Source organism: Podarcis tiliguerta (assembly GCF_965153285.1).
Source record: "Podarcis tiliguerta genome assembly, chromosome: 6".
In the NCBI taxonomy this organism is placed as follows: domain Eukaryota; kingdom Metazoa; phylum Chordata; class Lepidosauria; order Squamata; family Lacertidae; genus Podarcis; species Podarcis tiliguerta.
Genome location: NC_139539.1, coordinates 28,961,293 through 29,238,006, shown reverse-complemented (window position 1 = coordinate 29,238,006; position 276,714 = coordinate 28,961,293). Strand labels below are relative to the sequence as shown.

General features: G+C 44.1%; 4 protein-coding genes and 1 long non-coding RNA gene across 13 annotated transcripts; 4 read left to right on the top strand and 1 right to left on the bottom strand.

Moving 5' to 3' along the window:
* The first annotated feature begins 61,373 nt into the window (after window positions 1-61,373).
* On the top strand, window positions 61,374-129,717 carry CBFA2T2 (CBFA2/RUNX1 partner transcriptional co-repressor 2). 5 transcript variants are annotated; one of them, XM_083444008.1, is made up of 11 exons: window positions 61,374-61,576; window positions 112,419-112,562; window positions 113,836-114,077; window positions 115,453-115,542; window positions 116,910-117,091; window positions 117,734-117,984; window positions 118,499-118,584; window positions 119,437-119,632; window positions 123,210-123,281; window positions 125,125-125,315; window positions 126,691-129,717. In XM_083444008.1, exons 1-11 carry the CDS (start codon window positions 61,549-61,551, stop codon window positions 126,985-126,987), a joined length of 1,779 nt encoding a protein of 592 aa, XP_083300134.1. In that variant the 5' UTR covers window positions 61,374-61,548; the 3' UTR covers window positions 126,988-129,717. The 5 variants fall into 5 exon arrangements, with proteins under 5 accessions (XP_083300134.1, XP_083300136.1, XP_083300135.1 ...); XM_083444010.1 differs by having other exon boundaries at window positions 61,397-61,551; XM_083444009.1 differs by having other exon boundaries at window positions 61,400-61,576; window positions 125,128-125,315.
* Window positions 129,718-137,919: 8,202 nt separating this feature from the next.
* LOC310679197 (BPI fold-containing family B member 4-like) lies at window positions 137,920-158,651 on the top strand. The gene is made up of 16 exons (XM_083444055.1): window positions 137,920-137,929; window positions 142,932-143,197; window positions 144,854-145,040; window positions 145,715-145,819; window positions 147,352-147,498; window positions 148,149-148,209; window positions 149,570-149,633; window positions 150,116-150,207; window positions 151,104-151,271; window positions 154,206-154,247; window positions 154,841-154,996; window positions 156,228-156,295; window positions 156,942-156,984; window positions 157,520-157,583; window positions 157,714-157,790; window positions 158,423-158,651. Exons 2-16 carry the CDS (start codon window positions 142,957-142,959, stop codon window positions 158,444-158,446), a joined length of 1,539 nt encoding a protein of 512 aa, XP_083300181.1. The 5' UTR covers window positions 137,920-137,929; window positions 142,932-142,956; the 3' UTR covers window positions 158,447-158,651.
* Window positions 158,652-165,950: 7,299 nt separating this feature from the next.
* On the bottom strand, window positions 165,951-257,813 carry NECAB3 (N-terminal EF-hand calcium binding protein 3). Its single transcript, XM_083444081.1, has 13 exons — window positions 257,503-257,813; window positions 222,325-222,349; window positions 219,392-219,500; window positions 207,826-207,851; window positions 206,735-206,832; window positions 181,851-181,987; window positions 180,503-180,624; window positions 178,505-178,584; window positions 175,673-175,729; window positions 173,724-173,836; window positions 172,020-172,097; window positions 171,179-171,270; window positions 165,951-170,535 (listed from the first exon to the last, which is right to left on the bottom strand). Exons 1-13 carry the CDS (start codon window positions 257,617-257,619, stop codon window positions 170,507-170,509), a joined length of 1,083 nt encoding a protein of 360 aa, XP_083300207.1. The 5' UTR covers window positions 257,620-257,813; the 3' UTR covers window positions 165,951-170,506.
* On the top strand, window positions 189,050-192,902 carry LOC310679224. The gene is made up of 2 exons (XR_014512151.1): window positions 189,050-189,293; window positions 192,469-192,902. It is a non-coding gene; the product is annotated as an uncharacterized lncRNA (long non-coding RNA).
* On the top strand, window positions 196,355-219,516 carry ACTL10 (actin like 10). Of its 5 annotated transcripts, XR_014512148.1 has the most exons (3): window positions 196,355-196,520; window positions 203,906-204,715; window positions 205,484-205,743. XR_014512148.1 is itself a non-coding variant. In XM_083444079.1 (2 exons), exon 2 carries the CDS (start codon window positions 198,516-198,518, stop codon window positions 199,632-199,634), a length of 1,119 nt encoding a protein of 372 aa, XP_083300205.1. In that variant the 5' UTR covers window positions 196,364-196,520; window positions 198,426-198,515; the 3' UTR covers window positions 199,635-199,885. The 5 variants fall into 5 exon arrangements, 2 of the variants coding, with proteins under 2 accessions (XP_083300205.1, XP_083300206.1); XR_014512147.1 differs by lacking the exons at window positions 203,906-204,715; window positions 205,484-205,743 and adding an exon at window positions 219,380-219,516; XR_014512149.1 differs by lacking the exons at window positions 203,906-204,715; window positions 205,484-205,743 and adding an exon at window positions 202,829-202,924.
* Window positions 257,814-276,714: the final 18,901 nt, after the last annotated feature.

Below are 276,714 nucleotides of genomic sequence, written 5' to 3'. Positions count from 1 at the left end.
CTGCCTGGTGGAATGAAATTCAGCAGGTAACATCTCCCACAGCTTTGCATTTCCATGTGGGAAAAGGCTTTACCTGTTGATTTTTACTTATTTAGTTTTAAAGGCATGCTGGTGAGGGTTCCTTCAGATAACCAATTTATTCTGTAAGTATCCTGATTTGTTTGCACAAAGCATATGTGGAGGTTAGATTATATCCATCTTTTTTTTTAAGCGTTCAATCTGATTTGTTTTGGGGACATTTATACGACTTCCATGCACTTTCCTGACCAAGGTCTGGGCTTTTTTCTTCCTAAAGCAGATTTATTGTACCACAGTGGCAGCTTTAAATCCACTTTAATTGTGCAAAGCAACATTTCCCGGTGTGAATTTGAATCCCTCTCATGCTAGCCTTTCAGAGACGCCCTGTTACTCTGGCAGAACAGAGCACCTCCTAAGCAGAGGGAGATCACCCTTGGATCTTTTTTGTTGCCTTCCTTGGCTACATTGCTGCAGGCAGATGCCTGTCTCTTTCAACATTTGTCAGATGAAAATAGGCACACTTGTTTTACATTACTAACCACAAGAGCAGCTTTCCACTGTGCCAAAGCCAAGTGTCAAGTGCAAGTGATTTCAGTCAGGTCCCATGGCTGACACACCCTACTGAAGAATTTTTCAGTTTCAGAATATAATTTCTCCTACCATCTAAAAAATAACAGTGATGGGGGCAAAGTACATCAGAAACATCTGAGAACCACTGTTGTGGCCACACTCCTTCTCCATAGACCATACCTTACTGGTCCTGTTTTCACACTGAGTGTTTTTGCCTGCCTGACATATGTCCTTCAACTCTTGGGATGCTTTGTGCTTGCCTGGATGGAGAATAGAGAGAGGTGAAGTTAACATTCATTGATCTGCCCAGTCTTGCCTCTGGCCCAGCCCCCACTGGCTGCCCTTGAAAGGTTGCCCAGAAAGGATTGTGGCCCTCAGGCTGGTAATGATTCCCTGGTCCTGTCATTAGTTCACAATATTATGATAACAAAGGGGAAAACGCTGCTTTGAGCTCCTTCGAAGTGGGTGAAAAATATGTAATCTTGTAAGACATTGGTTTTGTTTCTAACTTATCAAAAACTGATAATGTTTTTTTAGCATTCTGTACACATTGAGTTTGAAGGCTCGGTATGTGCTAGTAATGTTTAGTAAGAAAGATGGCATCATATGGAAAAATGTGGTGCACTGTGTTAGGTACACATTCAGGATACATCGGCAACTGGTGCTCTTCAGGGTTTGTGAGAGGCTGTATGCAATGTCAGGAGAAAGCTTCCCTACAGCAGAAAAAAAGAGGCAAGGCTCAGAGGTGCCAGAATATATGAGGAAGTTCAGTAATTCCTGACCTGTTTCCATGGAAACTTGCCTTAGGGGCAGAAAAGCACTGCTTTCATTGGAATATTCTAGCAGGACAACTTATAGTGTAAGATCACTTTCTCCCATATACGCCTGCATGGCCCTAGAGGTAGGCAAACTAAGGCCCAATCACCTTCTCAATCTGGCCCGCAGACGGTCCGGGAATCAGCTTGTTTTTACATGAGTAGAATGTCTCCTTTTATTTAAAATGCATCTCTGGGTTATTTGTGGGGCCTGCCTGCTGTTTTACATGAGTAGAATGTGCTTTTATTTAAAATGCACCTCTGGGTTATTTGCGGGGCATAGGAATTTGTTCATTCCCCCCAAAAAAAATATAGTCTGGCCCCCCACAAGGTCTGAGGGACAGTGGACTGGCCCCCTGCTGACAAAGTTTGCTAACCCCTTCCCTAGAGAGCCTCACTGGAGGGCTTTCTCCAAAGTCACCCTACCTAATGAAGGGTGACAAGTACGGTAGTTACCAGGGAGAGGGTCTTTTTGGTGATGCCATCCCAGTTATTGAATGTCCTCTCCAGAGAAGTTCACCTGGTGCCCACTCTATGGACTTTCAGATGCCCTGTGAAGACATTCATGTCCCAGGCCTTTTAATTACAGTGGATATATTTAACTGGTGCTTTTAGATTCTTGCACCAATTTAGTCCTTTTTCTGGCTTTATGCCTAGCTGTTTTAGCTGCTATGTTATTGTTAGTTTTTTTATCTTATTTTTTGCTGTTATTTATAATTGGTTTTATTGTTATTATTTGTCTAAACCTTGGGCCACGTTTCACATTTTTAATGGGATTGTAAGCCACTCAGAGAGCTAAGCTATAATAATAAATAAATATATTTACTACCCACAGTTCACTAGCAGGTCCCAGGGCAAGTAACAACAATTTAAAATATGGGCAGTTTAGAAATGCAATGGATAAAGAAATAAAAATCTCACATTGCCATTCCTACTTCAAGAGGCAAAGCGATGCACTCAGGAAAGAGCTTCTGTGGTCCCAGGAGACCATAAGCCCAGGTGCATCATAGGAACTGTGGTGTCTGCAATTTCATCAGCAGAGAGGACCAGTTAGAACATCTGTGCCCTGGGGTAAGGTCCATTAATATTGCACTCCATGTGGGTTTTTCCTGACACCACTTTTCAGGTCACTCCTTCCCAATGCTGTGGGGTTGTTGGGGGTTTTTTTTGCACTTGCCTGTTTTCTGAAGACTTGTGGAGTTTTCGTATCTGAGAGCAAGCTCTGTGCCACTTTCCTCATGGCTGCTGCCTGCCCACTAATATGCTGCTTTTGTCTTTTCAGCACTTCACATTGCATGACAAAGTGGCGATAGATTTATTGTCATGGCAGAACATGAGCCATGAACCGATTTGCTATTATTGTGCAGTAAGGTAACTTTAGACTCTGGGACTAAATAGGCTGGGGAGAGGTTCTTACCTTAGGTGCCCTCCGGTCAGCTGCCTCCATAATTACGCAGCCTTTCCTACCTTTAAATGCAGCCTTAGACAGGAATTGCCATCACAACATAGCCTTGCCTTCACAGGCGATTGTAGTTTACCCCTCACAGAGTTACAGCTCCCATCGCCCTTAACAAATTACCGTTCCCAGGATTCTTTGGGGGAAGTAATGTGCTTTAAATATATGGTGTGGATGTGGCCTAGCATTTTAAATCAAAGCTGGAGCTCTTCCCCTGACTGCCCCACTTCTCTAAGGATAAAAATATAAATAAAAAATGCCACATAAGCTTCCAGTGAGCTCCTTCAAAACAAAACAAAATCTGGTAAGCCTTGCACCCCGGAACTTCTCTACTCAGAGATGTGGTGTAAACATCTCTGTTTCTACAACCCCAAAATTTAATGGAGGTTCCTAGAGCTAGGATGGAGAACCTGTGGCCCTCCAGATGTTGTTGGACTGTAGCTCACCTCATCCCTGACCAGGCTTGCTGGGTTTGATGGGATTTGGAGTTCAACAACCTCTGGAGAACCACAGGTTTTCCGTCCCTGTCCTAGAGCAATAGTGGTCCTCCATTCGTTGTAGGAAGTGGTTCAGGAGATGAACGCAGGTATACAGAATTGTAGGTGTGTGGGATGGGATAGGGAAACATTGGACCCTAAGCTTACCCCTCTGTCTTGTAGTTGACATTCCTCTATTCCAATTATTCCCAGCCTTTTCGGTATGACAACCCACAAGTCCAAATTTACTTGATATGCTTACCCATTGATTTATTGTCACGTGAATTCTGGGTCTTGCTGGGGCTTCATGCATTTTAACTGTGAGTTTCCCTATTTTATAACCAAGCACAAGTTTACTTAAGCACAAATTTACTTAACACCCCTATTAATGTGGAATTTGTTGAAATATTTATAGTACCTACAAAGTTATTCACAGTTTTGTTTATGGGAATGGAAGAATACCAACCATCTAATTGCAGGATATTGCTTCATAAGCTATAAATATTTATTCCAAAAACATACTGTTACACAAGCAGTGCTAGATATAACAAACTATGGATATTTTTAATGGTTTTATTCATGAGGAAGTCCATTTTGGCAAGTATCAGTGGGATGGTGGAATTTGCATTTTGCCAACGAGTGGGTTAAGTGTGGGATTTGATGGTTGTCAGACAAAGTCTCAAGTTTTTATTGATACATAGCCTGCTATTGCATTTTGTCCTCATAGCAGTCATTGCTGAAAAACCTGTCTTGCAAAGATATGTCAGCAGCACAGGTACTTCTTCATCAGTAAGCTCAGGCTATTCTGCAGTCACTGAGTATTTTGGGAAATGAAGCACAAAATTTGATAACTTCACTTCCAAAAATTTCTCTTTGAGAGGCATAACACATTTACTACATACACACACACACACACTTTATACACAGCTTAATAATAATAATAATAATAATAATAATAATAATAATACCACCTCAAAGCAGCTTACGTCAGTTCAAGGACTCTGAATTCCATTACTCAAACATCTCTGTTCTGTAAGCTGAAATGCAGTGGATAAATTTTGACCATGCAGGCTTCAAATCTCCTGTGGGTTAACTGTTAACCCTGGCAGCAGATCTGGTGGCAATGTGCCTCAAGGTGCTTGTGCAGGGAGTTGTTTTGGGTGATTATTCCAGCTTGCCTCTGATGCAGAGGCTCCTCAAAACAACTCCCTGTATGCACAGCTTGTGGCAAACTGTCACCAGAGAGCAGTTCCCAATATGTAAGACTCAAGCCTTTCTGACATTCAGTTACAAGTGTCGACACAGCATTATGATATGCCAGCAAAGCAAATAGTTTTAAGAAGCATTCATTGTGCCAGTTAAGAGCAATTAAGACCAAAATAATAATTTTGGATTTACTTATAAAAATCCCACAACCCACTTTCACAGGATTTGAGACCCACATGTTAAGAAGCACTGCCCTGTTCCACACTGTAACACACAGCTATATTATAAAACGGTACATTCCAAACTATAGCCAAAAAGTTTTGTTTTGCAAGTAAACAAGGTTCTGCTTTTTATTCATTCTCCTCTTTTGATCCAGAGGTAGAGAAATCACCAGCTTGCTTTTAAGATTTGTGATTTTTCTTTCCTTTTCTAGAAAACTAGGGATGCCAAAATAACTGGTTCAGTGTGAAACAGTGCAACATGCACAAAGCTCTTTTGAAATTCTGCCTTCAGTTGAGATGATCACTTGAAAGCCTGAACTGTGATCTCTTTTGAAAATCTAGTCCCATCTCCCTCTCTCTTCCTCACTCAGGTGACAGCAAGAGACCTTTCAAAGGGACTTAGATGACTGCAAAGTGTTGATACCATGGGGATTTTAGACTTACTGTCAATGCATTAAAGGAAGAATGTTTCTATGAATACTGTCATTCATATGGTGAAAGCAGAGGGCTGTCAGCTAACATATAGCAAAGCATTTAGGATAATGCCTTCTTAATGTTCAAGAAATGGAATAAATAATTTTGATCATGAAGGTAACAGCTAGGGGATTCCTATTGCATTGGAAATTGTTGGTCCTGGTGGCGCTTTTTCTTCTGGATTATTATCTACAGTGCAAGCCTGTGCAGGTCTACTCAGAAGTAATGTCCATAATTTTCAGTGATACTTCTTGTTGTTTAGTCGTTTAGTTGTGTCTGACTCTTCATGACCCCATGGACCAGAGCATGCCAGGCACTCCTGTCTTCCACTGCCTCCCGCAGTTTTGTCAAACTCATGCTGGTAGCTTCGAGAACCCTGTCCAACCATCTTGTCCTCTGTCGTCCCCTTCTCCTTGTGCCCTCCATCTTTCCCAACATCAGGGTCTTTTCCAGGGAGTCTTCTCATGCGGTGGCCAAAGTATTGGAGCCTCAGCTTCAGGATCTGTCCTTCCAGTGAGCACTCAGGGCTGATTTCCTTCAGAATGGATAGGTTTGATCTTCTTGCAGTCCATGGGACTCTCAAGAGTCTCCTCCAGCACCATAATTCAAAAGCATCAATTCTTCGGCGATCAGCCTTCTTTATGGTCCAGCTCTCACTTCCATACATCACTACTGGGAAAACCATGGCTTTAACTATACGGACCTTTGTTGGCAAGGTGATGTCTCTGCTTTTTAAGATGCTGTCTAGGTTTGTCATCGCCTTTCTCCCAAGGAGCAGGCGTCTTTTAATTTCGTGACTGCTGTCAACACAGGTTCCTTAGCCTCGTTCTATTGTGAAGAGCAACCATTCTTCAGGGTGTCAGGCAAATTTGTACCTTAGATTATTTAAGTGTACATACCTAAAGATGTTTCATGGGGATACAATTAGTGGCACTCAACTAAATTTTACTAAAAGGAATCAATCAACACAACTTAGTCATGTTCATTGATTTCTGTGGGTCTCCTTTGGAGTAAAACTTATTGGACTGCCACCCAATCTATTTATTCATTCTCTCTTTGGAATCCGCTGTGATATATTTTTTATGATGCAGCAGTGGATAAATATTTTTATAAATAAATAAATATCTAGTCCAGCAGGCTGTTCTCACAGTGGCCAACCAGATGCCTGCAGGAAGCCCCAAAGCAGGGCATGAATGCAGCAATTCTTTCCTGCTCATGATTTGAAGCAACAGGTACTCAGAAGCACAACACTTCTGCTGCTGGTAGTAATATGGAGATAGCATGGCCTTTGTGACTAATAATCACTGGAGGCCTTCTCCTCACTTATGGCCATTTCAGACATCATGCACACCTGAGGTGGCTTTAGATGAACTGTGAAAGCAGGTGGCCTGTATTTGGAGAGTTGTGTTTCATCTACATTGGCTGCAGCTCCTCTACCAAATCTACATTCAGTGGCGAAGTCAGTGTTGAATAAGGTGTGAGTGAATGGCCCTTGCTCTGCCCAGACAGAAAGGACCTGTGCTCCTGTCACCTTGGAGGAAGAAGATGCAAGAGATGGCTGTCATGTTGCTCAGCACATTATTAGAAGGTACTGTTTGTCACCATAATGACAGGCGGGATGGGAAAGATGCATAATTACTAAATCCTCTTTCAGCTGCACATAGAAGCAGCTTTTATTTTTCTTTCTCTGTTAGTTAAAAAGCTGGGGGAGAGAGAGGGGGAACTGGCTATGCTCATGAAGCACATCTTGCTAACAGAAAGGCTCCCTTCTGCATCCTCGCTTCTGCTGTGTATCTTGTATATCAAGCTAAAAGATCGTTCAGGCACTTCAGCAGTGACATTTCATTAAGCTCCATTTCTCCATATTAACTCAGAGCTCTTTTGCCCTCTGATGCGATTGCAGTGACTCTGCTGAAGTGTTTGTCATAAGTTATTCGTATTATCCGCCCAACTCTCCTATCATGAAATTGCTCTGCCACGCTAATCCAGTGAAATGGATGCATATCTTTTTTTTAGGATGGGAGAGCATTTAAATGCCAAAGCTGGTTGACAGATTAGCGGAAAGCAAACATGGCAAAGAGTCTTGAGAATCTTACAGAGTAACAAATGAATGTTAGAATGACATCAGATTTAATGTAAAAGGTTATTAGTAAAAAGTTTAAAAATTAAAAGACTTAATATTTTAAAATATAAGAAGATTAAGCTATATTAAGATATTAAAATTATGACAAAAATTAATCAAGATAAAGGGAAGGGATTTGCTGATTAAATATATGATTTGGAATACAGTGAAGGGAGGTTTGGGGAAGTCGGTGAAATAAGTTAATGCAAGAAATTTTGTGAAGATGAAATTGTTTTTATTGTTGTTTTTTCTTCTTGACGTTTTGTGCTTTTGTAACTTTGTATTCTTTTTGTTGCTTTTTTAGTGTCTGTTCTTTTTTGTTGTTGTTCTGTTTTTGTGTTAAAACTTAATAAAAATATTTTTTTAAAAAGAGAATCTTACAGAGTAACAATATCTACTGAGGCATAAGACTTCATGGGCTAAAGACCACAGCATATCCCTCTTCCCTCCCATTCCCTCTTTCCTCATGAGTCATGTCTTTTCAGACAGTGAGCCTGAGGGTAGGGACCATCTCAGAAATGGTAAGCAGTTCTGTGAGTCTTTTTGACCGCAGAGTGGAATATAAATGCTGCAGATAGATAGATAGATTCTGTGCAATGCATAGAACAAGTTACTTTTGCGGTTAAGCACAACTTAAAGAAGGAAAGAAGCTAGATCTATATTTGACATCTACAAGACCGTCACTGTCAAGTTCAAGATTATTCCATGGGCTCTTCCCCACCTGCCAATGTTTTTTGCTTGGAGCAAAACATCTGCTTTCAGGCTAGACTAGAGGTGACTAATCAACAGCTCACAGGTCAGATCTGATCCTCAAACCACCTTTGGTTTTGGGTTTTATGTATATTCTGAGAAGCCAAAGGGTCACTACACATTGCCTCTTCTTGATGTCCCCCTGCCTGGATGTACAATAATTCCTAGCCCCCACAAATTAATAACCTCTCAACACCTGAATATCTGCACTCCCTGCCTGAGGTTACTTTGCTTCTAGCTGACTGCCAACTTTATTACACAAACCTTGGTGCTCTGTGAGAGGGTTGGATTGTTCAGCCCCATAAACCAGTGGTGCCGTCAGAACAGGGCTTTAGGACAAAGGCCCAGGGCCCCGCTCAGCAGGGTGAGGTGGAGGAGTCCCCCAGTGCAACAGGGCTGGCTTCCCACATTTTGAAGCAAAACCATTACAATAAAAAGAGGGGAGCCTTTGTTAGACCATTATGCTCAGAGTATAATGTTACCCAAGGGACGTGGGTGGCGCTGTGGTCTAAACCACAGAGCCTAGGGCTTGCCGATCAGAAGGTCGGCGGTTTGAATCCCTGTGATGGGGTGAGCTCCCGTTGCTCGGTACCTGCTCCTGCCAACCCAGCAGTTCAAAAGCACGTCAAAGTGCAAGTAGATAAATAGGTAGCGCTCCGACGGGAAGGTAAACGGCGTTTCTGTCTGCTGCTCTGGTTCGCCAGAAGCGGCTTAGTCATGCTGGCCACATGACCTGGAAGCTGTCTACGGACAAATGCCAGCTCCCTCGGCCTATAGAGTGAGATGAGCGCGCAACCCTAGAGTCGTCCGCGACTGGACCTAACAGTCAGGGATACCTTTATCTTTACCTTAGAATGTTACCCAACTGCAGAGTTGCCCCAAACGGGTGTCTGGAGCACTGTGTGGAACTACTGGAAAGCAGGCCACTAGGAAGATAGAAGTGAGTCACTTTTGGCCTAGACTAATTAGAATCATAGAACTGTAGAATTGGAAGGGACCCCAAGAGTCCAACCCTCTGCAATGCAGGAATCTCAGCTAAAGCAACCATGACAGATGGCCATCCAACTTCGGCTTAAAAACCTCCAAGGAAGGAGAGTCCACAGCCTCCTGAGGGAGACTGTTCCACTTGAACAGCTCTTATTGTCATAAAGTGTTTCCTGATGTTTAGTTGGAATCTCCATTCTTGTAACTTGAAGCCATTTGTTCGAGTTGCACCCTCCAGAGCAAGAGAAAGCAAGCTTGCCCCATCTTCCATGTTATAGCCCTTGATATGTTTGAAGATGGCAATAATTGGGACTAATCTTTTGCTAGCTTAGGGATGGGGACCCTGGAGGGCTCCAGGTGTTGCTGGACTACAGTTCCCATCATTCCTGACCACTGGCCCGATGGGAGTCCAACAACAGCTGAAAGGCCATAAGCTCCCCAACATTGCACTAAGACCTCTTCCATCTAATACTCTCAGATTATACTCTACCCATGCAGGGGTGGAGGAAGGGAGGGTGTGGTGGGTGCTGTCCACCCCAGGTGTCACCACTGAGGGGGTTGACAAAATGCTGGGCAGCACTCACCGTGGGGCCTGCAGTGCACCCAAGCCATGTATCTCTCCTGGGAGAGATGCAGTGGCTTGGATGCAAACAGGCTCTTCGCTGCCCAAATGGTCTGCCCGCTGCCTCCCCCCAGCTGTAGGGTGGCTGAGTGGGAGGAGGCAGGCAGATTCCGGACGCCCCGCGGTGTGCCCTACCCCTATGGGCGGCTCACCCTGCCCCCGGCGCCCGAGCAGCTTCCTCTGCCACTGGCTACATGTTGCTGCTCTGCTAGCAACTCTGCATTTATAATGCCTGTATCGTTTGTGCATGGTGTTCTCCCCAGTCATAAGTGGTTTCTGGCCATAATCTACTGTCCCCAGTACTGAGAATATTTTTGATGAGGAAAAAGAACTGGCCTCCAGTTTCCTTTTGTTCTGTCTCCCAGCAGAACACTGTAATAATTCAGGAATTTCTTCTTGAAGCAAAACATTCTGAAGGCACCTGATTTCCCTTATCCTATGTTGGGCTGTATTCAGATGTGGCACTTTATTCTGCCTTTCTGATGTTTCTTTGCCTGTTAATTTCCACGTTTTATGTGATCTTTCACATGATATCAAAGCAACTTCTGGAATCTAGCAGAAGTTTAGTGCTAATTTCCATGTTAATTGTTTACGGGGGAATCCATTTTCAGCCCCATTAAGATAGATAAACAGCAGCTTTGCCTTGTAATGTGACGTGACAAAATTTGAGGCAGTATCTAGCATGTAGTTCTTTCCTGTTGTTCATCATTTAGTCCGAAATCGTGGTACGTATATTGATCACAAAGCCACAGTTCCAGTAGTAAACAGATACTGTGATGTAAATGGAACATAAGATATGGAGACAGGAATACTAGCATTGCATCCAGTAAAGCTAACACAATACATTCTACTTCTGAACGCAGCCTGCGTTTGGCTATGGTCAGTTGCTGTGCTTGGATGGCACTGGGCTGCCTTAGAACCCTTCAAATGCTGCCTGGAGCTCCCTCCCTAAAGCAAGCATAATTCATAAAATGGTAATATTTAACTGCAGCCGTTAAGGCTGTGATACAGCTTTACAGAGCATTAGGCGATTTCCAACTGAGTTAGGCCCACTGGAAATAATGGACCTAAGTTACTCATATCTGCTAATGTTGGAAGGTCTACTCTGAAGATGACTAATGCTGTATACAACCCACGTCTTTCCTGGTTTATTTCTGCTCCAAACATGTGCCTCTTAACAGCATCCACACAGGCCAATAAGAAATAAGGTCATATCAAAGACAGGCTTCACCTTCTGGCTAATTGTAGTACTTGTTACAAAGGCTGCAAGATTTCAGGGGGTTCCAGGCACACACCTGTCAGGGATTGGATTCAAGAGAGCGAGAGAGAGGAGGAGGAATGGTGGAGATGACCCCCCCTTTTTTCCTGACGCCGCAGGAGAAGGCAAATGCAGCATTGATTTACAGCAGGGGTTTGAGGGAAGTCACAGCTCAGAGATAGGCGAGGAGAAGAGTTGGGAAGTGTTAGAAGAAAGGGAGTGGAAACTCTGGCAGAGCAGCCAGCTGATACGTTGCCACTGGAAAGTATTTCTCATCCCCCTTCTCCCAGAACTCGGCGTTCGTTAAGAGTGCAGGAACAAAGGAATCAGAGACATCTGGCCACGAGTGGCCACCATAAAGGGAGATACTGTTGCTAGGAAGGAGGGAGGAGGAGCTCAGTTTGGAGCAACACCATGATTAGGGTAGACGGAGTTCTTTTGTCTCTTGCTGTTATGAATGAATAAACTCATTAAAAGGGCCTTTATCTTGTTTCTCTGCTTCTTTCTGCCACTCGGAGTGGAATTCCTGAAGCCCTGACAACACCCAGGGTTGTGTTTCCGTTGGGAAGTCAAGGCACAGTGGAGACCAGGGGCTTTAAGAAATATGATTTATTGCACACGTGTTTACACCTGGGTCTTCTTTGGAGAGAGTTCAGAGCATCACATCTCAAGAGGGTTTTGCTCCCCACAGCAGGGCAGCATTGGAGTTCAAGGCATCCTGCACGCCATCTCTGTGCCTCTGTCCCACCCAGCCAGGATCATGGTTCTGTCTCACGTGGCCTCTGTCTGCAGTCCTGGCTCTACCGCCTTCTTCCCAGAAACACTTGCTAGAAAAAACCCAAGCCTCGTGTAATGCAACCCTTTCCCACCCCTGTGGGCTCAGCCTGCCCCCTCCCCTGTTTTCCTAGACTTTGGAGCTGAAATCCTAAACCTTTCTCCTTCCACAGTAACCATGGGAACTCGCCCCTCTGTCCACAGGCAGAGAATTTCTTGCCCTCATCATGGTTTTCATTGATGTGTTAATGACTTAATTCCAGCACCTTTTGTCACTGTTAATGACTTCTATCGCAGGTAAGGCTCTGGCCAGACATTTTTCCTTCAAAACTCCAAATCTTATCTAAATTCTACCCTGCATTAATTTCTAACATTCACTAATGCTAGCAGTTATGAATGCCCTTGCACCCCTAAACTCTGCTACTCCCAGATCTGTTATAGCACCTTGCTTCTTTGCAAGACTCCAGGCACAGAGAAGGAGCTGTGTTCAAAACCTCATGTGTATTTATAGAAAAAGGGCTAGACATTTCCCCCTAGTAACATTAATTAAATTAACTGCTACTGACATGAAATGAAGAGCTTGTGATCAGAGAGTGGAAAAATGTTCCCACTGAGAAGAAATTCTCAAAAGTCACAAAATTTTCAAGGGAGTTTTGTGCATTCAGAGACCAAATATTCTTCCAGAGGTCAGGGGATGGGGATTGCATTACTGTATTCTTATGCCTGGTGGGGTTATCAGTTCACATGATTATTTGTGTATTGCAACATCAGTTGCCATTATTTCTTGTGAATGCTCCAATGTGTGTCAAGATCATTAGCATAAGAAAGTAAGAACAGGCTGCTGAATCAGGCTGTCGGGCAATGTAGTCCAGCATCCTGTTCTCAAAATGGCCAACGAGTTACTTATGGGAAGCCTGCGAGCAGTATCTGTGTGCAACAGCATACTACCTCCGACAGGTGAGAGCAAACATGTGCCACCTCATCTCAAAGTCTGGATGTTTTCGCATTACTAGTGAGCGGTGATCCCAGTGTATTTCCAGATGTACTGCATGTTGAAGTATTCACTGGGTCAGTATCTGAACCAAAACATGGCCACTTGTGCTGGTTTCAGATTCACAGTATCACCATTGTGAATATCCAAATTAGCTGTTAGCCAACATGCTTTTTTGATATCCGTGAGCTGAACATGATAGTAAAGCAAACTGATATTAATCAATGGACAGACGAGTGGGACGGACACACAATTTGAGCAACAAAAACATTGTGTAAATTTCCTACTGGCACCCAGCTACGCAATTCTCATGATATTTTGTGTGATGAACCACTGATGATGATTTTATTATTTATACCCTGCCTATCTGGCTGGTTCTATCTGGCTGGGTTACCCTGATGGCACCTGTAATCAGCGTGGGAGCATATTTAAAGGGTATTGACATAATCTATAGAAAGACCACTGTTATCTAGATGCTTTATAAAGAGTGTCTTTGTATCAGGTGGGATGTCTCCATGCTCTGTTCTGGACAAAATATGTTCAGGATGATGTTCAGGTGTGGAAGTATTCAGTAACCCATAAAGTTTCGCTGTAGCCTTTAGGCTCCCCCTGCTGGTCAAAAGCACAGTGTTTAACAGAGAAGGATAGGCTTGAGAAGAATGATTGATTACCTAATATTATTAGGATGTGATTATTTCCCTATGTTTTTCATCATAGTTGATACGGGTGGAAATCTGGGCAATTATAAAATATATACATCACATGCCTAATAGTTTAATAATCCATTGGGGTTTGTGCAGAACACCATGTTGTTTTCTTTGTAGGGACAGGAAAACCCATTCCAAGTGTGTATTTAGTATTTTAAATAAAAGCCAGTGTGATTCAGTGGACAGAGTGCTGGGCTTGAAACAAGGAGAACTAAGTTCAAATCTCACTCCATTACAAAGCTTATTGGGTTATTGTTCTGTTAGTATGTCCTGCCTAGCCTACCTCACAGGGTTGCAGTGCAAATAAAATGGGATTGTTTCATGTAAACCTCCTTACTTCTTGGAGGAAGGGTATGATATTAAAAAATAACAGGTGGCATTTGTTACAAATAAAGAACCCAGACTAAAATTGAATTGTCCAAGAAACTTTGTGGCAGATGTGAAGTTTGCTTGGTTTCCCCTCATTGGCATTGTTTGTGCTGTGCTGCTGAGGAAGGAATAGCCACTCATCCAATAGGACGTAGGAAAGCAGTAGAACCAAAATAAATATTTGAAATACCCTCTTATAGACAACCATTATAGCACCGCGTCTCAAAATGCATGCCAGAGCACAGAGGGGGCTGAGATATGAAAAGTTTGTCCAGGATGCTCCATACTTTTGGCATGGGGAAGTCTTCTGCTCCATCACCTGCCCAAAATACCAGGTATGAGCAGAGACATCTTCCCAAGAAACCAACTAAGGACACACCTTGATTCCATGGTGCAGCCTTAGTGTGGCTCCAAACCAGAATTCCCATGACTGGCCTTGTTCGCTTTTTGCTTCTCTCGTGATTAACAACCATGTGTGAGAAAGGGTGGGCTGTACTATCACTGTTGCCCCATCTTCTTCCACCCCCAGTGCTGCTAGGTGAACCACACCACACACTAGGTGAACTTCTGAAGAGGGGACTATGACTGTGTAGGGCAGGCTGTGTCAGTCTGGGGAAGGACAGATTAGATATTTTCTCAAAACTGCAAACAGAATCACATTTCTCCCTTTGTGTTTAGTTTGGTCCTGATAAATCTCTCTCTCTCTCTCTGTAGGGTGAAGTATGTTTCTAATTTTAATCTTGGGGGGGGGACCTTTTGGAATCATTTAGGGAATACTGTACAACACACACACACACACACTTTGAGTTAACACACACAAAGAATAAGAAAAACTTCACAGTTGTTAGATTTCATAGGATAAAGAAGCAGGGCCTGTTGTTGACTTAACTCTGCATTGGATTTTGGCCTTTGCAAATGTTTCAGACATTTACACCAGAGTCTAATGGCCCAGTGACTTGGTAAATTTCTTTTTAGATTTATTTACACAGCTCATCATGCGTGTGTAACTGGCACTTCCTCTCTTCTTGTCTAGAGATGGCTTTTGGGCATAATTACCCTTTCCGAGCTACCAGTCAGAATGCGAGGGATGTCATAACCTCTTGTGGGATAGGATTAATTTGACATTATCTAGATTATTAAATTAGAAGGCCTTCATCCCATTACTGGCATGAATATGGAGTGGGATCCATTTGCTGGTGTTCAGAATCAGAACCAGCTAATCCCTTCAGGGATCTCTAATGCTTCCCATGTTGAGGAAATAATCTTTTAACCACGTTTACCGTAAGAAAAAAAAAATGGGAGTGATTTCCATGTGTGTGTATGAGAATAAAAGCAGAGGGAGACATTTAAAATTACGATTTTATGCCCTGACTTTTTCCATCATGGAAGTTAAGACAGCACACCTGGTGTTTGGAGATTGAATCCGATCCAGATACTCACTAAAGCTGGACCTGCTTAGCTTCAAGAATATGCTTTCAGGCTATGGTCTGTGAATATGTAGAGTTATATACAATTGATGCTTCTATTACCTGTCATTTTTTTTTGCATTCAAATTTTAATGAAATCAGTGGATAATTTCATTCTGCCTTTTTTCCTGCATGTTGTATTACATTTTGATTTTTATTCCATTGTAATCAGGGCTTTTTTTCAGGGGGAGCTCACAGTTTCAGCACCTCTCAAATGGGCACTATTGCTATTCTAAGAGAACGAGGGAGGTGTTCATGACAAGTTCCAGCACCTCTTTTTCTAGAAAATATCAGTGATTGTATTGTTTTATATTTTATTGATATAAAGCAGGCATCCTGAAACTCGGCCCTCCGGATGTTTTGGGACTACAACTCCCACCATCCCTGACCACTGGTCCAGTTAGCTAGGGATGATGGGAGTTGTAGTCCCAAAACATCTGGAGGGCCGAGTTTGGGGGTGCCTGATATAAAGCATGCGGGGACGGTATATGAAAAGGACATCAGGGGTCTAAGGTTGAATGAAAGTTGTAAAGATTTCTCAACAACTGGTCATGCCCCTCCTGCCAGCTTTTAAAGACAAGATAGGCACACTATGACCTGTGCTTTTGGTGGCATGCACTTCTGTGGAGTCCAATGCCAAGAGCAGAGGCAAACCCAGTTATTGGTGATGAAACAGGAGTCAGCTCCTCAGGGTCCTTCTCCTCCAGCTGCCCAGCCTCACCCCCCCCCCCCAGCTGGTTGATGCCCCATCGCTAGGAAATTTGTCTACTCTGTGGCTCTCTAAAGGTAAGGGGGGGAGGTGCTGTCCCCTCTCTTGGGCTGCTCCCCACCTATGTACTTCACATTTTCCTCCTCTTCTTTCTCATAAGAGAGCAATTGCCACCCCTGCCGTGAGTCAGTCAGAATCCCAGGGCTCGCAGCAGCAAGCTAGAGAATTAAAGGGTGCTCTCAGTAGAGGACAAAGTAAAGTTCTTCTTTAAATACGAAGAAGGTTGATGGACTATATGGAATTGGCGGAAAGGACTGGCAGAATCCGAGACCAGGGAGAAGAGTCGGTGGAAGAAGATTGGAAAAAGTTTAAAGACTATTTATAGAAATATTGTAAAATTATGAATGTTAGAAAAATGTTGGAATGAAGTTATATGGCTTTAGTAGAAATGTTATAAGGAATTAAGTGTAAATAGATTAATAGAGTATTAAAGGGGAAAATAAGGTTAGAATGTGTTAAGATGATTATAGGATAGAAAACAGAGGAAGATGGAAAGGAATTGCTGAAACAATTAATAGAAGTGGAATACAAAAAGGGAGGTGTGAGGAGTTCGTGGAAATAAGTGAATGAAAGATAAGACATTGAAACTGTTGGATGTGTTTGATGTATTTTAAATTGTTTTAGTTTTGTTTTGTTAGTTTAATGTGTTAGTGGTATGTAGTGTTTTTGTATTGTATTGTATTGTTTTTTTCTTCTTCTTTCTTTTTTTTCTTTTATCTCTTCTTTGTAATTGTTGGAAAAGTAATAAATATTTTTATTTTTTTTAAAAAAAGAGAGAATTAAAGGGTGCTCTCACCAACCCTACATTAATGCTGTAGAATTTATTGGCAAGACTTATACATACTGTAATATGTGTTTGTGTGTGTGTGTGTGTACCTGTATGTGTTGCCTTGAAAGCAGAACTTTGAAGCAAAGTGGGATCACTCTTAGAATTCAAACAACCAATGAATGTCAGAATGATGCTGGATTGAAGTTAAGTGGGGTTTTTTAGCAGCAATGTTAAGGAACATGTAAAAATGGATTGTTAACGGGTGATAATCTAAAGCTATAATATATTAAGATAAAAGATTAAGATAAAATTAAAGAGGGAAAGGATTTGCTGAATTAACCAACTGAACTGGAATACAAGAAAGGGAGGTGTGAGGAGGTCAGGGAAACAAGTAAATGAAAGATAAGATATGGAAAGACTGATTTGTTTTTAACTGTTTTTATTTTGTATTTTCTTTTTCTTTTTATTCTTTTTTATTCTTTCTAATTTTTGTAATATGTTGAAATCTCAATAAATATCTTCAAAAAATAAAAATAGAATTCAAACAACCGAATTACAATGCTGGGGTGTTGCCAGATTTCGAATTTGTGTGAAATTTAATTTCGTCTCCAGTAATAACTGAGATTGTAGGACTCTTGGTATCTTGGGCTGTAAGTGATCCCTAGAGTGGTGGCTGTGGTACTACCAGGTACTTGGAGAACATGAAGCGGTGTAAGAGGTTGTCTGCAGCCTGCCCCTTTGCTGTGTTAAGATCCCAGAGAAAGAACCCAGATAGGGCCAGGAAATCCTGTGGGCCTGGCTAGTGATGGCAGAGTAAGAGAGCTGAATTCTGCTGCATTTTCCCTTCCCTGGTTTGTTTATTAATTTTCTATACCAACCTTCATTTGAGGATCATGGGGCTGTTTGCAAAATTAAAAGCAGGAAAACGTGCCACATAGGGACAAATGAAAACAATACCGCCCCCTGTGTCCCAGTTTAAAGGTAAAGGGGCCCCTGACCATTAGGTCCAGTCGTGACCGACTCTGGGGTTGCGGTGCTCATCTCGCTTTATTGGACGAGGGAGCCGGCGTACAGCTTCCCAGTCATGTGGCCAGCATGACTTGGCCACTTCTGGCAAACCAGAGCAGCACACGGAAACGCCATTTACCTTCCCGCTGGAGCGGTACCTATTTATCTGCTTGCACTTTGACGTGCTTTCGAATGGGAGCTCACCCCGTCGCGGGGATTCAAACTGCCGACCTTCTGATCGGCAAGTCCTAGGCTCTGTGGTTTAACCCACAGCACCACCCGCATCCCTTTAAAAGGCCATAGATCGTTCAATTAGCCAAAGGCCTGGGAGAAGAGGAATGTTTTTGCCTGGCACCTAAAAACATGGAATGAAGGTACCAGCCGAGCATCCCTGGGGAGAGCATCCCACCAGCAGGGAGCCACCGCAGAAAAGGCCCATCCTCTGTTGTCACACCCCAGAAGAAGACACACAAAGAAGGGCCTCAGATGATGATTAAGGAATCATAGGATTGTAGAGCTGGAAGGGATCCTGAGGGTCATCTAATCCAATGCCCTGCAATGCAGGATCACAGGGTCCTGGTTGAAATACATGGGGAGGTTAAGGAGACTAGAGGGACAATGATCTAAAACCTATGGGTGGTGCATAGGTATGGTTGGGTGCAGTAGAGGGGGATCGTACCTTGGAACTGACCTACCGGTATGTAACACGCCAAAATGCATTGGTGCAGCGAGAGGGAGGGAGGCAGGAAGAAAGAGATTGAGCGCACCATTTAAGGCTGCCAGCAGAGGTCGGCCAAGAGCTATTCTGTGAGTCAAGAGGGAAAAGCCTGTGTGTTAAATTGGAGCCTATTCCTCTGGGAACAGTGATGTTTGTCATTGCTGGGCACTCTACTACAGAACAATGTGGGAAGAGTTCTCTGAGTGCACAACTCCTGAAGAGAGAGTACAGATTTAGAACAGACCTCCAAATAATGCAGAGGCTTTTTTTTCTTTTTAGCAAGGATGGGGAACATTAGCCTTCCAGATGTTGTGTTGGACTACACCGCCTCCCACATCAGCCTTGACTATTGGCCATGCGGGTGGGAGATGCAGTTCAACATCTGGAGGACCAAAGACCCCCACCCTCATTTAACCACTTTGAGAACAATAGCTGTCTTGTGCAATGATCAGCAGCCCTGCAGCTTCTCAGGAAAGACCTGACTCCACCCAGAATGGCCATTGGCTCCTCCTGGGCTGGAAGGAATATAAGAGGTTTCTTGGCTCAGGTGCTTTGCTTGAGCAACAAGCTCTACCTGCACTCTAGGTGTCTCTAGCCTTGCTCTGATCCTGATTGCTCTTCGGTTCTTATGCTTGGCTTGTTCTGCTGGTTCGCCCTCTTTGGTTCCAGCTCTTGATCCACTCCAGCCTGCTGTCATGGGACCAGGCCCTGACAGACAAATGCTACATTTATTGCTGGGGGAGAGAAGTTATATCAAAATGATTGAGAAAAGACTCAGCAGACTTCAGATGCTGAAACACCTGAGACTGAATGTTAATTACTGAACGTAAATTGATTACAACTTCTCAGGGTTCTTGAAAAGTGCTATTACCAAATGTGAAGGCACCTAGTAGCTGAAAACCCAAGTTTTTAAAATATCTATGTATCTATCTTATTGATTTTGTTATATAGTTATATAAATGGAGAACAATAACTGAGAGAGAATAGTTCACCAAGCAGGCATAGGCAACCTCGGCCCTCCAGATGTTTTGGGACTACAGATCCCATCATGCCTGACCACTGGTCCTGTTAGCTAGGGATGATGGGTGTTGTAGTCCCAAAACATCTGGAGGGCTGAGGTTGCCTATGTCTGCATTGCCGCTTAGTACATAATCAGGTTCACAGATGCTGAAAACCCAAGTTACTCTTCTGAGGTTCTGCCTGAGTCTCACAGCTCGTAAGACTGGCAGCAAAGTTAAACCACTCAGATTGGCGTTTGTTCCAATCAAGTTATTTGGAAGCCCTTCAGATTTAGAGATGAGTGACTGATTACCTGAGCTACAGATGTTTCAACAGTGCTGATTTATTTAACTGTTTTAAGCAAAAGGGAGTTGGGTGGGTGTTGTCATTATATAGCTTAGTTATTAGGCTGCACTAGACTTAATTATATTGGAGTCAGATGTTTACTCTCGTCGTTCAGTTCTCGTTAGAAGGAGATAATAATTAGGCCACTTGCGCACTTTACACTTAAAGCATTATACCACTTTAACAGCCATGGGCCCCCCAAAGAATCCTAGGAATGGCAATTCCTAAAATTGCATGGAAACATCACCGGTCCTCCCCGCCTCCCCCATAAATTTCATTGAGGTTTGAAAGAAATTATACAAAGCTTAATCTAAATAAAAACACAAACTGAAAGGAGGAAAAGAAAAATGAATAAGAAAGAAGAAAGACAGAAGGGGATTAAAAAAGAAAAAAAGAATTTCTGATTCTTCACCTGTCAACTATATACACGCAGTGAGCATTTTGGCGCATCCAAATGACGCATGATTGCTGATGTGCAGGTCCTTTTAGACCTGGAAGAAGGCCGAAGGGGGGCAGAACAGGGGGCGTAATGGGGTGGGGTGTAATGGGGTGAGGCCTGCTTATACCTGGCCTACCGACACACCTGGGGGCCGGGGACGGAACCCTCATGCAAAATAGTCACCGCCTGTGTAGAACATGATTCGAAACGTCCACTTCCAAGATAACACCCAATAATTCCAGTTTCTATAGACCAAGGAAACACCAACAATCTTGAGGATCTCATTTACATGGCAGCATTTTAGTACATAAGAGGGTTGGTTGTTAAACTACTCCCACACTGTACCTCTGTGAGGGGAACAGAGGTTCCTAACAACCCTTAACAAACTATAGATCTGAGGATTCTAGGGAGGAATCTAGGACTGTAAGAGAGGCATCACAGTGCTTTAAATGGTTCTCCTCTAGCTTCCTAACTGGTGTGTCCTCCAAGCCCTGTCTGATGCATCCCTGCATTGTCCTTGACATGTCCTGTTCCTGTAGAGGAACCTATGCAACAAGGCAGTGCAGTTGTCACAGCTCCAAGGAGATCGCCTAATGAGCAACTTACTGCCCGAACATCTGGGATCTGGCTGGAGTCTTTTATGCCTTGACATCCAAATGCCCCTCTCAGTCTTCTCCATCCCTTGAAAAGTGGAAGGCATGAAAGGTCTAGGCCTCTGGCCTAGCACTCTGTCTGTCATTACTCTGTCACTATCTCCTACCCTAGCTCCCTTCATATATATATATTTTGGGACTACAACTCCCATCATGCCTCACCATTGGGCTATCATGGCAGGAGCTGATGGGATGGGAGTTGTAGGCTGAAACACCTGAAGAGACCAAGGTTGGGAACAGTTACCTTATAAGGTTATGCCGCATGCACTGCCTGCATTGGATCCTGCACCTGTGCTCCCAAACGCCCTCTCAAAGGTGTCTCTGACACCTCGGTTCAGGGTGGTGTCTGTCTTTTGGGGCTTGGGGTGTGCCCAGTTCACTGGTGGCCCTTGGGCCTGGTGACTTCTGCATTAACACCACTCAGCCTCGGTGTCCAGGTCACTGCTGAACTCTGAGGTAATGACGGTCAGTTCCAGTCAGGTACGGGAGTACAAAAGGTTCAGCACCATTCCCCCTTCTTCAGCATGTGCCACTCTCCACAGAGATAATATCAGAGAGGCTGAATGTGTTATTCCTTTTAAAAAGGAAGAGTGGAATTTGGGTGGGGTGGGGGAGCGAAAAGTCCCTCTTAAAATATTCTTTTGTTCCTTTGAAAACAGATGTTTTCATTTGCTGCTCACTAGATTTCATCCAGAGCAATTCCCTAGTAATTTCTTCAAATCACAGTAATTACCTCATTACTTCGATATTAATAGAATTCATATGGCACAGAGCAGCTAATTGAAATTAGCCCACTGCTGTCTTTGCTAAGGAGAGATTTGCAGGCGCTGAAAATCAAGGCTTAGTCCAGATAATGAGGTGCTGTCTGCAAGCCTGCAGTCGACTCCTATTCACACAGCAAGGGCTTGGAAAGGTTATGCCTGGGACTTGGAAGGTGATGTGTCTCCTGCTTCATGAGGGGGAATTATTTTTAAAATGCTTTCTTCTTCAGGGAAAGCAAAGGGGTGGATATGTGGGATTAGCACAGTTTGAGCCACCATTCTCAAAATAACGAGGCTGGCTTAAATAATGATATATATGAAAATAAAATATGTTTACTTTTGTTTAAGGGTGCCTTTTGAGTTTTCACCAATAACAGTTTTCCAGGCTTGGTTTAGTAGCAGGTGGTATAAAAGAATAAAAGCTGCAGTATGCACAATCAGCTAACATTTGAGAGTTTTTAAACTTTAATGTCTGTGTATTAAACAAGCAGAACAGAAACAGAACAGTGCTCTAATCCCCATTGCTGTTACCCACCCCATCCCATTTTTTAACAAGTGATTTACCATCTAAACATATTTTGGCCCTCCAGATGTTGCTGAACTATATTTCCCATCAGCCCCAACCAGCATGGCCAATAGTCAAGGCTGGTGGGAGTTCTAGTCCAACAACATATGGAGGGCAAAAGTTTCCCCATCCTAGGCATAGGTCTGTTTACACAAACATGGGGTGGGAGGTTTAAGGTAAATGAATAGCATGAAGATGAGGAACTTCTAGCCTAGCCCTAGAGTCCAAATGTGACCCTCGCCCAAGATTCTCTTTCTGGGTCCCCTCCCCAGGCCACACTTGGCAATTGTCACTTTGTTTTCTCCTTGAGTGTTTTTGCCTGGTTGTGTGGTGTCCTTGGACTTTGATTAAGCCTGTTGCTTGCTTCTATTGAGAATAGAGAGGGTTGTGTGAACCTGTGTAGCCAACTTTACAAAGGTAAGATGTACATTTGTTGCTGCTCCCAGTTTGCCTCTGGTCCCACCCTCTATTAGATTGTGCATGTGGTCCCTGGAAGGTTGTGCAGAAGGGAATGCACTCCTTGAGCTGAAAAGACCTTCCCATTCCAAAGTTACTATAATACTGAAGCAACAGAGTATTGCTCTAGGCTGGAATTTAAGAAGTATAAGAGAACTCAAAGGGTATAAATCAGCCTTTCTCAACCAGATGTTGTTGAACTACAACTCTCATCAGCAAGGCTCATGGATGATGGGAGTTGTAGTCTAACAACATCTGGGGACTCACAGGTTGAGAACCACTGTTATAAATGAAGGCTTGTGAGAAATTGTCCAGGCAGGGACAAAGAGAGAGGAAGAGAATCCCTGATATTTCTCTTTTTTTCTTCACTCAGTCCACAGCCAGCTTAATCTTGGAGATGCTTCCAGAGAAGGCACAAACAGAAGGAACCCAAGGATGCTCAATTTTGGATATCTCCAGACTAGGTGCAGGGCAGGGTGGGGATCAAAGGTGGTGTAGGGCTTGATTGCCTATTGCTTCAAGTTACCATAAGATGGACCAACCACCCCAGAAGGAGCACGGCGTGTTCCCCACCAGAGGTACCACCCCTCCCCTAACACACCATAGATGACAACTCCATTATTGACCCTTGGCCATGCTGGCTAGGACTGATGGAATCCAACAACGTTTAGAAGCCTACGGGTTCTCCATCCATGACTTAGGGCAATAGCTGTATTTTGCACACCTTGAAGCCTTCTCGGTTCAAGAACTGCCTGGGTTTGAGTGCCCACAGTAGGCCAATGGATGGCAGCAAGAAGGTGCCTACTTCCTCCCAGTCTTACACAACTGATCCTCTCCTTCCCTAGCCATGGCATTTACTTGTACAAGTGACACTTGCATGTTAAGAGTGTCAAGGAGCATGCTTCATTTCCTGGATTCAGGATCTTTTTGTCATTTTAGGAAGAGAGGTGCAAGATTCAGTTGCCCAAACATTCTCAAGCCTATAGGGCAAGGGCAGGGAATTTTTAAACCTCTAGACTTTTTGGTATGCAGCTCCCACCAGCCTCAGCCAGCATAACTATTGTTCACAGGCTATGGAAAGTCACAGGTTCCACACCCTTGTTATAAGTTCTCAACACCCAAGGCCAGCCCCCCACTACATCCTGCAAATAGCCTCTTTGGTCACTTGCATCTGGGTGATGTGATTGCCATTAACATAAAGCTTCTCACACTGGGTTAACCGCAGAATAAAATAGCTATAGGGTAGAGCCCCAGTTAATCGGAGAGATTTCTTCTGCGGCTCAGACTATGGGCACCCAAGACAGATGTTTTAGACTTTCTGAATTTAATGCTACACGGATAATTAATAGTTATTTTTCAAGATGAAAGGGAAATAGAATTACAGTGCGGTGAGTGAGTGTAGACAGATATACATAGGTACTATTATCATGCATCGTGTTATTTTTGTGGCTTTAAAACATCCATAGTAAAATGCTGACATGTTAATGAGATCCTAAACACTGGCAATGTTTCCACGTGCTTCCTTGCAAAGTTATAAACTAGCTCTCACTGTAACATCTCTAGAGGAAAGTCTTGTTTCCTTAAAAAAAAACAACCCCAAAACCACCACCCTTTTTATTTGAGCCGTTGCAGCCAAAGATCTGCTTTATCTGGCATTGGCTGACATCTTTTATTTATTATCAGCTTGAAGAAGAGCACTGGCGCCTAATCGGAATAAAGAGTGTCCTCCTTCTCCTCTCTCCTTACGGGCAGCCAAGTGAGAGCTCCATTCTTCACAGGAAAAGATTCATCTGGTGGTTATTGATTGCAATTGTGTGCGCTGCTTTTCCGCTCTCTGCCAGGGGCCCTGGGTTGATAAGAGCGCTCATGGCATTGCGAGCTGGATCAGGAAGAGGACACTGAGTGTGCATAATTGGGAGGATCCGGCTCCTTAACTCAAATTTATTCATTATCAGCCTGGGCAACAAAGGCAGCACATTCGCCGAACATGATTGTCCAGACGTCCCCACCTCCCCGGAGACTGTCTGCTCCCCACCCCTTTACTTCCAGAGCCCTTGATTGAATCCTGCATTTCCCAAATCCCTGCCAAGCTCCAGCAGCTTCTAGGTATCTTCTGGAGTTAAAGAGGATCATGCTTGGAATAGGTTTCTCCCCACCTGCTCCTCTAGTCAGATGGCTAATGACCCTGGAGACAAAGGGTCTGGTCACTCTGCCACCCTGCTTCCTCGGTGCTTTGCCCCAACACATGTCTCTTTAACCTCTTTCTCGGGGCCAGCTGCTAGGACGGCACCCGCCTTTGTTGTGATTAATAGGGGCCTGAATCACATGATTAAACAGACACATCTCCCCATCTGGTCAATGGCCCCTTGTTTGTTTGAGACCCTGTGCCCTCTATGAAAATGATATTAACCCCCAGCAGTATAATGCAACCTCCCACCCCTCCTTCAATCTGCCTTGCTATTGAAGACTGCTTTCGGGAGCAGGAGACCCAAACAGCCGCCATTCAGATACTGACTCTGCCAAAGTTCATGGCTAACTTCACCCTGTCTAGCACTAGGCAGAGAGAGAGATTTATCATTGCCACTTGACACGGTCTCATTAGGTCGTCTTGAAAGCCTTGCATTCCCTTAGCTTGACTATCTGCGTGGTTACCCTCTGCGTTATTCACATTGCCTTGCAACTGGTTTCATCGGTTTTGTTCTGTGTGTCTGGAGTACCTGACAGGGGAGACCCAAGTTTGAATCCCTACTCAGCCATGAAGTTCGCTTGGTGGCTTTGGACCAGCCACTGTCTCTCAGGTCAACTTCGCAGGATTGTTGGGAGAATAAAATGGGTGTTGTTGTTATTGAGGGCGGGTACTGCTGCTGCTTGGAAGAAAGCCGGGATATTGATGTAATAATGTAATTTGTTTTAACAAGTATCTGTACACATTTAAAACTGATACTTTCCTCCTAAATAGTTGTGATACTGTGTTAGTGAACTACTAAAGCCAGCTGTTCCCAACCTGGTGCCCACTAGATGCTTTTGGTGACAATTCCCAATGTGCCTGACCATTGGCCCTGCACCTGGCCCTGTTGGGAGTTGTTGGGGAAAGCTGAGAAAGACATTAACAAGAGATGTCACTGACCTATACATATTATCTTCAGGTGTTTGGAAATATGACACCAAATCAACAAATAAACGGGCATGTGAAAGGGTAGTAGCTTGTTTCAGTTAAGACAAACCTTCAGCTTTTAGAAGTCCACGAAAAAATATGACGACAAATATGAAGAAATAAACCGATAGTGATCATTTAGAAAAGGAGACTACCGTATTTTTTGCTCTATACGACTCACTTTTTCCCTCCTAAAAAGTAAGGGGAAATGTGTGTGCGTCTTATGGGGCGAAGGCAGGCTGCGCAGCTATCCCAGAACCCAGAACAGCAAGAGGGATTGTTGCTTTCACTGCACATCTTGTAGTCTGGTGTGTCTTATAGAGCGCTAAATATGGTAATTAAATTTTGTGTAGTGTTCCTTGAGTTTTGTTCCCCCTCGCCTCTTTTTCTCAGCCCTTTTTATTTTTTATTGTTACAAATTCAATTTGTAATTATTCTAGGAATAAACTGTACTTTTAATATACCAGACATGACATTTCTATGGTATACTAAGTTATACTTAATACATCTTATGTTTGTAAAATAGTTGAGTGACTGTCAATATGCACAAATACCAAAAAAATAGAGTATTGCACCCACCCACCCAATATTTCCAACCCTCCACAAAAGCCCCATAGCTTCAAAATGTCCAGACATTTCCTGAAGGAACAAAGGGGCTTTGGATGCCATGGATATAAGACCACCTCTGGGCCATCCCTGGAATGTTCTGTTTCATGGTGAAATACTGGCAAAGACTCCACTGGCAGTAGTTCTATTTCTGAGGAGGTTTTCATGGCCACATCAGGGTGCTCTCCATCTTCCACTTAATCCTCAGATTGGGATTGCATTCTTAGCCTATAAGTATGAATAACTAAAGTTGTATTGTATTCTTCCATTGTTTACCCTATCTCCATATCTCTTCCTAACCTTAGTCTACTGTAGACTGTAAGCTTCTCTCTCTCTCTTTTTGTAAAATGCTATAGTTATTGTTATGAATTTTATTATTATTATTATTATTATTATTATTATTATTACTACTACTACTACTACTTCTGCTACTAGTACACTGTGGTGATCTGGGACATTTGTTATTCATGAAAGCAAAGCCAAAGCGATCCCCCACAGTCTTCCGGAATCATCCGTCTCCAAGCTGCCAAGTCAGTCACATGGGAGAAGTGTGAGTGTCCCATTGTCAGTCTGCAGAAGGGAGCCTGTCACTGAGGCCTGCTTTGTTTGGGCCTCGTGCAATGGCTCAGGAAGCAGAAGGACGGGAAGCTGCAGTGGGGTGAGCTCACAGTGAGAGCTTGAAGTGAAGCGGCGATGGATGGAGGTGGCAGCAGCTGCCATACCAGCAGATCTGCTCTTCCTAGCCAGGCACTTAAAAGGGAGCCTGCAGAGAATGGAAACATTTCCAGCAGGGGCAGCACCTGTAAAGACGACATCCTGAATACTGAGGGGAAGGGGCTCACACAATGAAGTCTGTCCCATGGACCTCATTGGGGTTAACTCCCTCATAAGAGTGTTTAGGACTGTAATCCAAGTTCATGAGGAAAGTTTCTAAAAGCTGGAGAACCTAACTGATTTAAGCTGATCAAGTCTGAAAGACAAGGAGAGTATCTTGACATCTAAACTGCATACACGCCTTTCAAGCACATATTTCCCCCCTCAAATAATTCCAGGCACTGCAGTTTGCTCCTCACAGAGTTATAATTCCCAGCACTCTTAAAGGAGAGTGCCTGGAATTCTTTGAGGGGGGAAATGTGCTTTGAATGTGCTTTAAATCTCTCTTGTTTTACAACCATTCTTAAACAGCCATCACGGAAGAGAGCTGCTCACAACAGCTAATCCTTCCTTGGTAATGGGATCCCTAAACTGGTATTTGTTCTTTGTGACCAGGAAACTTAAGAAAGAGAAGTGTTTTCTCCCTATGATCCTAAGTGGGGACATGCATTTTAACTCCCTGCCCTCCGCTCTACCCAACGCGTAGGGTTACTTTGCAAGCTTCATCCCTTCCACTATTCCATATTGCTGTATGCTATAGTAGCCATGTGTCAACTTGACTTGATTTAAAAGTCAAGAAGTGTTTTTGCTGATGGCACCCTAAGACCCAGAATTGTCCTGCAATAAGTTGTCAGCTCCTGCAAGTATGTGAAGTGGTTGTCTGTGTGCTGCATGGTGCTGTAGTGTTCATGTGCATCTATTTCCTTACATGTGCACTAGAGGAAGATACATCTATCCATCTACTCCAGAGTTGGGCAATCTGTCGGCATACCAGATATTACTTGACTAAAGGTAAGTGAAATGACCCTATAACTGTTAAGTCCAGTCAAAGGTGACTATGGGGTGCGACGCTCATCTCACTTTCAGGCCGAGGGAGCTGGTGTTTGTCCACAGACAGCTTTCTGGGTCATGTGGCCAGCATGACTAAACCGCTTCTGGTGCAACAGAACACCATGACAAGTGCCAGAGCGCATGGAAACACCATTTGGTCATGTAGTTCGGATGCCTGATTATCGTCTTCCAAAACAACTATTCTGTTCCTAACTTAAAAATAGAAAGCATGATACTGGTGGTCAACAAAAGTGGTTGAAAGACTCTCTCAAGGCAAATCTTTAAAAATGTAGTATAAACACTGACAATTGGGAACCACTGGCCTGCGAGTGCTCCAGTTGGAGAAGAGCCTTTATCAAAGGTGTCACGGACTTTGAAGATGCTCAAACTCAGGACTAAAGGGAGAAACACGCTAAGAGGAAGGCACGCTTGGCAAACCCTCACCATGATCAACTCCCATTAGGAAACCTATATCCCCACTGTGGAAAGACGTGTGGATCCAGAATTGGCCTCCACAGTCACTTACGGACTCACTGTTAAGACCATGTTCATGAAAGACAATCTTACTCTATTATGAGTGATCGCCAGAGAAGAGATGATAACAACTTGACTACAACCTCCATCATCTTTGGCTGAATCCAACAACATTAGGAGGGTCAGAAATTGAACTTCTAGACATGAACGCTGAATAATGACAATTCTAGTAAATTCACATTAACAAAACAAGGCACCCACAAATGCAGCAATAGGGGCAAAATAGGGTCACTGATCATTTACCAAAGACATGGACCAGGGAATAGGGATCATCCCTGGAAATCAACTGCACCATGTGGAAATCCCTTGCAGATGTGGAAATCTGCCTGGAGACAGGCAGTCAGGTCATTTATCCGCAGCAGTGACCAGCGGAGGAATGACCACGGGAAGGAGCACAGAGAGAATAAATGGCATAGTACATCTGCAGCAGCACAACCAGACCCCTTCATCTGCCCAAGCTGCAACAAAACATGTCTCCTGTATCAGCCTCTACATCCACAGCAGGTGCTGTAACTCTCTGGCAGTTTGATATCTCCCCGAAAGGCACATTCCTCCATTGTCTCCTGAGACAGATGGATGACAACAACTGGAGTCTATGCCTCTGTGAATTCTATTTCAAGAGATAATACCTGTAGCCTAATTGAATTGTATACATTGCGATCATGTAAAGGTTGATGTGTTACTGATGAAAATGGAGGCTGGTATATTTGGGTCAGTGGGGCATTGCCCAACCAATGTCCTTCTGCTCTTAACCGGGCCCCAACTGCCTGTCTCACACAAGGAGCCCAAGGGGTGGCTCTGCCTGACAGCTTCCTCCTCCTTAGTCCCTGTGTTGCCCCTTGTAGCAGAACTTAAGCAGGGAGAAGGGTGAGGGTGAGACTAGAATTAGCTGACTCCATCTTTCATTGACTGTAGCTCCACCTACTGTCAGTGAATTCTGCCCTACCAGTCCTAAGGGGACCACCCACCACTGACTGATTATTTGTTTTCATAGATTTGTTATCCCTACTGCCCTAATAGTTCACTGTTTGCCTATGAGTTCTGAATACTTTGGACATTATTTCATAGCAATTCAGTTCCACAGCTGATAGTGGAAAGATGTTATTTTTTTTCTTTTCACCTGCTCTGCCACCCACCAGGGCCAACGCCTTTTCAACTCTGGCTCTGGCCTGGTGGAACGCTCTGCCTCATGAGACCAGGGCCCTGCAGGATCTGATTTCTTTCCGCAGGGCCTGTAAGACAGAGTTGTTCCGCCTGGCCTTTGGCTTGGACCCAATTTGATTCCCTCCCTCTCTTTCTTTTTTCTTTTCCTTCTCCTCCTGCAATGAGGCTACATTTTAATATTTTAATGTTTCAATATTTTAATGTTGTATTTTAATTTTGTTTTTAAGTTGTAATCATTCAACTTGTTTTTATTATTGCTTGTAAGCCGCTCTGAGCCCGGCCTTGGCTGGGGAGAGCGGGGTATAAATAAAAATTATTATTATTATTAATGAACACCACCGAACTTCATTTGGACGCAGACTCCCTAGATCGAAAGTTGCCTTCATTTTTTAAAAAAATTCCCTTCATTTTTGACATTTTAATCATGCAACCCTGGTTTGGGAATAACAGCAGAAGACAACGTTGTGCACATCTCTCCGGAAGAATTTCTTTCCTTTGTGGATTTCACCCTGCACACGTGCTTTTTAAGGAGAAAACAATCTGGGCTAGTGGCAGATTTAAGTGACAGCAGGGTCAGCTGAACCAATCTGTTCCCAACCTCCATCTTCCATCTGTCACAGGGCTCCAAACGCTCTCCAAATGCAGAGCAATCCTATAGGTACTCCCGTTACGCTGTAGAGGGCTTTGCTGGAAGAGTGGCTGCTGTAGCCAATGTGTGTACTGCTCAGGAGGGGAGAGCACAACACAGAAAATGCAGAAATGGCATAAAAATGATACCCAGGGCTGCAATGCCCATAAAGATTCTGCAGCGCACCAATCATGGCGTGTGCTGGTAACAACACACACATGTGACCACACATGAGCAAGCACAGCTGCACTTGCTGCAGTGCCATTTTCTGTGCAGCTCTGGTGCATACAAGAAGAGCCCTGCCCTCCTTTTGCTTCTGTCCACTTTAGCGTCTTGCAAAATAAGTCTCTGCAAGATGCATTATAGCCAGATGAGGCTCCCACCTTGCCGTGAAGACATCATAATTGCTTGCCTGGGGAAGTAATAGATTTAACTCTCCATTCATGCAAAGGCTTGTCCACTTTAAAGTAGGCAAGGAGTGGAGTCTGTGTGTTACTAGAATGACCTTCCTGGAGAGATCTGTCAGGCTCACTCTTTTTGGAATCTCTAAGTTGCTGTAATGAGAGGAATGACTTCTAATCCTACAATAGAAATTCCTCTACCTGTGTCAACCCCCTTCCCCTCGATAATTGCTCTGAAGGGTCAGGAAAACCCCAGAGCAGATTTGGGAGGAGGGGGGGAGGGAGGGGACTTAGTTGGATACAACCCCTCCCACTACACCTTTATAATTTTATAAATCTGTCATGGTCCTCCTTAGCCATACTTTCCCCCTATTTTTATTTTTTTTTAATTGCAACTTTTAAAGTTTTTTTATTCATAAGAAAGGTGCTCCATCCCTCAGATAATTTGAGTTGCTCTTTTCTACACTTCCTCCAGTGAATCCTTCCAAGAATACAGTTGTGTCTTAACTGTTTGATAGCTGGCCTACAAAAAAAACATTCCTGACACAGGTTCTGAGGATCGTTGCAGCCCAAATGCGTCTGAAATCTACACAGTACTTGTGAATTACTCACATTTGCAGCCAGATTGATAGCAAAGGCATTTCTGCTATACTATGGCAGGAAATTGTGTGTGTGTGTCTTGAACTTCTGTTGCTTAGACAGAAGAGTCAACAGGGAAGTGTACAGAGGCCTATGGAATGTATAAACTGAACATTTTAGGCTTGTTTCAAAACTGTGGTTTGCCCACATTTGGAAGGAGACATTTTGAAAGCAGGCAAGTTTCTAGGGGGTTGATTTGTTTCTCTAATTTTTATTCTTGCCAGTGTCCTTTGTATGACATACATCATTGACCCAGTTTCTGAAGGCTTTATCTGATCTCACTTTCATCCAGGTTGGATAGCTAATCCATTGTGTGTGCCAACTTAATCATGCCTATAGCAGAAAACTGATGTCGCAGGTAAGGGACTGTGGTTTCAGAAAAAGAAGTGTGATAGATGCCCGGGAAACCAAGAGACTGCTGCTGTTTTGTTTTGAATTATTTTTAATAAAGATTTTATTGGTTTACAAAAGTACATGCATTGTCTCTTTTCTCAGGTTGTAAAGTTTTTTTCTATATGTCAGTTACATATGATGAGAGATATTAGTGTTGTATGCAGAATAAGGTTGGAGAAAGAGAAAAAGGAGGTGGGAGAAGTGTGTATGTGGGGGTTGTATGTCAGCGTCATTTGGGTAGGTTCTCTTTCTGTTTATTATATTTCCTTGGTAGTGAGAGAGGTTGAGTTTGGGGGTCCAGGGTGTGGTTGATTGTGTTTAGTTGACTGCAGTGAGATTTGTGTGTGTGTGTGAGGAGGGGAGAAATTGTTTGGTCAAGTTAGCCAGATTGATTCGTATGCTGTCGGTGGGTTCTTGTTCTTTTCTTGTTGGGCTGTATATGTGATAAAGGGGAGCCATACTGGGGTGAAGGCATCCTCTTCTATTTGTTCCCATGTCAGTTTCAGTCTGTTGGTTAGCTTTTCTAGGAACCTAACCAACGATTTTGCCATACGATTTGGTACCAGTTCTCCATGTTCACTCCTGTCAGATCTCTCCAGTGTCTGGCTATGAGACTTCTGGCTGCTGAGAGTAGGTGAGTTATAAGCTCTTTATAATGTGAGTGGTCATTATGATCTTGGAAAATGTTCAGTAGGGCCAGTTCTGGGGTGAGTTCTACTACCTGTTTAGTTATTTTGCATTTTTCTTGTAGGACTGCTGTCCAGAAGGGTTGGATTTGGGGGCATTCCCACCACATGTGGAGGTATGTGCCTGTGGAGCTGCAGCCTCTCCAACATTTTGGTGAGGTTCCTGGGCATATCATCGCCAGTTTCCATGGAGTTAAGTACCATCTGTAGGTGAGTTTCAGAGTGAGTTCCCTTCTTTTGGCTGAGATGGATTTAAATAGAGGTTTAGACCACATTCTGGTCCATTGGGAAGGGTTTATTTCATAGCCTATGCTGTCTTCCCATTGCTTTTTGACTGTCAAGAGGGTTTGTGAGATTCTGGAGCAGTATTTTGTATATTGTGGATACCACCCCTTTGCTGTGTCCCTCTGCTGTCAGGAGAAGATTTTTGAAGGTGGTCAAGGGCCTAGTGGCTGTTGATTTTACTGCTGGTTTGTTTAAGGTGGCGTATAGTTGGTGGTGTGCTATCCAGGGTATTTGGGTGTCCCCTAGTTTGTCTTGTATTTCTTGTGTTGGTATGGGTTTGTTGTTTTTGTAGAAATCTTTTAGATGGTGGAGATCTTTGGCTTGCCAGGTTTTTATTTGGAGGTTTTGTGCTGCATGTTGGAATAGTGGGTGATAACAGGATGTCCCCTGTTATTTTTCCTTCCATGCTTTAAGCATGGACCGTGTGAACCTGTTTAGTATTGTGGGGATTTTCTTTAGTTTGTTTTGGAGAAATGGATATGCTGTTGTAGGGGCGAGACTGCTGCTGTTACAAATGTTCTTGTATATGATGAATGCAGAAACCAAGAATGTAGAACAAGCCCGATAAGGAAACAACCTGAGTTTGATATACAGTGCTTTCCAAACTTACTTTGTGGCTGCACTTTGTCATGTACCACACAATTAGGAGAAGTGAATGTTTGAAAGCCTTGTTCATAGTAATCGTAATCTTGCTTTTCGACTAACAAAATAAGCATGACCCATGTGCCCCTACAAGCATATGTAAAACCTGATGAATGAACACGCAGAAACCATGAGATAATTTAAACCCAGTTTACAAAAATCAATAGCTGCACAGACACTACTCTTCTTCTCATGTACGGCCAGATATGGTAATGAACTGTGTAAAGCAATCTTTTTTTAAAAAAATGTTTGTACATGGTAACAGCCAGTTGTGCATGAAAATACCCAGACTTCTTAAACCATACGCTCCAAAGCCATATTAATATCATCTGTAAGGGTGCACACACCCAGCAGAACGCAGCTCTAGGAAAAACCGTTTTGTGAACCATTTGCTCATATATCTTTTATAGAACCCAACTTTGCAAATAGAGTGATCCCAAGTGAGTGATCATATACAGTGGTACCTCGGGTTACATACGCTTCAGGTTACATACGCTTCAGGTTACACACTCCACTAACCCAGAAATAGTGCTTCACGGTAAGAACTTTGCTTCAGGATAAGAACATAAATCGGGCTCCAGTGGCGCGGCGGCAGCAGGAGGCCCCATTAGCTAAAGTGGTGCTTCAGGTTAACAACAGTTTCAGGTTAAGTACGGGCCTCCGGAATGAATTAAATACTTAACCCGAGGTACCACTGTATCCACATATTAAGCTGAGCTTTTCACAAGCCTTTTGATCCTGACTGGGTCCCTTCTAATTAACCATGGTTTCCCATTCTATCTCATCCTGGAAGCCATGGTTACCAGCTCTGGAACAAGCCACAATATCTACCCAACTTCACACCATGGTTTACCCATGTCTGAAGCAGGTAACCATAATTTCCCAGCTGAGGTGCAACAGGAAACTAATTACAGACTTCCTGGTTTAATTGCAACTCATAGCAAAGGCAAAAGGCTTGTTCTTGTCATAGCTTGACAAATCAGTATATAATTGTCTGAAAATGGCCACTGCAGTAGTGGGGGGGATCTCTTTCAACTTGTCTGATAGAACAATCTCCCTTCTCCTCCTCCTGCATGTTTTTTTTTGGGGGGGGGTTATCCCACCCACCTTCCTGAGGCAATTTGTGGGTGCATGGGGAGAAAAGAGGAGAGGAGCCTTATTGTGCTAGTGGAAGTCATAGCACAGGACTGGCCAAAGCTCTAGATACCTCAGTCATTTCAAATAGTATTTATCCAAAATCTTCACAGGAATCTTAACAATCTTTGGAGAAAATAATAAAGCCTGTACCTGTACAAATGGCCATTGCGGCCATAGTTTTCCAGAGTGGTAAGGAACAACTTCGTACCAGAAGAACACTGCAAATAAATAAATTCAGCTTGAAGGCATCTTCCAAAGCCTGCTGTGCCTGCAGCTGGTATTTCTTCCAACATCTCATTCTGAAACCTGTGCAACTGGCTCACCTTTTGATCTTTAGCAGGCCTGGGCTCATTAGCACCTGTTCAATTGTGAGTGCTTTCATTATCCAGCTGGCTTCCCCGCTTACACTCATAATTCTCACAAGGTTAGGCATGAAGACTCAGTTCCAAGCACAGTTCCAGAATTGTGGCTGCTGATAGCCTGGACTCTGGGATTTCTTAGGCTCTGGACAAGAATCTTGCCTCCTTAGCCATCCTCCCTCAAGCTTCAAACATTTTGCCTCCTACGCACACCTGACCCAGCCCCACTTTTATCCATCCAGCTCAGCCCCAGCCCATTGGTTGTGCTGATTCTGGTTCTCACAGCAGTTTTGCAACCAGGACAAATGGGCACTTTAAAGAGATTGGTTCAGGTGTCATAAGCAAGATTGTGCAAACAGGGGACAGAGGTTCTGCTTTGCTGCAGAAGGTCCCAGGGTAAGCTGCTGGCATCCCCAGACAAAGTAGGGATCCAGTAGCCAATGATGGGAAAGGTTGTTGCCCAAGTCTCTGGGGAGCTGCTCCCCACCTGCGTGGACCATGCTAGGTTAGATGAACAAATAGGTTGACCTTGCAGGCAGCTTCCCATGATCCTATGCATGTTTCACATCTTAAGTAATGAAAGGTGTACTAGTTAAAGCAATGATTCAGGATGTCCCCTGTTCAAATCTCACCTATGCCACCAGGTAGCCTTGGCAGGGGCAGATTTAAAGCTGTGTGAGAAGTGCTCATGCACTGGGCACTGATTTGAGGGAGGCACCTTCTCAGAGCCTGGTAAATGAAGTGCTGGGTTTTGGGAAGAAGGTGTGGGGCTCTGACAGGGTCTTAGAGTCCTCCTACATTCTTCCCAAAGCCTAGTTAGCACTTCATAGGGAATCCGATGTAGGCATCAGGCGTACCAAGTTGAATAAAATATTGGGGGACCCAAGATAAGCCCTGCCCTGCATAATTGATCACAAGATGCGGCACAAGCATACCATTTGAATGGCAATGCCCATCAACTTGGGGGGTGACCCCTTTGAATATTTTATTGGGGAAGCTGAAGGGACCTTGGCCCCTAGGAGCTGGCTGCTGTTGCAGGCATCCAGGCCTCTCTATGCAGCCATCCAGACACTCTCTAAGTCACACAACCTCCCAGGCAACACCCCTCATCAGCTGTGACCAGGTCCTCCTGCAGCACTTTTGTCTGGCGGGGGTGTCCTTGAACTGCGACAATGCCTCTTTCATTCTTGAAATGAGGAAGGAAATGTGTGTTCACATACACACACATGTGAGAAGCCTCTAACCACTGGCATGCAGCCTCCCCCCCCCCCAATGTTTCCGCGTAAGGGAATTCCACCTTTTGGAAGCCCGTTTTCTCTCTTTCTTTCTCTCTCTCAGTCCCCCATGTGCAATATGAGGGATAATAATAATGGCTTACCTTACAGCATTGTTTTACAACTAGGTGACGCATTGATGCTGCTCATCAGACAATAGACTGAGCTGCTGGTCACCTAATCCCAGTTTTTCTCCCTAGGGTAAGGTGCACTGTTTTTCTATTTAAATTCTAGCGATTATTTCTAAATTGGCATCTTTACATATAAATTCCCATCCTCACATTTTATGTGAATCGGTATTCTCATTCATCCTCTTCTTTATTTATTTATTAAAGAGATACATTTCCTCATTATTTTGGCGATCTGTAAGTGGTCAACTTAGCCCTAGTAGAAGAGTTCGGATTTGATACCCCACTTTAGCACTACCCGAAGGAGATTCAAAGCGGCTAACAATCTCCTTTCCCTTCCTCCCCCACAACAAACACTCTGTGAGGTGAGTGGGGCTGAGAGACTTCAGAGAAGTGTGACTAGCCCAAGGTCACCCAGCAGCTGCATGTGGAGGAGCGGAGACGCGAACCCGATTCCCCAGATTATGAGTCTATAGCTCTTAACCACTACACCACACTGGCTGTGTTTTGTAGTTGCTGCAATTCCCAGGAAGGGAGCTTAGAAGATGGAGACCTGTTGCTGTTGTGCTACTTAGGTGAGAGCTGTGATTGATGATTTAACTGCCTTCGGTCATCAAGATGGGCATTGGGTCCAGATGGCAGGACAGACGACCAGACTTTTTCTAAAGCCCTTCCAGCTTCATATATGCTGCATTCCACCACAGGGAGACCAGCTGTGCATCTCAAGGAAAAGAGAGAGAAAAAGATGTGCTGCTCAGACATCTGGCAGCTGCATCCCACATGAAGCAAAGCTAAGAACTGGGGTAAACAGGATGCGTTGAGCTCCCTCCCCCACAGGAAAGTGACATGAGCTGAAGTGACATTGCCCCATATGTGGGCACATCGGCAAGCGCCCTCTGCATCTGATTTCCTGAGACCAGAACACAAGAGAGCTTCTTGGAGCAACATGGATAATCTGCATCATCAAAAAACACAGGACCTGGAGCTGATATGTTTTCAACATCGTAATGTTCTCCACGGCAATCCTATCCCTGCAGAAGTGTCTTGCCCGGTGGGGCAGAGCCACCAAGCTCACTTCCCTGGAGGGGTGTCACTGCTGCTTACTGGAAGGGAGAAGGCGAAGCGTTAAGGTGGTTGCAGTAGTGCTCCTGCCAATGTACCTATTAACTTATTTTAAAATAATGTTATTGTAGTTTTAGTGTTCCTTTTAGCTTCCTTGGTGCTAAGACACCAAATGGAAATAAATAAAGTGTTCATTATTTTATCTAGAGTAAAATAATAATTGATTATTTTTTTTAGAAAAGCAGGTTATACATCTAATTTAAAAAGAAGGGGGAGGAAGCAGGTGTCCTCCATTTTTATCACTGCTATATGGTCCATATAAACCAGCAGAACTGGGAAGGAACATCTGTTGCACTTAAATGGCACCAGTAGCTCACCTTTCCTCTACCCCAGAACTTCTATCAGAACTTCTAGATAATTTCTGGGGGTTGGGGGGCCTTTCTTCCTAGCCCTGACTTTGGGAAGCACCCTAATAACAGATCTTTCAGCAGCCTAGGAAGAACTTCTTTTAGCATCCATTTTAGAACTGGACATACATAAACTCTCCAAGTCAAGAAGCCTCTTCAGCTGTAACTGCAGCCTCGCAATAAGCTAGAAACTTCCCTCTGCCATTTTTAGACAGTTGGTCTAGAGCTGTAGATTAACCATAGGGTTGTGTGTGTGAGGGGGGGGGGAGGGAGAGAGAGAGAGAACTCAAACCAAATTTTCAGCTTGCATGAAAATAGGGTTTCCAAATTATATATTACAAAATTCCCAGAAGGAAATTGATTCAGAAATGTATAAAGCTGAGTGACAACCCAGCTCAGGAAACTCTCGTACCATATGGCAGCCCTGAATGGTTATTGCAGTGTTGTGATGGAGCTGACCAGCTGGGGAGTTAGTGGTTGTTTGCAATGGTAATAATGGATATCAGATGGTTGGTGTGGAGGAGTTTGTATATGAGAATAGACAATAAGCCACACTGTTTGTCAGGAAATCATTTTTGACTTGGTTGTTGCTGAATAAAAATATTTTTTTTTTTAAAAAAAACCCTGCTCTCTTCATCTTTATTCACCCTCAATCTGTTGCTGTATTTCATACAGTAGGAAGCATGTTGCAATTAACAGAGCTAAATGTTTTCAGTAAATCTGGTAAAATTGAACAGTGGAACAACTGTTAAGGATCATTTTTGTATAAAAGAATATCAAGAGACTCTCAAAGCAGACTTGAGCCAAATTACCAGATTGGTATATGCATGAGCTTTATAGGATTAGGAATTAAACCAATTTGGGGCAGGGAATTTGTGGGTGGGGAGGGGAGAAAGGCTGGGTTGTTATTGTATCCCAGAGACTCTCTAGCTTCGTGTTAAAGGAAGGATGTTTAACCATTTCTCAGAATAGCAAGTAAATGTCAGATGCTTCTCTAAACCGTTAGCTTCTGCTGAGAATCTGGAGGCTCTCAAAATGCCAACTCTTAAAAAGTGAGGGATTTTTAGTAGTAGTAGTAGCAGCAGTGCTGGTATTTGTAATCCACTGTGCAGCCGGAAGATCCCAGGGCAGTAAACAAGCAATTAGTGAAAATACAACACAGCAGTATTGCGTAAAACCCATAAAACCAACATCATAAAACAGCACTCCAAGCATGGCACATGGCAAATGCTTCAGACCGAATAAAGATGTGAATCATACAAGACTACTATCTGAATGGATACTGCTGCACCTTTTACACCTAAAGCCATCTTTAGCCCATGGTCTCAAGTAGTACTACTCTGTGCCTTCCGCATAAAGCTACCAAATGCCTCTTATTTTAAGGGAACCTTTTATTGATGCTATTATTATTTCTCATTTCCATGATACAGTGGTACCTCGGGTTACAGACGCTTCAGGTTAGAGATGCTTCAGGTTACAGACTCCTCTAACCCAGAAATAGTACCTTGGGTTCAGAACTTTGTTTCAGGATTAGAACAGAAATCGTGTGGCGGTGGCACAGCGGCAGCAGGAGGCCCCATTAGCTAAAGTGGTACCTCAGGTTAAGAACAGTTTCAGGTTAAGAACAGACCTCCAGAACAAATTAAGTTCTTAACCCAAGGTACCACTGTACCTCTCTGTGTGTAAATTCAGCAGCATAGCTAGCTGCTCTGGCACCTGGAGCAGCAGGGGCGGGGTGATCCACCCACAGGGGTGGCGCAGCAATCCGTGTATGGGGGCGGCGATCCGCCCAGGAGGGTGGCGCTTCAAGCAGACGCAAGCCCCACCCTGCAGTTTTGGGCAGCGCAGGGCCTGAGCCACCGCTTCACTCCCAGGAGAGATGTATGGTTCGGGCGCAGTGCAGACCAGGCCCCCCTGTGGTGTGCCATTTTGTCAAACCCCCCGCCCCCCAAGGATGACACCCATGGCGCACCACACCGCCTGCACCCCCTTTCCTACGCCCCTGTGTAAACTTTCACGGTAATAATCTCGGTCATATTTAGAGGAAATAGCCCTTATTTCAGGTCATATTTCCATGGGTCCTAAAGGATGTTCCTTATTTCGAAACTATTCATCTCAGGTTCCCACTAATAACAGACTCCAAGCAGCCTGCCAGGGCCTATGTGACAATTTGCAAAGTTAATACCAGTGTTGTCCTTTAGGCCAGCCCTACTATTTGGCACACAGAGATGGTTGCTTCAGGCAACTGATTTGGAGTGTCACGGAAGGGCAAGAAATTGCTTGCCAGACAGAATGATCTCCCCCTCCTTGTGTACTGTTCTGGGTGTTCTCTTGAGCCTCCCAAGCACATTTGGGGAAGGTAGAGGAGCACATGGGGGAACAAGAGGTGGCAAAGTCTCACCTCTTGTGCGAGAGAGACTCGTTGTGCTGGCTTAGTTGTCTCAGACCCTATGATCCTATTTTTACTCCCAGGAAAGAGTCCTTATGGGATTGTCTGGCTTGAGTGTGAAAATAACATGGCTGGCCTTGGGTACTTACAGATCCTGAACTAGGAGCAGTGCCATTTGCTGTTCTTCCTCAGGTTGCAAAATGACTTGGGCTGATCCTAGTTCTTACTATGGAATCAGTTGAACGAGGTCTCAGATTAGAGCCCATAACACGTAGATCTGCAGGGGCATGGTGCAGTTTATTGCCTCCCCCAGAAACCAGCTGCAGAGAAAGTATGAGTGACTCACACCTCCTTTCCAAGGTACCAGGTAACCCCCTTCTTCAACCTTCCTACCTGAGGTCCTCTCCAGCTAGAGAAGATTTCAACCTGGGACTTTCACTCTTCGTTTGGGCGTGAATCAAAAGGAGCATATAGTGTTGGACAGCAATTTTATCAGATACATCAGCGTCCAAATACAAACCTAGTGTTTAATTGGTAGCAAATGATCTGAGGTGTTCTGCTGTCACACCTTGACTGTCCTAGTATCCTCCATAAACATGAAATGGAGCATTCTCCTATTGCTCTTGGTCCTGGCTTCTACATTTTCCAAACTGCTCTAATTCAGACTGCCATGCAGAGGGTGCTGTCAGCAGGAGAGCCGGTGAACTCTGCCGTCAGCCTGTCAGAAGCCAGATGGTACGTGAAGTAGTCATTTATCTCATTTGCTTGACTGCAGCCTGAAACACAGTTTGGAAAATGGTTAGATCACCAAGGTAATCAAGACTGTGTAAAAAAACAACAACACTCTTCAGGACTTATTAAAAAAACTAGAAGGAAAATTTCTTTCATCTTTCTTTCTTTCTTTCTTTCTTTCTTTCTTTCTTTCTTGGGGTTGTAGCTGCCCCTTCCCAATAAAAGAGGATAATTTGAGGTTCAGTGGTTAGAGTGCAGGGTTGGAAGGTCTTTACGCAGACATAAAGTTCACTAGGTGGCCTTTGGAGAAGTAGCAGAGTATATAGGGCTGGAAAAATTAAATATCATTTTGTGGCTAAAATTATGTTGACCCTGTTGGTATTCCTCAGAATCCTTGTGAAAGAGCAGGGAATAGATTTTTGAGTTTTACTTATCTCTGATAAATGATTCCAAACCTCATCTCTAATGAGAAATAATATTTTAGGGGTTAAATGAGAAACAGAGACTTGCATTTCAAGAATGTTTTCAAGTGAGTTGCCAAGGATTAAAATGGACCAGAAGTAGGAGTGTGTGGTAACAGACAATACCCAGCGAAACATCACCACACATCTAAAAAGAAAACTCTCTCACACAATGCACTTCAGCACATCCACAGTTAGATAACATGTGGTTTTATATTGGATTTTCATTTCCTTTGGGATTCTCAATGGATTGGGGACATATGCATTTAGTGGTGTGCAGGGGCTGTCTGTCACCTGAGGAGGCTATTGTGTGGACTCTGCAAAATAAATAAATAGAGAAACAAGCAGATTCAAGCCCACATTAAACTCCAGTGTAGATGGGCCCTCACTTTCTGTAAATGAAAAGCAGTCATGAGGAGACCCAAATCAAATCAAAAGCTGCAGCACTGGGCTATGGGAGGGATGGTTTGTGTAGCTCTTTTTCCGGTGCCAGATTACCCAGCCTAAATTGCCCTCACCCCATGGAAGTTCCAAGAACCGAATAAAATTCAACTAAAGCCCAAGGTAAGAAAGGCAAAAGGTAAAGGACCCCTGGATGGTTAAGTCCAATCAAAGGTGACTATGAGGTTGCAGCACATCTCACTTTCAGACCAAGAGAGCCGGCGTTTGTCCACAGACAGCTTTCCATGTCATGTGGCCAGCATGACTAAACCACTTTTGGCTCGATGGAACACTGTAACGGAAACCAGAGCGCACAGAAACACTGTTTACCTTCCTAACGCAGCGGTAACTATTTATCTACTTGCACTGGCATGTTCTCTATTCTGCTAGGTTGGCAGGAGCTGGGACCGAGCAACAGGAGCTCACCCCATTGTGGGGATTCAAACCGCCGACCTTCTGATCAGCAAGCCCAAGAGGCTCAGTGGTTTAGACCACAGCCACCTTAGTAGCACAGGGCTAGCCAATATGACAATTACAATGTGGCAGGATACAAAGATATGATCATCTCTTTGCTCCCATATATTAATATTATTAGGTCACTTTGGGGGGCAAGTGACTGTCCAAAGTGACTTACGATCAAAATGATAAACTATCACTCAACAACGCTCCAGATAGATACATAGTTGTAAAAACATAATTTATTGTGATCAACAGCATTTATGGAGAAGTTTAGTTCAGGACAGCTGCCATACAGTGGAAGCTTCAAATGGCCAATTTATCACTTGGAACTTGCAGTTGTCACACAAACGCACATAACAGCAGCCGTATGATTCCAACTCAATGTGTATTTTCAAGGAGGGGGCCTGCTACTAGAGTGAGTAGGTATACGTTTTATAGGTAGCATGCCTCACTGAAACAGGACAGAATATTTGTCTATAGGGTTAGCCCCCTTCCCCTTTAACTTAATTGAATCTGGACTAATTCCAACACACTATTCTCATCTGTGGCTCCTTGAAGCACTGTTTGCATACAGGCACCACACCCCTGCGCATATACTAACCAGCTGTTTTGCCCTGTTTGGTCTTTTCTTTCTGAGTGGCCAGAGGGGGTCCTAATGAGTGCTGTGTACACAGCAATGATGTCAAGAGATAGCCGGGCGCAGGAGCAACAATGGGTTCATTTTACAGCTCTGCATGATACGTTTTCCAGAAGGTTTTGTATTTCTTGGAATTACCTTGACCAAAAGCCATGTGCTTAGCCCTGTGTCTCAGGGCAACAATCCTCCACAGGAAACCAGAAAATGCGTGCAACTTCTGGGCAATTAAAAAGTGCTGAGAAACCCTGAATGTAAGCATTTGGAATGTAAATATGCATCTGTCACTGATCAGCTGTGTGGTTCCATAGTTATATTTCTTTCTTTTTTTCAGCCCATCTGATTTTCCATTTCCAAAATAGCATCATTTTTTGAATCTGAAGAAAGAAAACAATACTTTTTTTTTTTTTTGCATTTATAACATTTCCCATTTAAAATGCAATGTAAAAGAGTTGGTGGTCTAAGGCTGCAGTTCTATACTCACTTACATCTGAGTAGATGTGTGTATAACATTACACTGCCATGCTACAGTGTGAAGCATACTGGTCAAGATCCAAAGACTCTGCAGATTGACAGAGGGGCTGGCATCCTTACCAGCCATCTGCAGCTCCTTCTGCCCATTGGAACCTGGACAGTCTCATCAACTGCCAGAGGGCAGGACTCTGCTAATCAGCAGAAGGGCTGCTGCTGTGTGCTGACATCTTCACTGTTGTGGAAGGCTTAAAAGACACACCACCAGGAAGTGAAACAAGAACTTTATTGTCTCTGTTCAACAAGAATTGAACAGGGACAGGAAACTGACCAGTGGCACCTAGTGGCTAAACCTTATAATGACAGTATCCACACATCTCTCCCTCCCCTTTAGAGAAACAATTACAAAACAGCAACAGCAAACTGCTTACTCCACCCAGGTACAACTAAAACGAATGCCATCTTGTGACCAAACAATTGAGATTTGCATCCACTTTGCACTACGCTTGAATACTGAACTGAAGCAGGATGATGTGGAGGTATTTTGACATCATTCAAAGCAAATAAATGGTCCAAGGGTGGTCCATAAACTTCAGACATGCTTCAGAGCAGCTTCCAAAGTAGAGAAATAAAGACTACATCCTCCTGAAAATGGCTGGAAGGAGGGATTTTACCCCCAGCAAGGACCTTATTGCCCCATGAATCCTTGACAATAAGCTCCCCACCCCAGCCACTTTTGGGGATGTCATCTTCATTTCCCCCCATGCAAGTCTAGGAAGACCACATTGTCTGAAGTCCCTAGGTGAGGGAACTGTTAGGGTTTTAGACACAAAATTGTGGGCAATGTGCTGAGGCTTTTTTTATATATCTACAAAGTGCTCCCTGTTGTGTAAAGTGCTCATTCTCTATGGTTTCCCGTGGCACACAGTGTGTATGCAATGAGGACGCCAAGATATTGCCCTGTGACATGTGCCCTGTCATCTGACTTGTGGTCTTCATATATGGGGTTTATATACTGTTGGCGATGTGCTGTGATCGGATGTTGAATCACACCATGTCCTATAGTATGTCATGGCAATGTGGGTGAGGTGGAAGACGGGGACAATGACTATTTTTTATTTCCCCTTCACATTGAAACCAAGGAGAAGGAAATTCATTATACCATATCCAAGGGTGGTGCAAAGGCCTGCTCTCAATGTAGTCTGGAATATACAATACTTGGCTTGAGTGTGCTCTTCCTCCATGCTACCCATATTCTGCCCCTGTCTCCACCCAGTTCTGGCTACTCCACTAGTGCAAGGAACAGCTCTGTCCATGGAGTGTTCCACTGACTTGTTAGGGGAGTTTGGATGGAGTAATTATTTCCAGTTTTGTCCTCACAGCTGGCATCTGCCACATTCCAGGACTCCCCAAACTGGTGGATCATTAGTACAGGATTGCACCCTAAAATCTAAATCAGGAAAGATGGATTAGCCTAACAATAATGTACTGAAATCTTCCTGGGAAAACTATTTGAAGGCTTAGAGAAAAGCTGTCAAAATATGCACATTATCTAATTCTATCCAATCTCACATGGAAAAAGCTTTTCAGGCATCTGAGTTATGAAGTAGCAACTGAAGAGATGAAAGGAAGAAATAATGTAATTATCCCACCATCAGAAACTAGCTCCACATGGGCTGATGATGCCCCCAGGAAGAGCGGGCTGGAAAATATTCTGAGGCTCCCAAGTTGTTAAAACAGTATTGATTTAACAAGGCTGCTTCTTGTTACACCATCTATTTGTGCTGATGCCTCTGACACCAGCTAATGTACTGCTTTGCGGTTTCAGTGTGATTTATGCCACCTTTTGAGCAAAGGAAATTGGATGCTTAACATCGCACCTTCCCACTACAAGCCTTTGTTACCTCTGAGTAACTGGGCAGCCTGATCAGATAGATCACGGCTACATTTTGTTTGCACCAGAATAACCTAGTCACACCAATGAAGCAGAATAAATGCTTTGCTGCTGCCTCCGCAAATGTATATGCAAGTCTTGTAAGACATGGCAGAAAACATAGTCTGTGTTCCTTCCGTGAAACACAAATTGTATCGAAGCAAGCTGTCTAAAAACAGCATGGTGAAGAAAGCAAGGGCTGGTTGCCACTATGATTATCAATAATGAGATCCCAACCCAGTTTCTGCTCAGCAGACTACTGGCTGAAAGCAAAAGTAAATAAGCTTATAAGGATAAAATGTCCTTTCTGAGTCAGACCGTTGGTGCATTTACACCAGTACCATCTATTCAGATGACAAACAGCTCTCCTGGGACTTGGGTCAGTGGTCTCTTCAGGCCCCTATGATCCTTTATTTGGAGATATCGGCGACTGAAAATGAAAAAAATCTACATACAAAGCAAGTGATATACCATAATGGAGATACAGCAACTCACACTTGGATTCCTGAACATTATTTGCATAGTACATTACAGGTGTCTTCCCACTAAGGTGCGACCACGTATGTGCATTGTGGCGGAAAATTAATAAAGTGATTTAAATTGCAAAAAAGCATGAAAATGGCAGCCGCAGCTGCAGCAGCAAGTGAATCTGATGGTGAGGGTCACATGACTCCTCAAGCACAGATGCTGCAATCAGCAAGCAAGGTATAAAAGGGAAGCAGAGTTGAGGTGCTGTGTCTGCTCAACTGCCCATGTTGGTGGACCTTGGCTTGGATGCTCCTGGACCTCCGTGGGACTTTAGATGCATGTACTTTGACATACTGACTTGCCATCAGGTATGCCAGGGGTTCAGAACAGTCTCAGCCAAGGACCCAAACCAGCACTCCTTAGGAGCTCAGTCGGCAACCAACCCTTATCAGAACCAATTGTCTCGTCTCTTGTATCTGTCCAGAGTACTGAACTATTTATCTCATGCCATTCTTGTTTTCAGACCTTTGACTTTAAAGGGGATGCAACCACTGACAGGAACATGGTTGGAGTCTATAAGATTTGGCCTAATCTGCTCTTCCCCATCTCCCAACTTGGGAGAAAGGCGGGATAGAATTTGCAGTCACCATAATTTCCATCCTGCTTGGGTTGTTGCTGCATATTGCAGCAGTTGTATCAGTGCTTCCAATATACTGGCATAGTGGTGTGCCAGGACATCCATGCAGTTGAATCAGTTTATTTTTAGTGTGTAGGCATAATTCAAGTTCTGCCAGTGGAGTGGGGCTTCTGCCACGCCCAGAAATGGGGAATCTGTGGCCCCTCAGATGTTGCTGGACTCCAGCTCCCATCAGTCCAGGTCACCATGGGCAGTAGTCAGGGATGATGGGAGATGCAGTCCAGCAACATTCTGAGTATGTACAGGATTGTGTCTTATGTAAAACAGTCAGAATGACAGATGATGTGCAAGTATACTCCCTCTGGCTTCTTAACTAATTGCTTATGTTGCAGTGATTCTGATAAATTATTCATTTTTTCAGGCAGGCCTATTCAAAGCTTAACCTATTTTAGGAGATGTGCTAGCTGCCTACCTTTCAGGCTAGGAGTCTTGTAAATTTTGGAAGGAGGATTTGCCAGCTAGAGCCTACCCATTTTGCAACAAGAACCAATTTGCAGTTCCAAGAGCTAAGTTTAGACCAGATCTTTAGCACAATCAATCTATCTCTTCTTCTGACAAGAGAGCAGAGGAACTTAGTGCATTGCAAGGGAATTCCATTCCATTCCATTTCCAGTTGAAACAAGTCCCCTCATTTGTCTGGAATCCAAGGCAGCTTTTACATCATTTGGCTTGTTGGGCGAGAATGCATTCTGCAGCACTGCCTTCCCTAGCGCCTTATTGAGGCTTTCGCCATTAAAGTGCTTAAGGCAAGGAGCTGCACAAAGGATAGCTATTGTACCACATGCGAAGTTATCAGCAATTCATAATTCATATGGACTGCTCATAGTTCGAGAGCTCGAACATAGAGAAAGCTTTTTGCTGATAGCAGCCTCTCAGTACTTGGGGAGAAAACAGAATAATGAGTTTGAACAAACTTCAATAGCTGGTGCCTCCAGCTTTTTTATTATTTTGGTGACTTACTGGGAAAGGGGTTTGTTTGTTTGTTTATTATTACATTTATATCACACTTTTCCTTCAAGGAGCTCAAAGTGGTGTACATAGTTTTCCCTCTCCTCATTTCAGCCTTCCATTATCATCCCCCATAAAGTAGGTCAAGCTGAGAGACAGTGACTGACCCAAGGTCAGACTGGGGATTTGAACCCTGGTCTCCCAGATCCTGGTCCAACTCTCTAGCCACCACACCACACTCACAGGTAGGAAAAAAACAGTAGCAAGTACGCTTTAAAAAGCAACTGTGTAGAACACAAATAAGTGCAAGTAGTTGCGCAGAAGTATAATGCATGGTGTCACTGTGTTGTCTGCCATCCCTGCTGTGAAGCCTGAAATAGCTGCATGGAATAATAAGTGGCTATCATGACTATTAAACATTCGTTATCAGTTTTCCTGCTCTGTATTTCACAATTAAAATAAATCAATGTTACTAAATGCACCCATGCTTGCATTTGGTTGCGATTAGGGTTTTTCTTCAATTTAAACGACAACAACAACCCATAAATTTGGGGGCAAAGCTCAGAGCAGGATTAGGGTGGAGCGGGGGTGGCCCCCAGCAGGATGGAACTCAGTGTGCACCCGTCTCTATTCCTTTAGATGTATCGCCCTCCAAAATTAAAGGTCTGAAAGGGGGGGTGGAGAAACCAGCCTTGTGCCCCATGCATTGGAAAGGGGGGGAAATAGCCAGGAAGATTTTTATCTCTTAGGCTGCTGGCAAGGCTCACATTAACAGTGCCATCCTAACCCTAACCAAATCTAGTCATTTGCAAGTCCTATTGTGTCTCTTGGTATCATACTTCACCTGCCCCACTGATGTGATGAATAGCTACACTGTTCATATGCATAACCTTCAGGAACATAGGAAGACTGCCAGTAGATCTACCTAGTTCAACACGGTCCAATTTTGCATACCAAGTGGGTCGCAAGACTACTTCAACATGGAACCCATGGGCTGCACACTGCCTTGTCGCGTCAGGGGTGGAGAGCGAGGAGAAAAAATTCTGGCTCCCCAGCCCTCATGCTGCTTTCCCAAAGCCAACTAAGCAAGGTGCTGGGTTTGGGGAAGGAGGCACAAGGGTCCTAGAGCCCTTCCACCTCCTTCTCAAAGATGGGGAAATGCTAACTAGGCTTTGGGAAGGCACCAAATGTTAGTGAGGGCCACCAAAACAGGTCTTGAGCGCATGTGGGGTTGGACTACCCTGCTCTAGGGTCTATGCTGTTTATGCCGACTGGCAGAAGTTTTCCAGGGTTCCAGGAAGGGTGTATTCTCAGTTCCTTCACTTCAACAGGAACAGTGAAACAGCTGGGCTGAAGGACTTATTCTTCTAGCACCCCTCATTCCAAACAAAACTCCACCCATTCTCTTTTGAGTTAAGGAGGGAGACATGCAGTTTAGTCCTATTTTCTTATGGATTTGTCTCTTTACTTTGTAGGCCTAGATAAACCGCTTCCGGGTCCAGTGTTTATTTTATTTTATTACAGCTGGTCTAGCAAAATTGCCCACTTCTTGAAGGCTTGTATTTCCTCTCAGACTCCCAGCTGACACACTGTCCCAGGTTAATAGGTTTACTTTGTCATGCCTAGTAGGTAATGGTCTTTGCAAGTGGGTGTTAATTTGTTATTCTAAACCAGCAGCTGTGGGGTGGGATAGAGAGAGCAGGTGGCAGCCCAGCAGCCAAGGGCAAGGCATTGGAGGGGAGGCAGGACTATGAGAGGAGGAGGAGGAGGTTACTCATGAGTTCACTATGTCCTGTATTGACGGATTAAACATCATGTGACACCAGACCTTGGATTCATGCCAAGTCTGTTTATTCTATTTAAGAGGCATGTTTTTCCAAGGAATTCCAGTACCTAAATTTTGCGCCTACTAAGTTGTTTGATGCTTAACTTGTTACTGAATCTTTTTGCTCCAGGTTTTGATTTGCGCTCTCTCTCTCTCTCTCTCTTTTAAAATAACAAGTGTTTGGGATTTCATTGAAGAGTTGAAATTTGACAATTACATGCTGGAATCCCTAAGTAAATCTTATAGTTGAAAGCCAACATCAGAAGGCTCTGATTGGCCAAAAAAAATTGAGCCAAGGGTAAGAGACAAAGAAGAAGAAATGAGATTCACACCGAAGTCATGAATCAAATAACTACAGAACAAATGACAAAACTGCACAGACAGAAGTTTTCTGTTACTAGCTCAGTTTTTGCCTCTTAAGCAGATCCAAATAAGCCTTTATATTCTCAGGCTGTCAGTCTTTTCCCCTTAACCTTTCCCATTGCTGGGCCGAGCAATAATGAAAATGAAGACATCGACAGAGATGCCAACTTTCTTGGATTATAAACTACTGTTAAATCCAGATTAGAGCAGGCCTAGAAAACCTGGACTAGTTTAGGCCAGTGGTTCCCAACTGGTGTTCCACAGACCCCAGGGGGATTGTGTAAGCCACTCAGGGGGTCCATGGCACCATTCACATAACAAAAACTACCATAGAGATATCAAAATTTTCAAAAGTAGGGGGTCCATGATTTTGCAAAACAGGGGGTCTGCAGTATTTAGCTAATTGGGAACCACTGGCTTAGGCCATGCACCAATTCCTAGAAGATAAAGAGATTTTAAAGGGAAAAATAAAGCCATCAATGGCATATTGGTGCTTTCCTTTTTAATATCCTGGCACTGATGAACAGAATCTCCACTTGTAAGAACAAAGCAAGTACAAATGATAATTACACTCAGGGCCAGACCTAAAAGCATTGGTAACAAAGTAACCCCCCCCCCCTCCCAAAAAAAACCTGGCTGGGTTGGCAGTTGAATATTATTTCAACATTGCTGATAGGATATATATGAATATTATTGTTCCTCTGCAACATCATGACCTGTGATGTTGTGCCACCACCGGAAGTCGACAGAGGATGTTGGTGCCAGTGGTAGCAGATCAGGATTGGATGGCCACATTACAAGAGATAGCCTTCAGTGCCCAGAATTCAAGGGCAGGGCACAACATAAAGTAGTGCAGAAATGGGAAAAGATGAGCCAGGGCAGGAGAAGGACAGTTGAACAATGTTTTGCCATGCAGGTCTCTGTTTAAATCTCTGATATTTCCACGTAGGGCTGGGAGAGGCCCCTGTAGGAAGAGCTGCTGCTAGTCAATTAATAGTATAGAACTAGATGTACCACTTGTCTGACTCAGTATATTCCTATTTTCTTGGATCATTCATTTATGGGTCATCCCAAATGGACTGGGACACTGCACACTTAGCAACGATATGCAATATCTGGTAGTGACTTCTTTTAAAGGACCGTCACAACTATGCGGACCTTTAGGATTTGAGTGACAAGCAAGTGATTATACCACCCACCTCTTGTAATGAGTGTGGGTGGTGAAGATACATTTATCTACCAATGTGTTGGCATAAATAAGTAGTAGCATTTCCATAATTTTTGGCTGGGTTAGAGTTTATCTCCTTTCACCATCAAGCAAGGAAAAACGTTGCTGGGAAATATACGTAAAATATAATGACCAGTGATCACCAGAAATAGAGAATACACTTGTAAATCAGGTTTATTGACTAGCAGGAGGGAGCTATAACCTTGCTCACTGATTTGCTGGCTTTTACTATTTTAACCTTTGCTCACTGGCTATTTAGCTTCACTGCCCATCACCCTTTGGAAGTCTCAGCCGGCAGGCAAAGAGGGCGAGGATATAAACTGATCAGCTGATTAATGAAACAAACTGTCTCTGGGCCCCAATCTGGAGAGCAGAGGGACTTCAGTTCCCCTCGGGTCATCAAGCAAATTTCCCCCCAGGAAAGAACTGTTGTTTCTACCATCTGCTAGGCAGAACACTCAGAATGTCTATTTACTTTTCAAAAAGCAAATACTAATTTCAGGATGCTGTTTATGTAACAAAGCCCATATAGCTTTAAGCCATTGCCTTCTTTTCTGGGTGTCACATGGCATTGCTGTGTATTTAACATTTAACTGTATGTTGTTTTGCTGCTGGCAGATGGCAAGCAGTCTGCTAGGCTAGGCACTGAGATAGGTTGCTGCCATTCTGAAAATGAGAGACTGGGATGCAGCCTGCTTTTGAACAAAACCGATAAACCTGTCTGTTTGCAAATGTGAAGATGGGTACCTGAAGGCTGCTGATTGTGGTAATGGAAGCCAAAGGCAGTTATCTTCGTGGTGCAGGGATGACCTCCAAGTCCAGGCAATTACTAAAAATCAGCAGGCTGTGCTAATAGGCTGGTCTCAGAGACTCAGCAAGTGTCCAAAGCAAAATCACATGTCTGGTCTGAAGGGAGTCATCTTTCTAACAGTCCCTTAACACCAATTAGGGTGGGCACGTGTGTTAAATAAAAAGTGGAAGTGCCTCACCAGAAAATTGGCCTATACTCATTTATACATAGGGACGTGGGTGGCGCTGTGGGTTAAACCACAGAGTCTAGGGCTTGCTGATCAGAAGGTTGGCAGTTCGAATCCCTGAGCCCCCGTTGCTCAGTCCCTGCTCCTGCCAACCTAGCAGTTCGAAAGCACATCAGAGTGCAAGTAGATAGATAGATACTGCTCCAACGGGAAGGTAAATGGCGTTTCCGTGCACTGCTCTGGTTCGCCAGAAGTGGCTTAGTCATGCTGGCCACATGACCCGGAAGCTGTACGCCGGCTCCCTTGGCCAATAAAGCGAGATGAGTGCCGCAACCCCAGAGTCATCCGCGACTGGACCTAATGGTCAGGGCTCCCTTTACCTTTAATTTATACATATTGATACATATTTAGAGATAATTAATGTAATTTAAAATATAAATTATCTCACCATAGTAAGGAGGACCTGGAAGGCTGTGTGTCTGCTCATAAACATCAGAACATAATGAGAGCCTGCTGGATTATGCTAGTGGCCCATCAAATCCAGCGTCTTGTTCTCACAGTGGCCAACCAGACACCAATGGGAAGCCCACGAGCAGGACCTGGGTAAAACATTGCTCTTCCCTCCTGTGGCTTCCAGCAACTGGTATTCAGAAGCATACTGCCTCTCGGAATATTGATACGTGCCACCCTATCTCCAAGTGGTGTCAGATTCCAGGGATTGCAGGAGCTTATCCAGAGTTCATATTTCCTTCAGAAATTAGGCACAGCAGAGACTGTGGTGTCTTTATGATCTATGGTTTTATTTGCACGTATATACAACCTGCCCCTAGAAGGAGGGATTGCAGAGCATTCAGATCCTATGCAGGTCTGGCTTCCCCCTTAAGGGCAGCATTAGATTCAAAGGACAGCAAAAAACCATCTCCCGTGTCTCTTAGTTCTAGCCTGTAATCCCCAGCTCCCACGAAGTTCTGCCCCTCCTTCGGTTTCTCACTGTTAACCGACTCCAAGGATGCCCCCCCCCCCAGTCTCAGTCATTCAGTGCTGAAACCCTAAACTTGGCCTTTGCCTCTGCCCACTATCACCCAGGAAAAAAAGGGGCCCCACTCCCCCTTGATGTCACATTGCATGCGTGCCACTGAGCACCCATGGGCTGGGGCCCAATCGGCACATTTGTCGTCAGCTATATCAGAGATAAGGGACGCGGGTGGCGCTGTGGGTTAAAGCCTCAGTGCCTAGGGCTTGCCGATCGAAAGGTCAGCGGTTCGAATCCCCACGGCGGGGTGCGCTCCCGTTGTTCGGTCCCAGCGCCTGCCAACCTAGCAGTTCGAAAGCACCCCCGGGGGCAAGTAGATAAATAGGGACCGCTTACTAGCGGGAAGGTAAACGGCGTTTCCGTGTGCGGCTCTGACTTGCCAGAGCAGCGATGTCATGCTGGCCATGTGACCCGGAAGTGTCTTCAGACAGCGCTGGCCCCCGGCCTCTTTGAGTGAGATGGGCGCACAACCCTAGAGTCTGTCAAGACTGGCCCATACGGGCAGGGGTACCTTTACCTTTACCTTTATATCAGAGATAAGCTATATCAGAGAGACAAGACATAATTTCATGCTCCAAGCTGTCTTGCCAAATGCAAGGTAGTTCTTTTAAAATGAGATTCAGAAGCAGAACAAAACACAGGTGTGTGAGAAGATTAAATATTTTAATACTGTATTGGCCCAAATATGAGACGCATCTGCAAATAAGCCGTACCTTTAAAATTAAAGGCTTATTTGCGGGTGCAGCCTGCCTTCTGGCACTACGACACTCCCGGCACTACCTCCCCAAGCCGCCACCGGGGGAGGCTTGGGAGCTCTGGGTGGACTGCGTGCCGTTGCCCCACACTCCCGGATTGCTTCGAGGGGAGGGAGCCATGCCACTTTGCCGGTGGCCTCCCCCTCCCCCTTCCTTACGGCAGTTTGCGTGCCACTGCCCCTCGCTCTCAGGCTGCTTTGGGGGGGAGGGAGCCGCCTTGCTTTGCCGGTGGCCTCCCCCCTTTCCCCTACCTTAGGCGGCTGGGGGGGCGCCACTGCCCCACACTCCTGGACTGCTTCCTGGGTGGGGGGGGGGGAGTCACGCAGTAAGGTCACATTTATAAGCTATACTTTAACTTTTCATGGCCTGAATTTAGAGGAAAAAAGTGTGGCTTATATTCGGGCCAGTACGGTACATACCAAGCAAGCACTTCAATCTGCCACTTGGAAGCCCTCAAGAAGTGGTGAAGCAACACCCCCCCCCCCCAGGTAGCCTCAGTTTGCACGGCCCTGTGCACGGGCTTCGAAGAAACTCTGCCCAAACCGTTCGATTTTATAGATGGCCTATGTGGCTTGCCAGGCTGGCTACGTGCAGATCATCCATTAGCCACCCCTCCCGATGCCTCACTTTCTCAAAGCAATGTCCAACATCAAAGAAGGTAGCCGGCACTATCCACAACTGATTAAGGCAGCTGTGTGTGGGGCTTCACGTTCTCCCAACACTCTCAGGACATTAAAGACTGTTCTCACACCATCAAAGAACTTAACAAGAGTGAGGGAGAGGGAAGGAACAGAGGCAGGAAGGGTAACTGTGTCAGATCACTAACTCCACAATACATTTTTGTCTTCCGGGTACATTTCCCATACACAAGCTAATCACAGGTATGGGCTTCTTCTGTTCAGCTAGTCTCTTGGAAGCCACCTTCATCCTCCTTGAATTCAGGAGGAATTCTAATTTTCACTCACTCAGATCATCAATTGAAGCCTTCTTATAAGTGCTCCTTTGGCAGAAATAAATCAAGCAAATCAAGATATTGCGCATAAGTAACATTTCGTAGTCATGCTTTATGTTGGCTGAGTGACATTTCTGCAGAACTTGGGACATTTAGAGAACGCAGCGCAGCTTGAGGGAGAAGCATCTCAGTGGATCATTCAGAAGGTGGGTCAGACAGGAAAACACATGAATAGAGATCATGTATAGGATCTAGAATCTAGACTGCATATTTTCTCTGTAAAATAATGACTCAGAAAGAGACACATATTTAGGATGCTTAGAATAAATTGTCAAAAATGCTTCCATTCAACCATGAGAGCAAGAAAGTTACTGCAATATACATCACCATGAAAATATTGGAGTCTACTCTACAGTGACTGTTCTCTTTGCTTCACATTGTTATTTTGATTATGTAGATTATTGACCAACTGAATATGGGTAAGATGCATCCAACCAAGCTGTGAAAAAGCTGAATGTTATATTCTGGCTGCCGTCAGTGTTAAAAAAAAGTTAATAATATAGAGCACATGTGAGAGGGGTTTTTGGTTTTTTTTTTGGTTTGTTCTTTAAAGAGAGAGTTGGAAATGTTTCTATTCAGTTTTATTTTTATCCTCAATCTACCTTCCCTCCTCCTGGGTAATTCTGAACAGATGCACGCTTACAGAAATAAAAGAAGCCCCACTGTGGGTCTCCCACTCTCGGCAGGAACCCTCAGAACCTTTTCACCCCTATACTTAAGGGACATTAGTCTCAACTGAGATCGGCTCCTCCTCTTTGGTCGCTTGGCCTCATTTCGCTCCCTGGAGAGCAATCTTTGCCAAGATTAGCCTACTTACCTTCCCTGTTAAGATTATGAGTTATGAATTTTCACAAGCCCTATAATGAACCAGGTGTGCAGTTTCCAGAGCCAAGGCTGTAGTTGTGAAGTACTGCGGCTTGCGGATGTGCCATTACTGTTTTAGCAAACAGCAGTCACCTGAACTATTACTGATATTTTGGTGGTGGTGCTGGTGTTTTTTTTAAAAGTACCCTCATACTATAGCTAGCACGATTGCTCGCTAGCCAGAGAGAGAGCATGCAAGTCAGGGGTCAGCAACCTTTCTCAGCCGTGGGCCGGTCCACCGTCCCTCAGACCACGTGGTGGGCCGGACTATACAGTGGTGCCTTGGGTTACATATGCTTCAGATTACATACACTTCAGGTTACAGACTCCACTAACCCAGAAATATTACCTCAGGTTAAGAACTTTGCTTCAGGATGAGAACAGAAATTGTGCTCTGGCAGCACGGCGGTAGCGGAAGGCCCCATTAGCTAAAGTGGTGCTTCAGGTTAAGAACAGTTTCAGGTTAAGAACGGACCTCCGGAACGAATTAAGTGCTTAACCTGAGGTACCACTGTATTTTGGAAAAAAATAATGAACGAATTCCTATGCCCCACAAATAACCCAGAGATGCATTTTAAATAAAAGGACACATTCTACTCATGTAAAAACACACTGATTCCCGGACTGGATTGAGAAGGCGATTGGGCCGCATCCGGCCCCCGGGCCTTAGGTTGCCTACCCCTCATTCAAGTGGATGTCCTCAGACACGCTCTGCTCTCAATTTGCCTATGAAAGTCAAATACGGCATTGAAATGAGACACGCAACAAAAAAGTTGCAGCGTTGAGTGGTTCTGTTCATGGAACTCTCTTGCAGGATACACAATCAGCAAGATTCAGCATTTCATGCTCACTGCAGAGGCGGATTTAGGGGAGCACAATCGATTTGGTTACACTGAGCACTAAGCCTTTGGGCTGCTGCAGGGGATGCTGCAACTATGATTTAGAATGGAGCATGAGAAGTGGAGAGGGCATTCAATTTTGGTGTCTTACAAGGTGCTGCTGAAATTTGGGACTCCAGGGTCTGTCACCACTCACTGAGCATGGGGTCTGTCTGTCCCCTCTCCCGCCAATGGTTCCACCTTGAAGATTTGTCATAATTCTGCAAAATGTAGTTTGCCCTGAAGCCTGCTGATGTCTGGATGGTGCTTTTTTTGTCTACTGGAATTGAGATTTTCAGAAGCCTTTCACACAGATTATCTCAGTAATCTTTAGGACAACAATCTCGAGAGATAGCTAAGTATTATTTGCTCTATACTCCAGATAGGAGAGGACGGCTGAGAGATAAAGACTTGCCCAAGGCCATCCTATAAGTTCGTCATGTGATTGAAGCAGGTATTTCCTGGTTCACAGCTCTTAGACACCACAGTGCCCAACTCTTTAACCAAGCCTAATGAAAACTGTTTTACTCACTGCACTTCAGTCTGTGCCTCTACCTGAAACATGCAACTGCCATGACAAATGATTTGCATTAATATATTATTGGATTTCATCCCCAGCGGAGACCATTACTTTCTGTCCAGTTTAATGCAGAGTTACAGTCTCTGAAATAAATGGTTTTAGCAGCTGCAGGTACAAACAGGCTTATGACTCTTTTAAAGAAAACGAGGCTGCGATCCTATACCCACTTACCCGGGTGTAATGCCAGGACTTAATTTTGAGTAGACACATACAGGAATTGCACTGTAAAACAGCCCAGTATTTACTGCTGATTGGTTACTGTGTTATGATAATTTCAAACAAACTTTGAATGGAGGGAGATATCTCAGCTGGTTAGAGCGTGGTGCCAATAGCGCCAAGGTTGCAGGTTTGATCTCCATATGGGACAGCTGCATTGCAGTGGGTTGGACTAAGTGATGCTCAGGGTCCCTTCCAATTATCTGATTCAAAATCCCAATCAGAGACTATGCTTGAATAGCTGGCCAGAACTAAATATAATTATGGATCAGGCTAAATAAAAAGGTCAGTGCTTCTAGATGGAAGTTTGTTTTGGGATTGGTACTCCACTCCTCATGCAAGGGGTTTTGGGGGGAATATTTTGCAGCAAATTAAGTCCCATTTAGAAGCCACCCCCTGCATTAATATTACATCTGTGTTTCTAATGCTATCAATAGTGTCCAGAAGAAATATGCAAATTACAGGCTGGTCTTCACTGACCCTAATTCAATTCATTGACGCTATCCCTTTATGTGTTTATTTATTTTAAAAACACTATAAAACTATATTTTTATATAAAATATGGTAATGAAAATAAAAACATCCCTCAAGTTCAGCTTTCTATGGGCCAGCATTTCCTTGTTTAAACAGGCAAACATGTTTTCATTATCAAGCAAAGCAGAACAATTTAATGTGGTTGATTCAATGTAACAAAATATCAGTTTAATAGACAGAAAATGTTTAGCTCTGTCCTATTATTATTATTATTATTATTATTATTATTTGTTTAAACATGTATACCTTGCTTACAATCTCATATTGACATGACACTTTCTTTCTGCAAAATGCAATAAAACAGATGGTGAATATGTTACTTTTACTTCCAGCAATTGGCTAAATCTCCCCCCCCCCCATAGGACTCTTTTATTCCTATGACAGACAGAGTAGCCTTTTAAGTGGGTTTATTTATTTATTTAAAATTCCGTGTTTGTACTAGCAGAAAACTAGTGTTCTATGATATTTCTGAGAGCAGGGCTATCAGGTGTGGCTTGCCTGAGAGGACACTTGGCCAGTATCTAGGACTTGACAAAAGAGAGTTAACAGCACATCATATTCAATTGATATGTCTCTACAGGAGCTAAGACAGTTGAAAGAGAGGAGGCCTGACACCTTGACCCCATTCACCTGGTTAGAAGGGAAAGGGGAAAAGGTGTGGCCAAGCTTTCTGATAGTGAAAAAAACATAGGGATTGTTAAAGGTCACAGCCACACCACCTGTTTAAAGCACTATTTACTCCTTTAATATTCATGGAGAATCTGGGGAATATAGCTTGTTGTTGTTGTTACTAATAATTATTAATTACCCTCCCTGCGCTCTAAGATCCCAGGGCAGGTTACAACAATTTAAACTCAATGTTAAAAACAATTTAAAACAACCTACAATCAAAAATAGGGTGCATCATAGACACAACTCTCTGGTGAGGGCAACTTAGAGGTTGCCACAGAGGATGCCCTCTCCTGGGTCAGGCCCCACCCCAAAGCTTCTGCGGGCAGTGGAACAAGTCCAAAACCGACTGCACATTGGGTAGACATCTTCACTGAGCTAGCCACTACAATGCTGTGACATTGTTCCTGGTCAGTCACTGCTGGTTCAGATCCCACAAGTATATACGTGAAATTCACCCCCCCCCCAACATTCATCACTTTACATTTGTTTACATGGAATTGCATTTGCCATTTTATCACCCATTCACTCAGTTTTGGGGAGCTCCTTTCGGAACAAACATTTCTGAGCAAACAGGCAAACAATTGTGCTATAAGACTGTAATCCTATGCGCAATCGCTTCCAGGTAAGCAAGATAAGGTTGGACTGCAAGGATGCCAGCTGTTTGCCTTAAGGAGTTAAATGTTACTAGCACATCAAACCTGGTGACCATAACAGCGACTTCTCCAGAACACACTTTTTATAAAGAAAATGAGCTGTGTGGCAGGCTTGGAGGGGGAAAGAGACAGGAATAACAAAAAAAAGGAGTTAATGGTTATGACCACTGCTGGATTTACATATAAGCTAAACAAGCTATAGCTTAGGGCCCCACTCTCTTGGCCTTTCTCCAAATATACTTCTTCTTAATTGTTATTTCATTATTAATATACTTCTTAATTGTATTTCAGTTCAACAATTACTTTGATAAAATGCATATTTTGTTATGTGCAAATGGCTTTAGATACCTATTAGGTCCATAAATTACCATATAGCATATATTCAACACAAAAAATAGCAACAATTGTTGTTGACAAAGGACAACTTGACATATAAAGGGCTCCATTACCTTCAGTAGCTTAGGGCCTCATCAAACCTAAATCTGCCCCCGGTTAAAACAGCACATTTAAATAGAGTAAATCTGATTGAATCTAAGAAGTGTTCTGCTGGAACAGACCATATACCCATGTAAACCACCATTCTGTCCTCGGCTTCACTACAGTGGCCAATGGGCTGCTTAGGGGAAACCCCAAGCAGGACGTGAGTGAATTAGCCCTCTCCTGCCGTTTACCCTCTGCCCCAGCAGCTGGTGTTCAGCAGCATATGGCCTCTGATACTGGCGGCAATATATATTCATTATGACTAGTAGGTGTGGATAACCTTATCTTTCTAATTCCCCTTTCAAAGTTGTCAAAGCTGGTGGCTATCACTACATATTGTGGTAGGAAGTTCCATAGTTTAACAAAGCACCACATAACTAAGAAATAGTGCTCGAGTTTCACTTCCTCCTCCTTCGCAATCATTTTTCCTTTTGTGTCATGTAACTCTTGTATAAAGATATAGCAGTCTGAACAGAAAAATGGCTTCCTTCCCCTGTAACCGGAATGGGTTACTTCTGGGTTTCGGCGGTCGCGCAAAGCACTAAATTGTGCTTTGCGAATGCGCAGAAGTTCCGAATCGCAACCCGCGTGTGCGCAGACACACCACTGCAGGTTGCGAACGTACATCCCACACGGATCACGTTCGCAACCTGAGTGTCCACTGTACAAACAAAACAACATTCTCCCTACAGTTTAATAGGCCATGGATTGTTTAATTAGCCAAAGGCCTGGGGGAAGAGGAATGCTTTTGCCTAGCGCCTAAATATATGCAACTAAGAGGCTAGTAGAGATAAAAAGTAGAGACATCACCTTGCCAACAAAGGTCCGTATAGTAAAAGCTATGGTTTTCCCAGTAGTGATGTATGGAAGTGAAAGCTGGACCATAAAGAAGGCTGGTCGCCGAAGAACTGATGCTTTTGAATTATGGTGCTGGAGGAGACTCTTGAGAGTCCCATGGACTGCAAGAAGATCAAACCTATCCATTCTGAAGGAAATCAGCCCTGAGTGCTCACTGGAAGGACAGATTGTGAAGCTGAGGCTCCAATACTTTGGCCACCTCGTGAGAAGAGAAGACTCCCTGGAAAAGACCCTGATGTTGGGAAAGATTGAGGGCACAAGGAGAAGGGGACGACAGAGGACAAGATGATTGGATAGTGTTCTCGAAGCTACCAGCATGAGTTTGACCAAACTGCGGCTGGCAGTGGAAGACAGAAGTGCCTGGTGTGCTCTGGTCCATGGGGTCACGAAGAGTCGGACATGACTAAAGGACTAAACAACAACAAGGGGCTAGGTGAGCCTTTCTGGGGAGAGCCTTCTACAAGCGGTGAGCCACCGCATAAAAGACCCCGTTCTCATGTTGCCACCCTCTGGACCTCTCATGGAGCGGGCACAAGAAGAAGGGCCTCAGAGGATGAAATGGTCGGTTTTATTTGGGATGCTTTTTCTTAGCGTCTGCCAACAGCAGTAGCAAAAGCCGATTTCGTCTACCCAGCGGTGCAACAAGTGGGGCTTACTTCCGAGTAAGCATTCCTCGGATCGCGCTGTAAAACTCCGGCTGTTACTTGAGGGTAAACCCCAGTGAAAACTCCCCTAAAGAAGGGAAGGGAGGTGCCGATGCGGCGTCTGGAGCGCACATGGCCCGCCGACTCAGGCCGCCCCCCCCCCCCGCTCCTCCCTCCTCCAAGGCAGCCCTCCTCCCCTTCGGTTCCTACGGAGGGAGGAGCCGCGTGACGTCACGGCAGGGGCGGGGCCGAAGCGGAAGGGCCTAGCGCGGCGCTGGCCGCCCTCGCCGCCTCCCCGGCTGCGCTCCCGTCGTGGCCGCGCCGCCTTCGTCGCCCCGAGTAGCACGGAACAAAGGGAAGGAGCCGCTCCGGCTGCGCGATGGTGGGCATCCCGGGAACCTCCCAGTGTAAGGCGCGCCTCTTCTTCCCCATTCCGGGGGTTGGCGGGCCCCTCCGGCTCGAGCGAGCGAGCGCCGTCCCGCCCGGGAGAGCTGCCCCCGGGGCCCGGGCGGGGAGGGAAGGAGGACTTCGAGGGATGGGGCGCTTTCCTATTACAGTTCCGTTATGTCTTTCCCCTTTCCCCTTTCTCCTTCTCCCAAACTCCCTTCTTGCAAGCGCTTCTTCTGCCTTCTCCCGTTCCCAAGTCAGATCCTCCTCGCCTTCCCCTTCCTTATCACGCTTTTCCAAGAGGCTTCTTGGCTTCCCATCTGTGGTTCCTCTTCCTCCCCATTTCTTACTCCGTGGGCTTCTTATCTTCTGCAAGGTCTCGGGATGCTTTTTTCTCCACCACTCCAGTAGTATTTAACCTGGGGCCTCTTATGCTTCTCTTACTCGCATTTCGCTTATTCTTCTTAATTTCATGTACGGTACTGATCGTTTCATTGGGATTTAGAAGTGGCGCCTTCTGGAGGAGACCTTTAATTTCTTTCCATCTCCCTCTCGCTCTCTGTGCAGCTTTATGTGTGTGTGGTGTCCGTTCGTTCCATAATAGGGGTGGTGGTAAGGTTTGTCTTAAAATAAGTTATGTTTTTGAGAAATTTTAACCATTCCCCACGCCCCTGACTCTTAAAGACTAGTAAAGCTGCCCTTTAGTACTTTGTCTGCAATTGAAAGGATTGTTGCTTTGTTGTGATAAATAGCATACATAATAAAAGATGATATTTTCTTTTTTACTATGAGTGCATCCCAGAATTAGAAAACTGGATTGTTGTGGTGTTCTATATAAATCTGTATTCAGTGGAACCCAGCCATGTGTGCAGACCCAGCCGATGCAAAGTAGTTAACTAAAGTTATCATGGTAGCATAATTGGGTAGAATCTGCATGTTTTTGCAAATGTATCCTTAGTATACAGAAATTGCATATGTCCTTTGGGGAAAGAGAAAGTATATTCATCACTGTACTGCTCGTCTTAATATAAACTGTAGAATGGCTTTGCAATAGAAGTCATTAGAATAAAGTAAAGTGTTAGATCCTGGATGTGGGACACACACAAGAAATGTGTTCTGCTTACAGTGCTGTTTACACTGTAAACCTTACTATCTCATGTTATGGGTTAGGCCAAGGCTCTGATTTTTAAAGTTTGAATGTCAGGGATGGGGAACCTCTGGTCCTCCAGCAGTTGATGGACTCCCAGTCCCAGTCCCATCAGCCCTAGCCAGCTTGACTAATGGTCAGGGATGATGGGAGTTGTGTCTATGGGATGTCAGGGGTGCAGCTGGCCCCCTAGATAAAGTAAAACAGTAGAAATACTTAACTGACCAATTCACAGCTGTTTTGCCCCCTCCAGCAAAAATCCTGGCTACGCCCATGGTTGTGTCCCTTCAGGTGATGTTGGGCTACAGCTTCCCCATTGCTGATGTATATGGTTACATTAAATAGTTTTTAGTGGCTCTCTGTGTATATTGAGTGTGTATGTGTGAGTTTGCACTACTGAGGAACCGAAGAAGGTCAGTGAATGTGCAGTTGTGAAGAACAGGCAGGTAGGAAGAATACTCCTTGGTTTGGAAGGAACATGCATGTTGTTAAATGTTTTAAGGCCCAGTGTAGAATTGGGGGATATACATCAATATGTTTTGGGCCTTCCTCTTGATCCTTTATCTTTGTCCCCTGCAGGAAATTGCTGAACTAGAATTTATCAGTAAACATGAAGCTATTTGCTTAGGTCTCAAGTCAAATGAGTGCTTTTATTTCTCCCACTACAGGTGCTAATAAGCATAACAAATTTAGGAAGATCACCTGTTATGACTTTGAAATAGTAGCTGTGCATATCTTGTATGCCAGGGTTAGAGTCGATGCCAGACTTTCAGGATCTACTTTGGTTTTTGGTTTTTTAAACCAGAACTGTAAGATCCACCAGGTAGACCAGGTGCAAAATAGTGGTTTGGGCAGGCAAACATGCTCATAAGAATGAAGGAATAGGGTGACAAGCTCAGCCCGTGAATTCACTCCTGGTTTTCCCCAAGTGTTATCTCTTTCAGCAATTTTTTAAATAGTTTTTTTTTTAGTTTTAGTTTGTTAGTTTTTGTTAGACCATTGGAGTCAGAAATCCTTGCCTGTCTACTGTAAATTGCCCAGAGATTTGCCAGTACATTGACCCCAGCTCTCCATGCACTCCTCTTGTATACATTTAAAGTTGCATAAAATTGTCATAAACCCTCATGCACACATGCTATCTGACAGTTGATGGTAACACTTCACACATCTGAGGAATGAGCTCTAGTCCATGCAAGTTTATGCCACAGTAAATCTGTTTGCCTTTAAGGGTACTGCTATACTCTTTGTTTTTGCTACAGTAGACTTAACACAGCTACCCCTCTGGAACTTCTTAGACACATTCCTAAGCACTGCTTTCTGCAATGCATTTTCAGTTCAGTCAAGTCACATCTGTTTCTCACTACCTTGCCTGTTCTGTCCCAACATCCACAAAAACATTCCCATTTCTGTTGTGGCTTGCTTCACCATAGTGTTTTTCTTTGTCCAGTATTCTGATCCATATGGTTTGAAATACCCCCCCCCCCCGCCCTGTGCTATGCAGGAGAAATGTGTGCAAAGAGAATTCAGAGAATGGTAGTAAAAGACGAAGTGTGAGAGAGCCAACCATCTCTTTTTATCAGCACATTTTCTTTTCAGGTTTGTGGGTGCTCCTATTATCATCCTAGTGAATTCATTTTACTTAAGGTGTGCATGAGTACTTTGATGTTACTCTGTAACCCTCTTTGTCACTCTTTTTGCACCATGGCTGCATTTTCTATATTCGTGTGCTTTTCACATGAATTCTAACAGTTTTATTTCTTGTTAAAAAACGGTTCTCTCCCCTGTCATGAGGCTTGAGGCTCTCAGAGGTCTGATTATGCGCCAATTTCTCTGTGGCATAGAGGTCTGGCTATTCTCTAGTGTTTTGTTTCTGTTGGAAGCAAGATAGTGAACTTAAACTGTGGGTTTGATCCAGCCCTTCCTGTTGACTAGCAGATGGTTCCAAGTCTTCTTCGATAACCCCAGAAATATCTTCTGCAAGGGCCATAGCCTAGTTCAGTTTCTTAACCAACGTATTAAAAAGTGTATCTGCAAATGGTTCTAAGATGTTGGTGGTGCTGGTGATGATTATAATAATGTTTAAAAATGCCGCAATCCCCCGAGTTGTTGCCAGTGTGGAGCTCTATTTCTCTGTGTCATTTGTGTTGGGTGAGGCTGTGTACATCCTGGATTAGTGCTTGGAAACATTGGTAGGCTGGATGAGGGCTAATAAACCAATTCTGACAAGTCAATGGTCCTGTGGCTGAGGGCTTCCTAAACCTGGTCAGAGGTTTTTCAACCTTTTTGGGTCCACGGCTCCCTTGACCAACTACATTCTTTCTGCGGCACCCCTGTGGGACTCAGGAGCCCCATTATGTCACCCCTTGCCTGCAGAGCTGGCAACCTCCCACCCTTTTTCAAACACCCTCCCTTCCCTCAGCCTCCTCTCTTCTCCCCTCTTCTTGGGAGTCCTCTGGGCAGCTGCAGCTGTCGCCCCTGGTCTCTGAGCTGCCCCCCCCCCCGCCCCAAAGAGAGGTGCCTCCTGACACTGCCCCACAGGGGCCTGGGAAGCACCCCCTGGCCCGCCCATGAGGCTTCCAAGGATCTCAAGGTGGTATACATGATTCTTCTCCTCCCAATTTCATCCTCACAACAACCCTGTGAGGTAGGTAGGCTAGTCTGAGAGACTGTGACTGGCCCAAGGTCTCCCAGGTCAAAGTCCAGTGCTCTAACCATTATGCCACACTGAACCTTGAACTGAACAGAAGTTGGGAGGTATGTTAAGCTAAGCTAACTTACCCAAAGCTATCTAATCGGCTTCAAAGCAGTGTGGGAATTGGAAATTCGGTTTCCTATATCGAAACTCAACATTCTATCTTCAACAGACTGGCTTATTTATGAGCCTTTTTCTGATGACTTATTACATTGTAGTTTGGAAGAGATATGGGAAAGTATTGTCTTCCCTTAAGAATGTGGGAGTAAGTTTGGAAGAACAAAGTAAATGACATTCTCTTAGGAGATCTAATTCTTGATTACAATGAATCCTTATGCACTTGAAAAGATAATGCCCCTGGGCTCTGAATACTGTCCTTTGCAAAATATTCAGAAGAATATAGAGGAAGTTGAAATGTGTCTCACTTTGTGATGGTTGTGCTGATTGTAGGAACAGAACCATAGACTTAAAGAGTAGGAAGGGACTCTGGGGGTCATCTAGGTCAGAGTCAACCCCCTACAATGCAGGAATCTCAAGGAACTGTCTATCCCTTGAATAACAATTTGTGGTTTAGATGCAGGACCATCATTAGGATCTAACTGTGTTCTTTATTGAAGGAGATTGGCTACTTAAGCACAATAAGGTTTTAAAAAGGTGTTGCAAGTTCCTTAAGTGGCATGCTGAGTTCAGGATTATACCTTTCTTGGGCGGGATGGAGTGGGGAAGGGGTGATGACCATCTCCAGGGTTGGGAAACTGTGATGCTAATTGCGAAAAGTCCCTGAATTTCAGTGGGTCTACTCTGAGTAAACCTTAGTTGGATAGAACCCATATTGTTGAATTATTTATAAGAAAAGCCATTTGATTTCTTCTGCTTTTCGGCTGTCTTGTTCTTTCAATCCACACTCCAAAAACTGTGAAGGCTGTCAACTCTTTATAACAGAAGGTTTAAGTCCTATGAGTAACAAAGAGCTTCCCATTTAGCACTTAGGCTAAATGTTGCTTACCTCTTGGTAGCCATTTTTCTAAACCAAAAAAATGAAACTTTTTCTGGAAGGATCTTTATTCCAAACTGTGATCATTTTGGTCAGTGCAATCTGCTTTTAAGTATATATAAGGTTTAGCTGAAGTTATAATTCTAACTCCAGAAATTCAATGAGTGTACATTATAAGTAGGGGTGTTACTTCAACTTCTAAGATCTAATAGAGTCAATACATTGAGTTCATGCAGTTCAGCTGCTTGACCTGCTCATATTGGTTCTGCGCTAAGATAAACCTATTGATTTTAACATTTTGTTGGTATTGATAAGGTGGGGAAAAGAGGACTATTAAACCTGGCTTACAGTTCAAAGAGCCAAAATATCAATTTTGTACAAAGGTCTTGTCTTCTGTAGAAAGGAGCAGCAATCTGTACTAGATTAATATTCTTTAGATCCAGGAATATTCTTCTTGAAAGAACAGGACTCCCTGATCTAGCTATGGTTCCCCAGCAATGACCACTCCTGGATACAGAAGATCTGGCCACAAGTTAGTCATCCTCTTGTAACATCCCATCTGCATAGCTGGCAATGTTTTCCCCTTTTTAAGGGAAATTCCCTTATTCTGAATAGGATTCCTCACAAGAAAAGGGAAAAGTTGACAGCTATGCCCATCTGGGTTATTGCAATGTGTTATATATAAGGCTGCCTCTCAAAATGGGTTGGAAGCTTCAGTTAGTGCAGAATGCAGCCACCCAAGTTTTGACTGGCACGACATGCTTGGCTCACATCTTGCCTGTTTTCAATGAATTTCACTGACTGCCCATTTGTTCCTGGTCCCAGTTCAAAGCCTGGTGCTTAACTATAAAGGCCTAAATGGCTTGGGACCGTAGTACAGTGGTACCTCAGGTTACATACGCCTCAGGTTACAGACTCTGCTAACCCAGTTAAGAACTTTGCTTCAGGATGAGAACAGAAATCATGCTCTGGCGGCGCAGCAGCAGTGGGAGGCCCCATTAGCTAAAGTGGTGTCTCAGGTTAAGAACAGTTTCAGGTTAAGAATGGACCTCTGGAACGAATTAAGTTCTTAACCTGAGGTAATATTTCTGGGTTAGCGGAGTCTGTAACCTGAAGCGTCTGTAGCCTGAAGCGTATGTAACCCGAGGTACCACTGTACTTGAAGGAGCAAATCCTTCCATACCAACCTGCCTGCATACTAAGGTCTTTGACAAATAACTTTGGCCCCATCTGTACTATACATTTAAAGCAGGGTCATACTAATCTCAACAGTTCTGGCTTCCCCGAAAGTATCATGGGAACTGTGCAGTTTGTTAAGTGTGCTGAGAGTTGTTAAGAGACCCCTCTTCCCCTCGCAGAACTGAAGTTTCCAGAGTTTCCTGAGAAGAGGGGTTGATTTCCCAGGATTCTTGGGGGCAGGGGTGATATGAATACTGCTTTAAATGTATAGTGCAGATGGGGTCTTTCTCTACATAACCATCTCTGCTGGAGATGAGGCTTGCATAAAAGGGGCTGTTTCGGTAGCGGTGTGTCCACCATGGAATTAAGTATGTGCAGAACCAACTTTGCTATCTTTTAGGTGTTGGGTACCCACTTTTTATTATTCATGCAAGCATTTAAAAACATTTCCACTATTTTAGTTTTTTTTAAATACTTTTGTAATAACCTCCTCCCTGCTACGTCTGGCAAACTATCTTGAAATATGTAGCATTTCTTTTTATTTAGATTTATATACTGCCCTGCCTCTGGTAACAATTTCTTGTTCATTGCAATAACCCTGGTCGGTTGCCAGTATTCTCCTTGGAAATTGCAAACTGCATTGGGCAGGTTTGGGTTTTACAGTACTTCTAAAATGCTTAATTGATTTCAAGCAGTATAAAATAATAGCAGATGCAAGGTGGTGGGGGGAGATTATTTGCCTAGGCTTCCTACTAAAAGTTGATTCAGGGAGGTACAGAAAGGAGCAAGTGAACCATCTATTCCAACCCCCTGCAATGCAGGAATCTCAACTAAAACATCCATGATGATGAACAGTTGCTCTGACTTTGGATCTCGGCACTCCACCTACTGCCATCATAATATTATCTTACTGGGTGTTGGATCTGAAATCTAACTGGCAGATTAAAATGTTAGTATTTTCCATTTCTCCACTGATCCTTTAAGAAGTAGCTAGCTTGAGTAAATGTTTAGCATGCTTTACTGAGCCTAAATGTTTCATCTGAAATACAGTGGAGAAATCCTCCTGGCACTCTGAATGCCAATTTACAATCTCAGCAGAGCTGTCTTAATGTTGGTCTTTATTGAACGATATACAGTATGTTCACTCGATATCATCAATGTGTTCTTCTGCTCCTTGCTTACTCCATTTCTCTTTATGGTGTCTTAGGAGGTGGTGGACTGTTCCTTCATTGCCCTGCGGCGAGCTCGATACACTTCACAGGAAACACTGACTTGGTTCACATACTGTGCTAAGCTAAACTATGGCTTATTGCAAACCCGAATAAATAGGTTCCCAGAGAGGAGGTGATGGCTGCTTTGCTCCTCCCTGGTGATCCTGCTGCCCTGGACTAAGCCTTTTGGAACAAGCAGAACACGAGCTTAATCATCTTCTCCCAGTTTCATCCTCCAGCAACTGGTATGCTGAGATGTAATGCCTCACACCCCTGATACTGGAGGTAATATATAGCCACAAATGACAAGTGGCTATTGATAGACAAATTCATGGAGGATAAAGCTAATTCCTTTTGAAAACTGTCCAAGTTGGCAGCTATCACTGTATCTTGTGGTAGCAAATTCCACACTTTATTGAACCTCATCAAGGCTGTGGACTAGCTCCTGGCTGGCAGACTTTTCACAAACCCCATGGAAGCTGCATTAGGTTTGCCAAAGGAAGCGTGAGAGATAATTATTCTCCCCTCTCCCCTTTCTATTCTGTCACACTTGGAAAGGTAACAGTACCCATTTCTCCCCCCCCCCTTGTCTCTTAAGCCATTTCCATGTGTGTCTCTGGGCTCTGGGGCCTAAAGGGTCTTGCCTCACCTCTTTTAATCCTAGAGCAGACCATAATACTCTCCAGGGTGCAGAACTGAGCCTTATCTGGTGACATCACTGGCTTTTCTGGCATTCCAAAAACCGAAACAGTAACTTGTGCTAAGCTTGTTTTATCTCTGGCCATGTTTTTTTGATTAAAGACAAAGCTCGGTAAATATTTTTTAAATGATTGAATTTTGAAACTATGGAAAACACATGTTGGTAGTTGGACATGCTGAACGCCATGTGCGATCAGCCCCATGCCCTCTTTGTGAGCTTAGGGGTGTGAATGTAGATCTGAGAGCTGTGGGTGACAGGTTTATCTGGAATGATTGGCAAGGATTTATAAAGCAAGAGGGGATTTACTTACTTATGCACCCCCCCCTCCTTTCCTCTTCCCCTCCTTTCCTCTTATTCTCAGAAAAAGGAAATTGGGATCACATTAAAGGCCTAATTGGTTTGGCTCCAGCAAATAGCTCAGCGGCTGCCAAACAGTTAATTTATTGTGTGAGAGTTTGGCCATGTGTTGAACAGCAAATTTGTCCTGAGCAAAAAAGATCTTTGTACACTGTACATGTATTCATTCAACAGACCCCCTTTTTACAAGTGGACTGTTGCACAGGCCACAAGGGAAATGTAAAAGACAATACCTGGGCCTGTTTTACATAACACTTATAATCTGACAAAACCCAGTCTTTCAATCTTCAGCGAGGCTTGTCTGAGACAGCGGGCAAGTAGTCACGGTCTTCTTGAGCCCTGGGCTCCTTGGAAATAGACCCTTTTCAAACAGGTCAAAGGGATGGTGATTCCATCCAACTAGCTTAGAGAGAAGATTTATGCTGCTGAACCATTTATAGGTTGCTTGTTCTTTGGAGCAACTTCTGATTCTGACATGGATTTTGACTGAACAGTTGCTAGAAATTCACTGGGGGAAATAATATATCTATGCTGAAAACAACAGGATTCTCCAGGCTCATGGCAGAGCCAGGTGGAGAGATCCCCCACCCAGCTCCTGCTGGGCATTTTCTCTCAGAGTTATGAGGGAAAGGGGAATTGGAATGCACTCTTATCTGGCTGGCTTCCTGCATAACTTTGCTTTGTTCTTGCCAGCCATCCTGTACTTATGACTGGTTGTGGTGTTGGTGTGTGCTAATGTTAGGTTGCAAGCAAGAGTTGCGTTCTGTTGGATCTATTCTCAGTGTCTGATGCCACAGAATTTTGGAAGAAAGGCTCAAAATTTCGCAATTGCTCTAATTCATGCAACCCCTATGTACATAAAATGTATTTATTTAGCTTAGTTTTCAGCATTAAAACACAGCCACCTGAAAATATATTTATTTCTCGTTTGCCTGTGGATTGGATATTGTGTTGTGGAAATATTTCCAAAGTGCTAAATCATGTCTGAAATGTAATTTATGTTTTTTTTTACTGGTGAACAGCTAACAACATTATGTTACAAGGCTGCTTCCAGAAAAACTGAAACTGTATCTTTGCTTCTGAGCTCTATAGCATTTGTGTGTCAATGGCCATTTACCCTTAGTTTGGCACAACTTTTTAAAGATCAGTGATCTGAAAGTTCTCAGGATTATACGAGTTCTTTAAAGCCCACGAAAAAGGCACTTGTGGCTGTGGCGAATAGGAACTGGGATTTGGAACTGTGTGGCAGCGTATTTGACAATCTATAGTTGCATCTGCGTCATAGCACTGCTAGAGTGTGTCATGAATTTGTTTGATACTCAGACTCAGTGGGATTGCTTAGCAGATGTAGGTCTGCCTACTTTCAGTGGAAATTGTGTACTGCCCATTGTGTGTGGTGTGGCACTTCAGATTGTTTGGAGCAGCTTCTGTGCGATTCCCAGATGGTCTCTGTCTTAGCAACTCTCAGAGCCAGGCTTGTATAGCATGGGTAGGCAAACTAAGGCCCGGGGGCCAGATGTGGCCCAATCGCCTTCTAAATCTGGCCCACGGACGGTCCGGGAATCAGCGTGTTTTTACATCAGCGTGTTTGAACCCTTTTGTTGGAATACTAGTCATCTTAAGTTGAGCCGCTGAGGCAAAATAAGCCCCTAAGACTTATATCTAATGAAGCCTTGATTATCAGTATTTTGTTCAAGTCTGCTGAATCTGGAAGTCTCAGTGTTCTTACGAAATCATTAAAACGTTCCTCCCCTCCCCTGTTTCCTCTGGAGGTGCTGTTACATTAGCATTAATGTAGCTAAATGCTAATGTGGCTGGATGCTAACCATCTTTTGTGGGGAACTGTAGGGAGGAAGATGAGATCAAGCTGTTGAACTTCTTTGTAGGCAGGCAGATTTTGCTGAAGGCCACCTGGGGCTGCCACATGTTCTTCTGACACACAGGCTGACACACTCAGCATGCGCCAGTTTTTAAGTTTGCAGCAACGCCATGCAGAAGTCATTTCTTTGTCCAGAAAGGCTGAGAGTGTTTTGAGGCAAGCAAACTGGTGATCAGCAGCATTCACACATAACAGTCCTCTCCGAACTTCCTCCTTTGGTTCTACTCCAGAGCTAAATGTAGTAAATTGCAATTAATTTCAATTAATTAAAAGGTTTTAATGTTCATGGCTGAAGAGGGGGGGGGGGAAACAACTTGTGTGGTCAGAGAGCAACCAGGTGTAATGCTTCTACACCTGTGAATCTTTGAGAGTTGCTTCTTAATGGGAGTTTTTACGGTGACAAGTTATATTCTCGAAGTCAGGAATTTCTTCAGATTCTTTCCTCCATGCTCTTGAAAAGAAGGTGATGTATATGACCAAAAAAATCCCCAGCATTGAACAGAAACAACTGTCTTGGTAAGTAATAAAATGAAATCAATAAAGTAAAAACAGGATTTTAAAAAAGATGCCAGAAACCTGTCTCCTCTTGCCAGTTGTGTTTTCTGGCCCAGATGTTAAACATCCCAGTTGCTTAACTTTGGAGAAAGGAAGAGACATGCATCAAGCTTGTTAATGGCAATGCCAGCAGCGTTCATGCCCCTGCTTCCCTTTCTACCAGAGCACTGTTGTAGATCTGGCTCCCTTTAGGGTACAATGCTTTTTAATTAGTGCTGTGCCGCTGTAATGCATTAATGAATCAATTGATAAGTTGTTGCAATTGATCGACTAATTCCTCCCCCCCCCAGCTGTATTTAAACAGCATTTTTGACAAGAAATGGGGAAAAAGCTTGACTAATTATTTGCAAACGCTAAATGGCTTATAGGAGATTAGGAATGGCATATGGAGCCTTTCACTTGGAGGTCACTGGTTCAGCTGCAGCCCAGGTTGGCATTGATGAAGTTATTACCATCTGACAGCTGTTTACTGGCCTGTGTGAAATGAATGGCTGGTTTTAGTCTATTTCCTATCGGACAGGTGTCCCTGCCACAGTTGGTCCCCCTACTTGGCAGTCTCTGCGGTGATACCAGGGATGATTAGGCTGCTCAAGCTGGGCACTCCTTGGGCTCCTTGAGGCAGAACACTCCAACTGTAATACTGGTGCCATCTGAGGCGTCACAGTGCTAGACTGTGCTATGCTTGGTTTTGTGCTGTCAGAGAGCAGTGTGGGCCTTGCACACTTTTGTAAAAGACTGAGGAAATGTTTACTTGAAATAGGCAGTGAAATTGCATGCCACGAGTGCAAAATCGCTCGGAAGTCAAGCAACTTTATCCTCAAAAGTGCATAAGCCTGTTGGTCACAGTGGGTCTTCATGTGCTCAAGAGGTTCCTCCTTCCAGTAATCTCCAGACCATCAGACGGCTGGCTAGTAGAGGATGCCATGTGAGCTGCAAGACAAGTCTTTTCCACAGCCTCCACTGCCACATGGTAGGGACTATTGTATGTTCTTACCAGTGTTCAGAGTGAGACTTGTGCCTCTTGTTCTCCCGTCTTGACCCAGCCAAGGAGCTTCTCAGGCTCCAAAATGCCAGAGAGGACACTCAGGAGCTCGTGCAGAGTGCCATTGCCTGGTTGTTATCAGAGGCAGCAAGGTGCGGATCATATAACCCTGATACTCCAATTTTTGCACTGGTTTCCTATGAGATACCTGGGTGGTGGCATGCGAAAGGGCATTTTTGGTACTGGCCACCAGATATGGAACTCTCCCATTTTTCCCCTTTGGTTGCCCCCACTTCAGCTGTTTTTAAACTTACTGTAAACACTTCTTATTCTGCCATTACTTTGGGCTGCACAATTTCCCCATGCTCATTCTGCTGCTTGTTATGATTACTTTGCAAAGAAGTGGATTTGATTGTTTTTGTAAATTGCATCGTTAGGTGGCCTGTCTCTCAAAAGCAGCTTACCCATTATAATTAAAAGGCTGGTATGAATGAGGAAATGCTACTGTAAACACTGAAGGTGAGAGAAGGTGCAGGAGCACTTTTTTAAAAAAAGGCTATTTAGGAAATACTGCCACAAAGTTGCCTGGGTCACCAATGGTCTTCAAGTTGCCATGGGTCTGAGTTGTAGTTATATTGTATGGTTGCCCTACCTATACATTTTACATGCCATAAAGGCTTGTCATTTGAAAGTTGTTGTGTGCTAGAAATGCTAGTTTCTAGTTTGTTTGATATGTATTTAGACCTGCTGTTTGTTTTAAAAATATAGAAGTACTGTAGTTTATTTTGCAGGTATCTGCATCACTGCTGCAACAGAACTGTTGTGTTCTGTCAACAGATAACATTCATATATATATATATCATATATATATAATATAATATAATATAATATAATATAATATAATTAATATAATATAAATATGTGTATGAGAGAAAGATTGAAAGAGTTATTGAAACAGGATGGTGGTGTAAGGAAGGTCAGCATGCAGTTACTGACACCTACTTCCTATGGGGAAAGGAAAGAGAATGGCTGCAGAGGAAAAGCGAGACTGGAGACAAGAGTGGCTGTTCCCCAGATCTATAAACAGAAGGGAGAGGTGGAATAAGGGCAAAGAAGGAAGGACGAAATGCACATTAGTTTACATTGAACTAAGCTAATGGATGGTGATGGTGCCAAATCCTCCCAATAAATTGCACATTAATTAATATCTCCTGTGCCAGCCACGCAGTCTGGAAGAGATCCTGTAATTCTCCTTTTGACCTCTGCTCCCTTCTCCCCTGGCCATTCTGGCTTTTGATTGGTTTCCTGTCTTAAGTGAAAACCACAACCTTTCAGGCCTCCTCTAAGGCAGAATGAAAGGCACATGGTGGTGGTGTAAGAGGAGCCCCTCGCAGTCGTCTGCGCTTGGGTGGGCGTGCTGGTCCTTCGTAAACTAATAGCTCCCAGCACTGTTGCTGAATCAGACTTCATGGAGCCACGAGTGGAGAGCTTGGAATGCCAGGCCAGGCACAAAAAGGTCTGTCTTTTTTCCTCCCCTGGCCATATTCATTCTCTCTCTCTCTCTCTATATATATATGCACACTGATATTTGGAGATACTATACAAATTGGGAGGTTGTGATCAGTGAAAGGATGAGAGGGAAGCATTCCAGTATTGAACCTGCAAATCAAATTTTTTTTGTTTGAATAATACAATATTGACTGCAAGGAGGATCACTGTGTAAATGGTTGGAAGAGCCCCTTAAAACCGATACTAACACACTCATAGCATAACAGTTTAATCCTGTACTTAAAGTCCTTTAAAATTCAATGGGGCTTCATCCTGGGTAAGTCAGTATAGGGTTGCATCCTAAGTTGGTTTTTGTTTAAATATAAATACAGGATCTGCTTAACAAAAGCACTGATCAAGATGTAATTCAACAGCAGTCTTCTGGCACCTTAGAAATTAGCAAATTCATTATGCACTACATGCATGAGGCGTTACCCTGAATACACAATTTGGGTTGTTTTTCCTAGTGGTGGGGGGAGAAGAGAGAGCTACCTTTATCTTTACTTTCCTTATTTCATTTTCTCTGGACTTTTTTTATCTATCATTCCCACCTCCCCACAATCATGCATATGTGTGCCTGCCACCAGATAACACTTCATGCCTCCAATGAAGTTGATTAAACGGTGGCACCTCTGGTTATGAACTTAATTTGTTCCGGAGGTCCATTCTTAACCTGAGCTACCACTTTAGCTAATGGGGCCTCCCGCTGCCGCCACGCCACTGCCGCACGATTTCTGTTCTCATCCTGAGGTAAAGTTTTTAACCCGAGGTAGTCTGTAACCTGAGGTACCACTGTAGTCCACAAAAGCTTATGCCGCAATAAATATGTAGGTCTCCTGGAGCCAAAACAGTAAAGACTAAGCACATTTACTTATTTGTACCAGTGCACATTCTGCTTCTCTTCTGCATTACAGCTCATGTGAAGACCATCCGCACACCTTGAAAATAATGTAAGGGAACCTTAGGTGTTATTTTTAATATGTGTGAAAAATGTATTTAGGTTTAAAGCTAAAAATCTGGAGATTCGCACCAATGTTATTGTGTCACTAGTAGTGAAGGCAGCTTGAAACTAGAATTTTATAATTCGTACATTCGAAACACCAAGCCCTCCAGTTGTCATTGGATTCTAATTCTAGGAGTCCAGTGGTGAGAGTTCAGAGGGGTTGTAGTGCCACCAACATCTGATTCTTCACTCCTCTCCTATCTTGTTCAGACAGCTATTCAGCCTTTTTGTTGCCTTGTTTTGTGGTTCCACAAAGGTATGAACTCCCTGTTGTCATGCATAACAAATTGCTGCATTGGAGTAATTAACCACAGAAGCATCTTTCTCACTACTAACATCCTCTCCCAAGTAAGGTCTTAAGCTGTTCATCTGATCACTCCCCCCACCACCCTTGATTTAGGCACAGGTGGGACTGAAGTTTGGAACTTAGTTATACAAAACTCTAATATTACATTTCCCTGTTATTTTTGTTTGTTTAACAAAATTTACACACCACTTCATTGTAGCAAAACCTCTCAACAGTTTACAAGATATTTATAAATTATGATTCTATCATCGTAGTTAAAAAGATTTATAAATAATTAAAAGTAACAGCAGAAAAGGGCAAAATATGTCAATGTTTGCATGTTGTCTAAATAAAGTTAGGCAACAAAGTATAAGGTTGCCTAAATAAAGAGTGTTTTAAGCTTGCACTGAAAAGGGTTGTAGAAGATAGGTTATTCATATATCTACATGAATATGCATACAGGTCTGATGAAATGAACTTTCTTGCTGTGAGCTCATCCAAAGAGGCCCTGTTTTATCTCCCTTGGATTATCTGAAATAGAGTAAATGTCCTTGGAAGTTGAGGCCTTTTTGATAGTGGCACCCAGGCTCTGCAAAGCCTCCCTTTGTGGAGCCGTTTGGTTCCCTCTGTGCTAAGTTTTAGACATTACTGCTATTTCAGAGGATGTATAGGATCAGTGATTTATATTCAGTTTCAGCCATGTTTGGAGTAGACTTGTAATTATTGCGTGTGACAAGATAGGTCCATCAATTTCAGTCAGTTTGCTCTTGAGTAAAACTTAGTTGGATACAACCCAATACTGTATTTATTTAATGTGTGGTTAGTTTTACAGGTCATCAGTTTTTTTGTTTTTGCTTTTTCTGCTGTTGTATTGTTGGCTGGCTTATTTATTTTTTAATTGGTGACAATATTTTTTCCCTTGAGGATTCTTATTGGACAGAAGAGTAGAACATAACTATCTAATTCAGGTTGCAATTTTTAATATTTCTCCTTTTCAAGTAATAGTTCAGGAGGTGGCTGCTTTCTTTCCCCATATCCTGCAGCTGACACAATTCTCTGGCAGTATCGAGGTTTGAGAGTAATTAATTTGTTTGCTGAAACTTCAAGTGTAAACTGATCCCAGTTTAATTAATGGTATCCAATATCCTAAGCAGTATGACAGACCATTTCCAAATTAAAGGTAAAGGTACCCCTGCCCGTACGGGCCAGTCGTGTCCGACTCTAGGGTTGTGCGCCCATCTCACTTAAGAGGCCAGGGGCCAGCGCTGTCCGGAGACACTTCCGGGTCACGTGGCCAGCGTGACGAAGCTGCTCTGGCGAGCCAGCACCAGCGCAGCACACGGAAACACCGTTTACCTTTCCGCTATGAAGCGGTACCTATTTACTGGTATCTACTTGCACTTAGGGGTGCTTTTGAACTGCTAGGTGGGCAGGAGCTGGGACCGAAAGATGGGAGCTCACCCTGCCGCGGGGATTCGAACCGCCGACCATGCGATCGGCAAGTCCTAGGTGCTGAGGTTTTACCCACAGTGCCACCCGCGTCCCATTTCTAAATTAATTTCCAAATTAAAACTGTTCAAATGTTGAACCAATGCCTGGAGGTGTGAGACAGACATGTTGGAGGTAGTCATATTCTAGAATAGGGTTCCAAACTGCTTCTTTCAAGGGGAGCACTTTGTTCTTTTCTATTACAGTGGTGCCCTGCAAGACGAATGCCTCGCAAGACGGAAAACCCGCTAGACGAAAGGGTTTTCCGTTTTTCAATGCGCTTTGCAGGACGAATTTCTCTGGGCTTGCTTCGCAAGACGAAAATGTCTTGCGATTCTTGCGATTTTTTTCCGCTCCCCACCCCCTTTTTCTAAGGCACTAAACTGCTAATAGCCTTTTAGCAGCTAATCCGCTAATCCCTTAAGCCTTTAATAGCCTCCAATAGCCGCTAAACCGCTAATCCGCTAATAGGGTTGCTTCGCAAGACGAAAAAACCGCTAGACGAAGAGACTCGCGGAACGGATTCTTTTCGTCTTGCGAGGCACCACTGTATTATTATTATTATTATTATTATTTTATTCCCATTTCACAGTTCCCATTTCACAGTTCAACAGAGGGTCAGTTAGCATTTATTCATTAGACCTTATTTGGCCTTCAGTAGCTGATGTAAGTAAAAAAAACAGCTCCTTTTCCCTTATGGGGTACCCAAGAGCCCATATCGAGTCCTTTTGTAAGTTCTCTATCGGTAGGAGAAAATAACAGAGACCACCCAGAGATTATTGAGAAGCAAAGCAGCTAGTGAGCCTGATCTTTATTAACTGTTGCAAGAGGGTGCTCCCCCACATGCAGGAGAGAGGAGGACCCAGAGCCATGCGTGCAAGCCCTTATCTAGACATTTTAAATTGCCCGCCCTGTAGTCCAAGACCACCCCCAGAAACATCATACATCACAGAAGGGGTGTAGCCCAAGACCACCCCCCCAGATACATCATAACTACATCACAGAAAAGGTGGTCTACAACAGAAATCTGAGTGTGTTGTTTATCTCCTGTCTGGCAAGTTACCTGATTGCATTATCTGGGTTTTGGCCACTCTTTTGTTATTATAACTACTTAATTCCTGAATCTAGGCCACAGGTCACAGGCTCACACCCTGTTCATATCTTGAATGTGCCCTTAAGACAGGATTTCTGAGGAAAGAGACAATGGGGAGGTTTCCCACTTTGACCTTGCAGAGAAATATTTGAGGTCAATTTGTTGAGGACCTAATCTGTGGGGTTTCAGACATTTTTATATATGACCTTAAAATTCTTCTAACAGTAGCCCTACCAAATCTTAACTGAAATGTAGTGTGGGGTGGCGATTCAGGAGTTTTGTTCTGAAGCAGTGAAATTGCTTTCTGAACACATGTGCTTTATTTGTAGAACCCTTACTGCAAGATGGTCCCAGCTATTGCACTGAGCAGGAGTCTTTTTGAATAGGTCAGTTTGTGTAGCAAATTATTCTTCAGGTGCTGGATCAGGGTCAGAAGTGTAAAAATGCCCCCTCAGCATTTGATTTATGTTGTTTAAATACTCACAAAAGTTATAAAGGAGAGACCTACTTGAGCTTGTGCTATGAGGGGAGGAGTGGCTATCTTACCACAGCAAAATTGACCCTGCATCCCTAAATCAGATCGCTTAAGAAACAGTCTGACAGCAGCTTGTTGTAAAAGTGTCGAGAGTATTCAGTTACATTGCACACTGTCTGAGTCCGTTAAAATCAATGGGGCGTGGATTTCATTGCATGCTTACTTGAAGTTAGGATATACTCTCCAATAATTGCATAGGGTTGCAGCTCCCCCCCCCCCCTTAACTGCTGCTGTGCTGGTATTAACATATTAATAGCATGCTGACTCATGCATACTGAGTAATTATACCTGTACAGGTCTTCCAATCTGAGGCATTCGTACTGAATAGAAGTTATTTCCCCAGGCAGAAAATACTTCTGGTCTTTCACAGGGAACCATTTGTGGACAATGTTTTCTATTTGTGGGCAGAAAGTGAGGAGAAGCTATCCCTTCCATGACTTTACACCAGACCTTCCTGTGTTTGCGGGGTTTCACTATCACAATGAGGCTTCTAAACATGTTTACCCAGTGCTCTTAAAACTCTACTTCACAATCCTTCACACCCCCTCTCTCAACACAGGAAGGCCTGAAGTGCAACTAGAATGGCCCGGGTCTCTGGAGATGGGGTTTTCATGCTTGCCCCATTGTGTTTGCCCGAAGAGGACTAATGATTCTTGCATTCCAAAGAAAGAGGGCAATAAAGGTGTATTTAAAGCTCATCAGCCAGGAAGGTGGTCTCTATCACTAGTGGTATGGATCCTAATAAATGTTGTAAGTACATCAATGGTACACCAATGTTGCCTCTGCACTGGATCATCTTATGCTTTAGCTTTAAAAAAAAGTGAGGGGGAGATGCGACAGGGAGGGGTGAAAGGAAGTGGGTACCATTTATCTCATGATATGGAAAGTCCTGTAGACCCCACAGCCTATTTATAGCATGGGAGGGCAAAGGACAAGCCCATGCTAGGCAAAGTGCTGGGAAGATGTCCAATGAGTGTTTGCTATTGCATTCCTAAATAATCTCCATGCCAGTGGCAGCATTTTGATAAATGCTAATAGTTAGAGACCTCTTTCCAGGGTAAAAGCTAGCATCAAAAGGGGAAGGGTTGTATGACAACATCACAGTTAACAAAAGTCAGCACAAGTTCAACTTTTGTGGAAATGGCCTGTGATAGGTACAGAAATTCTGGCTTAAAACTCGGAAACCACATCGAGGATGCAGATATGAATAGTCTTCTGTGCTCAAAACTTTGGTTTTCCTAGTTTGTTGCATGGAAATTTCTTACATGAAGAAAATAAAACAGCTTCAAAGCATTTTCCCGGTCATTGCAGGCAGTATTATTTCTTTCCACTGAGCTGTTGCTGTCTGGGTTGCAAAATCCTGGCATTGGCTGCTCCTTCTCCAAGCTGGTTTGCTGCCTCATTTTTTTTCCTGTGAAAAGCTTGCTGTGTTAGAAAGTTCATATGCCAAATGCCCTAAATCTGTTTCCTCTGTGGGAGGTTTGCTGATGAGGATAACCGTTTAGGACTGAATCGGACCAACTTCAAGCTTATAGGATCTACCTTTTGTTTTTCAAACTAGAACTCTAGGATCAGCCAACTGGAACTGGTACCAAAAATGGCAGCTGGAGAGGGGAGGAAGATTACAATGGATTCCTGTACCTTGTAAACCATAAATTGGGGAAACCTTGCTATAACAAGTACAAATTCATTTCTGAGTTGCTGCAGAACTCTTAACATCAGACCTAAAAGGGCACCAAGAGAACATAAAGATGTGATCACAAGTAACCAACCAAGTAATAATTACTATTTTATAGATGAGGAACATTGACGCTAGTGCAACTAGGCAATGCCATACAGAAAACTGCTGGAGTCCAACCCCCATCAGTCCCAACAAGCAAGGCAAGTGCCCAGGGCTGATAGGAATTATAGTGCAACAACATCGGAAGGAGCCACAGGCTCCCCATTCTTGCCATACACTAAGGACATTTATTCTCTAAAAGAGCCTGTGGTAATCAAGTAAGTGTGAATCTTTGAAGGGAAGGGTAAACTCACATAATTGTTTTTGAAGGCTGTTTCAGATGTTACTTAGGTATGCCACCTTCACAATTTGGAGTTGTGGCCACTACCAGCTGCACTGTGAGTGTACCTGCAAGACACATGTATTTGCCAGTGTGTGCATGTGTGTGCTCAAATTAAAACGTCTAGTAATTTATAGGTTCGTTTGGAAAAAGGAGTATGTGAAGCAGCCGAAAGAATCAGCTATCATGAAGGAGATGAGCCCATCACATTTCGACGGGCACATGAACGTTGCTCTTGAACCCTCAACAGCTGCCTGACAGGCAGAAATTCAACAGATGCAAGTGCTTTATTACAGCTCTATGTTGATGGAAGCAACTGTTGGATGGGGGTAGCTACTTAAGCTATTTAATAAGGAGCAATATAATTCCCAGTTTGCTTGAATAATCCAACTAATATATTCTTAGTGTGTTGCAGCTTCATATTTTTTCATATATGTGTAAGAATATAATACTTGTGTCAGAAAAAGAGGGCGTCTTTATTCTTGTGTGAGCAATTTTCCTGAAAAAAATGTATTAAATATTCACATGCAGTTCACGACAGCAATAACCAATGTCTGCTTTTTGACTTAGAATATGCTCTTAATCATTTTTCTCACACAGTATTCTTAACAGCACTGAAAGTAATTTATCAGGGAATACTATTTCTCTCATCCAAGATCTTTTTAAAAAAGGCCTGTGATACAGAGTGCTAGTGCCCATGTCTCCTATGAAGCCTCATTGATCACACTGGTGTGTGAATGCAGATAACAAGAATGTAGGATTTCAGCCCCATGCCATGTATATTGTGATCTCTAGAAATCTGGAGAACTTGGGGATATTGCTACCTTGTTGGGAGTTTTTCTGTTCCTGCTTGTCCACAGGGTTTTTAAGCGCTCTGGTTTAGCTTTTGAAAATCTCTTCAGCATCCAGTAGAATGATTTTGACTCTGGGAATTTTAAACACCTACTTTTTAATCATTGGCATACATCTTTAAAAATATGGAGGCCAAATCATTCTCATTCATGACACATTTTCTGCAACAGTTCAAGAACCACAGCAATATGTACTAGGCAATTAATTGAAGGCTTTTCTGAGGCTGCCATCTGAAGCACACTTGCATAACTTAAAAAACCATGTGACTTCTTACTGGCTTTCCCCCTCCTTTGATCATTTCTTCCATCTTGTGAGAATGCTTGCCTTATAAACATGCACTTCCTGTGTTGGGGATTCGAGATTTAGTTTAGCACTCCTGTAACATCAGAAACCTATCACTCTCCCCCCCCCCGCGCTGCTGCTTTCTAATTGCTAACACATGCCACATTTTGTATTGTTGCAGACCCTGTGGCCAAGATATGAGAGACAGTTTACAGGGAAGTTTTACATGCTGTTGGAAAGCTTCAGAAAATTAATGTGCTAATTTATCAAACAATTTCTCCAAATTCAGTTTAAAAATAAATAAATCAAAACTGAAAGTTAAGATGAAGCTTTTGATGAACACTTCAGTAGTCCGGTGAGAGGTTTGGAGGATAACCAGATTGGTCTATATTACAACAATGACAACAACAGCAACAAGTCTTGTGGTAGCTTTAGAGATTTAGCATAAGATGATGGCATAAGCTTTCAACAGACAGGGCCTATTTTGTCAGATTCCTGAAATAATTGCCCAAGTTAGAAGCCCCCTTTGTACTCCACCTATACTAAACACATTCAGTTGAATGATGGGGAACTGTGATTAATGCAGATTTCTTGATGTGTGGGGAGGACTGTAAGGACTCTCAGAATACACTTATAACTGTCCTTTATATATTCCCACTCAGAAAGTCATACCTTCCCACTATGCTGTCCACAGATTGTTTAAGGAACACCCGAGGGGGGTAAAATTAATACGGTTCAGATTACTTAAGGCTGGGCAGCATTCTGTGCCAGTTGAAATTTCAGAATACTTTATGGAATAGCCCCATGTAGAGTACATTATGATAATCAAGTGCAGAGTTAACTAGGGCATTAAAGGAGGAGGCAAGGTCTGATTTATTCAGAAAAGGGTATATTTGGCAAAATTAAGGGGGAAGGCGTTTTAATTTTTTTAATTGGAATTTGCACAATGTAGAAATTGGGAGTGGCTGCTGCACTGCTAAAAGGTATTGTCCCTCTCTAGATGTTTGATTACACTATCTCATGGCCATTAATCACAAGTGGCCTCTGCTGGGTGCAGGTCATACAAGCACAGTGATGGGGTTCCATGTTCACTTGATTGGCTTTTTGTATTCGTTTGTGCTCTGCATAGCAATGTGGCGTAAATCCTACCTCTTGCATTCATTGGAACCCACTTAGCAAAAACAACCACCTTGTGCTCTCTTGCTACCCATTGAGATGACCAGTCCATTTGTCCCAAGGACGCTTATGACATAGTATATTAGTCTCCAGTGTGCATGTTTCATAAAAGGCAAGAAGAGCTGGAGGAGGATAAAGATGGAGGCTTTTGACATGGTCAGTCCCGCTGGACATGCAGTGCCATTGCCGTTGCCGTTACTCACCAGGGTTGGTCTTGGATACTTTTAGCACGGCGCTGTCTCTCTCCCCCCCCTCCCCGATTTGGCTATAAACAAATTACAAGTCTTTAACATATTAATGTCAGACTTAATGTGAAAGCCACCAGTAGGTGTGTACTTAGTGACATCAGCTGGCAGAGAGTCCTGGTAACAGAGAGCAAGTGACAGGGAGGAGGGCGGGGGGGGGGGAGTACTAGAGAGAGACGTGTGTGAGAGCAAGAGCGAGAGAGCGCATATCTGGGTATTCTGGCAAGGTAAAGAGCTGGTCTGTTTGGCAGGACCTTCCCATCTGGGATCCATCTGTGTTTCTCTGGAATCAGACAGGCGGCTCCAGTCAGTGAGAAATCGCAGATGTGAGGAAGCTGACACATGTCCAGCTAATGAAAAGAGAAGGAAGGTTTGTCACAGACTCCGCTTGAAGATTAGGAGCTGCAAAAGAAGACCCATTTTTATTTATATTTTAAAGAAATCGGGTGTCTTTTGGACAGCAGCCTGGTTGTTGTTGTTGTTTGGCATTTGGGTGCATACGGTAAGTGAGCTCCTCTAAATAATACTCCTCTTAAAGAAGGCTGTTCTGATTTCAGTTTTACTGGGATTTTTTTTAAAAAAGCTGTTTTGTGGCCTAAATTGCACCAGAAGCACAATTTTATTCATTAGGTTGGTGCCTGTGTGTGTGTGTGTGTGTGTGTGCATGCAAGAGAAAATGTTAACAGATGCAGTACTTTGCTACAGCTCCCTCCCTGCTCCCTAACCAACCCTCAGTTTGACTGCAGTGCCTCTGCTGTGTCAAAACTTCATTAGATGAGCAGATTTGCTACATGGATTTTCGTAGCTGAGAGAAAAAGCAATGCAAATGCCGTATCTTTCTTTTGTCATGAGGAAACATTATTTCTTAGGAAGGATGCTAGCTTTCAGTAATTCATAGTGTAATGGGATGTTTTTTTAAATATATATATATATATATATGATGCCATAGACTTTACACTACAATAATTTTTTTTTTAATATTTGCATAAAAATGACAGTCATGCAGTAATGGGATAAACTCAAGCAGTGAATTCCAGTTTTCATTTCAAATAATTTTTAATGCTGTTTTTTTTTTAAACGCATATTGTTCTGTTTGCATTCCTGTCAGGCTTGCGTACACTTAACATGCTCCCTCTCCTGGAAAAAGCAGCAGTTAATGCTGCCGGTGTTTAACTCTTTGGTGCAGTTTATGGTGCAGCAGTGTGCACTCGTTATAAAAATCTTCATTGTCAAGGTATATTTGTGTGTAATGAGTTGCTACAGGACCTTGGATTCTGTTTTGCGCACCCAGGAAGTGCCAAATCACTGTTTTGTTTTTTGTGTACAGGATTCAAACTCTTGACCCACTATCGTTTTTATTTTTCTGTGTTTCCATTAAATGCTTCACCCAGTTACTTAAGAGATCAGACTGGAAAGGTTTAAAGATGTGCATTCGTCCTTTGGGACACCTAGACCAAGGCAGGTTTATTCCCTAATTCCCACTTGCTTTTGTTTGGTTCATGCAAAATGGTGGGGCTTCCCTTTTTAGCAAAGTGATAAATAGTACTATGCATGTATTCACTGCTAACAGCCAAATCCCCCAGTCTGACATACTGCATTATAACAATGCCTATGCTCGCATCCCAAACATTTGCTTTCCTAAACCTGAGTGGTTATTCAGAGCTGAAAGAAATGACTGCAACTGTGAGCTTACCCTTTGCTCCCACCTCATTTTTGGTCCTTTCTTTCAATTTATGTTAGTGTGCTGCTAAGAAATAGTTTACAGAAGTAGGCAGTGTTGCTTTTTTTCTCATCAGTAATGCACATACAAAAAACATAGTGGGTGTTGCTTCATGACATAAAATGTCTTGTGGGTGATCATCTTCAATGTGTGTCTAGCTTGATTTCCTCAAAGGCTCATGCAGTGGTCAGTGTTGCTCATGAGCTCCTTGGAAGTGTGAGGCTATATGGAGAAACCAGCAGTAGTTTGTTGCGTGTGTCTCTGTGTGTGGTGTGCTATTTCTAATCTAGCACCAGGAGTTTGATAAGTGTGTCGTCTTGAGGAGATACAATTAGAGTTAGGGGTTGGATGAATATAATTTACTAGAAAGTCCTTGTAGAAAGCCATTTGACTGAAGCATGTTGGTCTACCCGTAGATATTTATCAGTATCTTCAGATATGAATACTCGAGGTGAGGTCCTTCAGTAAGTTTTTGACCATAGGACTGGGGGTCTCATTCTTACATGAAAAGCATAAAGCTACTTTTAGAATTTCCGGACACTCAAGCTATTGACAGATAGCCTCTCAGTAGCTTTGAGAAGAATTCCCGTAACTTGAAAGGCTAGACTTCGGAGAAGAAAGACCTCAAACTCTGTTTTGAATAACATAAGAAGAGAGATGTGGTCCTTCTGGTCTCTCTAGGCCACATCTCTCATTGGCCCTGCTTTCACCCTTCTTGGTGTTTTTGCATGGCGGGAATGTGTCTATGAACTCTGATAACACTTCATGGTTGCTTGGATGCGTGAGGGTGTATCAAAACTAGCATAACATTCACATTCATTTCTCTCTGCACTTTTGCCTCTGGCCCCGCTAACCACTGGCATATAGCCCCCAGAAGGTTGTGCAGAAGGAAATGTGTTCTTCAAGCTGAAAAGTGTTCCCCATCCCTGGATTAAAGTAAGCCAAGAACTGTTGCTCAATTGAGAGAATGCAGTTCAACAAAGAGACCTGAGTATTTTCCTTACTGTAAAAGCTGCAGCATGAATACTTCCCATTGTAAAGAACTTACCAATGTGGCTTTTGTTGTTCTAATGCCCCCCTTCCCTCTGCAGATCTAATTGTTTGACAAATATTATTTAGTAACCCAAAGTCCACTGATCATAAACACCATATTATTGTATGCTATTAGCTCTGTACAGTTAAATATCAAAAGACTCAAAGTTGAATTTTGTTCCTATTCATTTTCAAGTTGTTTGTAGCCTAATTCAAGTTTGCATTGGTGTGAATCTGCTGTAAATGCAAGAAGTGCCATGTCTGTTGGTTTAAAGATATTTTGCCACCTGCTTGTGGGGTGGGGGTGGGGATGAGAGGTTAAATATGGAGGAATTGGTTGAATTCTGAATGGATACTGTTAAAGCTGTCAAACAAAATTTTTGAAATTATGCAGCCCAGTAATTGTAAAGTTTCCAACTTCCTGATGACTTAGGGTGATATTCAGCTAAATCCTATGCAGAGTAGGCCCATTGAAAATAATGAACCTAAGTTAGTCATGCTCATTAACTTCAATGGGTCTTCTCTGAGTAATATTGAATACTACCCCAGTTGCCTAAAAATGTTGATGTTGGTACTCAATAATTTGAATCCAATGCTAATTCATTTCTTGCAAGTGCAATCATATTAAGCACATCCTACAGAAATATTAGCGCTGTTTCTTTTATAAGATGGTATAGCTTCTGGTTGTGTTCATTAGAAAGGGGCTGTGCCAGTTTGGGGTACTTCTGTACCTGAAGTCAAGCTTAAAGAGTGCCCTCCCCTTGATTGAAATTTTAATGTTAAAATAAATAAATCCAGGTGTAATTTTGATGGAGAGCAATGGCAGCTTCTAAGATGTGCTGATTGAAATACATTGCTTCATGCTAAATTTCAATTTGTATATGGTAGCCTTCACTAATTTGGTACCCTCCAGATGTTTGGCCTAAAACAACCCAGATGTGAGTTGTGGTTCAAAACTTCTAGAGAGCATCAGGGTGGGGAAGGCTGTCCTTGGATAAGGAAGGTGGTTTCTTTTGACTGGATCACTTTTCTGGGCCATTCTGGGCAGCTACATTTTTCACTCGTTCAACAATGGAAGGTATGATCCATTCAGAAACTACCTTTGAGACTAAATAGGAAAAAATGACTTAGCCAGCTGTACTGATTCAGGCACCCTAGAAGTTGAATATAAGGCAACAAGAAAAAAGGAACTGCTAGGAACTAGTTTTTCTCAGTCACTCCAAATATTTTAACTTTACCACAAGTTAAATATTAACATATTTCATGTTTCTCAAGTGGCATTGACTTCGCCCTCTCAAATCTCCGTACTGTATGAGAGGGAATTGGATAAAGCTTTGATGGTCTGTCCACAGAATAAGTTTTCTGCTATTCTGAGATGAAGTGGATTTAAATATAGGCTATGGGTGTGGGTTTCTGAGCTGAATCTTGAAACATTCCCACTTCTGCTTTTAACGATAGTATGCTCCCAAGATCTCATAGCCTCCTGACTGTAGCATAGACCTATCAGGAAATAAGTTTCTGAAGGGACCTGTTGTGGACTTTGCCTTGCTGTGTACATTTTCCTCACTAAAGGCTCTTGCTCTGAGTGGCATATTTGCAGTATGAAGCTTAACATGTTCTTTTATATTCAGTCCAGTTGCGCTGCCAAGTCCTTTTGCAAGTTAACGATAGCTCAGTAGGTGATTGTCTTCCCAATATGAAGCGAGTCTTTTAGAAATGGCACATATTGGGCAGAGTTCTGCTATGTCGCTCTGTTGCTTGGCTAATGGCACAGATTTGTGTGGGGTGGGGTGGAGAGACAAAACCTGTGAGATCCTGGAAAAACCCCACGCATCCTGCATACCATGGAAGCGACTTGATTCACAGACTTTTGGGCTTTCCATTTAATTTAATTTGACTTTCTCTCGCTTTTTCAACGGGTCTCTGCCCTGTTCTGTGAGGTGAATTGTGATCGCCTTCTGTCATTCGGCGCACTCTGGTAGGCTAGACGGAGAAGGGACCAGTGGAGCCTTTGAAAGAACTCAAACTTGTTGCTTGTACGGCAAGCTGTGAATATTTAAAGGCCTCATATGGCTTTCGCAGGCTGGTGGAGAAGGAGGGGGATGGGCTACTTTGTGAGGGTAACAGATGTGCCCTGTGCTGTTGACGCGTGCCAGCTCTGTTCCTCTGCTCCTAACACCAGGTGCAGCTATTGTTCCAGCCGGTCTCTATTCATCCCATCTCGTCTGTTACTTTGCTCTTTCTAGCTCATTGTTTTGGAGGGGAAATTAGCATTAAAAACCGATCCCCAAGCCCCTCGTGTCCCTCAACTGCAGGTGACTGTTATTGGCCCCAGCTGCCACCCTTGCGCTTGATTACATCCATATGGGCTTGTGGTGGGAAGTAGTATCCACTTACCAATTTCTCCACCCTGAAACACACACACTTTATTATCTGCAAGGAACAATGTCCTGAAATCTATTAGGCTCCCCCCATAGGCTTCCCATCAGTCAGCATTACAACTATGGCAAACATTTTACAAGTGAAGCTAATTACACCCTCTCCTCTCCTCCCCTCTTCCTTCAATGCTTCCCAAATGCGCAATAAGCGTTGGCTAGCAAGGGAGTGCTCTGAAATAGCCAAATGTGTGAGGATTTTGCACTAGCTGGAAGGACCCTGCCAGCGGTTAGATGATCATCAATGGAAAGTATTTAGCCAGTGAACTTTTTTGTCCGGTTGAACCACTCCTATAAATGACATGAGGGAAGTGCTGCCTCCCTCAAGAGGAAAGTGGTAACGTTTACATACGGCTTGTTAGTTTGCTAAAAATAAGTCTGTGGAGCCTGAAAGAAAATTTGTATTCTTCCCTGTATCAAATTCCACCTTCATCTAAAGGCACAATTTACTTGGATGTTTGCCAGCACAAGCACCATTGAAACAAATGACTGATGAGTTTCAGCTGAGATCTTGAAGGAGAACCCTGTAGGTTTGCCTGAGCTCCTCTCAAGAGAAGTTATTAACATTTAATCAAAAGTGTTGTGGGTGTCCCCTCACCTACCCCACCCTTAGATATGTTTCTGTTTTGCAAAGTTGAGCCTAGCTAAAATGCACGGTTAAACAAAAAAACAAATAAGAGGATTTCTGTTTTGTTTAGAAAGAGCTAGAGGGCAGCCTATAATTTGAACAAGGAAATGATGTGGTATCAGGATTTGCTAGTGCTCGTGAAATCATTTTGTTTGGTTCCTAGCCAACTTGTTTTTCTGGATAGCTGGTCCACTAGATATTATGCAGCTTGACATCTTAAGTTTCTTCCCACCCCTCAATTTTATGTGTGCGTGTGAGCACTGTGCAATCACAATATAGGAGGCAAGTTTTTAAAAGGAGGGGGGGGGAATCTGTAGTTTCTGTGTTCAGATGAAACAGGAAACAATACCTGGTTTCTTTGCAAACTCCTGCAATGAGAGTAGCAAAGCTGCAGATGGTGTAGCCACCAAGTTCATTTATATTTCTGCTTATTAAGCTAAGGTATGATCATCTTGATCACAGCCATTGTCTTCATGCAGGAAGAAGATTGAAACAACTCATATGACTGATAATGTGCACGATCCCTCACATGACTAGCTAACAGTGGATTAGTAAGAGGTGGATATTCTTTTCTTGAAGGAAGTAAAATATGTACCCTTTGCCAAAACAGAACTTACAATTTTGTTGTGTCACATATGTTTTAGGAGTTTCAAAGGGAAATAGTTTGCTCATTGTTGGCTTTAGCTATTGCTTTGTTTGGGGTTCGGTTCTTCGATGCAGACAGAGGGTGTGTGAGGGGTGCATCTGTCTGTCTTGCATTCAAACTGTACCTTGAGATCCTGTGGAGAAAATGGACATCAATTACTGAGAGGTTTAAACACACGAGTATTTTGCACGCAGAGCAGGTGGAAGAAGGAAGCTGATTAGGCTCATGTAAATGGGAGCCATTATGTTCAAGGCTAATTCTTCAAAATGAGCATCTTAAATCACACATACAGATCCTCAATTTTATCGCACACTGTAGCACTTAGCAACCTACGTCCTGTGTACCGTGCTTAAGTGCATATTATAAAGCATAGTGGCCACTTAGAAAAACTAGGTAGCTTTGTGTTTTGAACACATAGCAACATTATATTAATATAATAGTTTTGCCTGGTGGTTAATCCGGCTGTGAGCTAAATTGTAGGCATTCTATTCTTGCAGATGGGCTTGTAACTTTCGGTAATCCTGTAATTCCTCTGTTTAGCCAACCCATGAAATACTGCTAATTCCTGACTCTAACTTTCAGGGGTGTGGACAATTAATACTGTACTTTGGTTTTCCACCAATGTCTAGCAGATGTTTTGATTTTTCTCTTTCTTGGAGAGAAACTCCTCTGGGTAGTGTGTATAGGTCCCAAACCTCAGGACTCCGCTTGTCCAATTTTGTAACGTGTTTTAGAAAAACATTGAGACCCTTTAAGCTCTAATTTTTGTTTCTTCTGGGTGTTAAACTTACAGTCACTTCAGAGTTCTCTCCCCCCCCCCCCCCGGTCACTTCCCTGTCAAATCGAGAAGTAGCTTCATTGCACTCATATCTTGGTGAGAAAAAAATTCAATGTTCTGGCTTCTGTTGTTGAATGTGTGGGTGGGTGGGAGGGACAGAACTGATTTTTCCTGCTGTGTTTACAAATTAATGGGACAAACCTCCCAGCTGGTAGTGATCAGGAAAGTTGTTTCCTTCCAGCTGCTGACATAATCATTTAGCTAATGTGGGCTGTAGAAGAGTAGAACTTGTTTCATTTTGGAGTTAGCACACAGTGGATTAGGACATTACAAACAGGCATAGAAAGAAGACGCTCTAGTTTTGTGTTTTTGTTTTGGTGGTGCTTATGTAAGGTGTAAGTGAGCTGGAACTCTTGCATCTTACTGCATAGGAGACATGAGAATTTTCTGACTTTTATATTACAGTGGCACTTTGGGTTACATACGCTTCAGGTTACATACGCTTCAGGTTAAAGACTCCGCTAATCCAGAAATAGTGCTTCAGGTAAAGAACTTTGCTTCAGGATGAGAACAGAAATCGTGTTCCGGTGGCGCGGTGGCAGCAGGAGGCCCCATTAAACTAAAGTGGTACCTCAGGTTAAGAACAGTTTCAGGTTAAGAATGGACCTCCGGAACGAATTAAGTACTTAACCTGAGGTACCACTGTACACAGGAAGTGCAAGTCACTTGCTCATTCTGTTATGCACTTTATTTGTAGCATCCAAAGTTGCCTACCATCAACCTCTGCAATTGCTAGTGATCTTGTAACAGGGGAAAGTGTTCTCAAAATAGCTTCCACCTGGGGTCTCTGATTTCTCCAGTGGGCATTGTAGACTATGTGACTTTGAGCTTATGGTTTCAAGTCATAATGCTGGGAATATCTTAAAGCACAGCAGCAACACTGAAACCTTCAAGTAGTTATTCAACAACAGGAACAGCACAAACCTGGTTCCCAGTATTATAGAAGAAGTGATGCTAATACAGTGGCACCTCGGTTTACAAACTTAATCCGTTCCAGAAGTCCATTCTTAAACCGAAACCGTTCTTAAACAGAGGCACGCTTTCCCTAATGAGACCTCCCTCCGCCAGTGCCCTTCCACTGTTCGGATTCCGTTCTTAGACCGAAGTAAAGTTCTCAAACCAGGACACAATTTCTGGTTTTACAGAGTTTGTAAACCGAATCGTTCTTAAACAGGACTGTTCTTACCAAGGTACCACTGTATTGTCATGAAGGCAAAGCTGAAAAGCTTATATTGCAGTCAGTTAAGTAGGGTGCACCACATTAGAAACCAAGTTTCAGGTAGGTACCTACCATACTATTTTGGCTTCTGGTGAAAACACTATCAGATTGGGACATGCAACAGCTAATCCCAACCAGGGGAGGGGCCTAGACTGCATTCTGTAAAATTAATATAGGAGGACCCTCTGGCCAAATGCTGCCTGACCCAAGGCAATTTTTCCACACATTCATGTAGTGTCTGATGGTGACACTTAAGTAGCCACTTCAGCACAATGCAAATCTGCATTCCGGATAGGGACCAGCTGTACTTGTTCCACCCACTTTCTCCATGCCATGCATAATCTTACATATTTCTATCATGTCACCTCTTACTTGCCTTTTCTCCAAACTAAAAACCTCTAACTAAAAAAAACCCCTAATGGTAATGCCCCTACTGGGGGTCAGCAATGGCTTTCAGCAAAGCATGTTCCTCTTGAACCTCTATCTCCCTAGCAATTTTCCTCCCCCCCCCCCAAAAAAATGACACTTGTTCGTCCATGGCAACTGAGAATGCTGCCACAGAATTGTAGAATGAGAAGGGACCCCAAGGATCATCTAATCCAACAGCATGCAATGCAGGAATTGCAGCTAAAGCACCCCCAAAAGATGGCTATCCACCCTCTGCTTAGGAACCTCCACCACTTTCCTCCATTGGGCTGTTTGGGCTTTTTCTTTTTGGTGGGGGAATGTGTTCTTTCCCCCTCTGTCCAAGCATGCTGATATATCCCTCTTGTTTCTCCGTGTTTCCATTTTGCCTCCATTTCATTAGAGCGTTTCCCATAAGCATAAAGGTAAAGGGACCCCTGACCATTAGGTCCAGTCGTGGCCGACTCTGGGGTTGCGGCACTCATCTCGCTTTACTGACTGTGGGAGCTGGTGTACAGCTTCTGGGTCATGTGGCCAGCACGACTAAGCTGCTTCTGGCGAACCAGAGCAGCGCATGGAAGCACCGTTTACATTCCTGCTGGAGCAGTACCTATTTATCTACTTGCACTTTTGACATGCTTTCGAACTGCTAGGTTGGCAGGAGCAGGGACCGAGCAACAGGAGCTCACCCCGTCGCAGCATATTCCTTTTTATGTATCTTCCATCATTTTGCTTGTTGCTTGCTGCATGAGGCCACCACCAAAAATAACTTTTGGTGAAGAAGCTCCCCTGGTGGACCAGCCTGCATTTTGGAGGCAGACTTGCTTGCAGCACTTTGCTTCACATCTGGGATTTTCAAAGAGCACAACTTTTCCTTGATGTTTAGTGACTCTCTGCTGGTTCTCATCAAGGAAAGTTGACCTTGTAGTGCAACTTTTTCCCCATCCCAGGTCAATACCTTTGCCTGTAATTTTCTTGACTGCGTGTTCTCTGGTTAATTAAACCTGACTTTCTAAATAGTTGTACATTTAAAAGCTGTGTTGTGCTTTCTCTCTCTCCATTTTTTAAAAAATAATACGTTCTCTGTGGGCATGTGCTACATCTCAGCTTTTCATACCAGCTTGAATCTTCAAAGAATAAATACCACCTAGACCAGCATTTCACAAAATGGTTGTTATCGACCCCCTTGAGTCAATGGGACTGGGCATGGGGTGAATAAAGGCCTAGACCAGAGCTTTCCTAGCTGTGTGTCACAACACGTTAGTGTGTAGGTATATTGCATGAACGCTACCTGTATTCCTCCTGGGGCTGGAAGGGTGGTAGTTTAACCTCCATTTTGCTAGTAAATCTGAATTACTGTGTTGTGAAGGGATGCATGTCTAAAAAGTGTGTCATCAACATGAAAAGTTGGGGAAGCTGTTGGCTAGAGGCTGAACGGAGGTAAAAAAGGTAGTAGAAATGAAGTTTACAAGATACAGTGCAAAGCATTTAATTAGGAACCATGAGGCTCAGAATAAGGGACATGAGCATGTTCAGAGCATACCACTTTTGCCAGTGAGCAATTTCTGTACTTAATAAGTGGATCCCACAATACAACAGTATTATCAGACCATATTGCTTTATTGTTTTACTACTACTTTTTTTACATTTTATCATTCCTAGTAATGGTGACTGCTGATCAATAAATGCTGATTATATATTGATCTTTATTGATTTTTTTCATTTATAACCCTAAGAATCTGGGTTGGGATCAATGACAACTTTATAAACTCATTGAAGGGGTCAAAGAATTCAGAAGTTTGGCAAATCCTGATCTATATGCTATTACCCTGATTTTCTGAATAGTATTTATAGTGTTCTCTTTCCGTCTCAGTCTTTTTTTTTTTTAATTCTAAAGCGAGGGGGAGACTGGGATGAGACTTGCCATATTGAATATGAGTCACACAGGCTTTCTGAACTTGAGGACATCAGTGCTCTATTGAGAGATCCTCTGCAATGACTTCTTTCATGAGTCTCCTAGTTATTAGATTATAGTTAATTGGGTAAGTACCTCTTCTAGCTACTAAATGAGGACCTTGTCCCCCAACATTTTTGAAATTGGAGAGGTCATTTTCTGTTGGGTAACATCCAGATTTGGTGTCCAATCGCTTTTATTTCATATCTACTGCAATTGCACCAAATGGTAGCTTCTTTTCTCTTGGCTTCACTGAAGTTTCCGATATCCTGTGTCTGTCTTGTCTTAAAATGTTTGTGTGGGTTGCCAGTGTTCTGCTGTTTCCCACCCTCCCTAGGTCCCCAGCAAGCTAGCCATTATGAAATATTATTTTATTGCCTGGTAATTTTGCTAGCTTTCTGTAGTCTTGAGGAAGCCTGAGAACAAAAAAAAAAACAATTTTTGTTAGTTTCAGTTTACTTTTCCATATAGTGTTTCTCAACTTTGAATACAGGTTCTTTAGGGCAAGCTACTGCAAATCACCCAAAGATCTACCTGTAGATTCCATTTTCACTTCTGACCATCCTTTTTTTTTAGAGTAATTGATCTAGGGTGAGAAGGGACAGATGACTGAGTTAAATAGAAAGCATGGTTTTGTCAAGCGTGAGAGGTAGTGGCCTTGGCTAAGTTTGGAGGCTAAAGCCTTTTTTGTGGTGTCTGGCACCCTGTTTATGGAATGCCTTCCTTTTACATGCATGTCTGGTAGTGACGTCATTGTTCTTCCAGTGCCAGGTTAAGGCATATCTGCTTTACTTAGCGCATTTTACGTCTTTTGTATGAATGACTATTTTTAGCTTTCTCAGCTGTGTTAAATAACTATTAGTTGCCTCTGTTCGCTGATGTCTTTAAGGATATGATTATTTTTATTGATTGGGTTGTTTATAATTTTATGTTGTACTCTGCCCTGGAATTGGTATTGATCAATAGCAGACTGATAATCATTTAATAAATAAAAACTATTATTGTGGGTTTCATAGAATACCAAAGAATCTGTGTTCATCTGTTAACAGTCATACTTGGAGATACATCTTTGAAAATATGATTGGAATAATTGGCAAGATTCAGAAATAAGGAGCTAAGTGGGGGGAAATACAAATTCCTTCCTTTTCATTTTGGGATTTCTTAGGCAATTTTGATTCAGTATATTCAAGGTGGTGTTTTGTAAATTGAGAATAGTGAGAATGTGCACCTTGGTTCCACTTCGTCTAAATTTGTTAAATGGGATGTAACCAATGCTAATCCTACTCAAAGTAGACCCATTTGAATTAATTCATCTAAGTTAGTAATGTCCATTAGCTCCAATGAATCTACTCTGAGTAGGATTAGCATTGGAACCAACCCAATGTTTTCAGTATTACTAGAATGTGCAAATTAAATTTGACCCTTTTGGTTCATTATCACTTCCCTTGTTTGCCCAGATGCTCAACAAGTACTTATCCTTCTTTTACATCTGGTTCCCAGTTGGCTGTGATTGAAATTCAGGATATTAATGCCATCTTCTGAAAACCTAAATGGATCCTGGCTGCCCAAGTGATCTGGTGATATATATATACATATATAACACATTCAGCCTGGGCTGTGTGCACTAATGTTGGGAGTTTTAGATTTTGACAGTGTACACTGTGTCTAATCCCAGAGATCTATGCAGTTTCAGATAGATCTCTTGTAAGCATAGGGCTTCATATTTATTTGAGTGGAGGGAGCCAATCTATGTGTGCAATCTTTAGCAGGCTCTTTGGGGGGGGGCATGTGTGTGTGTGTGTAGGAAATAGAGAGGCTGTTGTGAGAGTTTTCTAAGTATCAACGCTTCCGCACATGGAAAAGATTTCTGGATTTGGGTGTCTGTCTGTGGCTAGAGACATGACCTTGCCTAGGGGAGGACCACCTACATATCTGGGAAAATGTTATAAAGTGCTTTATAAATGTGTTTTAATTAAGCCTCTTGGGCATGCTTGTAACATACATGTGAGTGAAGAGCTTTATTAAACTCGGCATACAGATGGGGAAATAGTTCTGGACCCCCTCCCATGATCTTGCAACCTGACACTACAACTTACATTCATTTGTAGCTGAATTTAAACACTTTAGCTCTCCTCTTTTCTGGCCCTTTCTCTTCTGCTTGGTCAGATCTGCCTGGAGATGGCAGGCAATTCTCAAGGGCACTGGAGAGTTGGGATGAGAGAAGCAAGCAAACCAGTGTTTTGGTGCCTAGTGATGCAGGAAAGCCTGTTTTTCAAATTTTTGGCTTAGTCTCAAAGTCATTAAATTTGGGAAGATCACTGTTTCTCAGCTCTTTCCACTTCCTCATCTGTAAAATGTAAACAATAATGCCGTCATGGTAATGTGAGGCAATATACAAACGTCACTGATTAGGAACTGTTTTATTAAATGTTTGTCCCATTCTTCCTCCAAGGAGCTCAGTCTTCCCCTCCCAGTTTTATCCTCTCAAAACATGGCTTAGGATAAGCAGTGGTGTCTGGTCCAAGATTTGACATGGCACTTCATGTGCACTTCTGTTTCCCTGTGCATTTGGTTCTATCCTACAATCTGCAATGTAAGCTGAAATTAACTGGTTGGTCGTGGGACGGGAGCCTGATTATAGAACCACGGTAGTTAAGAAATTGAGAAGGAAAAACTGGACATCATCCAAAATCAAATTTGACACTCACCTTGATCTAACCCCCCCCTTTTTTTTTGAGACTCACATTCTGAGATTTGAGGGAGAAAACACTTTAAAATGTCAATGTGAAAGCTGCCTATAAATATATAGAGAGTACAAAAAGACGTGGGGGGTTTTTGGGGTTTTTTTTTTAAATCATGCATGGAATTGTCATCAAGACCAATATGTGTTCAACATTAAATATGCAAGTAAATCATCCATGTGTCTAGAGTTCAGTATTAAATATATACAAAGGGTTCAATTTTACTGTAATCTTCAGGTAAATTTTATAGGTGTAATAGGTGTTTTTTAAAAGTTAGATTTGATAGAATCTGCATTCATAATAATTTGGGATCACATGAACAGTTGCCACTACAGTGGTACCTCGGTTTACGAACTTAATCCGTACCTGAAGTCCGTTCTTAAACCAAATCTGTTCTTAAACTGAGGCACGCTTTCCCTAATGAGGCCTCCCGCTGCTGGTGCCCTTCCACTGTCCGGCTTCCGTTCATAGACCGAGGTAAAGTTCACAAACCAAAACACTACTTCCGGTTTTGTGGAGTTCGTAAACCGAATAGTTGGCAATTTCTTCAAAATCATAGGCACACAAGTCCTCCCACACATTGGTTTGAATTAATATTAATCATGTTCCATTTGTTTATCTTAATACCATTACTGGGCAATGGAAAGGAAATCTTTCAGACATCCTGGTCCAGACTTATTTAGAGCTTTGTATTTAAGTAACACTCCATTTAAACTGGATTTGTGGGTAGTAGGGAAGCAGTGCAGATTCCTTAGCATTGGTGTGATACGTGCCCACTAAGGCCCCCTCCCCCCTCACCACCCAGGCTACTGCATTCTGCATCAGTTGCAGCCTCTATACTAGCTGCAAGGGAAGTCCCACATAGAGCACATTGCAGTAGTCAAAACATGAAATTACCAGTGCATAAACCACAGTGAGCAGGCTATGTTTGTCCAGGAAATGTCACAGTCAAATGTCACATCAGTTTAAGCTCATGATAGGCAGGCACTCTTTTACACAAAGATGGTTACCAAATCCCTCCTAAATTGCATACCTATTCCTTCAGAGGGGCTGCAACCCCACTGAGAACTGGCAAAGTCCTCAGTTCTTGAACCTGGGGATCATTCACCTGCAGTGTCTTTATCTTAGCAAGCTTCAGCCTGATGACCCACATCCAGTCCACCAGTGTGTCCTGGTACTGTTTCAGCTTGTGCATATCCTCTCTTGACTAAGATTTAATGGTGAAATAAAGGCCCAAACCTTCTGATGACTTTTCCCAAAGGCTTCATATAGAAGTTAAACAACACTGGGTTTAAAATGGTGCCTTACAACACTTTGCATCTACAACACTGCGCCTAAGTTGTCGGGGGATAAACACAGAGTCCCCAAATGCTACCCTCCGAAACCTGGTGTGAATGTAGGAATAGAATCACCATAGAACAATACTTACAGTTCCCAATTCACAAGAGATTGTTGAGGAGGAGACCATGGTCAATGGTGTCAAAAGCCACTGAGATTCAGCAGGAACAACAGGGTTGCATGTTCCCTGGAAAGGGTCATTCATCAGGGTGACCAAGGCCTGAGGAATCATTGGTGAGCACACTTTGGGTTAATTGAAGGTGAACAATTTTGTCCCCCGTTTGCCCAGCAAACGTATCACATTTGGTGCTAGCAACTTCTTTTTACTGCATGAAAGAGCTCTGCTAGGCAAGGCACGATGGAGGCTTTTTCACTACCTTCATCCCCATATGACATGACACGGTTAAACACTCATAACTGCTGTTTGGTCAGCTTGATATTGGGCCTTAAGCCATTTCCACTTCCTCTCTCGCCATGCAGCTTGCTTCATTGCTCATAGCTCCAAGGAAAACCAATGTGCACAACAAGCTTCACAGTGTTGGAGCAGGCACTCCTGAGCAATCTTGTCCTAATCTCGCTGTTGCACAATGAGGAATAAAGCATATGGACAAACCAAACTTGTATTCTGGAAATATATTTATCATTGTTACTGGAAATTCCCCCAATTCTGATTCAAGTGTGTGAAGGGACCAGTGAACTCTTACATGTTCCTGTTTATGGCTTGGCTTATTCAGTGCAGGAGCAGTAAGCTAAATTATGAGGTAAGCATCATGTCCTTTAGCTTTCATTGTTGGTTGTAAAAGAACTGATTCACAGGCATGTCCTAGGATTGTGGGACTGTATGCGCACCAGATCTTAGCTTTCTAGCTAGTATGAAAGCATCTTTACCATTTTGGAGCTCTGCTCATGTCCCCCTCCCACGCAGAGTGTTTTAGGGGGAAAGATGTGCCTTTCATTTTCTTTCTTGTAATCATGAAGTTTTGGGCTACAGGTGTACCAGATTTTAGATTTCTGTGTGGCAGGGTAGTGTCCCAGCAATACTAACCACCCTTGTCCTTCAGTCAAAAACATAGTTCTATAATAGAAACTGTGATCTTTGCATTCTGTTGCACTGAATTTCATGTTAGGTGTACCTGGATTCCGTGTGTGTGTGCCACTTCTGTGCTTGAGGGACTTGGCAGAATATCACCTTCTGAGGGTTTGTGAGCAACTATCGCTCCAGAGTATTCTTAGGTTTTACTTGTTATGTCTGGGTACTGCTGGGCTTGGAGTCGTTAATCTTCCTCATGTTTTCTTGGCTGAAGAAAATGAGAAACAGATGTTCACATCTGGAAACTTCGTTCTAGGCTTCATTGTTGCAGTGAAATAGTTTAAATTGTAACGGGAACATTTAGAGTACTGAAGCAGAAGGCTACCCTTGAACACACACACCCTTCCAGCTTCCTTTTTTGCATGAAACTTAACACTGCTGCATGTTTTGTTCCTGTCAGTTTTAACTTCACTTAACACTTTCGTAGCCTAGAGGATGAATATTAATAGACCTCTTGAAATACTAAGCAGACTTCTGGAAAAGTTTGTGTATGTAGTGTTAACAAGCTAAAGCTATATAGTCCCAAGTATGCCTGCTCATACTTCTTAGTAAACATGATTAGAATTGGGGAACTGGACAGTTTGATTGGCTGCAAAACTCTTTCCTGCACGAGGTGTGGATTTGTTTTGTGTGTTTTCCAGGAGGCATATTCAAGTCATACTATCAAGTCTAATTATACTAGAGAGGTGGCTTGATTTGGAACTTAGCGGTGAGCAAGAAATCCCTGTTATACCTCACCTTGACTATGAGTTCATTGCGGCTTTTTAGGCAAGCCACTGTTTCCTCTACTCATCTCTTGCAACTATCCTTAATATGGATAATACTGGGTTGTTTATAAGAGTTAATGAGATAATATATGTCAAGGAATTTATGCACACTGGGAAAGCACTTTATAAACACTGCCTGTGTTCACACTAAACGGTGGTTTAGTTCATTGTGCAGCAGCCAGGAGGCTTGCACAGTCTCCCCCTACTTTCCTCTTTCTGGAAGAGTTTGGAGTATCCACTTCTGCTTTTAGATAATCACATAATTCTGTGTAGTTTGGTCCTAGAACTACAGCTAACATTAACTATGGCTAGCTTAAAATAAGGCCAGGTGTGGGGTGCAGAGGACTTTAATCTTTTGCACCCCATTGTGGTCCTGATTCAGACTGAGCTCCCCACATTTGTAATTTGTATTGTGGGGGAGGGGATTCCCATTTGCTCCAGGAAGGTTTTTTTTGTATTGAATTGCTACCCAGTCAAAATACAGTCTGCAGAGTCATAGAACAGTGTAGACTTGATCCAAGCTTTTGGAGGCAGCTTTTCGTTTGTTTTTACATTGGGGCCTGTTTTCTTCAACACTCCCCACACTGTTTCTCTTTGTTGATTAAGGGTTCTCCCTTTTCTGAAGTTAAAAGTAGGAACAGCTGGCTTACTGGGGGCATCAAAGGCCTGCACTTCTCAACACCCCAACTCAGGTGGGGCTTTTGGTGTTAGACCCCATCAAAAAGAAGCATAGATTCCTACCATGTGGATCCATTCTACTTTTGCAGAGACACTCACTAAACTGAATTCACAGTGAACTACAATTTGAACTGCAGAAGTTGCTTAATGACAAGCTTTGCTGTGCCTGGGCTCATTGTGAGACTGAAATGCCGCTTGGGCTGTCCACTCAGACACTGCACCATGCTCTTCGCAGAAAAAACAGGCAGAAGCTGACAATGCATCATAATTGTGATAGAAGGCAACTCATCATAATGTTCAGACTGTGAATTTTCAGTGTATGTTAATGGTGGATGCAGTGCTATTCTTGGATCAACTTCAAACAAGAACTATGCATTTGCAGCAAGAAAAAGCTTTGTATTCAATTTTCCCTGGATTTAATGCTTTTTCAAACTGGCTTTGAATGGTAAAATACGCTGTTATATCAAACTTTGTGCTTATTTTTGCTGCTAAATTGAAGATAAAATGAAACAGCTGTGTGTGGGAGAAGCATGTATTTATTTTTGAATTATCTAGTATCTGGCCCATGTTTCGGGGGTTCAATCCTACAAGCTGCTGAGAGCTCAGAAGAGGTGTTAAATCCCTTCCACTCCCACTGCATTCTGCAGCATCAAAACTCCAAAGGACAGGTTTTCATCAGTACTCTTAACTTCCATTTATCTAAATGTTGGTGTCATTTACATCTTTCCTTGAGTGTTTTGTACACCCAGGCAAAGCATTCAAGGAAATGGGAGTGTGTCTTTTTGACATGATCTTTTTGTTTCAACATGCTTGTTTCAGAGAAGGGAGTTGCATCTCACCAGTGCTGAAACTAGAACTGTAATAATAATAATAATAATAATAATAATAATAATAATAATAATAATGTTATTTATACCCGCCCATCTGACTGTGTTGCCCCAGCCACTCTGGGCAGCTTCCAAGATAATAAAAGCACAGCAAACATCAAACATTAAAAACTTCCCTAAACAGGGCTGCCTTCAGATGTCTTTAATAGGTTGTGTTGTTGTTTATCTCTTTGACATCTGGTGGAAGGGCATTCCACAGGGCAGGCGCCACTACTGAGAAGGCCCTCCGCCTAGTTCCTTGTAACCTCATTTCTCACAATGAAGGAACTGCTGGAAGACCCTCAGAGAAGGAAGCTGTTTCCAAAATGCTTCACAAGTGTCCCATCCCCCCCCCCATGTTAATAACCCAGATGTGGCTCAGTGGCTTCCACTTTCTGATAAAGTATACACCAGTGCTGCTCTTTCCCCCACCAGAGTTGCCGAAGAATGGCGTTCCCCAAGGGCAGAACTAGTCAAGAGTATAGAATCATAGAATTGTGGTGTTGGAAGGGACCCCAAGGGTCATCTAGTCCAGCCCCCTGCAATGCAGGAATCTCAGCTAGATCACATATGACAGGTGGCCTCCTGACCTCTGCTTAAAAACCTCGTAAGGAAGGAGAGGCCACCACCTCTTGCGGGAGTCTGTTTCACTGTCACACAGCTCTTACTGTCAGAAAGTTCTTCCTGATGTTTAATTGGACTCTCTTGTAACTTGAATCCATTGGTTCAGGTCCTACCCTCTAGAGCAGGAGAAAACAAGCTTGTTCCAGCCTCCATGTGGCAGCCCTCGACTATGGCTATCATATCATTCTCCTCTTAACCAGGCTAGGGCAGTTCTGTTGTTGGGGAACCCTCTCCACGTTGGCTTGTCTGTTGTGAATGCTTGCATGTATTATTTCCACTGTCAGTTGAGGATCTTAGTGCATATGGGCATAGGTTTGCACATTTTAAAAAACAACAAAAACCTCGTCAGGCAGAGAAGGGGTTCAGGCAGTATGACCTCAAATTGAAATAGTTCTGTTAATTATAAAACGAGAGATAATCTCCCCACCACCACCTTTTCTGGTTCCCAATGTGAAAAATATTAGCTTTGTGGAGACTGAAACAGATGGCGAGCAGCTGAAGTAGATAAGCGTGTTGTTGAAAATAAGCATTTACTCAGGCTGGGGAGGTGACAAAGCCATGTTTACAATATCTCATCCATTTACAGTGATGCTACTTTTAGCTGTATTGAAATAATTAATTCACAGGATACCTGGAAAACACAAGCTGATCGATGTATGTGGGAAGGGCTCTTTACAATTTTGGGCAAAATGGATCTAGTCTGTTGTCTGCTTTAGGGACTTTAAAGGGGTAAATGCCCCCCCCCCCCATCTTGATGTTTGCTGCTCCCCAAATGTTTATCTTGCCTTCTTTATGTATTTTGTATTGTATTTTGATCCTTCATTTTAAGAGAAGTATCTCCCAAAGCAGCTCACGTCAATTAAAACAAACAAACAAGCAAGAAACTAGCCCTTCCATCAGGAATACCAACTACATAGGTAAGACAGATAAGGGGAAGGCATGTGGAAGAAGGGAGAGAAGGGACATCAGTTTTTCAAGGCCAGAATAAAGTAGTGAGCTTTATGTTGTCATTAATGTCTAGCTCAGTCTAGGCTGACCCTTCTTTGCTGGAGGTTTTTGCTTGAATAGCAATTGGTGGCTCCAATATTTTGGCTGATGGATGGGGCCAGAGTGCCCTTTTCCCCCTGCATATCTAGTACAGTGGTACCTTGGGTTAAGTACTTAATTCGTTCCGGAGGTCTGTTCTTAACCTGAAACTGTTCTTAACCTGAAGCACCACTTTAGCTAATGGGGCCTCCTGCTGCTGCTGCGCCGCTGGCGCACGATTTCTGTTCTCATCCTGAAGCAAAGTTCTTAACCCGAGGTACTATTTCTGGGTTAGCGGAGTCTGTAACCTGAAGCGTATGTAACCTGAAGCGTATGTAACCCGGGGTACCACTGCACCTGGTAGTTGGATCAGAGTGTCTTGAATTTGTCATTTGGTTTGTAGTGGCTTTGGATGGGAGGCAATTAGGATGTTTTTCAAAGGAGATTTCTGTTCTTGATGCACCTTCTTAATAAAGGTGTGGTACTATTAGCAAAGTGGGTTAGAATAGGAACATTGGTTTTAAAAATTCAAATTACAATATCTACAAAAGAGGCAGTTTTCCTTTACCTTGAAACAAGATCATATTAATGGAAATGAGTCACCAACCACCATAAGTGAAACTGTAGGATCCATGTGTTCCATTATGTAGGCATGGCCTCTTCCTGCTAGAGGTTGGGATGCTGGTATAGCAACGTAGCAAGGAACCTCTTCTTATACATGCCTGGAATACAAGTGGTGCTTACAGTGGTTTCCTATGAAATCATTTAAGTAGGTCATGGACATTTTCATATACTGTATATAAGGGCCCCTCCAGACATCCTTTTTATTGAGCATTCATGATTTGTTCTCAAGATGGAATTGAGACGATCACACATGTTCCTTCTTTCAATATTGTTTGCACATGCAAACGTTTGGGGGCAGTCACGCTGCTTCATTTCCATTCTGTGCATATCCCACATCTTCCTGCTGAAATCCTGTAGCTTTTTATACTACAAATGTTCTGATTTATTTTTGTTCCATTGGTTTCACTATAGTCCCTCTGGAGAGCAATAATGAGGTGGGATTGGGGAACCATTGCAGGACAAACTAAAGCAGAATCAATCCACCACCAATGCACACACTATTATAGAGGCAAGAACATATGGCAGAATGGTCTGTTATTTAAGGTAGCAGCGCTGACTGTTTCTGCTTCCCTTTCTACTGGAAAAAATACAGTTCCGGTGGCAATAACCTAAGAACATATCCTGAAAAAAGCAGATGGTAGTCTTACTAGGTGATAGGGTGTTGAATGGTATCTTTCACAAAGAGTAGAATTTCTTAAGATAGGGGACAGCTTTGAAAAGCAACAACACACATTTAGCTAGGTCAGTGTTTTCTTTGATAGTGTTATGTAAAAGGGGTCTGTGTGTGTCACTGCGGTTTGTAGCAGTGAAGCCTCTGTCACCGATCAGATAAGTTGATGTTGATAGCTCAGTGTTTAAGCATCTTCTAAACCCTCTCGCAGTCCTGTCTTTGTGAGGGAAAAGAAAATTGTCAGAGGGCTCTGAAGAGACCCTTCAGTGCTTTACAACCTTTGGTCTTTTTGGGTGGAGTGAGAGGAAAAGAGCGCTAGGGAGACTGGTCAGGATACAAAGGAAGTGGAGGAAAGTTGATAGTAATCTGGAAAGGAGGAACCCGAACAGACAATGCTGAGGGTGAAGATATGAGGTAGAAGAACAAAGGTGTACACTGCAGTATGGGGTTAAATCTATAAGGAGGTCTTAGGTAGGAGGGTCCTAATGCCAGCTATCATGTGTGGGAAACAGTGGAGGCTGGTCTAAATTAGGTTTCAGAGCAAGTTAAGAAAAAATAAACAGTGGCACTGCTCTTGGATAGCTCCAACTTGCTTAAGGATTAGTGAGGCGGAAAAATAGAGTAGAAAAGAGAATGGAGGTTTCTGAGGGGGGCACATTTGTGGGTTGTTTTAGATGGCAAGTCCCCTGAACTGCTTGAGTGGGCTGTGATGGGGCTGCTGGGGGCTAATGGAGCCCTGTAGGCCCCTGAAGCTTTGAGTGGCACAGGGCTTCCTGAGACAGGCTTGAAAGGGAAACACGGAGCAGCGTATGCTCTCTTTAATAATGCTTATGTGCATTATTTGTTAAGCTCTTTGAGTATTGCAAGAAAGGATATACTTTTTCCTCATGGTCAGATGTGCAATGTGTCCCTGCCTTGGCAGCTTGCACATCTGACTGCAGAGGGACACAGAGACCTTGCCCTTTAAATATCGCAAACCAGTGCAAAGAACAGGAGGGATGGGAAGAGTCATAGCTCAGTGATAGTTCAATCTCCAGCTGTCTTGCCCAGCACTTGGCATAGGGCTTTGCAGGCACTGCCAAACAGCTGATGGCAGTGTCTGCAACCCCCTACCTGCTTTGGGTGAACCAGGTTTTTACCTGCCCAGCACTTGACAACATGTATGACACTAGGGGTAGGGCAGGTGCAGGTGGCTTTGCCAGAATGGGAGGCCTAGATAGGCCCTTACCTCTGGTCTAGACAATACTGAGCTATATGAACCATTTGGTCTGACTTGATATAAGGCAGCTTCATATTTATGTTCTTACTTTCCTTTGAAATGAATCATTCATGCTTCCATTTCCACTGCCAGGAGGCATTGCTGTCAGATTTCATATATTAAATTAGTGCTTATGCAGGTAAATAAATGTTCTGCATGCTGCAATGTGTACAGAAATATGCAGCTCATAACATAGTAAAGGCACCCCATATACCATGCTAAGCCCCTGATGGTACAGCTGATGCTGTTAGATCCGGAAATAGTGTTTTCAGAATGCATTGAAGAGATGGAGAAACTAACTGGTTTGATTTCTTGAATAGTGTTTCTTTTGGGTAGTCTGCAGTTGTAAGCAAGCAGCTACTTTCGGTTAGGGAACTATCTATATAGTTTGAGAGTGCCATCACTATGTATTTGTGTCTTAAGGCATCAAAGGGATTTACAAATTCAGCATTTTCTTTCCAGTGTCCATTCATGCAAGTACATTAGTTTGCTAGCCACTTTCTTAAAGATGCTGATGACACTCAGCTCTATCTGCTGATGGATGGCCACAGCGACTCGGCCCCGAACACACTGACTAGATGCTTGGAAGCTGTAGCTGGATGGTTTCGTGGGAGCCGATTGAAACTAAATCCTTCAAAGACAGAGGTCCTATGGCTAGGTCAGGATGGCATGGGGATGAGGGACCAACTCCCTTCTCTTGCGGGGGCCCAATTAGTGCTATTGCCTTCCGTTAAGAGTTTGGGTGTAATCCTTGACTTCTCCCTTTCCATGGAGGCGCAAGTTACAGCAACAGCTAAGGTGACATTTTTCCACCTTTGCCGCATCAAGCAGTTGGTCCCTTACCTTTCCCGCCCCGACCTGGCCACAGTGATCCATGCAACGGTCATCTCCAGGCTTGACTACTGTAATTCGCTCTACGCAGGGCTGCCCTTGAAGCTGTCCCAGAAACTCCAGCGGGTACAGAATGCTTCAGCGAGGCTCCTCACGGGGTCTCTGCCATGGGAGCATATTCACCCAGTGCTTTTCAAGCTACACTGGCTCCAGATGGAGTACAGGGTCAGATTTAAGGTGCTGCTTTTGACCTTTAAAGCCCTTCACGGCCTAGGACCCTCGTACCTACGGGACTGCCTCTCCTGGTATGCCCCACGGAGAGCCTCAAGGTCCATAAATAACAACACCCTAGTGGTCCCAGGCCCTAAGGAAGTTAGATTGGCCTCAACCAGAGCCAGGGCCTTTTCAACTCTGGCTCTAGCCTGGTGGAATGCTCTGCCTCATGAGACCAGGGCCCTGCAGGATCTGATTTCTTTCTGCAGGGCCTGTAAGACAGAGTTGTTCCACCTGGCCTTTGGCTTGGAGCCAATTTGATTCCCTCCCTCCCTCTCTTTCTTTTTTCTTTTCCTTCTCCTCCTGCGATGAGGCTACATTTTAATATTTTAATGTTCCATTATTTTAATGTTGTATTTTATTTTTGTTTTTAGGTTGTAATCATTCATCTTGTTTTTATTATTGCTTGTAAGCCGCTCTAAGCCCGGCCTTGGCTGGGGAGGGCAGGGTATAAATAAATTATTATTATTGTTGTTGTTGTTGTTGTTGTTGTTGTTGTTGTTGTTGTTATTATTGTTGTTGTTGTTGTTGTTGTTGTTGTTGTTGTATTAATGCAGCCAGTGTGCTGTTGATATGGGATGCCCTTCTTTGTGCTTTTGTAAATAACTGGTTTCCCCCATATGTGTGTGTGGCATCTGTTATATGACACAACCTTAATGAGATACTGTTGTCGCAAATACTGTCATTGGAGAGAACCCAAAACAAGTTTTCTTGCCTTGTTATCCATTCTGCCCCCCCTCCCCCATGGAAATGGAGTCAGCCAACTCTGGCACAGCGTGTCTGAAAAAACAGGTGCTTCAGATTTCCATGGGGGATTTCAGGTGAAGGACAGCAGAGCTCGGCTCAGCACTGTGTGCAGAAGGGTTCCTGTGCTAGTTCAGATTTTCACATGTTTTAACACACTAACACCTCCCCCCTTGGGTGAACAGATTGCCAACAGAAGTGGCTTTTGGGGGGTGGGGGGGACATGTCATTGTAATTCAGCGAAAACCTGAAGTTCCTTTTTATTTGGCTTGGGGCCTTCTGTTCTGCTCACTTAACAGACTTCAGAGCTCCCCGCCCCCACGATCTCAGGAGTGCTGTAGATGCTACCCTTGACCTTTATTCAAAGCGATACAACACTCTTAGCTGCATTGCCCATTTGTTCATGTTGCTAGCTCATAGATTCTCAGGTGAGGTCCTACTGTAGACATTTTTGCCCTCTGAAGCTTTGTTTATAAAGAAGAGTTGTTTTCTTGTTTCATTTCTTGCGGTCCACTGAGTTAGTTCTATTGGAGCCTTGTTATTTGGGGGAATTATATGGAAGCCTTTAGATAATGTTGTCTTTTTCAGGATGTGTTTGAGATTTGATATACAGTTGTATCATTAGTTTTGGATCCCTGCTTTCATGGCTATTTTAGTTATTATTTTGTGGTTTTATGTTGCAAATTGTGCTCAGGGCTCCCAAGTGTGCTAAGAGTCTGTTTCTTTCTAACATAAAAGTAAACATGTCCATTGAATATGTTGGCGGTGATGCACAGAATTGCAGAAAGAAGCATATTGAGACAACGGCCAGCTATCCATGCACCTGCTTTTCCAGAGAGCGCATTTGCTCTCAGCACGTAGTGTGAACGATATACTCGTGTATATCCTAAAACACAAATGGGCACGTATCTGTCCACAAAAAAGGAAAAACTCCCCAAAATTATGAGTAGAAGGGAAATGAAATCCCATCAATTAGAGCTGAATTACTGGAATGAAACTGCATTCATATGCACACTTGCCAGATATTAGCAAGTATACATGCATAGGATTGTGCCACAAGTTTGTTCAACCCTAAAAGAGTACCAGGGTACTGTACATTGAAAATTTTATTATTCAGAATAAGAAAGTATTATGAGAATATATAGTTGTATCTATAAGAGCACTTGGCACTTCTGGAGACTGAACACAGAATTACCCTACATAAGCAGGCTGTGTCTGTGTTCATTTTATTAATAAATATTACAGAATGAACTTTTTCTTGCTACATTAATTCTTCCCTTTAACCACCGATAGATAAGAATGGCCTTAGTGAAACTAATCAAATACGATGGAATAACCATATTTGCCTCCCTCCATCTAGTAATCCTAGAGACACTGGGTTGGAGCAAGATTTAGCAATGCTTAGAGTATGCCTATTGAAATCAATGGACTTGTATTAGTCATTGCTAACTTAAGTCCCACTGATTTTCAGATGGGCTATGACTCTGTGCCAAACACGACTAACCCTGGATCCCCAACACATTGTCTTTTATAATCATGGATTTTTTGTTTAGCCACTGATAGACCTAATCTCCATGAATTTATCTAACTCCTTTTGGAAAAAATGTTACTCTAGTTTATAGTTACCACATCTTACAGCAGTGAAGTCTTAACATTAATTATGGGAGTATTTGAATGAATACATCTGGGACTTAATAAGCCAAGCTATGAATGAGTCTTATGTTGCGCATGCAGCCCCTTTGTGCTTCTGTTCACATGAGCACCCACGCAGGCAAGGAGGTCTTCTACTGTGAGTTCCCATTCTGATAATAACTTTGGAACAAACCAGGAGATTAAGCTAACTTCTTGCTTGTTCTGGATCTGTGAATCATAGTTTCCCAATTTGAATGAAACAAGAACCTTTTGTTAATGGAATACTTCTTGGTTTGCTTGTTCATGCAAAGCAATGGCCCAAAGGGGCTGTGCGCATAGCCAAAAGACACACTCGTATTTCTGCTTATTAAACTGATATATGATCATCCAGACATGGTCTATGGGATTTTATGATAACTCATTAATGATGCTCATGGAATCCAAAATTGAATGTCAGCAGTCATGAAGCAGCGTCCAGTGTGCTGGGTTGGAGAATATTGAGAAAGTAACAGCTTATTTGTACTAATAGGACCTGCAGTTTATTCTACTACTGTGTCCAATTTTGGGTTCTTCTCAAAGGCTCTTATTGTTCTTAGCTCCTAAAGCCTTGCACAGAAGCTTATTTCAGTGGTTATGGAAGCATAGGAACTGCTAATTCTCAACAGGAGGGAGAATCTGAGAGTTTTCTGTTTAAACTTTTGAGTAGGCATTTCAGCATGCCTGCTGGTAAGCTGTACTGAATTCCAGCATTATGCCAAGTCCTGAAGGTTGCAACGTGTCTAACTGCTAAGATCTCTTCCAGGCCTCTTGGCGCCCATCACTGAAAAAGCAGGTGGTCTGAAGTGAGGGCTCCCTTTGGGCTTTCACACTCTGTGCACAACATACAAACGTGAAAGACAACTGTCAGTTCCTTCCCTTCCTAGTTGTCTCCCCCTTAACAAAAGGAGAGGTTGGGAGGCGAGCGGAGATGGGACACAGATGGATGTGTTGGAAACCTGTCAATATGTTTATGGAGACATGCTACAGTGTAGTCCCAGATTGCTTGTGAAATAATCAAATAAGACAGGCACCCCTTTATTTAGGAACTAATAAGTGGTCCGTATGTTGTTCAACGAGATGGAGAACATATATCTTGTACCACAACATTTATAAAAATATATATGCTTGCAACAGGTTGTTTTGCACTGCAGCGGGTTGTTTTATACACAGATGAAAGCAATTTATTTAAAGCTCCTTATTTTTATTAAAATATTTACAAAATATTTTATTTAGTATTTTAAATATTTAGTAAAATATTATACTGGTGATTAAAAATCCCATTGGGCACCTGCACAGTTTTGTGACTCTTGGGTAATCTGTTTATTTTATTATCTACATTGAAAGTATTTCCTTCTCTGTCCTTCACTGTTGCAGAGGGAATCATAGAATCATAGTTGGGAATTATTCAGCATTTTTACCCCCCACCTGCAAGGTAGCTTCTTTCCCTTCCCCATTTATCCTGTACTGCAGCTCACCACCTTGATCTGGGGATGCTCCAGACCAAGCATAGCAAATCGTTCCACCCATTTTTTAAAAAGACTTCTTAACAGACTTCCTTATCACTACTTAACTATATTGGTAATTTCTGAACTAAAACCATTTTTGTAAAGTGATCTTTGTGGCCATGCAGGATCCTGCCCTGCCGCCGTCCCCAGCTCACTCATCTGTGTGCACCTTTGGTCTCCTAGCCATGATGTCCCCACAGGGCTCATGACACCTGGGGCCACAAGGATAAAGAATTACACAACGTTTAGAAGACATCTGAAGGCAGTCCTATATCGGGAGATTTTTATGTTTTTAGATATGCTATAAGCCGCCCAGAGTGGCTGGGGAAACCCAGCCAGATGGGCAGGGATTAATAATAATAATAATAATAATAATAATAATAATATGCAACTTGCCATGTTATCCAATCCCAGGCATACTACAATTGATGGAACAAGCCAAGAACCTTCTGGTCCCCTCCTCGTACCCTCACTGGGCAGGAGAGGGGAGTGGGAGCATGCAAACTAGGTTGTGGAGGGAGGAATAAGGATAAGCTCATTCTCATAATGCAAAACCATGTTTAAGTGTTATGTTTGAATGTAGCCAACTAGCAGATGATCTTGAATAGAGCCAAACCATAGTTTAGTGTGACATAAACAAGGTGGGACAGGCCTTAGGTTTGCACAGTCCCCCGTCCCTGGCATGGTTGCAAGTAGGAGCTGCCACTGTCCCTTGACCAGAGCTTGTCATGTCATCGGAGACTGACAAACTCTAGTTAATATTTGAAACAATTGAGCTTGAAATGATGTTTCAAGAGCCAGGACGTCCCTCCACCCTTTAGATCTCACCTTTGCCACTGAACTGCTAGTTGGATTTTAGGCCAAACTTCGCTATCATCCCCCATGGAGAGAATACTGACATTCCTTGTATGGATTACTCAGATACTGACTATGACGTGGTTTGAACACTGAAGCACCGTGTAATTCCTAAGTTCCATTGGATTGTTAACATTCTTTCTTCTACTTTCCATTTCAGTTGCGAGTGAGAAGAGGGTACCAGTAATGCCAGGATCCCCTGTGGAAGTGAAGATACAGTCAAGATCCTCGCCATCCAGCATGCCGCCCTTGCCGCCTGTCAACCCTGGTGGACCTCGGCCTGTCTCATTTACCCCAGCAGCATGTAAGGCTGTGGCTTGTTCAGCTTTCTGGGGAAAACAAAAAGCCACCACGAGTTCTTTCTTTCTAATGTAGACATTACAGAAGTGAGGGACTGTTGTTTCAGTCCAGGGGAGGTGAATTGCTGGGATAGTACCTAATTACCATGACACTTTTGTAGCTTTATTAGCAGGCAGGTTTCCTGAGATGCATATTATATATAGAGGGAGAGGGAGAGAGAGAGAGAGAGAGAGAGAGAGAGAGAGAGAGAGAGAGATAGGTTTAAGCTGGGTTTTAATTTAGGAAGCGATTTTAAAAAATGTTTAATTTCTCGAGAACATCAAGTTCTTTGCATCTGTGTTTTCTGTTCTCATTAATAAGAGGTGTGTTTGTCAGCACATCTGGTGTGTTAACTTTTTATTTATTCTCAGATTCTTGAGTGCTAGGGTTTTCTTAGGTCTCTTAAATTTTATTGTGTACTGCACAGGGTGGTACAGAATGCAGACATCCTGCAAGGAACAGAAAAAGAGCACTCTGGTCCCGGGAATGTAAGCTGCCTTCTGCTGGTCAGGTTGAATGCTCATCTAGCCCAGTAATGCTCCCTCTGACTGGCAGCAGCTTTCCAGGGCTGTGGATGGAAGTCTTTCCCACCACCAGCTCCCCTACCCTCCTCCCTTTAAAAACAAAAACCAGAGGGGCCAGGAAATTAACAATGGATCTTCAACCTGCAAAGCTTATACAGTACTCCACTACTCAACCCCACTAGATGTTATTTCCTAAAATATTAAATAGTTTTTAACACCATCACCCAGTATCAAAAGCAAATATGTCAACTCCTGAATTGTGTTCTCAGCAATTGTGCCTGCATTTCAATATTTCCTATTTTGTGTAACTTCCTTCCGGTTGAAATCAGACAGGCCCCCGCCCTGTTGAACTTCTGGCATGTACTTTTTAAATCCCTGCTTTTAACTTACTTTATAGCAGCCTTTCTCAACCTGTGTGTCCCCAGATGTTGCTGAACTACAACTCCCATCATCCCCTAGCTAGCAAGGCCAGAACTCAGGGATGATGGGAGTTGTAGTCCAACAACATCTGGGCACCCACAGGTTGAGAACCACTGCTTTATAGCATTAACTGGTTTTTACCTTTTCTGTATTTTATTTATTGTACAACACTTGGAGACTATTTGTAGTTAAGTGGTATATAAATTTATGTAAAAAAGAAGCATTTGGGGGCTAAACCTCAAAATATAAAGCTAACATATTCATTGCTTTTTGCCTTCCCCCTCCCCACTGTAGTACCCAATGGAATGAACCATTCTCCCCCGACGCTGAATGGAGCACCGTCACCCCCTCAGCGGTTCAGCAATGGCCCTGCCTCATCATCTTCATCTTCACTGACCAACCAGCAGCTTCCAGCTACCTGTGGGGCCCGTCAGCTCAGCAAACTCAAACGCTTCCTGACCACCCTCCAGCAGTTTGGCAATGACATTTCACCAGAGATAGGGGAGAAAGTCCGCACCCTTGTTCTGGCATTAGTGGTGAGTATTAGTAAGTCAAATACAGCAAAGAAATGAAAAGCAGAAGCTTTGGCGTTTCATTATGGTATCGCAGAATCATAGACTTGGAAAGGGAGCAAGCATGAGCGGCATCTAGTCCCACCCTCTGCAATGCAGGAATCTCAACTCAGGTGCCCATGACAGATGGCCATACAACCCTTGCTTAGAAACTTGCATTGAAGAAGAGTCCACCACCTTCTGAGGGAATTCATTTCACTGTCAAGCAGCTCTTACTGTCAGAAAGTTCTTCCTGACGTTGAGTCAGAATCTCCTTTCTTGTAACTTAAATCCATTGGTTTGGGTCCTACCCTCTGGAGCAGGAGAAAACAAGCTTGCTCCATCTTCCATGTGACAGCCCTTTATATATATGAAGAAGGCTATCATATCTCCTCTTTTCCAGGCCAAACATACCCAAATTCTTCAACCGTTCCTCATGAGGCTTGGTTTCCAGACCCTTCTGATCCTGCTCAGACTTTGTCAGTAGGCTTTCTGTAAATGGCGAAACCTCTTACAATATTTGCTCCCCCGTCTAGGATTAGTGTGCTCCCCCCAAACCTTCATTGCATAACTTTTCAGAAATTGGGGTGTCCATTTTGTCATAATTAATTGCAGCATGGTGAATTAATAATTTTCTGATGCTGTTGATTTGAGTTCAAAGCAGTTTATAAAAGGAGAAATATTTGTGTTTGTGTGTAACATATATATTACAGTCATACACACAACTGGGGTGCACTTTCATCTAATTCTGTCTCAGTGTAATCTCGAGAATTCTGTTTACACATTGCAAGGCTTTTCATACCCTGATTATACATGGTCAAAAATTGATTAAGTGCTAGGAACTGACACGTGACATTTCACCCATTTTTCCTGTTTCGGATTGTTATTTATTTACATTTTGGAGGTTGTCTAGCTAGCATTAGCACTCTACGATTCCAGATAACTTCTAATGACTGTGGTCACACTTTGAAAAGGTGCAGAAGCAGCTTGTGAAACCGGAGTAGCTATCTTCTTAAGTAATCACAATGCAGTGATAGATGTCAGCCCCCCCACCCCTGCCTCCTATATCTACATCTCTTTTTAACCCACCTTAAGACTGCATGGTGAAAGGGGCCTATAAATGCATATAAGTTAAATGAATAAATTCTTAATGTATAAATTATGCATTGAGTGTGAGAATTTGTAGCTCATGGTTCTTAGCCAAATGTGAGAGGAGGCAGATCAGATAGGACTGGACACTAAGGAATATTGGTTCTTTCCACACGGTACATGCAAATCCAGATTCTCAGAGAGAAAAGGCCTTGTAGAATTTGTGTTGAATTAGAATCAATAACCACGTCAATCCCCTTTGTCTTTACAGAATTCTACTGTGACAATAGAGGAATTTCACTGCAAACTCCAGGAGGCTACCAATTTTCCTCTTCGTCCATTTGTGATTCCATTCTTGAAGGTGATTGCTTAATACTGTGCATTGGCTGGTGAGCCAGTAAGGAAAAAATTCTGTGTGCCACACTAGAGAAAGACTCACCAAGTAATGATTTTTGATAGGAGGAGGATTCTGACTATTTGAGAGAAAGTCATGTCATGTGTATGGGGCGCGGGTGGTGCTGTGGGTTAAACCATAGAGCTTGCCGATCAGAAGGTTGACGGTTCGAATCCCCGCAACGGGGTGAGCTCCCGTTGCTCGGTCTCTGCTTCTGCCAACCTAGCAGTTCGAAAGCATGTCAAAGTGCAAGTAGATAAATAGGTACCGCTCCAGCGGGAAGGTAAACGGCGTTTCCGTGCGCTCCTCTGGTTCTCCAGAAGCGTCTTAGTCATGCTGGCCACATGACCTGGAAGCTGTACGCTGGCTCCCTCGGCCAATAAAGCAAGATGAGCGCTGCAACCCCAGAGTCGGCCACGACTGGACCTAATGGTCAGGGGTCCCTTTACCTTTACCTTTTACATGTAATGTGTAGCCAAAAGTAGTTGCCAAGGAATGCTCAAGAGCCCCCTTTCTCTACCACCGCATAACCTCTGACCATTAAGTGGGTTATGTGCCTGCTCCTGACCTTCAGTGTTTCAGCTGATGTGATGAAAGCAACTGGATTTTTTTTTTTTTTACAAACTTGCTTTCTCTGGAGGGTGTTCTGTACAGCGTGCCTCCGTCATTACAGCATGCCCAGGCCCATGCGTCCCTTCCTTCCTTTTTTATTTTTAACCATTGATCCAGCTGGATACTTCTACACAGGGAAGCAGGAGGGGGAGCTGAATTCTGAACTTTGTGAGACCTGGCAAGAATAGGAAAGAATCAGCCCTTTCCCCACCTTCTGTTTGAAGGGACTGAATCTCCCATTTATTCATAGTAGAGTTGCATGGGAGCTCATCCCTCCAGAAGACATTTATTGTCTGGGACATGGGAATAATAATAATAATAATAATAATAATAGCAGCAGCAGCAACAATAACATTATTATTATTATTATTATTATTATTATTATTATTATTATTACCCCACCATCTGGGTGGGTTTCCCCAGCCACTCTGGATGGCTCCCAACAAAATACTAAAAACACGATAAAAGATCAAACATCAAGCCCTGCAAGCTATAGCCCAGCCTATCACAAATATAGGCACTGCTAGCAAATTCTACTTTCTTTTGTCTTATTTGCTCTTCAGGAGGCTCACAGTGATTCTTGGGGGGGGGGGAGTGTCTCTGTGACAAAGGAACCCTGTTTTAACAAGTAGCTTGCTCCTATGGCTCATTAGATGGCCAGCAGCAAGAGGTATCCTGGCAGCTGAATAAATCTAAATGGCAACCCTAACTTTGTTTTGCAGGCCAACCTTCCCCTTCTGCAGAGGGAGCTGCTGCATTGTGCTCGGGCAGCCAAACAGACCCCTTCCCAATACCTGGCCCAGCATGAGCACATCTTGCTGAACACAAACACTGCGTCCCCAGCTGACTCTTCAGAGCTGCTGATGGAAGTGAATGGAAACGGAAAGAGGCACAGTCCAGACAGGTAGCAGGAGCTGGTTTCAAAACAGACAGATTTGTCATTAAGAAAACCTAACAACCTGGCAACTTATAAGCTGCTTTCTATTGAAAGTCCCTTTTGTTGTGACCTCTTCAGGCATCTGGTAGTTCAAGGCTTGCCTACGTGTGGCTTTTTTAGGTTGGCTCTGCGAATGTTTGACTCGTTGTGGCTTTCAGTATAGCCTGGATGATTTAGAAAAAGAGCTTTGGAATTGGTGCATCTGTAGTTTGCCGAATTTTTCAGCTTAATGTCTCTCCCTTCATTAGAGACTCAACAATGGGAGAGCGAAATTGCCCTCATCTTTGTTTGTGGATCACCATACCTGCTATTTGAAAACCCTGACCTGGTTTTGAATTTCATGCTCCGTATCATATCTAGTTTCTCCCTGTGTGAAAAGGATACTGGACTATAGGCCATTGGATTGATCCAGAAGCATGATTCTTGTGTACCGTCCGTATGTGTGAATTGCTTTCTCCTTCATCTCTTTTCCAGAGTTCACTTCTATATATCTCTTTCCCCATCAATTACTGGTTTCACTGCTAGCACAACACAGACTTATTCACTCTCCTTTTCTGCATTTGGTTTCTTAGTACTAATGGAAAATTTCCTTTCTTGACTTGCTTACAGGAGGGAAGAAAACAGCTTCGAGAGAGAGCCGCTCCCATCAGAGCCTCCTGCCAAGAGGGTGTGCACCATTAGTCCAGCCCCTCGCCACAGCCCGGCTCTGATGTTGCCCGTCATAAATCCAGCGGGACAGTTTCATCCTACTCCACCCCCACTCCAGCATTACACCCTGGAAGACATTGCAACGTCCCATTTGTACAGAGACCCAAGCAAGGCATTGGAGCATAGAGAATTGCGAGATAGACATGGTATAGGTAAGGAGTCCCATGTATTTTTCAAACGCATTTCCCTTAGCTGTTAAAGCTACAAATTCAACGCTTTTTGAATCTCTGTAGATTCAGTTCCCGCATAGCAAAATCAATGGCACATAGCAAACCTACACGGCTCCTTCGTTGATCTGGTAGCCCTCTGGGGTTTTAGAAGCCTGGGCTGTGTTTTTTTGGAGCAGGAGTGGGGCACCTTTTTGGCCTGGCGGTCCAGATCTTTTACCTCTTCCTCACCCCTGTGGGCCCACTTTGATAGGTGGGTGGTGGTGAGGGGAGATAGTGACCAAGCAGGATTGATAGATGGTTGTGGTTTTGAAGGTGGGGAAAAGAGTCTTACAGACAGAATTTGACTCCCAGGCAGGGGATTTTTCCATGGGCCAGAGGTTCTTCACCCCTGTTATAGAATAATAGCTCTTCTCCCCACCCACCCCATATCTTTGTATTGCATCAAACTGTCAAGGCTCTTTTTCTGACGTAGCATTTTCCTTGCCATGCATTACAGGGTTAAATGGAGGCTATCAGGATGAACTCGTGGACCATCGTCTAACAGAGAGAGAATGGGCTGATGAATGGAAGCATCTTGATCATGTGAGAGACTGGAATGGGGAAAAAACCCCAAATAAACCTGGACTGCGGAAAACCTAATTACCAGGGCAGGCTGTTTATCCACCTAGCTCAGTATTGTGTATTGTGGCTGGAGCAGGGTCTCCAACTGAGATTCTTCTCATTTCCTGCTGCCTGTTCCTTGGAACTAGAGATGTTATGGATTGTACCTGGGCCTTTCTGTGTGTAAAGTGTGTGCACTGCCACGGAGCAGTGGAAATGTAGCAGCATGTGTGCATGCAGCAAGTGTGTGTGTGTGTGAGAGAGAGAGAGAGAGAGAGAATGTAATTATTTAGACTAGATGAGTCAGAATGCAGTAATCGGGCACATGCTTTTTACATACAGGAAGTCCCAGATTCAGTTCCTGGTGTCTCCAGTAGAATTTGATACAAATAAATGTACAGATTGAGAATCATGCAAAAGAGTGTCCTGCAGCTAATTAAGAGCCAGGCTATGTGACCAGCATCATAATGTGGTACTGGACTGTACCATTTCATGTGATGAATTGCATATTTAAATGTTTCCATTAAAAAAAAAAATCTCAGTTATGTAAAAAACTAGTACGTCAATGACTGTACTAGACCAGCCCCCTTTCCCATAATGCTTGTGTTTTTTTATATACAGGAGTTTGGGCTTGATTTCTTTTTTAAAAAAGAGGGTCACTACAACATGCAACATCACAGTTTGAAACCATTTACTGCAGCAAAACCAAAAAACCTTCGCCCTGTTAATTTTGATACTGTAGTTTTGCCCCTGAGTTTCTTTTTCTTAAAGTTGCAGGAGGAAATACATTTTCTAACAGCTTCTTCAAACGCTGTTCTTTCCTCTCTCTGGAAGGCATTGAATTGCATCATGGAAATGGTCGAGAAGACCAGGCGCTCTATGGCTGTTCTCCGCCGTTGTCAGGAGGCTGATAGAGAAGAGCTCAACTATTGGAAGAGGCGATGCAGTGAAACCACAGAGCCATGGAAAGGAGGGAATGACTTGATCACAAGGCAACATAGCCCAGGGAGTTCAGACTCCATTAACAGTGGTAAGCTATGGAACTCTGCATGTTCCAGATGTGTTAGGAAGTGGAATAACATTTAACAACCATTTTCAGAAAGTGGCTGTGTATTATTAGTGTGCCAGAAGACCAAAGTATTAGATTGTCCCCATTCTTTTCAACGGGCTCCTTTGCTTTTGCAGCTTAGTCTGTAATCTTCAACACACAAATTACTTATACACAAATTAATTAAGTACAATGCACCTTACTTCTGAGTTAACTTCTGCACAAAAATAGAACTATCTGAAATTGAGCAAGCTGTGCCTTCCCTGCCTCTGTGTGCCTTGCGTATTCAGAAGTTTGAACCTGAATGGATGTCAAGTAGAGTTGTATGCAAAAGAAACAAAAAAGGAATAAATAGAAATCATGTATTTCTTTTATTTGTGAAATCCTTGCCTTTTGCTGCTGCTTCTAGCATTTTAAGTGTAAAAATGCAATGCAGTCTTTCTCACTGAATCTGTCTCTCCCCCTCCCCCCCCACTACACTACATTGCAATGAAATCAATTAAGACTCCCATTATACTGTTAGTGACTTTTCTTATTAGAAATTCACATGTAAAATGGGGACAGCATGGGACAGGATGCTTACCACACATTAATATTTAACCCGCGGCGTGCATCTAGGTTATGGGTAGTAGGCAAACTAAGGCCCGGGGGCTGGATCTGGCCCAATCACCTTCTAAATCCGTCCCATGGACAGTCTGGGAATCAGCATGTTTTTACATGAGTAGAATGTGTGCTTTTATTTAAAATGCATCTCTGGGTTATTTTGGGGGCCTTTCTGGTGTTTTTACATGAGTAAAAAGTGTGCTTTTATTTAAAATGTACCTCTGGGTTATTTGTGGGGCATAGGAATTCGTTCATCCCCCCCCCCCAAAAAAAAAAATATAGTCCGGCCTCTCACAAGGTTTGAGGGACAGTGGACCAGCCCCCTGCTGAAAAAGTTTGCTGATCCCTGATCTAGGTGGAGGATTTGTCTTGATAACTATCTTCTGAAATTCTGGGGTGGATAGGATAGTGTCAAAAGCAAGCCTATTGCAGGGAGACAGGATTAATAAATCAGTTGATACAAGTTACGAATAAATATAGACCATGTAAATTCTTTCTCCTCGACACACTTCCCCAGTCAATATCTCTCAGTCTCCTGGCTCTCACTCAAGACCCAAACAAACTCACAAACCTCCCCAGAATCTCACAACAAAGAAGGTTCCTGCCACCAGCTGGCATCACCCTAGTCTCTCACCTCTAGGCTTGCTTTCATGGGCAGCACCAAGGTGGACAGAGCTTCCTCAGGCTGTTCACAGCTGTGTCCCATTCAGCTGTCAATCAGCTGGGCTGCACACACCCAGTTCCAGGTTTCAGCAGATTTATTTTGGTGATTTTCCCAAGGAGTTCCAGAGATGGCAACCCTTCCATTCGCAGTTCTTTCTCTGTGGCCTCTGCCTACCTCTCCCCTACCAGCTGCTTTCATGATGCTACAAAACCAGCTACATAATGCTTCTAAATCCTTACCGATGCAGCAACCATTGACTTTAATTTCAAAACAATGATGCCAGATGGAAATGAAAGTGCTGTTGTTTTTGCCACAAGTCCTTTTTTCTTTGCATGTCCTGTCTTTTTTGGATTGTGAATCTGTGGGCAGGGAACAGTAAAAAAATCTTGGTAATGATTTTTGTATTCCACCATATCCTGGTGATATGACAGGGGAGGCATTTCTATATCTCTTCCTCATAACAAAGTATATGGATGTTACTTTGTAGTAGAGGGTGCATGCAAAACCATGCATTAAACAGAATGTTGAGCCAGGGTACTTTATCTGCCATCTCAAATGCTTTAATTATGGATTGGGGGCTGGAGAAGTTCCAATGGCAACTGGAACGAGGAAGTGTGCTTGCAAAATAACCAACCTCTTACATAACCCATCAAAACTTGGCTTAGTGGAGGTAGGCTCTTCAGATATAGATAGAAGATTCCAAGTATGGAATTGCACTCTTGAGTGGTGAATGCTGGAGGAAGGGGGGAGCCCCAAAAACTTCATGTCGTGCCTTAGACTTTTACATGGATGATTGCAACTGGAGATGCTGGCTTGTAACCTTGACTTAAGCATGAGGGACACTTGGACATAATTTGGCTGAGCTCATGCATAAAGGATGCAGCATAACAAAATAAACCACTGAAGAAGGCTTGTAAGCTGAACATGTATGGTATTGATATTTCAGTCATCCAGAAAATCTGGTTGATGGACATTAAGAACATCCTGTGATAAAGAATAGCATTTTTAATAATAATAATAATAATAATAATAATAATAATAATAATAATAATAACAATAATACAAAATACCCACCCCGCCTATCTGGCTGGGTTTCCCCAGCCACTCTGGGTGGCTTCCAACAAAATATTAAAATACAATAGTCTGTCAAACATTAAAAGCTTCCCTAAACAGGGCTGCCTTCAGATGAAGTATAACCCATGCAATGTAGAAAGAGTTTCTTGTATGGTTATATGTTTTGGAGATATAGGTTCTGTTTATAGATTTTTCTTTTTTAGTTATTGTAGCACATAGCTTTTATATTTGGTATTTCTAAATTCTAAATTCAGTTTTCTAAATTTGTGTATTTTTATATGCCTTTTTAGTTCTGGGTTATTTTTCGTAATAAAATGTTAGGCAACACATCTATTAGATTTTGTGCTTATATAGACTGATTATTAAGTTCATTTACATTGGTTACCCTCTATTTTTTTATTTTACATTGACAAGACTCACTTAGGTTCATTAATTTCAGTTACATCCACTTTGAGTAAAAAGTAAGTTGAATTCAACAAAGGGGCACTCTGTAATGAATACTGCAGTATGTCTGTAAGTGAGCTGTATTTATGGGGAGGGGGCAAGATGAGAATGGAGACTTACTTCTGGGTTGAGAAATGCTGTATCCTCTGGTTTTCCCCATCTGGCGCATAAGGTTACCCTTACATCAGGTTGTCAGAAATGCATTGCTTTCAGTCTGAAGGTATGCAGCATCTCATCTAACTATGCAACTGAAGACAGTGAGAATGTAATGTATGTGAGAAAAATTTTCACTGTTAATCCTCCTTGATTTCTGTGTAGCACTGTGTATCTTTGAGTTCCTGTTCTCAAAGGACTCCTTAAAATATAGCATGTGCTCCAGTGGCCTGAAATCCTTGGGAATACAAGGCGCACTGTAAAAACGTGAGACGCCATTAGCAAGGATTAATGCTCATTACAGTAGGGCAAAACCGATGCTTGACAAGACATATTTATAAGTGTGTAGCCTGTGATGACAGAGTATTAAAAGATGGAAATTGGCTTCGCTGTCCAATAAATTATGCAGAACACTAAATTAAAAGTGGCCATTTATCATTTTGCCTTTTGGTGAACACTGTTAAACTGCAGAAGTCTCTTGGCTTGGTCTTTAGCAATTAATCCTACCCTGTTCTCTTCATGCTACTTCTTGCTGAACAGATGCAGCCTATCAATTCTTAGAGTTTGGGTGGGAGAAAATTTCTGTGTCTAATACTGTCGACACCACCCTTCCTTCTACAGATTCTCAGCGGGAGTTCAGCGGCAGGTCAGGAGCAGCCGGTTATGTCACCGAAGAGATATGGAAAAAGGCTGGTAAGTAAGGAGGCCCCCTTCAGAGAAGTGCCACACAGAGAAGCTGTGGAATGTTACAAGAGATTCTTGAGAAGATGGAAAGCCTTACGCACCACAGGTTGGCTGGGGAAAGGCCTCATAAATATGCTGCTGTCTCACTGCCTAGAGAGTGATAATGGCCAGAGCCAACCAGGGCCTCCAGCAGATGGACCCATCTGGACCCATCACTGCTTGTCCATTTGACCTAGGGATTTGAGCCAGCCAGCCAGCCAGGGCTGGCACCTTCCCCAGACAGAGTGGGGGGAGAAGGGGTGCCTGAGCCTCTTTTCCTTGGAGGTAGCTGATAGAGAGTCCCACATGTGCCACTGCTCCTTGCATGTTTAATCTGGGGGTTGTCTGGGTAAATGGTGGTAATGACAATGTTCACTTGGTTTTTCAGTTTGCCTTTCTGGCAGAAGCTGGAAGAGGGCATAGCAGAATGAAAGGAAGGGAATTTTGTGCTGCTCCTTGAGACAAAATAGGGCAAAGGAGAAGGCAGAGGGAAAGGAATCCCATTTTATGTTAAGGGAATACTTTTCTATATCCCCTTTAAAAAAAATCATAGGAGTGTTTATGTTAACAACACACCACAACTGCAAGCAAATGTTTCAAGAATACTTTTAAAAACAGTTTCCAAAGCAGTCTGCTAATTATGAAAAGATGGTGATTTTCAAATTCTTTTTAGCATTACAAACTGTTCTAAAACTGGCAAGATCAAGTAAGCAAGCTAAAAGACATGTCGTCCCTCTGTTTATGTAGAGTTTGGCTTCTAAGGTAGACAACCTTCCACTTCCTCTTCTCTGGGGGAAAATATTGAAAAGTGTGTCTGTGTTAGTATGTTTTTAATAGTTAAAAAGATAGTTCCATAGGGAAAACACTATGGAAATATAGGTCCTACACATAGGTCACACTGTAAATTCATTGGCATAAGCATACCTAGCTCTATTGGACTTTGGCCATTGTCTTTCATTATCAATTTTGAAAGGATAACACTACTAAAAATGGGGTTCATCTTGGGGTTCTGAACAATGTTTGAAGGTTTGCTTTAAGTTGAGGCTGGATGAAACCATTTGCTTCATTCTGTGTTAATTTTTGTGCATGTTGAAAAGTACCTCCTGACTTCTCTGCGACCTTCTGAGTCTCCTACAAATTTGCATTGTTTGATACTGTTCTTTTTAGTGCTTCCCTTTCGTGCCCCCTCCCTGCTTTCCTTGGCTTCTGCTTCATTTGCTGACACTGCCATTTAATCCAATTCTCTGTTGATGATGCTGATGCAGCAAAACCACCCTTAATGTGGTGTCATGGGTGCTCGTAAACAGAATCACAAGGGTCTCTGTAGCTAGTAGAATTAAATTGCTGGATGGGCCAACAAGCGAGGTCAAGGACAGTAAAGGAGTGAAATGGCACCAGGAAAAGAGACTGCATTCATTTTCAAGGCTAGAGTTTCGACTGCCTTGCTTAGTTTACTCAAGTAGCATTCCTAACTTTCTGTATGGACTGCCAACTTTGTTAAAAGGGTAACTATCTCAATGCAGTTAGTTAGATTTGTAGTTTGCTCAGTTCCAGAGGCTCAAGGTAACCCAAAGCATGCTGAATTCTTTGGATACAAATGTGATCAAAAAGTCTGCTGCTGCTCCTATGTGATGCAGTAGAGGGCATAAGAAATCAGAGTATGGCCATCAATTCAGTAGTATTGTCATATGTTAGGCTAAAGTGCTATGCAAAAGCTTCACTTTCTTAACTCCTATGACCACTGGGTACTTCCATGCTATATACTTTGCCTTCCAATGTGAAGCCGTTTGATGAGGCTTTTGTTTCCCTTCAGAAGAAGCTGTGAATGAAGTGAAGCGCCAGGCCATGTCTGAAGTCCAAAAAGCTGTTGCAGAGGCCGAGCAAAAGGCATTTGAAATGATTGCATCTGAGAGAGCCCGCATGGAGCAGACCATTGCCGATGCAAAACGCCAGGCTACAGAAGACGCTTTCCTAGTCATCAATGAGCAGGAGGAGTCTACAGAGGTGAGAAGCCAAGGGAGTATCTCTGGCAATCATGGAAAAAGTCCCAAGGCAAGAACTTTAAAGATGACATGCAATCCTTCCAGATTCATCCTTGTTTTTCATTCTGATTAACCTGATTGGAGCAAAAAATCTAAAGCCAATTAGAGTTTTGAGAAACTTCTGTCCAACAAGCAATTAATTCAGATTCATTGGTGCTGCCATTGAATCTCCACTGTCATTTTCAGTGACTGCATGAGGCTTTGAGATTGCCCCCCCCCCCCGCCGCCGCCGCACACCTTGCTGTCCCCCATTGTTTGGGAACAGTTGCAGTGAGGACAATGTCAGCAATTATATTGGAGAGGCCATCTGTTGGATTTGCAGGGTGTTGGCAGTCAGTGAAATGCAGGTGAATGAAAGCAAATTTAGGAGATGCTTTGTCACGGCAGAATTCCCTTCTCCCAGTTGCTTTTCTGCCGTGTTGCTTAGTTGTGGCAGGCAAAGTTATTGTGTGGCTCTGCTCAACTTCCAGGTTGGAACCCCCATGCCTTGGGAAGATCTTCCACATGCTGGATGGGCTTTCAGAAAAACCTTGCTTCTTACAATTAACCCATTTAATTTATTTATTTTTTTATAAATAATTTTTATTAATTTACAACAAAACAAAACATACATTATTTTCACATTTCATATTTCAATTTACAAGTCTTTGTTTTTGGACTTCCTTCAGCTTTTCCGTAAATCTTTCGTAGTCACTAATAATTTCCGCATTTCCTTTATTACCGTTGTCATTAATTATATCTTTTTCCCCCTCTCATTCCTTTTGACAATGTCTCTCGCATATTCACAGTGCTCTTTTAAAAACTTCTAGCGTTATTTGACCATCACTTATATTCTCCAGATATACATTTTAGGAAAGGAGATTAAGAGAAAGGATAGTAAGTTTCTCCAATATGCAGTGACTGCTGCAAGAGTGTTACTGGCACAAAAATGGAAACAACAGGAAATACCGACAATAGAAGATTGGAGGTCTAACATGTTAGATTATGCTGAATTGGATAAGATGACTGGAAAGATTAGATACCTAAGAGACCAAAAGTTTACAGAAAACTGGGGGAAATTTGTTAAATATCTGTACAATTAACCCATTTAAACCTATTGTGTGGCTAATTTGTTGCAGGCTTCTTACGACGTGGTGCTGTTCTCTTAATGGTGCGGGTGGTAGGACTTGCATGGATTGCTATGAATCTCTGCATTATAGAAATGTCGGTCGATAGCACTTTTTTAGGGGATGTGGTACCGTTTGTTACCTTCCTCTGATGGCTTCAGTTGGGATGGGCAATAGTCAGCCTCGTCCGGAGCTGTGCTTAAGAGAAATGCTTGTTCTTTGGTTTTCCAGAGCTGCTGGAACTGTGGGCGCAAAGCCAGCGAGACCTGTAGCGGCTGCAACATTGCCCGCTACTGTGGCTCCTTCTGCCAGCACAAAGATTGGGAGAGGCACCACCGAATCTGTGGGCAGGGCTTACACAGCCAAGTCAAACCAGCCCCTATACCAGCAGGCCGATCCGCAGCCGCCGCCGCCACCCTCAAAGCAGTCGATGCGGTAGCAAGTCCGGCTCTAGAGAAAACGTCGGCCGCCACTTCTCGATCCTCCACTCCAGCCTCCGTGACAGCAATAGACAGTAGCGCACTCTAAAAAAAAGAAGATTGCGCTCAACACAGTTTATTAGTTTTCTACATTGAAAAACAGATGCCTCAAAATGTTGAAGAAGGTTTGTACTCCAGCACATTGGCGCTCAGGCTTATGTTGTTTTGGGGCATTTTCCATACCATTATAATGTCATTTTTAGGAGTCCATGTTAGCCTTCCTTAGTGGGATCTCAGAACGGTCTGCCTGGGACCCTGAGGACTTTGGCCTATTGTTTCATTTTATCCGAACTTTCTCAAAATGGTACTCTCACCCGAGGTTCTAACATCTAAGATGGTTGTTCGTTTTACTACAAAGCAGAGCTTGCCTGGGCATCCTCTTCTCTCATCTTTGGTATGCAATCTGACCATTATTTGAAAATTCCTTTCTCAGGCAAAAGTGAATCAAGTGAAATGAGATGTAAGTAAGCTTGATTCTTAGTTCTAGCTATTTCCACTCCTCCCATTATCTAAGGCTATATTTATTGGTTCCCCCGCCCCCTTTCCATTTCCCCTACCTCTCTCTCAATTTGGACACATGGAAAAAAGGGGGGAGGTACAAGGATGCTATTTTTGTTTGCTGAAAGGAGGATTTAAAACTGCTTCATATAATGACTCAGCAGCCATCCCACTTGTTGATCCATTTTAATTCTTTACAGTTATGGGCAAACTGCTTAAGAATCTGTCTGTGGGCCGCAACAGATTGAAATGTTTCATCCAAAGATTTTTACAAAAGGGATTGGTGGTCTTTCCTCCAGATCCAATTGCTTTGCCTAGTAACACCAAGATATTATTTACTTACACACACACACACACACACACAGAGAGAGAGAGAGAGAGAGAGAGAGAGAGAGAGAAGTTGTTGGCTTTTAATGTTTGAGATTCATTGATACAAAAAATTTGTAAACTGCTTTGACATGGTATATACATTAAATAAATAAAATAACAGGACCCCCACCCCACCAGACCTGGTTTATTCCAACAGGTTTTCTATCACCTGGTCTCTCAGTGCATGTGAGCGAAGTTCAAGTTGCAAATAACAGATTTCATGAACATCCAAGGCCAATGAGATCTTTTTGCTTCTCTAAGCAGTATATATCTTTAAACTGATGCCTCCACCTAGGGATCCTGTGCATTGAAAACCAGGAATGTGACTTTACCAACGCATTTGTGTTCCTGAGTTGTGAGGCCTCCCTGTTGCATCTTTAGCAGCCTGCCTGTTCACTTCAGGGCATTTGAAAGCATGTCACTGGGAGGACACTTGAAAAGAATTCAAATCCACTAAGAACTTAAATCCATTAAGTTGTGATGCTAAATCTTGAGCATGCCAAATTAACTATTAAATTATATGATTGGACTAGACTGAAGTTAACTTGATGGTTGAATTAGATTAAAAAGTAAATTAAGGTTAATAAATAAATGCAGCCACATGGAAAGCCTTACTTGTTTCCCTGGGGAGCAAGGGGGTTAGGATTTGGATTGGGGAAAGACTTAAACACACCCACTCCCCAAAATTGGGGGTGTAGTTATACCCAAAGCTGCATTCTGCTAGCAGAGCGGCTATGTAAGGCTTTTGTGTTTGAAAGGTTATCGTTCTGATATGGTTGACATTGGATTAATTCAGACGTATACAATGTGAAGCAACTCTGTGCTCTTAATTTCGTAACTCACTTGAGGTTTAGCAGCAGAAGCATACTTTGCCTCATTTGAAGGTTATATTTTGCTACTATTGTTGTTGTGGGAGATGAAATTGCAAGTGCAGAAGATGAAGGAGCACATGAGAAGCAGGGCTTGTTCATTTAGTGCCCAAATGTGATTTAAAATTATTTCTAGTGGCTATCCCGTGGTATCCAATTTTTTAAGGTAATATTTGATCTTCTAGAACACGGCTTGGGAGCTGCTTTGGTTTTGCTCATGAGACACATCTCCATGCATTCACATTCCCAGATACTAAACTGCCTGAAGAAAAAAAGCCAAAAATTCCACGTGCGACCCATCACTTAGTGATGCAGTGCCAAAGAGGGAAGTCTTCGGTTTTATTGATGAGTGAAGAGGATCAAGGTTTTAAAATTATCAAAAATGGCCACTTCTGTTGGATGCAGACCTTTCTCTGCCACATGCAAAAAAGAAAAAAAAGCAGTAAAAGAAGCAGCCCTGTTAATCTCAAACTTCTCTCGTACTGCAAGGAATACTAATTCGGTTTTGCAGAAAAATATGGAAATTATAATTAAAGCTGTGGTGTTGAAATTACTTATTGGCTTGTAAACCCCCACTTGCCATGTTATTTTCTGCAGAGAAGTGAAAAGAAGATTTGCTCCAAAGAATTAAGGGGTGTGGGGGGAGGGGTGTGTCTGCGTGTGTGTGTGTGTGAGAGAGAGAAAGTGAGACGGCATTCTGAAATTGTGTGTAAATAGGCAGTCTTCCATAACTTTCCATGCAACTACAATGGCTTGCTATGTATTAAGAGGAAAACACACTAACTCCAATGTACATAAATGAATGCTACCATTCATGATTTTAAAACAATTTTTGAAAATGTATGTGGAATTCTACTACGGGAAGACTCCTTGGATTCTGTTTTCTATCTAATTTTTGCCATTCGATTCTATACTAGGAGTTTTTGTTACCTATTTTATGTGCATAACTTATTTAATGTACTGTATAAAGGAACCCAAACTGTTACAGATGTATTTAGTTTGTTCTACTCACAGTAGTCAATAAAAAGACTATATTCACCTTACCATGACATACTTTGCTTTGTTATGTAGAATATGATTCTGCTTAAACTGACAACTAATCTATAGAATGCACAAAATGTCCATAAGTGATTGGAATTCTAGTGAAGCCATATGCCCATTTCAAGAGTTGAGTCACCACGACACATGTGAACCCTCTGTGTGGTCTTCAGCTGGTGGGTCACAGCTTGACCTAAGGTGGGTTGCAAGAGGAGCACAGCCACCATGACAATGCATGGTATAAGATTTATTATTATTATTATTATTATTATTATTATTATTAATTATTTTATTTATACCTCGCCCTCCTCAGCCAAGGCCGGGCTCAGGGCCAGTAGCGTAGCGTGGGGGGTGCCAGGGGTGCGAGCCGCACCGGGCGCAACATTTGGGGGGGGGGAGTCCAGAGGGAAGGGACAAGCAATCGAGGCTTGGTTGGGGTGGGGGGTCGTCGTCTCCGTTTGGCCGGCCCCCCTCGAGGAAGCGGGAACCTCTCCAAGGCGCAGCGCGCCGTCGGTGGAGGGAAAAGAGCCGCGCAGCAGCAGCAGCAGCAAAGCCGGGAGGAGGAGGAGGTGGAGCAGCAAAGCCGGGAGGAGGAGGAGGTGGAACAGCAAAGCCGGGAGGAGGACGAGGTGGAGGCGCCGCCTGCCTGCCGCAGGATCCAATCCGAGCCTGCTAATCGCTTGCTGGGAATTAAGCAGCTCAAAGAGGCAAAGGAAGAGGTGGAGGCGAAGCCGCTGGCCCAGCAGGGAGGAAGCTGGAGAGAGCAGCGCGCCTGGGCGCAGCGAGGTGGGGTAGGTGCGTGCGCCCTGGCTGGCTGCCCGCCTCCCGGGCTCAGTGCCTCCATGACCCCTCCAGCGGCGATGGGAGAGATCAGGGGTCTGGAGCAGCCCTGGCTGGCCTGCTCCTGCTTCTCCCCCGCCTCCTTCCCGTTGCCGGCGCCTTGATCTCATCCAGATCAGGGATGAAACACGCCCATCCTTTGCTACTCCTTGTCGGGTCACTGCTTCATTTCTCCAGGGAGAGAGAGAGGAGAGGAGAGGTGCTGGGGATTGCCAAGCGCGTGTGACGCAAAGGGCCTGCCCACACACAGGCTGAGCGCCGCGGGGCGGGGCGGAGGGAGGCGCTCTGCACATGCTTAGGAGGCACTTGCTCTTTCCGAAGAAGGACCCGGATACTGGATCAAGGCCACAAGGGCCCATCTAGAGTGGCCAGGCAGACGCATCAATGAGAAGCACTCAAAGCAGGACCGGGGCACAAGAGCGCTCTCCCTTCCTGCTGTTTCCAGGGGGTGGAAGCGTCGCTGCCTCGAGGGGCTTCCGAGATACCCTGGGGTGAAATCCCGCTTCACCTTCTTGGGAGTCCCTCTCTTATGCTTTGGGGGGGGGGGGTAGCAAGGGGGAAGAATAATGATTTCCTCCACCACCAGCCCCAAATTCTATAGTAAGAGAAATTGGGGGCCAAGCCAACTGGGGAAATGGTGAGTCTCTAACTATAGAGCTCAGGTATTTAGGAGCAAGCTGGCTCTGCCCATAGGGAGGAAAAGCACTCTGTGCAAGCTCAGAAAACCCACGCTATGCCACTGCGTGCTTGCACTCGCAGCTCTCTGCCCCTACCTGGCTCACTCACTCACTCTCACTGCAGTGCTGGCTGTGCGAATCCGATCCGAGCCACCGGGTCGCTGCCCACTGTGGAGGGGAGGGTGCCAGGCGTGCGGTGCGGAGAGAGAGCGAGGGACTATCTGGGGGAGGGACAGTGCAGCGAGGGGGGGCGCAAATTACTTGCCTTGCCCCGGGTTAGGGGGCGCAAATTACTTGCCTTGCCCCGGGTGCTGACAACCCACGCTACGCCACTGCTCAGGGCAGCTAACAAGCAATAATAAAAACAAGTTGAATGAATGCAACTTAAAAACAAGATTAAAATACAATTAAAATATTGAAACATTAAAATATTAAAATGCAGCCTCATCACAGGAGGAGAAAGGAAAAAGGAAAAAGAAAGAGGGGGAGGGAATCAAATTGGCTCCAAGCCAAAGGCCAGGTGGAACCACTCTGTCTTACAGTAGGCCCTGCGTAAAGAAATCAGATCCTGCAGGGCCCTGGTCTCATGAGGCAGAGCGTTCCACCAGGCCAGGGCCAGAGTTGAAAAGGCCCTGGCTCTGGTTGAAGCCAATCTAACTTCCTTAGGGCCTGGGACCACTAGGGTGTTGTTATTTATGGACCTTGAGGCTCTCCGTGGGGCATACTGGGAGAGGCGGTCCCGTAGGTACCCATTAAGAAATGGGTCCCCCAATACCTGTTTGTGTTAAAGGTGGGTCCTGCATCTGAAAAGACTGAAGACCACTTACTGGTCTAGCAAATTCATAGGGCCCAAAGTGAAACACAACTGCCTGATTCAAAGCCAAGAACATAAAAAGTACCATCCATAGGGCACTTCCGGCTCCGTTCCTTGGTTATGTTACAAAGTTCTGGGTTGGTGTTTTTTAAAAAAAACACACAAATTTTATCCATATAACCCAAATAACAAAATAGAACTGTTTTCAATGCTATTTTACTTCCATGTCTAATGTTGTACATGCGATTTAATTGTTTGCTTCTCTGTGCTCCCGTTGGAAGAGCGAGACGCAAGCATGAGAAAACCAGTCATCAAATGTTGGACCCCAGAGTAAAGCAGCAGGCAAAATGAGAGCACTTAAGCCTTTTCAGCCGGAGAGCTGACCTTTCTGGGGCCTATGCCAAGAGTGGGCAGAATCAGAGCCAACACAGACATAAACAGTCTCTCGCACAGTGCATTTCAACTTGGAAGACGAGCATTTTGCCTTTACAGCATGCCTAACTGCTCGAGGTGGGTGATCTACAAGGGAAACTGTGGCTGAGGATGCTTAACCCTTCCCTGTCCAGCTGCACTCTCCGCAAAGGTTCTAGTCATGAGGCTTGAAAACAGCCTTCCATTGGCACCTTCCCCCCCTCCCCATTTCTTACTCATTTTATAACACAACTAAACAACACAAAAGGGACGCGGGTGGCACTGTGGGTTAAACCACAGAGCCTAGGACTTGCAGATCAGAAAGTTGGCAGTTTGAATCCCTGCGACGGGGTGAGCTCCCGTTGCTCGGTCCCTGCTCCTGCCAACCTTGCAGTTTGAAAGCACGTCAAAGTGCAAGTAGATAAATAGGTACCACTCCAGCGGGAAGGTAAACGGCGTTTCCGTGCGCTGCTCTGGTTCGCCAGAAGCAGCTTAGTCATGCTGGCCACATGACCCGGAAGCTGTACGCCAGCTCCCTCGGCCAATAAAGTGAGATGAGCGCCGCAACCCCAGAGTCGGCCACGACTGGACCTAATGGTCAGGGGTCCCTTTACCTTAAACAACACAAACAGAAAAACAAACAATTCAAACAAATTCTTGTCTTATCCTTCTTATCCTTATTTTTTCTAAACATTGTTAGGTGAGTTTCCCCAAGTCCCCCCTTTCTGATTTTCATTTTACCTCATCTTTAGCAGTTTACATATGTCATAATTTTCAAACATTTTTTTATCACACTTACTTTTACCATAAAAATCTTCACATTTTATCCCTTACAAGTAATACTATTGTAAAACACACTATCTTCTACTTCTAACCCTACAACACATATCCACAATCCAAAGCTATTCTAAGATTTAAATATTAACATATTTTTTCAAATATTCTTTAAACTTCTTCCAATCTTCCACCGTCTCTTCTCTCTGGTCTCAGGGTCTCCCAGTCAGTTCGGCAAGTTCCATATCGTCCATCATTTTCATCTGCCATTCCTTCCATTGGCACCTTACCGAAGTCTGTTTTCAAGCCTTCTGGGATAAGCTCACGTTGAACTTGTTGCGCAATGTGGCTGGAGAGGCTGCATACCGTCACAGCCAACTATTCCCCCCCCCCCCAGCAGGGTTAGGGTTGCAACAGATAGAATCATAGAATTTAGAGTTGGAAGGGACCCTGAGGGTCATCTAGTCCAACCCCCTGCAATGCAGGAATCTCTGCGAAAGCATCTATGACAGATGGTGATCCAAACTCTGCTTTAAAAACCTCCCAAGAAAGGAGAGTCCACAACCTATTGAGGGAGATGGATCCACTGTCAAGCAGCTGGGGGGGGGTGTTTAAGCCTTCCCTCCTTGCCTGTGACAACCCTCAAACTTAGGCTCAGATAACTTATATTGACTCCAACAAGAGGCTCTTTTTCTGCAGGGGCCAGGACAAGGACAGGACACTGCAAGTCAATTAAGGAGGTTCCCAAGGGCTGCTGATTCCCACCCCCTGATTTAAGCAAAAGAGTATTAGCATATATTTAAGTGACATATACTATTTATTCTATGTTCGTAGGCAGAGAGCAGAATAATTTTCTTCTAATTAAAAAGTTAAAAATTGCTGCCTAGGGCATTAAAAAAAACCAATACTGTAAGTGATTTACATTAATGAGTGCCATATTTTACTTTAACATCAATAAAATGCACATTTTACTGCAGATTTTCCTTGGCTATTTTTCAAGACCTGACTAATTATATATTAAAATATAAGATTGGGCACAAGCAATATAAGAAGTAAGATATCTGCATAATTTAACACAGTTTTCATAATTTGAGTTATTGCCAAGTTCTTGGGAGTTGGCACAAAATAATAATTATTTTTTTAAAAGATATTTTTTTAAAAAAAAAAAGTGATTTCCTGTATTTTTCGCTCTACAAGATGCACCAGACCATAAGACGCACCTAGTTTTTGGAGGAGGAAAACAAGAAAAAAAAAATCTGAATCTCAGAAGGCAGAGCAGCAAGAGGGATTGCTGTTCTTGCTGTTCTGGCTTCTGGGATAGCTGCGCAGCCTGCATTCGCTCCATAAGACGCACACATTTCCCCTTACTTTTTAGGAGGGAAAAAGTGAGTCTTATAGAACAAAAAATACGGTACTTACTTGGAGAATGTGGCTACAGTTTGCTGGGGAAGATGCAAGGTAAGCTTCCATTGAACTTGTTGCTCTCAGTGTCTGGGGTGGCTGCGTATTTCCTGGCCCCTTGAAGCCGAGAAGTAGGTTAGGGTTCAATTTGTAGCTCAGGATGGAAGCCAGAGTCAGTGCCACTGTTACCAAAATTTATGGGTTTGCCAGAGAAGATCAATATAGGTCAGGGGCCAAACTTGCAGGTGAGATTTAGCAGCTTCTTGGGCAGGGCCTCCATGATGCCGGAATCTTTAACTCTCATTTCCTGGATCAGGCCCATCAAGACAAGCATCCTGTACTCAACAGTACTGCAAGCAGGACCTGAGCACAACAGTGCTCTCCACTCCTGTGTTTTCCAGCTACTGGTATTCAGAAGCATTCTGACAGTGGAAGTAGAACATAACCAATCAAAAACAGTAGCACAGGCCATGCTGGTTGTGGAGCTGGGAATCCAACAACATCTGAAAAGCCAAAGGTCCCCCAGCCATTCTGTAGGGAGACAGGAATCATGGAAATTAGCAGCCAGACAATGGTTGCTGCCTGTCTTGTGCAGGGGCAGGGAAATTTCCGGCTCTCCATATTTGATGGACTCTCAAATCCCATCAGCCCCAGCCAACAGTGATGGGAGCTGTGGTCCAACAACAGCTGGAGGCCCAAGTTTGGGAAACCCTGGTCTCATGTTTGAGTGTGAGGCGGGATTTTGGAGAATTTTTGCTTTAGCACAGTGCTGTTAAGTTCTATAGTTTCATAGTTTACTCAAGAGCCCCACCTCCCTCCCACATCAATATACAGAATATTGCTTGTCCATCTAGGGCTTCCTGGCCCAGTGATGGCCCCCAGTATTGCAACAGAGAACCTGCTGATGTTTAGTCTTGCCACCACTATTTTATTATATGTAGTATCCCTGCAACATATACTATATATTAAAAGTATCTGCTTTTGTTATTCCTTTTTACTTCCTGCCTTCAGCATTACATAAATAAAATAATAATATTCCCCTGCATATTTTCTCACCTAACATAGGTAGATATAGGGCTGACAGACTGGGGAATTAGGGTTTGAAAGTCAAAACAAATGTGATTTATTAAAATTTAAATACAGAAGAACATATTTAGTTGCAATTTGGTTATGTAACAATACTTTGCTTATAGGGATTACTGTTGCTTTATTGATGTTACACTTAAATTTAATGATTACATTTATTTTATTTTATTATTTATTTTAACGCTTTTGCTGCTACATAAATACCTTTCCTACAGTAAAACCATTACTGAAACCTGGCAACTTTCTTCAGCATCAGCAACTGATTAACTGCCTCTTGGCAGATTGCCTGCTGAACCCCAGTCAGGTCCGGCCCACCCATGAGGTAAAGTGAAACAACTACCTCAGGCAGCAGAATCCACAGGGGCATCAGTTCCCGATGTCAATCTTTCTCCCCCCCCCCCCCCTGTTCCTGATGTAGATCTTCCCTCATCCCTTCTTTACTGGCGGGTAGGGGGGAGTCATTGTGGGGTCCTCCTCAGATGCAAAAATGTCTTGCGTTGGCCCTGAACCCATCCAATGCATTGCTCTGGCTTCAGCTAGGATACAAGACACAGTTTTCTGTGTCCTCTTCACACAGTTGATGATATAAAGTCTGAGCCATGTTTAAAACAAAACTACATTTTTTATATTAAATTTTTCCTTGGAAATACACAGTTTCTACACATTGTAAAGAGCTTTAAAGCTGTATTTATCTAATAAAGAATAAAAAGTATTATGCAGAATGCAGGCAAACACTCCCCCCCCCCTTTTTTTTAGAAGTTAGCGTTCTCAGGGAAAGTGAGCACCTTTAAAACATTTCTGCAGGTTTGCAGGCTTCGTGCAACTGGCATATCTGACAGTTCACTTGCTATTTGTTCTTGCTAAAGAGAGAGAGGTATATACACTCTTGCTAAAGAGAGTGTTCTTTTTAGTTGTTAATTGTTTCTTATAGAATGTGGAAATTCTCCTGATTTTAAATTCAACATGTCTTTGTTCTATGTTATAAACCATGTAAAAAGGTAAAGGTAAAGGACCCCTGACTGTTAGGTCCAGTCGTGAACGACTTTGGGGTTGTGGCACTCATCTTGCTTTACTGGCTGAGGGAGCCAGCGTTTGTCCGCAGACAGTTTTTCCGGGTCATGTGACCAGCATGACAAAGCCGCTTCTGGCGAACCAGAGCAGTGCACAGAAACTCTGTTTACCTTCCCGCTGGATCAGTACCTATTTATCTACTTGCACTTTGACGTGCTTTCGAACTGCTAGGTTGGCAGGAGCTGGGACTGAGCAACGGGAGCTCACCCCGTCGCAGGGATTCAAACCACTGACCATGTAGAGATATATAAATTGCCCAAATAAATAGCTATGGGCCATAAGGTTTATAGAATTTAGCTTGTCTATGAAAAGCTGGGAGAAAAACCAACAAAAAAGGGTGATTACTTCAAGCTATATATAAGTATAAGAAAGCAAACATATAGAATAATTCTGAAGAACAGTTTTGTTCCCAAAAACGCCTATGCCCCCCTCCTACCACAGTGTGGCGCCTGTGGCCTATCTTTGTGAATCACAGGCTTCACGCTCGCCCCCCCCTCCCCCCAGGTTACACAGATATTTTCCATGCATGTTTTTAACCACTGTACATCTCTGGATGATTCAGATTAAGCTTCCCGAAAGAGTCTGGTTAGCCATGGTTTAGAAACTGGACTCTAGACTAGCCCAACCCTTTGTCTGAACTTGCTTATAGATAAGCAAATTGCAAAGAACTGCCATATGACTTCCCTATAACAATCTAGCTAGAGGAAAGATTTGGAATTTTCAGCATCCTCTGAGCACAGTTTGCATTTTTGAATGCATTTCCAAATAAAAATGGGAAAGGTCCAGTCTTGAACCACAATAACTTGAACTATGATAACTAAGAACCTCCCTAACTACAGGACTCGTTTTTCCTTCAGTTAATTCAGAAGGGCTTTAAACAACAATAAACAATAGGTTGGTATTTCCCCAAAATTTAAACATTCAATCAGCCTAAAGTGTTCTGTTTTTGAAAAAAAAAACAGGTCCTTTTCCCCATGTAAAGCAGGTAGCCTAATTAAAGCACCAAGAGGGCATCATCACTGATGTCTACATTACCATTTTTAAATGCACTTGTTGCAATCTGTGATTTGCTTGTTGGTAATAAATGCAGAGGATCAACAAACTGTTGGCCACATTTCCTCAATGCACAACAACACCTTTTAGGTAGGCATTTGCTAATTACTAAATATTCATTCATTTGCTGGTTGCTAAATATTCATTATTACTGTTAATTACTAGAATTTCTGCAGAGCCTGGAGGCCACAAAAGAAATCAAGGCTCTACATGAGATTACAAATGCAGATTTAAAAGAGAGTGAGGAAAGAAAATGAATTTTTGAGTGAATCGTGATTCAGCCTGTCTTTATGGCGGCTCAGTATTACGTGCTTTAGCAAAGCAGTGTTTAAAAAGCATAGCAGTTAAGATGTGCTCCATTCCTTGTTGTTTTCTCTCAATGGATATTTTGCAAGCGGGTTGTGAGATGGAAGGGTTAATGTTTCCATGATAAGAAGTTCAAAAAACGAATTGTATGTTTGGTCAAACCCATGGAATAGGTCTCCTGACAAGACACTCATCACTTATATAAGAATAGTCTTAGGGAAAAGAAACATTTGGCATATGCAGCTTCTCATTCGATAGCACTGAATTTTTGTGGGGGAAGTTGGATTTGTAGAAATTCTCCCATGTCTGGAATGGGTGAAGGCACAGAAGCTCAGGTCTATGTGGAATCACATCTTCCCCCACCTGTGCCCCTTTGTAGACACAGGTAGTGAGGATGTATCGCTTATATTCCACAGGACGGGTGTTGAATGCACTTGCTTGTGGCGTGGTAATGTTTCATCGGCTGCTGTGGAATATCATAGGTTATGCTTGAAAAACCCACCTGCCCAAAAGTGTGAATGGCTTCTTTCTGGTCCTCATTGTGTTTCACCTCATTGACCACTTTGAAATACCATGGTAACCACCTCATCATAGTGCAACCCACTGTCCCTTCCTGGTGTTCTGTTTACTTGCACACTTGCTGTTTCTTACAACAACTTCGCCATAGGACTGATCAAGCAGACCTTCCAAGCTGAAATCACTTGGTTTCCTCTGCCCCCCCCCCCACTACACACACACACACAAAACCCACACAAACACACAGTAGCAACAGAACGTGTTGGTCTCCAAATGCAATCACCCTTGATTAGCATTCAGCACCTGTGTGTCTAGGCAAACTTCTAAATGATCCAGCCATGGAACTGGGCACTGCTTCAAGTAAGAAAGGCCCACACAGCCGGGTCATTGACATATTCTATCTGTAAATTTAAACATGCTCAGGAGCTGCTTGTTCACAAATAGCTCCCAGGGTGCTAGGAGAATGTCTAAAGGCACCTGTATCTCCTCAGAAATAATGGACAAGCAATTCCACCGTTATATCCTCAGAATAGCAGCAGATGCCTCTGACCTGCAGACGTAGGTCCCATCTGCATTATATATTTAGAACCATATCATACCACTTGAAAATGTCCCCACCTTGCTCTGACCTCAGCAGCTCTATACAGGCAGGCAGGCAGGCAGGCAGGCAGGCACACCATTCCTTTCCCTGCCTGCATCTCATTCAGTCTTGGAGATATGTGTGTGACGCCATTTATGAGTTAGCTTGGCCTCATGCTGAAACTACCTTCCACAATCTCTTTCAAGTATTTGCTGCGGTTCTTCCTGTTATGATAAAAAGAGTTTCTGATCGTCCCTTTAGTGAAGCCAGGGGACATTTCTTTTTCAAAGACCAAAAATGGGAGGCGAAATCTCTGTGACATATTTTGCGTTGCCTAATCCCCTCTCTACTCTTGATGCCTTTGAAAATCTTCCCCTAGAGCAATTTCTTTCCTGCTGCTCTGTTTCCATACCTTGTGTGTTTGCATATGCTTACATGGAGACAGATATGAAATGTGGTGTGTGTATGTCTATATATATATAATCTCACTTTGAGAGGGACCGTCCTGATGTCTGGCAAGCACATCCCCCTCTCAGCCCATGTTTTTCCATTTCTTGCATGGTCTGATGCTTTAAATGAATAGCATCCCTCCTTTAACTAAGGGGGTTTAGAGATGGCAGCCCTCATAATAAGAGCCAATAATTAGTTAGCAAAGAATAGCAGGTGATAAACAAGCTCAGTTTTGTCATTTTGAAATCAAGGTTAAAGCTTTTGTGAAGCGCAGCTCTTCTGGAAGCACAAGAACAGAAGAACAGAAATACAAAGTGAATTTCACTTAATGGGTACAACAACCTTTTTTTGGTGGGATTTTCATCGTGAAAGCAGCTCTCAAGGAAAGGCCTAACTCCTCCAGCAACATCTTCTTGCCCACTTGCTGTGGTTGCTTGTTGCTAAAACTTAGAGACCAACAACCACATAATTATGGATCTCCATTATACTATCTAGTTAGGGATGTAGGATAGGTTTAGTCTATTTGAATCTTTCTTGAAATACCTGCTGGTGATTTGAGACCTACAACTGGATCTATTGTGTTTTTAAAGGGTTGCTATCTTTGAAGGGGTTGGTGGAAGAAACATGGATGTGCTAGGGCCTCCGTCTGAAAAGACTACTCAAGTAGGGGCTATTTCCGTTCTACTGATCCCAACAGTGCTGACAAATGGCATACTACAGGCTGGTCTGCTACGAGCTTGTCCATGAGAAGATGGAGAACTGTGTGTGAATCAACAGGACTAAGGAGTGGATTTCTATACACACTGTAACGGCAAAAATTTCACCTGGACCCTCTCTGAGCTCCTGGTTCTATCCAACAGTGTTAAATCAGGATCATAGGCAGCCACTGGCTGCAGGAAATTCATACTATCATTGTTCCAGTATCTATTCACAGTCTGAAGCTAAACAGGTCTGGATCTGGTCAGTGCCTGGACAGGTGATCTCCTAGGAACCACATGTACGCCACCTTGGGCTCCTGCAGAATCAATCCAGTCCACAGTCAATGCACATGGTTCATACTCGCAAAATCTAGCAAGTCTCTCAAGCGATGGCAGTGATGAGACTTAGGGCTCATCCACATTTACCTTTAGCCCCATGTGTTCTAGGCACAGGTATCCATACTTTCCCAGTCCATGTCTGAGAGCTCCACCCCACCCCCACTCTCCCCAGGAAAACCCACTCTTTAATGCTGAATCAGAACAGTGGTTAAGAGCAGGTTTTCATGGGGAATGCTGCATGGTGGGGGGGGGGGAGTGTTTGATGGAGGGTGTATCTTAGCTCTTCAGGCAACCAAGTTCCATTTGATTCTCACTATGTGACATCTGCAAAGAACAAATATTAAGAAAGTTGGGTGGTCTGCATCTACTGTTCCTGCCTCTTTTAATGCCCACTGCGTTGCTTATCAACACCAGAGTCCAAGAGAACGGAATAACCAAGTTGGCTCAAAGTCTGTAGCCAAACATAACACCTACTGCTCACAGTCAGAATATTGTATTTTACCCAATTATTTACCTTGGAAGGTTGGCAGGAACATAGGTCTGCTTCCCACAAACAATCATCTTAGTGCACAACCCCTTCATTAAGATATTATTCAATTAGTATATAACAGTGAGAGCAGAGGATGGAGCCAGATTGAGAAGCCGTTGCTGGAAACGCTTTACTAGGTAAAAGCTACCTGCCTCGTCATCCACTTTTGGTAAGAACAAGACAGAAATAGACTATTTGGGGACTGGGCACTTAGAAGAAAATTTCTTAAGAATGTAAATACTCTTGTTGGTGTTTTTGCTATCCAAAAAAACCCCAAAAACCCAAAAACAGAGAACAATGTGGAAGCTGACACCTGTCCTTTAAAATATTGGTCTTCAACTGGTGAGTCAGGACTTACTAACCCAGTTACAGCAGCCTAACCACAGATGAGTTCCAACACCTATACAGCCACCACACAAAGATTTGGTAAAAAGTTATGAAGTAGGTCTCCAAATGTGTGTTTGGGCTAAAGGTGGGTCCCAGATTTGAAAGCTACTACCATAGAACATGTTTAAGGTAGTGGTGCCCTCTCTGTGGAATGCCCTCTCTTCAGATGTCAAGGAATGAAACAACTATCCGACTTTTAGAACACATCTGAAGGCAGCCCTATTTATGGAAGTTTTTAGGGGTTGATGTTTTTATTATTATTTTAGATATGTTGGAAGCTGCCCAGAGTGGCTGGGGTATAAATAATAAAATTATTACTGTTATTGTTATTACTATGTGCTACAACTGGGCTTTCATTTTGTACAGTCTTGCTTCTTTGCATTTAGTTCAGTGGTGGGAAATATGCATAGGTGTTATGACTAACAAGACTGAATTTCTCCTCAGAATCCACATGGGTGTAGGTGTGCCATAATATTCACACTGAGATCTGAGAGACACACAGGGTGTCTCTGGAGGCGGGTGAAGAGCAGGGAATAAACTTCCACAGTGGAGGAGAAATAGGTGAGGGAAACAACGAGGTATAAAAGGTCAAGTCTAGGAGACCAGGGAGAAGAAGAAAAAAAGAAATGGAGAGGGATAAGGAAGCCATTTAGGAGTGTTTAGGTTGTGCGTTGCTCCTAGAAAATTCAGGCAGTGATATGGACCACTGACACAAGAAAGCACAGCAAGGGAAACTAGACTGGAGCATAACAGGAACTTGTAAAACGTTATTTCTTACTTTCTTACGGTGCATCCAGACTGACAGTATTTTGCTGGAGGGATTCAAAAACATACTGTACCTTGCATTTAAAGTGGAATTAATGGTTCTATTGCCCCATCCTATCACAACAAATCCACTTTTGAGAATAATCTGTCTTTTTGCAGTTGGCAACGTGACAGGGAAATGTATTGAAAAATGACATGGGACAAACAAAGGGAAGACATGTAAATATCCCTCAAGCAAATTGGGATGCTCATTGTCACATAACTGTAGTACATGTTAATGTTGCTGGGAACTGCAGCATTGTGATGGGAAAACTACATTTCCCAGAACTCTTTGGGGGAAGTACTGTGCTTTAAATGTATGGTGCATATGCAGTCTTAATAGGTAATGCAAAACAATGGCTTTCCTTTCAAACAGCCTGTATCACGGTGCAGATGGACCTTTTGTCTCTTTGTGCTGGTATTTCTTGGGAATCTAAGATATGGAAAACATATTATTTGATCACTGTTTCTTTCTTTGCAAAGGTGCTTTCCCCATGTGTCAGGGGCAATGATGCAAAGCCTTTGGAATGTGCTTCTGATCTTCTTTTACTGCAAAACCAGAGCCAGTATAGTTGACCCAACTACTGGGGAAGGAGGAGGAGAGTATCTGCTTGGAAATGGAAGCTATTTACCAGCTAGTAAAACAGGGAGACTAATCAGAACCTCGAGGAGTCAAGTCGGTTCATTTGCAAACAGAGCGGTCTATGCCTCTATCACCGCAGGCATCAGCGACACTGCATTCAATGACTGTAAGTAACCAGCATGGCATATTACCATTGCATACACTGCCCTAACTGCCAGAAATAAACTCTTCCATCAGAAATACTGAGTGAAAACAGGGATATGGCATTGCTTTTGCAGTTATTCTTCCCTCTGTCACCTAAATTCCCATTTCAAGCAGGGACTGAGAACCTCAGTCCTGTGAGCCGAATGCAGCCCTCTGCCTGGCCCTTAGAACCCTCCCAGGCCACCCCCCTCACTGGTCCTATTTTGTTCAGCTTGGAATGTTTCCTTGAATTCTGATGGAGGATGGAGGATAGAGATGGGGTATGTTAGTGTGAAGAAATGACACTAGCTGCACGGAGATTTTTAAAAATTCATTCATTGCTCTGCCCACCTTTACCTTTTCACCCGATGCTGGTGTATGGAGCTTGGAAGAGGGCCCTGAAGGGAATGCATGTTAAGTATAATTGTTTAATGCACATTAAAATGGAAAATAACTCTTGTGATGTATCTGTATGCATGCATGGCATGAAAATTTCCACTGAAACTAAAATGGAGCTGAGCAGAGAGACTAACAGTTGATCATTAAGTGAGGCTGTATCTCTGCTGGGTCAGTCCCAAATTGTTTAACTTCAACCACATGAAAAGTATACTGTTATAAATCTATGCGTATGCTAATTTGTAGAGCTCCATCTTGGGTGGAGCAAGTCTTTGTTCTGAAACTGCTGAGGAGAATGTCGCTAATCTCTTCCCAGGAAAACAGCCTCAGGCTAATGGAGGCTGTTTGGAGGAGATGCAGAGCTTTGATTTTTAGCTCTGGATGGAAGAGGGTTTTTTTATTCTAAGATATTTTACCTGTGCTGGGATTAGCAAATGATATTATGCAACTATTTGAATGCAACTTAGTTGTTTTAAGTTTTTCTGGAGTTAAGTTCTGTAAGTAAGGCCTTTGAACCATATTTTTGGACTGGGGAATTTTTATTTCAAAGAAGAGCAAGTTTTTATTTATCCAGTTTGCTTCCGTATGCACAATGCAGCCCTCAGGCTGAGAAAGGTTTCCCATTCCTGATTTAAGGCTTCCTCTTGCAGAAGGTGAGTGTTTATTTAATGATCAAAACATGCAAATAGTCTTTCTGGATTGGACCAGGTATTCATTTTATCTAGCATTCTGCTGCAAACGGTGGCCAGTCAAAAGGGCCTCTGGGTGTCCATAAGCAGAACATGAAGGTAATAAGATTTCATTTGTTGCTATTTTTCTAAACATCTGGTGGTTTCACAAGTTATTCTGGATCCCTGAAACACGGCATCAATAATCACAAGCCATCCCCCCACCTCAGTGCTAGGAGCCCTGCTCAGGTCAAGAAAACAACAACAGCTGACCTTCTCTTGCAGTTTAAAAGTTTGTAGTTGAATCCAGCATTTACAAGCAGAAGAGATAACATCGTGTACAAAAGTGCCCCCCCTTCCCACTTTATTTCCCTGCTTTGCAAAGATTCTCTATTTATCATAAAGTAATAGATGCCTTAAATCATGGTCAGCCTTTTCTCTGGGAATTTGTCAGGTTATTTAACGGTGATGGATCATTGTGATACCCCAGCCCTTGAATTTTGTGACCTTCCATGTTCTCTGACTCCCTTAAAGCTGGTTTGTGAAGAAGTCAGTGTACCACCTCCCACTTTCAGATATACAAGGCTTACTGTCAGAGGTGATCAAGCAACTGCTGCCACTGGACATAACAAACTCACTGCCGAAGACAATCAAAGATGTAAGTGAGCTCTTAAAAGGCAGAGAAGATACAAAACTGACTGGAAGCTTGAGAAACAAGGCTGACGAAACAGAGATGCTCAAAGTGATACAAAGTATAACGCGGTAAGTATATCACTGTCTTCAGACAGCTCTCATCATGAGTGGCATGCGTAGCCCAGACCAGGGCAGTATCTTTACAGATGTTGGATTATAGGCTATGCTCCACTCTCAAAGCTTTTAAAAAATATTCAGATGCCCCTACAATAGGGGTGGGAAACCTGTGGCCCACCAGATGTTTTTGGATTCCAGTTCCCATCAGCCATTGTGGTCAATGGTCAGGGATTATAGGAGCTGTAGTCTGGCAACATCTGGAGGGCTGCAGGTTTTCCAGACCTGCTCTAGAGCAATGCACCATGGGATAGAATATTTGCCTGGTGCAATGTCACCTAACCAAAATGGATGCTCAATAAATAGCCAACATTGTCTTATCTATGCACCAACAAATTAGGATAAATAAACAGATTATCTGGAAGCAACATCGTCTTTGCTTTAGACAAGGGGTACCAAGGCACCTCCCCCTCCCCCACAAGACCTATATTTACAGGAAAGCTAGTTACAGATGAAGGTGGTTGCTAGATGCAACAATGGGTCATTGATTGTCTTTCAGTCTGGTAAGGAATCAAATGATTCTTTCATTACTATTCAGTTCTCACCACAAGTCTGCTTTGGGGAGGAGAGATTGCAGTAAAAGGACCTGCTTGACTGTCTCTTCTCAATACTCTTCCTGCTTTTTTCAGCTTGGCCATTACAAAAATTACAATTCTTCCAACTTTGATGAAGTTTTCATCTGGTGACAAGGTCCACCTTTCCCTTCCAGTTGAAATTTCCATTAAAGGCGAAAGGTAAGTGTCCAAAAAGATTGGGCTGACAGCCAGAAAAGCACCAAACACACTTTTCCATTTCTAACAGTTGGCTTGAGCTGCAAAACAGCACAGGCAGAAGTTGGATAAGACTTCCAATCTCCATAGATACCCTTTCATGAAGTTACACTGTGGCTGATGTCAAGAGAAATCTTGCCTGAACCTTGGCAATAGGAAGTCAAAGAGCCCCAGTGTCACCTGTGCTCATTTCCATCCACAATGTGTACTATTGTGCCCTGATGTCAGCTGAAGTTTCTGAACAAATGTTCATCCCAAGATAAATGTTCAAAAATGTTTTAATAGAATTATGGAGTTGCAAGTGGCCTTACTGGTCCTCTACTCCAACCCTCCGCTTTATATGGGGTATGCAATGCATGACACAACTACTAGAGCATCCCTAACAGATGACCACCCAGGCTCTGATTTAAAAGCACCAGTGAAGATGAAGGGCCCACCACCTCCCAAGGAATTCAGTTTGACAGCTGAACAGGTCTTACAATTATAAAGTTACACATGACGCTTAACCAAAATCTGCTCCCTTGCAATTTACAGCCATTGGTTCTAGTCCTGCCTTTCAAACATCAACCAAATAGTTTGTTTGTAAGTTGGCTCATTAGCCGGGCAAGACAAAGTACCTTTATTGAAAAGTAAATTGCACTTGCTGAAGGGGACTTTCTGGCAAATGTGCTTAGGGTTGCAGGGTATGATATAAAAATGGGCTACTCCTGTGAAATGGCAGGTTACCACTGTTTAATATGCTTTTGAGGGCAAATGAATTGTCCATAGGGATGATTATTCTCTGTGAATTCCTATGCAGAATGTGATCAGTACTTCTTGAACGAACATGTGCATTGGTTATAAGTCTTAACAGACTTAGTTTTATGTTGCTGGGGTTTTTTAAATGAAGTTGGAGATGTTACGTTTGCTGGAAATTTTATGTCAAAATTCTGATTATGTGTTGGGATTAAATTTGTGGGTTGTTTTGATTTTTATTGTTTTATTTTTTATTTGTTAGCTGCATTTGGAGAAGTAGGTCTATTTTTGAAGACAATAAAATAGTTGTCCAACACCTTTTGCACTTCTCCAAATAATGTGACATAGATTAAAGGCTAATCTTTTAGATAAAGTAAGTGTTTTGCATACATACTTTGAGAGAAAATGCACATTTAAATATATATATTGAAATGATTTAAATTAATAATAATAATAAATTCATATAAGTGCAGAGATGGAACAGAACAGAATTATGGTTAAAACATGATAAAATGACAGAGACCAGAACTATAATCTGTTAATCCTTAATGTCTATAGTCTTGGCTCTAACTCAAATCTGATTACACTGGGAATTTCTTTGAAATAAAATTCTAAAGAACAAGAATATTGTTAACACAACTGAATGGTGATGGCTTTCATAGGAATGCAGATGCAGTCATTAAGAATTGTTGTTCTGCCAACATCCTGAGCCCTTGTAAAAAAAGAGAAAAATTGTTTATTTACTTTTCCTTGGAGTTTAGCACCAAGAGTGGTGTCTTCAGTTCTGAAGTGAAAGTCAAGATTGATGTTGTATCCAAACTACTCTGGGATTCTTCCAAGAATCAGATATTCATCATTGAAGCTTCAAGGATCTTTATCAACGATATTAAAGTCAAACAGCAAAGGAGGTGAGTGGGGAAGATAATTCATATCGTGGTAACTGAAGAAGGTCATGAGCAGAGAAGGATACATCTCAAATACAAATCTGAGATAAAACTAAAGAGTAGAAATAAATAGCTGGCTCGGCTCTTGTTGTTAGTGCCATTTTTCTGGGTTAAGCAGATAACTTTCAGTCTAAATTTTAAATGCACCTGTCTCTGTTGGATTGTCCCATGAGTCTAACCCAAAGTGAAGAATAATGTCAAAAACTGCAGCAATTTTGATAATAAAATCTGATTGAACTTTTTGGCAACATTTTTGGCTGCAACCTAATTATATTCCACAACCTTGCTAATCTGCTGTCAAACAGGCATTTTGTCTTCAGTTGTGGGTTTCTGCATGTGTAACTTGAACACCATCAGGCCTCTTCCAAAGACTGAAGTTAAAATTATTTTTCAGTGTTTGGGCGTGTGGAATATACCCAGCCATTTGCCAGCCGCATATATTCTCTAACTTTTTCATGTTCCTCCTTTATATCTGTATTCCTGTTTTGCAACCAACCAAGGTTTAAGCTTTGGAATGTGAGATAAGAATTGCAAAGCAAAAAGGAATACTGAAATTTCTACACGCTTATAATTGATCCTTATAAACAGTGATGTCAATAATTCCTTTTGCTCAGTGTGGCTGGACCAGATGAGAACAACATGCAATCTGTGGTCTGGACAATTTTGATTGATGTGGTAAGCTGGGCAACAATGTACATTGTTTTCACGAATATATGTGTTTTTGTGCTCAGTTTCCCCTGAAATAATGCATCTTTGTACCCAATTTTTTGTTGGAGAACTGCATCATGAAATTTGGTGTAAATTTCAAAAGACAGCTGTCTTTAAGTTTGCATATTGGATTGAGAAATGTGAATTATATAGGTTCACATGAACCACAAGAGTTTCTTCCCTATCAAGAGCGTGCAACTCACAGTGGAGTAAAGTTGACAAGGTTCTCCAGCACTACATTTTCATTATTTGGGGACAAAAGTGTGTCTCCCTTGCTTTGGGTTTACTATTACAGGATACACACAGAAATTTCTGTGTCGCAAACACATAGGACAGTTGGATCCTGATTTGTCTGCAGGGAGATTAGAAGACCTTGACTATTTAAGGAGCATTTGTTGCTATTCGTTTGTGGGGAGACTAGACAATACTGTGTCAAAGCAAGTGTTATCTCACATTTCCCATTGCATTTCCCCATCACTTTCCTTCTTGCAAAAAGTCCAGTGTTTGGGGGAAAGTGGGGTTGTTGTGCAAAACCTCCTGTTCAGCAATGATTGTGCAACCTGGATTTGCTAGTATGTGATTGAATCCCACCCAAACATCGCTATGGCCTAGAAGTGTCTGCAGGTATTCAGCCCTGATCTGAGTGAAATTCAGAAATTCCAAAAGAAATCCCTAGGAGAGCTAATTCATTGTGTAGTTCTATACCAAAATATGCATTTTACATGATTCTTAAAGAAGTCTCTCGGCACCTTGTTTCAGGAGGACTTAGTAACAGTCCTTTCCATTCCAAAATATTCTCTTCCTGACTTTGTGTGTTTGATTCTTTACTGTGTGCTCTGGTATCTGAAGAAGGGTGCATGCATATGAAAGCTCATAAGGTAAAGGTAAAGGTACCCCTGTCCGTACGGGCCAGTCTTGACAGACTCTAGGGTTGTGCGCCCATCTCACTCAAAGAGGCCGTGGGCCAGCGCTGTCCGAAGACACTTCCGGGTCACGTGGCCAGTGTGACGAAGCTGCTCTGGCGAGCCAGAGCCGCACACGGAAACGCCGTTTACCTTCCCGCTAGTAAGCGGTCCCTATTTATCTACTTGCACCCGAGAGTGCTTTCGAACTGCTAGGTTGGCAGGCGCTGGGACCGAACAACGGGAGCGCACCCCGCCGCGGGGATTCGAACCGCCGACCTTTCGATCGGCAAGCCCTAGGCACTGAGGCTTTTACCCACAGCGCCACTCGCGTCCCGCCAAGAAAGCTCATACCAATAACAAACTAAGGTGCTACTGGAAGGATTTTTTCTTATTGTGTGCTCTGCATTCACTCTGTTTTACAGATCCGTCACTGCATCCGATTGGTGGCTGACATCCTTAATGTGTCACTTCTGAGTACACTGGCTTGTAAGTTGCTGATGACATACTCTTTTCCCAACCACCTTTGCTTCTGCTGGGGAGACTTTGTGGAACAGCCTAGCAGAGGCTAACAGATAACCTTGTTCGGAAACAGAACATAAGAAATCAGCTGGTAACTCTCCAAGCGTTCTATGCCCTAAATTAGGTATGGTTATCTCACAGTGATTCTCCATGGTTTTATTAAGTCAATCCATCAATGGAAGTGGTCTGTATTCAGGGACACCTATCTGGTCCCAGAAATTACTGCCAAGTAACTCATTGAGCATCATAAGCAACAATTGCCCTTGTCTGATAGCCTGCCCTATTTCTAAGGCTCGAGGCAAATGGTTGAACTGAATGTACTTTTCAAGTCTGTTTTAACCTTACAATTTAAAGGAGCAGCACGAAAGAGGTGGCTCAGCTCGCAATAGCCACATGCTCTTTCATGGGTTTTGCACGTGATTCAACAATCTCTTTGTATTTCTCTGCAGCTGCAGTTCCTGTTGGAACATTTGGGACCATCCATTATGAGCTAATAGGTTCCCCTAAAGTAAATGATAGGTATTTCCTGATTCCTTATCAGGCAAGTATTATTCTTGGCTTTGGAGAATAGGTTGTGTTATGAAATTCTGACTAATCCCCATATCTATAACCTCTTTTCTTGCCTCGTGATTGTGGCAATGGAAGTCAGGCGTAGATGTAGTTGTGGTATGGCTTTCTGCTGCTGTTCCTGTTTTATTTCTCAAGATCTGCTTCACAAAGAGTCGGACACAACTAAACGACTAAACAACAACATTGGGTGAGAGGATAATTAGCCCAGCCTTAGGTAAAACTCCCCACCTGGGTCCATGGCCTCAAGTCTAATGACATCTGTAGAACTAAAGAGCACAGAACTTGACTGAGGGTCAGAGTGTTGGTTTTATTTCTGTAGTTCTGTATTTTCCTTACCCATCCTTCACCACAATTATTATTATTGTTACATCATCATCATCATCATCATTATTATTATTAATCCCAGGGTGGGATAAAGCAATAAATATACAATCCAAACACAAATGAAACAGTTGTGATCTTAAAACATTTAAAGACAATTCCACATGTAAAAATAGTTTTAAAATAGTTCCAATACAGATGGGGGTTGGGACAAGATCTCCACTTAAAAGGCTTGCCGAAAGAGGAAGGTCTTCAGTAGGTCCTCAAATGATAACAGATGGGGTCTGTCTAATATGTAACAGGAGGAAAAACCAGCAGAGTCCTGCAGAATCCTGAAGTTATCTGCAGGAGATCCTTTTCTGCAGAGCGCAGTGGTTGATTGTGTAAAAGGGGATAAACTGGGTTTTTGAAATACAAGATTCTCAAACCAGCAAGCAGAGTTCCTGCAAACAGTTGGGAAGGAGAAATAGCAGCCTTAAGGCTGACTTACTCTCTTTAAAGGATTAACAAAGATGTCCTGCATTTTTCCCTTGGATCTCCCACCAGGCTACATTTCAGGTTTCTCTGCCGGGAAGTCCACCCAGCACCACACTTTTCCAAGTGACTCCACAGTCTGGCACTAACTTCCACTTGACTCTGAGCAAGGATTTCATCAACACTGGGATTGCTGCCCTGACTGGAGGCTGCAGTGCCAACCTTACCAAAGGAACAGGGGTAAAGTGACCATAACTTTTGGGTTTCCGTGCTTCTATATGACACAGTGTTGGTGCTATACATTTTGTGGCTGTAGATGAAATGTTGCCAAAATGATCTACTCTTAGCCATACATGTGCACCTGTGAGCCCTTGCAACTCCACTCCCCACACCGGTGATTCCTTATTTTAAGAGCAGTATGGAGAGCAACAACAGGAGATGGATTCATATCTTGCTTGTGGGCATCTGTTTGGCTGCTGTAGAAAAGAGGATTTGCTCTGATCAGCCAACAAGTCTCTTATGTTCTTGTTCCCCTTTACCTTTACCTCTCCCTTTACCTCTCATGCCCCTCCCCCATCCTCTGATGGATCCATTGACTTTCTCATGAAAAGCGCCCCTTTCCATTCTAGAATCTGTTCTTTACCAAGGGTTGATAAATTTTTTCACTGGCCTCTGTGGCTGTGCTTTTAATAGTAGCTTAGTGTACAGAAACACTAGGCAAAGCTTTTATCAACCTAGAGATAACTATTTAACAGCTAGTTTCTGTAAATTAAGCTGTTGCCAAAGAGAAAAATGGGCAACCCCCATCTCCATTACTTGCTCTTGTGTTGAGCTAGGTAGGGATGGTTGAATCGGTCATTTTTGGCTTCTCTTGATTTCTCATTTTTCCAGTCTTAAATTCAGTTTATGACATTTCTGCAGCTATTTGCAGCAGATAGATGATAGATAGATAGATAGATAGATAGATAGATAGATAGATAGATACTTTCTGAAAATTCACCAGCATTTTACTGCTAATTTCTGCTAATGAACCCAGTTTGCACCAGAGAAATACTTTCATTACAAGCTTGTTCCCAGCAATTGCTTTGATTATGTTCTCCCTCCATCATTTAAAAGCCTCATGCAAAGCTTACAGCTAACACTAAGAAAAACTTCAGGGAGATATGAAACTGCAATAAGCAACCACCCAAACAATGGAACAGTCTATATTATAGTAGAGGTGGGGTCCTATGGTCCTCCAGATGTTGCTGGGCTATATTGCCCATCATCCTTGTTACGGTTGGCCACGCTGGATGGGACTGGTAGCAGGTGAAGTGCAACAACAGCTGAAGGACCACCAGCTCCCCTGCTATAGAGGACTATTCCAAGGTTATCCTTGATAGTTTTAGGGCAGGATGACTGGACATTTCCTGGTTTTGAGAATTGCTTCTATTTCTAGAACAGCATAGCCTCATAGAACATAAAAGGTCATCCTCAATCCAGAGGATGCATAATTGGCTGTGCATCTCCTTCCTTCTATTGTAATTTCACCAAATCATTTTCAAGCACACTTTCTCTAAAAATAGCATGATGAATGGAAATGGTTTGCTCCTCATCCCCTGTCCTATCACTGATTGTCCCTAATTAGCTTTCTGCTTCCTGGCTTCTCCCTCTGACACAGACTGTCTTGTTAAGGAAGTAATATTGTTTCTGTGGTCACTTTGAACATATGTCTTGCAATGTCCCTTATTCCTGCCCTCATCTTTCATAATCAGATGCTTCTCCTTCTCCTTGCCTTTGCACACGCCTTTCTTTTGCTCATCTTGTTTGAGAGAGGGGGATTTTGGTTTAGAGAGTGCAAAAGAGCCTTCGTTCATTCAAATCTCATTTTATTTGTTCAAATGCCATTTCTCAAGTTGCTTCTCCCCATGCTTTGTGGATGAAGTTTAGTGCCAGGCTTATCAAAATATGTATGAAGTAGGAAAATCCTGATTGTTGCAGCAAGTCTCCTCGACAATGGACTCCTAGAACCCATGACAATCAGGCAAAACGAAACACACACCCCCCCAAAAAAATTGTACTTGGACACAGACAGCAGCCGATGACCACAGAGGCCGGTGGGTCAAAGGACAGAGCAGAGGGCAAGGCAACTAACAGCAGGTAGAGCTAGTGGAAAGTGGAGCCAGAGGTCCCAATAGGAAGAACATGCTTGACACACAGAGAAAACACTCAGAATTGAAGCAGCAGGACCAGCGGCGTCAGCACCCGGGGCAAGGCAAGTAATTTGCGCCCCCTAACTCGGGGCAAGGCAAGTAATTTGGGCCCCCCCCCGCCCCCACTGCACTGTCCCTCCCCCAGATAGTCCCTCGCTCTCTCTCCGCACCGCACCGCACGCCTGGCACCCTCCCCTCCACAGTGGGCGGTGACCCGGAGGCTCGGATCGGATTCGCACAGCCAGCACTGCAGTGAGAGAGAGTGAGTGAGCCAGGTAGGGGCAGAGAGCTGCGAGTGCGAGCGCGCCCCCCCCAGATGTTGCGCCCGGTGCGGCCGGCCCCCCCTGCACCCCCCACACTACGCCACTGAGCGGGACAGGGAAAGAAAAGATGAGGCTAGAGGTTAGGTGGGGGAGAAAGAGGTTAAGGGTTGGGTGCTCTTGGAGACAGGAGAAAGCGAGAGAGAGGTTAAGTGGCAGGAGGGGGCAGAAAGAGCAAGGCCCAAGAGGCGGAAGACAGACCAATGCAAGGGGCTGGGAGAGAGGAGAAACAGAGAGTAAGGGGAGGTTGGAGCTTTTCTGTGCTGCCCTGCAAGAAACGAAGTCCTTTTCACACAGCACAACACAGAAGCCAAACTCTCTTGTCCCTGCTTTAAAGCAAAGCAACACAGTGTCCCATCCTGCCTCCAAAGTGGTGTGCTAGCTCATATTGGAGTTATTTGGTTCCAACTACCTATGCAAGCCCTTTTTGTATGCAGAGTAAGGCAACGTGAAAGGAGAGAGGAAGAGAGACAGAGTGAATGGTTCTAACATGGGAGAAGGGAATCATAGAATCATAGAGTTGGAAGAGTGGGCTCAAGCTGCTGTTGGTGGGTGGCCTTTTTGATTTCTCCTATTGGCCTGCTAGCCCTGAATGGGAGTGTTTCAGAAATTAATTAGAGATATCCAAAGCTGATTCACTTTACTATTCCCTTTATCAACAGAAACAACTCATGACAACTGACTTGGCAAGTGCAGTTACAAAGGTTAGTGCATTTTCTTTTTATTATCCTCTGGCAATAGGCCATTCAAACCAAGCACTTGATCTTCTCCTGATATGTGTGCATCTTTTAAAGATATACCGTGAGTCATTAAGGCTGCAGTCCCATGACAGAAAGCTCCATTGAACTCAGTGAGGCTTTCCTCTGAGAAGACATGCATAGGATTGCCCGCTTACACAGCACAGGACATAACTAAGCCATTCAACCCAAAGTTTGCTTGCTTAAAAAAAGAAGTGCTTCATACAAATTTGCATGAATAGAGTCAGCAGGCAATCACTGTTGTTGCATACAAAGTCTAACTAATTAGCTGCCTAGATGCACTGATATGCTTGCCTAAGTATTAGAATCTTATATGCTTATTAAGCTTGGAATCTGCTGAATATATATTTGCATTAAAAGCTCTTTTGGTAGTAGAACCTGAACACAGTGTCTGCATTCTAAATCTCATTGTCTCATGAGACCATCCTTTAGGATAATAGCACTGGAAATTGTGTCTTGTCCTAATGGGAATGAAGGTCTGTAAAGTGGCAGCCACACACAGATACCAGAAGCTCATGACACCTTACCTTCTCTTGCAGATTTCTGAGCGCTTCCCTGCTCCACAACCTTTGGTGGTAAAGATAAGGGGCTCAGATTTTCCACTCATTTCCATAGACAGCCAGAGTGTTGTGGTGAAACAGCCTCTTTTCTCTGATGTGTCTGTACGTGGTCAGTCTGTCCTGCAGTGGGAAGTTGTGAGTATTGAAGCAAAACACCTGCATGACCTCCATTTTATTTATTTATCTAAAAAAGGTACCCCCTTCATCAAAAGCAGAGATAGGAACCTGGGCCTTTCAGATGTTGACTGGCCACAACTCCAACAACCTCTGTCTATTGGCCATGCTGATGAGAGCTGGGAGTCAAACAGTAATTGGAGAGCCACAGGTTCCCAATCTCTGATCAAAAGATTCCAGGAGCAGTGTAAACTAATAAATACCGCATGGCATCTGTTTGGCCACTGTGAGAACAGGATGCTGGACTTGATGAGCCATTGATCCATTCCATCAGGCTCTTCTTATGTTCCTAAATAAACTTTACAAAATGCAGGAAAAAAACAAGAATTGCACAGCACATTGGCCACGGTACACTAATTATATTCTGCCAATGGCCAAGTTTACCTCAACTAACCCTCCCTTATACACGCAAGATTCATACACATGCCCCCATAGAGTAAAAGCAAACTTGTCAGATTATCCTAGCCAGATTTTCACTGACAAAGCAATGACCAATTCCTGTTGAACAGAATAGAAAATAAAATAATAATAATAATAATAATAATAATAATAATAATAATAATATAATATTACTTATACCCCACCCAATCTGGGTGGCTTCCAACGGAATATAAAAAACACAATGAAAGATCAGGCATTAAAACTTCATGACACAGGGCTGCCATCAGATATCTTCGAAAAGTCATATAATTTATCTCTTTGAAACAGTTCACTCATAATAGGATGGTCTTGTGTTGTATGTCACTTGATGTATGTAGAAATGAATGATGTTCCCTATGCAGCCAGAGTAAATTAACAGTGTATTTTACAAATAAGAAGAAAGAAATAGAAAAGGGGTGTGGGGTGCGCTATAATCCATGCATTCATACATGCAACTCCCACCAGCAGTTTCTTGCCCCCCCCCCATGGCACAAACTTGTTAAGTGATCTACAACAAACAGAACAACAATAACAACAAAGCTAAGACTTTCTAGAGAGGTAGCATTTGCTGTGCCAGTCTAGGTTCCACAATTTAATACATATATTATGGCATTAGGTTTACATCTGATGAAGTAGACGCTAGTCTGTGGTGCCATAATAAATGTTAGCTCTTGAGATGCCACAACACCTTTTTTAAAAACAGTTACGACTGTAATTGAGGCTGTGCCAGTTCAGCCATTTGCAATGATACATATTTTTGTTGTTGTTGCAGGTTATCATCTTCAATGCAAAGCTCTCAGCTTCTAATGGCAAACTGTTAATCTCTTTGTCACAAAAGAGGTATGGGTATTTTTCTTACTGGATTTGTTTTCAGGTAGTAGTGAGAGATTGTGAGCAGCTAGTAGAAATAAGGAATACAACCCTGGCACACTGGTTGAAAACCACTGCTGTAGAAAAGAAGATTGGAAGAAGTTTAAAGATTATTTACAGAAATATTATAAGATCAATGAATGTTAGAATGACATCAGATTGAATATAAAAAGTTATTAGTAAAAAGTCCAAAATTAAAAGACAGAACATTTTAGGATGTAAGATTATTAAGTTATATTAAGTTATTAAAATTAAGACAAAAATTAATTAAGACAGAGGGGAGGGATTTGCTGTTTAAATATATGATTTGGAATACAGGGAAGGGAGGTTCGGGGAAGTCGGAGAAAAAAGTAAATGCAAGGAATATTATGAAGATAAAATTGTTTTTATTTTTGTTTTTTGTTTTTTGACATTTTTTGTTGTTGTATGTTTGTGTGATTGTGTATTTGCTTCTGTTTTTTGGTTGTTGTTTGTTTTTTCTCTTTTTCTCTTTGTTGTTTCATCTTCTATGTAAAACTCAATAAAATATTTTATATATATAAAAAAGAAAACCACTGCTGTAGAGAGTCATGGCTTGCATCCTACCCCCTAATCTGATTGCTTTCTTTCCCTGTAGCTTTGACGGTGTTCAGGCATCCTCTTCTGTTGGTTCTACCAATGTAAGTCTTCTCTTCAAGGCCTGAAATATGCCACAGGCAAATCAATCTATTTTGCATGAAGCAATAGGGTGTGCTGTATAGCATGAGCCTTCAATCCACAAACTGATCTAAGAAAATTGAGGATATTGATTGCATGTTTTATAGCCAGGTACTCTAGGAGGAGGTAAAGCTCTCTCTACTCCAAGTGTATCTTTGCTTTCATGTGTTCTTGTTCCATGCATTCTGTACAAACTTATCTACCTGGCTTAGGTACAGCTTTGTGGTTTGACATCTGAGAATGAAAGCTGAATACACCCTAGCCACCAGGCAAATGGGTTATTAATGGATTATGTGAAAAGCTTCCTGATGAAGCTGTCTGTGCATGGATTTCAGTAGATCACTTGAATCCACTTTTGTTATAGTCCTTAAAAGACAGCCCAATCCTTTAAAAAAGTCTTATAGTACATGTGGTGGATATATATGGATTTAAAATATGTACTAAATGTGAGACTCAGGCCTGTCTATGATTCTACTGAAAGAATGTCCTATATTCCAGGCCCAGAAGCTCCATGAGTACATCAACGACCTTCATACAAACAGCTTCCTACCAGCCATGAATGGTAAGCCAGGCAGCTGTTTCACAGAAAACGGAGGGCTTCAGCTGAGGGAACGGGAGCTAACATTTCATGAGGGGCTGCTCAGCTAAGTAATGACCATGAAGGCAGGTCCATTGGCTGTTCTCTGTTCTAGGCATGCTCAGGAGAGGAATTACCTTGCCTTCCATGCTAAATGTCAAGTGGACCAAAGTCAACACTGCCCTTTTCCAGGTACAGCAAAGAACCAGAACCTTATAGCAAATGCCCAGCAATGGAAGGCTGCCATCCTTCTAGCACCACCTTGGCATTACAAGATGGACACTGTGGAGGAAGGGGACCTGTTTTCTTGTTTAGATCCAATTATTTGGTTCCACGTGTATATTGTATGTGTCCTGCTTTCCAAGGGAAGTGGGAGCACAAAAACAAGGTCAAGCAAAGAGCAGCATCCACGAATCCTGCTGGCTAAGCTCTGAAAGGTGCCGTCTTAGGAAAGAGCTAGGCCCACCTAGGTAGGCTGGCAAGGTCTGCATTGTAGTTGGCCCCACCTGCTTGAGGAGCTAGCTGTTCTGACTCAAAGGGTCCTCACCCAATTCTGCACTTTTGCAATGTGGAAGGGATGGGATGGGATGTTATTGGGGGTTCAACCTGTGAGTTGGAGGGAAGCAAAAGAACTATGTCCTTAGGTTGGGAAGGCCCATGGGAACGTACCATTGAGGGGCTCCCACTGAGTGGAGTTGCCTGTGTTTCCTCATCTGTTTCCTCCTCAAGGTAGTGCACTGGGCTGGGTACTTCCATCTGTTATTGGAATAAATACTGGTATCTCAAAGGAATAATTTAAACACCTATAACTTCTCTCTTTTTAGGATGGTCTAGTGATTTCAATGTGACCAATCAAATCAGCAGCACCTTGAAGAGGCAAAATGTTAAAAGAGTTCATCAAATGTTCACTTCAAACTGATTGGATTATATGTTCTAATGCTCTGGGATTTATCATATTTCAGCTGCCAAACTTCCGGGTGATGGCTGTTAATTCAGTTTGTTGTAGGTACCGCATTTCTTGTATATCCTGTAATAAAGGGCTCACATGACCCTCTAAGTGTGTAAAGGCTGAGCTCTTCATCTCTTGGTAGGTGGGACACCAATATGCAAGAATTATAGAATTGTAGAGTTGGGAGGAATCCAATAGGTTCAATCCAATCCAACACCCTGCAGTGCAGAAGTCATACCCTGACACATGATATGCTTAGTTCCCTGTCTCATCTTCTACTAGAGGCTTTTTATGGTACCTTTTAAAAAAGCCAGGTGGGCAGTGTACAAAAAAGGTCATTAACCCAAAATGATGCAATAGGGATCGGCAGTACTCAGAAATACACTTTGGGCTCTGCTCATTAAAGCAACAACTTCCCAGTAGCCAGGAAAGCTGCATAATATTTAAAGGTTGTGCTTATTTGAATTGTTCACTGTGATTGGAAGCTTTAATTTGGAAATAAGTTCTGTCCACAGTCCTCCTTTCCATCTATACAAGGGGTTGTCAACCTGGTCCCTGCTACCTACTAGTGGATTCTAGGTGGGCGGTAAGGGGTTCTACAGCACAAGCTGAATCCTCCTTCCTTCGAGCACTGGTGGGCAGTAAGGAAATTTGACCACCAAGAAAGATGCATTAGTGGGCGGTAGGTATAAAAAGGTTGACTACCCCTGATAGTCAATGCGGGTGGCACTGTGGGTAAAACCTCAGCGCCTAGGACTTGCCGATTGTATGGTTGGCGGTTCGAATCCCTGTGGTGGGGTGCGCTCCCGTCGTTCGGTCCCAGCGCCTGCCAACCTAGCAGTTCGAAAGCACCCCTGGGTGCAAGTAGATAAATAGGGACCGCTTACCAGCAGGAAGGCAAACGGCGTTTCCGTGTGCAGCTCTGGCTCGCCAGATGCAGCGTTGTCACGCTGGCCATGTGACCCGGAAGTGTCTGCGGACAGCGCTGGCTCCCGGCCTCTAGAGTGAGATGAGCGCATAACCCTAGAGTCTGTCAAGACTGGCCCATACAGGCAGGGGTACCTTTACCTTTTACCCCTGATCTATACAGATTGTGGTAGGACCAAGGCTCCTCCAGCCTCTTCCTGCAAGTCTTGTTGCCACAACCACTACATCCCTCATGCCTCTCCCCTCACTTCTGTGATTGCACCCAACCAAATACAGGTTTTCTCCTGTGGTCAACAGCTCTTAACCCAGAGTGCTGTTATACCTGACCCTGACCATTGTGATCCTGAAAGGTCCTGCTAATGCTTCCTCTGGCAAGTCATGCTGAGCTGCCCAGAGCACAGTCGCTTTCTTCCCTTATTAAGCATGCCAGGCACCTTTCCGCACAGTTCCTGTGTTGACATGATGCCCTTCTGCTACACAGATGGGGGAGATGGTGGCTGCTCGCTGCCACTCCCAGATAGAAAGTCTGGTTCATCTATTATGCAGCAAACATAACAGGGCAGTTCTGCTGGAGAGATGAGGAGCGTCAGGCACACAGCAGGAAGGAACCCCGTGGCCTTTCCCCCGCTATTGTGTCTTCCTTGACTCTGACTCAATTTCTCACTCTCCCAGCTGTGATGACCACCTGGGCAGGACCTGGCTTTGTCCCTCCTGCTCTGTGGTGGGGAAAACTGGGCTTCAAAGACACCAGGAGAATGTGTAGATTTATGCAAGTGTGGTGCCAGAAGAGTCACAAGGCAAGAGCCTTCTCAGGGATGGAAGCAGAAATGCTAAAGCTGTAGGGTGTCCATGTGTTTGACTTTACAGAGGACAGCCCTCTAAACTGAAGTGCTGTCTGTCTGGAGGTATCCTCACTTTGAAGGGTTGTCCTGTCTAAGTCCATTTTAAAGATAAAGAATGACGAAAAGGAAGGACAGCAGCCTTGAAGCTTATCAACAACACGGAAGAGCAAATTGAGCTGGCACATGTTACCTAGTCACATTCTTTCCCACTTTGGTGTGTTGTACTTCTATTTAACTCAGAGTAGCTGTTTCCCAATTTGCATCTATGCATATAAATCACCCTATGCATTTTTTAAGCAGATAAATGCCCTCTTCTGCTGAATCCTTGGTGAATTCCTCTCTTTTTGGCAGTGCATCAGTCTGGGATATAAAACCCACAAACAGCAAATAATACAGATGCCAGATGTAGTGGACAGTCACATTGTTCAATATGGAAGGTTCTAGAAGACTGGATTTCAAACTGTGTCCCGATCACTGGCGGAGGGACCTTGTTAAGAGAATCTTTCGTTTTGAGGATATGTATCCGGAATAGCTCAATGGTGGGAAAGCACAAATTTTGGACACACTTTATTAAAAATCAGTTTGGACACCATCTCCAATTTTCTCTCATGATGTGTCAGATGGAGCAACAGTGGCCCTTTTCAGGAGTTACTTTCAATTGCTTTTTAACACATAGTATGGAGAGTGGGTTAAAGGGACACGGGTGGCGCTGTGGCTTAAGCCACAGAGCCTAGGGCTTGCCGATCAGAAGGTTAGCGGTTTGAATCCCTGCGACGGGGTGAGCTCCCTTTGCTTGGTCACTGCTCCTGCCAACCTACAAGTTCGAAAGCACCTCAAAGTGCAAGTAGATAAATAGGTACCGCTTCGGCAGGAAGGTAAACGGTGTTTCCATGCACTGCTCTGGTTCTCCAGAAGCAGCTTAGTCATGCTGGCCACATGACCTGGAAGCTGTACGCCGGCTCCCTCGGCCAATAAAGCGAGATGAGCGCTGCAACCCCAGAGTCGGCCACAACTGGACCTAATGGTCAGGGGTCCCTTTACCTTTACCTTTACGGAGAGTGGGTTAGTGGGAATGAGGAGCCCCCTCCACTATTACCATATTTTTCGCTCTATAAGACGCACCAGACCACAAGACGCACCTAGTTTTTGGAGGAGGAAAACAAGAAAAAATATATTCTGAATCTCAGAAGCCAGAACAGCAAGAGGGATCGCTGTGCAGTGAAAGCAGCAATCCCTCTTGCTGTTCTGGCTTCTGGGATAGCTGCGCAGCCTGCATTCGCACCATAAGACGCACACACATTTCTCCTTACTTTTTAGGATGGAAAAAGTGAGTCTTATAGAGCAAAAAATACGGTATTTCAGTCACCTACTGGCTCTTAGTAGGTGACTGTCTTCAGTAGGGGACCTTTTGCATCCATGGAGGCTCCCCATACATTTCTGAACCCCACGGTGTCTTCACATGTTTATTGTGTATACTTATAGGGTGATTTCCATAGTGGGCTACAAAAATATCACAATTAAACTAAGTATGATTATTATTAACATACCCCATAAGTGTCCCAGAAAAATTGGGACGTTGTTTTTCCCTCTGAGAGCTGGCGGCCATTTTGGGCACCGTGATCTCTTAGGGGGCACTTGACTTGTGCAGGAACACGGCAGGGAAGACGCACATCTCAGTTTGGGGAGGCAACATGTTGGGTCAACATGCTTTAAGATCATAACCCCATCATTAAAACCTAGCCCATAACAAATTTAATAAAATGTCAGTACAACCATGCATGATTGACACTTGAAAGTATGGATGTTGAGCAGGACTGAGTAGAAAGAAGCAAGAGAGACACATCTAGCTATGATTCAGTATTACATGATTCAAAACGGCATCTGTAAAATACAAGTGAAGGTAACTAAGGTTGCAATCTTAACAATGCCTATTCAAGTAAGGGTAGATGGATCTGTTGATTTTTGTTCTCTCAATTTCTCATTTTCCCAATTCAGTTATCCCTATTTCTGCAACAATTTGCAGTGTTTTTAATCAAAAAATCCTCATGAAAACTTTTCAGCATGTTAGTGCAAATTCCTTATAATAAATATCTGTTTTGTATGCTGTTTTGACTAATGTACATATTTTATGAACACTTTTCTCAATACATCTATTTCTGTAAACATTGGTTGGAGACATGCACCAGAAAATGTGTAAAAGTTCAAATTTTAAAGGATGGCCGTGTTTCATTTAAAGTAAGTCCCATTGATTTATATAGGGCTTGGTCCCATGTAAGTGAGATTAGGATTGCATCTTAATTCTCAATGGTTAGTCCAGCTGTAGGAGTGGCTTAAATGAGTCCTGGGGATGGGATGAAATTCTGCTTACTGGTGTAAAGTGACAGTAATTGGAAGCAGAACAGGAGACTCCTGCTGCATTTACAAAATTATGGACCAAATCTGAGTTTCTGCATGTCTTGTTTGCATAAAATCACCTATGAGAAATCACAGATGCTCTCTATCTTTAGGTCTCTTGTCAGTTTGTGAAAGCAGATGGGGCTTGTTGCAGCAATTTCACAAATGGAAATGTGGCCTGTTTTGATTTCCCTTGCAAAAGAAAACACCACCACCACCAGATCCCTTTTGTATGACTGATAAAAGGAGTGTTGCAGGAAATAGTGGCAGGTGTTAAAACTCTGTGGCTGGTGGACAGCCCTTCCCTTGACCCTGAACAGTACATTAAGGGTTCAAGAATCAACCTTATCTGATGAAGAACGGTTGCATAAATGTTAGCAACAAGCCTGGTAAAATAAGACAGGTGATTGATGTTAACCTGACATCCATTGATTTTTCTGCCCATTTTAGGACTAGACCACAAAACAGATAGTAGGTCTTCTGTGGGGGCGGGGGGAGTAGCCCTCAGATGAGGGCCCATTGCAAACTTTTACACATTGATAATTCATAGAATAACTGATATATTGTGAAGGAAGGGCAAACCATGTATCCATTCCAGTGCCAATCGAGGGGGCACAGTTTTGTAAGTTCAATAGTCTGTATTTGAATCCTGCTATCTCTAAAGGTGCCTCTCCCCATATATCTTTAGCACAACAGGACAAGTAAAGTGCAGTCAGTCACAAAGCAATAGAGCCACCTCCTTGAGCTAGTGTTATGATTTGTAAAATCAGCCCCAAGAGGACAGTGGTTGTTGGAGAGTAATAGGCAGGTGGATAAAATTGTTTCTGGACATTACAGAGCAAAGACAGTCAGTTAAAGCTGTCATGTGGGACTGCTTGAAGTTGCCTCTGCATGGCAACTGCTCCATATGATCGCTGCAAAATGCAGAGCAGTTTGCCATGTGGATCACCCTGAGTTTCAGTAACCCCATTGGCCGCCATGACTAAAAATGCCCAGTGGTGCCACGTGGAGCGTCCACAAAATACAGGTGGTTCCACCCAGCAAACTGTTCAAAACATTAAGGCTGCCATATGGAGTCTATTTCAAGCATCCTCCACCTGATGCCAAAATTATGAATGCCTGCATAAAAGGGAGGGTGGTGCCTTTATGTTACAAACCCCAAATAAGAAAGCACTCCAAGATGCCTGCAAATATATTTAATGCAATATCTTTGCTAAATTTGGGCTCAAAGACTCCAGACTACCAGTTTACCTAGGAGCATATGAAGCTGCTTCATACTGAGCCGGACCATTGACCCATCTAGCTCAATATTGTGCTCTGGAAACAATGAAAGTTTGCCACCCCTCCAATGGCTGCATGCTTGTGTGCACATGATCTCATGGAGCATACACAGCACACAAACAAATACACCCTAAGCAATGGGGGCTGGAGTAGGCAAGCAGCTTCAGCGGAATGTAGACTCTGCCCTAATTGCCAGTTTCAGGCCAGGGTACCTCCCAGTCCAAGGGACGCGGGTGGCGCTGTGGGTTAAACCACAGAGCCTAGGACTTGCTGATCAGAAGGTTGGTGGTTCGAATCCCTGCGACGGGGTGAGCTCCCGTTTCTCGGTCCCTGCTCCTGCCAACCTAGCAGTTCAAAAGCATGTAAAGTGCAAGTAGATAAATAGGTATCGCTCCGGCAGGGTGGTAAACGGTGTTTCCGTGCGTGGCTCTGGTTCACCAGAAGCGGCTTAGTCATGCTGGCCACATGACCTGGAAGCTGTACGCCGGCTCCCTCAGCCAATAAAGCGAGATGAGCGACCTTACCTCCCAGTCCTACTTAGAGATGCTGGAGAGTCTGAACCCAGCAGCTTCCACATACAAAGCAGGTGCTCTCCCACATAAACCAACTTCAGACTGTGGTTTCTGAAAGCAGCTTGCTTAAACTAACCATAATTAACGTTAACCAGAGTTCAGTGTGGAAGCAGAAGCTTTTGAACTCCTCCTCCTGGCCACACAGAGGGAGAGGGGAACACACAATCCTAGGAGGAGGCCATGTTGTAATATACAGTTATTGACTCACACTTGCCTGCGTGAAAAGGTCAACTTGAGCTCTGAGCTCTAGCTACATGAGCAGGTGAGGTTTAGCAGGCTCTCAGCAGCCTCTGCCCCCATCCTCTCAGTTTCCCCTGCTTCATTCTTCCTGGAACAAATGAACAAGGAGTCATGTGGCCATGGCTCCCTGCAAGTGAACTGAATCTCTCTAAAATGACATTTTAAAGCCTGCATCTTTGCTAACCTGAAGATTGCAAGATTGGTTTTGTAAAGAAACCAAATTATTTTCTTTTTAAAAGTTGTTTGGAACCTTTTTTGCTGTAACGCTGTGAGTAAAATATTCACTTGTTTGTAAAGCTAGCTGCCTGTGATTTAGTCCAGCCGAAGTATTTTTGTGGCGAACATTTGTTTAAAGGTGGGTGGTGGCAGAGGTAAATCTAACCAAGTTTTAATGGGCTTGACCCAATCGCCGATGTGCTAACTCTGCTATGAGAGAGCAAGAATCAATAGTAGCCATTAGTAATGTTGACACCTCGTGAAAGCACCACCATTAGAATTCTCAGATGTTTTACTTACTAGAGCTGATAATGAAATATGCCCAAGTGTCACTGAAGATCCACTGACATCTGCCCCTGTAATCTTTCACATCCATTACTGGCACCCAGGCAACCCACAAGCAATGCCCTCACAATCCATTGAAGTAACCCATCATATCATCTAAGGATTAGCTTCTTATCCTGTACTGAATACCCAGCTTCTGTAGTTACCAAAGCCTTCCTTCATATTCCACTACTAAAGAAGACTACCCTGTGTTCTTTCCCCCTAAATGTTCAAATAAACAAGACATTTCAAAATGAACCTGCTAAAAATATGTATATATATATATTTTAAAAAATCATTGAATGCAAAGGCACTACTGTACATTTATAGAGAAAATACAGATGGCAAAGCACCAAAGTGCCACTTCAGAGAAATCAATGCCTTGGTTCTGCCCCCCCCCCTAAGCTCGCTATTTTATGCTTTCCCTTGTTTTTTTAGGTTTTTGTATGCATGTTAAGGTTCATTTATTTATAGGAGAATAAGTGTTTCTGAGTGGCCTTATTCTGAAGAGTTCCATCTGGGAACCTGCACTCTCTTTAGCTTCGGTTATTCACCCAAATACATTTAGGAAAATTCATCAGAGGAGGCAGACTTAAAACTCAACCAATCCAGTCCAGGAGTGTGGAATTGTTTATTAAGAGATAAGGAAAACTGGATAACACAGCCATGTGTCAGTTACTGAATACAGGCAGAGCCTTGAATATACACAAAAGGAATACCAAATAACCAGGCATTAGTAAAATAAATGAAGCTGCTTCTCTCTCTCCCTCTCTCGTTTTGAAAACGACTCCTTATTTTACTGGAAAAAAAATATTCACAGAACAGAACGCGCTACAGATGGCAAAGTGCCACTTCAGAGAAATCAATGTCTTGATTTGAAAAGCGTGTAATTTTCTATTCTTCTTTGTTGTTGTTGCTTTTGTTTCAGGTTCACTTTATTCATAGCAGAATAAATTTTGCTGAGCTGCCTGTTGGCAGTGGTCCGCCATCTAGAACCACAAGAGAGGAGCAGGAGGGCTTTCTGTGAATCATTTTTCCCCTTAGGGACAGAGACGTACCAGTATTTGCAGGAGGGGAAACCAGGCAGTTGCACCGGGGGACAAATTTGAGGAGGCCATGTTTGTTTGCATCATCGTCCGGCAGACCACCCTGCTCCTAGGCTAGTCAGTTTGGGATTCATGGGAAGATATGCAGCGCAGGCTCCTGAATAGGAGCGGTTGCAATTCAGCTTGCATGCACTGACTGGGTGACATAAATTACCTGAGATTCATTCCATGTTGGGTTATTTTATGCCGAGCAGCCACTGCACATGTGAGCTAAATTGCTTTCATTTGAGAGATGAGATCCTATAGTGCTGCCCCACCACGTACAACGTGCTGGAGGAAGCTTGTACATGGCAGCTGCAGCAGGCCTGGCCTTTCTCCTTTCCCCCATGCTTTTGAGCTGACAGGTCAGACTTTGTTTCTCTTCTCTAGGAAGGTGATGCTTTCTATGTTTACATTATCATTTCTAATGCTCCACACACTTCATCTCAGTCTCTTACCTTTTTACAGCACCCTGGTAAAGTAGGTCACAATTATTCCCCACATACTGCAGATTGTAAGAGAAGCCAGATCATTTGCATGTCTACTTAGAAGTAAGACCTAGAGCATGGGTAGGCAAACTAAGGCCTGGGGGCTGGATCCAGCCCAATCGCCTTCTCTATCCGGCCCGCGGACGGTCCGGTAATCAGTGTGTTATTACATGAGTAGAATGTGTTCTTTTATTTAAAATGCATCTCTGGGTTATCTGTGGGGCATATGAATTCGTTCATCTCCCCCCTTCAAAATATAGTCCGGCCACCCACAAGGTCTGAGGGAAAGTGGACCGGCCCCCTGCTGAAAAAGTTTGCTGACCCCTGACCTAGAGAATAGCATGGAGCAGCATGAAGGAGCAGCCCCATCAAAGAAAATAAATTTCTAGCCTCTGCATCTAGCCTCCCTCTGATTATTTCCCTCCCTTTTTGATGTCCACTATGCTGAATAGACTGCAGTTTCAGTTATCTCTGCCCCATGGCATAAATCACAGGACATGATCCAGCCAAAATTAAGCATTTTTCACATGCCATTCATTTCAATAGGGTTTTAAAGTTGATTATCTTTGACTGGAACATGCCCCTTAGTTTCACTTCCCTGCACACACACACACCTGTGCCTTCTAGAAAGTTAGTCTCCTGCTAATGAGGTTTCCCCAAAATAAATAAAGCAAGTTACACACTCCCTTTCCCCAAGTCCAAATGATTTTAAAAATTTGCTTTGAAACTCCAGTAGATTATTTTCATCCAAGCTGCAACACCGTTGAGTTGGTGGGGGGAGCTGTGTGTGTGTGTGTGAGAGAGAGAGAGAGAGGAGGATTTTTGTGTTTATCAGGCAGTCTGCTTCTCTCTCCTGCCACCAAAGCTGCGTGGAGGAGGAAGCCAGCCCAGATTGATCCTATTCAGGATTCAACACAGTTTGAGCCCCACTTACCTGTGACTGGACTTAATTTCAGGAGTCCCTTTACCTGTACTTTTTACATGAGAGCAAACCACATTCCATCTAGCAGGAATTATTTCTGAGTAGACATGTAGCATTTATTATTGAATGGGTGGAGCAAATCTCTTCTGCCCAGGGGCAGCAGCCACCATCAATGAACCACTGTTTAGGGACAAACCACACATCATGGTACAGCCATACTTCACACCCATCTGAGCAACCCCTTCACCTTTGCAAAGTACTTGTAGGGAGGGGCAGTTTGAAGCAGAGAAGAAATAGAGAGGATGGAGGGGAGTGTTTAACTCTTCAGCCCTGATGCTTTGTTTTTCTTTGCAGATTTTAATAAGATGATGTGTGAAAGACAGACATTTCAGGGCCATGTTTCAAATGCCAGCTTTTAAAAAACTGAGCTGGTCCTATGATGCTTTTAATTGTTGCTTCATGATGTTGTTTTTCTTCTCTTTTTTGTTATGTTTTATATTATTTGCAGTCTTGCAAGCCACCCAAAAAATCAATGTGAAAGGATAGTATTGAGTGTTTTATATAGGACTCTGTTGATGGAGGGTAATTTAGTTGTTCAAAACCCTAGGTTATTACTCTACACTGCTGTGTTTTGAGATGAAAATGTGCTTTTATTATTGACCATGTGTGTTAAGATTGCTGGAGAAATTGGTGGGAAATGGCCTTGTGATTGCTATGGATAAGAAGAGCAATCTTGAAATTCAGTAAATACATAAAATTAACACACCCACCCACCAAAAGACACTGTTTTCACCAAGTTTTCTATTTTTAGGAGGATAATTAAAATTCTGTTGGTGATGCTCATCTATATTCCTAATGTTTCTTTGAGAATATTCTCAAAGCCAAAAAGGTAGTTGAGGTTAGTTTTAGATCAGGGATAGCCAATCTGGTGGGTCTCCCCTCACCTCAATGCTGGGGACTACAACTCCCATCATCCCTGACCATTGGCCATGCTAGCTGGGGCTGATGGGAGTTGTAGTTCACAACATCTGGAGGGCACCCCAGTGGACATCCCTTTTTAAGATTAAGAGTTCAAGTCAACATGTTTACTGACACCCCACTGGGGCTTTCACCAATGAAAGTATGCATAAGATGACAGCCTAACAGTGCAATTCTATTCATGTATATGCAGAAGTAATTCCTATGGAATTCAATGGGACTTTCTCTCAGATAAGTGTTTGTAGGATCACAGCTGCCTAAGTCATACGCAGGGCTTTTTTCAGCTGGAACTCAGTTCTGGCACCTCTCAGGTAGGTGCCATTGCCATTTTAGGAGAACAAAGGAGGAGTTCATGGTGAGTTCTGGCACCATTTTTTCTAGAAAAATAGCACTGGTCATACTCCTTTCCTGCATGTATATTGGTGAGATTCTGAGCAAAATGTCTATCTTGAAACAAATAACACAAGAGGCCAAATTTCCTCTGTCAGCTACTCATGGTACTGTGAGACCATAGATAACAAAATGTGTTGTCTGTTCTGGCTCTGATGCTAATTATGACCTATTTGCCTCTCAGACATTCCTACTTTAGCACTAGGACCTTGATCACCTTTCTTTAAGCTTGTTAGTAAGGAACACACTGTCAAGGGTACTATAAATGCATCAATAAATTGAGGAAGTGATTCTCAGAAAGATCACATTAACAAGTAAGGCAGATTTGGAAAAGGTCAGGGGCTGCCATTTAACTTGAACTGAACATTGCAGATATGGCACCTAGTTCTCAGAGGTCAGACCAGGCTTTAAGTATGTATGTATGTATGTATGTATGTGTTGTTGTTGTTGTTTCACTTCTGCAGGATCACAAAATGCACACAGACCCTAATGCAAAACATTGATCCTTACTGGAGAATCTTCTAATTTTACCCTCCTTGATCAAAGTTTCCTAAGCACTCTGCAATGACCTCAGGCACAGGGCAGGAAAGAGCTGGTTACAGCTGACCTAAAAATTGTTCTGTCTTCTCATTAATTCATCCCCAAAGCTTTGTGGGATGACAATATACAGCTCCAATATTGGCCTTGCACCTCAGAGTTATGGCCTCACATTTCCACAACAATCTGTATGAATTGTGCTCCCTTTGTGGCACCATCCTAGGAATGCAGGAAGAGCGTGCTAGATTGGGCCAAAGGCCCATGTTCATATGGTGGGTGGACAATCATATGCCTATGGGAAGTCCCACAAGTAGGACCTGAGCACAACAGCACTCTTCCTACCAGTCATTCCCAGCAAACTGGAATTCATAGCCGTGCTGCCTCCGACAGTGGAGGTACATCATGCTATGCCGGATGGTCAAACCGACTGTTGTAGCACCAACAATCCAAAATAATAGGCTGTTCTTATCGTCAAAGAGGCTAGCAAGGCTATGGCATTATTCTGGGTGAAACTCCTAATGTTAAAATGGTAGGAGGTGGCAGGAAGACGACGTTCAGGAAGGATTGCAGGGTGCATTCCAAAGTGCTGCCCCATTCCCAAAGCTGCAGAAGGAAAGAAGGTAAAAAGCATTCCACATTAATATAGATGAGAAAAGCAACACTGAAGAGGGTGGGAGGACAACCCGGGAAGGAAGGCTGTCTCTCGAAGAGAATGCTTGCTCCATCCACATGCTGGCTGCCTTGAGGGAATGCCATGGGGAGATCAGTTATTGTTCATGATCCACCAGCAAGCTGAGGAAACAAAAACAAGGGGTTCACAAAACTCAAATGCAGGACCGGCCCACCCATGAGGCATGGTGAGGTGACTGCCTTAGGCAGCAGGGTCCACTGGAACAGGAGAACCCAATGTCCATCTTTCTTTCCCATCCTCATTTGTTCCTGATATAGATCTCCCCCCACCCCATCTTCCCTGGTGCAGAGGGCAAGGCACTATTATGGTGCCCAATTGGCTTGGACCAGCCCTGCTCAAATGGACAGACTGGGCTACAATTTAGTCTAATAATTTTTAAGTATTTCTTTTGCAAGAATAGCTACAACTTATTCTAAGGAACATGAAGTATGGAACACAGCTCTGAAATGCCAAATAAAATTTAGATCAGAATCGAGACACACTATGTGACCTGTTTCTGATGTAATGTTAAGAGGTCTGATTAGAGATGGGAAGGCCTGGAAAACCCCCCAGAAAAATTGGGGAAATAACCAGTTTACCCCCCTTTTCCAAAGTCATTTTTTAAGTTTGGAAAAAAGGGGGGAACTGGTCCCCTCCCCATTTTTCCGTTTTTTTCCAGGCCTTCTCATCTCTAGGTCTGATGCACTTTTTTGAAAAAAAAGCAATAAAAGCAAAATTGCAAATCTACATCGATCAGTACTCAACCTGGAAAGAGCATGGTGGTCAAAAGTTCTGGAGAGTCCAATAAGTCAATGATGGCACGCTGAAACTTCTTACTGTAGTTTGATTGCAGGTGGCTGCAAAGAAATGGGGAGAGTTGGGATGGTATCTATATCTATATCTATATCTATATCTATATCTATATCTATATCTATATCTATATCTATATCTATCTATCATCTATCTATCTATCTATCTATCTATCTATCTATCTATCTATCTATATCTATAAAGGTAAAGGTACCCCTGCCCGTATGGGCCAGTCTTGACAGACTCTAGGGTTGTGCGCCCATCTCACTCAAGAGGCCGGGGGCCAGCGCTGTCCGGAGACACTTCCGGGTCACGTGGCCAGCGTGACATCGCTGCTCTGGTGAGCCAGAGCCGCACACGGAAACGCCGTTTACCTTCCCGCTAGTAAGCGGTCCCTATTTATCTACTTGCACCTGGGAGTGCTTTCGAACTGCTAGGTTGGCAGGCGCTGGGACCGAACAACGGGAGCGCACCCCGCCGCGGGGATTCGAACCGCCGACCTTTTGATTGGCAAGCCCTAGGCACTGAGGCTTTTACCCACAGCGCCACCCGCGTCCCTGATCTATATCTATATCTATATCAGGTGGTAACAAGAGGCAAGTCTTATGGAACCTCTTCTTCTATGGGTGACTTCTGAGATTAGGAGTAGCCAATGTGGTGCCTTTCAGATGTTGCTGAACTACAACTCCCATCATCCCTGAGTACTGGCCCATGCTAACAGGACATCCGCTTTGAGGCCTTCCCCCGCCACTCCGTCTCCCCACAAATACTGCATGAATTGTCAGCAGCCACCAACCTTCTCCATGAAGCCACATCTTGCCAAAACTCATAGAGGATGAAGCAGGCATCGCTCGATAGTTTGTGGGCAGACACACTACAGGAAAAGAAGACAGGTCACGAGGGAAAATGTTATCGCTACATGTCAGACAGTGTATAGTCTCTGACCCCAGGATTCACAGCCAGCCTAGCTCTTGAACCATCTTCACAAGGATGTTTAAGAACTGCCAGTGCTATTCAAAGGATCATTTAGTTTGTTGTGACAGCCCCATTTTTTTGCACAGCCTGCATTCGGCAGACTAGCAGACATTCTATTTTTTATCTGATGCTTTGACCTTCCACGTCACCTTGACTTTAATGAAATTGCTGGACATGCCGATATTCTTCACTCACAAGAATTTATACTAGCCTCAAACTCTACTAAACAGGACCTGTTCACAGAACCTTTTCTGGGTGGAACTGGGTGTTATACTTGCTGGCAAAAATAGCAGCCCCGTGTCAAGTTTCCTTCCACTCTCCTGTGAATCTTAAGGCATATTTACCCATGTTGTTTCCCTACCAGTGGGAGCTGCCAGTGATGTGGAATGTGGGTGACTATGATAAGGTCACGGCACAGATAAATCGGCCTAATGTTTTGGGGGATGCTGGTGATTGGGGATCGAAGGATTTGTTGATTTCAGATCTCCCAGTTCCTCTTTTTTCAAATCTTAGATTCGGTTCTCTGCATTTCTGCAGCATTTTGCAAATTTCATTTTTTAAATATCCTCATTAAAATGCTTCAGCATTTTAGGTGTGCCTTTCTCCTAATAAACATTTTTTGTGTGTGCAGTTTTGGCTAATGTACACATTTTTCCTAGCCACCACCTGTTATTTTCACTAACATATTCATTTCTATGCATGCTTTCCCCCAAATATATGCATTTCTTGAAACATTATTTGGTTGGAGAACTGCAGAGAAAAGTTTGTATAAGTGTAACTTCTGAAAGACGACTGTGTTTTGGCTCTCCTATGGTTTCAGACCCAGCAAGGTCATAGTCTCATGCTCCTTCAGACCATATCCTGCCTTGAAGAACTGCCATCACACAGCCAATTCCAGCAAACAATGAAATTGTGCCAACTTTCCCACGAAGATAATTGATTAATGCTAATACCTTCCCAAAGATTTTTATTATTATTACTACTGTATGTTCATTAATTCAGTAACTTAATCTGCTGACTCTTCCTTTTTCACTGTTTCAATGATGAATGCTTTTGTTTTTTTCCAGTATTTGGAAGTAAAATACAGGCGGTTACTAATACATTTCCAATTACTTAATGCATTTTCCAACAGCAAAAATAATTACAGAACTAGGAAAGGGGGGAGAGATTGCATTCACAATCATCTGAGTGTGCAATTTTCTTTCTGTGCTTCTGTTTGTTTTGCCATCTGTACAGAAAAAGAGTAATAACATTTCCCTGTAATGAGTCTGTATCTTGTAGTGCAGCATTCATCTACTTTATGGGGGATGTTAGGTGGGCAATTTAGTTCATAGATATATTTTTTCCAGGATTAACTATAAAGCAACCCTGTATCTTTGTTCTAAATAATACCACTAAGCTGTTTGGGAGAGTGAGTTAAAATTAATAGCCTGAAGATGGAGAGTTCGACAAAAGCCACAATTGCTGTTCTTAACAACATTTCTCATCCAAACAGCCTATGAAAGTCAAACTCTGGAAGACTTACTGTAGGCAGCTGCTCTGTCCGGCTGTGATTTCTGTGTAGGATTGGAGAGCTTGGCGGAACGCCTCTAATCCACTGTCTGCCACTGAGATCTGTCTCTGTGCCACCAGGATGTGCTGCAGAAAGTGGCAGAGGCAGGAGGGGGAAGAGAGATGGTGAGGGGTGATAGACCCATTCCAGTATGCTACATGCAATATCCCTGTGATCAAAGGCAGCCCTTTGTATCTAAGGACTGCATTCCACTTAGAAACACACACACCCAAACAGGTTCTGCAACACCCACTTATATTGATTTGGCAACTTTATGGAAGAAGCCAGTGACAAACAGAGAGTAACAGAGAGAAAGATAGTTCAGGAAGATGTGTGTATTATTGCTTAAGAAGCAACCATCCCTAGCATGGTGCCCTCCAGCAGTCTTGATCCAGAGCATGCAGATAACAAGAGATCTCAGAAGCACTGACAGTGTACTATAGCTCCCCGTTATATGCAGCATATCTCTAACTAGCACAGAACACTTTTTAGCATGCATTTGGCTGGCCCATCCATCTATCCAGCCAGCCAGCCAGCCAGCCAGCCAGCCATCCATCCATCCATCCATCCATCCATCCATCCATCCATCCATCCTTTCCTTTATTTTGTGCAAAGGCTATGGCAGATGTTTTGGAGCCCTTCCTGTGATCATACACTGATTAAGCTCCACGAATGAAGAAGAAGAAGAAGAAGAAGAAGAAGAAGAAGAAGAAGAAGAAGAAGAAGAGGAGTTTGGATTTGATATCCCGCCTTTCACTCCCTTTAGGGAGTCTCAAAGCGGCTAACATTCTCCTTTCCCTTCCTCCCCCACAACAAACACTCTGTGAGGTGAGTGGGGCTGAGAGACTTTAGAGAAGTGTGACTAGCCCAAGGTCACCCAGCTGCTGCATGTGGAGGAGCGGAGACGCGAACCCGGTTTCCCAGATTGCAAGACTACGGCTCTTAACCACTACACCACACTGGCTCTTGCAAAGTGAGCAAAGTTATCGGAACAACACAATTGTTCCTGGGAGATGACTTACCCACTTTAGGTATGGTTTTAGTTCAAAACTCATGTGAAAACCTGCTCATTTAAAGACACACTGTGGCTTCTGCAATTTTTGTTGGGTTCCTTCAGACAACCCATTTATTGAGCATTTGTCCTGATTTACTTGCATGCAAATTACATGGAGGCTGAATTGTTTTTGGTATTTATTACACATTTGTTCTGGTTTGGTTGCAGAGAGGTTATACTACAATGAATATTCACCCTGCATCCATCCTGATGTGTTTGTGGGGCATTTAGATGTCTCCCCATTACTCATTTGTTCATTCCCATGCTTTCCAATGCATTTCACCATCGCTATCCTAAAGGCAAAAAGCCCATTTATTTATTTCTTAATGTGAATTTGTTGTACTGAAGCAACAGAATGCTTTAATCCACTGTAATTGTGCCAACCTACATTTCCTGGAATGTGCTTGAGTCCTTCCAGCAAAATACAGTCTGGAGTCCCCTTTTGTAATGGCACATATTTTCTCAAAGGTTGACAGCTTTAGAAATGTCAGTTTTGATCAAACTTCTGCAGAGGCTGCCACATAAACATGTCGTCACAAGCTAGAACTAGTGGCTTCCCTTGCTGAGTGATCACAAGTACTAGAGAACTAGACTGCAACACCACTGACAGCCCTGGGCAGAAGAGAAAGATCTGGTGGAGGCAACTTTTCTCACCCTTGTAGCCCTGTGATATAAAAAGCTGCTCTTTCTAAAATTCCTTCCTCTATGCAGCTCTCAAAGGCATAGGAGCCCTGTCCTTTACTCCATCTGGTCATTAAATCATCTTCTTTTGTATCCACCAGTATATTAATAGTATCCCAAACACATTGGCTGAGGGATTTGCTCATTTTGATTATCAAAGAAACGGAGCGGTCACAATTAAACTTACAGAAGAATCTCTTCCTTTGCAGACCACATCATCTTTCAGAGGTTCCAGCCTTGGACTCTGAGTAGACAGAAATGCACAATTATTGCAAAAGGAGAACAATGAATGTGAAAGTGTGAAATGTATAATTGACTTAATGACTGCCTTTTCCCCCCCAGCATTCACAGTTGCTACAAACCACGACTTGGCTGCCATAGAAGTAGTGCTTTCTTTCTGGGGGTACTCAGGGATACACATACCCCTAAACATTTTGTGAATATTTGTACTTTTGTCCAATTACTGTATTTATTTTTTTCCGATTTGACTATAAAATGGTTATTTTCTTGAGTCAAAATGAGAGTACCCCTAAACATTTTTTTTTTTTTTTAGAAAAAAGCACTGCATAGAAGTACAGTGGTGCCCCGCAAGACAAATGCCTCGCAAGACGGAAAACCCGCTAGACGAAAGGGTTTTCCGTTTTGGAGGTGCTTCGCAGGACGAATTTCCTATGGGCTTGCTTCGCAAGACGAAAATGTCTTGCGATTCCTGGGGGTTTTTTTCCGCTCCCCACCCCTTTTTCTAAGGCACTAAGCTGCTAATAGCCTTTTAGCAGCTAATCCGCTAACCCCTTAAGCCTTTAATAGCCGCTAAACCGCTAATAGCGCTAATCCGCTAATGGGCTTGCTTTGCAAGACGAAAAAACCGCTAGACGAAGAGACTCACGGAACGGATTCTTTTCGTCTTGCGAGGCACCACTGTATGTCAGAGCAAAAAACCTGGTAAGTTGGCCTGATATATGAGAAGAATTGGAACCCCACTCCTTTTAGGGTCTAGCCTTTGTGTTTTTGAGCTCTTCCCAGAAGCAAAACCAGCCATTTTTATTGGTATCCAGACATAAAGCAGTGGGAGTTTTAGCAGTTGGTTATTTGATGTCTCACAGAATGTGTTACGGATGAGTGTAATGTGTAGGAATCAGGGTAACATCAGATAGTATTTCATACGTATGGAACACTCTTAAGAGACCACACACCACAGGCAGAACTTTCCTATCTCCGGACACAATGATTTTCAACAGAGGCAGTTCACACTTTCAGCTGCAAATGACGAGCGTGCATATATGAATCAGCTCCAAGGTAATGAGGAGGATATTTCATTATCTCATCAGCAGAAGTCCCATCTTCTTTCATAGGCAGTAAAAAACCCGAGGAAGTGAGTCAAATGGTATATAGGAACCCATGTCATAGGAGCCTAGGAAGCCTGCCTTATACTGAGTCAGATCACTGGCCCATCTCACTCAGTATGCACTGAGTATACACTGACTGGCAGCAGCTGTCTGGGATTTCAGGCAGGAGACATTCCCAGCCATACCTGTAGATGCTGGGGATTGTACCTGGCACCTTCTGCATGCAAAGCAGATGTTCTGCTACTAAGATATGGTCCTTCCCCAGAAAGATTGGAAAGTGGAAAGAACAAAATTTTCTGACATGTTAATATATGCATTTATGTATTGTGTGGCATAAGCTTTTGTGGACAACGGCTGACTTCACTGAGCTTATGCCATAATGAATTTGTTAGTTTTTAAGATACCACAAGGCCTTCTTTCCCCTTCCCCCCTCTTTTTTCCTTTTGCAACAGGCTAACACAGCTACTGTACTGGAATATTTCACAGTAAACACTCTCTAGAGATGCTCCTTAGTTCTCTGTTTCATTCTAGGGTTTTGGCTAGGTTCAATTTCAGCGGAAAGAATATGGACCTTAATATAAGCTGTGAGAATGTGTCTCCTCCCTCTGAAGTATAAAGCATTCTTTATACATGACTGGAGACAAGGGACTCCTGGCACCATAAGCAATTCTATAAAAACTTTTATTCCTTTGTCTTCGCCCTGGGAAGATCCCGGAAAGGGCACAAGAAAACCATTTTGTTTAAGGACAGAACTTTATTTAGGATTTTACTGCCACTTTGTTTTGAAATATATATGATGCTGTACATTGAACAGACTCTGGGTTGGATCCAGAATACACCTTCCACAGACAGATAGGCTCCTTTCAGCCTTTGTGGTTCAACAGAAGGATTTTGCTGGGAGGTGGAGGGAGGCAACATTTGCCAAGTCACTTAGTCCTCCAGGGTTCACCCAAGCCTCTGAAACAGTGTGGGAGGTGGTGCTGTGGATTACAGGGGGGTGGCCAGGAGTCACCTACGCTCTTCTACCAGCAGGAGCAATGTCTGGATCTCCAACTCATAATGTATTAGGCAGGCAATGCATGTACATATATTTGAAACACATCAGAGTCACAAAATGGGGCCCACCATATATAAGCCTTTCAGACTTGGTAGGTTAGTATCGGTTGCTTTGGTTAATGCAATAAACCTTAAAAGAAAGGTTGCAATATTTTTATTGACACTTGGCTTCTGTACTCTCCCCCGCCTTACTATAATCACATATCTTAGGGTCCCTTGGCTGGTAATAGTGACAGTTTAAAACTGGCTTAAAGGTGGGTTTAAAGCATAATCTACTAAGAAAAGGTACAAAGGTGGGGCCTAATGGATAAAAATAAATCAAATCTTCCAAACCCTTGTCAGTAGGCAAGTTGACTTTGAGAGGCTGGGAAAGTGATGCCTGATTATAGGGTTTTTTGCTCAAAGATTCTCTGGTCAAAGGATGGAGAATTCAGTCAGATATGTCTAGGGAAAACCTGAACTGCCCCAACAGGAGATGATATTAAAGTGAACTAAGTTGTATTTTGGACCAGATCCAAATGCCCTGAGAAGCAGCCAGGATCTTGGGGAAATGCATCTCTGTTCTACACAGAATCTCCATAATGTATTATTACTACCAGTTCCATCTTTTGGCCCACCTTACATTCCAGTTTGTCAATAAGCTGCTGTAGGTGGTCGATCTCAGCTGTCCACTGGCTGTCAGTTTCCACACAAACACCTGGATGCAATAGGAAAAGGGAGAAGGAGGAGCTGAAATCATGCAAAGTCTCCTCCTGCCTGTAGTTCAGCGGATAGGGAGTACTTCTGTAGTGTCGGCAGATGGATGGCATGGCAAACCTTCACTCCTTCATTTTAGCACAAATAAAGCTGGTCTATTTGCTTGTTATTCCTCCTTGACCCTGTGGCATTGCTCACTCCAGCCCACAAAGGAAGGCAATATTCCATTCTCTCTCTCTCTCTCTCTCTCTCTCTCTCTCTCTCTCTCTCCCCTCCCCATAATGATTTCCTTGTGGTTGCAAATGTTTAAAGAATAATGTGCTCTGTGCTGCAACACAGACAGTACCTCTGCCTGGAAAATAGCTACGACCACTTCTGACAGGTTTTCATTTGTGAATGTACTTTCTTACACTGCTGGTGTTGTGGTGAAAAATGTAACATGGGAGAGCCCTGGCCTGTGTTGGCTCACAGATCAGAAATGGGCTTTCAAGCTACTTCCAGGCTTCTTGTTAGAACGATGCCTCAGGGCCTAAGTAGATGTTACATGGACTGAGTGGCTGCCACTTGCATGGTGTGACATTGTCACACCCAGCATTCCCCGACCCTTGAAAGGGTGGAGAATGCAGAAAGTGATGATATCACGTCAGGTGTTTCTTTTACTTGACATTACTTGGGAGATGTGGGCTGGAGACAGTTCCCTGTAGGGTGGGGTGAGGAAAAGCATCAGACTGGAAGGCCTGACCTAGAAGTAGCCTGGCCTCGTGGGCTATTTTGATAAGTGGGTGTGGCCACCTACCTGTCAGTCACCTGACCCCACAGTGCTAAGGTTAGAGATAAGCCATTATCGTTGCTGCTTTTTATTATCAAAGAGCAAGCAGGGGGCTTGTCTCCAGTCCTAGTGCTGTGGAGATTAGCACTAAGATTGGAGATTCTCTTCTGCCTGTAAAAGGATAGTTAAAGGCAGCAGCAGAGGCTTGTCTCTGATCTTAGTGCTCTAGTACAATCTAAGGTCTACTTAGGCCCTGATTTGCAGCAATTAATTAGAAAGAAAGGCCCAGTGTTTCTTCTTATGAAGGCATTAAGTGTGCCTACCTTTTGGTGTACCTCTTGTATCCCTTGTGTACACCACTTAGAAAGTGCTGTATAAATTATTAAAATAGGTAAATAAATAATTCGTGTCCCTCGCATGCTGACTTCAGCATCAAATGGTGACTTCCATGAATAAGCCCCCATGTATCAAACTCTGTACCTAGAATTTCCATATAACCTTTCATGACCATGCTTTTTTCGAAACACAGCGCACACCAAGTCGCCAGATCATTGAGTAATCAAGGCCCTGTTCATGTGTTTGTTCACATGGAGGACACTAACATGTAGCAACAGGAGTGGGGCTGTGCTTCAAGTCCTGTTCTTGATGCGTGGAGTCCTTATGCATGAGTGGTCAAATGTTTCATTTGCATCAGGGGCCTCTATTACATGTGTGAGACCTCTGTGCTCAAGATGCTGAAGGTCTGGTGGTAGGAAGATGATGCAACGGTGGGGAGGGGAGGGGTGCAACTAGAAGCATGGTCCTGCTCTGCTGCTAGATGTGAGCACTCTACATGGGAGTAAACATGTAAACACGTTTTACTATGTTTTTATATGTGCTGTAAGCAGCCCAGAGTGGCTAGATGGGTGGGATATAATAATAATAATAATGTCAATAGTGCTCAAGTGATGAGAAACCAGGTGATGCCTATGGCTGTGTGCACCAGGCCATTGTTGACGGTGGCCAGGGAATTTGTACAAGACTTTCTTACTGCATTCAGACATTTTATACCCTATTTTTTCCAGAAGCCACCCCTCTGCTTCTGGCAGTGAAGCAGCCAGCCTCATATCAATGTCAAGTCTGACAAGAGGGATGGGGAACCTGCCAGTACCTGTGGTGAGCATCCCTGAATAAGGATCTGTCGGAGACAAGCAGATGTTCTTCTGAGCTCTACGGCCACATCTTTTAGCAGTGCGTGGACCAACAAAAGCTTCTGATTTGGTAACATCCTTCCTGAAAAGCACAAAATATGATGATGATGACAATCTTATTATTTTTTCAATGTATTACCTGCCCTTCACCATCAGGTCCCAGTTCAGGTTGCAACAATTTAAAATTCATTATTAAAAACAGTTAAATTATAGATAGGGTAAAGAGATGTATCTTCAGCATTCACCAAAAACTGTGTGATGAAGGTGGCACACACACACTGCTGCCATAGAGAATGTCTTCTCCCAGGACACCCCCCCCCCAAAAAATCCCAACCTCTGAAGGAGGTGGAACCAATAGGGCCTCCTTTGTTCTTAACACCCAGGAAGAACTGTAGGGAAAGAGGTAGTCTTTCAGATATTAGGGGACTAAATAATTTAGGGGTTTAAACCTTAAACTGGGCCTGAAAATAAACTGCCACCCAAAGCAGCCGTTTTAAAACAGGGGTTATATGAGTTCTAAAGAGAATCATAGCCAGCAATGCATGGCTAAGAGTCACTTCTGCTGTGTGAGTTGCTGCAAACAAGGCCCCTCATTCTTCATGGCAGGAGCACAAAGGAGAGATACCCTAAGCACACTCTTGGTGTAAAATCCATGGGGGCTTTTTCTAAAGCATTGTATTATTTACTCGTACTGTAATTCTGAAAACTTCAAGGATACGAAAAGTGGTATCCGCTTTGGGAGATCAGATCTCATAAGAATGAAATATTGGTTCTTCTCAGTTCCTCTGGGTTGCTTCTCCCTGGTGGCAATTATGTATTATTCCTGTCTCTGCAACTTGAACGTCTATGTGACAGCTCCTCTAACTTCCAGAACAGCACTGCAGCATTCAACCAGGCAGGAAATGCAGAAGCTGCTCCCAGAAATGGTGGGGACTGGGAGAAACCCTGGGCCAGAATGGGATGCTGGGTGTAGACTGCACAACCCACTCCAGTCCTGCCACTGTCCCTATTGACTTTGTGGGCAGAGGAAATATCAGTAGCAAAATAAAGTTCCACGCGTGAATGGAGTCTATCCCTCTGGTTTGAGATGTGGAGAAAAGGAAGGAAGGAAGGAAGGAAGGAAGGAAGGGAGGGAGGGAAGAAAGGAAGAAAGGAAGGAAGGAAGGAAGGAAGGAAGGAAGGAAGGAAGGAAGGAAGGAAGTGCTCTGAGGCCATTATCACATGAAGTGGCATGCCCAGAGAACCTTCTCCTCAGATTTCGGTGGCGCCTTTACATCTCTTCCCCACTCCCCCAGCCATTTCTTGTACCTTTCTCGGCCAGCCTGTTCTTCAATGGTGTCTGCAGCACATTCCAGTGAGACCTGCAGGGACTGCAGCTGGTTCATCGTCTCGCGAAGTAAGAAGCGGGTCACAAACTGTTCCATTTTGGAGGAGCTCTCATATACCTGGAGAAGTGAGGGCAGGGGGTTGGGGGGACACAGCAAAATACTTCTGAACAATCTTTCCCCAGAATTGCTACCATTGCTCTTGCTCTGTTCAATGCCCCGTGGAAACTCTTCTTTCCACCATCCAGCTGCGTTCACCAAGGAAACCACCCTGCAGAAGGAACCTGAGCTCTGATGCAAGTTCAGAGCCTTGCGGGGAAGACACAGTCAGTATCGTGCCGCTGCTGCACTCTAACATCTTTTATCCAAGGAATTCCAAATGCATAAATATAAAGGGGAGTTTTCAATACCCTCCTTAACAAAGAGAAAGAAATGCATTGAGATAAGGATTACTTTCCATAAATGAGGAAAGGGGGCCACACAAACAGAAGCTCTGCACTGTTATTGTGGGGGTTTTTTTGGGGGGGGGATAATAATTACAAATAAAAAAATGCTCAAAGCATTCTCACATAAAATTAAACCAGGAGCATATAATCAATAGATCTTTGAAATATTAGCAGGCACATTTGTTTGTTACTTTCTTTTGAAGTGTTACCTTCCCTGCTGCAATTAAGTTTAAGATTATATATATATATATATATATATATATATATATACCAGTGCGCTTTGTTCGACGATAATGAAAATGAATAAATAAGAAGTGCTTTATCCACCAAGCTACACTGCGAATGAAGAGCCTCTGTTTTCACACACAATGGAACAAAGGGATATATATATATTATTAGCCACGCTACCAGAGCACAGGTAATAATGCAATATTGTGAAGCTTCTGTTCCCCTCCATTTTTTGTACAATAAAGATGATCCACATAAAATGGCTACTTCATCCATCCAGATGAATTGCTATTGTGAGCACAAATCTATTAGGCCTGACCTGATTATATAATTGTGGATTCAGTCATCTGGCAGAAAAGTTTCTGTCAAGAGACTATACTTTTAATCCAGTTGTATGTGTACTTAGATGTAACAGCAGCTGTAGGATCCTTGGATTATTGGAACACAGGTTGTGCTGAACAGGTATAAATTGGACAGTGCAAGTGCTGCTTAAAGCAGAGAAGCAATGGCAAAATAAACATAGTGCTGTTTCATAGAATCATAGAGCTGGAAGGGACCCCAAGGGTCATCTAGTCCAACCCCCTACAGTGCAGGCATCTCAACTACAGCATCCATGACAGATGGCCATCCAACGTCTGCTTAAGAACCTCCAGTGAAGGAGACAAACATGGCACAGGTCTTGCAGGTCACTGCAGCAGCTCCCTCGCTATCCATGTCTCTTGGTCCTAAATTCTACAATTTGGAATATTCGTTTAAACATCGTTAAAATATCAATGACTTCCTTTCTTCTCCTTCCATGGTTCATTTTGCATATCATAAATCTCTGCATATTTTACATAAACTAAACCATTCAGTATTCCATTATTACATCCATCAAGACTTATTTACACTGTTGAATTTAACTTAATGTTGCCAACGTTTTCAAGTGTACACAGTTTCTCCCCATATATTCAGTAAACATTTCCCAGTCTTCTTTAAACATATGTTCTTCTTGTTCTCTTATTCTATCCTCTTTACAAAAGAGAGATATTAAAGTTTGTTACGTATATCTCATTTTATTAGGAGGGGGGATATAATATGAGCCTTCGATTCTTGCTGAACAGATATAGCACCACATTTATTTTGCATTTCTTAGCTTATTGAAATTTGCCACCTGACTCTGAAACTCTAAAAGGAAGTACATTGTGTAAGATGCTGGTGGTGGCAAGTATCCATAAATGGTAGGGTGGATTTTGAACAAGAGAGTCAATCCATCTCCAGAAGACCCAAATGCATTACATTATTAGTGCAATTAGTTGATTAATTCCTATGGCGGTTTAGATGGATGTTAAGGGGATCTGTCCTCTGTGAAAGGTCACTCAGATGACAAGTGCAATGACTCAGTGGCTAAAGAAGGGGCCTTTAATCCATGAGAGCTGGGCTGAAGTTCCTCGCTTGTATTGCAGTCAAGCCCTTTGTGGAAGTTTGCACTGTATTTGCCAGCACAAAATGGAAGCTGAAGAATGACTGGGCTGTGTGCTTTTTACAGCCAGTCCAACAAAGCAGATGGAGAGGAAGACTAGCGATAACAGCAGCAGCAGCCTTTCAGACTAGTCAAAAGCTTTCATGACTACCTGTAAAAGTAGTTTGGTATTATTAGCTATCGTATTTTTCGCTCCATAGGGCGCACTGGCCCATAGGACGCACCAAGTTTTATTTCCCCCCCCAGGCGCTTGTGGGGCCGGGAGCGGGGAGAAGCGCTCTTCTCCCCACCGCCTGCCTTCAGACCAGGTCCAGGGACAGCGGGAAGACGCGCTGTGCCTCCCCGCTGTCCCCGGAGCTTGCGGGGCAGGCAGCGGGGAGAAGCGCTCTTCTCCCCACCGCCCGCCTTCAAAGCAGGTCCGCGGACAGGGGGAAGACGCGCTGCGCCTCCCTGCTGTCCCCGGAGCTTGCGGGGCAGGCAGCGGGGAGAAGCGCTCTTCTCCCCACCGCCCGCCTTCTGAGCAGGTCCGGGGACAGGGGGAAGACGCGCTGCGCCTCCCCGCTGTCCCCGGAGCTTGCGGGGCAGGCAGTGGGGAGAAGCGCTCTTCTCCCCACCGCCCGCCTTCTGAGCAGGTCCGGGGACAGGGGGAAGACGCGCTGCGCCTCCCCGCTGTCCCTGGAGCTTAAGGGGCTGGCAGCGGGGAGAAGCGCTCTTCTCCCCACCGCCCGCCTTCTGAGCAGGTCCGGGGACAGGGGGAAGACGCGCTGCGCCTCCCCGCTGTCCCTGGAGCTTAAGGGGCTGGCAGCGGGGAGAAGCGCTCTTCTCCCCACCGCCCGCCTTCTGAGCAGGTCCGGGGACAGGGGGAAGACGCGCTGCGCCTCCCCGCTGTCCCCGGAGCTTGCGGGGCAGGCAGTGGGGAGAAGCGCTCTTCTCCCCACCGCCCGCCTTCTGAGCAGGTCCGGGGACAGGGGGAAGACGCGCTGCGCCTCCCCGCTGTCCCTGGAGCTTAAGGGGCTGGCAGCGGGGAGAAGCGCTCTTCTCCCCACCGCCCGCCTTCTGAGCAGGTCCGGGGACAGGGGGAAGACGCGCTGCGCCTCCCCGCTGTCCCTGGAGCTTAAGGGGCTGGCAGCGGGGAGAAGCGCTCTTCTCCCCACCGCCCGCCTTCTGAGCAGGTCCGGGGACAGGGGGAAGACGCGCTGCGCCTCCCCGCTGTCCCTGGAGCTTAAGGGGCTGGCAGCGGGGAGAAGCGCTCTTCTCCCCACCGCCCGCCTTCTGAGCAGGTCCGGGGACAGGGGGAAGACGCGCTGCGCCTCCCCGCTGTCCCTGGAGCTTAAGGGGCTGGCAGCGGGGAGAAGCGCTCTTCTCCCCACCGCCCGCCTTCTGAGCAGGTCCGGGGACAGGGGGAAGACGCGCTGCGCCTCCCCGCTGTCCCTGGAGCTTAAGGGGCTGGCAGCGGGGAGAAGCGCTCTTCTCCCCACCGCCCGCCTTCTGAGCAGGTCCGGGGACAGGGGGAAGACGCGCTGCGCCTCCCCGCTGTCCCTGGAGCTTAAGGGGCTGGCAGCGGGGAGAAGCGCTCTTCTCCCCACCGCCCGCCTTCTGAGCAGGTCCGGGGACAGGGGGAAGACGCGCTGCGCCTCCCCGCTGTCCCTGGAGCTTAAGGGGCTGGCAGCGGGGAGAAGCACGGGTCTCCCTTCCGTCAGCCTCTAAACCACATCGGGAGACAGCGGGATGGCGGCGTTCCCCCTCCCCGCTGTCCCCCGACCTTGTGGGGCTGGCGCTGGGGTTCTCCTGAAGTCTGGAGAGCGAGAGGGGTCGGTGCACACCAACCCCTCTCACTCTCCAGGCTTCAGCGAAAGCCTGCATTCGCTCCATAGGACGCACACACTTTTCCCCTTCATTTTTGGAGGGGAAAAAGTGCGTCCTATGGAGCGAAAAATACGGTATTTATTCCCAGGGCTTTTTTGAGCCGGAACTCACCAGAACTCAGTTCTGGTACCTCTCAGGCACCATTGCCATTCTAAGAGAATGAGGGAGGTGTTCATAGTGAGTTCCAACACCTCTTTATCTAGAAAAAAACAGCATTGTTTATTCCCATATTGCGGCAGGATGTGGGGGGGGGGGTGAGTATGAGAGAGGCTCGCCCAAAGATCCCACCCAGTGAGTTCATGGCAGAGGCAAGATTTGAACCAGGAAGTTCCTGGCTTCTCAATGAGCCTCCTTGCCCACAATACTACACCAGCTCATAGTACTGGACTTTCCTGACATATCCCGATGATGCCATTTCCTTGCACAGACAAAACTAGACCTTTGAAACACATATATTAGTTTTTTGGTTTTTTCCTGAACCACACATATTTGGTTCAACCTGTTTCTTTGTCTGTTGCTCAATGGTGGTGCCAGCTATTTATTTATTTATGTTAGGGAATGTTTGCTCTTCAACCAAAAAGGATTCCTTGGGTAGCTTACAAATCACAAAAAAAACCCCAGATAGCCCCTGTCCGTGAGGTTACAATGTAAAAATACATGACACCAAAGGGAAATGGATTGGAAAGTAGGAGGAAATAAGCAAACTCAAGTTCAAGTTCTTAGTTACATGTTGTTCTAATGAACAGCTGGAGTGGAATGAGTTGCAGAATGTACCTCTACAGAGCCCTCCAGTGGTAAATATGGGAATAAGAGTTGTTGTGGCTGATGGAAGGCCTAACGCAATGGAAGCCTTAAAATGTTGCTGAAAGACATTCCACCATCCCTGGCCATTGGCCAGGCTGGCTGGGGCTGATGGAAGTTGTAATTCAGCCACATTTTGAGGGCCACAGGTTTGTGATCTCTGGTTTAAAGGTCTCAATAAATTAAATGTAACACTACTCAGTTGGTAGAGCATGAGACTCTTAATCTCACGGCCAGGGGTTCAAGCCCCACATTGGGCAAAAAGATTCCTGCATTGCAGGGGGTTGGGGTCCCTTCCAACTCTACAGTTCTATGATTCTACTACTAATAAAAATAGTAATTTATGGTCCACCCTTTTCCCCTTAGGTCCTACGGTGGGTCACAACAGTTTAAGACAAAATACAATCACTAGAATAAGCTGAGTCTTAAAATATGCATCTCAAGTGTCAAAGGCCAGGTTTAAGAGGTGCTCAGAGGTCAGCACACCTCATGAAGCAAACAATGTAGTGAAGATTTCCTAAAATACTATATGCCTAATTGAGGTGCTACAAAATTCTATAATCGATTGGTTGACCAAAAGCAAAACTGTTGTCTGAAACCAATCCTAAAACATGGTCCTGTTTGTGTCTGCCACCCCCAGTTCAGCTGTTCACTGGTGGCGGGAAGTTTTATTACAGGAGCCATCATGAAGGCCGACGCAGACAGAACCATTTCTGTGTAGGAGATAAATTACCGACTAACGTAAGGAGGCAATGAATAATTAGATACCAAAATGGGGCTCATAAATTAAAGAACAGGAAAGATGCCAGAACTGCACACAATAAGATGATAGGGGGGGGGAAGGGAGGGGCCATTTTACCAAGGTAAGTATCACCCCAGTGCAATTTCTGTGAGATACTCCATCAGCTGACAGCATCTGCCTGGTTGCTGCTCTGAACAATGCACTTCCATTTCCATTGAAAGGGAGGAAGAGGGATTTTTGATTCATTAAGAGCCAGCACACTGCAGATTAGAAGGCAAACTCCAGTGTACATCCTCTGGCCACAGGAGCTTCCCCCTCGTGTTCCTTTTCGCTTCATAAATATGCTAATTTCCCCTTTCTTCTGCATTCCTCCTTCTTTCAAAATTCCATTTCATGGAGACATGATGAATCTACTTTCCAGCTATCTCTGCTTTGCAAAATTATCTTGGAGAAGCAATCATGCAGTGGGGTGGAGAATCTGTTTCTGGGTGCTTCTAGTCAGGGGCTTAATATTGCAAGGATACCATTTAGATGTTGGATGATTGTTAACAGTTCTTTTTTAAAAAAATCTTATCCTATTTTTGCTCGAAAGGGTTCATCCAGGTTTAATGGGTGAGAAATGCAGGCTAGCATTTTGGTGCCAACCACATCTGAAAGACCCTTTCCCTCATAAATGGAGATAAAGCAACAAAGAAGATGAAAAGCAAGAAAACTGCAGTGATTAGGTCAGATCTGGTCACATCAGGTTAGGTTTATTCAATTTATAAATCACTTCCCACTAAAGCGATTTACAACCAGTAAAACAAAATACAACAAAAACCTAAATAAAGAACAAAAAGCAGATTCAACAGCACAATACTGTTATCATTAGTGCCTCCTAAATGTCCGAGAAAACAAAAATGCCATTGCCTGTCACTGAAACAATGACAAGGTTGGTGCCACACAGACCTGCTTACGAGAGAGCTTTCCATAAATGGGGTGAATGCTACAGAGAATTCACGTTCTCTTCTTGCCACCCTCCAATTCTCTCTCAAAGGGCACACAGAAAAAGGACTGCAGATGATTATCTCAGGATCCAGGTTCAGGTGGAGACAGGAAGTTGTTTAGATATGGTGATCCCAAGTTGTGTAAGGCTTTCAGGATGAAAACCAGCACACACAGTAAGAGCTGTTTGACAGTGGAATTTGCTGCCAAGGAGTGTGGTGGAGTCTCCTTCTTTGGAGGTCTTTAAGCAGAGGCTTGACAACCATATGTCAGGAGTGGTCTGATGGTGGTTCCTGCTTGGCAGGGGGTTGGACTTGATGGCCCTTGTGGTCTCTTCCAACTCTATGATTCTATGATTCTATGAAATGGTGCAGGGCCCAACACAGACCTTCTAAACCAGAGGAAGTCGATGCAGTGCCCTCCAAACACTGGACTACAATTCCTATCACCTCTTATCACTAGCCATGCTTGATGGAGGTTGATAGGGTTGCAGTTCAATAACATCTGGAGAACTCCATGTGTTCTGCTTAATTCAAATATATTCCTGTTTCCTGGTTGTTGTGGCTCAGTGACAGAGAACAAAGGGCAAAAGAAGAAGAAGAAAGATCTCAGCCACTGGTGACTGCAAGGGCTCAGCTGTATATCTCTCAGCCATTGTAAGAGTGCCCTATGAACTTGGATGACATCACAATAGACCTGGTGTCAATCTCCCAGCCACAGGGGCTTGTAGCAACATTATCATAGCTGCTTCCCCAGGAGGAGAGCCACTACCCTGGTGGCATGATGGGGAATAACATCTCCCACAGGAAAATTAAGAAACATAAGTGTGATAAGTCTTCAGACCAGGACAAGGACAAAAGGGGAATTTTAATCTGCTTGAAAAAAGACAAGGCCACTGTAAGTACCAGTCAATTAGTTGCTCCCCCGTATCATCACCCCCAAAAAACACCAGAAGCTTTGTACAACTGCAGCCTTGTACAACTGGGTATAATACACATCCTCCCCCTACACAAGGTTTCTCTCCTGCCAAGCTATTTCTACATGCAAAGATTGTGCCATAATGCTGACAAGACTAGCGGTAGCGAAGGTGTTGCCCTCCAGATATTACGGGACTACAATTCCCTTCATCCTTGACCATGTTACCTGGGACCGATGGGAGTAATTGCTCAACAACACTTGGAGAGCATCATCTTGGCTACCCGTGAACTAGACCCAGGGACCACAGTGTCACCACCATCTTAAGAGATCTGGGAGTGAGTATTCTCAGCACTGCCATCCCAACTGTGGAAGGCTCTCCCTGGAAAAAGCCATCCGGGGCCTACTTTGCTGTCCATTCAGCACCAAAGAAAGACATTTCAAAAACCTTTTCATGCTTTTCAGACTTCACATCAGCCTTGTTTCTGGTCCCAAATGTATAACTGTGGACCTTCACACATACCCCTCCATGTAGGTTGGTGGTGTCACATTCTATAAGTGGTGATGGTAATCTTCAAAAATATTGGAGAGATTTCCAGATATCAGGAGAGTGCCTTTTTGCACTTATCATTTATGATGGCATAACTACTTTCCTTCAGGGTTTCTTATCTGGCATATTGCTGAGCAACTTCATTATTACTCAGCTAGTATTTTGAAATGATGTACTATCTCCCACCCCTGTGTACCACAAAAAATTGACTTTTGTGAAAGATCTGGAATGGATCATCAATGTTTGCATTTGTGTGGCATTCTGTAAGCATTGTCTCAGTTTTTGTGTGGAAGGGTTGAGAGACGCCTGTTTTCCTTCCCCCTGACCACTGCGAGCTGTCGGCATGCAAGCTCTGTTCGGAGGAGGGATATACAGGGTGAGTCTTTTAAAAGAGGCCCCATGGAACATGTGTACTCTGTATCCATGGGGCCTCTTTTAAAGGACTCACCCTGTATATGGTGAAAGGAGTCAATGGTACTGAGTCAATGCACCGCCCATGACTTCAATTATTAGCTGCAGACAAAATTCCATCACATTAACAAGGTTCACCATAGTTCAGGCAGACATGCAGATCCTCTTCTAATCTCCTATCTTCCCACAATATTCCAGCACAACAGACATTAAAATAAAAATGATAAAAGCTGTGAAACGGCTACCTCAGTGCTCACGCTCATAACTCTGACATTTGCTGAGGGACACAAGGGTACTTGAGGGATAGAACTACAGCAGTGGCACTTTTCTCATGAGGGCACAACTCACCCTTAGTTTGGAAAGCAAAACCTCAAAGTCACTCTCTAATAACTGTGACGTGTGAGCAAAAGTGCAGGCAATCAAGCTACAAATTAACTCTTTAAAAAAGCCAGATCAAATAGCAACCATGCTATGATAAATGGCAAGTGTGGAAAGGACCTAATTCTTCTCAGTCAGCTCTCGAGAAGAGACATCTATTGACCATCCAAAGGAATGGTCAACCAATGAAGTTGAAGGATGAGAGATTTGCAACAGACAGAAGGAAATCCTGCTTCACACAGCATTTCATTAAATGGTGTATTTGAACAAGATGTGGAGGTGGCTAACAATGTAAGAACATTAAGAAGAGCCTGCTGGATCAGGCCAGTGGCCTGATATGAACGCTAACATATCTTTGCTCCTAATGAAGGTTAGCTAACTCTGGGTTATAGAGATTACAGGGATTTCCTGCTAGTGAGACCTACAGATTCTTCTGCACAACACCCACACCCACCCACCCACCCACCAGTTTCCTGTGATGCTAATGACACAATTTATTTAGTTTTGCAGTTTCACACTTTTGCTGCTTTGTCCTTGCTGTTCCTGCAACTATTTCTTCATGGAGCATTCCCTATTTCACTCCAAGTCTCTCTTCTTTTCCAAATTCTGAATGCAATCTTAAGAGGGAACACTATAAAAAGCTGAGACTAAGCTTCCTCAGTTCCACTAGTGCAGGGGTCGGCAAGGCTTACCGGGCATGGGCCAGATCACTCCCATGGAGATCCTCCATGGGCCGGAAATCACTTCTGCGCATGTCCAGATGCCGGAAATCATGCCTGTGCAGAAGCAATTTTCAGTGTCTGGGCATGCACAGAAGCGATTTCTGGAACCGTGGAAGAGAGTCCCCGCACCATGCTGTGCCGGTTTAGTGCAGCGCATGGGGACTCGCTGAGCAGGTGGCTCAGTTTGGGGGCGGCTCGTGGGCCAGATAAATGGCCTCCATGGGCCACTTCTGGCCCATGGGCCACAGGTTGGGGACCCCTGCACTAGTGCATTAGATTTCAGTACTACTGAACACAACTGATTACAGCAAATCATCCACTGATCTACCAGTAGATCCCAGTCTACCTCTTGCCCACCCCTACCCTAGATCTGCCCCACCCTTCTAGGGCCCATGCCCCACTCAGGGCAACTTTACAATCACTATATATATTGCAACATTAAAGATCTGTTTCAAAAACAATGGCAGTGTTAACAGGTAAAAATGACCTTCATAGTACTTAGCAGGCAAAAATGTGCCAGAATAAAATGTCTTTACCAGCTAGCTAGCAAATCACAATTCACAGAACAAGGTGCGATATTGCTGTAGTCACTTAGAAGGCCCAATCTCTTGCTGTCATCAACTGTGCCTCCACCTCCAGAGAAGGGCAGGTTGATACGGAAAGAAGAAGAAGATGATGATGATAATTTATGCCCCGTCCATCTGTTTCCCATGGGTGGCAATCCCATAGGTACATTGGACATTTAGGGCTTTAAAGTTGATTGCCAACACTTTAAATTGTGCCAGGAAACAAAAAAGCACTCAGTGAGGATGCTGCAGGATAGATCAAACACAGTCCCTCTGGTGCCCACTAACAACCTTGTTGTTGCATTCTGGGTCAGCTGCAGCACCCAGAGACTCTTCTGTTCAAAGGTAGCCACTGCAAGAATCACACGAGAGGAAGCCAACAGTGTTTAAATGTCTGTCAGGAGGCAATAGCTGAGACTATGAGGTCCAATCAAGTGCTTGACTCAGGCTGCAGAAATGGATCAGGGAGAATTCTTGTGCTTGAGGGAGGAAAGTTTCAGTTTATTAGGAAGATTCTGTTTTGCTTACAGGTCAAGGTAGTGCTGCTTCCTCCTCTTGGAAAATTGTCTCATGGCTCCAAAGTCCTCCCCCTCTTCACTCTCCCCCTCGGGAGCAGGGTAAATTTTTGTGGCCGGCAAGAGCCAAGGGGCTACCGTGGAGACAGTCCCAGCAGCCCCTCATTGCCGTTTCCTTCAGCAGCCCGACGAGGAGGAGGAGATGGAGACCACCAACTGCGGAGGATTCTCACAATGTTTTTCTTGGTTGAGGCTGAAAAGACAGGGGTCAACGCAGAAGGAGACTCCACGGTTGCCAAAAATAAAATCAAGAATTGGTACACCATACATCCAGTAGGCGTGAGAGGACCACCTGGACTGTGATCAGCAGACATTGCCAGATCAAGGGTACGGAAACAAAAACCTCCAGGACACAGGAAGGCAATAAACCAACCTGAGCATCTCAAAAAGGCTGGTCACCTTTAGTGTGTGCTTGAAAGTGGGGCGAGAACAAGGGTCTGTTCTCACGTGCTGCTATCGTGCCGATCACAAGGGCAATGTGAGGTTAAAGTAAGACTTAACGGGTTAAGGCAGAGATGAGGAGCCTTGGGTTTTCCAGATGTTGTATTCTGACTACCATCAGCCCCAGCCAGCGTCGCCAGCATGGCCAATGGTCAGGGATGATGAGAGTTATAGTCCAGCAACAACTGGAGGGACACAGGTTCTGTTCCCGGGTTGGATATTTATCATTGTACAATATTAATGCACGAGCATGCTAGAATCATTCAGGCAATCAAGCCCATCTTTGTAAGAGGCAAGCTGCACAGGTTCCTTGAGGTTGTCAGCCAGGAAACAGGTATGGTCCTCCTAGAAAACCCAGCAGACACCATCCAAAAAATCCAGAAGAGAAGTAGCTGTAAGATGTCGCGCCAGCAATTGCTGATTGGGAACTAACAGCTGTAACATTGCTGAATGTGCTGTGTAATAGGGAGAGGCCCCAATTCACCTCCCACGCTTAACTATAAGCTATGAGCATTTTGCTTCCTTTGGGTACCTTCATGTTGGTGCCTCATGAGGGAATCAGGTTGTTTGTTGTGGCTTCCAAAGCCTGAAAACAGCGGAACCATTGAGGAGAATTCAGTGGCAAGTGGAAAGGCATTTCCACAGCTCATAGAATCATAGAGTTGGAAGAGACCACAAGGGCCATCGAGTCCAACCCCCTGCCAAGCAGGAAGCACCATCAGAGCACTCCTTGACATATGGTTGTCAAGCCTCTGCTTAAAGACCTCCAAAGAAGGAGACTCCACCACACTCCTTGGTAGCAAATTCCACTGTCAAACAGCTCTTACTGTCAGGAAGTTCTTCCTAATGTTTAGGTGGAATCTTCTTTCTTGTAGTTTGGATCCACTGCTCCGTGTCCGCTTCTCTGGAGCAGCAGAAAACAACCTTTCTCCCTCCTCTATATGACATCCTTTTATATATTTGAACATGGCTATCATATCACCCCTTAACCTCCTCTTCTCCAGGCTAAACATGCCCAGCTCCCTTAGCCGTTCCTCATAAGGCTCCTGTGGCTTTATTGGGTGTTTTGGAGGGAGAATCATATACCTGTTTACAGATTACCTGCAAGGATGTCAAAGATTAAGAGTTTCTCAGCTCCAGTCCTAGCAGGCACTTTAAGAACAGGCCTCCCTCTCATCCTCTGAAGGGCCAGTCAACTCATTACAGTATTCTTTGAGAAATAATGATGTATTCTGAAAAAAAATTGGTATGTAGCTTGGGACTACAGGGGCACGGTGCTCCAAAACCACTTCCATACTCAGCTCAGATACCATCAATTCACATTTCCATAGGCTTTTATAGTTTGGGAATTCTTACGCTACTGGATATTAGCCATGATAGGTCAAATAGAACTTCCAAGGTTAGAGGCGGGATATATTTGATTTTCTGGATGCTGTTGACAAACAACAGGGTGCCCCTGTTATATTATGTCTGGCCTGTGGGCTTGAAATACAGAATTTGCCATATAGCAGGTCAGACTATTTGACATTCTAGTCTAGTACCATCTACTGACTGATGGTGGCTCTCCAGGGTTTCAGGCAGAAGAGGTCTTTCCCATCATCTGCTATTTGATGGCTTTTACTGGAGATGCCAGTGATGGAGCCCTATGCACTATAATCATTTGCTGTACCACCGATTTATGGTTGCTACCCAGAAAGCTTCCCAAAGCATCTTGCTGGCCTTTGTTGGGGACTAGGTGGACCCTTTGTCCATCTAGGCAATCCTTATGGTCTGGCAAATCATCACACATTTTTCCTATATGAAGAAGCTAAAAGGGTATTTGACAAATTCATGGTGGATAAGGCTATCAGTGGCTGCTATTCATGATTGTTACGTATTACCTTTGCTACCGTAGGTGGCAAGCCACCGTATGCCATTTGCCGGAGCTGGCAGGGGCAAGGAGCAAGAGAGGGCTACTTCATTTATGTCCTGCTTGCAGGGATCCCAAAGGCATCTGGTTGGCCACTGTGAGACCAGCATACAGAACTAGACGGGCCATTGGCCTGAGCCAGCAGGCTCTTCTTACGTTCTTATATTGTCTGTGTGGTTCTTTTTAAAAGGAAATCATTTCAAAATGATAAGTGCAGAAAATAAAACATATTGTTGTGACAAGTAAGTTGCTGAATGACAACATATGCAAAAATGTCATGTGTAAGAAGCCTGTAATCTTCACAAAACATACCGTATTTTTCGCTCTATAGGACGCACTTTCCCCCTCCAAAAATTAAGGGGAAATGTGTGTGCGTCCTATGGAGTGAATGCAGGCTCCTTGGCTTCAGCGATAGCAACGCGAAGCCTCAGAAGCGCAGAGGGAGCGCTCCCTCCGTGCTCCGGAGGCTTTGCGTTGCTTTCGCTGAAGCCTGGAGAGCGAGATGGGTGGGTGCGCACCGACCCCTCTTGCTCTCCAGGCTTCAGGGATAGGCACCTGAAGCCTCCAGAGCACAGCGGGAGGTCCCGCTGCGCTCCGGAGGCTTCGGGTTCCTTTTCCTGAAGATGGGAGAGCAAGACTCTCTGCTGAAGCCAGGAGGGAGAGAGCTGCACAGTGCCCCTTCAGCCAAGCAGGAGGAGAAATGGAAGGGGCTCCGTTTCTCCTGCCGCTTCACTGAAGGGGCGCTGAGCAGAGAGGGGGAGATTCCCCCCCCTTGTTTCCCCCCTCTAAAACAAGGTGCGTCCTATGGTCTGGTGCGTCCAGACCATAGAGCAAAAAATACGGTAAATAAATATCCTCCATGCTTCCTTCTTTTGAGGCTCTTCTGTGGGTCCCTTTGCCCTTTGAGGTTAGATGGGTGGTAAATAGAATAGGGCCCTTTCCAATTGCAGAGCCCAGTCTATGGAATGCCCTCCTTGCGGAAGCATGTATTTTAGCTCCTGATGGAGACTTTAAAATCAATAATAGTAAAATTGCCCAGTTATTTCCCCATTTTTTATAACTGATTTTCATTTGATGGTATCATTCTGCTGGGATTTATTGGCTTTATACTTATTTCTAATCATCTGGAGTTTTTGTTTATTTTAATGGTCTGAGAGGTCATGATGATGTTTCAGAAATGAAGCTAAGCAGATTTGGCTCTGGATGAGAGACCACCTGGAAACCTCGCGAACATTGCACTGAGCTTTGTGAAGAAAAGGAGGGGTACAATCCAAATGAATAAACATAGCCAATGCTACTTGGATTTGACACCAACACAGAGCCCACTCCCTTCAAAAGCTTTTCAATGGGGCGATGTTGCCTGGGCATAATGGGAGTTGGGGTTCAGCAACGCCTGGAGGGCCACAGGTCACCCACTGCTGCATTGCAACTGCATTGCCATGGAACTGCACATAACAGAACCCAATGAAGTCACAAGAGAAGGAAATCCATGTTAGGAAGAGAAACCACAGCAGGTTCTAAGAATTCTCATCAAAGCTGGGCATTTCCCTTCTTTGGCCATCTCATTCAGGACCTCCCCGTTGTCGTGCCAAAGTTTTCTAATATCCAAAGGCTCCTCAGATGAGGTAAAGGTAAACAGGAGGAGACATATGACAAGGTATGAAATCGATTCCACCAACCAACAATGGTCAATGTCAGGAAGGGTTATTATTGATTGTCCACTATGGCACTACATGAGGACATTCTAGTTTATTTTATCTTCATTATTTTGGTAAATGGATGGTGTTTTATGTACTGTATGTTCCCTGCCATGAGATCTTAGGATAAAGGGCAAGTTACAGCTATTTTAAATAAATAAAACTCCCAAGAGGGACACGGGTGGCGCTGTGGGTTAAACCACAGAGCCTAGGACTTGCCGATCAGAAGGTCGGTGGTTCGAATCCCCAGGACGGGGTGAGGTCCCGTTGCTCGGTCCCTGCTCCTGCCAACCTAGCAGTCATGCTGCCCACATGATCCGGAAGCTGTACGCCAGCTCCCTTGGCCAATAAAGCGAGATGAGCGCTGTAACCCCAGAGTCGGCCACGACTGGACCAAATGGTCAGGAGTTCCTTTACCTTTACCTAAAACTCCCAAGAAGCAAGGAAGCTGGGTTTATGGGATGCAAGGGGCTCCAGCTCCCCAAATATTTTGGGGGCAGGGGGCTGCACCCCCCAATATTGAGGGGGTCATCACCCCCTGCCACCCCCTGCACCCCAGTCTCTGCCCAGCAACCCAGGAACCCAGGAGCTAGGTGGGGGCTGGGACAAGCGAGGGCAATCTTTGCCTTCGCTCGCCCCAGCCTCCGCCTGACAGCCCAGGAGCCAGGCATAGGCTGGGCCTAGCAAGCACAAAGATTGCCCTCCGCATGTCCCACCCCCACCCGGCACATGCTGGGCAGCGTCACATGACCACACCCCCTCAATGTGTGGGGCACGTTGGCGCCCCTGTCAAGAAGGCACCCACTTTCCATGCAAAACCCATGGAGATGCACCATAAGTGCAACCAAGAAAAGTGCTGGTACCTACTATCTGAGTGGGAATATCAGGATGTGACACCTGTGGGAAGCATGAAATGCACACTGGGCAACTACAAGCTGCACACATGTGTCTGCTATGCCTTTTTGTAGGGCTGTTCATTCACAAAAAATGTTTCTTATCCTGTACATTCTAGCATTTCCCCCCCATCACCTTTCTAACAGCCATAACGTCCAAAAAACAAAACAAAAAAAGTGCAGTGGAAAACATGGGATAATAGCCACTAGTTGCTAGTGACATTTAACCTCCACACAAACATATCAGGATGAATATTCAATGAACAGGCAACAGGCTTTATCTCAGTGTCTTAGAATAACAATGCCTTTACTTCCACAACACTTTCCTATGTAAGCACACTTGGGGATCTGTAATAAATGATGAATTCTGAAGTAGACATGACACCATGTTCTTTGGAATGTATCCCATGTTAAGCTAAGCCATGGTTAACATAAACCAAGGTTTATAAACCAGCTGCAAACCTTGGTTAATACATAAACCAAAGTTAAGCTGAGGTGCAGGTATGGTCAATCAGGCTTAACTGTGCTTAAGTTAAATCAGGGTTCATAAACCATGGCTTAGTGTCACATGCAAACCAGGTTGTGTTTCTACTACTGAGTGTATGTAAGTCCTTAACATCTGTTCAGTCTTGTCTATGCAGTATTAAGGGTTCAGGGCGCTAACACAAACAGCAATACACCAGTAGCGGTCATGATGGTCACGTCATTGTTATTTATTTTGAGTCCATGAAGAAACACAAAACCTTGGCGTATTGCAGCACCATGTTTTATCTGATCGCTATGGACTGCAGTGCTCCAACCAAAAGGGGTCCCAAAGGGACTTACTCCTGTAAGCAACAATTGTGTTGTGAGATTGCTCAGATATCCTGACTTTGATGCTCAACAGGAATTCTACTTTCACTTCAGCAGTCGACTACCAAGGGAATTCACAGCCTCATTCCTTCTTTACTTATGCTTTGTTTTTTTTGGCAGGGTGACAAGAGCTTTTATCCCTCTCCAATTCTGCCAACATAATCCCACTTCCGCAAAGTCAGAAGAAGGCATGAGGAAAGGTGCAACACTATGGGGAAAGTTGCGATTGTGGTAGACAATGGCAGTGCCTTCAGTCGATCAGGCTTTGCAGGAGAGGAAAAGCCAAGGATTTCCATGAAGACAACATACTTGCCTCCCACCGATCCGGGGATGACTCAGGACAAACATCTATCTATTTCCTGTAGTGTCCATGCCAAGGACAGCTCCAGAAGATCCCCAGACCATCCAGTTAGGCATGGCATCATAGTGGACTGGGAAGCTATGGAGAATCTGTGGAGCCATCTCTTCTACTGTGGATTGAGAGTGCCTGTTGAGGACCATCCTATGCTGATGAGTGACTCTCCCTCCTGTCCTACTACAAACAGAGAGAAGATGGCAGAGGTGTTTTTTGAGAGCTTTGGTGTCCCAGCTTTACATGTGGCCAACACAGGATTCCTCTCCCTCTGTGCCTGTGGTAGAGTCACTGGACTGAGCGTGGAGGCAGGGGCGGGGGTTTCTCATGTCACTCCGATCTACTCTGGGCAAACCTGGATGGAAGGCACCTACCGACTAGACGTGGCTGGGAGGGCTCTCTGCAAGCACATGCATACCCTGCTGCTGGAGAGTTCCAATGACCCACAGCTTCTTGGGTCCTTGGATAAAAAGTTGGTGGCCTGGCTTACAAAGCAGTACTGCTATGTGTCCATGGACTATGAAAGGGATCTTCAAGGCAAGGTTTGCCAGGACCCTGTGAGCGTTCAGATCCCTGATGGGCACTTGTTAAAGTTAGACAAAGAACGTATTTGCTGCCCAGAGCCACTCTTCAGGCCACATTTGTTGAGCCAGAACTCCCCGGGACTTCATATCTTGGCTTTCCAAAGTTTGCAGAAGTTTCCAGCTGAGCTTCAAGGAGAGCTCATGCATAATGTTGTATTATCAGGAGGTTCCTCATTATTTCCTGGCTTTCCAGAGAGGATGTGCAAGGAACTCCATACCTTGCTTCATGGCAGGGGGCACCCCATAAAAATCCTGGCTTCCCCAGCAAGAGGCAAGGCAGCATGGCTTGGGGGCTCTTTGGTGGCCTCACTCAGCTCTTTCAATGGCTTTTGGATGAACAAAGAAGACTATCAAGAGCATGGGGCAGCTTATGTGCATGAGAAATTCAAGTAGCCAAAGAAAATGCTACGTCTAAGATAAGGCAAAAGCATAATGGGGAAGAGAGAAAACAGCAAGAGCATAGTGGCTTTTCAAATGCAATTGTATTTTGTATCCAACCAAAATTCGGTGCTTTGTGTCATATTGATTTCTGCTCTCAGCTCTTTCTCCTTGAAATCAATGGGAGTTAAATAAATGGAGGTCTGATTGTGCGCCTAAACTCTCTATGGAAACAAGTTTTTCTTTAGCAAATGGAAATGGAAATACGAGAAGAGAAAAATGCACGGATACCCATCATTTCTACACTCAAATGGAGATAAAAGGAATTATCATTCATTACAACATGACCAACTTTACACATTATATATTCTACTTATCTGGTCATTAAAACTTCATACCTGTTGCCAATTTTCTAAGAGAAATGAAGAAATGAAAGCAAAACAAAATCAAACAGTGAACCATTAACTCAAATGCAACATAAATGTAGTGCTCCTCTGCAACAGCAGAGAAAGTCAAAATTATATATTATTATATTATATTATATTATTTATATTATCTCCTTATATATGTAACTACTAGATTTATATTTGTTTGAAGTTTGCATTGCAGAATCAGGGCTCTTTAAAAATAAGGTATCTGTTTGTCACAAGATGTCCTAACTTGATAGCTGAGGACCAAACACAACTGCAAGGCACCTAGAGACAGTCTGCTGTGTTAGGTAACTAACAAAATAAATAAATAAAAATTATACTTGGTGTGATTAGCATTTGTTATTATTTATTCATTACCTGCCCTTCACCCTAAGGTCCCAGGGTGGGTTGCAACATTAAAACACAATACCAAAAAACACTGTAAACCAACTTAGAATCACAGAAATAAAGTGGAACCTCTCTCTCTCTCTCTCAATATATATAGTGTCAAAAGCAAGGGCATGGAGGTATGTCTTCCTTCAGCATTCTCCAGAAATTATATAATGAATGTGATATTTCACACAAATAATTCTGCTTGCAGAACATAGCTTCCTTTTCCTATTTCAAAAAGTATCATGCCATTTACATCTGGGTCCCAGCGTCACCTCAATTGTCTTCTTCCAAAGCTCAGCCACCAGGGCCCACTGGGAACTGACCAAGGTCCTGATTTGCCTTGCTCGCCCAGTTGCTACCATTTCCCCAGCAGGCCCCAAGCCCAGGATGACTGGCTGTCAACTATTTCATATGTGAATGGGTTGGGCAACTGAAAAGAAGCAGGCTTCAGTGCCCATTCCATCTAGTTTGGTCCTATTACACTTCAGCTTTTCTACCTTATTAGTCTGCAGTCATTTCTGTCTCTCAGCCCCACTTCTATTTCCAAGTCTATCCAAAACATCTGTCGTCATAAAGTCAGATTAGAGATAGGCCCACTTTGTGCACATATGCCTTAATCGAGTCAGAGAAGTGGGTATCCCATTCATATACCAGGCTCCCTGCTTAGATGTGACCTTTGGGCCATGCCTATTACTATAGGGGAATTGAATCACAGGAAACAGCAGAAATCTATCATGCTCCCCTCCTGCTGAGCACTTTGAATTATGTCTCCAATAAATTTGTGTCCAAAATAGAATCCAGTGATACTACTTGTATTATTAAGTTTGAATGCTTTCAGTTCCTATGGAGAAGAACTGTAATCATGAGAGCAGAGACAAAGGATTGTTAAATGTTGAAGAGAAGACACTAAGAGCCATTTTCATGTGTGAATTTTTTTTTGTCCTGCCATGGAGATTTAGTTGTACATGGCTTCAGGGCCTTCTATGTGGTAGCTCCCCCCCCCCCTCTGATTGTGGAAGTTTCTCCTCATGGGATTGTGTCTCTTCCCCGTACTGGCATATTTTCACCGACAGCTAAATACAACATTCATTTGTTCAAGTCTTTGGGAAGGGTGATTGGCACAGAATTATTTATCTCTACTTGCTGGATTGGGCAAAAATTCAATAAACAAGCAAGTAGTTAGTTTGGGGTCCAATGGAAATTCAGATCTCCCAATAACTTTTTGAAAATTTAAAAGCAGACATGGGGGTGGGCAGATGAAATTTGAGTCCTGATGCTTTGGGGTCTAACCCTTTTTCTTGCACCATTTCCCCCAATCAAAACACCCGCAGGAGAGGAAAAAGGAAAAACAGGTTCCTCATATCTTTTCTTTCCCATCTCCAGCAAGGTTATTAGCTTCATGTCATTTTGATCAGAGAAATGGCTGTCTCCCAGTTTAGACACTCTGTTAGGTGTTTTGAGCAACCTTCCAAAAAAAGAAAAAGAAAAAAAGATACTGGGAGATCCAGTCATGGCTCACATCAAGTTAGGCCTTCCGTTTCCCCCTAACAAAGCTTGTCTGGATGGTATCGCTCCAAATCAGCCTTTGCCAACCAGACAGCTAGCAGGGACTCATGGGAGTTGTAGTCCAAAACATCTAGAAGTCACCAGGTTGCTCTACATCCTGGGAACATGGTAATAAATATAACCTCCTGCTTAGCAATCAATGCTGTCTCAGCACTGTATTACATAATGGATTGCTGGAAGACAAGCAGCCCCATGTAAATCAATAAAGAACTGTTAGGTCTTAGCATTGTTTTGTTCAAGCTTCCCTGAGAAGTGTGGAAGTTCAGAGTAGCCTTGATAGTTCTCCAAACAAGGCAGCATATCTTCAAGGTTCTTCTGACATCACTTGAGCAGCATGAGATACAACTTACCCTACGGCTCAACTCTCCTCTGGCTAAATGTGACGTACCCTTCTACAGCCCCGCTATAGTGAATAATCCGTAAGTGGCCGCATCAATGTGTGAAGAAACTTGAACAATCTAAATATCTGAGAGAGACACTGAAAGGGAAATGGGATGGACAGAGCCAGACCAATAGTCCATCTATCTCTGTATTGTTTACACAGCCTGGCAGTGGCTCTCTGGGATTTCAGGCTGTGAGGCTTTCCCAGCTGGTGACACCAGGGACTGAACCTTGAATGCACAGGATATCAAATAAGGTTTGGATTAACTCCCTTTTGACAAATAGAAGGGAACTCAGGTAAAATCCATCTGAGATGCATCACTTTAGAGGACTCTACGACCACCTGAAGAAGAACATCTGCGTGACAGCCTAATATAATGCCTCCCCATTTGGGACCTTTAGCAGCATACATTATTGATCTGCTGTTGCATTGTTGAGCCCCTGCCATTTTCTCTCCAGGATGGAATCCTTCCAGGATCCAAATGTCTCTCCTTCCTTCTCCATCAGCACTGGGAGCTTTTCACATTGAGCAACCTTTGCAACCATACAGCCTGGCATAATGAGATGCGTTTTCTCCTCTTCCTCTGCCTACTGAGACTCCTGCTGAGGCAAGCAGAAGCTGATGCTACCTTAGCCTATTAATACTTTCCCAGATAAAGCACCTCCATACTGGGAGGGCTGCACCTGTTGAATTTTTGCCCATCATCCTGCTGTTAAACAACCTCTTCTAGAAGAAAAGTCAGCAGCCCTATTTTGAATCTTTCATTTAATTGGCAACCTTCTGGTCTAAACATTTGGGCTTTTTTATAGCAACTAAGGAACTTCCTTTTAATTTTCTGAGATGATTTAATTTTCTTGACACCCATCTCCTTAAAGAGTGCATAGCCAAGCACATATATTGATGTGGCTCATACATTAACTGAAGGAAGGTCATGGAAGGAAATTTTCCAGCCTCTTTTCTCCAAAAAGTCTCTCTGGAGGGTCAACTCTGCCAGTTCTCTTCCTGTAATCACCTCCCTCCGTCCCAGACTTTTAACAGGCAAAAATTTAGCAGGTAAAGCGTTGTTCTAGAATAGGAATGAGGTGATATGAAAAGTCCAATGAACTGAACTTCTGCATTGCAAACAATAGTGCAGAAGCCCTGTGAGGAAAAGAACAGTTGGCAACACCTGTGCCCTTCACAAATAACACGGTCCTCAGTTAAATCCACCCTAGTTTCAGGAAATATTTCAGGTCTACTTAAAACCTCATTTTCACCCAGAAAAAAAAATAGAAACGGCAAAAATCATTTGCTGTTTCAGGCTCTATTGACATTACTGGCTTGAAACACAGTTATTTTGTTCATTATCTCAATTCAGAGCAAAGCTGGTTTGGAAAAAAATGCATCAATGCACATTATTTCAGGGCAGATATGGATTGTGGCTAATGTCTTGTGTACACTTCTTGGTAAACCTGTGATGGCAGCAAACTGGATGCAGAGTAAACAGGTGTGTGCACACCCAATCACAGTCTTTTTCTTTTCTTTTCTTTTTACAGCTGACACAATGCTTGAGGGTAAAGGAGTACCATATGAATCTTCTTCAACCATTAAATATTGACCTTGAAAGACCCACAAATATTTTCACATGCATGCATAGGCACAGGTGCACCTGACATTTCACCTGAAAGGCCAAGTCCCTGCGATTTCCCCTCATCCTAAATGAGAGAAAGCATTTAGGCACAAACATGAAATTGTTTTGCACATTTAAGACAAAAAAAAAAAAAAACTATTTCCAGGAAGTTTTCTCGTTCATTATTCTCTAAGATTTTCTCACACACATCGGGTTTAACATGGAGGGCACTCAACTGCAAACATAAAACACTGGCAGAAGGTTTTTAGAGGGTTCACAATGTTAGGTTTTGCTAAGACTTTCTGCCTTTTAGCTACAGAAATGGAGCTTGCAAAAAGAAACAAATGCTGTACAGTTAAGCTTAGCAATTAATTCTCTGCTAGGAGCATATTCAGTTAAATAGATGCCCATCTTGCACTCACAGATTATCCCTGAAAAACAGATTCTCAACTCAAACAGATTTTTTTATCCTTATGGAATTAGTGACCCCCTCCCCCAGCAAATCACTTTGGATTTGTGGAGTCTGACTACAGCCATTTCCTAGGAGGCAACAACTTCTGAATGCATTGCTGAGAACAATCAAAATTGTTATTCATAATAATATCAACCACTGGGGAAAAATTAGTGATACTATCATATAAATAATGAGATGTCACAAACAAATGAACCCAGTTACAATGCTTCTAGGGTACGTGAAACATAGGATGAGAAAAGATTTGATGTCTTGGTGTCAGGGGTTCAGGAGCAGAGGCACAGGGAAGGGAGGAAATGGAGAGCGAGGGGGAGGAGTCCGAAGGAAATGTCAGCGATGACAGCGGTCCGAGGTCTCTGAGTCTTTCCAGTGAATCGGATGATTCACAGAAAGGGGCCCCCATGGTCAGGGCAAGGGGGGTGCCTAGGGGGACACCCCAGGAAGAAGGGGCCAGAGGGGACTCAGAGAGCAGCAGTTGGAAATCCGGACCAGCGTCCACACCAGAGTGCAGTAGGGGGGAGGAGTCCCAGGCATCGGGATCAGGCGGCGCGCTGCCAGCGGGAGAACATGAGGGAGGATTGACCACGCCTCCGTCGGGGAGCGAGGAAACGGTCAAAAGGAAGGTTGAAGGCTGCGCGCGCGCGCCAAGTTCAAATGTACAGGAGGGCGGCACTGTGGGCAGCCCGGATAGGGAGCCAGGTCCTAAAGCCCGCCGAAGAGAGAGGGAGGAGTCAGGGGGGTCAACGTCTGCGTCGGAAGAGTCCAGGAAGGAAGGAACCCCGGGGGGTAGCAGGACCCAGAGGAGAAAGGAGAGAAGGAAGAGGTGGAGTAAGGCTAGAGTCTTAAACTGGTGTACAGGGGGCGGAGATTCAGATGGAGCTTCGCCGGTCTAAACCCTAGACGTAGAGCTGGGGCGCTGCGGCCTGAAAATGGAAACTGTACTTCAATAAAGACTTTTGTACATTACTACCGGCTAGCGTTGGTCCTCTGTGAGCTGGGACCAGGAGCCAGCTCTGACACTTGGTATCACAGATATTGACAATGTTGCAATTGGGTCTCAGGTAGACCTAATGAAATTAATGAACTTGACTAACTTAGGTCCACTAATTTCAGTAGGTTTACTGTGACCAAATCTGAGTTTGATACAACCCAACAATGGCTAAAGAAGACATGAAATATAGTGGTGATGAAGAAAATAAGATGATTCAATAGAATTGGGCACCATTTATTCTGTACTGGAATCAATATAAAACTAATGAAATAACTAGAGTGGACACATTAGGTATGATATACTGTTGTAAATAGATTTAAGCAAATGTAAATGTTAATACATTTACAAATAATAATAAACAACTGACATAACATGTCATCTTAATTAGCTAGAAAATAGGATGGAATCAGAGTTTCAAAATGATGGACAACAACATCAGTGTCTGAACTTTCCTAACATTATCAGCACCTGAAAAGGGAACTTGGACCCCTGGAGGTTCCACAAACGATGCCCTTTAGAGATGTTGCACTCATACCTTTGAATATTCCAAGATCTGATGGAAATGACAGAGCCCAAACTGACCTGTTCCTCCACTGAGCTCACCCCCCCCCCCCCATGCTGCAAAGCAAAATTGGGAGTGGGAGTGGGTGGGAGACAGGAATGCTGGAGGAACAGAACAGGAGAAGGTATGACTGCACCTGTTCTCCTACAGTGCATTCCTATATACATCAGATGCAAGTCCCACTTTATTCGGTGGAACTTATGCCCTAGTAATCGTGTTTAGGATTGCAGCTACAGATGCAGAACTTTTAAAGATGTGTAGAAAACATTTGGGTTGTAAACTGGCAACTCTATTCACAAACACACTATCACTCTATCAAGCCTAGAAAGCTTTCCTACTGGATATGAGGCAAAGTGATTCACAAGTCCTCGACAATAGAGGCACTGGAAAGAACGGTAACCCAAGTGGACTGTCTCTAAAAGCCTTATTCCAGTTTGGAGAAAAATAAAATGAATTCATTATATCTGTATTTTTGTTTATGAAATACAAACTTCAACTTTTCTCTTGAGAACCATGAGAACCATACACACAGGAATACAATTGCACTATGTGCCTCATTGACTGGATGCCTAATTATTGCCTATTTATTGATCCTGGGATATTCACACATGAATGTTCCATTATAAAGAATTGGATGCAAAGAGTGATTGAAGGCTAATTAAGGCTGTCAGTGTCAAAACATATATTACTGGCTCCATTCATGCCCATATCAGAATGAACGCACACCTACCAGTTTGGTTTTATCCATGGCTGACAGGACAGCAGTGTTGAGTTGCTCCAAGGCAGACAAGACATGCCTGTATTCTCCAAGGTAGTCCGAGAAATACTCTGCAGTAGGAGAAACAACTTTTAAAGATTTCAAAATGGCAGGCCACTTTTGTCCCACACCTGCTTTTTAAAGAAATGTTGCCTCTACTAATATTTACATCTGTGTTGTCATCGCTGGAGGGAGTGGCCAGTAGTATCATAGAGTACATAGGAACACAGGAAGCTGCCTTCTGCTGAGTCAGACTATTGTTCCATCTAGCTCAGTATTGTCTACACGGACTGGCAGCAGCTTCCCACACATTCAGGCAGGCTCTCTCTCAGGTATATCTGGAGATGCTGTGGACTGAACCCGGGTCCCTCAGCATGCAAGGAAGATGCTCTACTGCTGAGTTACATCTCTCCCCCAAAGCACCGTATTTTTCGCTCTATAAGACGCACTTTTCCCCTCCTAAAAAGGAAGGGGAAATGTGTGTGCGTCTTTGGAAGTGTATGCAGGTGGGAGGCTCTGCTCAGTGCTCCCTTTAAAGAGCGCATGGAGTGTGTGTGTGGCTCTTTGGGGCTTTTCCCCGAGGAGGGCAGCCCTTCTCCCTCGGGGAAAAGCCCCGAAGAGCCGCACACACACTCCGCACGCTCTTTAAAGGGAGCGCGGCTCTTGGGGGAGCCTTAGCCGTGCGCAGCCTCTCCTGGGAAAGGGGAGCCTTCATCCCCTGCCTGGGAGAGGCTGCGCATGGCTAAGCTAGAAGCCAGGACAGCCAGCGGGACCGCTGCTGGGATTCAGATTTTTTTTTTTCTTGTTTTCCTCTTCCAAAAACTAGGTGCGTCTCATGGTCTGGTGCATCTTTTAGAGCGAAAAATACGGCATCTCTTCTCTTCCCTGAAGTACGGAGTATTCTATCACCAGGAAACCTCCTTTTTGTCTAGTGCCCCATCTTGGGGGGCGGGCAGGGAATAAACTTGAACAGAGGAGCAAAAGCCACATACTTTGTGGGCACTTGCTGAATAACATGCCTAGAAGTACATTTTTCATAGCAAGGAAGTAAATGGCCTACTTACCGCAGAACTTCTCCGTCTCTAAATTGCTGCAAGAGACCGAGAGAGAAAAAAAGAAACTCAGATGAGATGATGGGTCTAAACCTTAGATGAGAAACAGGTGCTGGAATCGGATGAAAGAGGAACCATATTTTCAGACAGCACTCTAAGCGAAGGCATGTCTCAGCTCACAACAGGGCAGCAGAGGAGGACCAAAGAGGCCACACTCTCCTCTCTGGCAGCTCGCACATTCAGACATTTGCACTAAGCAGGTTGTTGTTGACTGCAATAGGACAGGGGTAAAAATGGAGGAAGTGGGGAAAAGCCACCCACCACCCACTTTGGTCACGCAGCAATCCAGCAAGGTTTAGGACATTGTGTAACTCCTTCAAAGGAATCTCCACCACCTTCACCACAACAGGACCGCTTTGTAAAGGGTAAGACGTCCAGTGCTCTCATATGCCAATGCAACGTGACCGATCTTTTCTCTCCCATCTGAGCTTCTGGCACCCATACATTTTACATTTTTCACAGCGCAGCTTTCAACCTTCTGTCTCAGTAATGACATTGTGCCACCTTTTCTTTTTAATGAAAATAGATGCCTCACTTAAGCCAGCTTTTTTTTTTTTTTTTTAAAGGAAAAGGGCGAAAAGGTACATTATGGAGGAATTTTATTGCACAGCCAGTGGCATAGTAGTAATAACAATAATGATAAAAACCACTCCATGCAGCCCTTATGTGATATATGCTGAAAAGACACTGAGCACAGATGAAGGATGCAATTCTGAGCACTTCCACCTGGGAAGAAAAGCCACTGGAAATAATCTGCACCATACATTTTAAGCAACGTCATAACACTTCAAGCAGTTGTGGCTCTCCCTCCACCCAAGAATCCTGGGAACTATAGTTTGTTAAGGGTGCACAAAGTTGTTAAGAGTCCCCCCCCCCCATCCTCTCACAGAGCTACAGTTTCCAGAGTGGTGTAACAGTCAATCCATCTTCCCAGGGAATTCTAGCCTCCCAGATATGTAGCCTCCCTTCAAACCAATGTACCTCAGGTTACATATGCTTCAGGTTACATACACTTCAGGTTTCAGAATCTGCTAACCCAGAAATAGTACCTCGGGTTAAGAACTTTGCTTCAGGATAAGAACAGAAATTGTGCTCCTGTGGCGCGGCAGCAGTGGGAGGCCCCATTAGCTAAAGTGGTGCTTCAGGTTAAGAACAGTTTCAGGTTAAGAATGGACCTCCGGAATGAATTAAGTACTTAACCCGAGGTACCACTGTAAGTGCTCATTAAATAGCATAGCCTCCAAAATTCCTCAGACGCAAATAGGGACTATTTTATTTTATTTTATTTTATTAGTTGGTAGATTTTTAAAAAATACGCACCAATAAATAAATTATAGAAAGTGGCAAGAATAGATGTGGATGCATGAAGCATTAAAAAATATATATCAAGACTCCCTGCTCTGCTCTCCCTTTCCTCCTACCCAGGGCAGCCCTGTCCTCTACCTGCCCCTCAGTGTCACATGGGTCTGGGCCTTGGCTGCAACAGCCTCTCCCCCACCTCACCTGCTCTCCAGCAGCTGCTCTGAGCTGCCCAAGAGAGGGAGGGGGGCTTGCAATGGTGGCCATGGAGAGACTGTGGAGAGGCAACAGTATACTCCCTCGCAGCAGCTGCAGCAGCCACAGCTGCCGTCACTGAGGGCAAGTGCTGGCTCATCCTCCTCCCCAAGCTTGGTGGCGGCAGCACTGGTGAAGGAAATAGGGACATTCCAGGATCAAATCAGAAGCTGGGGTGACTTTTACAATTCCAGGACTGTCCCCGGAAAATCGGGACACTTGGAGGGTATGAAATAGCCAATGTCACCCAATCTCCCTGCAAACAAATCAGAATGAGCGCAAGGATTTCTGCCTGCACAACAGAACTTCTCTCCCCCCCACCCATCTTCCTCCCCTAAATCTGTTCTTTGAGGTTCCCCAAACCCTCTGGTGCTGATTTGGGGAGGACACAGCATGTGCAGGGAAAGGAAGGGATCATTTATTACTATTTCCTGGAGCAGGTTATTTACTTCCCCCCACCATTTGCACTGCTAGAGCCATTCTTTGCCTAGACCATCCTATGCCTGTTGAAAATGTTGCGCATTATTATTTAACCTTAGACTTTTGGCTTCCTCTTAAAATTGTGCCTGATGGCTGCCATCCAGTTAATAGTAAAACACCAGAACAATCCCCACATATAAAAACTGAACACTCCTGATAAGACCCACTTCCCTAAGGGAGCCAACTGCACTCGGCACTTATCTAGCCCTTTTCATCTTCTGAATTTGTAACAAACATTAACCAATTAATAATTAAAATGCTGAATTATTCAATGCACAGGCAAACCTTGAGAAAAACCAGGCAGAGAGGTCTTTGCCCAGGACTTTAAAACAGAACAGAATCTAAACAGAAAGATGGTTTTCACTTCATTTTGACTTTGTTCTCAGTACTAATACTAATTCTGTAACATGTTCAATGTAAAAAGTGATTTACACTTTGTTTTTTTAGAAGACACCATTCCTAGCACAGGACATAAGAACACCAGAAGAGTCATACTAGCTCAGGGGGGAAGTCCTATCTAGTCTAGCATCCTCTTCTCACAGTGGCCACCCAGATGCCTGCTGAAAATATGTGAGCAGGACATAAGTATTCTAATCAGGAAAACTAGTGTGATAAGTCCCATGCTTAAGTGCAGCCAATGGCATTGCATTATGCCCTCTGGAAGTTCAGCGCAAGCAGGACCAAAAAGATACCAGAACATTTGTGACATAAAAAGCTTCCAGGATTTCAGCAACACTGCATTTGACTATTCATGGTCTACTGTGGTAAGAGCAATCAACAAAATGCTGGGTATTATAATATCTATGGATCCAACTTTTAAATTACATTACATGTCTTATACCAGCAGAGTTTCAAGACATCGTATTCAGTCTTTTAATGACAGCTCACCTGGTGTTTCATAAGCGCTGGAAAGATGATGCCATAGCTAGAGATTGGCCAAGAGTGTGGGAGACTATGAAATTAGTCACACTAACAGTTCGATCCTGTGCATGTTGACTCAGGAGTAAGTCCCATTGTGCTCATTTGTGCCTACCCCCAGGTAAATATGCATAGGATTGCAGCAGTGGCAAAGTTTGGGTTTTCAAATTTTGGAGGCACCCTGTGTGATGCTACGATTTGCTCCTTCATCTCTCATGCTCTGTTCTATAGCACTGTTGTGGCTCCTCCTGCATTGTGGCTGAACCAGTAGTGCGACCCTAATATCGCCTCTGGATTACAGCCTGTTTTAATGAGATCTGCTTACAAACCACGAAGGATCAATCAGCCTCAATTGCTCAAATAATCTTTTATTAAAGGAATATAAACTGGTGGATACACTTCTCCTGTAGCCCTATTTGTTGTAAATGGTGTAAGGCAACTCCACTGCGAAAAGCGTCTGATATATGGTACTTGTGTGAAATCTGAGAAATTCAGTAAAACAAATAAAGCAAAACAAAATATTTAAATGTTCTTCCAGGCCCATATTGGCTTGCTAGAGGCATTTCATTTCTACAAAACCTGAAGGGGGAAGGAGAGACATTGCTGTACCTGTGTTCTTATTGCTATTCCCCTGCCAGCACCCTTGTTTTATTGATGTGTCGCCTGCATACGGTGGTTTTGCTGTTCCCTGCACTGCCTTTCATTATAACCATTCTATTGCTTTTTGTATTAATGGTTTCTCATTTTTATTTAGTTCATTTTAAAATGTACAAACTGTCCTTTGTACAAAAATGGATTTCAGGGCAGCATGGAAAACTTTTTAAAAAATCTGCAGATACAGTTATACAGCGTAACCAGCAACGCAATAAATTAAGGAGGAATGAAACCAATGCACTCAAAGAATACAGTGTTGGTACTAGTAATACTTTCCTTGAGAGGCGGGTCAGCACCAGCCTTCAGGAGGCCTTCAGTATGATGCCTCAACCTGCTAATGCACACACACACCAATGTGCCAAGAGAATATTCTCCCCACCACCACCTCTGCTGCTGCTGCCATGGAAGCAGGGAGGTATTTTAATGGAGGGCTCCTGTTAAAAGCTAACCTCCCATCCACTGTGGCTACCTGCCATCTTGCTTTCCCCGAAACGCAATACCCCTGCTTTGGATCTAGACTTCATAGGGCTGGCAGGGAGCAGTGGCACAGCTGAGTCAGGCCAGTAAAGGAGTCCTTTTGAGCCCCTTGGACACCTCAGCCAGTGAAGTGCCCGACCTGGCTTACTGCTAGCATGGTGGCAGCAGGCAATCCACACTGAGGAATGTTCTAAACCCTTAATTGATGGATTTTTTTTAAAAAAACTCTTGTTCTTCTCTACCTTGTAAACTTCAAGGCCGAAAGATGGGATATAAATATTTAAGTAAACAAACACAAGAGGCAGCCCCGAGTGTAACTGCAGGTATGTGTTATGAGCTTTTGTGATCACAGTCTAAAAGCCACAAACATGCACCAAAACCCTGGTGTGAATTAGTACTAAGTATATAGGACAAAATCCAACCATCTCTACCTCCTAGCAGCAGAATGGATACCCTCTCCTTTTATTATTGCTATTTCAATTAACTAATTGCCTTCGAAACTACTATTTCAAGGTGATTTAAGATACGGTAATTAAAAACAGTTAAAAGCACAAACACATGCTTTTGATACCATCAACCATAGCATCCTTATGGGCCACCTTGCTGGAATGGGACTTGAAACTGCTGGGAGAGGTTGTCCAGAGTTTGGGGTCTGATGTCACCAGTATGCTGATGACACCCAGCTGTATTTCTCCTTTCCATCTGGTTTTAAACAAATTTTGTATATGTATATAGTTTTGATTCTCTTAATGTTTAATTGTTTTAATGGTTGTTGTTTTTCTATATTTTTAGCGATTCTTGTTTTTATCTGTAAGCCACCTTGAGTCCTCTATGGGGGGAAAGGTGGGGTATGAAGAAGAAGAAGAAGAAGAAGAAGAAGAAGAAGAAGAAGAAGAAGAAGTTGTTTGCACCAGCAGCTTTAACTTGCACCAGTAGCAAATTGGCAGACACTGTAAATCCCACAAGCAAGGTATTATATACTGGCTTGTCCTCACAAGCAACCTAGCCGCAGTGTTCATACACAGGAGATAAATCATGTTGGACCTGACCAAATCAATTTCCTTGCCCAATCTGATTGTGAAGATTGCCTCTCTTACAGTGTCAGCATCAGATAACTTATCCAGAAGAGATGCTTTTTATTCTCATTTGCGCAGCCCTTTCTTCACATCAGGCAAGGGCAGTGAAAAGTCACTCAGACATGTTAACGTTCCATTCTAGGAAATCAGCAGCCTGCCAGCTTGAGAAACTCATTAGGAATGATCTTCATTGCACAAATACAATTCCAAGCTCACTTCTTCCTTGGATTTCCTTCGGCGACTCCCTCCGGAGCCAGCCATCTCACCACACCACCTCCATATTCTTCAGGCACCTTCAATTACCTCTCAGAGTACCTTTTGTTGCCTGAGATTAATCTAGGTTAATTTAATCACTTCAGGGAAATTGCTTCAGGCCCGGGTTGAGGCATCGTTAAGGGAAGCGAAGCCCCCCTAGTGCCCAAGGTGTGATATTTCAGAAGGTAAAGCACATTATTCCCACGGCTCTTGGTGCCATTGACAGCAGGGGGTGGGGGCAAAAAAAACCCAGCTCTCAAATATGCACAAAACATTGTGTTCTGTTTGCACCTCCCATCTCCATGCTCTCAGAGGATGTACTGCAAGAGACGGCTGCTTCCACTTCCTAATCACTTACAAAAGAGCAGTCCTAGGTACTGTTATTCTGACTAAATTTAGATCTGTATTGTGACAGGTATTTCTCCTACCGCAACATTCTGCTTCCCACCAGTTCCTCTGTCACTCTATTTCTCTGAGTACAGGATGTCTTTTGCTTTCTCTGGGGCCATGACACTCCAGTGAAGAGGTCTACGAAATGTACAGGGTCCCATCCATGCCCCCTTTCAGGATATGCCATTCCTTCTGCCTCCCTGCTACTTTTGCATCCTGCCCGTGCCCCTAGGCAGGCAGGCAGCATTCCTTAGCCACTAAGCATGCTTTGTTCTCATTAGGCTACCCCCCCCCCAGTCGTCTCTCCCCCTCCCCATTTTCACAGAACTGGGTTTCCTCCCAAAAGCTCCTGCAGCCAATCGGAAGCCACACCTTGGTTTTTGAACCATTCCGGGAGTTGAACAGACTCCCAGAACAGATTAAGTTCGACAACCAAGGTACCACTGTATAGGGTATGAGGACTATATTGTTGTACCACTTCTCCTCTTGGCCCTCTGTCCTCCCCTCTTCTTTTCACAATGGGTGTTTGTACAAGGACAATGAATAACCGAACCATACATCTTTTTTAATTGGTTCAGAGATCTGCACATCTCCATGCAGGGTGAATCTGCTATGGAACTGATGAAGCTTCAGTTTCAGGACCTCTAATCCCAAAAGGCCCCAGAAGCAACTTTAGTCCACATTGCTTTTTTTTTTTTTTTTAAGGGTCTGGTAGACCCCATTTGAGTGGCATGACTCAAATTAGATATTTTTTTTTGTTCTCTATATCACAACAATCCCAGTTATACATTCAGTAGCACAGATGGTATAGAGGAATGGTGATCTTTCATTGAACAACCCCATTGAAGAAGATAACAGTGGTTACCCAGACCTTGTTGCTGGTTGTGAAGGGGCCCCAAAATGTAGGTCCACCACTGTCCCCTTGAGCTTATTGCAGGCATCCCTTGAAAATTGGAAAGGGGCATGAAGCGTGATGTTATATGTAGGAAACCTGTCAAGACGGAGTACATTATCTACCTGGGGTGTCTAGGAAGGAATAATTTCCTTTATATTTTGGAAACCACTGGCGAGCTCATTTTTGCCTAGTCAAACTGAACTTTTGAAGAATGCTTTCTATGTTGAATGCTGAATTTCTAACATGGGAATGGCCAGGCTTTATACTTACATGACCTCTGGCTTGAAAACCTTTTATGAATTAATCCCAAAAGACAAGATGCGCTACTCCTGAGATGTGAGAAAGGCACTCAGCGCATGGCCGCAGGCACCCTGTCATTCAGGGATGCCACATCTAGGTGATAAATCAGTGTTAGGTTAAGGAATTAAACCATTCTGAAAGAAGAAAAAGAGGCCCTGGATTCCTCAGCCAGCAAATTTTAATACATTTTTGAATTGCTTTTGTTTCAAATGTTCATATGCCACTTTCCCACTTAAAATTCTGTGCAGTGTCTTGCAAACAAACTGTAAACGTATACAAGCTGCAGATGGCAAGTGCCATCTTTTTTAAAAGGGCATTTCCTTCTAAGCAGAATAGAATAAGGAATTCACTTTCTACCCTGATACTTGTTTGCAACACTTGCATCATGTAATGACAACATAGGCTTCCCCCATAGCTTTCCCCCCTCCTCATATGTAAATACATGCATTTAATTGTTTTAATCTACAACACATGCATATAATTGTTTTCTTAATATTCCTTCAATTAGCAATTTATTTATTGATTTTAAAATTTATCTCCCACCCTGTATCTGAAGGTTACAGGGCAGATTGCCACAATAAGCAGTGTTAACAAAGGACGGCTTTGTTTCCCAGTGCTTATTTAAGAGAGAGGCTACTCAGAAACCTTCCTAAGCTGAAAGCAGAGGATTCTCCTTCCTCAGCTTAAACTGCAAGCATTGGAGTTTGTACGCATTCATTACCGTCATCTATAAAGCGCCAGCAAAGCTCCTGCTCTGTGCAGCAGCAATCTCAACCCCAAGCCAGCTGACGCAAATGGGCTAATTCCTAATGTGTCTTGAACATGTGGAGGCCAGAATCAAGAGGCTCGCTCCTCTCAGGCTTCCGGCAGCAACAAACACCCAAAGGCAGAACTGGTTGCTGTTATATTACAGCAGCCAGTGAGACGCAGATCAAGAAGCTGAAGACAGATGGCTGCTTTAATGCTGAATGTGAGCACCTCCTTGTCCCCGAGACCACAAGGGTCAGAGAGTTCCTGCTTACCAGCTTGCTAACAGCATACACTGAGAAGCATATGGATGAGAGAAGCATGGGTTGCTTTGCTGCTAACCTCTGCATGACTCAGATTCTGGTGTTTCGCCTGCTGCAAACGACAGTATGGGATAGGCTTGCCATACATCAGGAAAATTCCTGACCTGTCCTGGTTTTCAGGTGTAAAAATCAGTGGGGTTAGGGTGTCAGGAATTTTGCTCTTTGAAATATGGCAATACTAGCATGAGAGAAACTGCTTGGCAGATGATGGGAGGTGTGGGACACACAAATGCAGAGGTTAAAGCCTGCATGCACATTTCTTTGTAGTTTTGTCAGGCAACAAAGGGTGGGGAGGGGAGCTGAAATTGGTTTAAGAAAAGCATCAATGCAAGATGGGAATGGCTGTAACATACAAAACTGGTGCGATAGGCATGGCCCCTAGCATTAGCAGATAAGCTCACGCAAACATGTAGAGTGGCTAGAGATGAATCTACTAATCATATATTTGAGAGCAATTGGTTTGTTTTCATTTCTTCTGTTAACTCTCAGCCTGTTGGGTTTGGGTCTCCTATAGTACAATAATGTATCATGCTGTATGACTGATGGTCTACTTGTATGTAACTCCATATATTGGTGATAGCTGCCCACCTGTTTTGATTATATCTGTTCTATGCTGTATTTATGTTTCCCAAAAAAATTGCAGTGCAAAAGAAAATGTATATACTAATTCTATTTTTGCCCCTGGTTAACTGTAGGCTTTAAAAATAAATAAATGAAAAACCCATTTCACTAAAGACAACTTGCATCAGGGTGAGGCATTTAGGATGAGATGAGAGCCAAGGGGACCTCTGGGTGCATTCAGTCTATTGCGTGTTAATTCTTTTTCATCAGGGAATATAACCATTTAATGTCATTAATAAAGCATAGTTGAAAATCTCAAAGGTAGTGCCAATAATTGTTGCTACTAACAATACAAACCATGGAAAGGAACAACAACAAAAAAAGTAACAATTTTTTAAAAAGGAATAAAAAGTCCCTTTCTTTCCCACAGGTTGAATTGTTTCTGGCAGGATTTGTGATAGTTTTGAGATTTTGAACACTGTTCTGACCAAGTTCTCCAAGGTCACTCGGAACTTTTATTAAAAGAAACAAAAGAAAAATAAAATCTGACCCTGATTTCCTCCATCTGTCTTCCTTTCTCATTGAAACATGTTTTATTTATATGGCCATGAAATTAGTTTGCCTGGCAAAGATAAACCTGAGACCAGGTATTCACACACTTAACTGAGCAACAAGAGCAGATGCTGAAATCAATTCTATGTTGCCAGTGGACAATGGTGGTCAGGACCCAAATCCTCCTGACAGTTGAACCGTCAGGCTCATGAGTCCTTCATCTCAGATGGCACATGTTGGTGATCACTCAGGGTCAATTCACATGACTTGTCTTTTTTTATTATCTGCGGCAGTGGCACTTTTCAGTTATCCAGTTATCAGTTTAGCAGTACAGCCACAGTAAGCAATACACATGGATTTGCTTTGGGCATCCAAACACAACTGTAGCTTTTTTAAAAAGGATCAAGCACCAAAAGCTGATCTGTGTTAAGATCAGTAAAATGACACCAGTTACAGCAAGCGCATGCTGTGGAATATCGTATAGTCTAACCCCACAAACTGCATGGAGAATTTCCTTGTTAGATATAACATCCTATTTGCAAGGAGATGGCCAGGTATGATAATCATGTACATGTTCATTGCACCACTTTCAGACAATCGTCCAAGCCATCAAAAAGACCAGGAAATCTCTAACTAACCACAGCTTCCCATTTTGTCCATACAGGGGGTGATTACCAGCTTTGAAACAAAACAGGATATTAAACCAGTTTGAAAATGGTTTAATATCCCGGTTGCTTCTGAAGCTGTTGACCACAGTTTCCCAGTTTGGACCAAATGGAAAATGAAAGTTAACTGTAGATGTCCTGGTTTATTTACTGGCTCACATGAAGGGAGGACTGAAGCATTTCTAGCTGTTTTCCTTTGGGAAGTTTGTTTCTTGTCTGGATGCTGTCTATTCAAAATAAGCGAAGGGGCCAAGCTGAGACAATGTAGCAGAAAGGCCATCTATCTTACAGTGTAATTGAAGTTTCGCTGTGATGGACAAAACCGCACTGTAGTGCTTAAAAGCAAGCCAACAAACAAACATCTTGCCTGCATATTTCATAGAGGGTTTACATGCCATTGAAATCTGCACTTGGACAAAAATAGCAAAGCAGATTTTGATCCGTGCAATTCAAGCATACTGCTGTGAAGTTAACACACTATCTTAATTATGATCAGAGTCTGGACTATTTTTAAAACAGCTTTTAATTCCCAGGCTTACCGAGTTCCTTCTTCAAGCTCCATGATGCTCCCATATCGACATAATGCATCCTTATGTAGCTCACAGACAAACTATTCTGCCGTCTCACTGGATGAAATCCTTGTTGATTTGGAGGATGACTGAAGGTCATCTAGCCAAGCCTTCCCAAACCTGGTGCCTTCCATATATATAGGACTACAGCTTCATTAGTCTCAGATGTCAACTGGAGGGCACCAGGCTGAGGAAGATTGATTCAGACTAATCCCAAAACTTAAGGCAGGTTCTTCTACATATACCAGTCATTGAATACTTCAAAACTCAAAATACAGCAAGACGGAATAGGACTAAACCAATTTAAGTAGAATGAAATCTCATGTGGCTCAGCTCATATGTAGCACTAAGCCAAACTGCTTTAGTGAAAACATGCCAGCATGGCAGTGCCTGGAGAGGAGATTGTGGCCACTTTGTTCCTCCTCTGATCCTGCTGCTGTTGCGAGCTAAGCCATAGTTTAGCATGTCATCCAAACCCAGGCTCGTGGTTAGTCTCCTCCTCTGTAAATAAACCACGAGCTCAGCTTGGGATGGTCAATCAATAGCGTAGCTCACAGCAGTGCCGCAGCAACAGGATGAGAGAAGGAGCTAAGCAGCCACAATTTCCTCTCCGGAAATTTGTGCATTCACACTAAGCCATGGTTTGTCTTGGCACTACATGCAATCCAGGCCACAATAGGCAACACCATCTATTTAGTCATATTCTTGATCCTCTCCTGGCATGCTTACATAGTCTGTATTGCCAAGAGAAAGCTTTAGGTTCCACATCAGTTAAGTCCAGTTTACTTAAGGGTACTTTCATGAGAACAAAACAAACTGAACCAGGGTCTCAAACAAGGATCTTGCCCAGGCCTACCTTGAGATGCCAGGGATTGAATATGGGATTTTCTGTGTGCAAAGCAGATACTCTGCCTCTGAGCTACAGCAAATGTCTGCATTGTATATCTGACAACTCCAGCATAGAATGTTATCTTTGTTATCGCACCCATTTGCTTTAAGTGCATGCTAATCTGACATAGTGCAATGGGTGTTGGGGTGTTGGGAGGGGGAATTGACTCTGCTTGAAATTTCCTTGTTGTTAACTTAACAGGCGTCTCCTTACCCTGACTGACGCCTGTCAATGCCACTGAACAACTCCCACAGTTCTTCAGAGTTGAGGATGCCATCGGCACAACAGTTCTTAAATTCTTCAAATGACAACTTCCCATCATCTACATTTGAATGAAAGAGAAGGAATAATTATACCTTTGCAGAGATGAGAGCAACATGAGTCTCTGTATGTTATTTTGTCTAATTCAGCAAGCTGTGCAACAGGAAGACATTATGGTATAACACTGGAGCCAGGAATTCATAGAAAAACAACAAGGAATCTTGTGGTGCCTTGAAGACTGCCAGATATGCTACGGCCATCTTTAGGAAGGTGCCACAAGATTCTTTGCTGTTGTGTGACAGACTAACAGGGCTACTCCGCTAGGAATTCATAGGTCTCTGCTGAGCAACATCAGCAGTGCTGAAGACACAAGTTTTCACTGAGATGGCGGAGGCTGATGCAGATGAGATTCATGGGTTCCTGGCTGACATATCACACTGTTCATGCTTGGAGATCACTCCCACTCACTTGGAGATCAGTGGCTATTAGTTAGGACCGCCTCTTCCCATATGAACCTACCCAGACCCTGAGATCATCTTGTGAGGCTCTTTGTGTACCTCCTCCTCGAGAGGTCAGGAGGGTGGCAACACGAGAACGGGCCTTCTCTGCAGTGGCTCCCCATCTGTGGAATGCTCTCCCCAGGGAAGTTCGCCTGGCGCCTTCATTATACACCTTTAGGCACCAGGCAAAAATGTTCCTTTTTAACAAGGCCTTTGCCTGACTTGATCTATATCCTATACCCTTTTAAAAATGCTGGCTTTTGGGGAGGAGGGTTTATTGGGTTGTTATTTTTGTTTTGATTTTATGTATTTGATAATTTATGTGAACTGCCCTGAGACCTTCGGGTATAGGGTGGTATAGACATTACCATGCTCTTGTATTCAGGTCTTACTAGAGGGTTTCCCACAGGAACCTGGGTAGCCAATGTGTGAACAGGATGCTGAATTAGATGGGTCACTGGCCTGATCCAGCAGGTATTTCTTAAGCGCTTATGCTCCATTGAGCAGCTGTAGGACATGTAGACACTGAAAACCAAAGAGTTCTGCATGTTAACTGACCACCACTGCCAAGTTGCATCTTGGAGGAAGTGCAGGTGCTCTACTGAAGTAAGACATCATTCTGAACCTGCACAGAGGCTTCTAGCAGCACATGCAGGTATGAACCAATCCACAGTCTGTGCAGGATACTAGGGGTCTGTCTACATGAACATCACTGTCAGATCCATATTATCTCCTCCCTACTCATATCTTGGCAGCGGTGGTTAGCCAATGCACAGACCTTCTGCTTCTTTTCAGCTTGCCTTTTCCTATGAATAAAGAAAGCTGCCCAAAGAATGGACTTATGAAACCAGGGTTAAAATCCAGCCATGGGTGCAATCTGAGTGAGCCAATACAATTTGGGCTCAGTTTTCCACTTGTAAACGGGGAAACTTAAAATGGCCAGTGTTGTGAGACACTGAGAAAACAATTGCAAAACACTCTAAAAGTGGAAGAAAAATGAAGTGTGCATAATAAAACAAAAAAATATAAATAAATAATAAATTTCAGATCTGTTTCCTGGGAGTGACAGGAGTGTGAACACAGCAGCCATGGGGGATATAAAGGTCAGAGCAGATAGCCGAATAGCAATGAAAGATCAGCATTAATAAGTGGATTTGGCCTAAGTAGGAAGAATGATTGACATGCAGGTTTGTATGACAAGGGCAAGGATGCATGGATATGGGAAATAATAGACAGCAATTGCCAAAGTGATAGACAGCAAGGGGGCAAGGAATGTCAGAAACATCTAGGGATTAAATTGAACCATAGGCCACAGACTGGGTCAGCAAGGCTATAGAAGAGCCTGGATGTATCCACTCACCCATGAGGCCTGGAGTTTGCTTATCTGTTGAAGAACTTGAAAACTAGGCAACATTGGCCTTCATTTATCACAAAGTGTCTAGCTGTCATGGTTGCTCAGAAATTATGAAAGCTAGAGTGGTAGAATACAGGACTAGGAATGGGGAGAAACAGGTCCCAACTTCCACTCATCTGTTTTCCTGGTTGGCTTTCAAACATTAGAAGCAGGAAACTGGCTAGGAAGCTGGCTAAGCCTCTGGACAACAAGGAACCAAAGGTTTGCTAAAGGGAAAAAAGGCGATTGCAAAGAAGCTCAATGAATTATTTGTATCTGTCTTCAGCACAGAAGATGTAGGGCAGATCCCTGTTCTTTAACTAACTTTCTTGGGAACAGAGTCTGAGGAACTAAGGCAAAGAGTGGTGACAAGACACAGTTCTAGGACTTATTGACAAAACATAAGCTGACAAGTTACTGGGTTTGGATAGCATCCATCCAAGAGTTCTTTAAGAATCCAAATTTAAAGCTGCTGAGTTTCTAATAAAAACAAATGTAGCTTGTCTCTAAGATCAGTCACCATAGCTGAGGACTGGAAAGTAATCAATGTAGCATCAATTTTTAAAAAATATATCCAGGAGGATTTGGAAATCACAGGCTGATTAGCTTAAGTTCTGTTCTGGGAAAACAGGTGGAAAGCTTTGTTAAAGATAAAATTACAAAGCGTCTAGAAGAACAAGTCTTGCTGAAGAAAAACCAGAATGGCTTCCACAGATGTAAGCCTTTTCCAACTAATCTTTTAGAACTCTTTGGGAGTGTCAACAAACATATAGATAGGGATGATCCACTAGATATTGTGTACCAGGACTTTTAAAAAAGATTTTGATAAAGTCCTCCACCAAAGATGCCTGAGTAAGCTTAGTGGTTGTGGGGTAAGAGGGTTTGGTTGCTTAAGGCTAGTCATTGAGATGGAGTAACGTTATTTATTTAAATGAAGAGACATACATAAATAAAAAAGAAGGGCAAGGAAATCACATGGGCAGGTCACTCACCGTTCTTGTCAGCTCGTCGAAAAACCTGAAAAGACAAAAAATCACATTCAGCAACACAAACTTGGGAAGGAAATTCTTTTTGCATACACGTGTGTCTATAAAAATTAGTAGCTCCTTCAACCAGCTCAATCCATATGCCAAGCCCTAATGAATTAAGCTATAGTTACCAGGTATCTCCAGATATTAGCTGCTTTCTTGGTTTGTCACTGTGAAATACAGCAGGAAATGAGTGAAGTGTCCCAGAATGAGGCTGATTCCTCTTCCATTGGTTCATTCGCACCAGTGTACATAGGGGGCAAAGAGGGGCAAAATCCCATTGCGCAAGCAAAAATCATTGTGCTGACAGGATGAGAGAAATGGATATTGCAATCTCTCATACTGATAATGGGCTTCTCACTATAAAGCAATACCAGATTGTTGCAAATATTGAGAGTTATTGCAATCACTTGCATGCTTTGATTTTATACTACACACCCGCACCCCGTTTGGTTTAGTTGAAAATATTTAAGTTTGATACTTGCTATTTAGCTGTGATTCCTGCATTGCAGGGGGCTGGACTAGATGGTCCTTTGTGTCCCTTACACCTCTGCAATTATACAATTCTGTGATTCCATGATATGATTTCCCTTCTGTATTATTGCAGTTCAGGACTGGGCTAATTTGACCATAGATGGGAGTTCCGCTGTCAGTACAGACTGAGCCCACCCACTCCCCCACAGATATTGGGATGATAGACAGTTACACTAGCACAAATGTGGAACATGGCGCAGAAGGGCAAGTGCACTGTGTGTGCCGTGGTGAAGCATGTGGAGGATTTAATTTCATTGGAAGTAGCAGATTAGCAGGAGTAAAGGAACAGGCAACAAAGCCAGAACTAATGGGCAACATTATAGGCACCAGAGTTCCACATGTTCATCCAAGTTACTGCATCAATAACTGAGCTCTGGGGTATCATCACTGGTGTTATTTCAGCACCAATAGATCCACTGTTTTGGTGCTGGGCATTCCTATGTCACACTGATTGTTTCTACTTAAACGGCGGGGGGGGGGGCTCTGCCATGGGACAGTTCATCTTACAAGAGCACAAAAATATGGCCTGGTGGCTAGAGGGATGGTTGGGAAAGAGTTTTTAGTTGCAAATTCAGAGAGCTGTTTCTAGCCTTTACCTTATTTTTTGTTCTATAAGACTCACTTTTTCCCTCCTAAAAAGTAAGGGGAAATGTGTGTGCATCTTATGGAGCGAATGCAGGCTGTGCAGCTATCCCAGAAGCCAGAACAGCAAGAGGGATTGCTGCTTCCACTGCACAGCGATCCCTCTTGCTGTTCTGGCTTCTGAGATTCAGAATATTTTTTTTCTTGTTTTCCTCCTCCAAAAACTTGTGGTCTGGTGCGTCTTATAGAGCGAAAAATACAGTAATTTTCAAGGCCTCCACAGAGGCTTGCCTGTGCTTCAACATAAGGCATTCAGGAGCATCCTTTCGCTCCTTTACACTTTATAGGTAAGAGCGCACAAGGGAGCCTAACAAAAAAAGAAAAACCTAGACTTCATCTCTGCTACATTACAGCTCATGTCTTTAAATTTTCAGCAGCTTTAAACAAAAGAGGATTCGGCTTAAAATACACCCGAACAAAACTTTTAAGTGCATTGCCTTTTGCTGTCAAAGGGGAACACATCCCTGAATCTGACAGCAGGAAAGAAATGAAATTCCCCCATACATAAATGCCTTTAACAGGAAAATCATCCTATAGCATCTTAGAGGCTAACTGGCATACAGATTCAAAGACTACAACTGACTTCATCAGAAACAAAAGTGATACCCTCATTTGGTAGGTAGGCATCAATACATAGACACACACTTTGTTCAGTTATGATTTTTTCATGTTATATTATTGTAATCAGTAATGGCTGCCAGAGCAGCACAGGTTGGGCTGTGTTCCTGTCCTGGCTTCACTGTGCATCACTGCTGGGAAAGGGACAAGGTGGTGGATAGCTTGGCATGCTGCGGGCACAGCATCAGGACCACTGGGTTGGCTCTGCAGCTGCAACACACCAAGCATCCCACTGCCTTTCCCCCCTCCTTCCCAGTAGCTGGTAGTGTTGAGAAGAACAGAAAGCAACACCTGTACCATCAAACGCGACTGATTGCAATGATCTGGTTGGTTAAACAATAAAATAACATTCTCATAATACTGCCCCTTCTCACTCTTTGCACCTGTACCTGCCTCCTAGAACATCTGTACGAGGCCACCACTCTTGCTTAGTTCAGACCCTTCTGGCCTCAACACAGAATAGGCTGAATGTTCTAAACTCACATCCAATTCACCCTTTCCTCAGTCTTCAACTTTATTCATAACTTTAATACGATTTAAGCAGTGGAGAAGCTGTAAATGCAGTCGATCAAGTTGCAGAAGAAGAATTGAATCTGGTAGAGATTTAAAAAAATAAAATAAAATAAAAATGGAATGGATTTAGTGAAAAGACCTCTAGCCTGCAATGCAAGGCATGCTCTGGCGTTTACCTGAACATGTGAATTCTTAAAATGTGGATGGGGGGGCACGCACAGGGTGCCCACCTCCAACATCTTCATGTATAATAATAATAATAATAATAATAATAATAATAATAATTTGTTATTTATACCCCGTCCATCTGGCTGGGTTTCCCCAGCCACTCTGGGCAGCTTCCAACAAAATATTAAAAATACATTAAAACATCAGTCATTAAAAACTTCCCTAAACAGGGCTGCCTTCAGATGTCTTCTAAAAGTCAGCTGGTTGTTTATTTCCTTGACATCTGATGGGAGGGCATTCCACAGGGCAGGCGCTACTACAGAGAAGGCCCTCTACCTGGTTCCCTGTAAACTCACATCTTGCAGTGAGGGAACCGCCAGAAGGCCCTCAGAGCTGGACCTCAGTGTCCGGGCTGAATGATGGGGGTGGAGACATTCCTTCAGGTATACTGGGCTGAGGCCATTTAGTATAGGTCAGCACCAACACTTTGAATTGTGCTCGGAAACATACTGGGAGCCAATGTATTTCACATCCCCACCCCCAGCAGTCTCCAAACGATCCGTGTTCAGTGGGGAATGTTTGCAGGGGTCTATTATTCACACTCACTTGATCAATGACTTGTTTTAGCTATGCAGCAGAGTCCAACTACAGTATATATAAGAACAGAATAACTAATTCACAACAGCAGTCACTGGAGACGTTATATATTTCTATTAGCATTTGCATTAATCTTTCTCTGAAGCTTTTGTGTGAAGTATGGTACTTTCAGTTCCTATATCTGGTGAAGAGACGTGGGTGACGCTGTGGTCTCTACTGAGCCTCTTTGGCTTGCTGATCAGAAGGTCGGCAGTTCGAATCCTCGTGATGGGGTGAGCTCCCGTTGCTCTGCCCCAGTTTCTGCCAAGCTAGCAGTTAGAAAGCGTATCAGTGCAAGTAGGTAAATAAGTACCGCTGTGGTGGGACGGTAAACAGTGTTTCTGTGTGCTCTGGTTTCTGTCACAGTGTTCCATTGCGCCAGAAGCGGTTTAGTCATGCTGGCCACATGACATGGAAAGCTGTCTGTGGACAAACACCAGCTCCCTCGGCCTGAAGTGAGATGAGCACCACACCCCATAGTTGCCTTTGACTGGACCTAACCATCCAGGGGTTATTTACCTTACCTGACCTTATATCTGGTGACTCATTAAGTTGCAAACGTGAAAACGGGGAGGTGGAAGAATCTCTGGAGTCTTCCCGAATTCTTCTTTCCATGCCTCTTCATCACAATTTCACATCTGATGTTTCACTTTCTGCTGGGGGAGATGGTAGGAAGACCCAGACCACCAGCATAGGCTGCTACTGAGACAGTAAATTAAAATCCACTCTTCTACAGCACCTCATATAAATCTATTCTGCTGAGACAAGCTCCCTCTCATTAGCTGCTCTCATTCCCCACTTGCGAGGTCATACTAATATTTGAATTTGTCCCAGTTGCCAGAAGTATCTTCATGAAATTGTTTTTAAAATGATAAAAGCATTCAATACAGGAAGCCAATTTTCTGGGGAAATGAGGGTCATGGAAGAATCCAGTTCTACATTTCGTGCGTGATACATGCTGCAATCTATAATGATCTCTTTTGTGACTGTCAGAAGAATGTGAATCATTAGAAGCAGGAATTTAAAAATAATTTGGTGGCTGGCTCTCCTCCCTCACTCTCACATCTTCAAAGCGGATGGACCATACTACCCTTATCTCTCCACTTGCTGGTATGGACTGATATAATCAGGACACACTTGGCTTTCTTCAGTTGCACTGAAAAGATAGTAATGTATCATGCTCATTTGTAAAAAGCTGACACAGACACTGCAGTATTATAATGGACAAAGCTTCCAAGTTGCTTTTTCGCTGGTGTGCATTCAAGAGACTCAGTTTGCTGCACTGACGGACTTGTAGCCTACAGAGTCATGGCTGTTCAGGGATGACTCACAAGAGCTGCCGTGGGGGTGTTCTGTAGCAGATCACCAGATAAGTGGTCTTCTCTTCTCTTCATTTATTATTTTTATTTCTTTATTGCTCTTAAAAAAACAGTATCAGTTTCACAACTCCATTTCCATGTGGGGATATTATGATATCTTTATTGTCAAGACCTTGATGCAACAAAAGAGTTGCACTATGGGGACGTGGGAGGCAATCCCAGGTGTAGCAAGGCAGGGCTGTCTTAAGCATATGTGGCACCGGGGTGCAAAGATCCACCCGGCACCCCCCCCCGGTTGCCCAGTCCCATGCGCGCAGGAGGGCAGAAAAGCTTGCCATGGACTCAACTCTCGGGCCCCGGACTCTCGGCGTGGCGCCCCTGAGAGCCCGGTGCCCAGGTGCCCCCCACCCCTAGTGCCTATGGGTAAGACGGCCCTTTAGCAAGGTCCCAAGCCATGAGCTTTATAGGTTAGAACCATAACTTTTAACTGATCAAGAGGCAGTGAAGGTTTTAGTATTGGTGTAATATGTTTGTAATGCTCAGTTGCAGCTGGAACTCTTACCACTATACTCTGCACTAAACTATGTTTCTGGGCTATCTGCAATAGCAGCCCCACATACAACATGCTTTAGTAATCCAGATGGGAGGTTACCAGAGTCAAATCCGTCAAATTCAGTTGCTCTTAGTTTCTTATCTTTCCAATCTTGACTTCTCTACATTTCTACATTAGTTTGTGATATATGTATCTTTAAGTCTTCCTGGAAATTCACCAACATTCTCTTGCAAATTTCTCCTAATATACACATTTGTGTATGGAATTAATAAGTTATTTTTTAGGAGTATAAGCATTCTTAGACACACTTTACTGTAGGATATGCATTTTTATACACATTATTTGGCTAGAGAAATGCATTGTAAAGTTCAGAAAAGTGTAAATTTCAGAGGATGGATGTTTCCCCCCCAATTCATAGTTTATCAGAAAGTGCAAAGTAGGTAAGTTCAGCTTTAAGTGTGAACTGGATCAAATCTAGCCTCCATCTCTTACAAGAATAGTAAGGCTATCCCCATTCAGATAGAGTCATAGTTGACATATTAGCCAGCTATTCCCTCCCTGCTAGAAGAAAAAGATCCAGAGTGGACAAGTTTACAAGTGGTCAAATTAAAACTTCCAAACACATTCTTGGGCCCTATCAGCTGAAGTTCATCCATCATCACAGGACCAGGCAGTGCTTTAGGACACCTTCACAGACTGACTGCCAAAACTACAGAATCTAAATTGTGGTGGATGCAAGTGGTTTTATCCTCAACATGCTTTTGTTTCCTTCCTATGCCAGAACCTTTGTTAGGATCTTGACACTCATGAAGCGCTCCATTTCAAATGCCTTCTGATTGGTTTATTTAATTCAGAGTTAAAGACTTTTCCAGTCCAAGGAACAACTCAGCACAACCTTTGAAGCTGCTGCAGGAAAATAAATCTGTTCTCATCTTGCCAGTGTTAGGTAATGGCTTCCTGGGGGAGACAACCAGCAATGCTATCTTAGCACAAAAATATCAATCTGCATTCTCAAAGAGTCCATTAGCCAGATTTAAGAGAGTTTTGCATCTAAATAAGGAAACTTTTTTATCCACTAGGGATCTTTCTAAGTTTTAGAAGAAAACATTCCCCATGCAAAATGAATTTCTCAGTGGGTTTGCTTCCTTGAGTGTTTATTTCTTAATGATTTGCTCTCAAGATCTAAGGGATATACAAGTGCCTGGACCTACATGCCCTATGTGTGCAGTATTGAAATTTCCCTGTGGGGTTCTATGAGAGTTGGGGTGTGCCTAGTAGAGTCACTATCCTTTCCCCCCTTTTTGAGAGTGGATGCCCAAGTTTGGTTAGTGTGGGTTACTATATCTACCATTCTACATGGTACCCAGCCATCTTTCCCTAACTTATACAAGTTAAATTTCTTGCATTTGGGGGCAAAGGCTGAGGAAGATGGAAAGGTAAAGGTAAAGGGACCCCTGACCATTAGGTCCAGTCGTGACCGACTCTGGGGTTGCGGTGCTCATTTTGCTTTACTGGCCGAGGTAGCCAGTGTACAGCTTCGGGGTCATGTGGCCAGCATGACTAAGCCGCTTCTGGCGAACCAGAGCAGTGCACGGAAACGCCGTTTACCTTCCCGCCAGAGCGGTACCTATTTATCTACTTGCACTTTGACGTGCTTTCAAACTGCTAGGATGGCAGGAGCAGGGACCGAGCAACGGGAGCTCACCCCGTCGCGGGGATTCGAACCACCGACCTTCTGATCAGCAAGTCCTAGGCTCTGTGGTTTAACCCACAGTGCCACTAATACACATACACTGCTATGTACATTAATCAATATTAACATGCCATGTAGTGCACACCCCAGTGAGTGGTAGAAACCCTGATTTGCAATCCTCAGTAACCAATCCCCTGTTTTGCCAGGTAAGGCTGGGAGAGTGTCTTCTCTGAACCCCTGCAGAGCAACTGCCAATCAGAGTCAAGAATACTGAGCTAAATAGACCAATGGTCTCACTCAATATAAGGCAGCTTCCTCCGTTCCTATGACAATGACATCCCTCCCACCCAGCCCCAGCAGCATCTCTTTATACAAAAGAAAAAAAAAACTGTTAAAAACGAGAGGGCACATAGGTCAGGTTACTGCTGAGAAAATATATACAGCAAAGAGCAGATGGGCCGTTTTCATCATATGCGATGTGAAGTGTGTCTGGAGCTTCCGCATCATTCCTTGGTACGAGAATAGCAGAGTGACACGCAGGTCACATTTTCATTTGGGAAGTGTTAGAGGGTATGTGACAAGTGTAAGAGGGAGGCATGTACCTTTTGGTGCCCAAGTGACAAGTGAGCGTGGGTGGTAGATTGCAGTTCAATTATAGGAACTGTGAAGTGCGGGGTGGTGTGCGCATGCATGCACATGGTCAGGGCTGGCCTTGCCATTAGGCAGGGTGAGGTGACTGCTTCAGGCAGCTGATTTTGAGTGTCACGAAGAGGCAGCAAACTTTTAATTGTTTAATTTATTATTATTATTAAATGTTTCAGCCAGGGAAAAGGAGAGGCGCTTGTGGGATTTTCTGGCATAAGTTTATCTGGCCTTTGATACCATGCATCTTGTTGGGGGGGGGCATTTTCTGCTCTGGCTCAGGCAGCAGAATACCTTGGGCTGGCCAAGCTCAGAAGCAACATTATGAACAAATAACAACTCTACAAGCAGAGGCTAGTAGCAGCCCACTGAAAGGTGTCTCCTTCTCTTCCCCAGCTTCCTTGCAATCAAAACAACAGTAACAAACTCCTTTCCACCAAGCCCTTTCTTTCTCAGGTTCATTTCTTCTCCACTGCTCAACAAAGCCCCAGATCTGCTGATCTCTGGATATTTGCAAGATTGGTTTCTCACCAGTAATTATTACTCAGCACATTCCATTACCTAGTAGTGCATTTTGCAGCTGTTTGTGTGTTGGTGTTTAAATGAGAAACACAAAGTTGCAGGAAATTGCTCAGAGAGGCAACAACTGTTCGTTACTGAAAGCGATATGAACGTCCTGAGCCTGAGGTGAATCAAAAGTGTAGCTCTAATGTTGAGAAATATGGTCGGGAAACAGGGGGTAAGCGAATGGCACAGGAACACAGCACACAGCTGCCCTGTCCCCATGTTTGATCTTTTCAAAGCTCCCTTTCTCCTTTTGTGAAGAACCACGCAAAGAACTTCGTGGGACATCAGCTACTAAGATGTGCTTAGCAAGGAGGGGGTGCTAATAAGTGGGTCACTGCAGTTTCTGCAGTTTCAGAGGTTTTAATGAGGTATGGATTGGTTGGGGATTCTTCAGTTACAGTTTTTTGGTGTATGAAAGTCTCTCCCTAGCCCCTTTTAGTTTAATACTTTCCCTGCTCTGTTATGTTTTTAGTCGTGATCTGATCATTGTTGCATATATCTGCTCACTTAAAGCTCCTGTGATTTTAAAACTCTTAAATTCATTAGACAGTGCAGCCATTGAACAATTAACAAAGCCCATCCTGGATCATACTATTTTTTTTTATTTAAGCAGAGATTCGTAGCTGGAAACACTTTTATTAGTGAGTGGCAGTGCTCACCTGACCTCCAATTAGCCATGTTATTGCTTAATGGGAGGGGGAGGGGGAGGGGGAGGGGGAGGACAAGGTGGTGGTCAGATCATTGGGTAGCAAATGGTGGGAGCATTGGATTGACTCCACTAGTGCATTTGCACTAAACTTGCCACCGCCTTCCTCCTTCCTCTCCCAATCCCAGTAAGCAGCAGCAATGCATTGACTCCAAAGAAGAATGCTCCAAGAGGGGTATTATGGCATGACTGCAATCAGGTGTCAGGTGAGTCTGTTAGCCCCATCATGACATCCACAAGTGGGCAAAGGTAGATATCACTGAGTGATGCCAAAGATAAAGAAGCTATTGCATTGCACTGGAAAGAACATTGCCAGCATCTCTTTAACCCATAGCTGTCAACGTTTCCCCCTTTTAAAGGGAAATTCCCTTATTCCGAATAGGATTCCTCGCAAGAAAAGGGAAAAGTTGACAGCTATGCCTTAACTGCAACTCCCCCTGTAGCTGCCGAGGTCCTCTCACAAATTCCGCAAAAACAAATTAGAGATGAGCTTGCAGTATTGCCAAATCTGGGAGAGTTGTGTACAGATATTAACCAACTGAAAAACAACAAAGCCAGCGGACTGATGGGATACCTGCCAAAGTCTTCAAAGTGGGTGGAATTGAACTTATACAACAACTTCACAAGCTCATCGGGGGAAATCTGAGAGAGAGAGGAGATCCCAGCAGACTTTAGGGGTGCCAAAATTATGAATCTTTTTTTTAAAAGGTGATAGAATGGATTGCAGAAACTATTGATGCATCTCTTTATTAACTGTGGCCAGCAAAATTCTTGCAAGGATCTTAGCAAACCGTCTCCTAACTATGTATATCCGAGGCTACTCTTCTTGAATCCCAAAATGGTTTTCAGCCTTCTAGGGGACACTGGACATGATTTTCACAGCTTCAAGAAAAATGCAAAAAGCAAAACCAACCCCTATGTATGACATTTATTGACCTGACTAGGGCCTTCAACACTGTAAATCATAAAGCCCTGTGGCATAGCTGTCAACGTTTCCCTTTTTTAAAGGGAAATTCCCTTATTCCAAATAGGATTCCTTGCAAGAAAAGGGAAAAGTTGACAGCTATGCCCTGTAGACTGTCCTTCTGAAAATCGGCTGCCCAGATAAATTTGTGAACATCATTCAGCTCCTCCATGATACTATGACAGCAACAATCGCAGATAACAATGGCTCCCAAAGTGAACCATGCACAGTGGGATCAGGTGTTAAACAGGGTTGTGTTATCGCCCCAACTCTATTCATTATTTTCATTGCCATGATCCTACACATTGTCAAAGGGAAACTTCCCACTGAATTAGATATCATATATTGAACAGATGGGAAGCTCTTTCATCTGAGTAGGCTGAAAGCAAAGAGTGAGGTCACCATAACTTCCACCATAGAGCTTCAGTATGCTGATGACAATGTCTATGCACACTCAGAGGATGACCTCCAAACCATCCTAAATATCTTTGCAGAAGCTTATGAAAAGCTTGGCCTATTGCTCAACATCCAACAAGCACAAAACAACCCCTCTGCAGCACCACAAATCCAATACAATGGTGTAACGTTGGAAAGTGTCAATCACTTCTCCTACCTGGGCAATTATCTTTCCACAAGGGCCAACACTGATGCCAAAATCCAGCATCACCTGAGCTCTGCGAGTACAGCTTTCTCCCAACTGAAGTGTAGAGTGTTTAAGGAGAGAACCGGGACATTCAAGGGAAACCAAAATGCTTGTTTACAAAGCTATTGCACTACCAACCTTACTGTACACTTGTGAAACATGGACCACTTATAAACACCATCTCCAACTCCTCGAAATATTCCATCAATGGTGTCTCTGAAAAATTCTACATATCACTTGGTAAGACAGGCGAACTAATGCCAGTGTACTGGAAGAAGCAAAGATCACCAGTGTTGAAGCAATGATTCTTCAACATCAACTTCATTGGACTGGTCATGTTGTTCGGATGCCTGATTATCGTATTCCAAAGCAACTACTCTATTCCGAACTTAAACATGGAAAGCATAAAGCTGGTGGTCAGCAAAAGAGGTTTAAAGACTCTCTCAATGTAAATCTAAAAAAATGTAGGATAAACACTGACAATTGGGAGACACTGGCCAGCAAGAGCTCCAGTTGGAGAACAGCCTTTACCAAAGGTGTCATGGACTTTGAAGATACTTGAACTCAGGACGAAAGGGAGAAATGAGCTAAGAGGAAGACACATTTGGCAAACCCTCACCATGATCAGCTCCTGCCCAGAAACCTATGTCCCCAATGTGGAAGATCGTGTGGATCCAGAATTGGCCTCCACAGCCACTTATGGACTCACTGTTAAGACCGTGTTCATGGAAGACAAGCTTACTCAGCTACGAGTGATCGCCAAAGAAGAAATAAGGTTGTGCAGAACCCACCTCTGAAATACCTGCCCCCTCCCTCCCAAGGAAGCCTGCTTGCCGCCAGCTCAGTTGCCTTTGGGGCACAAAGTAAATACCTTTTTTAATTTTCCCAGGACTGTTGAAATTGCTTTTATCCTGCTGCTATCCTACTTTTTTATTGCTTTTGCAGTTTTAATTTGTTTCAAATTAGTTTCAACTATTTGCAGTTGTGCTAAAATGTGAGCCAGCCTGGGAATAGAAATACTGAAAGACAGGTTACAAATCTTTTAAATAAATTAGTGGATGATACAAGTCTACAATTTTCTCAGCGCCATCATTAGATTCAGCAATTTATTTTTGCTCTTTCATTGTTGTATACCGACATTGCGCTTCAATTGCCCTGCTGTTAGTGCTGTTTGGTTAGAACTTTCCCCCTGTCAGTTTCTAGATTTAAGACTTACATTGTTCTAATAGGAAATGGGTTTAAAACAAACAAACAAACAAAACTAAACCAAAGCACCTTGGGGGTCATTATAACTGCCATTCACTCATTTAGGCTGCAATCCTATGCCTACTTCTTGACAGTAAACGCCTTTGAAACCAACAGAAGTTACTTCTGAGTAGCTATGCATGAGATTGCACTATTATGACACAATCCTAACCTCCTCCCACTGCCACCAGGGCTTTGTGGAGTGGCGGGGCCACTGTGGCATCTGCAGGGCATCCATGGCAAAAGGTGAGGGAGGCAAAGTGACTGGGCCCAATCTGGGTTTCATCACTGGCACAGCTATCAGGCCTGAATCAGGTCCAATGACTTCACACAATGGCAGTAAGAATGGCTCAGGATCCAGCAGATCCCATGCCAGTTCAGCCATGTCACCCCTTCCCCACCTTCATCCGTCTGTATTTTGGGCAGCTGGCAGGGGGCTGCCCTAGGCCTTGTGTTGTCTCTGGTGGCCACAAGGCCTGGAGTGGCTTTCCAGGGGCTGTGTTAGGTTTTGGATTGTGTCCAGCGGCCACCAGGCCTGGCGTGGCCTTCGAATGGCCGCTCAGCCTCACGTCGTCTGGAGAAGCAGCATCTCATGAGCAGAAGGCCAAAGACCGCAAAGGTAAGAGAGGGGAGGGAAGAGGGGGTAAGCAGGCAGGTGAGGAAGGGGTCAGCAGCAGGGAGGGGGCGAATGACTGAGATGTGGGATGGGGGGTGCGCCCCGAATTTTTCTCACAAAATGTTGGCGGGTATGTCATTTTCATTTTTAATTACCATTATTAAATATTTCAATACACCGTTTGTCTTTTACTGCACACACACTATTACGACTAGTTTTCTTCCCCCCCCCCCCTCCAGCCCACCTACAAATATGTCCTCTTTTTTGCTCTTTGGAATATGGCAACCCTATTTCTGGTAGTTATAAACTTCTGTCCCCAGAGGGGTGGGGGTGGGGGTCTTGCATTTTGCTTCTCACTATAGTCGTTGATTTTTAAATTTTTTTTAAAGTATTCAAAGAATATCTTCTGCAAAGCATATCTTAACTACAGACTCAATAACTGGTCTTTAACTATGAAGTTAATTTCATCTAATGAAAGCCTGTGAATGTTAGTTCAGTTGGAGGGAGAAGAATCTCTAAATACGAATTCTCAGCATTTTACCAAACTAGAATTCCCAGGGTTATTTGCTGACCAGCTGAAAACAATTTGTTACATAACATGGATAGTATGCCTTTGCAGTGCAATCTGATGAATGCTTACCCAGAAATAAGCCCCTACTGAGTTCAATGGAACATAACAGTGCAATCTTAATCATGCATACTCTGAAGTCCTATTTAATAGGGCTTACGGCCAGGTAATGAGGGTCAGGATCTCAGCCTTCCTTCCTAGTAAGTGTGCATAGGACTGCAGCTTCTGTGAATGCTTTTAAGAGGACCGTTATCCGATGAGGATTTGCTTTCCCTTGACTCTGGAACTTTCATAAGCTCAAAAGTGACCCAGACTTTGGTGCAATTCTCTTCAGTCTCTCAAATAACTCTTTACAAATGTGTCTCCTAGCACAAAAGTTCATTACCCGAATGGTGATTCAACTTCCTTTGCAGGTAACCGAATATGTAATAATGAATGCAAAAAAGCGAGTGTTTCATGCACTGAATTTGTTTTCTTCCTGTGTACAATTACTGCTCCTCAGTTGTTTTTCTGCAAGAGCAGCTGTTGGCAGGGCAATAATAGTATCTTGCAGTGTGTTGGCATTTCATATCACCTGTGTGGGTACACTGGGGGGATGTATTATCCCTCATTTGCTAATTTAAAAACCCCTGTCTATTGTACACTGTCTAGCTAGGCTGAGGTGTCCAAGAGCAACACATATACAGCGTACACAAAAAAGGAAGCACTTACAGCTGTACATGGCAGAGAGATGGCATTTCCTTACAAACTCCCGCTTGTCCTTTACATTCGCAGCACGCATCCTCTTATTAAATATGAATTGGCCTGACAGCTGCTCTTCCTTTTGATTCACAATCCTTGAAATAGCAAGGCTACTAGTCAAGGTTGCTGTGCTAAGAGCCTGAGCAACTTGTAGAAAAAGGCCCTCTGACCTACTTGTGCTGTAAATTCTTGAGGAAGCACCATCTGTCAAGCCAGGACAGACTGGTGGCTGAGGGCTGTGAAGCAGGAAACATTGCCCAGTGAAGACTCTGCTCTGCCACCTCCCCCATCCTGCTTGGCTAAATGAATTGCAGATTTAGGATTCAGCTACATGTATGGAAGTGAGAGCTGGACAATAAGGAAAGCTGATCGCCGAAGAATCAATGCTTTTGAATTATGGTGCTGGAGGAGACTCTTGAGAGTCCCATGGACTGCAAGAAGATCAAACCTATCCGTTCTTAAGGAAATCAGCCCTCAGTGCTCACTGGAAGGGCAGATCCTGAAGCTGAGGCTCCAATACTTTGGCCACCTCATGAGAAGAGAAGACTCCCTGGAAAAGACCCTGATGTTGGGAAAGATGGAGGGCACAAGGAGAAGGGGATGGCAGAGGATGAGATGGTTGGACAGTGTTCCCGAAGCTACCAGCATGAGTTCATGAAGCTGAGGCTCCAATACTTTGGCCACCTTGTGAGAAGAGAAGACTCCATGGAAAAGACCCTGATGTTGGGAAAGATGGAGGGCACAAGGAGAAGGGGACGACGAGATGGTTGGACAGTGTTCTCGAAGCTACCAGCATGAATTTGACCAAACTGCGGGAGGCAGTGGAAAACAGGAGTGCCTGGCATCCTCTGGTCCATGGGGTCACGAAGAGTCAGACACGACTAAACGACTAAACAACAACAACATTTGTAAAGAAAAAGCGTTGTACTGTCAAACCTCGGAAGTCGAACGTAATCCGTTCTGGAAGACAGTTCGACTTCTGAAATGTTCAACAACCAGAAACTGAAAGCGGAAGCCTCAATACAATAGGGAAACTCAAAATGTAAGTCGCGTAGCATGTTTGGCTTCTGAAAATTGTTTGAAAACCGCAACAGTTACTTCCGGGTTTTTGGCGTTCGGGAGCTGAAACGTTCCAAAACAGAGGCGTTCGGGAACTGAGGTTTGACTGTATATATGTTATAACACTGTGACACCAGATGGCACCTGTCTTTCGCCAACGTGATTTCCCATAATAAAGTTTACAATGTTGTCAGGGCTGGCTCCTGGTCCCAGCTCACAGAGGACCAACGCTGGCTGGTATTTATGTACAAAAGTCTTTATTGAAGTACAGTTTCCATTTCCACGCCGCAGCGCTCCAGCTCTACGTCTAGACTTTAGACCGGCGAAGCTCCATCTGAGTCTCCGCCCCCTGTACACCAGTTTAAGACTCTAGCTTTACTCCACCTCTTCTTTCTCCTCTGGGTCCTGCTGCCCTCCGGGGCCCCTGTCTCCCTGGATTCCTCTGAGGCTGACGATGACCCCCCTGACTCCTCCCGCTCTCTTCGGCGGGCTTTAGGACCTGGCTCTCTTCCCGGGCTGCCCACTGTGCCTCCCTCCTGTACATTTGAACTTGGCGCGCGCGCGCGTTTAACTTTCCTGATGACCGTTTCCTCACTCCCCGACGGAGGTGTGGTCAATCCTGCCTCATGTTCTCCCGCTGGCAGCGCTCCACCTGATCCCGATGCCTGGGACTCCTCCCCCCTACTGCACTCTGGGGGGGACGTGGGCCCTGATTTCCAACTGGTACTCTCTGAGTCCCCTCTGCCCCCTTCTTCCCGAGGTGTCCCCCTGGGCACTCCCCTTGCCCTGACCATGGGAGCTCCTTTCTGTGAATCGTCCGATTCACTGGAAAGACTCAGAGACCTCGGATCTGTGCTGGTCCCGGGGGTAAGGTACCTTGGGTGTAGCAAAGTCCACACGAAGAGGGGCAAGGTCCGAGGCAGAGTGCCGGGCGGTGAACAGGAACGCTGGAACAGGAGGCTGTGCAGGGAACAGGAACACCGGATGGTCGGGAACAGGAGGCCGAGCAGGGAACAGGAGTACCGGAAAGTCAGGAACAGGAGGCCGAGCAGGGATCAAGAACGCAGGAAGGTCCGAAGCCAACAACGACGTTGCTCCCGCAACCTGGGGCCGGGCTGACTGGGCTTTTATCCTCTTCTAAGGCCAGGGGCGGTCCCGGCCCCCAGGAGCCCCGCCTCCTCCGGCCTTAAGGCGAGCACTCCTCCTGGGGGCAACCAGTTCCCTTCGCCTCTCTGCTCTAAACCTCTGCAGATCAGGAGAGGCCGAAGGGTTACTGGGCCCTGGAGGGGGCTCACCTGTGGCCACTGAGTCGTCAAGCCTCTCTGGGGCCAGAAGGGCTTCACCTGGGGCCAGCTCCTGATGCACTGCCACAGGTGCAGGCTCTTCAGCATCTAGGCCTGGCCCCAGTTCAGCCGGCCCTGGAGGCGGGGACTCCTGTGCAGGCCGGGATTCCTCTGTTTCATCCTCCGAATCGGAATCCCAGGCCATCACACCATCCCCCCTCCCAGGCCCCCCCCTCAACCGAGGGTCCGGACCCGGCTTGCCGGGGTACGTCGCATGGAACTCTCGGAGGCAGGCAGGTGCGTGGACGTTGGCCGCTGGTTCCCAGGAACGGTCCTCCGGTCCGTACCCCTTCCAGTCAATGAGATACTGCAGCTTCCCCCTGCGGTATCGGGAGTCCAGGATGCGTTCCACCTCGTACTCAGGCTCTCCCCGAACCAACACTGGCTGCGGTCGGGGACGGTTCGGGTGGAACTCGTCGGGTGGGGCCACCGGACTCAAAAGGGACCTGTGGAAGACCGGGTGAACCTTCAGGGTTGCGGGTAACCGGAGACGAAATGCCACAGGAGAGACTTGGTCTACGATAGGGAACGGGCCGGTGAAGCGGGCGTCCAACTTCCGCGAAGGTCGAGAGGGGTGGAGGTGGCGAGTGGAGAGCCAAACCAGGTCACCGACGCGAAGTTCCGGCCCCACCTGGCGGTGGCGGTCGGCCTGGGCCTTGTACGCTTCCTTGGCCTGGTGCAGTTGCTCCACCAAAAGCTGTTGCTGGGACTGGAGCTCTTGAAGCCACTCCGTCACCGCCGGGACTGCGGATGTCGGCAGCACCTCTGGAAACAGCCGTGGATGATAACCATAACTGGCCTGGAACGGGGTCTGCTGGGTGGACGCATTCACCGCGTTATTGTAGGCGAACTCCGCCAATGCCAGGTGGTCGACCCAGTCATCCTGCTGGTAGCTGCAGTAACACCGGAGGTACTGCTCCAGCACCGCGTTCGCCCGTTCCGTCTGGCCATCGGTCTGTGGGTGGTAGGCTGACGAGAGGCAGACCTCCGTCCCGAGGGTCTGGTGTAGTGCTTGCCAGAACCGGGATGTGAACTGAACGCCCCGGTCGGACACCACGCGCTCAGGTAGGCCATGCAGGCGGAAGACATGCTGAAGGTACAGCTGAGCAGTTTCCTTGGCTGTGGGTACAGATGGACAGGGAGCGCAGTGCACCATCCTGGTGAAATGGTCGGCGAAAACCAGAAGGCAGGTACAGCCACGAGACGAGGGTAAGTCCACTACAAAGTCCAACGAAACCGTGTGCCAAGGGTGCGGTGGAACTGGCAATGGCTGAAGTAGGCCGGGGGGTCGCCCGGTAGGTCCCTTGGCGCGCCGGCAGACATCACAACCAGCAACGTAGCGAGCCACGTCAGCCTTCAGGCGGGGCCACCAAAACTCTCGACTGACCAGATGGGTGGTCCGATACCGTCCAAAGTGCCCCGCTGCTGGGGCATCATGGGCCATCCGGAGAACCTCCAGCCGTAGTGGCCCTGGCGGGATGTACAAACGACCGTGGTGCAGCAGAAGGCCCTGATGCAGGACCAGCCCCGGATACTGTGGGCTGGACCCTTCAGCCAGCTCCCGGAGTCGTTCCTGGGCCCAAGCGTCGACCCGCTGCTGTTCCCGCACCCGAACCTGCAGTGGCTGCGCCTCCTGGGTGGCCAGGAATGCAGCCGGAGGTAGGATCGTGGTGGGTTCTGCTTGCTGTACCGTGTCTGCGTTGTCGTCAGGTTTCCGGGACAGGGCATCCGCCTTCTGATTCTGAGAGCTAGGGATGTAGCGGATCCGGAACTGGAACCGGGAAAAGAACAACGCCCACCGGATCTGTCTTTGGTTCAGCTTGCGGGTGGTCTGGAGGTACTCCAGGTTCCGGTGGTCGGTTCTCACCTCCACCGGATGTCGTGCCCCCTCAAGATGGTGGCGCCAGACCTCAAAGGCTACCTTGATGGCCAGTAGTTCCCGCTCCCACACAGTATAGTTACGCTCCGCTGGTAGGAGCTGGCGGGAATAGAAGGCACAGGGTAAGAGTGGCGCTTCAGGACCAATCTGTTGAGACAAGACGGCACCGAGAGCCGTACTGGAAGCGTCGGTCTCCACCACAAAGGGTCGAGAGGGGTCAGGATGTTGTAAGATTGGTGCCCTCTGGAAACAGGCCTTCAACCCCTGAAACGCCTCCTCTGCCTCCTTGTCCCAGGAAAACGGCGTCTTTGGGCGCAGTAGCCGGGTCAACGGGGTGGTGCGATGAGCATAATCAGCGATGAAGGTCCGGTAGTAATTGGCGAACCCCAGGAAACGCTGTAGGTCCTTGCGGTTCCGGGGTGCCGCCCATTCTTGAACCGCTGTCACCTTCCCCGGGTCCATTTGCACCCCATCTGGAGAGAGCCGGTGACCAAGGAAGTCCACAGTCCGCTGATGGAACTCGCACTTGCTGAGCTTTGCGTACAAACGGTGCTCACGCAAGCGCTGCAGCACGGTCCGGACATGTCCCTCATGGCGAGCCGGGTCACGGGAGTAAATCAGTATGTCATCCAAATACACCACCACGTACTTGTCTAACAGGTCCTGAAACACGTGGTTGATGTAGCGTTGAAACACAGCAGGCGCGTTGCACAAACCGAAAGGCATAACCAAATATTCGAACTGCCCGTACCGGGTCCCAAACGCTGTCTTCCACTCATCCCCGGCTCGGATCCGAATCAAGTTGTAGGCCCCCCGGAGGTCCAGCTTGGTGAACACCTGTGCCCCTTGCACCCGCTCCAGCAGCTCCGAGATTAGGGGCAAGGGGTACCGGTCTGGGACGGTAATTTTGTTCAGGGCTCGGTAATCATGGCAAGGGCGGAGTTCCCCACATTTCTTCTTAACAAAAAGCACCGGCGCCGCGGTGGGCGAGGTGGAAGGCCTAATGAACCCACGCTCCAGGTTCTTGCGCAAGAAGTCCTGCAAAGCCTCGCGCTCTGGCTCTGTTAGGGAATATAAGCGACTCACTGGTAAAGGCGCTCCGGGTTGGAGGTCTATGCCGCAGTCAAAAGGCCGATGCGGCGGCAGCTGGTCTGCCCCCCGTTCCTCGAACACGTCCTGATAGTCCTGGTACACGGCTGGGAGCGTGGGTGCTGCCTCCTCTGAGGGCGCGGCCGCCAGCGTTCCGGATTGAGCATGGGAACATGGGTCTGGGAAGTGTACGGTCCGTTTGACCCAGTCAATCTGAACGTTGTGGGCCTCCAGCCAGTCCATCCCGAGCACCAGGGGGAAGCGGGGCATAGAGGCAATGTCCAAAGTTCGCAACTCCCGGTGCTGCTGGAGACACAGGACCAGAGGCTGGGTCTCCTGAGTAACGGCACCTGAACGCAGAAGTCGTCCGTCAATCGCTTCCACCTGGACCGGTACTGGCTTGTTCCGAAGTGGCACCTGATGATGGGCGGCAAAAGCAGCGTCCATATAGGAGCGGGTTGCCCCTGAATCTACCAAAGCATGGGTGAGGATCCAGGGCCCACCTGGAGGGTATAAACGTACCGAAACCATAAGATGTTGCAAGTCCATTGGTGCGGGCCCATTCTGTACGGTTTGGGACCCCCGGTAGCTAGGGCCATCAGCTACTGGGGTTGGCGGTTTCCCTGCGGCTGGCGTTTCTCAGGGCAGGACCGAGCGAAGTGTCCACTTCCGCCACAGTAAAGACAGAGATTTCCATCCCGACGCCGCGCCTTCTCTGCGGGGGAAAGGCGTGGCCGCACTGCCCCGAGCTGCATAGGCTCCTCCGTTAAATCAGTTGTGACCGTGGGGCTGCCGGAAAAAGCTGGTGCCGTGAACTGGAAGTGTCGGCGACCCCGGGCCTGACGACGATCCTCCAACCGGTCGCCTATTTGTAGACTCCGTTGAATGAGAGTGTCCAGCGTGGTGGGGCGTTCCATTGTGGCCAACTGGTCCAGTACCTCGTCCGAAAGCCCTTCGAGAAACTGGTCCCGCAGTGCCGAGTCATTCCAGGTCAAGTCCTGTGCCAACAGCCGGAACTCCGTGGTATATGTGGCCACCGTGGACTTGCCCTGTTTCAAATGCCGAATCGCCCGGTTGGCTTGACTCTCTTTCTGGGGGTTGCCGAACGCGGCCTCCAAACGATTGCAAAACCCCGTATAGTCTGCCAGCAAGGGGGAGTCTTGCCTGAGTAGCGGCAACGCCCACTTGGCCGCCTGGTCCTTTAACAAGCTAATCAAAAAGTGCACCTTGGTACGGTCGTCAGGAAAGTTCCGGGCTCGCCCCTGAATATACAGTTTGGCCTGGGCCAGGAACATGGGAAAGCTGGCCGGGGCTCCATCAAATTTCTCAGGCAAAGCCACTGGGTACTTGCCCGGAGCCGGGGCGTCGGCCCCAGAAGCCGGTAGGGCTTCCAAGCGTTGCTGAAGTGCCTCAACCGCGTCACTGAGCTGCTGCACGGTGTGAGACAAGGCCTGGTTCTCCTGGGCCAAAGCCACCAGTGCAGCCGCCTGTTCAGCCATGGCCTCTGGCTCTTCCCGAACGCACCCCGACGAAGGGGGAGTGCGGGAGGTGGCGGGAGCAAACTGTGCTGGTCCCGGGGGTAAGGTACCTTGGGTGTAGCAAAGTCCACACGAAGAGGGGCAAGGTCCGAGGCAGAGTGCCGGGCGGTGAACAGGAACGCTGGAACAGGAGGCTGTGCAGGGAACAGGAACACCGGATGGTCGGGAACAGGAGGCCGAGCAGGGAACAGGAGTACCGGAAAGTCAGGAACAGGAGGCCGAGCAGGGATCAAGAACGCAGGAAGGTCCGAAGCCAACAACGACGTTGCTCCCGCAACCTGGGGCCGGGCTGACTGGGCTTTTATCCTCTTCTAAGGCCAGGGGCGGTCCCGGCCCCCAGGAGCCCCGCCTCCTCCGGCCTTAAGGCGAGCACTCCTCCTGGGGGCAACCAGTTCCCTTCGCCTCTCTGCTCTAAACCTCTGCAGATCAGGAGAGGCCGAAGGGTTACTGGGCCCTGGAGGGGGCTCACCTGTGGCCACTGAGTCGTCAAGCCTCTCTGGGGCCAGAAGGGCTTCACCTGGGGCCAGCTCCTGATGCACTGCCACAGGTGCAGGCTCTTCAGCATCTAGGCCTGGCCCCAGTTCAGCCGGCCCTGGAGGCGGGGACTCCTGTGCAGGCCGGGATTCCTCTGTTTCATCCTCCGAATCGGAATCCCAGGCCATCACAGGATCGCTGTCATCGCTGACATTTCCTTCGGACTCCTCCCCTTCACTCTCCATTTCCTCCTTATCCTGTGCCTCTGCTCCTGAACCCCTGACAAATGTGTTTAACTGAAACAGTTTTTTGATGTGTCTAGATCCAGCCTTAGTCTCAAAGCTCCCCAGTGCCATTCAAACCATGAGCACCTAGTGGATGAATGTAGTTACTTGCTCAACCTCATAAATCTATGAGAGATACATTGTGCACCGCTGTGAGAGGTAGAAGTCGTGGTGGACTGTAGCATTGTCAAATTTTGGAAAAGACACATTTTCTGATTCTGTGCCAAGTGTTTGGAGGACTGCATGTATCAGTCTATTGGGAAAAAGTTCCCCTTCTCATGTGCCTCTCATTTTTTACCATTTCCCCTCTGACTAATTTCCAGTTGTGTTAGACTGGGTGACACAAGGAGAAAAAGAAAAGTTCAACAAGAAGGAAGCTGTCATGGCTTGAGTTAATGCAAGCATAAATTTCGACGTGTGAAATGATAACCTGCCATCCTATCTTATCTAGATTCCTTAGAACGAAGAATGCTAATAATAGCAATCTCAATTAGTACTATCTTGATGCCTAAGAATGGACAACTGAATGACAGCTGCAATCCTCTCTCTACAGCAGCCAATGTTAGCCCCCTGGCTACACAATTAAATATTTGCACATAGTTGCAATATACTGTATTAGCTTTCCGTGTGATGATAAGAGCCAAGATTTTGCAGTAGCTTCTTTTAAAAAAGCAACAAGTCGCTAAATGTATTTCCTAAAAATTAACTTTTCTGTTTGCTGGCCAGCCAATCAAAGCATTGGACTACTCCTGCTCGATCACCAGGTTGGGGGAGGGGCTGGGAATTCAGTCTGGTTCATATTTTGTAGTAAGCCTACCTAATCTGCACTTCCCAAAATAATATGCTGACTGAAACATAGTTATCCTTCATTTTTTTCCCCTTCTGCATATTTTGTGCCACATCTTGTCAGTCAAATAACGCGCGTCAAAATGTGTATGTTAAAAGTGTGCATAAAAAGACACAGTAGTGAAAATACAAAAGTGCAATATATTAGGAGAAATTGCTTGCAAAAAATGTGTATGTTAAGGCAATGCTGCACACACCAAAAAATGTATTTTTTGGAGAAATTCATATTAAAATGCTGACAACTTTTATTTTACTAATAGAAGAAGCAAATTCATTTCAGACAGAAAGTTGTTTAATGATGTTCAGTGCCTTCAAACGCAGCTATGGAAGGGGACTGTTTTGAACATAGGAGTAGCAAGGGGTGCTTAATCTTTCCTCTTCCTGCTAGATTTCTGTTCCATTTTTTTTAAAAAAAATAGTTTTTATTAAAGATTTTCTTGGTTTACAAAAGTACATGCATTGTGTCTTTTTCAGGTTGTAATTTCTGCTCCAAGTTGACCCAAAAGCTGTTTTTCGGGATTCAAATTCCCCTTACAGGATTTCCAAGCAAGCAGTGCTTCTGGAATGGGGACAATTTCAAGCACAAAAACAGGAGGAGGGGAAAGGGTTATCCACCCCTCGCTTCTCTAGTCAAAATTGCCCCCTCGTGCAACTGCGGGGAGGGGGCTATTTCGAGCTGAGAAGCAACAGGGGGAAAGAGGTGATTAACCCTTTGTCCTCCTACTGCTTTTTGTATTTGTCCCTAAGACCTAGAATTTCCATTCTGACAGTGTTCATTCACTTGCCGACCAGTTAAGAAAACAGGCACTGCCAAAATGCCCTTGGAAATTATTTGAAAAGTGCTGCTTCCCTGTCTAAGTTGGGTCAAATATTCTCATCTCATAGCTCCCTCCTGCTATTTCCCTTCCTAAGAAGCCAACGCGTCTCAGGGATGATGAGCTGGATTCTATTCAGCTCCCTTCATCATCAGTGCCGTTGTTCAAAAGGCAGAATTATTGGTACGGATAATGGTGGATGAGTCAGTGAGAACCCAGCATGACTCTCTGTTCCTAGGCTCAGTTTGCCAAGTTAACAGCAAGAGAAAACCTTTAAGCTGTGCCCTGGGACCACACCATACAGAAAAGGCCTATGAGTGTGAGACGCAGCACAGCAGAGGCTTGCAATATAAAAGATAAAAACTGCATATGGGGATATCATCCATTCACGTACTTTTAAAAACGGAAAAGATGCACATCATTATTTAATTGTTTTTAAATTAAATCCTTATCACAAGCCCTTTTCAAAGTGTTTTTTTTTTTTTTTAAGTTCAATGAATGTGCATTGGGGGGTGGGTGGGTGTGGAATGGGGCACCAGTTCCATCCCACCCCAGCATTATTTTTGGAATGCCGCTGTGATTTATCCTCATGACCCTGGCACTCGCTTTGCCATCTTTGAACTCTGAAGAAAGGATGTTGTTGGAAGTAGGTCTTGCTAAAATAAGCAAATGTGCACATAAATACATGGGGAAAGGCACAAGGCACCTGGATCTCATTTTTCTTTCTACAAAACACTTTATGGATCAACAGTTTCTGCGTGCATATTTTCCAGGTGTCATAAATTATCTTGGACACAAGCTGCAGAACATCAAGTAATTTGAGAATCCCTTTTAAGAATTTGGCCTACAATATGCTATTACCCTAATGAGTTCCTGGCTGAGCAGAAGTGGGAATATTTTCCAAAGCCAGATATCATATAGGGCTGACATTTGGCTTGTTTTAAGCAAAGCTGCCCAGCTTTTCTATCACCTGGCTAAGTCCCCCCCCCCCCCCAAGCTAATGTGATATCTAAATGAAAGTCAAACACATCCGGTGAAGCAGTGGGTGGTATCTAACTAAGTTTTACTCTGTGTAGACCCAGTAAAATTAATGGACCCAGGTTAGTCATGTCCATTATTTTCAATAGGTTTTCTCTGAGTAGGACTGGCATTGGATTAAACCAAAGCCACATTTCTAGGCTGGGAGGAGTCACTGTAACCTTAGAGGCAAGACTATGCTCATTCTATGATAAAAGAAGCAAATGAATGTAAATAATACTCTAAGAGAAACTGAATTATGAGACCTGTAGCAGTTAATATATTTATATCAAATAACTAGCTATTGAAGAGCTAGCAGTGGCATAGCGTGGGGGGTGCAGGGGGGGCCGGGCGCACCGGGCGCAACATTGGGGGGGGCGCTTGCACTCGCAGCTCTCTTCCCCTACCTGGCTCACTCACTCTCTCTCACTGCAGTGCTGCCTGTGCGAATCCGATCCGAGCCGTCGGGTCGCCGCCCACTGTGGAGGGGAGGGTGCCAGGCATGCGGTGCGGAGAGAGAGCGAGGGACTATCTGGGGGAGGGACAGTGCAGCGGGGGTGGGGGCGCAAATTACTTGCCTTGCCCCGGGTTAGGGGGCGCAAATTACTTGCCTTGCCCCGGGTGCTGACAACCCATGCTACGCCACTGAGAGCTAGGCATTGTCCAGAACTTTCTAATCCTTTTGCGAGTGGAAAGTTGATATTTTTTAGGATGCGGCATTCTGTGCAATTTCTCTGCCTGCATAGCATAATCGCACATCGTACACATTAGAGCTCTTTATACAGAAACCTTTCTCCTGCCCCCATTTTCTTTCTCAGCTTCTACAGGGCAACCCTTCACATAAAACTGCCAGCACATTTGCAAAGCTAAGCAGGGTCCGGTATGGTTTCAAATTGGATGGGGAAAACCATGCGTGGAGATTCCTGCATTGCATGGGGTTGGAATAGATGACCCTCGGCATCCCTTCTAACTCTAAAATTCCATAATTTTACATTCATTCCATACTCTGTTGCTGCAAGCGCCTGCTTTGCATTATCATTTTGAGTCTTTTTAGCTCAAATGTACTGAACACTTTTTTTAAAAAAAGAAAAGGAAAAGAAAACCCTGAAAGCATTCAAAGACAGCAGCAGAAATATTCCATCTGTTGGCCCCTTTCACATTTTTCTTGTAAAAGCGCAGGTTTCTTAGAACTACAAAGCAAACGCTGGGGCCATCGGAAAAGGCTGACCTTAAAATGTAGCAATGATCAGAACAGCAATTCGATAAAGACAGAGCCTTACACCTGCACATTTGTTCTCTATGCCTCTATGGCGCAGAGTACTAACAAAATCACCCTGAGCAGAGTGAAGACAGTAAGGCAGAAACAAAAGGATTCATGCTGAGCACATTGGGACAGCTATTCCCAAGGGCTCATTCACACCATGCTAGGTTAATGAGGTGGCAGAATTTCAAAATACAACAGCATCTTAGATATGCATGGGAAACCCAGGGTTTGTTTATTTCTTTGGCATCAGGTTTTTAATGGCATTATGCTAGCTGTTTGGAAACTATTTTGTTGCATAAAAGGAAGACGTTCAGCTTTCTTGTTAACAAAAAGAGCAGAAGCCAACCCCAACCTCTCTCACTACCAAAGGAACGCAAGCGAATAGTAAAGAGAACCTGGCACAAAACCCCACATATACATTAAGTAAAATAGAAACATCGCCACCCGACTCCCCACCCACCCACCATGGCCCCCTCCACCTCTTTCCCCCTTTTCTTCCTAATGTAACACTAATGTCTCAACAAACGAAACTGACCTGTAGAAAACGTAACTTGAAAAAAGAGACACTGCACATACTTTTGTAAACCGAGAAATGTTTAATAAAAAAAATACGTTAACAAAACAAAACAAAACAAAAAGAGCAGAACACGTTTACAATGGCATTTAGCATTCACAGAATGTTTTTTTCCTAGGTGCTCAAAGTTCTCACCATACATTGTCTCCGTAACCCTTTCGACACCCCTGCAAAATAGGCCAGCGTTATTATCCACCCCATATTGCAGAAAGAGTAGGTGGAAGGTTTGAGGCCAAAGGCTGTGCAATACGTTCATGGCTGAGTTGAGAGTTTGGGCAAATCCTTGGGAGAGCATAGCTTTGTGAGGCTGTGAAAACAGTAACAAGCTAAGGGTGTGTGTGTGACCTGTTCCATTTCGCAGCCTGGGGCAAAATGAGAAGGTGTCACCCCAGTAAACCACCACCACCAAAACCTCGCTTTACAGGGTCAACTCTGGAGAAGTGAGGAGAAGCAGCGGCAGCGACAAGATCTCCTCACTTCCCCCACAATCGCGGCATGGTGGGTAGGGTGCGTGTGGAGGAATTGCATGCACAAGACCATAAGACCCTGCTAGATAAGGCCAATGGCCCATCTAGTACACCATCCTGTTCTCATATAGCCAACCAGATGTTTGTGGGAAGCACACAAGCGAGCCCTGAGAGCTCTGCCCATATGGAACTGCCTCTGAATACTGCATGTGACTAAATGGGCTAGGAGAGAAAGGGCAGAGCACTCCATCCCTCCACTGCATGCGGTATAAACAGGGTCCTTACAGGACACTTTGCTTGCTATTCTCTTGGTTTCTTGGACCTACATTGGCTCCCAGTACGTTTCCGAGCACAATTCAAAGTGTTGGTGCTGACCTTTAAAGCCCTAAACGGCCTCAGCCCAGTATACCTGAAGGAGCATCTCCACCCCCATTGTTCAGCCTGGAGACTGAGGTCCAGCTCCGAGGGCCTTCTGGTGGTTCCCTCCCTGCGAGAAGTGAGGTTACAGGGAAACAGGCAGAGGGCCTTCTCAGTAGTGGCGCCCGCCCTGTTGAACGCCCTCCCATCAGATGTCAAACAACTAGCTGACATCTGACGGCAACCCTGTTTAGAGAAGCTTTTAATATTTGATGAATTATTATTTTTTAATATTTTGCTGGAAACCACCTTATTAATTATTATTATTATTATTATTATTATTATTATTATTATTATTAAAAAGTTAATTCCCTCACCTGGGCAAGGACCTGTGGTATAGAGGTAAATTCTTACCACAGTAGAAACCAATTGGGCTGCTATGGTCCTCCATCCTTCCTCTGATATGTGGCTTACAGCAAGCTAGTGATTTTATTTTTATTTTATGTTTTGCAGTCTAGTAACTTCTGTGGACTATTTACCAGGATACTTTAATAGCTACGAAGAAGGGAGGACCTCTGACAGGTCTGATTTTTCCTGACATTGTACCAGGATGGTAGAAATTTCACCTGTCTGGGGCAGGGGGGGGGGGAGAATCCTCCTGCAAAACAGGGGCTCTGAGCCATATTCAGTCTGGCATCCCATTCTGACCCACCTAGATTGCAAAACTGGCACAAAGAAGACCAGGATGCATTTTACACTCCGATAATGGTGGAGCTACAAGCACAATGTAGATCAGGTTTAAATAATACAGACACCTCTGCCTTTGTCCCCTGGCAACCCTGCTAGCTCTTCTAAACCTTCCTGCTGCTTAGTAGTAACACCTGCTGCCAGCAATAAGGCTGTTTTTGTTTGCTATATATAATGTTCTCCACAAAGCAGCACAGATGCATCAAGGGATGGCAGGCAGATGCTTCTGGGCATAAGGAGCATCTTGTCCACAATTACGGGAAAGCGCAGAGGAAGTTACCATGGAAGTGGGAAGGTCAAGTAGGATCAGGAAGGTAGCAACCGCTAAGGAAAAAGTCCAAGGTGCATTATCTTAAAAGTGAGTCACTCAGTGTTATTTCATCACCTGCCCCTAGGATTGTTGGCTGCAACCTTGAATGAGCTCTTGCACCTTTAACTATTGCATAGAAGAGAGAAATTTGCAGTGTGTTGCCCCACAACCCCATGGAGAAGTGCAATGATAAATGAATCCATACCTGATGAGATTGTCTCTCTTTTACGTGGTTCTTAAAGAAACAGGCTCCTCAGGATTATGAGCTGGCAACTTTTCTTAGCTCAGTAAATGACAAAAAGAGCTAAGAGATGATGGGCCAAGCTGCCATCTGCACGCTGTTGAGCCAAATCTACTGTTTTAACATTTTATTAGCAGCTACTTTCAATTTACCCCTTGGACCTTACAATAAAATTATTATTATTTTTTCAATCAGGAGTACAGGTGGGATGAGACAGGCATGGCATTGACCCCTGAAAGTCTAGAGTTTGTAAACGAATTAAGACAGAGCATTTGATGTGTCAGACAGATTTAGATAAGACCCAGCTAGTATTTAACTTTGCACCTAGGATTTCTGGAGCAAAGAAACCATAATGGCTGTTCCCCACATTACTTTGTTTTCCCCCCAAAATAAAATGTAGCAGTTACTCAGATCTGTCTCCAGGACTAAGAGGAACACACAGATCCATCATGAGGCAGTGGGAGGAAATAATGAGAAACTTGGTAGTCTTTATATTACCAAAGCTGTAGATTAATTTTAAATGGTGTCCTAGTTAAAAGAGTGAACAGTGGTGTGATCTAGTGTCAAGTTTTGTTAAGAAGAGTAAGGTACTGCAAATTCTCAATTTTCTCACCGATTTGCTGCTTTGGACAAGATTTTCCCCATGCTCTACAACCATCTAGATGTCTTAAGATCACATTCCTGTCTTCTTATCCATTGGCAACAAGACCATCAACACTATTGATCACACAGAAAGTCATGGCTTTCTCTTTGACTTTCCTCCCCTCCTTTGTACCCACCCTCCCCCCTTTGTCCAAATCTATTACAAAAATACAGGCTTCCTCTTTGTCCCCTCAGATAAAACTCTGGTAACTGCCCTGACTGACTACTGCAATCTTATTGTCCCTGGTCTTCCAGTGTGTCAGTTTCATTCACGTGCATCCATTCCTCACATTACCTGTTTTGTGCTTACACACCATAAGCGGTGATCTCTCTTTTGTTTGTTTCTTTTGGAATTTTAGACCTTGCTTTTCAATCAAATGATTTACCATGGCAGCTTGCAAGCAACAGATAATAATACAACCCCCCCCCCCAAATCACACACAGATAGACACACCCCTTAGTCTCCTGGCTATAAAGTGTTCTAACAATAATTTCAGAAATATATAGAATCATAAATTCTATAAAGGTACCCTGAAAGCCATCTAGTCCATCCCCCTGCAATGCAGCAATAATTTGCATCATTCAAATAGACCAGGGTATATGTAAATACGTTAGCATATAAACTATGAAAGAAGCAGCAGTCCTGACTTTGTGTTAGTCCCTTGGCTGTAGTACTAAACTTGGAGACCTGACTTATTTCCGTGCATTGTTGGGCATATGTGTTGAGCCTTGCAAAGGAACTATACAATAAACATTCTCATTTCTATCACACTTACAGTGCTCTTTACATATCAACATCTTCATCTCTGCCTTGTCAAACATATGTGCACACGTGTGCAAATGTGTCATATACCCATATAGAACATACGTACTCACACACATAGACACACTTAGTCCAAAATGGTGGCTTTACTTTCCTAGAATGTCTTAACTCCTCAAATAGCAAATATAATTTGCATTATGGCAGGGAAGTTAGCCAAAATCCAAGATGTTCGGCACTAATTAGCAAGATAATTCTGTAGACTGATTAATTGCTACAAAGTAGAGTGCTTTCATTGTACAAGCTTCATTAACTATGTCTGAACCAAGCTGATGAGCTGTGGTGCAATCTAATGGCTCTGAGTATTTATTCTCCCTGTCAAATCTTCCCTTCTCCCACCCCATATCTCACCCACGCTGAGAATGCCAAAGCTCTGCAGCTTGCACTCCAATCCGGACTGGCCATTCCATCTTACCAAGGTCCTCCTACACACCTCACCCAGAATAATCCAGTGGCCTATATCCCTTCAGCAACCATATGGGGGTGGGCACCTGTCCTATATTTACAGAAGACCGTTTTCTATTTGAAGGGCTGTTTGGTCCAAGTCTAGTTAAAAGATGAAGGGCTCTAAGGAGGAGCTTGGAGGTTGCCCATCAACAGTTACCATCAGGGCAATAGACTCAGGAGACTCACAGGTCAGTTTCCCCCACTACTGTGAGATGTATTGTAATTTTTATTTCAATTATAGTAATTTGCATCTATACATATACATTAGGACTTGCAAATGTATTTTTCTCCTCTTTTTGGTGATGAAGTTAAACTTTTTTTTGCTGAAGTGCAAACAGCCACCTTACCCTGTGTGCAGATTATTCTTCTCAGCAGATACAAATAATGTTGCACGCTAGAACCAGGAGGGACAGCACACTATTGAATGCCCAAACACCTTGAGCTGGGAGGCATGGTGCAAAGTAGGAGGCACGGCTACCCTTTTGTATGGTACCAGTCCCAGGGACTAGTGCTTTTAAACTCAAAGCATGGTCATCCCCTCTTGACTTCCCAGCTGGCACACCTTTAAAAGTTGCATAGAAGGAGATGTCGTAGTAAATGAGGCTTCTTGCATTGTTGCCAGAAAAAAAATCCACATATGGTGACATTTACTACCCATCCCACAATACCACTGGCACACATTGCCATACCAATAAAGAAAGAAGAAGAAGTGTTTGGACTTGATATCCTGCCTTTCACTCCCCTTGAGGAGTCTCAAAGCGGCTAACAATCTCCTTTCCCTTCCTCCCCCACAACAAAAACTCTGTGAGGTGAGTGGGGCTGAGAGACTTCAGAGAAGTGTGACTGGCCCAAGGTCACCCAGCAGCTGCATGTGGAGGAGCGGGGAAGCGAATCCGGTTCACCAGATTACAAGAAAACAAAGAAAGTGGCACAACAAAGCAAGGCTTCCCCTGCTCAGTTGTCAAAAATGGTATCCGGTATCTTAAGGTGATTGGGGGAAAGTTGCAACTGTATGGCCATACTGCTGAAGGCTTGTTGGAGTCTTGTCCCCATGTTACTTTTTATCATAGTGAAGTTATCACAAAATGGTTTAGCTTCCATCGCTTTCACCTGATGTCTTGAGAAGACATCACTCGCTCTACTAGGAAACTCTGCTAATGATTGCCCATGGAATTGCAGCCGAAACAGAGTCACTGGGAGATGTCAATAGGCTAAGGGGAAGCAGAAGATTTGCACAACTATGAAAATAAAACTATTTAGGAACCTCCCTTTAAAAAGAAAAACCCCAATAAGACAGAGTCGAGTAGCATATAAATTAATAAATAATAACAATTAAAAATAATAAATTGTTACCCATTCTTTTCTTTAAAAACACCCACTTAGAACTATATTTCTCCACATTTTAATGCACCATATTTCAGGGCTAATTCTAGACCTACTTTGAATTATTATTCTTTGAGTCAAGCAAATATCTACGTCATTTCCAACAGACACTCATAAGATTCATGGCCATTGTCATAAGTGAAATGGTTAATTACTGGATGATTTCATCCTCTCTTTTTGCTTACGCTGAGTATACCAATCCAGCTTCTATGAAAAAAGCAATTTCCCCTGGGGCAAACAATTGTTTACATGGCAACATGCTTATGATAGCATCTTTGTAGCAATTGGCACTTGATTTGTTAATTTAACTATATTTAAGGCTGTAAATCCTATACCCTCTTACCTGGGAGTGAGCCACACTGAACTTGGGCTTACTTCTGAGTAGACATGTAATAATAATGAGCTCTAGGCATTTCCAAAAGGCAATCTATTGTAGAATAAGATTTGTGCTTCATTACAGCACTGACACAACTAGGCTGAAATATTTGACTCCTTAAATTTTTATGAGCTTTGCTTTTGCACAGGAAGCTACAGGGCTTTTAGCTAGTGTCTGTATTGCATTGTAGGAATAGAGGATCAAACACAAAAGACCGTTTCGAATGCTTAAACTCCTTTAAATCAGAAGCCTTCTTCTCTGTGCCCACGAGTGGAGGAAGTGTTAATAGATGCTCTGAGCTGTCTGGATCATTCAGTTCTTATGAAACCTTGTGCACATTGGCTTGAAAGGAAATCCCTTTGTGCTCAATGGGATGTCCTCTCAAGAGAAGCGTGCAGAAAACCACAGCCCTCCAGTCCTCATCTAGAACAGTCTCCAGTTCTTAAGCTTATGAGACATGCAGTGTGTGCAATCATGGCTGGGTAATCCCTGCAAATCGGTGATAAATTTGGAAAGCAAATGTTTTCAAATATTCCCCATCTGCCAGTCGCTGTTTTAAATATAACTGCAGGGAAACAGAGGCACTTTATAATGCATTTTAAGACCACCATTTCTGTCTCATTTTGTTGTTATCATAAAACTCTCAGGCTAGTAGCTAGAACATTTTCCAGTCATAATTTCCCGCAGATACAACATGCCCAAGGCCCTCCCTATCTGTTATTGCTGATGACTGATAACGAAATAATCTATTTTTGATTGCATTTCAGAAGGACACTTAGTTTCAGATGAGCCAGTCAGAACCACCTTGCAGTATGGAAAAACACAGTGGCCAGGCTACATTGTTAAAGGGAAAGTGTATCAAACAAATAAAATTCCTTCCTTTTCTTTGGGAAAAGTTTTTTCCAAGTCTAGGCGATGGAGACTTCAGCTTCCCACCCCCTAAATAAAAACAAACCAACCCACCCCTAAGTGTGTATATTAATATCATCTAGGCCAGTGGTTCCCAATTGGTGGTCCGCGGAACCCAGGGGGTCTGCGTAACCCACCCAGGGGGTCTGTTTGTGCCACCATTAACACAACAAAAACTACCATGGAGATATCAATTTTTTTTCAAAAGTAAGGGGACCATTGCTTTCTCTCTTTTTTTTTTTTTGAAAAACAGGGGGTCCATGGTACTTTGCTAATTGGGAACCACTGATCCAGGCTTCCAAACTCATGCATTTTCGTATCTCATAGGCCACTGTTTTGAAGTGCATGCTTTCAGAACTGTCTTGCTATTACTTATCAGTAGTTTTCAGTTGCTTGGGCTTATGCTTCTTTTAAATTTAAATTTTCTTTTAAATTTGTTATAAATTACTTCGGGTGGTAGGTGGTGGTTTTATTGAAAGGTGATATGCAAATGCTATAAATAAATTAATCATCTCAATGGTATCAGACAAACATAGTGCATTGAACATTTTCAAAGCATGACACAAATTCCATTGCATTTTATTTATAAAAATATTTATGTACCGCCATATCACAAAAATCTATCAAAGCGGTGTGTAACAGTAAAAACAATATGAAACAATACAACGAAAGCTTAAAAAGTTAAAAACAAAGATCACAACAACCCAAAGGAAGAGGCCTTTGTTAGAGCCATACCGTCCAGGGGTCTGACTTTACAGAAGACACAGTCCTCTGTTTGGAGGGCTGTCTGATCCAAGACTGCTTTAAAGATTAAAAAACTACACGATGGGAAGAGCGGAAGGGGCCTTGAAGTTGCCCACCAACGCTTAGCACCCAGACAGGAAACTGAGCAGGCACACTGTCACAGTCTTCCCCGCTATGGTGAAATGTATTGCAATTCCATTTAAATTATAGCAATCCTTTCTAAATTTGCATCCATACATATAGATTGGTATATACAAATTTAATCGAAAGCACTGGCATCTTTTGTCCCCCCCCCCCCCCCGGTTTGTGCATTTCCTCTTTTTGAATGCTTAACCCCAGTTAAACCTTGATGCATTCCTTGGATTGTATCCCACGCAAATCAAACCCATTTAAATTAATGGGCGTGATTAATTTAGGTCAATTAATTTCAATTGGTCTACTCTGAGTAGAACCCTATCTTCAGCTGCTTCTGCAGGCGATCAGTTTGCTGGGAAAGTGTAGCAGCTGAGATGGGAACTCCTGAGGCAACTTCCAGGAATGAGCAGACTTGAAAATACAACTTGCTTTTCACAGACTTGAAGTTGCATTGCATTAACTCTCCTTCATACTTTGCACATTGATCAGGTAAGATATTATTTGTTCCATTTAGAGTGTCCCCAGACCAACAATACCCTCCCCCCGCCATACACAAAACGCCACTGATCACAGTGTGAGCACAGGGAGATCAGGGCTCCATTTTCCATGAAATTACTTGTCCTTCATTAAGGAAATATTATTAGCTTTTAGTGGACTCTAGTCCACAAAACCTTATGCCAAAATAAACATTGTTAGTGGCGTTTGGATGCAGCAGTCAGTACGTTCCATCTTGCACACTTATTCACCAGCATAGCAAAACTTCGCCTTAATGCCTTAACAGCCACCCTTCCCTTGCCTCTTTTTATTAATATAGGAAAAACCAATGAAGAATTCCTTTTTTAAAAATGGAGTTACAATTCTAGTTCTTTTTATATATATATATTTACAAAAATGAAATATTTTAAAGACTTTTTTAAAAAAAAGCTGTTTAAATGTTTATTAAAAAATAGGAAAGTTTGTATTTAAACCCTGTTTAGGGAAGTTTTTAATATTTAATGCTGTATTGTTTTTAACACTCGATTGGGAGCCACCCAGAGTGGCTGGGGAAACTCAGCCAGATGGGTCTAAATAATGAATTATTATTATTATTATTATTATTATTATTATTATTATTATTAACATGCTGCAAGATTCTCCCTTCATTTTGCTGCAACAGACTAATGGTGCTCTGGAAACTATTCCATGATTTCTCTAGGCAGAAATTTAACACTCCTTTTCTTCCTTGCCATTCTGCGGTCTCTTTCTCTTTCACCAGTGGACCCTTTAGTCAATGTGCAAAACATTCATTCACCTGGACATTTTGTTAATTTTCAACTGCTAATTTCTTAAGAATATACTGCACCGGGTTACTTCATGGCCTGTATAAGATCCCTCCCTTTTTACATCTTCCGTATAATTTATTGGTGAGATTAAGGGTGCACAGGTGAAATTTCAACTTTGGCAAGCTTGAAAACCAAGCTCACGATTCCAGCAGGAAGAAATACATACAAATTAGTCTGAGGATGGGAGAAAGGGCTGAAAAGTGAATGGAGCAGAAATATTACTACAAGTACTGGTCTGCATGCAGTGCACTCTTATTCTCATGCTAGACTTGGGTAACTTACTGGAGATCATGGGATTTGCTGGAGATCATGGGATACCTTTGCAGAGGTGGGACAAGAGCCCAACTCTTTCTAATCTTGTTCTGAAATCATACCATGAAACAATTTTCTCTCTACTACATCCCTGGCTCTCCAAGACACACACATGCACATTTCTCTGCAAAAAGTGTAGCATGAAGGCTTTCAGGGCAGAAACTCGAGGGCTTTGTATTTGCCTTGCTCCTTGGGACTTGGCAAGTTTTCCAAACCAGACCTCTGAGCATACCAACGGGAGGTGGAAGCAGGAAATTATGAAATCCAGAAAGCTTGAAATAGGAGGTGAAGCAACGGCTAAATCAAACATGCATAGTACTTCTCTTCAAACCACTCTCCATTTACTACATAGGGAAAACATGTGCCATGCAGCTACTTACATCGTGGAAGATTGCTAGTCCCTTGCCATAGTTCTGCAGGCTGTCTTTGGCTTCAGGGCTGTACGCGTGCTTGGCAGAGAGCAAGCACATTGTCAGCATCTCTGTACATGCCATCATCTTCTCGCTGAAGATTGCTGGGTTCTTCTTTCACAGATGCTGGGAGGCTGGTCCCTCAGTTACCCTCGCCTTCCCAGATTGCTTGGCACGCTGAATGCCCTGGTTTCAGTGACTGTCAGCGAACCTAGCCTGCTCTGCAGTTGTTGGAAGCAGCAACTACTGTGCACTGAGAGATGCTCTTGCCAGCCACTCGGCAACATTCAGTGTAGGTGTATCAGTCTCAATGCCCTCCCCTTGGCTGCACCGATTGGTCAGGGCCTTTGAGTGGCAGGATTTGTTATTAGACGCTCGTCATCACCTCAGAGCGGCAAAGTCAGCAAGAGATTCCTCTTCAGAGAGGAGGATTGACTTCGAGGATTGCAGGCTGCACTTTTGTAAGCAGGAGTGAGTGCAGATCCTTGATTCCTGGCGGTGCGCTGGGTCACGCCAGTCAGTCTGAAGAGGATTGATTGATTGATTGATTGATTGATTGATTGACTGATTGATTGATGTGCAGGAAAGGAGTCAGAAAAGAAGTGCTGAAGGAACTGGGTAGGGAAGAATAATAAAGTGGGGGGGGGGTGCATTGACAGCTCTGAGCATTTGGAAAGAATGTCAGAAGGAAGGCCTAGGAGGCTGTTAGAATAACAAGTGCCCAAGCAGTTAGTTACACAGGAAGCTGTCTTCTACTGGGTCAGATCTTTGGTCCATCTAGTTCAGTACTGTCTACACTGACTGGCAGTGGCACACAACTTTCCCTTCCTAGAACAATGAAGCAAATGTAGAGGAACTGGAGCTGGTCCAGTGTGACAGAGCTGGCATGAGGAATGATACCCCTTCCCACAGAGATGGCTCTCCCCCCAAAACCTGCTGGGCCAGCCAGGCTGCAACAACTGGCTGCATTCACCTAAGCAACTATAAGCAAGTCTCACTGAGTTCCACAGGCTTCATAATGCAACCACTCTAGTTAGCTGTCCCTGCTTCACAGAAGCTGTAAAAAGGTTGGATCAGGAGCCTGTGAGGCTGCAACCCAAAGCATCCTCTTTGTTTTGGAAAGGGGAAAGCATCTTTGCCAAGAACACAGTGGGGTTTACTTCTGAGTAAACAGCCACAAGTCTGCCTCAAGACTCAAAGGTTCTAGTCTTTTTCTCTGGGAGGGAGAGCAAACAAATGCTGTGAGAGTCATTAGGAAATCATTTTCCCACCTACCACAATTCTCAGCCTTGACAGTTGGGGCCCCTGCCCTGAAATGTTGTCACCCAAGGTAGTCACCTAGTTCACCTATGTGCCAAAGCTCCCATGTGCTGTTGGCTGGAGACAGGATAGTACTTTATGTAGAAGTAGACTGCTGAGTCAAGACTGCAAACAGCAACTTGCTCAGGTTCAGATCTTGAGCATAAATGCACTTTGATAAGCAATTCATTTTGCTCTGGTATTCTGTACAAAATGTTCTCAGTGAGCAAGCTCTTCATTTCCTAGTGTCTCACAGTAAAAGAAGAACCGTTCCTCAAAAAAGACAGCCAGATTTTTAACAGAAATTATTGCCACAGCAGCGTCAACAGGACAGCTATTTCTCAAAACAGATTGGAGCTATTCTTGAGGGTAAAGGTAAAGGGACCCCTGACGATTAGGTCCAGTTGTGACCGACTCTGGGGTTGCGGTGCTCATCTCGCTTTATTGGCCGAGGGAGCCGGCGTACAGCTTCCAGGTCATGTGGCCAGCATGACTAAGCCACTTCTGGTGAACCAGAGCAGCGCACAGAAACACCGTTTACCTTCCCGCTGGAGCGGTACCTATTTATCTACTTGCACTTTCATGTGCTTTCAAACTGCTAGGTTGGCAGGAGCATGGACCGAGCAACGGGAGCTCACCCCGTCGCGGGGATTCGAACTGCCACCCTTCTGATCGGCAAGTCCTAGGCTCTGTGGTTTAACCCACAGTGCCACCAGCATCCCTCTTGAGGGTAACCTTCCCCCAAATTAGTCACTGCAGTTCCCAGGGTGATTTAACAGTCAGTTCCTCTTCCCAGGGAAGTGTTGCTCTGTGAAGGGAGTAGGGGTTTCCTAACAACCCTCAGCCCCGTTAACAAACTACAATTCCCATGATTCTTTAGTAGAAGACACGGCTGTTTAAAGTGGTACGGTACTGCTTTAAATGTATAGTGCAGATGGGACCTTTGTTGCAACAACAAATTTTTTATACCCTGCCCATCTGACTGTGTTCCTCAGTGTGGGTGCCACTACCAAGAAGGCGCTCTGCCTGGTTCCCTGCAATTTCACTTCTCACTGTGACGGAACTGCCATAAGGCCCTTGGTACTGGATCTCAGTGTCCAGGCTGAACGATGGGGGTGGAGATGCTCCAAAACCATTTAGGGCATTAAACGTCAGTACCAAGACATTGAATTGTGCTTGGAAATTTAATAGGAGCCAATGTAGATCTTCTAGGACTGGTGTTATATGGTCCTGGCAACCACTCCCAGTCACTAGTCTGGCAGCCACATTCTGGATTAGTTGTAGTTTCCGAGTCACCTTCAAAGATAGCCCCATGTAGGGTGCATTGTAGTAGTCCAAGCGGGAGATAACCAAAGTATGTACAACAGCACACAACAAGTGAGCCAAGAATCATTTCTCCCCTTTTCCTGGGAGACTCCTCAACCTGGCATGTTAAATATCTCCTTTTTACTCTAGATGAATTAAATTTGGAATGTTTCCAAAATCAGTAACAGAGAAGGGAATAACCACGAGGTCCTTCAAATGCACTTGGTAGCAGCAGGGGATCCTTTCACCATGTGTTGTGTCCTCTTGGAAAGGAAGTGGGGTGAAATACATTTTAACTCTTGTTATCCAACACAAAGAGGAATAGCAAGACAAAAGCTGGAGTCTTTGACAGATTGTTTCTGTGTAGCACAGGGCCTTAACAAACACTTAACATTTTTCGCACTTCTGTTTCCAGCTGTCCTTGCAATAACAGCCATATGGACTATTTACAGGAAACTATAGAGGCTGTTTCTCCAAAGTGTGTGGCTGTTCCCCCCTCCACACACACCTGGCATACAGCACTTGTTTTTGTTATGACAATAGCAGCAACTACTGGGACTCAGGCACCCAGTGCTATTCCCTCCAGACTACTGAATCCCCAAGTGGTTATTAGTGCATAACAATCAACACAGAGCGACCACTGACAAAGTTCAAACCCTGTCGCAATAGCAATAAAGCAATGAGATCAGCAGCAAACTGGCAGCCATTAGTAGCCTGATCCTGAGTTCAGTCAGTCTTTGTCCCATTTAAGAGGCCGTGGGATTGCATTTTAAACCAGTAGATCAATCAACGAACCATGCGACCTCAACCTCCTGATCTATGCCACTTGAAGGGATTAGGATAAAGTGAAGGTGACCCTACATTGTGGGGTTTTTTGGGGGGTGGGGCTCTGCCACTGCACCTAGGGAGTCTCTCCCATCAGTCGTAAAAGGTAAAGGTCGTGACTGACTCTGGGGTTGCGGTGCTCATCTCGCTTTATCTGGCATACAGCTTCCGGGTCATGTGGCCAGCATGACTAAGCCGCTTCTGGTGAACCAGAACAGTGCACGGAAACGCCATTTACCTTCCTGCCGGAGCGGTACCTATTTATCTACTTGCACTTTTGACGTGCTTTCGAACTGCTACGTTGGCAGGAGCAGGGACCAAGCAACGGGAGCTCACTCTGTCAAGGGGATTTGAACCGCCAACCTTCTGATCAGCAAGTCCTAGGCTCTGTGGTTTAACCATCAGTGGTAGCTTATGGAAAATCCTCAAAACAAGGTGCTTGGGGGCAGGGCAGGGCAGGGCATGGATAGCTTGGGCTATGCTGGATTCAAAGCGCTGCAGAACTTGGAAGGGCCTGGAAAAAGAAGGAAAGGAGAAAGAAGAGGGGAAACAACATCATGGGAGAGGTGTTTTCAGCTACCCCACCCTTTGCCCTTGGGAGCCTTGTAAAAGCTGCTGCAGGAGAGCAACACTGAGCAACATCAGGAAGGGGTGTTTCTAGGACAGGGGTCAGCAAACTTTTTCAGCAGGGGGCCGGTCCACTGTCCCTCAGACCTTGTGGGGGGCCGGACTATATTTTTTTTGGGGGGGGGGGATGAACAAATTCCTATGTCCCACAAATAACCCAGAGATGCATTTTAAATAAAAGGACACATTCTACTAATGTAAAAACACACTGATTCCCCGACTGTCCGTGGGCCAGATTTAGAAGGTGATTGGGCCGGATCTGGCCCCTAGGTAGTTTGCCTACCCATGAACTAAAGAAAACAGCTTTTGTTTGTGTGTTGGAAACATTTAGAAGAATACTGTGATCATGAGGAGATTAGTGACATCCAACTATTGCCTCAATGATACCTTATTTGGGGTTTGTTAGGAGGATTGAATCTGCTTAATATTCAGTTATTGGTGAGTATTTTGGTCCTTTCCAGCTGTGTCATTTAATTTTATATGAGAATGTATTGTGTCATAAGAGTGAATGTGGGCTTAACCTTCAGGCCTACAGAGATAAGCCATTGACATAGCTTTGCATTACAAGTACATATCATCTCTTGGCTGATTGCCATGTTTTCATGGTTAACTCTTTAAGGTCATGGGCATCGTGGTGACTAGGAGAACCTAGTAGAAGAGGGCAGCTTGCCAACCCTTGGACCTACATGGGAATGGGATGGCACCATCAGTACTTCCCCTGGATGACCACAGGAGCATAGCTGTCCACCATGTTCCTGGCTATAACAGTAAAAATATGATAGACTAGAGCACTGTTACTGTTACACAGACACAGAGAAGCCAGCACAGACCAGGATGTGCTATGCACCAACTGGCTCTAGGGCTATCATTTGCAGTCGTGTCTAAGGATTCTCCCAACAGCAGATAGATTGTAAGAATGAAATAGTCTGGAATTTTTTTTTATTATGATAGTGCTTAAATGCTTAGTAGTTTGCCTTAGTGACTATGTATGTGCATTTAAGGCCAACACTTGCTGTGCAGCTAATAAAACTTGCCTCTGAATCCAAACGAACAGCTGCCCCCCAGCAAATCAGCTTGTTTCCAGTGTTGCATTTTAAATTCAAAGGTGCTGTTTATTTATTCTGTTGCACGCCACTTCATGTACACAGTGAGGCAGGATGAAAATGTAAGAAGCACAGGATAAAGAGGCAATCAACAGATAACACTATCACAGACCCACCTGGAGATGCCAGGGAATGAACCTGGGGCCTTCTGAATGCAAAGCAGATGTTCCACTGTTAAGTTGTGGGTGAACATATCAGACGACACAGCGATTCTTCAAACAGCTCTTGTTTATTCACAGGCCAGAACAGAACTGAACTGAAGGGTTCAGCCAGCCTGCTTATATAGAGCTCCACTACCACACAACTGTAACAACTTTCTGTAACTATCCAATCACTGAACGTCACTTTCAATCCGTTATTTGCATATGTGGACCTGAGTGAAAACTATCTACAGTATCTCCCTGCTGGCCCAGGGTGAGAATTTCAGTACATAACATCCACCACTGCGGAACCCCTCTTGTCTGCCAGCCCACTCACTCATGGGCATGCAATTCCCAGCACTTACATGCACGCAATCTCTTGTTGCCTATGGCAGCCAGGCGAGTTGTTGACTATAAGGCACGTTGTGCCTATACGGATCCTCAGCTACTGTCAGTAAATTACACACACAGAGAGAAAGAGAGCAGCAGTAGATGGGCTTTCCAAGGAGCATCTGATGATTGTCCATTGTGAGAACAGAATGCCAGATTGGATAGGCCCTTGGTCTTATCTTATGTTCAGGTCAGGCGCATGTTGCCAATGCCCAAATCACCCTAGACGCATGATGCTGTTCTATTTCATGCTACTGTAAGTCAACAGAACTCTAATAACGGCCACATCTTTTCATCTCTGCCATCCCCAAGGAGCCAGAGGCCTCTTCATAACCTTAGCAAATGCTTTCAGCATTATGCAAAGTGAGCCATCATTTTATCACTAGCATGGAAAGTGAAGATGTCCTGCGACGGGGAAGGTGTGAAAGCCGGTTCTCCCCCAGCAAGCTGCGGCCAATATTTAAGGGTTGTTGGGGTTTCTTTGGCTTTTTGCAGAATTCAGAATGTTTTGTCAAGTGGCAGCTGGAGCTCGGGAAAAGAGAGAAAAAGCATTATCTGGGGAAAGGAAGAGCGAGAGAGCAGGCATGATTCCCGAGGGCTGTTGCTTCAGGATTTCTATCCTGTGCACAGAGGGAGCCTTTTCTTCTCCTTTCTGCCAGTCATTCTGTGGGCACTGTTATACAGTGGTTCTGCTCCTTCCTCCTGGGCCATGTTTGGAAAGTGGTGTGGGGGATGGGTGTTCAGTCCCCTGGGCTCTCACTTGTGGGGTGCCTCAGGGTTCTGTCCTCTCCCCCATGCTTTTCAATATCTACATGCAGCCGCTGGGAGAGATCATCAGAGGGTTTGGGCTGGGTGTCCATCAATATGCTGATGATACACAGCTCTACCTCTCTTTCAAATCAGAACCAGTGAAGGCGGTGAAGGTCCTGTGTGAGTACCTGGAGGCAGTTGGAGGATGGATGGCAGCTAATGGATTGAGGTTGAATCCTGACAAGACAGAAGTACTGTTCTTGGGGAACAGGGGATGGGTTGGTGTGAAGGACTCCCTGATCCTGAATGGGGTAACTGTGCCCCTGAAGGACCAGGTGGTGAGCCTGGGAGTCATTTTGGACTCACAGCTGTCCATGGAGGCACAGGTCTATTCTGTATCCAGGGCAGCTGTGTACCAGCTCCACCTGGTACGCAGGCTGAGAGCCTATCTGCCCGCAGGCTGTCTCACCAGAGTGGTGCATGCTCTAGTTATCTCCCACTTGGACTACTGCAATGTGCTCTACGTGGGGCTACCTTTGAAGGTGACCCGGAAACTACAACTAATCCAGAATGCGGCAGCTAGACTGGTGACTGGGGGCGGCCGCCGAGACAACATAACACCGGTCTTGAAAGACTGACATTGGCTCCCATTACGTTTCCGAGCACAATTCAAAGTGTTGGTGTTGACCTTTAAAGCCCTAAATGGCCTCAGCGCAGTATACCTGAAGGAGTGTCTCTACCCCCATCTTTCTGCCTGGACACTGAGGTCCAGCGCCAAGGGCCTTCTGGCAGTTCTCTCATTGTGAGAAGCAAAGCTACAGGGAACCAGGCAGAGGGTCTTCTCGGTAGTGGCACCCGCCTTGTGGAACACTCTGCCATCAGATGTCAAAGAGATAAACAACTACCTGACATTCACAAGACACCTGAAGGCAGCCCTGTTCAGGGAAGTTTTTAACGTGTGACATTTTAGTGTATTTTTTGTCTTTGTTAGAAGCCGCCCAGAGTGGCTGGGGAATCCCAGCCAGATGGGCGGGGTACAAATAATAAATTATTATTATTATTATTATTATTATTATTATTATGGCAGGAAAGCTGCTGGGTGGCGGCAAGCAGTGCAGTACAGTGGTACCTCTGGATATGAACGCTTCTGGTTGCGCACACGTCAGGTTACGAGCTGCACTAACCCGGAAGTAGTTTCTCCTGGATGCGAACTTTGCCCTGGGATGCAAGCAGAAATCACGTGTGGGAGGCGCACTTTCGCTAATGGCGCCTCATGTTAAGAACAGTTTCAGGATAAGAACGGAACTCCAGAATGAATTAAGTTCGTAACCAGAGGTACTGCTGTATTGGCACCCCTAAAAAAATCTGAACAATGTAGGGTTGTCCATCCAAAAAAGGTGGGAGTTCCTGAACCTCTTTTTCTAGGAAAAAAGCACTGGTCCCTTCTGTATAAGGACCAGCTGATACAGAATAGTAAGCTGGCCTTGTTCTCTGGCCTCCTTTATGCCAATGGTTCCCAATTTTTTTCTCAGGGCGGACAAAAGCAAGCATTTCTTTACCTAGTGTGTATTTAAACAATGGAATTTGCTGCCACAAGATCTACTGATAGCCACCCATTCGGACACCCTAAAAGGGAATTAGACAAAGTCTTGGCTATCAGTAGCTGCTAATCACGATAGCTGTGTGCTGCCTCCAGTACTGGAGATGTTGGCATGTCTCTGAATGCCAGTTGCTGGGAATCACAAGTGGGGAGAGTGTTATAGGCATCTGGCTGGCCACTGTGAGTGCAAGATGATAAGACTGGCTGGGCCTTTTGGTCTGGTCTATCAGGAGTTTCCCTATGTTGCTCTTAGGACTCAGCTACAATAGTAAGGAAAAAAACGTTTTATGTGCGTTATAACACAGTGACACCAGATGGCGCTGTGGAGTCCCGACTTCTGCCAACGTGATTTCCCATAATAAAGTTTACAACGTGTTTTCCTGAAATGCTTTTAGATGTGTCTAGATCCAGCTGTAGTGACCTTTTGCAGCTTCTGAGGCAGGGAGGGGTACGTTAATTGCTCAGTTCAAAGAACAAGCTCTGGTCTTGATGTTTTTTCAGGAGGCAGAGTTGTTCTTTTGCCATCTGCACCACCAACTGTCTCTATTTACAGGGGGCAATCCCTGTTTTCTGGTATTGTCACTGCTAAATCATTCCCTGTGTTCCTCTCCAAATTTCAACCATTAGGCATAACATGCCTTGTTGATCTGTTTAGCATGAGTGATTAGAATCACCCTCCCCAGAGTCCCTAGTACTTACATCTCAAGCCCAATCTGGATAAGATGATATTCACATAAGGAACAGTGGTTCTAATTACTTTTAAAAAGTGCATATTAGGTGCAGGAGGGGCAATCTAGATCATAGCCATGGTGGGGGTAGGGGTCTTTGACCAATTGTCCCTTTCTGTGGCCTGGATCCAGACCTGGCCTGGAAGGGTCTGGAAGGGTCCAAGCACCTGCTATTTGCATTGGAGAGAGACCTCTGGAAAGGGAAGCTTTTCTTCCAAGGCAAACAGTAGGCACTGGTCCCAGTCCTAACTGGTGGGCCTCCACCTGTGATTAGAAAAAACATTCACCCAATTTTTCATTGTGTCTTCTGGGGTGATGGGGGGTTGGATGCGCCCCACCTTGAATGCACTTACAGGCCAGACACATGTATATAGAATACAAAGGCTGCCATCCTTTCACACTTACTTGGGAGTAGGCTCTATTGAACTCAGTTGGACTTACTTAAGAGTAAGCAGGTACAACACCATAGAAAATGCAATGCACACACTGCAGCTGCAGAGGTCTGCTTTGGCTGATGGATTACCTGTTATAAGACAATAATGTTTTTACAGTATAGCAAAAAGAAGCCCTGCTCTGGACAATAACTCCTGGAAAGAGTGGCTATAGTTGAATATAGGAAAACGGCAGACATCAAGTGTTCATATAACAGAGCACTGCAGGCTTGTTTGAGCAACAGTCTTCGGTACTGAAATTGTGTGTTAGACGAGTGGGTGGTACTCAACTAAGTTTTACTCAGAATAGACCTGTGGAAATTAATGAGCATGACTAAGTTAGTGCATTAATTTCAACGGGTCTGTTGTGGGTAAAAGTTGGTTGAATATCACCCAATATTCCCATTTTCTTATCTGTGAAACATTGCTAGCTATGCAGTTTGTCACAAAACACACTTTAGCCGAGCCCCTGTGGGTCCTACTGGTCTTAGTCTGTGTCATCTCGTCCCTGAGGCAACTGGTTTGCCCCAGCAGTCCTGGAAACAATTCTCACACAAAGCTGGAGAAGTCACGCTTCATGATATATATGATGCTATAAAAGTTGAGAATAAAAGGAATGGCAGGATCCTTATCACCTTTAGTTGAAGGCTTGCCTGTGGCTCTGCTGGCCCGTTTTCCCACAGGGCCACTTACCTGGGCAGAAAGGGCAGCCCTGAGGAGATATGCTTAGTGCCATCATTTTTTAATGAAATGTCCTCATTTTCAACAGTAAAGTGATGAATGTCAGAAAAAGCAAAGCTCATCACTGACAAGAATTCCCTTTGGGAGGGTGATTAGAAGTCTCAGAATCCAAATCGTTTACCTTGAGCCTGCCAGCTTCAAAGCCAATTGCTCTGTGCTAGTCAAGTGATGCCCAATCCCCTTCCACTTCTCCTACAATGCATTTCATTAACACATTTAGGTTTTAGGGCAGAAGGAGTCGGAAAGCTATCTCTGGAGCATTTGCTTCCAGTGGCTGCTCTGAAACCCAGTCCCAGGGCTAAGCAGCCCATCATGCAAGACCCTGGAGATCTGCATTTAGGAACTCCCACCATTTAAAGACAGCAAGTTCAGGAAAGAGGGCTGGAACTGGAACACAGCACTGACGGTTTTCAACTGTCTTCTTCTTGCCACCTCCCCAGAAAATCAAAGTGATGAAAGAGAGAGCAATAGAACCATAATGCTATTTTAGGAAAGGTGGTGTGTTTATATTCTTTAGCCAGAAGAGGACAAAGAGTGCTGCGTGACATTGCTCTCTTTCCCCATTGAAATCCAATCACAGGCTTAAGCTGCTCTGAATGCTAGCACTTGCTGCGACAGTTACCCAAATTCATCTGAACAGAATCAATCTCAAGGGCTTCAGGTGTGATGTGTTTGAAATGCAAGTGAGTGACCATTTCTCCTTGTTTCACAAAGAGTTGCATGCTGGAGACACTCTCAGAATAGCCCCCAGAGAGTTCCAAAATTGTTCTCATTATAAGCAGGACATTGGTTTGCACTGGCTAGGCCAGGCAGCTTCAGTATGGGGTGTTCTTGAGCCATACAATCCGTAATTAAAAGTCGGTGAATAGAATAGCATTAATTCACAAGTGGGTTGGATTAGGACTGTACTTTCTAAGGAGTGGGTAGCCTGTGGTGGCCTTCTAGATGTTGTTAGACTACCAGAGGGTTGGGGAGCCTCATGCCAGGAGACCATATATGGCCCTCATGATCTCTCTATCAGGCCCTGGGGCTCTCTCCTCTGCAGCTTTGCACTCTCCTTGAGTGTTTCCACCAGGCTGGAATGGGTCATTGGAACTCTGATAAATGTTTCTTGCTCAACTGGATGGAGAATTGAGAGAGATGTGTAGAAGCTAGCATACTTTATGAAAATGAAGTGTCCCTCTGGCCCCACCTGCCACTAGTATGCAGCTTCTTGGACATTACCCAGAAGTGAATGTGGCCCTTAGGCTGCAAAGGGTCCCCCATGCCTGAACTACAACCCTCATCATCTCTTGGCCTTGCTAGCTGCGGCTGGTGAGAGTCCAGCAACATATGGAGAGTCACCTGTTAGCCACCCTGTTCTAAGTCAACATTTCAAACCAAAATATAGGGGTTTTTTTCTGACCCTGAGGTTTGTAGCTACCAGAAAGTGGAGGGAGGGTTGCAGACCCAGGTCATTTGCTTTAGGAAGAACTAAGTTTGCTTTAAAGACTAATAGTGTGTATCTGTGTGCTTGCCAGCTTGCCTGTTACGCATATCTGCAAATAAGTGGAAGTGATAAGAATGCTAGACGCCTCCAGTGCTGCCGCTTGGAAGCTGCTTGTGTGAAACAGCAGAGACACAAGACTTTCCGAAAGAAGCTCCCGACTCAGGCTAACACTGCTGAAATTCAGCCTGCATTCATCTTGCCAAAGGCATACTAGCTAGCATCAAATGTGAACATCATAGGAAGATATAACAGTTTCAGGGGGGAAGGGTGTAAGAGGTACCCATAGGAGCAATTCTTATATGTGTTCCCTCTTCTAGCGAAAGTTTTTTAAAAGGAGGGGGGAAAGTGGGGGAGATGGAATGTTCAGACATCAAGTTATGCTTAGCTTTGTCTAACGTGGCATAGCAGTGCTGGCTGGGAATGATGGGAGTTGTAGTCCCAAAACTCTGGAGAGCACTAGGAAGGCTAACACAGCATAGCCACTGTTGTTTCCAGAACAGATGCTAATGCAGCTGTTTTTGCTCTTAAACAGGGAGGCCCTTTCCTCTGCAAGAAAGCAGATTCAGGTTGCATGTTGGAAGAAGCTTCCAAACCACACAGAGAATGTGGAATCTCCTTCCTTGGAGGCTTTCAATGGAAGTCTGGTCAAACTTCTGTTGGGTATGACTACACACTCGAAGTGCATGGCTTCCTCAAAAGAATCCTGGGAGCTGTTGTTTGTTAAGGATGCTGGAAGCTGTAGCTCGGTGATGGGTGAACTACGGATCCTGGGATTCTTTGGGGGAAGCCATGACTGCTAAAGTGATACAAATGTGCTTTGAATGTATAGTGTGGATGTGGCCTATTTATCTGTCCACCTGGCTGTCAGTGCAAAAATAATTACGTTTGGGGATGGGCCACCTGATTTGCACACAGGAAGTCTCAGGTTTAATCTCTGTCTGTCCCAGGCAAGGCTGGGAGAGGCCTCTGCCAGTCAGTGTAGACCAGCGTTTCCCAATCAGGGGCCATGTGGCCTCTTGTGGGGGCCCAGAATATTCCAAGGGGGCCACATGTGAAAAATGTGTAAAGGGGGGGGGCATAGCACAAGGCTAGGGGACCACAGAGGGAAGCGAACAAGAAAAAAAAATCAAATATATGCCTCTTAACACCAGCTAATGCATTTCCATGCGATAAAAAAGGGGGCTGAATTCCCCAGGTAATGTCCAGTGATTCAGCACAGGATGAAGTCAAGAGATTAGGCAAGAGTGTTAGATTAATAAGGTTGATCTTTTAGCGATTGTAGGAAAAGACCTGCCAAGGAAATTGAAGAACATATTCATGTATGCGACAACGGCGGCAAGAGTCTTAATAGCACAAGGATGGAAGAATGAAGAAATCCCGACAAAAGTGTAGTGGCAAGGGAAACTGACGGACTATGTGGAACTGGCGAAACTAACGCATAAATTACGTGACAAGGACAACTGTGACTTTAAAGAAGAATGGGAACCTTTTACAAAGTACTTAAAGAAACAACAATATGAACTGATCTCCTTGGCAGGTTTTGAATAAACAGACACAAATTTATTATTGGCAACATATAGGCAGATAAATTAAGGATCATTACAACTTGGGAACATGCAGAGAGTAAAATGTGTTTAAAAACCAGAGAACGGAGCTGAGGGAAGTCCGGGAGGGGGTGGGAGGGAAATTTATTGGGGGGGAAATGAGGTTGATATGTTTATGATAAATTGTCATGTTGAAATGTTTAATAATAAAAAAATTATAAATTAAAAAAAGATTAATAAGGATGATCACTCGCTAAGTGATGAGCATCCACTTGTGATCTAGCAGCAGAAGTGTTGATATATATGACTTACATTCAAGCTTCTTTGCACGTGAATGATAAATCCTTTCTATCTACAAATAGAAAGGGATGTGTTCCATTGCCTGGCTGATTAATTAACATTCTCAGCAGTTTTAAAAGCGTGGGAGATGAGTTTTCAGCAGTAAAAAGCACAGAAATGATTCCAGAGCATGGCAAGACATACAGTGATACCCAACACAGTGGAGAGCTTTGTGAATGAAAGCTAATGAGCTCAACTGAAATTCTTTGCCATAGATGAAGGTGTGATGGAGCAGTTCATGCCTTACTAAAGAGGAACTGAAATGTTATTTGAGAGAAGGTTCATTCATGCAGCTAGGATCTACATAACTACCCATTTGAACCGACAGCAGCATTGGACCTGAGAACCTGGTTCAACACCAGCTAAACAGCTGGGTTGGTATGCAGTTTGTAGCAGAGAAGTCGTGCAATATCTTTGATTTTTCTCCCACTTTCTGCTGTTATCCTACAACTTCTTTCCCTAGCTGACATTCCCCTGTGATGCAGCAAACACATGCCCTGAACTGTTACCTTAATAATCAGAGGGGTTTAATCCCCCCCACCCCGTTTTAGGAATAAACTAAACGGTCAGGTGTGGGAGGTTTGGCTAAGGGAGAAAGAGCAACTGGCCCACAGTCACCCCAGTGAACTTTATGGGTGAATGTGGATGTCAACTCGGCTTCTCCAAAGGAATTTGTTGACTACACCACACTAGCTCAAATTTAATCTACGTTTCCAGACTTCAGAGGGATATGCTGCAGTGTAACCAGACCAAATGACAGGGACAGGTCAGCGATAACTCACACAGCTTCAGTGAAGTTAATTCTGTTCAAAGAAACAAGACAGCCCAAGAGGCCATGCCTGGTGAGCACAGCAAGTCTTCCCAGTAGTACCTGCTCCTATGAGGAAGTTGTGGGGACTGAAAGTTCCTGCCCTCCCACAACTCCCCAAGTCTCCTCCCTGGTTCCTTCCCAAGCAGTCTGAGACTCCACCACCTTGTTTGTCTTTGCTCCACCCTCTTCATGCTTCTTTGGGTTCTGGGAGAACAGCGGGAAGGGGAGCTAGTCACAGCAGCAGGAGGAACCAGATGCTTGAGCCTACCAGAAGCCCACATTAGCAAAATGAATACAGAAAGGACGGGCAATCTTGCTATGGGAAAAAACCCAGAAGACTTAATATGAAGCTACTTAATATTAAGATCGGAACTTAATATTGTAAATGGGCCATTCTGATATCACAAATGTGTCATTGGCAAAAAATGGCTGCCTCACCAGCCTGATTCATTGCTGCCTCTTGGCATCCCTCCTCTCCAGCCTCTGATTCTGAACTGTTCTCTGCCACAGCCTCTTCCTGCTCACTAAAGCCTGTTACCTCTTCAGCTTCTGACACCACCACCTCCCAGTCTGCTCTGTCTTCTCCCTCTGACCACTCATCATCATCCCATCACCAATCCCCTGGCTCTGAGCCTTCTTCCCTTGGGAATTCCCCAACTGGTGCCTCCCAGCCCTCGTCTGCATCCAGCCAGTCCATGACAGCAAATAGGGCTCAGTGATATATCTAGGTTCAGTGTGCACATTTACTCAGGACTGAGTTCAATTGAGTTGAAAGGGAATTGATCCCTAGCCAAGTACATTCAGAAGACACTTGGGTGCTTCGTGCACATGTGTCTTGTACGCATGCAGGAGAGAGTGTACAAAAGAGACTGTTCATGTTAATAAATGCAGGCTTTACATTTGTATTAAGCACCAACCTAAAGCAAAAAGTGGGACATGGGTGGTGCTGTGGGTTAAACTACTGAGCCTAGGACTTGCTGATCAAAAGGTCGGCGGTTCGAATCCTTGCAACGGGGTGAGCTCCTGTTGCTCGGTCCCTGCTCCTGCCAACCTAACAGTTTGAAAGCACATCAAAGTGCAAGTAGATCAATAGGTACCGCTCCGGCGGGAAGGTAAATGGTGTTTCCGTGCGCTGCTCTGTCATGCTGGCCACATGACCTGGAAGCTGTACACCGGCTCCCTCGGCCAATAAAGTGAGATGAGCGCCGCAACCCCAGAGTCGTCCACGACTGGACCTAATGGTCAGGGGTCCCTTTACCTTTTTAAAGCAAAAAGCATATTTAGGTATGTGTGTGTGTGCTGAAAATGCCCTTTAAAATGCAGTGCCTACCAGAAGCTTGAGGGGGCACCCACATTAGCAAAATGAATACAGAAAGGACGGGCAATCTTGCTATGGGAAAAAACCCAGAAGCCTTAATATGAAGGCTACTTAATATTAAGATCGGAACTTAATATTGTAAATGGGCCATTCTGATATCACAAATGTATCATTGGCAAAAGATAATTATCAGATTCCCCCCCCCCCCTAAAAAGGGTAAATCCAGATTTGAAGCGGGGAATGAGCTGGCATACTGTGGAAAAGTTTGCATGCACGAGCAATATGCATGCCATAATAAGCATCCATCTGGAAGCACTCCTTGTGCTTCAGCAACATTAAATTCACTGTCTTTTACAGGAGTTGATCAGTTTATTTGCTGCACTCAGTTTTCATAGATTAGGAAGCAGGCAGATTAAGTGGCATGGCAAAGAGGTGATGGCTTATACCCAGCCATAATGTAGGGTGTCTGCGCATCATCCACAACAATGCAATTCAGAACCTGAAACTAATTCACCTTCTGTTTGGATTCCACTTTTATCAGACCACAGCATGTTTACAAGGATACAATGTCCTGTTGCATGAAATGTGATACCTGTAATGCAATTACTCATGAATGGAACACCTGTCTTGCCATATGCATCTACTGTTGTAAACAAAATCATCCCTTTTTCCCTTATGGGGTATCCAAGAGCCCATATAGAGTCCTTACGTAGGTTCCCTATTGGTAGGAGAAAATAACAGAAGCCAACCAGAGAATATTGAGAAGCCAAGCAGCTAGTAAGCCTGATCTTTATTGATCTGTTGCAACAGGGTGCTCCCCTCACACACACGGGGGGGGGGGGGAGGGACCCCAAGCCATGCGAACAAGCCCTTATATAGACATTTTATTTTCCCTGCCCTTGAGCTCAAGAGCACCCCCAGAAACATCATACGTACATCACAGAAAGGGTGTAGTTCCAGACCACCCCCCAGACACATCATACCTACATCACAGAAAGGGCGGTCTACAGCAGACATCTGAGTGTGTTGTTTATCTCCTGTTTGGCAGGTTACTTGACAGGATACCCTGGGGAGCCTGGCCAGTCTTTTGTAATGATAAATACTTTGTAATGATAAATACTTAGTAATGATAAATACTTAGTTCCTGAGCCAGGTCACAGGCTCACCCTATTCAAACACAGACATACCCTTTAAGACAGCATTTGTGAAGGAAAAGACAATGGGGAGGCTTTTCCATTTTCCTTTGACCTTGCAGAGAAAACATTTGGTCAGTTTGGGAATAAAAAATGGTTTCAGGTTGGTCTTCCTGTGCTGATCTATGCACGTGCTTGGTTGGTACATTTATGAACATTTAATATATATCTGAGACCTTAAAATTCTTATCACACTATGCAAATCAATTCCATGCAAAAGCTATTTTTAAATTGTATTTTCCACCATGGCATGCTCTCATAGAGCCTCTCATCACTGCACTTTTTCAACTGCACACTCCATCTGTGAAGTCCCTTGCAACACTAGATTATAAGTACTCCTGTGTGGGCCACAGGTATAATGTAAGCAGTTTGGAAATCATTGCAGCATTCAGTGAAACAAATCTTCTGTCAAGCTACATTGTGCCAAAGGCTGGCCAAATTATTTTGTAACCTGAGGTCAGAAATCCCAGAAGCATCTCTCCCTGGGAATAAAAATGCAACAATAATAAATACATTACATAACTCACAATTGGTTGTCATTTCATGGCACCCAACAAAAGCTGCCTTTTTTGTATCTTCTGTTTTCCTTTCTTGTTTGTATAGTATTTTTTTGGATTCAATATCTGTAATTTTTGTTATGATTCTGCATTGAAAATAAAATAATAATAAAAAAAGCTGCCTGAGGCAGCCACTACACTCTGCCTAATGGTAGGGCTGGTTCTTCCTCTGTCCTCCTAAGAAGAAATGGTTGGATAGAGTGCTCTTTGCAAAAACAGCATCTCCTGCATGCCAATACTTACTCATTGTGGGAGAATATAGGCAGCCTCTACTTTCCATTTGGGTACACATTCACTTCTGTAGTAAATTATTGCTGTTGATTTAGAAACTGGCCACTTTTGGATAGGGTGGCACAGGAGTGGGGAGTCCTTTTCTGCCCAAGGGCCACACTCCCTCACATGAGGAACCTTCCAGTGGACACATGACAGCAATGGGTGTGACCAGTGATGGGTGTTCACCTGCTGAACAGCAGCCTGAAGGGGGAGAAGCCAGACTGACTCCACCTGCAGTTGATCAGCCTTCAAGGATGCAGAGGTGAAGACACTGATGAGAACCGGCTGACTGCAACCTTCTTAAGCAAAGCTTCCAGCAGCAGTCAGATGCAACAACATTTGTAGTTCCTGGTCTGACCTTGCTGCTTCCTGCTCATCTTGACCTTTGAAGCCATGATCATTGGATTCCCTGACCCCTGGAATTGCTGTTTGCCCAACCTTAGGACTGGACCTGACTTTAAATCCGAGGACTGCCCCCAGGAAATGGGGACGTCTGGTAACCTTAACATAAGGAAAGTTTTGAGAGCCAGAAAGAGAGCCACATTTGGCCCCTGGGTCCGAGGTTCTCTGCCCCCGGGTTAGCACGTCATGAACAAGCTACAGTGAACCTTGGGTTCTTGAGCTCCTTCCCTTCCCCCCTTGTCCACCACTTCAAAGCTGTTCCAGAGGAGGGGAGGGTGTGGGTGCAAGTCCAAGACTCACTGTGGCCTATCTATGCCACACTAAACTATGGTTTAGCAGGACTTCTGAACATTGTGGACAAATACCTCCTGAATCATGCTGTTCATTTTCTTGTGGTTTAAACAGAGAGGAATATGGCAGTCTTTCCTGTTCGATACATTGTGTAAGTTGCGTAACATTGAATGTTTTTTGAGATGAAGTTCGACCATGTCTATAATGGGAAATACAATTGATGTTGCTTTTGCAGCTGGCCCAATCATTTGTACAGCTCTGTCCACCATAAGTGAGAAGAACTTAGGTCTGATTTACGCATCAAGCAGTGGCAACTTCCTGAGCAGGTAAAATGGACATTGCTAACTGTTGATTTGTGGATCCATTTCGAAAGCTCTGCGAGTAGAAATTTAGCACTTCCAGAAAGAAGGGTCTAGACCAACTCTCTCCCTGATGTGCTAACCTTTGACTTGTAGGGAACATTAAACATTGACATTCCTCCAGCCATGATCTGAGATGATAGAGAGCGTTCTACCATCTCAGGATTTTACCTCTTCAATCTGCTGTATGTGTAGAGCAGGCCACAGACAGTGGAATGGTAACAAGACCGCTTCATAGATTTCTCTAAGGGCTCCTCCGTGACCCCAGAATAAGAAAGTATATGCAGAAAAATATGTGCTTCTAACATGAGAATCCTGGAAAAAGCAGATCATTAGATACAAAAGCACTGTACAAGCAAAGTGGACCAACACTGTACTACACAAAAGACACAGCGGTAATCACCACTGCTGGCATAGCCAGAGAATAGTAGGAAAGGATTTCACAAGTACAAAAGAAAACATATGACTATGCATAAAACAGATGCACCTGTATTATGTGTAGTTTGTGGTCCCTGCATGATGGAAGCAGAATGGCATTAGTCTTGTTCAAAAGATCTGCAAATCCGGTTACATATTTTTTAAAAAAGCAGATTATTAGAGAAAGAAATATTCGCCAAAAAGAGAAGCCTTGATTCTTTATATCGCCAACATCCATTGTGCTATAGCA

Coding starts and splice junctions, on each gene's coding strand:
- LOC310679197 (XM_083444055.1), top strand. CDS start 142,957: ATGATGCAAAGCCTTTGGAATGTGCTTCTGATCTTCTTTTACTGCAAA. Junction 150,208..151,103: donor ATTTCCTGATTCCTTATCAG/GCAAGTATTATT, acceptor ATCTCCCACCAG/GCTACATTTCAGGTTTCTCT. Junction 157,584..157,713: donor CTTCCTACCAGCCATGAATG/GTAAGCCAGGCA, acceptor TCTCTGTTCTAG/GCATGCTCAGGAGAGGAATT.
- ACTL10 (XM_083444079.1), top strand. CDS start 198,516: ATGGGGAAAGTTGCGATTGTGGTAGACAATGGCAGTGCCTTCAGTCGA.
- NECAB3 (XM_083444081.1), bottom strand. CDS start 257,619: ATGATGGCATGTACAGAGATGCTGACAATGTGCTTGCTCTCTGCCAAG. Junction 178,585..180,502: donor TTCAGGGATGCTCACCACAG/GTACTGGCAGGT, acceptor TATTGCATCCAG/GTGTTTGTGTGGAAACTGAC. Junction 170,536..171,178: donor GACCACCATGCTCTTTCCAG/GTTGAGTACTGA, acceptor TTGTTTCCTCAG/CTTGCTGGTGGATCATGAAC.
- CBFA2T2 (XM_083444008.1), top strand. CDS start 61,549: ATGGTGGGCATCCCGGGAACCTCCCAGT. Junction 115,543..116,909: donor TTGTGATTCCATTCTTGAAG/GTGATTGCTTAA, acceptor TTTGTTTTGCAG/GCCAACCTTCCCCTTCTGCA. Junction 119,633..123,209: donor TTCAGACTCCATTAACAGTG/GTAAGCTATGGA, acceptor TTCCTTCTACAG/ATTCTCAGCGGGAGTTCAGC.